Genomic DNA, 243,646 nt, shown 5'->3' with positions numbered 1-243,646 from the left:
CGAGAATGCCATTGAGTGCCATAGAACAGAGAACAGATTGGGAAGCTCATCAGCTTGCTTGATTCTTTGGAAGAGATTATTGGGATATAATTAAAGTCCCACATTATATAAGACCTTTTGGGTAAAGTCCAAAAATAAAATCATGAGGGTTTGAATTCAAAGTGGATAATATCATACCGTTGTGGAGATAGATATGTTGATTCCATCAGATTTAACAAGTGGTATCAGAGTATGATCTATGTGGAGCCATGTGGGGACTCTCAGGGTAAAAATAAAGGAATGATTAGGGGACTCTTAGTAAAGGGCCCATTGAGACTGTTAGGGGGGTTCCTAGTAGTCCTTTGCTTGAGGAGTAGATTGTTGGGATTCAATCAAAGTTCCACATTGAAAATACATGAAAAATATTAAAAGTTTATAAGATGAAAAATATCTCAATGGTAAGAGCCCTTTTGGGTACAATCAAAAAATAAAATCATAAGGACTTAGGCCTAAAATGGACAATATCATATCATTGTGAAGATATATATAGATTTCATCGGACCTAATAAAAAAAATAAAAGAATGATTGGGGGCTCCGAGTGGTCCTTTGTTTAGGGGTATATTGTTGGGATACAATCAAAGTCCCACATTGTATGAGACTTTTTGGATAAAGCTCAAAAATAAAACCATGCGGGTTTGAGCCAAAAGTGGACAATATCATACGGTTGTGGAGATATATGTGGATTCAATCTGTTCTTAACAAGTGGTTTAGGGTTTAGGATTTCGGATTTAGGGTTTTTAGGGTTTCAGGTTTAGGGTTTCAGGTTTCAGGTTTATAGGGTTTTTAGGGGTTAGGGTTTTCGGGTTTCGAGTTTTTAGAGTTTAGGATTTAGGGTTTTAGGGTTTAGAGTTTAGGGTTTAAGGGTTTAGGGTTTTAGGGTTTAGGGTTTAGGATTTAGGATTTTTTTTTAAAGAACCATCTTATTAAAAGGATAAAATGCATACTAGAAGGGGGGCTAGGCCTTACCTTCTTAGCATGGCTTATTACATGACTCACCCTACTAATCTTTACATTGAATTCTCAAAGAAAAAAAATTATACACTTTATACAAAAATTGGTCGGTTTCCAGCAGCTCCTCCACTACCCACAGCACTCCAGTTGAGTCGTCCTCAGATCCAGTTGAGTCCAACTACCTTCTGTTCCCCTCCAGTTGAGTCGCCCTCAGAACCAGTTGAGTCCAGATTCCTTTTGTTTCCCTCCAGTTGAGTCGTCCGCAGATCCAGTTGAGTCCAAATACCTTATGTTCCCTTCCAATCGAGTCGCAGTCAAATCCAGTCGACTGATCTCCATAATCTCCTCCACGATCAGCAGTCCAGTCGACTGATTTAAGCTTCCAGTCGAGTCCCCAAACCCTCTGTTTGCCTCCAGTCGAGTCCTCTTTAAATACAATCGACTGATCCCCCTCGGCTCCTCCACCATCTCCGTGCCAGTCAACTGATACTCTGACATAGTCGACTGACTTTTCTGATATCTGAATTTTCTGAAACCAGAACCCTCCATTAGCATACCTTTCCACCTTTAATCCTTCCGAGCACCCCATGCACACATCTATCATCACCCCAACTTCCTTAATCTGCATTCTCATCTTCCACCACTCCACTGAGCATCGCTCTTAACCCGGCTTTGAGGAACATCGTATATATGGCACTCCCAATCTATCCAATTTGTAAATCCCAAATAGCTCTCTATCAATAGAATTTTCGTCTAGAAGTCTATCTCCCTCCACATCAAACGGCTTCTTTGCTAAATAATCCGCCGCCATATTCGCCTCTCTATAAGTGTGAGAAACCCTTATATGAAATCGTTGAACTGCCTCCTGAATCCTGAGAACCAAAAATCGAAGATCCCAACTACACGAGGATGCCTCAATAATATGGATTGCCGCCAACGAGTCCGACTCTAGCCATACCGGAAAGAGGTTGTTTGCTATGCACAATTCTAGGTCTTTCCACATCGCGACTAGTTCTGCCATAATGTTGGATCTCTCTTCTATAACCCCATGCTTTGCCGCAACCACCTGGCCATCATGATCCCTAATGATAAACCCATATGAAGTCTTGCCTAGATTTCCTTTTGAGCATCCATCTGAGTTAAGTTTATAAGTGCCCACTTCTGGTTTCTGCCACTTAACTACTGATATTTTGGTCACCACCTTCCTCTGCACTTTTATCCCAAAAGCCAAAGCTTCCACTGAATATCCCTTCCAATGCAAACTCTTTATTAGACCTGCTGCCATGCCACTAATTACATACTGCCAAATTGCTCCAATTATTTTTTGTGCCACCCCCGTGATATCACGGTGTTTTGCATCATTACGTGCCACCCATAAGAACCAGAGGATCAAAAATGGAATCGCCTCTCTGACATGTCCTTGCTTCCTCCACCGATCTCCCACCCTCCACTTCTCCATATTGTTAAAATCCCTAACCCGAAACAGCTGCGCAAAATACATCCATACCTCCATAGCAACTTGGCACCGCCAAAAGAGATGCACCCATGACTCCTCCTCTTTGTAGCGTTGACACTTGGAGGCCAAACTAACTTCCCGTTGCTGTAGAATAGAGTCCACTGGTAATCTTCTCAGCATGAATCGCCATCCAAAAATTGTAATTTTAGGCACAAATATTTTACTCCATAATACCGGCCCCCTGCTCCACTCCTGACTACGATCACGCACGCAATTCCACGTCGACTTCATAGAAAAAATCCTCTTGGGTGTTGGCTTCCAAATCATCGTCGGCCTTCCTCCCCCTTGTAGTGGGTATCTAGCCACCTCCTCAGCCCTTGCTGTCGGCAGCACCTCCTTCAGCCTGTCCTCCATCCAACCTTCCCTATCCCGAAAATCCAAGACAGTAGCTTCCTTGTTTCCTACAATGTCGCAAGATCTGAATAAAGGTCCACTGTCAGGCCATCCATCATACCAAAAGCTCAGCCGTCCATCACTAATTTTTCAGCCTACTTGGTTTTTCGCCAAATCTCGCATCTTCACCATTCTTTTCCAACCCGGAGAAGCATTCCCTTTAGAGGCACCACCACTAGAGAAGTTGCTCCACAATATTGCTTCCCAAGTTATCTCGCCCATAAAGTGTTCTGCTCCTGAAACCTGTACCATAACTTCAAAGACATCGCTGTTGACACCTCCATCCCAGGCCTCACCACTCACTGTCCGCTGCGTTTCCCGGAGCAACCCATGGATCGCCAGATATCACCAGGGGATCGAGTGCTCGGATTTGAGTTCGCTGCGCAAACATGGAGATTGAAGCCCAAAGCGAGCACGAGCAGAGCCGGATAATACAATATCGGTGGCTAAATTGCCAAGACAGATCCTCTCCATCACTGCCGGTGCGCAGACCCCTTACTTACCGTACGATTCACTTTATCGGGTTCTGCAATGCTGCAGTGTAGAAGTCTGACAAGTGAATCAGTACACCGCCCCTACGGTCACATCCCAGTTCCAAACCAATTGTTTAAAAAGTTTTAAATTTCAAATCAGATTCCTCCAATATAACAAGTGTTTAAGACGCGGATTAAGACATTAATTACTAATAAAACATAAATGCCATCCTTTTTTTATTTTTATTTTATAACAGGTCAGATAAATTCGAAATATATCTTATAAAATATTTTAATTATTTATTTTAAATATTTGATCAGTGTATCGTAAATGCCCTCCTTTCGTTGCACAGAAGCAACATCCCACTACCCATACTTCATGCCCCTCCTTTCCTTTGATATCAATTAAAAACATGGCAACTAATTAAGACTAAAGTTAATCCCATGATGATGGGAAACAAGCTTTCCACTAAAGCTTTGTTAGTGGAATCTCCACTATCTCATCTTTTGAAATGCATATAAGAAGATTTTTAAATCCCTTGGGAAAAAAACTTGTTTTGTTTTGTTCTGTTTTATTGTGTTTCCTACCTCATTTTGGGGTTTGGTTAAGTTGATGGAGAAGCATATATATATAGGTTAAGTAGGAAAGGGAAATAGCTTTTGGGGCATGAGGAAATGTATGTGTGTGCTCTTCTAGTCGCCAATATAATGACTTGAAGGATAAGTTTGTTTATGGCTTCTAGGCATCATTAGATTTTTATTTATTTTTTAAATAAGAAGCACAATATTTATTATGTTCCATGTTAGATCTAGATCCGAATCGAGTTATTATAACTAACCATGTGTATCAAATTATACAATCAAAATTAGAATTTGGATAATTAAATTATGTGATTAACAAACAAGTCTGTTTACAAGAACCAAAGTATTACAATATTTTAGTTGTCTGGGAATCAAAGTATTACATTATTTTATACTATTAAATATATTTTCTTAATTCAAATTGTCTTCTATTTTTGAAAACCAAAAAAAAAAAGTATTATCTTGAATACGGCATTTTAATAATAAAATAAAATATGTTAAAATTATTTTCAATCAGTAATATTTTCAAAATGCACCACTAAATCTTATTTTAATAATTCCCAATACAAGTGTGTGTCCGATCCATCAAGTTCCTTAAATAAATATTTGATATAATCTATTATATTTTATAAATAAGACATTATAAAATCCATTTGAAAATTCAAACCTCAACTACAATAAAGAAAATAAATTCAAAATTTATGTTTTCACTTCCTTCGATTAAATTTGTTATCTCCACAACCAGCGAGAAAGCCTCCATCATGACCTCCTTCGCAACTACCTCAATGACTTCCTCCGTCCAAGAATTTGTTGTCACCCTTAGGATGCTTAATATTTTTTACTATGTTATTTTATCCTCCATAATATTTAGTGTTAAATGTATATTTAGTGTGTATGTTGTCCATGAGAACTATATATGTTTAGTATTAACTATTTATATTTCATTAATCTTGTCATCTCAAAAATATTTTAGGCATCTATTCAATCAACTTGAAAGTAATGGTAAAATTTTTTATATATGCAGTCAGCCAAGTTTAAATTTATTCAGACATTAAATAATTTGTAATAGGGCTTCAAGCTAAGCAACATACTAAATAATTCTTTCATGCATGTATATTGTATTTTTTTTTTTCGAGCAAACAATAGTACATACATGCATCTTTTTAGGTTTTGGGCTTGATTTGATTATTTCTTGAGCAATTAACATGTGTGCTTTATGTAATGTGGAACTTTGAGTATTGTTTGCTATAACGCCTTGAGCATATATAGAGGAGCCAAAGGCAATTGCATGGGCACATGCAACCCCTCTAAAGGCTGCTTGTGATGCATGCTCACTTATAGAATTGCGACGTCGACTTTATACCATGGCATTCCTCTTCGATCCGGATTTGTAAAATTTGTACAGGTTATATTGGCTTCACTTTATTTATTTATTTTGTGCTAGCAGATTTTAAATGGATGAATTGAAAAGATTTTGGGGTTATAAGATGGAATATTAGTATAAGACTTTTTGGATTAAATCCAAAAATAAAAATCATGAGGACATAAGTTCAAAGTGAACAATATCAAACCGTTGTGGAGATATATATGAATTCTACATTGTGTCACAAAAGAATAATTGGGGCTCCTAATAAGGAATCCATTAGAATCGTTAAAAGAGTGGGTCCATTAGGAACACTTTATAATCTTTGTGAAGCAACTAGGATTGAGAGCAAAATAATTTCATCCTTCTCAGCATATATGTTCTAATCAAAACAAATCTGCTATTTACTCAGGTGAGTTCCGTCGAGATTGAACAGGTATGTAACAGTGTCAACGACACCATCCTGGAGACTGCTGCAAATCGCTGTTCCACTATCTTCTGGTGGGCCTGAGCAATTATTCGTGGCTGTTGTCTTTAAAGATCAATATCAGTTGGAAGAAGATCTTGGCAAGCTGCAAAAGAAACAGAATCCTTTATTTAAGGTACCTGTTTGTTCATCTTCTATCACATTCCTAAAGATACCACAAGACTATTGTGATGCCTTCTTGCTGTTGCCCCTGTAAAAGGTTTCATTCATTGTGCCGATGGCTTCTCTGCCGTGAACTGCTTCGAACAATATGGTTGATGTATAATGTGCACCAGGGGAATTTGTCTTTAATATGGCTGGCAAATTCATATTTAGTAATGTAAAACATATGAGCTAGAGCTGACCCATGATATAGGGGAAAATTACATTATTAACTTTAAGCCATTCATGTTTTGTATCACATCAATATATTTGCTACGAATCTCTTTCTAACTTTAAATTCCCAACTCTGTCATAAGCTTTCTACGGAAATGTAGGCGATGTGATATTCTAACAATCCATTAGCCATCTTCAAATCAATGTTTATCTTCATATTTTTCAATTTTATTCTCAAACCATACTACTGGAATATGTATTATTATCCTGTGTTTTCTTTATTTCTTCTTAGTCCTTGGAAAGCCTTAATGTATTATACCATAAGGAGGGTGAGAGGAAAGGTAACATTTAGGATGATTGAGAATAAAGTTTAGCCCCTCTTCCCCTGACAACCAATTTATAACTATCAATAAACTCATCAGCTAAATAGCCTTAAATAGAAGCCAGGAAGGATTTAAACTATGTAGCCAATCTAAAAATTTCCAATTCCAAATCACAGGTTGTATTTCATTTATTTTCTTTTCTCTGAGAAAAATAAATAAATGAATAACTACAAACAAAAAAATATTATACTTCATTTCTAAGTCTATTTTTTTTACTCTGGGGGTGGCATCTCTGTGCGGTCAAAAGAATTTGACTGATCAGTTCTCGCATCTTATCACATTTCTAAATGTAAATATTAATTATTGGTTCTTCTTGGAATGCTAGGATGCACAAACAGGAATGTCCTTCCAAATATGATTCTGTAGTAAACTTTGATTTTGTTGCATTGTTCTGTTTCCTAAACCTATCTGTTAATATATTTTATCTTCTCTATATGATCAGATATGAATAGATCACGACAAATCCTGAATGATTTTTGATGAGCCTGAATCTCTAGTGCTAATTGAATTATATCTTGGTGGAACAAAGTACATGGTTATCCAAAGCGAGCCAAGTGCTGTTATTCTATTCAAATGATAAAGATTAGTGTCTCATACGTATTATTATTATAATTTTGAAAAGTATACTTAATTTTCTACATATGCACAGAGGTGCACAACTCGGTCATCTTTCTATGAAATCATTGTTATTGTGGTTAATTTTGTCTGTATTTTTGGTCATAATATGGATATTTTCATGATTGTTTCAGCATGATTGATTACTTCTTTTATCAGGTACTATAATATGGAAATCATTAATGTAAATCAATAAGTTGAAGTATAGGAAGATTGCAAACTTCTCTTTCCACCCAATTTGTGTTTGTAGTTTATACTAATCGGCATCGTGTATAGTTTACTTTCTGGAGCTAGAAGCTGTTAGATTTTCTAGTTATAAGAAATTCTCTTTTCTGTATATTATAACTCCCTTTAATTCCTTATTTGAATGCTCTTATTACTATTTCTAACTCCTTGCTCGAATTACACATTTCAACAAGATATGTTACTAGAGCAACTACATGTATTATCGACGCGATGCAATGATTGTATTTTTGGTAGAAATTCAATAGATGATAGAGTTGATCAAGAATTTCTTAGATGATTGGAATGAAACATTGTGAAATTCACTGTTTTGATCTCTTGGAGGAAACCGTCAGTACTAAGTGAAAATTTAACAATGTAAACTTTCAATTTTGTGATGAGACCAATAGTCGATAAAGTTGACCAAGATGTTCATGATGATTAAACATTGGGAAATTCACCATTTTAATCTCTTAGAAGGACTTCAGTAATTAGGCATGTATGAATATACTATTTTAGTTTTGTGTTTCTTCTATTATTGATGCTTGTCAAAAGGAGAGCAATAGGTGCTTTTGAGTTTGTAACGAAGTTGGGAAAGTTGATAGGTCTTCTAATGTTGGATTCGACAGTCAACCACTTTCCACCTGTCGCATGCATGCTTTCAGATAATTACTTCAGCTTGGTACTTGCTTAGGTTTATTTGGTGATTTACGAGCTTCTGTGCCAGTTGTTATCATTCCCACAGATAGATATAAACCAGACACATTGTAGCCTTTTGCCTTAATTTCCATCAATCTTATTGAACTATAACTTTCAGGGAAGCAATGCAATGATGTCACTATATATGAAGAAAACCAATCTGGCTTTAATCTTTGGCATATACAATGGACAAATGACCGGTGGACAATGCAATATGGTTGCTGAGAGACTAGGTGATTAATATCTCTACGATCAAGGGTTTTGAATTCGGCGTTGGCACTCGATACCTTTATATTTTGAATGAGCTAGCTTGCAATCTACGTGATGTTGTCTTTGAGTGCAATGAATAATCTGCTTGACATCAGATCGATTTACTCTTGGTTGTCTGTTCTGTTGCCGTGATCTCTCAAGTAGTAGCCATTCTTATCGGTGGTTCTGCAATTCAGAATTAATTAGTCGTTAAAAGCTTCGTGTAGATTTGACATACTGTTGTGCATGGTTATACATAATTTTGCAAATGCTGGGTTTTCGGTTTTATTCTGTTTATGCAAATCACTGGTTCTTGAATTGCATGTGTTCATCCCGAGTTAATTAGGGCTCGACCAAAGTGCTGGCCAGGTTATATGCTAGGCTTACGTACGTGGACCAAACGATAACTGGAAGGAAGAGATCAGAAATACTAAAAATTAAATTACAAGTGCAATATGAACTGCCATGTAATTACTTGTCCTCCTATACATTCGAGTAAACCCACCCATGGTATTGGGTACTACCCAAGTACGCAGATTTCATCCAAACAATATGTCTCATACTCTTTTATGGATTTCTCGAATCTGATTAAACGGATGTGGTAGTCATGGTTCATTGACATCCTCGTGTGTTCTCTTGCCAATGGACCAGAGGTACTACCCTAGCTAGCTAAACCATCATATAATCATAATGGTTACTGTAGTTTTAAGTTATGGTTTTCATAAGCAGGTAACGAAGCCACTCTTGGAGACATCTAAAAGAAGGTATGTTGCTGCAATTTCCGCGTCCAGTTACTCTTTAGTTTGTTGCTTCAGCATTTTTTTCCAATAATGAATCCAGGTTTCTTTAGTTTCCATGAAATCAAAAAAATTGCATGTTCCATTTTTGTCTGTATATTAAACTTCAACAATTGGGACCTTCATAAACGATAAGACCCAAACTGTCGAGTTGTCAATTCTTCCTATTCTCCAACTGATGGCTACATCTCCAAGTACAACGACCAAATGCTCAACCTGAAATCACACCTTAACAAAAACTAAAATTAGAACTACCATCAATTATTGCTCTCTTTTACTTCGTCCACCAAAACTCTTTTTTAATTTGATAATAAGGTGGTGACCCTTAAAAACAAAAGAAATCATGATAGTTAGTAATTCCTTAGTTTAATCTTATTTTATAATATATGAGATTTGTTTAGTTCCTAATCAACTACTCGGAATAGTAATCATTTAGCTCTTTGGATCTTAATCGATAAAAAATTGATACGTCGATTCATTCTGATCAATCTATTCTCACGAAAATTTCTCATCAGATATAAGATAAATCAAAATGTATTCGATGACCCATTAACTCAATATTTTTAGATCAACTATTTGTTAAAAAAAAATCATCAGTTAATTTATCCAAGTTAAAACTAAAACTCAATCCTGTTTGAAAAAGCTAAGAAACCGTCCTGCACAGTTGCCCTCCTCCACCGTAACCCGAGTGGGCGGCCCTTCTCCTGAAAATTTAATAAAAAAAACAAATCTTTCTTCAGCCAAAATGGCAGTCTCAGTCAACTGTCATTGCATATACTTCGCTTTCATCTTATCTCTGAACATTGATTAATCAAGTGGTGCAATGCATTCTGTCTCTTTCTTCTCATGTGAAAAGATAAATATTCACAAATAAGCAATTCAATTTAATCTAACGATTCACTGATTGGACTGCAGAAAAATTTGAAAAAAAATAATCGTATGATTAATATCGTCCATTTGTTTTTATTTTTCTCCTTGGCTTGTTTATTTTGAGCAATTTGGTCGTCACATTTCGCCAAACCGCCATATAGAGATAAGTATTCTTTTCCTTTCTCTTCTCTAGAACTTCCCACTTCGTCTCCTTTCCAACTTCGTCAACCCCTTTTTCCCCTCGCTTGCGCGGCGATTCCCGTTGCTATTTTGATGCAAAGTAGGATCTTTCGACGACCTCAAAGCCGGGATTCATAGCGCCGCGATTCGAGTTTCGGTCGGCGATAAAGACGCCGCCGTGTTGGAACCCCCCTGTTTCAGCGACTCCAAAGATCGTATTTTTCAGCGGCGAGCGAGGATCTGGAAGTGATGGTAAAGGCCGAGAATACATCCTTTCCTATGCGATTTAGGGATTTGATTGATGGATTGCGATTCCTCCAGGTGAGCCCCATGTTTTCAGCAGCAGGAGGGAACAGGGAGATGGGTCCGCTATGGCTGAGGCCGCTGCTGAAGACCAGCTTCTTCGTTCCTTGCGCCGTCCATGGCGACTCCAATAAGAACGAGTGCAACTTGTACTGTTTGGAGTGCACCGGCCAGGCCCTCTGCTCCTATTGCCTCCCCGAACACAAGGATCACCACGTCGTTCAGGTTATTCTTCTTGATCACAAACAAACGCTCTCTTTTTCATCGATAAACTGAGTCTGATTGAATTCGATTTGTGTTGCGAATTTGTTTAGATTCGGAGGTCGTCATACCACAATGTGATCAGAGTGTCGGAGGTGTCGAAGTTCATCGACATCTCCTGCATCCAAACTTACATCATCAACAGCGCCAAGATCGTGTTCCTCAATGAGAGGCCGCAGCTGAGGCAGGGGAAGGGCGTCACCAACACCTGCGAAATCTGCTGCCGGAGCCTCTTGGATTCCTTCAGATTCTGCTCCATCGGCTGCAAGGTTTCACCTTAATTTTCGGTCAAAATAATCAATTTTAATTCTTTGGCTCCATCTATGATTAAATTATCTAATATCTTCTCTGTGATTCCTATCAGCTGGAAGGGATGCGAACAGACCCGGAGCTCACCTTCGTACTCCGCCCCAAATCAGGACGCGACTCGTCGCTAATGCTCGATTCAGAATATTCCGACGAGCCAATGACGCCTCGCAAGTTGCGGAAGACGATGCCGGCGTTCGGCCGGAGCTTCATCCAAATCCCGGCCTCCGCCACCACCGCTCACTACGGCAACGAGAGCAGCAGCATTTCACCGGGGACGCCTCCTATCGTTGTCAGCTACCGCACCTCCCCGCGGAAGGGCGTGCCACATCGAGCTCCTTTCTGAGAAGCTCCGGACGAGGTTCAGATTCATAGTTACTTATAATTGTCATGTTGTTTATAGTAAATCATCAAATTATATAGAAAAAAGAAAACACTGTGAATAATGTAGAAAGATATGCTCCATATCATTATCAGTTTAGCAAAGAAGGGAAGAAAAAGGTATTGATTTCTTTCCTTTATATTGTACATAATTTTGTCAGAGCCTTTTATAGTTTTATAATGTACATAGTGCAAGTGTGACTAATGTCAGTGAGTTTTTTTTTTCAAAAGAAAATATTTTTCCTTTTGTTGTTGGTGATTTTTATGTTGTCCTACGGTGTAATTGTACTGCAGAAGCTTTAGGTATTAATCTAATAATTCAGCATGCCTTTTTGTACTTGAGGTAATGAGCTGTCAATTAGGTACACATGCAATGCCAAGCCACGCAGTGCAATGTATTTAATTTTGGCTGGTGTTATTATTCGTTTTTAGTTTTGATGATTATGATTAATTATTATTAAATAAACTGATAAACAATAGTGTATATGCAAAATTGGGTGTACTGATTAGGATTCTTCCTCTTTTTTTCCTCCTGTTCTAACGTTGATAAAGCATTGTAATCCTTTTGAACATGTGTATAAACTTTGGTGATATATCTTAATTATCATGGAAATTGAGATGTCGACGATATACAGAAAAATGTTTTTCTTTCTTAATATAATTATTGTGTTCTATTTATACTAACTTGCGGAAGAGCTATATATATGGAAGCATGAATTTCATCAATGCAATGGAGGTGACTGATCCCTGTTAATTTTGGCATTAATTCACCTGCCTTAATTTCTACCAAGATTATTATCTTAATTATATTTGATTAGTTGTATTAAAAGTAAAAGCAAGTGAATGATGCATACTTACACAACCTGGCGGAGTGTGGTATGAGATACATGTTTGCTGGAGGAGACAGAGAGCTTGTGACATTGCAGAGATATATACGTCAATATCGGAACAAGTGCCATAATTAGCTAGGGAGAGAAGCATGAGACTCTGAGAGCTTTGGCTTTGTTTGGCACATCATTCTTATATATGTAATGATCTGCATCCTTGTCTACGTAATATAAACCAAATCAACATTAATTAATTAGCTTATAAAAGGGACCGGAGTTATAAGTTCTTGTAAGGGGAAGGAAAAGAGAATGAAAGTAGGAGAGAGAAAGGAGGGAAATTATGGATTATGGAATAAAGAAGATGCTGCGGATGGAACATATATAACAACAAGGGGATCGAGATGAGAATAAGAAGCATGCAGTAACTGGATTGTATTTCGTAGATTGTAGATTAAATTTTAAAGTTCATGATACAGAAAGGTAAATGAAAGGAATTCGTAATATGAAAGGGATGCAGTCACTTCTGAAGAAGTCGTGCATCTAAAAAAAAAGTTCCGAACACTTTTCATAGAAAACTTTATGGAAGTGATTTACAGATAAATTTTATTCGACCATATAAAAAGGGCATGCAAAGACTAAACAATGAAAATAATTGTAATTTAAAGAAATAAAAGATTTTTCTTTTTTTTCCTGATCTCTCTCCCAACCTCCATGCCATTTCTTCTCCTCTTTGCATCACATGCCTTTTTCTTCAAGTTGCACGATCCAACTGGAACTAATCTTAAACAAAGTCCATAGGCATTGGATTTCCTCTCCTTCCCCTCCACCTACTGTAGTAAACACTTCCCAACATGTAGACTAGTATGGAATATGATGTCCTTGGGCTTCTTAATGGACTACGAAAATTAATACTAAGCCATTTCATCTGTCCCTTTCATATATAAAAGCCCGCAACTCCAAATCCCAAATCACAACCGAGCATCGCACATACCTAAACCGTTGAAGGAGAAGTAGAATTCGGCCAAGACGGTCGGTTTCTCTTCCTTCTGTTGCATTTTATTTTATCCAATTGATCCGTAGAATTCTCATCCATTTTATATCGTGTTAGGATTTGTTTCTCTATAAGGTGGACTTACAAGTTAAGAGTCTAAGTATTATCATTAAAACTTTAAGTTTAATAAACTGATCTAATTTATATTTAATGGTGGACTTAATTGATGAATATGAATTTTATATGTAAAAACCTATTAATCTGCATTCTTAAGGTTTTATCTTTCTCATGAAAACTTTCCAATGAACTTGGTTATTGACAACGTCATCAAAGGCAAAATTGTGGCTCCCCAACCAACTCTGGCAATAATTTTGCAGCTTGGCTATGATTTCTAACCGGGAAGGGCGTAAATTTTGGCCATGATTTATTTCATCTATATTAGATATCTAATATACACCGATTAATTCTAGAGTGGATATATTTCATCCATCAAATAAATTCAAAAAATGTGACTGACGTGCATCAAATATTATATATATATAGCTAATTCTTGATTGCAACGGCTGCTAGGCATCCCCATTATCTTATATAATATAAAAAAAATCCTACTAGAATCTGTGCTGAAAGAAGAAACAAATATCCTAGTACATATATTTCTCATGAATATGCTATGAACAATGGGAGAGGTAAATAACAATCCAGAAGACTTTCCATTGTTTGTCAAAAGTAAAGTTCAGGTGATCCTGAAGGAAGACATTTATTTATAAGGATCATGTGATAAATCTTTCAAAAAAGAAAAAGTTCTCAAATCTAACTTGAACGAAGGCATTTATGAGGATGAAATAACATCTTCAATAGAGACTACCAAAGCACATCAGATCTTGGATTGTTGTGACAACTGCTCTCGCAGAATTCTTCGCATAACCTTGTTCGAAGCAGTTCGTGGCAAAGAAGCCATTGGTACGATGAACGAAACCTTTTACAGGAGCAACAAGCAAGAAGGCATCACAATAGTCTCGTGGAATCTTTAGGAATGTGACAGAAGATGAACAAACAAGAACCTTGAATAAAGGATTCAGTTTCTTTTGCAGTGCAGAGTTGAAGGCCAGCTTCAACCTGCCCAGATCTTCTTCTTCCAACCGATATTGATCTTTAAAGACAACAGCCATGAATAATTGCTCAGGCCCACCAGAAGACGGTGGAACACCGATTGCAGCAGTCTCGAGGATGGTGTCATTGACATTGTTACATACCTGTTCAATCTCGACAGAACTCACCTGAGTAAATAGCAGATTCGATAATTGATTAGAACATATTTGATCAAAGGATGAAATTATTTTGCTCTCAATGCACACCTTGATACCGCCTAGGTTCATCACGTCATCTGCACGGCCATAAGCGCGATAGTATCCTCCTGCAGTACGCACAAATATATCCCCATGTCTTCGAAGTTGCTGCATGTTCCAGCTTGATTAAGCCTATTAACTCGAGGAAATGATATCATATGTAGAAAAGTGGTTCCTGATCAAGCCTACTTGCTTCACAAAGACTAGGAAGTGTAGTGAAATCAAAATGACTTACTTTTCCATTGTAAATTGGCATCCCCTTGAAGTAGACATCATAATGATCAGCATTCAGTAAAGTAGTTGATGCCCCAAGCATTGTTGGATCAAGGGCGACCTCGCCTATCCCAGCAACATTGTCCGGCTGTGATAGATAGCAAAAAAACTAGCTTTCACCAGGTAGATGAATATATATCTTCTGAAGTGAATTGCCAAAAATTAAGAATAATATCCCTGATAATATGAAGCTTTATTATGCACCAACCATAAACAGAATGTGGTTGCTAGAATGAATGAGACGCTATGCGCTACTAAATAACATAAAAGTATGGTCTAAATTCCTTATGTTAACTGAGCTTTTCCACTGATTGCATGGCGTTCTTTACTGACAATTCTAACTTCTAAGCACAGCCAAACAAAATTAGCCAAGTTCAAAACGAAATACTGACAAGTGGATTCCCATCGCCATCAAGGATAAAGATTTTGCACCCTAGAGTTGATGTACTAAATGCAGCTAATGCTTGAGGCTGCAATAGGGTCCCTGAAGCAAATGCACTTCCGATCTCTGTGCCACCACAACATTCAATAACTGGCTTGTAGTGAGCTCTGCCCATAAGCCAAAGGTAGTCATCCACACTAGATGCCTCACCAGTGGAGCTAAAGCAACTATGCATAGGAAATATATACTTCATTAGTTTCAGGATAAAAAACATGCCAGAAGGCCCAGAATATCAAGCTTCCAAAGTAAATCTACCGAATGCTTGACCAGTCAAGGCCAGTGGTGCAATTTTTATCTTTCCATGCGCGCACAATACTTGGAACAACACCAAGCATTGTTACCTTGGCGTCCTGCATTGATTGGAAAACTGTTAATTGACAATTTTTATTCTAGAATAAATTGCTTGAAGCTCCACAGACCTTGGAGTAGAGACAACAAAATAAATTGAAGACTACAAACATAACCATTCACTGAAAGTACTTCATGTTTTAAGTATTTTCCCAGTAATGAGCAACACCAACGTCATGAATTACCAATATGAAACTCTAGAAGCATGCTTCTCAAAACCAGCCTACAGCTGTTATTCAATTTGTATAACAACCCGTGTATCTATTTTAATGGTGTCTGGAGCATTTTTATTAGTGGTTTAGATGATACAAAATAATCTTCTAAGTCACATTCTGATCCATTCATAAATATTTTACTTTAGTGGGAATGCAGTTATAATTAAGTATAATTAAGTAGAACAAACTCAGAAGGTGAGAGAGTAAAGAGAAATATCCAACACACTATGACTTAGGAGGAGAGACAGACATGAGGGTGCTTCAAGAAGTTTTTTAAGAGCGCGCTTTGATTTTTTTTAAAAAGTAGTAAAACGTCAAAACTAGGGGGTGGGGTGTGGTTTTGGCGTCTTGCCCTATAATCAAGAAGCAATGAATCAATTTTCCCTTTCCCACATGATGGACCATGAAATAAATCCTTCTTTCAAATCTAACCCATAAACAACTCAAAGAATTAATTCTCATGATTCTTCAAAAGTTGTTGAGAATTTCACCATAGATGTTATCCTGAAGTGTTACTGCACGGTAAACAGGTAGAAAAGTGGAATAAATTGTTCTATAATCCAATTTCTATGTTAAAAAAGGCAACCATTGTTAGAGCTCTAGAAAGACAAGCATGTCTAACACAAGAATCGTCTTCTGTGTCACTTCTTAGTTCTCAGAGATCTTTTGCTGTTGCATTTCAAATGCAGACAAATTACTATGCATGTGACAATAAAAGATGCATGTTTCAGAAAAGTAACACCACCATTTTGCTCCAATATAGTTTCAAATAGGTGTATCAACTCTTACTGTATTAACATAGCATACCTACAAGTAAAAAAAATCCATCCTTTTAAAATCTGCTAGCGCAAAATAAATAAATAAAGTGAAGCTATATAACCTGTACAAATTTTGCAAATCCAGATCCAAGAGGGATGCCATGGTATAAAGCCATAGAAGCTCCATTTATTAAAGAGGCAAAAACAAGCCATGGACCCATCATCCAACCAAGATTAGTAGGCCATGCAACAACATCACCTTTACGTATGTCCAAATGTGACCATGCATCAGAAGCAGCCTTTAGAGGGGTTGCATGTGTCCATGGAATTGCCTTTGGCTCCCCTATGCAAAAGGAGTATAGCAAACAATACTCAAAAATCCAGAATCAGATACCTGTTTAGTGATACTTATGCCTATGAACAAGACATATCAAGTTCAAAATATGATGTGCATGTTTCCTAGTGAAGTGATCTATACAGAGTTCAGTGAGTTTTGACTCGGACACCAGGAAATTCCAAGACAAATTCAGTTGAGGCTTAACATCTATACAATCAAGACTATTACCTGTAGTTCCAGAAGAGAAGAGGATGTTCATGAAGGCATCAATAGGTTTATCCACTGGTTCATAAGGAATGTCTCTGCATTTGCAGAAGAAAGAAAGACATAGATACAGATGATAATTTATAGAAATTAAAAACTCAAAACTCAATAAATCACTAATTCAAATATCAATTTGAGCACATATTGGCATCTATAAAAGAAAACAGAGTTTCACTAACAATTTTTTTTATAAAAAATCTTTATGGTACCAAATCCACTAGTCAATGATGTAAGGAATAACACTCAATAAACACTAGTGTGTTTTATTATTTTGTAGCTTAAGTTATAATCTATTTTTCTTATTTACAATTCGTTGATCACCCTTAGAAATATATATAAAGAAGCAATCATCAACTTGCTCACTTATTTATCCATCAATAACAACGACCAATCTTGTTGGGTGCATCATCCTAATAGTTCACAGGAAAAAGCAAAGGTCAGTCTAATGCATGACTCTCCTACCTATATGGGTATGGTAAGATCAATGTTCTCGTCAAAAACACATTTTAATCATTTAAACAAAAGATTTTTTTTTTAAAATAAGAAAAGAAACATGAATACGAGTGCATACTCGGTATGTTTTACTCTTTCCAAGAAGTTATGCCAAGAAATATCATCTGCACGCAATCCCGTTATTGTGGTAGAAACTCTTGCTGAAATGACGATTGCTAAAGGAGCATGAGCTTCCACAACTTTACTATAAAAAACAAAAGTTATACAATTAGAAACTAGAATCTATCAAATGCTTACAATAACACTCCAAGGAATATTATGTACATCACCTGTACAGAGGTAGCTTTTTTTCACCTCGAATGATATAATCCTACAATCATAGTTAACCATTTGAATAGGACAAAAATTTGAATGTTAGTATGAAGTTTTCCGAATTATGATGAAAGTTTGATATTATGTTGATAGTTTTGATACTATGCATAGGGCTGTAAGATTAGTGTTCCACTCGATAAGCTTAATTTATGTTCATTTAATAGTAAAGGAACATATGAAATAAATTATCGAGCTTGAACAATTTATTAATAAAGTTATTGATTAATTTACGTAAAATTTAACTATAAATTTATTTCTTTTTTCATTCAAGTACATAAAAATATAATAATTTATAAATTTTTATAATTTTAAATTATTCATAATATACTAAAAATAAGAAATTAATATAAGTTTCTTGTATTAGATAAAGGTTTAACCTACTTTGTAAGGGCAATGACACTCTTAGTTGAACTCAATAAAAACTCGAGCTCAGCTCGAGCTTGATAAGATTTTTAATAACCAAGCTTAAACAAGCTCGACAAGTAAATAAGCAATCTTAAAGACAGCTAAGCTCATCTCACCTCGTTTACACCCTATTTATGCATCTTTGTCTCTTAGTATATCTTTGGCAATAAATACTTCATGCATGTTTCAATCAACATTCAACCTTTATCGACAAATGCAGAAAAACCAAACGTCATATTAGTGTCTCTGCTTGAGAAAAGTTTGCTGGCAGGAAATAATAACCTGGGTGAAAATTGCTATTGCATTTGCTATGTTGAGCCTTGTCTCTATTTCCTTGGGGACAAAGCTATCTGCTATAGAGACCACCACATAACCTGCTAATACAATAGCTAGGTAGATGACAACAGAAATCACAGTCATTGGCATATCTATTGCAACAGCAGATCCTTTGGGTAAACCCAGCGTATCAAGTGCATTAGAAACCAACCTGAAAAATCAAAGAAACAAATGAAATTACAACAATTGTAACTGGCTGTTCATCTAAGATTAACTAAATACAAGAAAAATATAAAAGAAATTATACCAGACTTTAGTCCGTAGTTCCTTGAATGTCATGATATTTACAGGTAAAGCATCATATCCTTCATCTCTCCATATAATTGCGACATCATCAAGTTTTCTATTACCATTCAAACTCAAGCATAAACTGGCAGAGTTTAAATAAGCCCCTGGCAACCATTGCCCTCCAGGATATAAATTATTACACCGTAGAATGCAAGATGGAGGCACCGGAAATGAAATATCCATCTCTTCAAAAACCATCTTCCAGTAAGCCTACTAATCCGAACAACATATCAAAACAGGCAATTCAAATCAAACTTAAAATCCATTAACAAGCTAACAACACATAGTACGACTTCCAAATTTTGTTCAGGCATACCTCTGGGTTCGCCACTGAAAATGCCTGCAAATCAGGAAAGCTTGATGCTGGATCTTTGAATTTGTCTCCAAGTAACTCTTTCCCACGCTTCTGCAAAACCCTGCCTATATTTGTGGCGGCAGTGTTCTCTCTGGTATAGGGTCATGTCAAATTCATCCACGGGACAACGATGGTAGCACGAAAAGATCAATTCTATATTTCGGAAGATGTCATATTTTGTCACTAGCGAGACTATCGTGCTCACTAATTTCTATTTTAATGAAGGTTCAGAAGTCGAACTTCCAAATAGGGTTTTATAAAACTAACAAACTTTAATTATTCAAAAAACACGAATATTCCAACACAACCCCAAACAAAATCGCGCGATTCAATCCAAGTGCAAAAAGATGAAGAAATTACTTGTCGGGAAGCCAAGCTGGAGGGGGGTCGGGACGAAATCCCCTGTAGCACCCGTAGTACAACATCTGATGAAGGGGAAAAGGGAGTTTGGGGCTTAATAGTTGCTTCGAGATGCCGTCCCAAGCCTCCGGACCGGAGCTCCCTCGCTCCGAGAGAATCTGCCGTAGGGCGGCATGGAGCTTCTGAGCCTCAACCGGAGGAACCCCGGTGGCTTGGATATCCTCCGCCGTGACGTACGCAATCTCCATGCACGCCGATACAGGCTCCTACTCGACACCGCTGTCTCGGATGGATGTAAGTAGGGAATTTTTCATTTTAGCTCTTAAGCATTACCTTATTTCAAAAACACCCCCTATGCTTTTGAGGATAAAGCATAGGATATAGTAAATTGATTTCATTTTATATCTAATATAATATAAAAATCTACTGAGATTAAAAAGAAGGAAAAAAAGCGCCTTTGATTAGAATTAATTTATGATTGCATTAATATCATTATCAGCCACTAAACTGCCATTGATTAAAATTTTAAAACTAACATTACACGATAAGAATAAAAATCATTTATACTTTAATCTACTCTATGAATTTTTATAAATGTATATATAATTAATAGTTTTATATGATGTTATGGGCGTAAGGATATGAATCAGGTTAGCCCAGCCAGAAAACAGGGGCGAATCCAGAAATAATATTTAGCGGGGGCTAATAATTTTTTTTTACAATATAATAATTATTCTAAAACATTCTAAAATCATAAAACTATATCATTTTACTATAGTATAAGGAATCAATATTTTTTTTTAAACGTAAATGTATAAATGTGCAGAAGGAAAAAATCCTCATCCGAAAATCCAGAAATACATCACTCAAAATGCAGATCACTCAAAATACATCACTCAAAAACTACAGGCATACCTCTCTCTGCTACCTCCTGATAAAACCATCAACAGGATCTCATCAGATATCAACAGAAAGGACTTTTGCTTGCATGTGTCCACCTATATAGAAAAAGACTTTACCTTTACTAGTTGAATACGGTAAAACTTCCAAGCTTTGTAGATTTTGGCACAGCATGCAAACTGAGATAATGTGTTCTTGTTGTTGTAGAACTGACAGTTTGAAGCTGGCTTTGTTTCCCTGCACAGGAGGCTCAGGCTACCGCATTAGCATTGCTTGGAATTTGTGTTTTTTAAGCGAATTTCTTTATAGCTTAAGCTTGTGGTGCTTACTTCGTGTGTTCTGAATACTACACTGAATACGTTTAGTTCCATCTTGCCAACCCAATCCTGCAAAGTGATCATTTAACTTTTGATCAGTATCATCGATTAGTATTCCTCTCCCCATTAAAAACAAGCAAGTGAGGGATCAAAAGCATTAGCCTTCTTTTGAAAATCTGCCTCACAGACGACTCTTATTTCTTCTTTAATTTGGTGCTTGCAGATGATTTCTTTCAATTCACGTCACTGGTAATCGAAGCGATGGAGTCGCTTGAGTTACGGTGTTGAATGGACAAGCAACCACTGATCTTGGAGATCATGAGATGTTGTAATCGTAGAGCATGAAACACAAGTCAAAAAAGGATCTTTTACAGAAAGCACAATAGACAAGTACTGCAGATGATTCGGAGAGAAAACAATGATCTTGAAGAAAGCATCCATTTAGAAATTGACTTATAAACCAGCAGTGAAACTTAAATTTTTAACGAGGAAGAAGAAGGGGAGGTTTTACTCAAAAAGGGACTCGTATTCCGCTTGAATCACTCTGTTGAGGATCTCGTGGATGGATCTTCTACTCCGCGCATCGTTTCTTCCGTCATCTTTTTTGCATTTTCGCTGTGTGTACAAGGAAATGGAATCGTATGAAGGGAAAGAGGGAACCACCGATCAAACCCTAGTTTTTGGGAGCAATGGCGAGAGGGCATTGGAGGTGGCAGCGCCCCTGCAAGCGGAAGCGACGTCGCCGGCGGCGAAAAGGGCGAGGAAAGCATCGAGGCCGAGCTTGGCGAAGCGGGCCTTGTTGCGGCCGAGCGCGTTGAGAACCCAGCAGAAGAACACCGAGTCGCAGGGGATAGCGAGGCCGCCTGCCGGCTGGAAGCCGTACTCCTCCTCCGCCCTCTCGAGCAGCGCCGCGAAGACGGGGAGGTTGAGGATGAAGTGAGCGTCGCGGACCTGGCGAGGGCTTCAGCCCCCTCCAGCCCTCGCCTGGATCCGCCCTTGGCAGAAAAGGTAGGGGGGGGCAGTCACTCTCAACGAAGTCAGGTGAAATAAGTGAACCCCCGGCCCCAGCCTCAAGTAACCCATTTGATTTCTCTTCATGGGCCAAGGCCCAGTTATACAACTCCCCCGGCAAAGCCCCCCACAGCCGAGACGAAACCCACTTCGGCTCGGGTACAAGGTCTCCCGGCGTAGAAAATGCCCCTTCCACTAAGAAACAATGACGCTCGCCGAGCCGAACTCTGCTTCGGCTCTGACCCGAAGACCACAACGACACAGGAGTGAGACCTCCCCCGAGCCGAACTCCATTTCAGCTCAGACTAGAGATCTCCTTTTAATCTCCGTTGCCTGCTGACTCCCCTTCTCATCACCCTTCCACGTCACTTTCAGGGTGAAGATTTCTAGGGCTGCACAAAATCTCCCGGTGTATCCGAGCCGAACTCCACTTCGGCTCGGAGAAGGAGGCTCGGAGGAGGAACCTTATTCCTACCTCCGGTATCAACTGACAGCACTTCTATCCATACTTCAATTCCTTTCGGTAGCAAAGACTCTTCAAGCTTCCTCGGTCACTGATATCCTCATTCAGTTGACAAGTCATATCAGAAAAGGTATCTCGGATCTCTTCATTTTCCAAGGGTCACTCCGTCCCTCATTCGGCGTGAACGTTCTCCATGTCCTCCCGCTCACCCCTCATAATGGGGGCACGTGTTTGATGTGACTCCTTCTTTAATACATGACAGCGATGGGACATATTCGCCAGACATGCCATTCCTCCGGGTACGCCTCCTGACACACCTCAGGACACGTTCATAACGGTGAGGGAACCCCTGTCACATAGGGGAGGTGATGTAACTTCTTCTCCTTCCTTAAAAGGTAGGGAGGAACCTCGCTGAAAGAGGTATGCAAAGACAAAACACAGGAGATCCTCGTCATTTCCGTTTTCCCCTTCTCAAGTCACTAACTTAAGCATCGGAGTGGTCGCGCCGGGGAACCCCCCGGCCCTCCCTCTCACGTGCTTTTCTCTTGCAGGACCCTTCTTCCTAGCTCTCTTCACTGATCAAGCCAGCTCCAGCGAGGTACTGTAGAGGGAGTTAACCGCTCACGTCTAGAAGCTGATCTCAACAGGAACATATGACATCATTAAATGAAAAATAAAAAAGAGAGAGCATTCTATATATGGTTCAATTAGTGTTGAATAAAATGAGAAGTGGAAAGAGGAAAAGAAATGCTTGTGCGGTATGGGAAAGAAGCTGTGGGGAATAATAATTTGTTACATTGTGATGAGAATAACATGAAGCCTCTTTAGTTAGTTTAGTTAGATGATAATATAATAATGATAATTAATATAAATGGATAAAATATATAAAAAATATTGTAACTCACTGTCACACTGAATCAGTAAATGTAAAATCAGAATTGTCCTCTTCAACAATTTTTTTTCATTATAATCAACTCAACTATATGCTAAAGGCAGTTTCACCTTCTCAAGGGTAGATAAGAGTAAATGAAAATTAAATTATGAATGGTATAATGTTTATTATATAATATTCAATGTGTTACGATGATTAAATGATAAGGCATGAATAGCCAAACAAACCACGCACGACTCTTTCTTAACACAATGTTAGACGATCATGCTTGGGCTCGTGCTGTATCTGACATTCTGCGCCCGCCCACGAGTCATGCTCCACATAAACTTTTGCTGATCAATTTGAAACTTTTACTGTAGTAAAAAAATGAAATTTATCACTTGGACTAATTCAATCCTGCCCGTAGATATATTTGTCATCCCTATCAACCCATCCTCGTCCTTCGCAGCGTCCTTTTTGTATCATCAATATCGTTCCAACCCCAATAAAAGACACACCACAACGCGGACGGACGGAATCTGGTAACATTCAATCCACACTCAAATTGATCCACTTCACTCGCGACAATCTCCGATCGCGTTAGAACACACAGATCCATCCAATTCCTAACTGCCTTGGGATTTCATCTTCCAGTATCGATCGTCGTCTTTTGTTTTCTCATCAATGAGTTGTGCTCAAGGAGAGAGATGGTTGCCCCAAATTTTCGCCTTCCTGTCCCAGATCATGGCCGGCAATAGCCGATCATCTCAATCTACTCCTCATCTTAGCATCTTGAGCAGGGACTCACTCCCATTTCAGCCCCCGCCGCCATTCACTGCAACAGCATCTTCCACTGGCGGCAGGATAAGCCCCGTCGTCCTCTTCACCGTCATCGTCGTCGCTCTTATCTTGTTGGTCTCCGGCTTCGTCCATGTCCTCCTCAAGTGCCTCATCAAAAAGCCCCTTTTCTCCTCTTCCTCTTCAATCACCACCGCGTCCGCCTCCCCCCACCTCCACCCGGTCGGCTCCGGCTCGCTCCAGAGACAGCTGCGCCAACTTTTCCGCCTCCACGACTCTGGCCTCGACCAGACCTTCATCGACACTCTGCCTCTCTTCCTCTACAGGGAGATCCTCGGCTCCAAGGAGCCCTTCGACTGCGCCGTCTGCCTCTGCGAGTTCGAGGCCGACCACAAGCTCCGGCTTTTGCCGATCTGTGGCCACGCCTTCCACCTCACCTGCATTGACACATGGCTGCTCTCCAACTCCACTTGCCCTCTCTGCCGGGGGCCAATATTCGCCCAAGGGCTCAGCGTCGCGAACCCAATGTTTGATCTTGACGACTCCAGAGAGTCGGAAGAGGAGATTGGCTCAGAGAAGAGAATGCTCCCTGTGAGGCTTGGGAAGTTCAAGAACTTGAGCAACGATGACAATGTTAGCAATCTCAGCGATGGTAGTGATATTGAAATTGGCAGTAACCCTAGAAGACAAATAGGGGAAACTAGCAGTAGCAATTTGGATGCAAGGAGGTGCTTCTCCATGGGCTACTACCAGTATGTGCTTGCTGATTCCAATCTCCAAGTGGTTCTTGCTACTAATGAGGGGAGGAGGTTGGGATTGGGAAGCAAGGATGAGAGCTTTTCTGTGTCAAAGATTTGGCAGTGGTCCGATAAGAAGGGCAAGTTACCAGTTTGGTCAGATGCTGCATCTTTAGAGGGGTTTTTTGCCATGGACTGAATCAACCGTGTAAGTTGTATGAAATGTCACTGTAAGTCTATAATGCGATTAATCTCATCCTTTAGTGACGGTTTCTTCTTTAATTAGTTATTTGGAATGCCCATCTGATTCATTTAAGCTTAACACCTGAGCTTTCCTTGAATGGTGAAAACCGACATCAAATGGCTAGTTGTCTTGAGCTTCTAGGTCTTCCAAGTTCATTTTGTGAGTTCATGTCATCTTATGTCGGCTTTTTAGCTTCTAACTGCTTGGATGTTACAAAGATCTGTGATAGACAGATAGATCTAGTAGTTCTTTGATCAAAAACCCACTAAGCCCACCTCCATATTTCCTCTGTGGTCGCAATTCGTTCATAGGGCGATGATGAGGAATCCAGTGGATTCTGTGAATGAGATCACCTTATCAGATTTTTTGTATTGCCGCTGCACACTTTATTTTGTGGTTTTTTTTTTTTTTTTGTCTGGTGTAGTCTCCAATAACGTTGAAGGTCCCATCAAGTCACTAAAAAACAACAGTATGTGCACTTAGCTCCGTGGTGCAGAAAAAGGTCACATGCTATATACAATACATCATTGAGCATGACACTACTATTACACGAGTTATTTTTTGCAAACAAGATTTCTGCATCAACGTTGTATTCATCGTCAGTTTTTTTTGTCCCATATATATATATATATATATATATATATAGTTTCTGTTGGTGGTGCAATCGGCCTTCAGGCCTTCAAAATTTTGATGGTTTAATTTGATTAATATATTTAAGAGAATTTGATCAGGGGATCAAATAACTTGATCACGGTTGACTTGAAGTTTGAAAGTGAATGAAAAGTCCAAGTAAGATTAAATACTTAGCAATTAAGGAAAAATTCTAAGGGAGTGAACCTAGGGAGAAGTTTTAAAGGAGGAAACTCCAATTAAGGAAAAAATTCTAAGAGAGTGAATCCTAGATAGTGGAAGTTTTAGTTGGGAACATGCAGTAAAAGTCCTAGCGTGCTAGGCAGTGGATGCCCTAATTGGGAACCAGGTAGTGAAGTCATAGCAAGGCTAGGTAGGGGAAGAAGACCTAATTGGGAACTAGGGAAAGCTAGTTGGAAACTAGGTTTAATCCAAAAGGGGCAGTTGAGAGCTGAACACTTGTTGTTTGCTGGGGCAAAGAAAGTGAATCTAGTAGATTAAGTAAACCAAGTACTAGGTTTTACATTTTTACTTGTTGTTTGCTTGTTTATTTTGCAAGAAACAACAACCAGACAAAGACTCGGGTCGGACTAATTGGGAACTGATCCAAGCGATCAGACCCATGGTCTGATAGATTGAAAAATCCGATCGACCAAACCCTTTTGGTCGATCGGAAATCGACGTGATCTGGTTTGAACAAGTCGGTCTTCGGATAAGTTTTGATTGAGCTCTAGACGATCGGAGGGTGTTCTAGTTGATCAGAAAGTCAAGACTTAGTTCGAAGGGGATCGAGTTTGCAACTGAGTCAGCGGAGGTCCAGTCGACCGAAGGGAGTTCTAGTCTACTGGAGAAGTGTCGATCGAGCTTTATAAAAAGGGAGTAGAGGTCATCTCTTCTCGTAACAATTGCATTTATTCTCTCTGTTCTAAGTGCTCGAAAGTTCATCCAAGGTTCTACTCGTGTGATCCGAGAAGCGTTAGGATTAGGAGGAGTGTCGCGGCATTGACGCCTTTAGATCGGACCAACTTGAGTTTGTTTTTTTACTTACATGCTTGTTCTCTATATTACTACTCTTATCTTGTATTTTTGATTGCCTTGTGAATTTGTAAGAGATTTCTCCACCTCCGGAAGTTATTCGAAAAGGAGAAAGAAACTAGTGGATTCATGGTTGAGTGCATAGGTAGAGTAAGAACCCCAGGGGTTGTCGAACCACGTTAAATCTTGTGTCTCGTTTTATATTTTTTTTATTTTTTATTCCGCTATGCTATTAACGACTCTGATAGAAAGAAAAACAATGACAAAAAGTGATTACCTATTCATCCCCCCTATAGCGACTAATAAGACCCTACAGTGTCTTGCGGCTTTGGTGTTCCACAGATCTTGTCTTCTATTTACAAAATTTCTACACTGTGGCAGACAACCTGTTCAATACTGCAGCAATATTTTCCATAAGTACCTTATCACAAGTAATTCTCTTAAGCTTCGTGAGACGTGAGGATTCAGTTTTTAAATAAATTTACCATTACAGTCCAGATGTACCAAAGTATTGAAGTTGGTATCCAAGCTATTAGCGCATGCATACACAACAAAGAACAATCATTTGATGAGAATGTTTAGGGTGGTTCTTCATGTTTAGTTTAGTTTTAAATCCTATGTAGGCATGCATACACAACAAAGAACAATCATTTGATCAGCATGTTTAAATTAGTTCTGAATCCTATGTAGTGCATGCATACACAACAAAGAAGTGCATGCATACACAACAAAGAACAGTCATTTGATGAGCATGTTTAGTTTGATTCTTCATGATTTGTTTAGTTCTAAATCCTATTTCTATCTTTTTGATGAGCATAAGCATGGTATCGCTAGTTTAACTTATCTCGATGTGTCACAACCTACACCAAATATAATGACAACAAAATGTTATCCCCGGAGCATAGTTGAGTTGGTTACGACGGAGCAGAGTTACTGAAGTGGACAAGTGTTGAATCTCGGCAATGCCTCCTCCGTCGTAGCCAACTGCAGCTTCTCGATTTACCTCATCACATATGGTTGCGGGGACGACTGTGTGAGGCCGCTGGGATGGTGGATTCCATCTTTTGCTAAAATGACAACAAAATGCTACATACGTTCATAATAATATTTTCAACAAACACACCAAACATATTGAAATACATTGTCACTTTATTTAGCATCAATCACTTCAAGAAGCACTTCAGTTAAAATATGCTCTTTCAAACTAACATTTGTTAGATATCTTTATTGAATCTCATGCTAGCAACACATTCATTAAATTGCAACATATATATGCTCTACTTATATCAGGTGACTTTGAGTTTAAGGAAGGAGATAAATAATTCTATTTTACCGATATAATAGTAAGTCATGAAACTAAATAAAAACCAAGGAAGAAGTCATAATGAACGGATAGATATCCTTCAGTCTTTCCTTGTAGTGCAAACTGCAAGGTATTGCTTGTAGTAGAGAATTAATTGATGATTTTGCATTACGTGCATTGTCATTCACTGACAATTTAGTAGAGATTTAAAGGAGGACCACCCAACACAGATTTTATTTTTCTGTTAGTACGTTGAGGGACTCAATCTTATTTAAGATGAAGGCAACATATGTGGCATCGAGTCCATTTCCAACTTCAAATGCACCTTCAATTCCATTGAATCCTGTGGCCTAATTTATTAATTGTTGATAACATTTTAGCATATGGAATTATGAAATAAAGTAGGGATTAGAGTTTGAAAGAAAATCTATGCTATAGAACTTCTTATATACTCTGATAAAGATGCTTTAAGTACTGGGTTCAGCTTAATCGACCCAGTCTTGCCCAGTTGGTCAAATAAATCTAAACTTGTGATTTTATCGCTAGTTTTTCATAATTAACATTCTGGCAGTTGAAGTTTTATGATGGTTGTGAATTTCTTAACGATAATGTTACTGATCCTTGGAGATCGTTGTGGGGGTGCATTTAGAGTCTCTAAGAGGCTTTAGAGAAAAGTTTTATTTTCAAGAAGATTTTGGTGTTTGAGAGCAGTAGGCATGAGGTTTTTCACTTAGTGTTGGAAAGATAGGTTTGTCTTAGTCTTAGTATACTTCTGCTCTCATATTATATAACTCTTTATATACATAGCCTACGCCGAATCTTTTTACTTTTTTTTTTTTCATGCTATTCTATCAAAGGAGCCAAAACTTTATCAGATAGGCTTTTTATGATCCTATTTTGCATCTTAAGACATTAGGTTTGAAACTACAAGTATGATTTTGAAATGGTGGAATCTGGCTAGTAGTGTTAGAGTAATTTAGATCTCGTCCAAAAAATGTCATGTCTGACGTTAAGTTCTTTGTTGCGACTATGGTGTCAACTTAACCACTTGATAACTGTGCTTTTGCTCTTATATTCGTCTCAACATTTTGGTAAGCTTATTCTGAGTAAGGTTCAGTTAAACTGGTGGTTCACATACATAAGCCAGTACTCACCCAATTTGAGTCCAGTTCTTGAAACATAGTTTGGTCTCTGAAATGTAGTGCACTTTACTACTAAAACCTTGATATGCTGAACCATGTCTTTCTGTCTAATTGTGCTTATGGTTAGCTACTTGATTGATATCAAATTTGAAGGACCATTAGGATGTGAAAATTAACATCTGTTGCTGCTTCAGATTTGACAGGTTACTTGAGGGTAAGATTCAAATTGTTCTTAATTCTCTGTTCTTGTCATTTCAGCCTGTCTTTAATACAATCCTTTTCCATTTTATATCTCCAACTTTAAACTTTTCCAGTTCAATTTCCTTGCTCTTTAAGCTTTCTCCAAGTCTTTAATGATTCCTTAATCTTCTTTTTTTTCGAATTAGTTATCTTATCTTCCAAGCCATTAATGCTTAAAAGTTGGTCTTTTATGCTAAAGTTGATGATTGCTGCAAGTATAAAGAAATTTAGTAACTCTGCCTTCAAACTCAAAGTGTTGTCATGTTCATGAACTCAATTCTCTCCCAAATTCTAAGGATTTCTTTACTGGGAAGAGAGGAGAGTGCCAAAAATCAAAGAGTTCTCCCTTGTTACTTGCGTAGTTTAGGGTGGGTTTTTGACAGAGAGGATAGAAAGAAATAAAAACTCTTCACGGCTTGATGTTTCCCAAATTTGCGTCCATCCTAAAGATGAAACTCTTTCCATAGGAGGGAAAAATCTAATTTGTTTTTCCCTTACAATGCGAATGCGATGTTGTGTTTGGCGAGGTGAGATTGAAAAGCTACTAATGTTTGTTGTGCATGAGCGGGGACGTCACGTCAGGCTGCCTGCTGCTATGGTCATTAGGTGTGCAGAGTGGTCAGGCATTGGACGACGAGGACGGCTGCGGCAATGAGTTCGGCGGCCCTTCCCTTTGGTGTCATTACCTAATGAGGATAATGTTGACGTTAAATATTGGGACATAGATTCTCTGCTTTCTCCTTTATTTTTCTCTTCCCATCCAAGTTAAAGGAAATAAAAGGAAAAAAAAAACTTTCTCTATTTCCAATCATCTAATGCCAATTGACATGCAAACTATAACTTAGCCACTAAAGTAACCTAATTAATTTAAGCAGCACACAAAGCTTCTTTAACTCTGCCACATGTTGATAACATGAATCTCCTAATTAATGTTCTGTTAATTAATGTTCTGTGTTCCTAACATCATTTACTTTAATTTCACATGGAAGAGTAAATAATTAATCTCTATTTAATTCTTGATTCATTTTTATTTAAAAGAATAGAAGAAAGAAAATTTAATCGACTCCAAGGAATTTGTTTAGGAAATTGTTTTATTCAGTATAAAACTTAAATTAAATTTATTATTATTCAATTATCTTAACTTCTTAAATTGAAGACATGTCAACTTTCATTTATTTTTTAAATGTATTTATTTTTTAAAAAACTATTCTTTTTATTTGTATTAAAAATATTTTGTTAATAATAAGCTGAATCAAAATAAAATTAAACCAGCTGTTTTAACCGATTCCGATTTGAAAATGGAGGAGGAGGAAGAGGAGAAGCAATCGTGAAAAATAATAATAATAATAATGAGATTTTATTGAAATAGAAGATGAGAGGGACATGAAAGCTAAAGTTCTTACATATTTATTATTATTATTTTAATAACTAACACTTTCCAAGTCAATAGAATTAAGTCAACGCTGACAGCACACTCTGTCACATTTCCTTAATATTAAGATTTAGAACTAAAATTGTAAATTGTTAATATAGGCATTGAGTCCTCATTGTCAATTACTACTGCTGGATTAAGTGCAGATTTCTCTAGAAATGATAGAGTCATTTGGGGAGGAAGTAAACAGAAAATAATACATTGGAGATGGAAACTCTCCTTAGCAAGTACTTCAGTAAATTTGTTAAGGGCGATTTAATATTATTTTTAAATATTTACATTAATTTCAAAGTTTTAAATTAATGACTAGATTAAACATATTATATGTGTGGATTTATTTGCGGCCTGAAGAAAACATAAATAAATCACTTTCTCCTATTTCTTTAACCACCGACCGCTTTGGATGTATTTATTTTATATCACCTCCCGCAAGCAACCAACACGCTCTTCACCATCTCAATCAGTCTCGCTGGGGCACCGCATGCAGCCATAGGAACAACCCCAATTGCCCGCAAACCACCAAAAGCTGCGGTTTTTTTGGCCAATTAGACTCATGTGATCTGCATCTGCTCTGCTCTGCTCCCAAAAGCAACCAGCTTTCCTCTCTTTTCTCCCTCTCTCTCTTCCCCTCTTGCTCGGTTTCCTGCCAGGCTCATGGCGTCGACAGCTTCGAGATTCATCAAGTGTGTGACGGTCGGGGATGGAGCTGTTGGGAAGACCTGCATGCTCATCTGCTACACCAGCAACAAGTTCCCAACTGTTAGTCTCCCTTCTTCTTCGTTGCGATTTTTAGGGTTTGCCTTTTTTTTTCTTCCTTTTGTACTTTTTTATCGAGTTTTTTTTTCTTGATCTGACTTTTATTGGTGAAGGACTATATACCGACGGTGTTCGATAACTTCAGCGCTAACGTGGTCGTGGAAGGAATTACTGTTAATTTAGGGCTTTGGGATACTGCTGGTGAGATTTTTCTATCTCGTCCCTTCGTTCAGCTGTCGAGAGCCTAATTTTTGTCTCTCTTTTGATTTTGGGATGTGAAAGTCCTGAGTATTTGAGTTAAATTTTTAACAGGCCAAGAGGATTACAACAGATTGAGGCCATTGAGCTATCGAGGGGCGGATGTCTTTGTGCTCGCTTTCTCCTTGGTGAGTCGGGCGAGCTATGAAAATGTTATGAAGAAGGTGATGAGAGCTAGGCACTTACAATCAGTCTCAGTGTTCTTTATCTTGACCTAATATTCTTCTTGCTAACGGTTTCAGTGGATACCTGAACTTAATCATTATGCACCTGGAGTTCCTGTGGTTTTGGTCGGCACTAAGTTGGGTAAGTTAACCACAAGAACAATGATCAGTTTGGTACAATTGTCTTAATTCTTGCTACTGCCCCTTTTCAATCTTCAGATATGGATTATGAAATGCCTTTGAACCTCTCTTTATGTGAACTATAGATCTGCCATCATCTGTGGAGCTTTTCTCTTCTATTAGTAAATGAACTGAATATTCCTGAAATATTTCCATCCATTTCTCTCTCTCTCTCTCTCTCTCTCTCTCTCTCAGGAAGAACACACCACATTGTGTTATTTTTTGCCTCTGCTTCTCTGCAAGGAGTTCTAAATCATAGATTTGTTTTATAAACAATGCTTAAAATCTCTAACTACAACATTATTGCATGGTTTGCATCAAAGAAGGATAAAATTAGGAATGGATCTATGGTGAGCAGATCCTTTGGGGTTATGGAGAATGCTGATGCAAACCATCCTGAAATATTTGACAAAACTAACCATAGTTCCAAATTGAAAGTTAAAAAAATCATTTCCCCATCAATGAAGAAAGGCATAAAGTTGCCTTGATTATCTTAGCACCTTGTAGAATCAAAAGACACCAAACTGTATGTTAAATCAGAGGATTCATATCTTTTATGGTCTGAACGATCCACACTGAGAAAATTGGATTAACTGCTGTCTACTGTGAGTAGATACTGAGAACAGATATAAGAGTAATGGTTAATTAAAGATTAGTGCTTGGAGTCCATGCATTAGGTAAATGAAATATGGACAACAAAGGCTAAAGGACTTCTACTTCTATAAACAAATTGTTCCCAATGTTGATGCTCTAAATTTTGGCACTACTTTTCTAGTCCTAGTAATCAATAAAAAATTAAACTTTGACCAAACAAGGAAAAGACACTCAGTCATGCCAATAATAGTTTTACTGAAATAAAGTTGTTATTTCCTTCATCATTGAGTCAATTTTCAACTTTGTTGGCTTGTTTAATCATCAACAAATGCTATTCATTTCTCTATCTACAGATCTTCGTGAAGATAAGTACTATTTGACAGATCATCCTGGTATGGTGCCTGTTACTACTGCGCAGGTAATTTTTCCACTTGTGCTGTGCTGTACCAGCCTTTGTGTTATGCTCTATTTGCCAATATATATATACATATATATATATTTTGCAATGATTCTTGATGCTAGGGAGAGGAACTCCGTAAGCAGATTGGTGCTTTATATTACGTAGAATGCAGTTCAAAAACTCAGCAGGTGAGTCACCTGCAATTTTATGATAAACAAATTTGCTTTTGTGTGTATCATTGCATGTATCTATAGAACTTGCTAACCACACAATACACTGTGAAAGATGAAAAATTATACCCTTGATCTTCACCTTTTCTTCAGTTTCTGATTTATAGATTTTTCATTCTTGTTCTTAGTTTATTTTCACAATCATTATGACCTTAACTTTTTTCCCCGTTTGTGCAGAATGTCAAGGCAGTTTTTGATGCTGCCATCAAAGTAGTTATTCAACCTCCCTCCAGAAAGAAAGACAAAAAGAAGAAAAAACCACGGCATAGGTGTTTACTAATGTAAGCATTTTCCTTTCAGTCAAACATGCCAGTTTAACATGTATTTGCATAAGTAATAAGTTTAGTTTTGTTATATTTGATTGATTAATCATTTATAAAAGCTCAAGTGGTTAACAAAGAGATCAATCTTTATATTTATATAATTAACAATCCCCCTTCACTGTGGCTGGGTATGCTTCATTTTGACTGATTCAAATCTGACATATGAAATTCATCATCTCACAAGCAAAACTTGAACCCAATACCTCTTGCTTTGAAACAAAGTTGTATGATACCTTACTAAAGTTGATCGATTCACACTTATTCCAAAAGCTCGAGTTGGTTAGGAAAGAAACCAATCTTAATTTTTGTCACGCAACAAGTTTAAATTCACTTGGCACACATCATGTGGTTCTATGGTTCTGCAAGGATTATGCGGATTCATATTTTTGTCATACGTGATCATCTTCATTTATGCCTTTGCATTGAAAAATAAACTTACTATTGCCACAGCAGGAACGTTTTAGCCGGAAGGAAACTTGTATGCTTCAAGTGAAAACACTCTCACTGGTTAGTAAATCTTTCCCTTTCATGCTTCTATCGCGAGATGAAGTTTGAGAATGCATCAGATCAAGTTTGACAGTGCCGGAGTTCCATATATATGCAAATTGTTCAATCGTAGAACATAGGCATGTTAACTTTGAAGGATCGTAGATGTTTACTTACAGGATTGGCTTTTGTTGTAATTAAGGCTTCCTTGCAATCATGATTGGTTTAAACTTCGAGCTTAACCTGAAATAGCATGTTGTGTCAATGAGTAGCTATAGTATGAATGAATTTGAGATTGTAAAGGCAAGATAGTTTGTTGTGATTATTTTGGTACCTGTATATCTATAATAACTATTTATAAGAAATATGTGCTCATTATTAAAGTTGAAGAGGGAGATGGGGAAATGTAAACCGCTTAGGTTGGGGGACTTTTTGATATCCAAGTATATTTTAATATTCTTGATTTGGAGATCTTGGTTAAGAGGTGAAATTTTAAGAATCTTCCTTTGAAAATGTGAGACTACCAAGTGAATATCCTTTTCTCACTTCATCCTCTTGTCAACGCATATTTGGAGTGTACTCGAATGAGTCAAAAGATCCAATGAATCTGACACTCGATACTCTTGTCCACACTTATATTTGAAGCGAACTCAAATGAGTCAAAATCCGATGGTACCGCTAGTGCAGATTATAGTTGAAGTTAAGTCAAATGACTCGCGAGATGGGAGGTATAGGACTGGTCCTAAGGATTGTGCGGAAAGGAATATAAAGCTATAGAATGTCTTCTCGTGGAGATGGACTGGACTAGTCTTAAGGATGTATTGGTAAAGTGCTTTAGAGGTCCACTGAAATAGTTGACTGGGTTCGATGGGCTAATCAAATCAACTAAGTTGGAATGTTGACTGACTTGCAACTTGGAAGAGCTAATCAGAGCAACTAATCTAAATGGACCATCTGAGATGGTTGAGTTAGATAAGGCATAGAGCTTAGTGTAGGCCAAGCTAACTTGTTGGATTGGATTGGATTGGATGGACCAAGTAGACTGGATGAGTTTGACTGTCAAACTAGACTAATTGAAGTGGATGTACAGGCTAAAGTAAGTGGGTAGACTGTCCTGATCCATCAGTTTAAGGCAAGTTGGATGAATTAACTGGGCTGACATAGACTGTAAAAAAATTATGCGTCTGAGTCAACTGACTCAATCTACCTGAGTAGTTCTGATTCAACAAGCACGTCCAGTGATCTAACCTATGTCAAAGTTAGGTAGATCGATGAACAAGTCAAACAAGCTGATGTCAAATGAAACCTAGCAATTATGTCAAAACTAAAATTTTACTTTACTATCTTATTTCACTAATTTAGTCGATCACAGGCATGTAAAATTATGCCTAGAGGATCAATAAAATAAAAATATTATAAAACACTGCTTCAATTAATTAAACTAAGCTCATAAACCACATGCATATAATAGCACACAAATGAAACCCCTTCAACACAAGAAACACATAAAAGAGAGAAGATCAACACGCTTATCACATTTAATTAAACAAAGACTAAGCTAAAAATGAAGATACATATATTTATCGAACCATGATGCTTGATTCCCTGAGATCGAAGAAAGCTTCAGTATGAGTTTGAAAAAAAAAAAACAAAGGAGAAGCACTTTGAGTACTTTTCCTCTCCATCACTTTCTCCTCATCAAGATAAGCTTGCATCCAGGAAGAGAACACATTACCTTGCACACGATGAAACTAAGGGAAGGGTTGATTTCATGCAAGTAATAGCTACAAGACAATTAAATTCAATTATTACATCAACTTATTTTGTTCCTTTTTAGTTGGATTTACGTATCTGGTTGTTTATACTGCTCTCCAATTAATTGAAAATCATTTTTATTTATTTTTTGAGTAAGTTTTGTTAGTTGCTGTCAATGCTTGTATTCTGTTACTTCATGCTACTGGATGTTGTCTGTATCTAAATTAACAAATATTTTACAATTTCTTTTTTAAAATAATTATTTCTAATGATTCATATATTAATATTCTCATTAATTAAAAAAATGTTCAAATTACATCATTTTTTACTGATTTTGATTCCTTTAACGAAATAATTTCTTCCTTGAAGTATCTCAAATCAAGATTTATTTGTTTTTAAATTCGTAAAAGAATATGTTAATACTATTTCCTAGGTATGACTGATAATTTGATAGTCTTTCCTAAATTCGTATATATATATAATTTCAATAAAATGAATGTAATTTTAATTTTTGAAGACGAATATATATGATACACTTATATATATAAATAACAAATCTATCATAAAAAATATTACTAAATTCTTAATTACATATGTTATACGTCATTTCCTAGATACACATTGATTCAAAACAATAAATTTGAACTGCGCTATGTTTATTTTGAAGCATTGAATTTATTCAATAAGAAATTAAAAGAGCATAATAATTTAGAAAAGAAATATCATACACATTCATAAATAATTCAAAATTTATCATTCTACCACTCCTAAAGTTTGACAACTCTTGGGAGTACGACGTTAACCCTATATTTACTTGATGAAAATTAAAATTAAGGAAAAATTTTCTTTGTATAAAGTTTTACTCTATTTACTTTATCAAAAATTTAGGATGGAAAGGAAAAAATCATCCTTCCGTTTACCGTTTGTTTACTTGGAGGTAGGAAAAGTAAAATAAGAAAAAACTTTTCATTTATGTTGTCCACTTGATTAAAAATTTAAAGCGGATGAAAAATGGACCTCCGAAAAGTGACAGGAAGGAAGGAAGGAAGGAAATAAAAAAGAAAATTACATAAATATTCTTTAGGTCCGCGACTCCTCCATCCGCAATTCTGCTCCCTGCCGACTCTTCTCCATTCCTATCGCGATCGCTGTAACAGCCGCCCGATTCGGTCTGCAGGCCGGTCTCTACCGCTGACCTCGGTCCGTCGGCCATCGCCATCTCTCGTGGGAGCAGGTCAGTCCTCCCGTCCGCTTGCGACGCCTATTCGTTTGATCTTGCAGTTGCAGGACCAATCTCTCGTGCTCGCAGGCTAATCTCCCTCCCATCCCATAAAACCCGGTTTCCAGATTCCGAAGGAGGTAGTTCTTATGATAACATTTTTTTTGTTTTGTTTTGTTTTGTATTTAATCATTATTTTAGGGGTATGCATATTTATTATTCTGGAAAGTAAAAAAGATTATAAAAGTTAATGGGCTGTAACACGTAGCCCATCTAAATGTGAATGGATAAACGGGCCACAAATAATATAAGTTCGATTTATGAAAATTCGGATGATGAAACTAAAAAATTAGCAAACTCAAAGGGGCGAAGCAAAATTTTTACTATAAATTTAAACCTGACTAAGCAAAAGCCCTAATGTATGTATCAGTTGGCCTCGACGTCCTGCCGCCGTTCCGCTTCACCGCCGGCCTTCGACGGTACCCAACAGCGAAGTTTGACCGTCCTATTTCTCACGGTTCTCTTCCTAGCTCGTATTCTCGACTTCCGCCTAGGTGATGGAGATCAATCTCGGGAAGATTCCCTTCGATCTGGATTTCCACCCTACTTCCCCTCTCGTGGCGGTGGGCCTTATCAGCGGCGATTTCCACCTGTGAGTCGTTACTATCTCCCATTCAATTTCTTACTTTATCAAGTAGAAGGAGCAATATGTTGACTATTTGTTACTCAATGCCCAAAAGAATAGGTACCATTATGCTTCCGATGCACAGCCCAAAAGGTACGTTGTTTGTGCCTCGTATTTGATGCTTTCGTTTTGGATGATTTTGAGAACGAGATCCCAGTTTGGTTTTTTTTTTTTGGCTTATTATCCAAAAATAAAAAACGTCATTTTCTGTTGGCTCATTTTGACGTTTGTTTTATCATTGTGACCTATGGACTGTATGTTTTGATCTTATTTTGATGTTTTCTAGGTTGCTGGAAATTCGCGCTCACAATGAATCTTGCAGAGCGTTAAGATTTGTTGATTCAGGGCGAGGTATTTGTTCAATTGATCTCATAGGTGTGATGTTTTTCATGCACCAGTTAATTTTTCAGTTCCCATGCCATACATTTATTGCATTTGCAGTAATCCTGACGGGTTCTCCGGATTGCTCTATGCTTGCGTCGGATGTGGAAACTGGAAAAGCCATAGCTCGTCTAGATGAGGCTCATGGGTTGGCTATAGTTAACTTGGTTTTTTCTTTTTATTTAATTGTCTTTTTTTCTCAGTGCTTCACATTATGCAATTTTATATGGTTCTTCATACATCGTGAATAAAGGGATGCCATCAACCGAATTGTCAACTTAACAGAGACAACAGTTGCATCTGGTGACGATGAAGGGTGCATAAAGGTTCTCTTTTTTGCTCCTGCCTTACCTTTACCATGTTGTTCGAAAGTTATTCTCCTTGTGGTTTGGCACATTTGATATTTCTCATGTTACTGAATATGATACATAATCTTCTTAAGAAATCGTATGGCTAATTCATTGAAAAATACTTTTTTTTTGTATTTTTGGGGTGAAACTTTGATGTCCAATTGTAATACATCACATAATTCTGAAAATTTTCAGGTTTGGGACACGAGACAACGTACTTGTTGCAATACATTTTCAGCTCATGAAGATTATGTTTCTGATCTCTTTTTTGTCTCTGACACTATGCAACTTTTGGGAACAAGGTATATGTTATATACAGTATGTAACTTCTTTCTAATTTTACATCATTTCATCTTTTATATTTCTTATTTTTCTTAATTCAAATTTCAACTTATTCATCGTCATCTAATGTTAGTGGTTCAGTGGATAAGGCACTTAAAAAAAAATCCGAATCGGTCTTGATTGCCTCAAATGAACTGTGTAGGATGTAGACTATGCTTCCAAGGTATTTCTTGAGATACTCATGGTGAAGCATTTTGTAAGGTTTCATAAAGCAGGATATATCGTCAATCAATCCAACTTCAAATTCACAGCCAACTAAAAGCATTAATCTTTCTTAACACACCGTTGGTTGCATTAACACTGATGACTGTTAGTTGTTCCTCACTTCTTCCTCTTCCTCTTCCTGCTTCAGATCAGCATCTTCCTCTTTTTCCTCCTCTTCTTTCTCATGTACTAGCTTGACACAACTAACTTGTATCAACACAGTATTCCACCATAACAATAGTTGGCTGCAATTAGTATATTATCCATAGTAATAATTATGCAAAGCTTGTTAGTGTTGTTCTTGAGCAGTGAAATGAAACTAAAATTTTATCCTTTTTTTCTTCATCTCAAATGTGTAGTGGTTGTGTGAACTGTCCTTTTGTTTTTTTTCTTTATTTTTTTCATTACAATATAGTTTGCATTTGCTTCCTTAATAATTTAGTTTTATTCATTACAGTGGAGACGGCACTCTATCAGTTTTCAATCTTCGAAAAAATAAGGTATTTGTTAGCAATTTTTTTTTTTGCTCTCCTAGAATTATGCAAATGTAGAATGTTCTTACTATTTTCAAGGATTCTGGCTTCCATTGAAGGCTGATACTATTTCAACATCATTGTAGATACAATCCCAGTCTGAATTTTCAGAAGATGAGCTACTGTCCTTGGTGGTAATGAAGGTAATTAGCTACTGCCTTTTAGTTAGTTATTTGATGTTCTTTCTAGACTTGCATGGGGAAAAGCATTATTTTCCTGACACAGTTATTCATGTTATAGAAGTTTGGTATACTGATTTTGTATTCAATAAAGATTCAATTTAACAGAGATTTTTGGCCAAGCTACTTGATTGAGTACTCCTTGGTCGAGTACATGTTTCTGACATTGACATCCATCTAGGTCCCTAACATATCATATTTCCAATATGTTTTACACATATCCATAGGGGGTGGGTTTAACTCAACATGTCAGTGTCATCTTGTGTCTCCACGTATTCATTGCTAGTGGTTCTCAATTCTCAGACTATAGTGGTGCTTTTTCATAAGAATCAACTAAAGCTTGCCACTCCTATCAATTGGCTGGATCTCATCATTCAAATTGTACAAATGTATTGATGTGGAAACATTTAGGATCTACTCAATGGCAGTAAGCAAGATAATGGTCATGTGTGTACACTAGTTTGTTCAAAAAGCATCGAGAAAGTTTTGAGTTGAAATTTGAAGGTGGCAAGTGAGTCCTGGGCAGTAAAGAAAATAAGTTTACAAATTGTGTCATGTTGACAATAACAATGCTTAGATGACCAGTTTGAGGAATAAGAATTTGAGAACGTTCTTCTTACTTAAGTTTTTTATTTTTTATTCCTTTCTCTTGTGGTGTCTGTCTCACTGTCTGTGTTTGATTTTTGGATTGGATTCAAGTGTAATACTTGTTAAGATCCAACCCATTGTCCTTGGAAACTCGATCCACAGGAATTTTTTTCTCACAAAATTTGGATCGATCTTGAAGACTATGTGCTTCTTTATTTGATTGAGGGACCCAGCTCTTTTGACACATCAAGCTTATCCTGACGGATTGAGGTTAGATTGAGATTAGTAACACCCCTATTCATGCTTCTTTGGGGCTTCAGGGGCAATGCTCTTCGTCACTGTTAACAATTTCTAGCAGTCTTGGATTGGAAGACCTTATGGGACTGGACATCTATTCCACATGTAGGGTGCATTTTTTTTTCATAATCTGTACAATGTGGCAGACTCTCTTCTTGTTACTTTAATCTATCATCATTTTTTTCACCCTAGGCATAATATTTATTGTGATCCCTAATGTGCTGCATTTTTATGGGCTTATGATATCTTATTTGTTGTCTTATGTATGTGTTGCACATCATACGCCATAGAGTATTATGATACTTCAGCAAAATGAGCTTAAAGCTATGTTTAATATCATTAGAAAAATATCATTCAGTACCGAAATAGCAAGAAGAATTGTGTCGGCTGCAAAATATTGCTTATTCTTTACTTTTATTTCTTGGATTATTGTTTTTTTTTATAAAAATATGTTATTTTACCCAGAATGGTCGAAAAGTTATCTGCGGAACTCAGACCGGAGCATTATTATTATATTCTTGGGGCCATTTCAAGGATTGCAGGTATCTTTATCAGAAAGTAGATAATGTTTATATTTATGCTTCATGATGTCATTATCTCTGAGTTGTTTTTTTTGTCTATATTAGTGGCTACATCTAACCCTTATATTTTTATATCATCAGTGACCGTTTCCTCGGGCATCCTATGTCTGTTGATACACTATTGAAGGTGAGTAGTTTTGTTATACATAGATAAATCTACTCTTCAGTTATTTATGAATTAACGTTTTATAGTTTTGTAGCTTGATGAAGACACACTCATTTCTGGATCGGAAGATGGAGTGATCAGGTTTTTGGACTTAACCTCTCTGGGTCTGTGAATTCCAAACTTCTTGATTCTTTAACATCAGAAATGTTTGCATAGGTTGGTAGGCATTCTGCCAAATAGGATAATTCAGCCACTTGCAGAGCATTCAGAATACCCAATAGAGCGCCTTGGTATGTGTGTGTTATTGTTGTTAATACTTTAAAGTTTTTTTTTTGCTACCTGTTTTAACATCCCATGTTGTTGGCCATGCAGCATTCTCAAAGGATAAACAGTTTGTTGGCAGCATTTCACATGATCAAATGTTGAAGGTGAAATTATAATCCGCGATTTGATTTACGGATTAATTTATTTGTCACGTCATCCCTTGGTGATGGACTGCTTTTTCATATTTCCTCCTGAAACAATACGATGACTCTTTTATCTGGTATGGTCCCATCTTTCCGAGATTACGCAACTGATGAACCTGTACGTTATCTTTTTCTTTCGTAGCTTTGGGATTTGCAAGAGCTTTTGGATAACCATAACGGTGCACCAGAAAATCAAATGGTTGAAACTGATAGTGATGATGAAGAGATGGATGTCGATGGAAAACCCGTGAAATCTACTAAAGGTACAGACATGCGGTTTAAAATGTCATCTGTGTTTAGCAGTTTATAATTCGTACCTCTAATTGTTTGTGAAGGTACGATGAGGAAGAAATCCGGCAAGGGGCAAACATCAAGCTCTTCTGTTACTGATTTCTTTGCAGACTTGTAGGTCGTACCGTGAATAGGGAGTCATTCGAAGAAAAAAACATGGAGAAAATTTTGAAATTTGATTTATTTGCCGATGCATTCCGTTTGTGTCCATTGGATCTGATTGTGTCACTTTTAACATTACCTGTTAAGCAAGAGTATCATCAAGTACAATACTATGATGTAAGTTGAATTTGTATGTATTTGTTTCCTTATAAAAAGTAGTATTTTCCGTTTGATTAAACAGAAACTTTTCACTCAGCATCTTGACAATGTCGACTAAAATTTACTTCTGTGCCATAGCTAGGTTCATGTTGACTTCACCAGGGCATCGATTTAAATGGGCTGGAAGCTTCCACTCAATCGTCAACAGACAGCCTGTTTGTTTGACTTTAATTGTCTGGGATGTCAGCCCTGTGCTCCTGTTTGACTTACTGGGGTTTCACTTCCACCCAAGTTGAGCCTGATTACAGTTAATTGGGCCGGTATATTAGATCCAATTAGGCTTGACTGGGCTGGCAAATTAATCCCAATTTGTTTTGTCTGGGCTAACATACTTGACTAGGCCGAAAGATTCGTCCCCAATTTGACTTGACTGGATCGCCATCCAAATTGTGTTGACTTGGCCGACATATTCAACCCAACTTGACCGAGTTACCAAATGGACCCAATATGACTTGGTTGGACAAACTTATTCAGTCCAATTCAACTAAATTGCACTGACATAGTTGGCCCGATTCGACTCGGCCGGTGGAATTGACCCAATTTGACTGGAGTGGGCATACATATTCGATCAAACTTGAGTTAGCTGGCCCAATATTCTGCAGAACCAGCATACTCGCTCCAATTTCACTTAAATGGGCTACAATTTCGGCCTGATATCAGTTGACAAGGATGACACATGCAGCCCAATTGTAGTTTAATGGTCATAAACGTTGGGCCCAGTTAGGCAAATACACTTAAAAACAGGAGAGAATAAACAACAGCAATCAATGCATGCAAAGCACGTGAGCTTGCGCGAGGCTGTAACCTGACCTTATAACTTATCTTTCAGTTTATCCTTTTCCCTAAGTTTGTCTTTCTTTACTGGTTTCCTCTGTCAATTACTCCTACTACCTTGTTCAATATGGATTCTGATGGATCCATTTGATGAAATTGGTGACTTTTCTGTTGCTCATTCAAATTAAGTTGGACTTTGCACCTATTTTCTTCCCTCTCTAATGTGCAAGGATTATTTTTTACCTAGCCAGCCAAAGCATCCGCCCAGGAAACCATATTGCAAAACTTTTGCCTCATAGAAACAATAAATCAATAGAAGAGGAGTCTTAGTGTAACAGCAAAATTACTATTGTGTGACCTAAATATCACAGATTGATCATCCTTTTTTAAACAATACATCAACAATTTATGTTTAATTAATAAAAAAGATGGAAAAAGAAAAAATAGGGTTTAATTTAGGTTTCTAAAATCTAAATTTGTATAATATGAAAGCAAAAATTAAAGTTGAATAACCGAGCAAACCCAGCAGCAGGGCAAGCACACTAAGTCAGTCACATGGATGATGGGGTGAGCCAACCGAAGGATTTAGCAAGCTAGGCAAAGTATTTCTTCTAGGGATATAAAGATTATTAGCCAAAGCATTCCTAAAACTAAAACATTGAAAAGGGAGTCAATCATCTGTTTATTCATGAACAAATTAAATGAAAGTGTATGTATTTCTGTTTCATTCCATCTTTATTATATGGCAAATTAGTAGATCCAATTAAATGACTAATTAGGTGCTATGGTTGATTAAGCAAGAAATCAGAGAACCTCAATTTTTTTTTTAACTTCCCTCTTCAAAGCTTAGCTGAAGGATGATTTACAGGTGCTTGGTAATAATTAGCATCTGTCCACTAATTCTCCTAGTTATTGTTCTATACTAATTCTCTACAATTTTTTGTAAAACCGCTCATAATCATAACTAATCACAGGCCTTAATCTATATAATAATTCAGCCATCTATTCATCGTGACTACCGAAAATAACTTAGGTATTTGCATATCTTGGTCTTCAGTGGCAAAGATCTGGTACTGACATGCTTCTTGTCATTCTTTGATGAGCAGCAAATCATGGAAGTTACTTACTACCAGATAGGGTGGGTAACAATTTCGCTATTGACCAGCAGCCATTGGCCGATTTCGTCACATATCAACATGTATAGTTACTCGAGATGATCATACTATCCAGAGTTATGATAACAATGTACCCTCCAGGCATTTCCACCATCTGAACTGATGCTAACTTGATTTGGAAGAGCATTGTTGGTAAGATCTCCGGTCAAGCTCATCTGTTGAACTTCTTGAGGAGATAATACTTTGATGCACTGTACGCAATTCACAAACTCCCTGCAAATCAAAATGATCTATCAATTTAGAACTCATTGCATTTCACATTGTGGGTTGCATAGCAAAAGCTCACTTTCATTCTGCATTTTGATATGCAAGTAATTAATTTCATATCACTTTTTACGAACCTCAAAAGCATAAGTGAACAAATTTATACCCAATTAGAATTTGGCAAACGTAATGAAAAGGAAGTGAAATATCAGATGACTTACTCCCAGGGGTCGTCACCAACTAGCAGAACATCGTTTTCATGATCTATGTAAACAAGTTTCCAGCCAATATTCTGCTGAGCTTCGAGCTGTCCTTCTATGCTGAACATTCGAGCAATATCATGTTTGAGTTCATCATAGCCTGAGTAGCGAGTGATATCGATGGACCTTCCAACCGCTCCACGTTTGTGAACCTTGATAGCATAGTTCAGTTTAGTATTTTATATATCATGAATCTTGTGAATTAATCAAATCTTGTGCATTCAACGAAGGAAAGATAATAGCTTGACACTAAAACAGCAACGACATCAATTCTGTGTAGTTGAAACTACAAACCTTGGTGTATGTTCTCATGCGCTGAAGGAGTGGTGCAGGTGGCTGGGAACCTGTATTTATTAAGCCGTCGTCGTTAATTCTGGAGTCAATAGAATTAAATGCCATGTCTGGGACAATCTCAAATGAATGTGAAACTAAAGAAGAGGATAGCTCTTGACGACCATCTTTTATGATATCATAATTCTGAACCATATTTTCAGAGTTATGGTACTTTTCAGAACCAGTTGCCAATGACGCATCGGCAGTCAGAGGTATGCCCAACAGACTCTCAATGTTTACTCCAAAAATAACATTATTTCTGGGATCGATGCCATGCACATAACTATCCTGAGGGTTGTCTCTAAACATCAATGGCTGGTTGAAAGAGGTGAACAGGAAGCTTTGTTGCAAAGTTTCTTCGGCCTCAGAGAGACACACTGAAATAGATGATGTAGTGTCCATTGCATTAGTTATATAAGCTTGAGGATCCATGGAATCCTGAGTTTGCGACCTAGAAACTGGAACCGAGGCCTTGGCATTCTGCATGGCTTTTGGCAGCTTGTTAACCACGTTGAGGTTTTCAGCTGACGCTTTGAAGGAGCTTGGATTGGGCATGGTAACCAGATGTTGTTCTGTCATCAGAGGGTTGCCCTGATGTGTTCTACTTAAAATCGATTGATGAATGATAATGCTGGTGTTGTTTGCAGAAGGTGACGTGGAGCAAGTTGGCGCTTCATCTGTCACCACAGATTGTGCTCCTCCACAAGCTAATAAAGAGGTGTGAGCTGCTGCAATTGGATGGGTTGTCGGATTTGCAGGTGAAAATACCCCAGGAAGCTCGGCTAGTACAACTTGCTGGTGCTGCTGAAGCTTTTGCTGCGGCAGGCTCTGCGTAGCAGAAGTGGTTTTTGCGCATTGTTGAAGAATAAACGGTTGCTGAGACATTATTATTGCATCATGCGAATTTAGGAAGTGCTGTGGCAGTACTTGAAGTGTTTTGTTTTGCTCTTGCGATGGATGTAATTCAGGAGCCTGAACTGCTGTTTTTTGCAATAATGAATGCTGCTGGTGAAGATCAGACATATGGAACTGTTTATTTTGTGGATTGGGATAATCAATAGGGATCCTATTTCGTTGTTGTTTTAGCTGCTGCTGTTGCTCTTGACATGGCTGGAGATGAATTGTCTGGTCAAGATCTTGTGGTTGGTTTTGCTGGATGGTGGTTTGTAATACCTGATGGTTTTGAATCACTGATCTTTGCTGCTGCAGAAGAGGTTGGGCATGGGATCGAGGTTGAGTAAGACTTTCCAAGCTTTGGCTCAAGGAAGATACTTGATCAACTTTTTCTTGCTCGTGTGAATCATGCAGTTGCTGATGAGGTATGGTGTCAAGAACAGTTTGATTGAGGAGCATAACTTTTGACAGTTGATCAACTTGGGTTTGTTGAGGCAATCCAAGAACACCCTTATTCTGCTTCAAAATTTGGGCCTGCTCACCTGAACCAATTTGTTGTATTACAGATTGAAGGCCTTCAGTCTGCATTGCTGAATTAAAAGTCGAAGAATGCTGCTGCATGCTCATCCATTGAGCTAGACTAAAACCAGGCATAATGGTAGTCTGATATTGAGTATCCTTGAAACAGATCTGCTCACTGAGCCAGGGGATTGCCATGTCTGATGTCTCACCATCTGCAAAATTAACAGTTAAAAAAAAAGTCAGAATTGTCTTTCCACTGACCTAACCATGAAGTCCAGGGTGGGTGCCTTGCAAGCTGCAAAGGTAAATAAAACGTCCTGTCAATTGCTCCCATTCCTTCAAAAGCATTGTGTTTTTCTTTCTTATTATATGCACCCAAACCCACTGGATTAGGAGATATGTGAAAGAACAAACCATTTTTCCACCGTCCAAATTGAACCATAAGAGAAGAGAATTTCTGTCTCCACCAGAACCATAATATTATATTGGGGAGGAAGATCACAATTAGAGATTGATAGAAAATCATGAATATCGGCCTGTTAGAGGAAGAAACTAAAAATATCTATTCTAGTTCTATTACGGCTATGACTTTAATTCTATTCTAGATAATATTTATTTCCATCAAATTTTCTTATCTTTCCTTGTCTTTCCGGAATGATAAGGAGAAACCAAGATTGGGTTGGAAAACTTATTAACAATTTGCTTGGGATCCAATATATTTTGAGTCCTTATTTAGGAATATAATTATGAAAGAAATTTAAATATTCAGGAAGATTCAGTCTAAAACCTAAAGTAATGAATGATATGAAAAATGTTCTGTTTTACTTACTTATAGATAATTATTCTTCATGCAGAGTACTTTTTGTCTGTACTATTATTACCTAGAATCCCTCCTTGTCTGAGACGCTTTCTGAAAAATGGTGGAGGGCAGATGAAGAATGGTGTTGTTATTGGCTCGATCTCCCATATTGATACCCTATTGCCCCTCTCGCCAGCTGCAGGCTCATCCCATCTCACCTGTTGTATCAATGAAGCATCATTAAAGGATATATCAGAATTGAAGAAAGGTACTTAAATGAGTCGTAATGCAAAACCATATGCTGACACAGAAACACCGACCTTCAAGTTACGCCATTGTGAGTTTTTCCACCTCACAGGATCTAGATCGCTTATCTCTGTGATTGTTCCCATACAACTGCAGGTTTAATGATAACAAGTAACTAACTACCTTCTAAAGCCTCGACTGAAAAAATCTGAAAACTTAACCCAGTGTTCATTCAATTTCTCTTGGTGCATATATAAACCAAACCAGTTGGACATGGAATCATTAGATAGATAGAAAGACATTACCTTCTCGAACCAGATTCCTCAGTTTCAAACATCATTCGGAAACGCATGCCCAGAGACACTCGAATATTGTATACTGCTTTCTGGCACTTAGCGAATGGAACAACAAACTCTGAAGGACTAGCTCTGATGGACATAGAAGAGTGAAATAAACAGGTAAACCAAAATTAGTACAATAGAAAAGGATTTGGGCAAGAGACTCGTGAAGTTTGTCGATGATAAGCCTTGAGCATAGGATACCTTGGATTATAAAATATAGTGAAGGGACTAGTGTTGGTGGCAGCATGAGCTGCTGCTGCCAGAATTCCAATATGCATACTATCACTCGAAAGTACTGATGATGAGAGGTTGGTAGGTTGCCTGTTAGCACGTCGGATGCCCACGAGTAATTGTTGTTTCTCATCCCTGGTAAGTAACATGGGCGATAGATGAAGTGTTCATCATACTTGTTCTTATATTCGACGACCTCAATAAAATCCATTACACCATTTAAGGAAGAAAAGAATATTAATTGTTCTTTGTGTGTATGTCATCAAACAAAGCAAAGCAAAGCAGTAGTAGTTCCATTGATAAATGATCGATCATTTAAGGGAAAAGATATCTGGGTATAGGTCTCTGGCTTACTTAATTTCATCAAAGGAAGAAATAAAAAAAGCTATACTTATACCTAATAAATAAGACAGAATCTCCTGCAAAGAGTCTCTTTCCACTCGCAAATAGGCTCCAACCAGTTGTGAGTAAATGTCGTTTGGGCTGACCTGCCATAACAAATAGACAAGTTTATATATATTTCTTGGCAGAAAGCACAGCACAGTTTGAATATAAGATATCATTTAGAGGTTTATTATTATCATCTCTACTTATAAGTTATAACAAGAATGACAAGCCAAAAGACCTAGGAGTCATTTTAAATTATCAATCATTTTTTCTGCCGTTTCTAGTGACTTGAATATCTTGCCTCGATAGATATGGCGAAAGGACCACAGATTGCCATGAAGATCTCTGGCCTGTAGTTCTTGAGCAGGTGGCTGCATCGAGAAGTCCTGTATAATCCAGAAGATGTTATTTATAGTCACACAAAGCAAAGAACACCAACTTGAATCATGCAATATAATAGGGATGGTTATCTACAAGTGGAGGAAAAATCTTTTCTGCGGCACGACGAGGAACTGAGAATCCTCCATGAGTGCTTGTATCACTTGCAGTAAGTGTTTTACAGAAGAAATCAGTTTGTGGCCTAGTTTTTTTCAAAGGAAGCTCTGAAGCCAGCAATGCCTCTTTGTCATACTGGAAAACACAACTTAGCCCATTAACTTGTAATTAATTAGTATGCATTGATAAAACAGGAATACATATTAGAATTTATTTTCTAAGTTTATATCCATCACCATCAAAGGCCTTAGACAAGCACCTAATGCCAGCCTGAATTAATTTCCTATATCCATGATTTGGAAATTGGAAGGTCAAAACCTTGTTGATTTGAAGCTTTTCCTAACAGCACAACTGGAACGTTTCCTTAATTATGATAAGACAATGATTATATATACTCACTGTATTGACTGGCTGGAGGGTCATTTGGGCATAGACCTCATCCGTATCTGAATCTGCCTAAAACAGTTTACAGCGTGGTAATCTCAGTTAAAATCAACATGAGAATGTGATCCAGTGATATATTGCATCCACAAAGAAAGAAAGAAAAAAAAGAGAAAAGGAACTCATACATGCAGAGTTACATTGCGAAGAAGACATATCAACTTTGATGGAAGATTTGGATAGTTTGGAACGTGAGCATCCATATCCTTGTGCATAGAAGTTGCAACCTGAATTTCAAGAATGAAGTAATCAGCGTGCTCAAAAACACAGTAAATTTCCAATTTTCAGTACGCTCCACCACTTGAGTGAGAATCATCAGTGAATACTATACTATAGACGGTGCATTTTTTCCTAATGTGGGATAGTGCCTCAAGCAACATGGGGTCATTCTCAAGATTTTATAGCATAGGAAGATTACAATACTAATCCTGACAACAGGATTTTAACTATATCAGAAATTCTAATTCTAATTCTAATCCTAATCCTAATCCTAATCAGAATTTGAACTTCTAATTAGCACTGTATTTCAAAGAACTAAAAGTACATGCAATCTTTCATTTTTCTTAAGACTTAACCAATTCCCAATACAGAAAGCTAAAAGTTTCTCAAACCGACAATGGGGTACAAATTAGCCAAGTAAATTATATTATGCTTTCGTTCCCTACCAGGATAAATATTTTATAGAGAATAAATCAGAGTGTTAAAAGAAGATTACATTAATGCTCAAAAAGACTGCAATTAAACTGTGTTAAAATTTAACTTGATTTACTCTATTCATTGTATTATAATTAATTAAATGAAATAAGTGAATTCAAACTTGTTGGTATTTTTTGTATTTTGTTTTTATTAAAAATTTTAGAAATACTAGACAAACCATTCCAATTATCACTAGGAAAATTCTGAAAACTATAATATGAGTTTTTTATCTTAGAAATTTTTGCTGTATCATTTGTTGGAGGATAAATTATTTTTCATCCTCAGAAACTGAAGATTTTATAAGCTATTTTTATATCACAAAGTGTAGATCAGGATGTAATCATGGAACGGGAATTTCGAGCAGCTAGAAGTATCCGACCGGTGTTTGTTATAGAAAAAATACAAGAAACATTAGGAGAAACGCAACATCATGTTGTCAACATAAAACAGCTAGGCACGATTTGAACCTCAAGAAGCGTTTCACTAACTACCCCACAAATATTTAAATCACATTTTCTTTTGAAAACAAAATTAAACCACCCATAATTGGTGGACAGATTTCCTAGGTGTATGTTGTATGATCTCCTTTCCGATCAAATAGAAATAGAACAGAAACAGAAACCGAAATCAACCTCTGACTATCAGAAAATGATAGCACACCAAACATATTTTATGAGGCCGTACCCACTGCAGAAGATCTCAAACACTCAAGCTATATATGCTGCCTGTCTTAGATAAGTTCACAACGACAGATAAATTCTTTATAAGGCAGGCATACAACCGCAGGTTTAATTTGAAAAGAAAATGGGCATCACAATTCAAAAGAAGAATTGAAGTTTTAAATGAAATTGTAAGTAATTAAATTATGTAAAGTGATCAGAGAGCACTACAGGTGAAAGGGACTTGGAAACAATTAGTGAAGATTGACCACTACTCTGTCATTGTATTATTATTATTATTATATAGTGTTTACGCGTACACCATGCAGCTGCAACACATGCTTCTTATACTTCGTTTGCATCTAATATGTTTCGATCCACAATCTTTTCAAAAGGGAAAAAAAAAGGATGAAAAAAGAGATGTTCTGTAAAAGTTCTCCTGAAAGAGATTTTTGTTTCGGAACACTCTGCTCTGCTGAAAGTGATGTTTCAAAGAGCAAAGAAAGCTAAAATAAGAAACGAATGAATTCGTTTTCCCCATCTTTTCCGGGCTTTCACCGAGTTAGAAATAAAGCTCTGCCTCTGAGCTAATATAAAACTAGAAAGTCCCCGGCTATCCTAGTATCACCAGCACCCAGTAATCGACAAGAGCGATAACCCATCCATGGCTTAAGCGAACAGTAGAAAGGAAAAAAAAAAGCAAAGCAAGGAACAAATTAGCTAGGTGTCAAACCCATCTGTTTACGTTACCTGCTCGCTGTGGCCTTGGGGGAAGTAGACGGCGAGGCTCCCCACAGGCGGAAGCCACACCAAAGGGCCGGCGCATGCGTACCAAAGCTCCTGATTTATCTCGCGTGTCTGTCCTGCAACCGATCATCATTCCTGCAAGTGTGAGCTCGCTCCGCAACTCAAACGCCAAACCCAAACACTCATTGAGATCGCCATCGTACTCACGTTCGCAAAGATTCGAGTTCTCGGTCGCGACGGCGTTCGCGGCGTCCTTCATCTTGCGACTAGAAATAAAACTCACCTCATGGTCACCAGATCATCAGTTCCTCACATGGAGGCCGAGTACGAACAAGTACCGGAATCCGGAGATATCTATTGATGATCTATGAGATCGACGGAGAATGATACCGTCTATGTCTTCGGCCGATCGATGGAGTGGCTCTTCGTATCCGGCTAGCCGAGGACTGGACTCCAAGTGACGTTTGAGAGAAGCAGAAGAGGGAAGCTCTAGTATTATAGCAGATTAGAAGGGGAGGATTGGGTACACTAGATTTGCAATTTGCAATTTAGACACCCACTTTGTTCTTTTTTACTCACTTGTTCACTCTTTATAAAAGCTAAAAGCCGATAAATAAAATATAAAATATATAAATAAAAATTTCAATCACTCGACTATATGATTCTCATTTTATGTTAGAAGATTGTTTAATTTGTAAACATGTTTAGAGTTTTTTTTTAATAATCATATATATAATTTTAATTTTTTTAATGTAGTTTAGAATGATTTTAATAATTGCTTCATTCATGGAAGGGTGTCTATGTAAAAAGGATCGGATTATATTTAATAATATTATAAGGACTTGTATAAGAATTTAGAAGAGCCACTGTAGACTCCCACCACCGCGTCACTTAGAATTATATATGTAAAAAATATTATTCCACATATGGAATGTGCACGACATTTAAATAATTGATAATAGGAATATATATATATATATATATATATATATATATATATATATACATATATAATTTACGCATAATGATCTTAATCATTTTCATCCTTTACGTGATTTACTTAGCCGAAACAGAATCAAATCAATAGGAATCACCAAGACCAAGGGCAAATTCATCCAATCGAATCTCCCGACAGCCGCCACCGTCACTTAGCCAACTTGTACAAGAAGCATACGGGTTTTTGGGAATGATTAGACCGTCACTAACTCCGCTATTACAACTAGGTGAGCCGGTTGTTAGGCTTAATCCATCTTCATTATTACCATGGAAAAAATAATTAAGCGAGACAATTGGCTCCGACATTCGCGCTTAAACTTTAATTAATCACGGCGTCTCGTACGGCTCCAATTATGCGCGTCCGACGACGTGGCATCGGAGCCCACACGACCCGGGCGGCGGCGACAAGGTGGACCCGCATGCTCAGCGCCGCAAAGTGGAAAGCTGGACCCATGTGGCCAAACAGACGGTCGTGATGTGCTTGCGCGTTATAGGTATAAAATAAAATAAATGATCTATAGAGAAAAAAATTGATTTGCTGATAAATAAATTTTAAAATTTTCATTATTCCACTTTCGCATTAAATAAATAGATAAAATTATTTTGACTTTTTATATAATATGCACATTTTTCTAAATTAAATTGTTTAGATAACTAGGGCATTAGAGAGTTTAGTGGGTGATGCACAATTCCATCCAAAAAGAAGCCGTCTTGTCCTTAGGTTGGAATATATATAAGATCTAAATATGCAAAATGATGTTTTGTGTGTTAAATAGAAATTACATATGGTTGCAAATTGGAATGCTTTTATTCTTCCAAACTCTCATTGCATCTTTAGAATCAAATAACTATTCTAAAGAAACTTTTTCCAATGTAATTCGATGTCGATGCCATTATCCTCCCAAAAAGAATCAAAGTAATCTTTAACTTTTGTGTCATTTTTAATGTGGTGGTGAGGTGGGGTGGGATGGGGGATTACATTTCATCCATGAAGCATTTTTTTTCTTAAAAAAGAAACAATAATTTCAAAGAACAAAATCTAATGATTTGAGTGTGAAAATGTAGAGTATCTTTGATTTGACTCCATAGTTATGGATCCAAAGTTTGAGCTAATGGCACTCCTTATTAATTGATTTATTCAATTTTTTATGTTAATTGCAAGCTAAACTCCCTTCTTTGTTTACTTAAATTTAGTACTAAATTCAAACACAAACTTGAGTGAGAATTGGATGTGCCTAATCTATCTATTCTATAGTCCCATCAACTTATCACTTCTTTTGTGCTGTCTCAAGACATAAAAATAAAAAAACTGAAAACTAATTAAAGCGAACCGTTTTAAAATTAAGGTAGAAATCTTCTTAGTCTACTTACGAATAGCTAACAATTTGAAAAAAAAAATATGTATTTGTGTATATCTTATTAAAATTTAGATTACTATTTTTATTTCAAAGTGTATAATTTTATTAAAATTGTTCATTATTAAATAGATTAGGATAATATGGGGTATAAAATCACCCCCTTTTATAATAATAATAAAATTAAAATAAGGACTTCCCGATGATTTTTTGGCAATTTTTTAATTTTAGAATTATTATACATTTGAAATTAATAAAGATTAAAAGTCGAAAGCGAGATCTCATGAAGGAGCGTGTTTGGCGGATAAGAAGTAGCGCTAGATATGCTCTCACAACGTTGATTCTTAATCGGCCCAATTGTCGCACCCCTTTTCGGCCCAATTGTCTCGGTCCAAACGAAACCCTAAATAAGAACCACCGCCGTCGCCTCTGCTTTCTCTTCCCCCACGGTTCTGCCTCTTCCTCGCTCCTAGATCGACCTCCTCCGCCGTTGAATCCGAGCTCCATCTCGGGTTCATCTGCTAATCAAGCGCTCTCTTTGCTCCGTTTCCTCGGCTCTTCCTCGATCTCTCTCTCTCGCAGGTAGGTGAACTTCTATTGGGATCACACCGTTTGGCTTTATTGCTTTGGTTCATCTGGAAGAGATCGTGTTGCTTTTGTATTTTTTGTATCTGCTGCTGGAAGCGTCCACTCTCGTCTGAGCATCAGCTACCTTTTGATCATTGTGTGATCGCCGATTTGTTGGTTGTGGGGGTCTTTTGTTTGTATGTGTGATGGCTAAAAATTGTTTCTCGTGTTTTCCTTTTTCGTTAATTGGATGAATTTTTGGTGTGTGATATGGGATAGCCGGTTTTTCTTCTCGTCATGTAGTAGATACAACCACAAGTCGTTATTTGGTTGGCGCAGAAGTCCTGTAAAAGAGGTTTATTGCCTTCCAGTCTATAAAAAATTGTACAAAATAAAATTTTACTCGTTGCACTTTATTATTGGTAATGTGGTTGTTTACGTTGTTAAAGTTGACAACAGATGTTTTAAATCACTGCTACACGTCGCAATAAGTATTTTTTTCAACCTTGTTTGTCCATAAACATCTGAATCTGTTGATGCAACGATTATCTCAGCAAACTCACTTGTTTTGTAAGGTGGCTTTGCTCTATGGCCTTATAATTCCATACAGTGCTGCCTTGATCCTATGATTTATGTTTCAATGTATAGGCATGTGATTCTACACGTTTTTTTAAAAATTATCTAACATTTGATATTTTGTTCATAAAAAAATGGATTGTTGTTGCTCAATGGTTTTGCAAGATTTGCATACTGTAGAAACTACCCGTTTTCAACAGTACCGTTTTCGTTAATTGTCTGAGCATTGCTTTCCTTGGTTTAATTGACACATGTCTAATGCATGCCGATTCTGTAATCTTTCAACTGCCCGTGACTGTATGCTTCTTTGCAGATATGGCTGGATTGGCGCCAGAAGGATCACAATTTGATGGGAAGCAATACGACAATAAAATGAGCGAGCTGTATGTCATCTTAGCCATCTTTTAGTTGCTTTTTTTTTTGTTCCCCGTCCATTAATATTTATTAAGTTGTAGATGCATATATATGTTATTTTTTTTCCATATGGTTGATACAGACTTAATGCTGATGGACAAGAATTCTTCACATCGTATGATGAGGTTTCTGAAAGTTTTGATGATATGGGGCTTCAAGAAAATCTTCTTAGAGGCATTTACGCATACGGTGAGACTAAACAACTTTTCTAAGTAAATTATCATCATAACAAGTGTTTCTTAAATAAAGATGGTTTGAGGTCTGATTAAACAATAATTTTTTATTTTTACAGGTTTTGAGAAACCTTCAGCTATTCAACAAAGAGGAATAGTTCCCTTCTGCAAGGGACTTGATGTCATTCAGCAAGCACAGTCAGGGACTGGGAAAACTGCAACTTTCTGTTCTGGAATTTTACAACAGCTTGATTATGGGTTGGTCCAGTGTCAGGCTCTGGTACTTGCTCCTACCAGAGAATTAGCTCAGCAAATTGAAAAGGTTATGCGAGCCCTTGGTGATTATCTTGGTGTTAAAGTTCATGCCTGTGTTGGCGGGACTAGTGTAAAAGAGGATCAGCGGATTCTTTCAAATGGGGTGCATGTAGTGGTGGGTACCCCAGGTCGTGTGTTTGATATGCTGAGGAGGCAATCCTTGCATCCAGACTACATTAAAATGTTTGTCTTGGATGAGGCAGATGAAATGCTTTCCCGTGGATTCAAGGACCAGGTTGGTATAATACTTTTGAATGCACATTTCAAGTAACACTGAGCAAATAGCCTAAGATTTCTGATTTGTGGTTCCCATGTTATATCTCGTTTGCTTATCACTACAAACAACAATACCTATATACAGATCTAGGTCTCTTCTTTTGATAATTTCATTGTCTAGCATTGATTTTGCACAGTACGCTCTAATTGTCTTCATCTCTGTATCACGGAGTAAGTAATCTTTCTTAATACTGTATTGACTCTAGGAATGCTAGGTTTTTATTTCATTTTGTTGTTTCTTAATACTGTATCTATTAAGAGGTTAGTCTCCAATATGTATCTATTTTTCAGATTTTACATATTTGTAAGATTTTGAATTATAATTGTTGTGTTAATACTATTTGCTCTATGGTCGGTACTCATCACCCTGTTTGGCTACACTGGAATATTATTTGTCTAACATGCTTAATATTGTCGTCTGCTCATGCTTGCTCAGATTTCTGCAGACTGTTGCTTTGCTTATCACCCTGTTTGATGTCTAATTGATTAACTAATTTTTTTACTGTTTCAGATCTACGATATCTTCCAGCTTCTTCCTTCTAAAATTCAGGTAGGTGTCTTCTCTGCCACAATGCCTCCTGAGGCCCTTGAGATCACCAGGAAGTTTATGAACAAACCGGTCAGGATCCTTGTGAAACGAGATGAGCTTACCTTGGAAGGTATTAAGCAGTTTTATGTCAATGTTGACAAGGAAGAATGGAAACTCGATACACTCTGTGACCTCTACGAGACACTGGCCATCACTCAAAGTGTCATCTTTGTGAATACTCGGCGAAAGGTTGATTGGCTAACCGACAAGATGAGGAGCAGGGATCACACAGTCTCAGCCACACATGGAGACATGGATCAGAACACTAGGGACATCATTATGCGTGAGTTCCGCTCTGGATCCTCTCGTGTGCTAATCACAACTGATCTCCTAGCTCGTGGCATTGATGTCCAGCAAGTCTCGCTCGTCATAAACTATGACCTACCAACACAACCAGAGAACTATTTGCATCGTATTGGACGAAGTGGGCGATTTGGAAGAAAGGGTGTTGCCATAAACTTCGTCACCCGGGATGATGAGAGGATGCTTTTTGATATTCAGAGGTTTTACAATGTTGTGATTGAGGAGCTGCCTTCCAATGTTGCGGATCTCATCTAAGGCATTGCCTTTCATGTGTTATGAGATTTAAGCATTTTATATGCTTTGTAGGATTATGGTGGTGTTCTAGGTGAGTATCGACTTCATCTACTTTTTGGTGGTAATGTTTGAACCATTCTGACTTTTATTTATTACAAACTTTAATTGTTTTGCAAATTTATACCAATCTTTTATTTGTTTCAGTTGCATACACAAAATTTCTAGTGTTTTTGATATATCATATTGGTGCTCAAATTAATAATGACCATGGGCTAATTTCAAGGGGCTCGTTGATTTTCTCTTTAAAAGCAACTAAAGATGGGCTCTTAGAATTTTTATATAATCAACATTTGAATGTAAAATAATAAAAAATACTGCTTTTGAAGTTTAAGTGTTATGTATATTATTTTCAAAACTGACACTCTAAATTTTAATGTTGTTAAATATGAATTTAAGAGAGTTAACTAAGCATTCGGAATTTTAATTTCATATGATCGACGTATTATAAAATTTGATGTCTCCTTTGCCCACGTTTTTTATGACAACTTTTTTGGAAAAAAAATTATTTAGATCTAAAAAGTTTTACCAGCATGTGTCATAATAAATTAATTTTTAAAAATTATATTCAATTTGGACATATCAAAAATAGGATATAGAAATATTTTTTAAAAATTATGGTAAAAAGTTGGAAGTTTCTAAGGTAAATTAAAATTAAAATTATTATTATTATTATTATTATTATTATGGGGATTTATATGAGAGTGGGTATAAAAAGTTTTTTTTAAAAAAATAATTATTACAACAGATTGGAATATTTTACAAGGAATATAAAATTTTGGTTATTTTTAGAAATTATTTTGTATATAAATTTACTATCAGATGAAAAGGGTAAAAAAAACTGTTTAAATAAATTATATGCATTTGTGATGATATTTAAAAACAAAGAAGACCAGCTTTAATATTTTTTGATAAAAACTAACATTCATATTTGCCCAATAATATTTGTTGTGGTTCACTGTCAACAAATACTATTACTTTGCGAATCTTTTTACCAACTCTTTCATTAAAAAAAAAAACGTGTATTTGTTTAACACCTCTTAACCATTTCCCCATTAATTAATAACCAACGTTTACGTTTGAATCAATTAACAGTCAAAATAAAATATACATTCAATAGATCATCTAAAGCACAATAATAATAATCTCTTAAAATGTTTAATAAAAAATTAACAAAAGTCAGCCCTTTTATAAAATATAGTGCAAATGAAGCACATTAGAAATTAAAAATAAAGGCCCGAATAAAAAGACAACCCTTATTTCACAATAGATCATTAGCGTCTCGTATCAAAAAATATCGCTTCTATTCTAATTTTTCATTCTAAAAATGTCCTTTCGAATCATTTTAATTAAAATAAAAAATATTTAAATGCTAGTCAAAATTATCTTAATACCAATTAAAACTACTCTAAAGCTAATTAAAATTATTGATATTGGTAAAACTACTCCAACTAATTAAAATTATTTTAACACTAATTAAAATTGATATAATTTAAATTTAGTCAAAATTGCTCCAATACAATATAATTATTTTGTCAAAAAAATACTATAATGTGTTTTGATTAAAATTGCTTTCGATTAATCCAAACTATTCAAACGCAGATTATTTTGATATTTTTTCCTTTTATTTATTTTTATTGCCAAAGATAAGATCAAGAAGAAAAAAAAAACTTGGTAGCTTAAGGTTAAAGTCAACCAAGTACATATAACTTTCTACGATTCTTAATTATCTCTAACCACTATTCTTTATTATTTTTTCTTTTATTAATTCCTCTCTTCCCCCTCGTGTCTTCTTTTTCTTCCCTCTTCTTCTTCTTCTCTCCATTTTCTGTAGTTTTTTTTGTCTATTTATTTTTCCCACTTTGATCTTCAATTTCACGTTTTCAATCTCCTTCATTTCACCGTGTCCCAAATTCAAAACAATAATAATTCAGGGGATTGAAGTTACAAAAGCCCACCGGAAATCTCTTCAATTTCTCCTTTTCAGAAATTTTTCTTCATATGGGCTGCTCCACTTCGTGCCAGCTGGCGGCGCCACCGCCTGGGTGCGTTCGTGTTGTCCGCCTCACCGGCCACGCGGAGGATCTACGGGCGCCGGTGACTGCGGGGGAGCTCACTGGGAGGCCCCCCTCGGCCGTGCTCGTCTCCGCCGCTCACCTCGCTGACCTTGCCTCCGCACGCCTTCGCCCGGACGACCGCCTCGTCCCCGGTAGCGTCTACTTCCTCCTCCCTCACGCTCTCCTCTGCGCAGAGTCCTCCGCCCTGGACCTCGCCGCGCTCATGCGACGCCTCCTGGCCGCCTCCAAGCGGGTCGGCACGGCCGCCGCTAGACCGGCAGTTCCGTCCCGGAAGGCGCGGCCGCGCCCTGGCGCGTGGGAGCCGGAACTCGACGCCATTGCAGAAACGGGATGTTGAGAATCAACGGCTGTGATTAAGTGATTCAATTGCTTGTTTCTGGGGAATATATAAATTTGTGGATTTAATTTAAATGCCTAGACATTGTAAGCAATGAATCTAGTGAATTTTTAATAAATGAATGTGAATTATTATTATTGTGTGTATATATATATATATATATTTGCTAACTTCATTTTGTATTTTATTTTATGGAGCAGAAGAAGAAAAAAAAATTGATAAAGGATCCATAGAAACAACGTTTACGTTCTCAATGTGTTGTCGGATCAGGTTTAATTAGGCTTTTCTCTTTTTCTCTTCAATGACGCCTGCAAAATTTTCTTATTTTAATCTCTCTGCTAGGGTTCCTCGACTCTCCGTCTCCTCCGTCTCCTCTCCATGGCGGAGGTCATCGAGGCACCTTCCGAAGCCATCGATCGCCATGGGGATCGCCAGCCGGAAAGCCCGTGCGGAAGATCAACCTCCCCTCTTCCTCCGCCACCGCCTCCTCCTCCTCCTCCGACGAGGAAGAGGGATTTAGATTCCAGGGAGAGGATGGATGGTCCCCAAGATACCCGTGACCGATCGCCGCCGATCCCCCCGCCTCCTCCATCAAGTGCTCCGAGGGACGACAGGGACCGGGAATATCGCCGCAGGAGCAGTGCCAGTCCTCCTTCGTACCGAGATCGCAGGCGCTCGCCTCTCAGACGGTCTCCTCCGTCATTTAAGCGAGCCAGGAGGGATGACGGTGGATATGACCGTCGTCGCGGTAGTCCCAGAGGGGGTTATGGACTGGATGACAGAAGGTGAAATTGAACTGTGCCTCTCTGGTATATCACGAAATTTAGTGCGGGCTTTCTTAGGTTTCCTATTTGCTTACGATTCTAGGTATGGACATGCTTATGGCGGTGGATATGAACGGGGTGGAGGAAGATACGGTGATGAGAGGCCTCATGGACGTTATTTAAATCGTACGCCAGGTAATAATCAATCGATATGGTAATTTTATGGGTTTGACACTTACACAAGGTGCGCTTATAAGTACCATAGATACGGTGGTGAGAGGCCTTCTGGGATTGAATGAGATAAGATTCCAGTGAATTTGGTGGTTTCTATCCTATCCTATAGGCTATAAACATATAAAAAGTATGAACTGGAATAATCCTTCTCAGCGTAGGTGCGTCACAACTTAGCATTCACCAGGAAAACAACACTGTGGCACTGCATATAGCTATTATACTTAAAAGGTCTATATAATGATCTAATGATGCTGTGACCAATATTCAAGAATTTAAGCTATATTTTCACACTATTGCAGGATAGGCAACATGAAAGATATAATTGTCTTAGGAAAATATGCATGGAGTATAAAACTAAGAGGTGTTTCTGGTCTTTATTAAGGTACATAAAGGAATATGGTTTCATCATTGAATGACTGAACTACTGATACCAATAATATAGTTCTTAAAGTGGTAGATAGGTTTTGCATAGAAAACATAATAATAATGGGGCAACACACAACTGACAAATTATCAACTCCAGTTTAAATTGGAAATAGAAGAAAAAATAGATAAATAAATTTCTTGTTGGGTCCGTCATGTTCTGTAAACTCATGTCAGATACATGAATTTTGAATAAATTTATGTTGAAATGAAGGCTGACAATTATACATGACATTAAGTTTAAGATTATTGTTCAATACTTGAGATTGTATTGAGTTCAGTAATTGTGCATGTATCTCAGGCAACTACCATCTAAGCTAATTAATTTCATCATTACTATTTCACCTATTGTGTTGCATCAAAATAGTTGCTTTGCTATGTCAAGATGCTATGCTAATAATGCTGGTCAGCTCGTTAATGTTGTGAAATCACTTCTATACCATAGTTTCTGCCTTTTTATGTTTTTTTTTGTCTACTTTTCAGATTGGCCTGATTCAGGACATGATGGTTATGTTGATGGCTTTGAGGGTGCTCAAAGGTTTTTTTGTTTGTTTGTTTTCTTTATAATGATTTCTAAATCTTTGAATTTAGGAATATTAATTGCATTCATGTGTTTCTAGAAATGCTGTTCTTACTCTCACAAGTTTGATAGATTTGTTTAGGGAATTTCCACTTTGTAACTTCATCATCACCTTAATTTCTTAATGCCTTCCTTCTCGAGTTTTTTAGGCTATGAGAAAGGAACTCTGTTCAATGGTTTGCTTGATCAAGATCAAGCAACTTTGACTGGTCAGTTAGTCCATGATCACCCACATGACTGGAGTCCCTGGATAATATGAACTACTAGTCTAACCAAAAGCCACACTGGTTCCACAATTTGTTTTGGCCATATGGATTGTATTGCATCATTGAACTGTATGCAAGTAATACCATTGATGATTTTCACGTCAGCACCAACCATTTTGGTTTGACTATATAGATTTGATCCCTCACTGGATAATACAAACGGAGCCGCTAAATGATCCAAGTTGATGCTTTGGTGCTTCTTCTTTTTTATTGTCTTCAATACCTGTACCTTCCTGTGACGGTTCCCGCAACTCTATTAGATGTTTAGGAGGTGATGCAATAGAAACTGATAAAATTTTGCGAATGTGAGAAAAATAATTTGTACATACAAATAAATTGAGGAATAAAGTATAGATTGTAAATTATTTTATTGTCTTCATCTTATGTTCTTAGGAATAAAGAAAAAACTGTATTCTGAAAGAAGGAAATAGAATATGGAACAAATATCAGCACTTGTTTAAGCTATGATGAACAGAAAGAAAATGTCTTTGATATATACATTTTTGACACTATGGTAAAGTGTATGTGCTCCAATTTTTTCTTTTCTTGCTTCCAATTTTTCTTCCTCTGCGTTTCACTTTCTTCTCTTAGTGCTAGATACCCTTGATTTATTTTCTCAAGAAAACTGAATTGGTTTCTTGATTCCTTTTTATAATATCGCATAATCTATTGTTTATTCTTCCAGGGGAGGTCTGATGTCGTACAAACAGTTCATCCAGGAACTTGAAGATGATATTTCACCTACTGAAGCTGAGCGCAGGTACATATCAAAAGCAAAGTAATTTGCATGTAACAAGTGAGTCTTTGTGAAGCACTGTTGATGATGGCACTAATCACTAATCTTTTAAGTTTTACTTTTCTCAATGTTAGATTGATTTTATATGTTGGTTAGTTGTTCAGCTAGTATGAACATTTTATCATAATTCTGATCATGTAGGTATGAAGAATACAGATCCGAATACATTTCCACTCAGAAACGAGCTTATTTTGAAGCTCACAAGGAAGAAAAATGGTACAACATGCCTTTTGTTAAAAAATATTTTAATATTCAGATTGTGTGATACCTCTGCACGGCTTTGCATTTTGTAATTTTTTTTTACATATTGGTGCAGGCTGAAAGACAAATATCATCCAACTAACTTGGTGGATGTGGTTGAGAAGTAAGATTTGTTTTATGTATTTAATTCTAAATAAAACTCTCTCTCTAGGTTCTGTTGTGAGAAGAATTTCCTTCCCCTTTGTAATTTTGTGTTTCAAGCTTTGTCACACTGGTCATGATTTTGTCTATATTCTGATCATCACATCTTGAATTTATCATACCAGCTGTATACTGTTACAGGAGGAAAGAACGAGCTAGATTTATAGCAAAGGAGTTCTTGCTTGATTTGCAGAGTGGAACACTTGACCTGTAAGAGTTCTCAACCATGCCCCATCCCCTTCCCCTTCCCCTTTAGTTCTTGTGTTTTTTCTGAAAGAGTGTTATTCCCATGTGTCTTCAGCGGCCCTGGCCTAACAGCTCCTGCATCTAGCAAGTCTGGGAATAGCAGCGAACCAAACTCTGAAGATGAGTCAGATCCCAGTGGGAAAAGGAGAAGACACAACAAGGGAACCACAAGAGAACATGATCAGGTTTCCGATGCTCCCAAGGCTCACATAGTTACGTCTGAGTCTTGGCGAACTCAAATGGACATCGAACAAGCACAAGCCTTGGTTCGTAAACTTGATATGGAGAAGGGTATCCAGGATAATATCCTATCCAGCAGCGGGCATGATGTGCTGGATGCTGAGAAATCCCATGGAGGATCTATGGGTCCAATCATAATAATACGCGGTCTCACCTCCGTCAAGGGCCTTGAGGGTGTCGAACTGCTGGATACATTGCTTACATATTTATGGCGTGTTCATGGTCTGGATTATTATGGTATGCTTGAGACATCTGAACCAAAGGGTCTTCGACATGTCAGAACTGACCTTAAGATTGCTGATGGAAACAATGCTGGAGGCTCAGACTGGGAGACAAAACTTGATTCAGTATGGAAGGCAAGATTGCAAGGCCAGGATCCCTTGGAAACTCTGACTGCTAAAGAGAAAATAGATGCGGCAGCTACAGAAGCCTTAGATCCTTTGGTGAGAAAGATAAGAGATGAAAAATATGGTTGGAAATATGGATGTGGAGCCAAAGGTTGCACTAAGCTTTTCCATGCTCCTGAATATGTTCATAAGCATCTCCGACTGAAACACCCAGACCTTGTTATCGAGTTAACCTCAAAAGTTAGAGAGGAGCTTTATTTCCAAAATTACATGAAGTAAACACTTTTAGCTTATCATTATCATTGAAAATTATTGCCTTTTTGTTTGAACCATTACTGACTGTATTTGTCTCTAACACAGCGATCCAAATGCACCTGGAGGTACTCCTATAATGCAGCAATCTCAACTGGTATGCCTTCTTTGTGGTAAAGTGGACCTAATTAAAGTTCGTCATTTTTTTTTTGTTTTTGTTTTTTTAGCGAATGGTATTATGTTAAGCGCCCCACATACAGACACCAATACACATGCACACACGCCCTCCCGGATGCATGTATGGGCACATTCCTAGATGCTGTCTGATTAGGTGTTCCTGCACAAATCAGGTGATGGCATTGGATAATTTACTCCTATGAGTCAAAACAAAATAACAAAAGAAGAAAGTCACCGTAGAAAGCATCATCTTGCCTCAATGGCAGAAGATATTTGCACTTAAATTTTCAAAATCACGACTGTTTTTATTGCATTAACTCCTGTTTTGTTCTATGCAGAAGGCAAAAATGCAAAGGCGTAGGCCTTTGTTAGATAATCGTTTGAGAGATGAACGTAGTAACCGCCGAGATTTCAACAGGCAGGATAGAGATGCTGACAAGCATGATAGGTTCGACAACTCACCTCGCAACCACAATGATGGCTCAGATGATGATCATCCTGACAAACCTTCATATGAAGTCTATGCAGGACAAAGTGTGCATGGAGCTTTCCCTCCAGATGTTCCTGCACCACCTATCTTAGTTCCTGTACCTGGTGCTGGGTTAGTCAGCAGTCACCCTGGTTCGATACAAAATCTACTACATTTGAGCTTTGACCAATCTTCTATCTTTTACAGGCCTCTGGGTCCTTTTGTCCCTGCAACGCCAGAGGTGGCAATGCGCATGATGAGAGATGGTGGTGGACCATCATCGTTCGAAACTAATGGTGGCCCTCGTGGTAGGAAAGGAAGGCTTGGTCCCTCTCCTATTCTTCCTATGCCGCCTCCACCATTTCGACCTGATCCACGTCGCCTAAGAAGGTTTGTCAATCTTTCATCCATTTCATCTACATCAATGCAAATGCTTGTGGCACTTCTAGCTTTCAGGTTTTAGTTATCTTGTTTGCGGAGCAAATTCTCCTTGAGAATGAATGTGTACCCTGTCATCTCCTTCCAGCTACCGAGATCTCGATGCTCCAGAGGATGAAGTGACTGTTATGGATTACAGGAGCTTGTAGCACACTTTAACCTGGAACATCCCAGCAACCTTGTTCTCTTAGAAATGGTACAACTGGAGCTGGTTGACAATTTGCTTTCCGCGGAGTTGCATTGCCCGCGTTCAATATGCTCTGCGTGCGAACCTCTTTTCATATTTTCCATATAGCTGCTCGACCTTCCCTTTTTTAGCTTCATTACGATACTTGCAAGCGAGAATTTTGCTAATGCCATTATACGATGACTTCTCTCAAGCTCAGAAGTGTAATGCTAAGTGAAACCGGAAATAAGATCGGAAGAATTTTGAATTGTTGGTTGATTAGTTGAACCAGTAGTTCAATTGGTTGAGTTTTTTATTAAACGGATATTGATTTGGATATTAATTAATTTATTGATTGCATAAATTTTGAAAATTGTAGAAAATATATTACATAATATGACCAAAATTAACATAACTAATTTTGTAGGATGGGATATTTGTAGAAAGCGATATCTCATTTGGTAAATATGTTAGTGATTTGAATATTAACAAAACTTAAATACGCAGTTCAATAAATTACCGTTAAAATTATATTATACTCGATTCAGAAAAATGCTATTAAAACTATATTATACTCATTTTCATATATTTTTTCCTTTCCAGAACTAAATTTAATTGAAAAATAGGGGAAAAGGTCATAATATAACCAAATATTCTTCAATCAAAACTTATCATAAAACGCATAAAGAAACTGACTAGTATTATTTATTAGGAGATAAAGCATATATTTTCTACGATATTCTCCTACGAGTCAACTGGCAAATCTGTTTAAATTTTCGTTCCCTGAATCCAAATGTCAGTGATTTTGCTACGAAACAATGTTCAAGAGAGCAAAACGAACACTCCCGTCATGGTACGACACTCAGCGCATTACCCCGACATGGTACAACACTCAACACATCAACTAAGTACTTACAATTCGAATCTCTACATGCACAAGAAATCTAAAACATTAACCGCTGAACAAAAATCACTTACGTTTTCAATTTGCGAACTATAGGGAGTGCTGTCCACCTCTGGACACCTAGATTATATAAAAAAAAAAACCCAGGCATCTTCGAGAGCAAATAAATACAAAAAAGCAATTGAAAAAACAAAGAGAAATCTTCCCATCCAGTAATGTCATACAGTTACGTTTGACAAATGCAAATGGAGCAGGGCACCAAAGGTGCTTGTTTTCTACCCTCAACTAGCTCTTCCTGGATTAAAAAAAGAGAGATATAATCAAAACTTGGAGTTAGGAAATCATTTCCAACATTATTGCAAAACCAAAATCTTATCAAGAATCCTATTCTTAGATGCACGATGCACACTTGTATCATATACTGACTGGCTGTGCGGTTCTCCATGCATCAAAAAGCATATTGCAAAGCAGTTTCCACCTTGTAACCTCTCCTCTCCTTGTCATCATAGATCAAATCTCTTTTCAGGCCTTCTGTTTCCTCTTCTTGTTCTTCTTCTTTTTCTTGCTTTTGTTCTCTGTATTGAATTTTGGTTTCTTGTACTCTGGCACGTCCCGGAGGTTGAGCTTTGACAGTACTAGGCAATATGAATCCCAATCTGTTCTTCTGAGATACTTAAGAAGCTTCTTTCTTGTTTGGAACATCTGCACGAGCCCTCTCCTCGAGTGTTTGTCCTGTGATCCGACAGAAACACAATTTAAAAACAACAATAACATCCATGATCAATAATGCAAAGAAGATGAAGAACACTGCAAAAATCCTTTGTTACCTTCTTGTGTAGAACGGTGTTCAGGTACTTAATTTTTGTAGTAAGTAATGCCACTACACATAAAAATCATAGTCAACCTGTTAAACATCTAGTGGCACATAATTCACAACCATGAAACAAATTCATAGATTTCAAGAAAATCATTATATGGAGACTTTTGCTGAACAATTATAATAAATGAGAAAATATAGAAGCAGTGAGTATTGAAGTATCCACAACATAAAACTGAACCACCTTTGTTACTTGGACTCACCCATCCTCTCTCATACTCGTGTCCTAGGAATCGTCTTCCTAGGATGAAGATTGAGTGTGGAGAAGAAGGGAAGAAGAAATGTGACGACAAAGAGAAGAACCAGAGGAAAGACTTGCGTTGACTAGAAAGGTGGTGCTACGAATAGCTTGTAATTGTTGGAAGATGCTGACCGATGAAATAGTAACTAGGCAATGAGGGATGGAGAGGAGAGTGGTGCAATAGGATTGTGCAGTATGAGGATTGTGGGGAAGAAACCATGGGAAAAAGGAAGACAAGTCTAAAACATATCATCCTTCCTATTTGAATCAAATCAACACAATTTGGTTCATCATTGGTTCAATAATAAATAGTTAAATTTGGATATGATTCACAGACAGTTCAGATCCAAGGTAAACTCAACTTGATCAGATAGTGTCTTTAAAGATTCAGTGTTACAAGATATGCAGTGTTCATGGAGCTATCCACACCCTCAGGCTTACTTATTTGTTGGCAACGATGATAGGAAGATAAAGGCAAAACTTACTCCTGCTGCTAGTAATGTAAAGCATCAGGCTTATGGCCACCCTATTATTTAACCTATCATCTCATGTTGTGTGGTTGGCCTCGTCAAATTGATCAATTTGTCTATCCTACAAGCTCAATCTAGGACTTTGAAACAAGTAAATAATCTTGCATTTCATAGACAGGTGGAATGCCTTATTCTAGTTATTTAAAATAAGGAATAAATGAAATTGGATTGACATTGCACTAGGATGTGGACACTACCTTATTTGGTTGCCTTAACTGTTTCATGGGAGCATTAGAATTCACACATGGAATTGATTTCACTCTATTCTACAGTACGAAGCATAGTTAACCTCATGTTTGTTTCACACAACAGGATTGATCAAGATTCAAGAGTAGAAAATTCTTATACAATGAAACAAAATCACATACTTCCATTTGACCAGTAGTCAATTAGTTTTATCTAAAAAATGAACTAAACATATCTTAATCAGTCAATTTTCGTTTAACTGGTGTTGTTTTCTATAAACAAAATAATTCATTTATGCCTTGACAATTGATAACACATCATAGCTACCTATTTTTTTCATAGCCATAGCTAATGTTCTTTCAGAAATTCAGATGGCTACCCAGCTGTTGATTTTGAGGTATCTAAAATGAATAGCTCCAAATCTTTACCTTGAACCCTTACAGAACCACAATCCGATTCGGACATTTTAAATTCTTCTCTGACCCGTTGTAGCTCCAACTTCATCTTCTCCGCGGAAGACATGTTATCAGGATGGAAATACTGCAATAAACAAATTTTATTAACACCAAGGAAGTGTATAATATTGATAGATCAAGATAGTAAACCAATCATAACATAACATCATGATATTAACCTTCTCTAAGAGATGTTCCTGAGGGGGGTTTTGCATGAACGGTGCTAAAGGTTGTCCAGTAAGATTTGAAAGGATTGTTAATCTCTGAACTGCTCAAATATGAATACAAGTAATTATATACTTGCAATGACTAAGAGATGAAAACGAGGCGCAAACCAGTCAAAGAAAGTCTTACTATTGGAGTTCTTCTTGGCTACTGACTGACTAATTGACGCTAGGCTATCTCGGAGATCCCTGAATGAAAGCCCACCCAACCTCATTTCCGATTCCTTCTCTTCCACTTCCCTCAACTTAGCCAGCCTCTCATTCAACTCTGTCAAAGAGAATTCCTTGTTGCCCTTGTCAGCTACTTCAGGCCTCAGCTTGCGGAGCTTCTCCCCCAACTCATCATGGCTATATGACCTTAAAAAATCTGTCCTTGGACCTTTTTTGGCTTCTCCCTTATCGGCTTTCTCCCTCAACTCTTTCCCGAATATGGATTCGGGCAAATTTCCTCCTCCGAGGATAGACGGACCTTTATCTGTCTCGCCTCCGCGGATCCGCGTGCCTTCCTGGAAGGGACTGAAATTGAACGGTCTTGGAGGGAAGCTGTCTCTCCGAAGGCCGCCGGACGCGGACGAGTCCCTAAACTGACGGAGGCTCTCGCGAATGCTGTCAAATGACAAACCTTGGCTCTTCCCGTCAGCCCTATCGTCACTGGCCTTCGAAATAGTGTTGCTTTTGAAGATCTCCTGGAAGGATAGGGAGGGAGAGGACGCGGGGCGCTCACCGGGGGCAGAAGGTCCACCGCTTCGGAGGCGGAACTCGGCCAGGTGCTTGCGGATATCATCGAGTGAGGTGGGTTGGGAACTCGAAGAGGAGAGGGGCGGAGGCGGAGGTGGATCGGCTGGGATCCGGCGGGGAGGGGCGGGAGGGGCCTTCAGCCGTTCCTTGATATCGCTGAATAAGGAAGAATACGAGGACCGAGTAGAGGGTGCCGATGGCTCGGAGGTGTCTGCATCGGCATTGGCATCGGCTTCGGGAGGGGGCGGCGACGACGACGACGACGACGAAGAGGATGAGAAGGGGCGGAGAGACCGGAGAGGTGTTAGGGTTTTAGGCTTGAGTTTGAGGTAGAGAGCCGCCATGGCGACAGAACAGAGCTCGATCCCTCACAGTAATGTAGTCAAAACGAGTTAAGGACTCGAATATGGATCGGGCCTTCTGAGTCGAACCCAACAAAATGGAACATAATTCGGCCGGCTCAATTACGGTTATGACGTATATTTGAATGGGCCCAAGTTACTACTGGGCCGGTAACCAACTTCACGATACTAGGCCCATAGGAAGGCTCACCGGTGACTGCAAGACCTGATGTTAAATGGCCCATATAACGCCCCATTAAGATCGGCATGGGCCGGACAAAGCGTGCTTCTCACGTGTTCCCGTTCACGTGAAACGCTCGTGCGGCGTCTTCTCTTTCATTTGTTTAAACAAGAAGAAGCTATGAAGAACTTCTGCGCATAAATTATTCATAATGGGTCAAATTAAATTGTTTAGTCAATCATTTCTTTAAGATTCTACCATCTGTTTTTTTCCCCCTCATTCTGATTTCGTATATATATACACACTCGATAAAAGGCTAGAGTTTATTGTAAAATTAATATTGTGTTGTCGTGTTGAAACAGCTAGCTACAACTCATTATCATTCAAACATGACTGGCGGCTACCTTATTAGTTGTTTCCTGATACATGATTCTTAAGGAAGGCAACAATGAGCTCGTTTACTTGGTCAGGGAACTGCTCTTGAACAAAATGGCATCCTTCGGGCACGTAGACGATCTCCAGGTCTGGGACGAAGTGCCTCACTGCTCCACTCTTCAAGTAGTTCTCCATTCCAGGAAACTTGAGAACGTAGTCTTTTTCTCCCATCACCAGCATTGCAGGCACTTCCACTTTTGGATCCTCTCCTCCTGTTTCTAATTCGTTCAGTGATCTATATATATGGAAAACAGCACGTGTGATTCTTGTTAATAGATTGAGAAAAGAAGACAAGGTTTCGAATTTAAAACCATGCATGGTAGATGTCGAAGCAACTGGCCTGTATGGCATATGGAGAGGAAAGCTGAATCCGGAGTTCTGGTACAATGCAGCATAGGCGTCGAGATCTGCCTCCGTAAACCATGGCGGCAAGGGGGCGGATGAGTCCGCAAGGTCCAAGATTTCCTGGCCTTCCTCAGCTATGGGAATCTCGCTCCTCGAGAAGAGGATGTAAATGGTGCGAACGACTCGTTTGACGTCGAATCGGCCGAAGTCGTCCTCCGCTCGACCTGGCTCCTGTGGAAGAAGACTAAGCAATGAGCTAGACAAAAGCGGGGGAGCGCCGTCTAGATAACTGGCCGGTGTAGCACTGGATCATTCATGGAGTTACCCGCCACCGGTTTATGTAGAAGCCTTCCGGCAGAGAAATGAAGGGCGTGACTTTCGCAAGAAACGGCACGCCCAAGGTGGCAACGGTCGCCACTCGATCTGGGTGGCGGAGGGAAAGATCATAAGCAGGCCTCGCGCCGAAGTCCTTCGCGACCACATGCACCTTTTTGTGTCCACGAAATTAAACGCAACGCTATTTATTTCGATTCAGTTGGAGGATGCGGAAGGGGAAGAAGCCGATATATAGATCGAGTTTGGTGTACCTTGGAGATGGAGAAGAGGTCGAGGATGGCTATGAGATCGGCGACGAGGTCTTGCCAGCTGCTGTCCTCCGGAACGGACGGCTGGCCGGAGAGGCCGTAGCCGCGGAAGTCAGGAGCGATCGCCCGGAACCCAGCGCCGGCGACGGCGAGCATTTGGTGTCTCCAAGAGTACCATATCTCAGGGAATCCATGGAGGAAGAGCACAGTGCCCAATTTCCCTGCAACAGTACATGGAAGGATTTGAGAAAGGTGGAAGATATATGCATGAAAGAAATGAGAGGGGATGCAATCAGCCAACCTTGCCCTGTGTGAGCTACGTGGAGTCTGAGGCCATTGACATCGAAGTGAGCATGCTCTATCTTATCCGTCATCTCCTGATCTGTTTTTCTTCTAGTTTTGTGGACGGAGAGGAACTCTAATAGTTATAGCAATGGGCAATGGGCAATGGGAATGGAATCTTTATCCAGATTAATGCTTATGACACTCCAGGAACAGGCCAAGGGACCTGTTACTGAAACTGAAAAGGACAGAAAATGTTGTTTGCCTTCACTATGAAATTTTAAGTGGCAGCTCTTTGCGGATCTAGCAGCAGTAATAACAAGAACTATATGTTTATGCTAATTTCACGCGTCATGGGATTACAATTTTGATGGTCTCAAAACATGTAACCTTTGGTTAATGTATGAACCCATTGATTTCGGTTTGGATCAGCTTATGTTTGGTTTATGTACGGCTCGTCATTTAATATGCCGTGTCGCTATGGGCCATACGGGCTTATAACGGGCCGCATTAGACTAGACTAATGGCTGTACTAGCAAGCCATGGGGGCCTAAACCGACAAGCTACTGTAGGCCTGTTAGGCCGTAAATGACTATGTCAGCGGAAAGTAATGGGCGTTTGTTGGCCCTCATGGTCGGCGTTTGTCTATTGAGTACTTCTCATCAACAAGGGATCGTTACATGGCCGGATTTCTCTTATTAATGGACAACATATTTCAGCAGTAAATTGTAAGTGTTACAGGCTGGGCTTGTTATGGCGAATACCAGACTTTCTAAAGTCTATAATGGGTTCCAGTTGCTTTAAAGACCGGCAACGAGTCGTCCCATGGGATGTGTTGCCAAAAGAGAATAAGTTTTAAAATTCTTTATATTTTAGTAATTGCAATTCAACAGGGAAAAAAAATCAACATCAAATAGTAGCAATTGCTACTCTCGAAATTGAAATAATTTTTTAAAGCCTTTTTCTATTTTAATTATCGCAACTGAACAACTAAAAAATCCGCATACCTGCAGGAGTTGAACGAAGTATTTTGCAAAGCAAATTAATAAAGGAAAACACATAGTGAGCAAATATATAATAAACTCAAGTATTGGTGGCTCTGGTGTAGATTTGCTGGCTTGAATGAGCAGATACCATTCGAATGGCACCCCTGGCCATCAGGTCCTTTATTGCCCTCCTTGCAAGGGATCCATTAATCTGCAGAGAAATATCCTATTAAATTTCTACAAACGATCTGTAAAATATGCTCACATCTCTGGGGAAAAAAGGAAATAAAAACAGTGATGGACAAGGCTATGTGATTCAATTCCATCCATTCATTTCTAACCTATTTCTGTAATTCTGTCAATCTATAATAGATTACTATAGCCTAGCTATAAGAACTGGAACACATGATAACGAGGATCTTCAACAGAACAAAATAAAATGCCATGAAGGTGCTGTGGAAGAGTAGATTTCGGAGCACTGATTGAATGATCAACAATAATGAAGAACAATCATCACTCAAACAAAGTTACCATATCTAAGTTCGATAAGAGCCAAACTAATGGAATAAACTGTAATGCCATGGTAGATCCAGGGTTTGCAAGAGTAGATGGCATGATAGACCAAACAAAAGCATCATCAGATTGTCGTAGAAACATTCATCCAAGAAAAATAAACTAAACTCCAGAGTACGTGCGATTGAAGTCTGAACTGATTCCATCGCAGACAAAAGAAAACCTAAAAAGGTGAGAGCATTTACCCGTAGTCTCTCGGACAGCACGGACGGCGTGATCTGCTTGTATTTGGGGACTTCGGAGAGCATTTTGTCGTAGCTCACCTGGTCAAAGAGAACTGCATTATTCACTTTCTCCTTCTGCTTTCCCTTGCTCCACTTCTGCGATCGCACACACACAAGGGCCAAATCTCTTAAACCAAGATTGTAACAAAACACACACAAACACACACACACACACACACAAGGGGCCTATGTTTAACCCTAGAAAGGGTGCCGCACCTTCTTCTTCTGCTTCCCACCGCCAGATTTGACCGGCTTCGAAGACGGAGGCGGAGCCTTGTCCTTCTTCGGCGCCTGACGCATAGATGGAAGAACCCATTCGTAAATCGAATCGCCGCCGCATCGAAATAGTAGAAAGGGAGAGGAGAAGGGCATAGCTTACCATTTTCTTGATCGTCGATGCGGCGCTTGAGTAAGGCAATCGCAATCGCTGCGCTCTTGTAATCGGTCGGCGGACTCGCTGGTCAGCCTTTTATAGTAGCTAGGGTTCGTCACACAACGTAATAATGAATGTACTATTAGGCCTCCTTCTAAAGCACAAGCCCAATTGCAACCACAAAGCCCAATCACAATATTTACGAAAATAATATATTTTTCACTCTAAAATGTAAATTGTTTTATGGAATTCGATGTATAAATTTTTGATATACACATGATTACCCTGCTATACTTGACTTAACATCTATTGAAATAATACATTTAGAAGTTCTGGTCCGACTTCCAGAATCTGAACATTCATTACAAGAAAACATACATAAATCTGAAAACTGTTATCTCTGAATACAGAAAGCATCTGATAATACTAAATGAAGAACCATTATAAACATAAAATTTTGTTCTCTTATATTTTTGCTATAATGAACAAACCTGTGTGACCTATAAACACAAATCCACATTGATTACACTAACATACATCACTGATGACAACTAGCCAAAAACTTAATGGCAGAATTCAACAAGGTGACACTGATAAGTATGCGAGAGAGGATTCCTCTTACATCTATCCAAAGAAAGATAAAATAATCAATATTTTCCTATAAAAAGATTTAGTGTAAAATGATTTATAAAAACAAACTTCTTTATACAAAGAAAACGACCTATATAATGAATTGACCAACAAATGAAGCAAACATCCCACCAAAGAAACATAAATAACAGCAACTTGATCAGCACGCTATCAAATCACATCAAGTATTAAATTTGCAACTTAACATAAAAAAGCAACGTTTGCCAAGCAACTCCTTGACTGATCATGCAAACTTCCAAACTCTTGTGAAGAGAACAATTACATTAAAAGACCCACAACCGAAAAGAGAAGCACAAATGGGCCATAAATTAACAGTTTGGATACTGAGAGAGAGAGGAGAGAGACAGAGGCTAGGAGCATCCCTGGTGGAACATTGCCCAGCTTTTAAAAACATAGCATTTAAGGCAAAATCCCATCTCCAGAAAGCAGCTTACTGATTAAAAATAGAGCAAAGCCACTTAAAATGCCCCCAGAGCAAAACTAACTCCTACCTCAATCCATGAACTAACAATTCCATAGCAAATTATCGACAAGACAATTGATCTAGTTCACCTCCCTACGCTTACAATATTCCTAATACTGCTACTACTACACTAGGGTGCTATATCTATAGATAAGAGCCCTTTTTAACTTAATGGAGTATTGATGAAATCATGCCTCCACTTTGAGCTTATTCATTTAGTTTCTGCGAGTAATCTAGCCTTACTTGAGGTATGAGCACATGTAAATCCTCGGAACGACATCTATGGGACCATCGTGCCCCCCAACTGCATAGAGAGCCACCGGGATCGTGGAAAAAGTTTGAAGCACCAAAGGGAAGCATGAAGGAAAAATTGTGTTGTTTTCTGTGGAGGAAGCACTAGAAGTTGCAGAGCCAGAAGTAGGGTGCTCATTGTCTTCTAGTAGCACTAGCTCAGATGTGTTAAGCACTAATGCTACATCTTCCATGGCACGAGACTTCCCTGGAATACCCCTTCGTTGGAAAGGTTTAGTCTTCGGTAGATTGAGAACCAATGTGTTGGTAGCCTCTAGCCACTCGACAACCAATCCTTCGACTTCATCATAATATATCCGTTTCTCAATCTGTAAAAAAAACCAAAAAAAGGAGAGAACAATGAGAAAGTTTGGATAAGAAGTACGGTATAGATGAGGTTGGGATTCTTACAGCATAATTGCTAATGTAAATTGTCATGAATCTGGGTCCTAATGCCAGAACCCTAGCACTGGAAAAGATCACCTGCAATAATTATGGGAAAAAAAAGCTCAAACATAGATAAAAATGGAGCATAACTACTTATTAGTGTTTATATGTGAACATGGTCAATGATCTGCGAGAACCAATGTGAATCCCCACTGGTGCATGCAAAGATAGCAGAAGCACAATCATTTTGAACAATTTTAGATTATGAAAATCAAATGCAATTGGTTAATATATAAAATTAAAAGTATAATCAAAACTCTGTGCAAGATTATATCACTGATAACATCTAATCTTTTTAATTTTTACAACCCAAATACATCAACTTGTTTACAAGACATGATTCCTTACTTGAATCTACATGAACCTTATCCCGCTACTTTATAATATATGAGTTTATGTCACCAACATTTGTGACAAACACAGCTTGTTCATGTGATGCAACATCTTATCCATATGTCTATCATTTCATAAATGGCTTATTACCTAGTTGAAGCCGTGATCAATAAATGGTAATTATTAGGATACTAGGGCATAAGAGCAAAATAGAAATTACCTCCCTCTTCTTCAGCAGAGTCCAAAGGTACAGCTCCACTCCAGCTCCCTCAGCATGCTTGCAAGCAAGCTGTCTCTCATTGCAATATGAAGCAACTTCTGCAAGCATTTCAGATCCTGGAACTTTATGTTTCAAAACGGCCAAGGATAACGCTTTTCCACCTTGCTCAGATTCTGCAGCATTTTTATCAAAGTGAAGGCCAGTAAAGAATCCATAATCAATTTGTTGCTCAGGTATTTGTTCATTGTTAGCCGTAACTGAAGTCTGTATTAGCTTCACATAAATACTTTCAGCTTCAAGTATTGCTGATAAAGTTCTATGTACAACAATATCAGGATATCTTCGCAATGGAGAAGTGAAATGTGTGAAATGTGGAAATGATAACCCATAATGAGCCCATTCATCTTCCTTGCCCTTGAAATCTCTAGAACAAACATAGGATGCAGTCTGCATAGCTTTTGAAGCATAGGAGAGAACAATATCAAACAGGACTGGATCATTCCTTAGTTTCTCCTTGATTTTAGATAATGAGAGGTACAGTTTGCCAGAAGTTGAAGCATCCAAGTCAAAACCATGTTTTTCACAAAACACTTCGAACTCCTTAAGCTTCCTTAAATTGGGCTCAGGGTGCCTACGAAGCAGAGCAGAATCTGGCAAAACCCTAGAGATAACCTCTGCAACTGATTTGTTAGCCAGCAACATAAACTCCTCAACAAGAGAACCCGATTCTTTCCTCTTGTCAAGAAAACTATCAGATGGAGATCCATTCTCATCAAACAAGATAGCAAGCTTAGGATTCTCAAGCTCAATAGCTCCTCCTCTGAATCTAGATTCCCTCAGTTTCATAGAGATAACATGAAGAATTCGAAGAGAGTCCACAATATCCTTCTGTTCAAAATGTCCGTGCAATTCAGGAAATAATTTCTCAAAATGAATAAGTCTATCAATGCCAAATCCAATGTGCATGAGATCATCTACGTTATCATAAGATAGTTTGCAGCAAGAACGAATCACAGATCGGCCAATCCAATGTTGCATGATGTTGCCAGAATCATCAATTTCCCAAATAATTGAGAAGGCAAGCCTATCAAGACCTGGTAAAAGTGAGCACACTTGAGAAAGTTTCAAAGGAAGCATTGACAGTTTACGTTGTGGAATATAGACACTGGTTGACCGCACCTGGGCTTCAGTATTTAATGCTGTATCTGGGAGAACAAAGTATGAAACATCTGCAATGTGAACACCAATTCTGAATGTTTTATCAGACAACTGTTCTACGGAAAATGCATCATCCAACTCCATTGCAGAAGGAGGATCAATTGTAAATGTGCACATATTCCTAAGGTCCTTTCTTATTTTAAGTTCCTCCTCAGGGACCTTCCAAGGTAGATCTGGAAGACAAGCCAAAGATTCAGCAGAAAAGTCAAAAGAGTTTATTCTATGTTTGAACAATATAGCACTCATTTGTGCCTCAGTTTCCCCACCTTGACCCAACATATGAATAACTTGGGCTTTGGGGCAAAGACTTTCTTCATTCCAGTTATCTACTCGAGCAGCAATTAGTTCCCTTTCAATTGATAGATCGCCATTGTTAAGCCTTTCCTTTGCGCAATCTGGAAGGCTTTCCACATTAACCACCATCTTTGGGAACTTGGAATCCGTAGGTATCAATTGTATATAGTCCAAACCAGCTAAGAGTACAGGCTCCTTACTTTTCTTAGGCGGTTGGTCATTACTCTGCCTTCTGTTTTCTACCCCTTCAGGAACCCATGGCTTCAAAGCAAGAAAACCAATCACTGCTTCACGTCGAGGAGAATTCCGGATTATAGACAATACCCTACCAGTAGGGCGCTTTGACTGATTAGAACTAATCATTGCACATATTCTCTCTAAAGCTCTAGCAGCTTCTCTGTGTTCAGATTCCCAATTTTTAACTGAATTTGTCAGAGTTTTAACGTTCAACCTCTTGCACAGTTTATCACACAAGGTAGATCCATTTTCAAAATCACTAATGACAGTTTCAAATAAACCACTGCTTTCATGATTATGGTACCCATTGTCCGAAGGGAGAGAATTAGTACTGGGAATAGAAGATTTGCAGCAGAGATCAACTATTTCTTTATGTACATCATTATAGTCAATCACTTCTCTGGCCTCAGTTATATTGTCAACACCATCTGATGGAATAAGACTACTACGAACACTTGCTCCTTTCAACTTCACCCAATTTGCAACAGGATCCAACACAATAGCAACGATATCACCTTCTATCTAAAAGAAGGATAACCATTAAAGATAAATCTTTCCATGGATCTCAAAGGTAATACACACATGAGAGACTGTTTAGTTATTCTATGTACAATATACAAGTAATACATCTAACGGCAACTAATAATTTGCAGTGATTAATGCGTGTGAAGATACTACCACCACAAAGTACATGAAGCTGAGAAGATGATTCATCATTCGAGAAAAGAACCTAGGGATGCACATAGAATTTAAATCAACAATTACAACTTCTGATTCTGCTTTGCAGGTTAACATATAAAGCAATTAATTGACAAAAAAGAGTAGACATACTGAAAAAACAAATCATGCACTTGCCAGATTTCTAAACAGGATTCAGTAACCTATGAAGAACGAAATTCATGAGTCATGCATGAAATTTGTTCTTGTTAGATATGTAAGTAAAAATCCCTAACTTCTGTCATAAAAGGAACTGCATATAATGTTACTGCATAACATGAACATACAACTTCAGAAGCATATAAACAGTAATAAATGAAATCCTACCAACTAGATGCCTCTTAAAATTTTGTTTATGATTTGGCAATTCACCAAAACAATCCATGACACAGACCAAAGTTTGACTACTAATTGTCTTCTAACAAATCAGTTTAGGTTTGATAACCAAAATACAGAATCGTTAAATATTAATAATCAAGAAAGATGAATCAAAAGATGAACTAATAATCATTCACGTAGCATATCCCTATTGCTAAACTTCATTTTAATCTTTATCTGAGCTTCCAACTGATGGTGCAAAAATGGAAATCAAAAGAAACAGAAGCCTCAACATTTAGGTTGTTGGTTGGATGCTGTGAAGTGATCTAAAATAAACATACCGCTCTATTTTGGGCTGGAATTCCGTTGATAAGAACATCCACAGGTAGGCCATCTATGGTGCAGTAGGCCTAAAGAAAAGAAAAAAGAATTACAATAAAGAATCCGATGGTGTTTGAATCTTTAGGGTAATTTTCAGAAACAAGTGCTTGTTCATCACCTCAAGCCGATTGTGTGCATTGACACGAAATGTTGCTTTAAACGCACGACCCTTCTGTGAAATTTAAAAAGAGAGAGAGAGATTAAGCACAATGCTTCTCACGTTAATTCTGCTCCCACTTTTCAAAGTCAAAATTTTACCTTGATCGCTTCTTCAACAGCCATATCCGACCAATGCGGATCAAAATATTTCTTTGAATTGCCCGATCGAGCTGCCCCTCCAGGAGGAACTTCCTCCACCGGAAACGAGAAACCCGGAAAAGGACAGGATTTTGAAATCTCCCCTCTGTCGGCATCCTCGGATGCAATATCCAAGCCTAAAACACCGCCGTTGCCATTAAAATGCATCGTCGGCAGCGAATTGAAGGCGATTTCAGATGCGACGTTAGGGGCAGAACCGATTATGCCACTCCACTTCTCCGGCCCGCAAGCCGCGTCCACCGAGCTGCAACCTGCACCTTACCAACCACCCCAACTGGCATCAGACAAGAAGAAAATAACTCACTAGGCAATAACTCTGGACAAAAACCGATGATAAAAAGAAGCCAACCAGGTAGCATATCCAGGCTCGGTTTGGTGGGGCGCCGGTTCTGCCGCCGCCGCCGTTGCTTCTTCTCCTTATCTACTTCCTTCGCAGCAGCCGCCTGCTCGTTCAACGCTTTCATGTCTCGATTTGAATCTCACCAGCAAAGAAAGGGCACACAAAAAAACCCAAATAAAGGGACAGGAAAAGGAAGAAGAAAAAAAACAAGAAGTGCAAGAAGGACGACAAAGGCAACAAACCCTAGATCCAGAGATTGATGAGATCAGGGATAAGCCTTTCCGATAACGGGAAAAAATACGGGTTATCGGAAAGGAAGAAGGATGCGATCGAAGAAGAAGAAAGATTAGAAAGAAGAAAGGAAGGAGTAGGAAGCGATCAAAGACTCGATCTTGTTTCTAATCGCGAAGAAGCTGAGGAGGAAGAGATGAGATGATTGGTCGGCAAAAACAAATGCGCCGACTTCTTCTTCCGTCCTTTTCCTTTTTTCCTTTCCCTTTGCCTTTTCTTTTCTCTTCTCACGTCCCCTACGCTCCCCTCCCTTCCTTCACACACGTCTCGCTCGCCTCTGGTGTGACTCAGAAGCTACCCTCTGGTGGGTCCGACTTGGTTTTCCTTTCGTGTCCTTTGGTTATTGGTCTAGTGTTAGGTTTGTGTAGGATAAGAAAGTGGTGTATAGGAATCACGATCGGGTTGAGAATTAGCGTGTGGTTGTACTTCTTGCTTGTACTACCGATTTTTTTTGCTTTTTTTTTTGTGAACCCGGCCCGGTCGAAGCTTGAAGTAATAATTACAACAATAACAAAGATTATTATTATAATTAATTATAATACAGCTACATAATTTTCCAATAAAGTAGTAAATTTTAAAATTAACTATTTATATGATGTTAGAATTTGTCGTTCCACTGCAACAATTTATAATTTATAATGCTAAAGTTTATTTTGTTTGATTTATTTTGTTAATAAAATTATAAGATGATTTTGAATTGCTCGGCATCAAGATTTCTTGTACTCAACTCATTGATGTTTAAAAGGATCCAATCTTTCTTTTATAGAGAATATTCTCACTCTCTATCTATATACATCTGTACAGTCCTAATTACAAATATTGCCAAGCAAAAGCAAATAAAAAGTTAATTATCTACAAACATTTCATTAAACTATGATATATATTTTCCCTCCCGTCATTTCCTCCATAAAAATATTAAATTTTTATTTAAATATTTATAAAGGAAAAAAGAATAACTAGCTACATTGTAATCAGTTTCATGAACACACTATTACATGCATGCTTTTATAGAATTAGAAGAAAAAGAAAATCCATATTTGTCGAAAACTACAACAATAATAATCCTCCTGAACAAGAACTATACAATTTTACGCTACACAAGTTTACTAGAAGTAGATGATAACTCCACACAAATTTCACAGCATTCATAAACAAGGATGATGCTCGTTTGAAGATACAACTTTCCCTAGTGTTGTGACTCGTGCTCTAGCTCTAGCCGATCGCGTTATCCATCTCCCAATTCCTTGTCCTGCCATATGAAGTCGTAAAAGCTAATTAGTACATTCTATTCTATGTCCATTTGAAGAAGAAGAAGAAGAAGAAGAAGAAGAAGAAGAAGAAGAAGACTAGACTTCAGTCTATGAATTCATATTCTACAAGAAGATTGAAATGAGTACGCACGTTGTTTGCGGAAGTTGGCCCCAGTTCATCCGTCGACGAGAATGCAGATGCCTGTCCAAATAGCTACTGCTCGTGATTCCTGCGTCGTCATTAACAAAAAGCCCTGAGCAGCTCGAAGTCAGAGGTGGAGACCAAACAGGGACGACGCCACTTTCCCTACTCCCAGATGACTGCCCTGCGGAATGTTCAGCATGGTCAAGCCGAACTGGACTCGGCTGTTGAGTTATACCGCCTCCTCTGACTGCGACTGCATCTGCATCTGTATCTGTATCTGTATTTGTGTGCCTTGCAGCTCGATCGGTAGCTTCTCTATGAGATTGCAGCTCATAGTCTGTCGGCGATGGCACTTCGGCTCTGCTGTCGGAAGCGCGAAGTACTGAAGCGACAGAAGCTTCTTCCTCCTCGACTCGAACTAGAGACGAGGTCAAGCTAGGGACCATCTGATCCTGATGCCTCCTGCCCGAAATGTTGTTGGTCAATTGTTCATGTTCGACTTCCATATCTGCTTCGAGAGAAAGATCGATCTGAGGCAATTCCGATGAGTCCCCAAGGCCTTCCTCAGTGCCATTCTCGAGCGCAGCTCTTGATGCAGCTTCTAGTTGCCACATCTCGGCGACGGCCTCCTGAAGTCTGGCTTTGGCTGCGTCCATTTCGACAATGGGGAGAGGGTAGTTGGATCCAAGTTCAACTCCTGCAGCTTGGAGAACGGATTCAGGCGCATCCCACGGATGGTGTATCCACTGTGTTGGTAGCCTGGCGAGCTCGGGAAGCCAGCGCCTTACGTATTCTCCATTCGGATCGCATCTGTAGCCTTCGAACTGTCAAACAACAAGTGAGCTAGTCACTAAACAAAGAACCTTACCTAGTTAGTTACCTGACTAACTTGAGGGTGGGTTATTGATTGGTTGGTTGGTGTATAGAAGATATCTCCTCGTCGTCGTCGTCGTATAGCATGCATGAACATGACTGTATGCACAAATTAGAACCTAACTAACAAATTACCTGAGGATTATCGATTCTGTCCAACTCGCGACCATCAGGAAGAGTCCCGGAGATGTACTGCCAACCCAGAGCATCGCTTTCGAGATCAGCATCTAAGAGGGTGTCCCAAAAGTACTTCATGCCCCATCTCCAAGGAAGCTGCAAGACCTTCACGAAGAAGCTCGCTACCACCACACGAATCCGATCGTGTAACCAGCCAGTGGCCCATAGCTCCCTCATTCCGGCGTCTACGAGAGGATAACCAGTTCTGCCTTGCCTCCACGCTTTGAAATAACCTTCGTCGATCACCCATGGAAAGAACCTGAGGTGCGCCAAAAGAGGCCTCTCGTGGCTGTAGGGATGGTTGAAGCATAAGTATCGAGAGTACTCCCGGAGACCCAGAGACTTGAGGAGCAAATCGCAGCTCTCTTCGCCTGCTTTGTTCCCCTCGTTGGCCCATACGAGTTGCTTCATTCGAACGAGCTGAAAAACTTTGCGAACGCTTAATTCTCCAAAATGCAAATGAGGCGAAAGCAACGATGTAGAGGCACTATCTGCTTTCCTTCTGTTGGCAGAGTATTCGATCAAAGGTCCATTGACGAAGGCAGTCAAAGACTTATCGGCATTACGCCACCCTGGCGACCAGGCTCGAGCAAGGAGAGCATTGCTACCCTTCTCGGACTCATCCTCGAAGACCAAGATGTCTGAAGGGCATCTCGATGTGTCTCCTAATAAAACAACATTAACACAAAGGCCTGAGCCTGTGAGCCAGACGGGAACTAGCTAGCTATAACAAGAATAAAGACGACGATAAAGCAAGCACCTGGTATGATTCTTTTGGGGGGCAACAAAGGTGTAGCTGGATCGTAATGCATGCTAAGGCATCTGTTCCAGAAAGGCACAAAAGTGGTGAATGGCTGACCATTTTCATCATTAACTTCCCATGGTTCATATAGCAAATCAGCATTGAAGGAACGAACTGTTACGCCTTGAGCAGTCAGAAGTTCTTTCATCCGATGGTCCCTAACAAGCGAGAGTGGATCTGCAAGAAGAAATGAAAAAGAAAATTTGATATCAGATCAAAATCGAGCAATAGTTGTTTCCACAGAAAATATCATAAAATATAAATCTACTTACAGTTACATGTGCACCAATATTTTTATACAAAAATTGGATATGATGAATGAATGATATAGTGTTTGAATTAATCATGTAGTAGAAACCAGGATTGCTTAACTGAACACACTTCAAATGATTCAACCTAATACTTGGCTATAAGCCATACACAACACAGTTTTAGTTTCAGTGTCTGACCTGTAAAATCTGAAAATCATATTTATGACGAACTGAACACATTTGGTTATGCATTAAGCAGAGATTATAAACTTAACAGAGGATAGACATCAAGTTCAGAACTATGACTAGCAAAAGAGAAACAAATAATAAATACTAAGCAACCATCTCTTAGTATGAGACATCTGACTAAATTTGTTCAGATAAAACAGTGGCTCAAACCATACTATTGCACTCATCTAAGTGAGTCTATAGGCCCCCTTAATTAGTTGTTAGCACAAAGAGTACACTCTCCTCATGGATCAAAACATAGTCATGCATTAAGCTAAAAGTAGTGAATGAAACAGAATTAAATGGTAGCACGTTCAAGTGGGAAGCAAATTATACATTGCAAGATAAGAAAGCTATAGCATACCGATTATGCAATTAACTAGATCAATAAATCAAACAAAAGATTCCTCATCTCATCTCCAATTTAATATCTGTTTTGAGTTGGAGTTATCTACCACCATATAGCAACACATCCTCCAATCTCCAAACATAAGTGAAAAGGCACTAGTTACAAACCCTAAACAAGTTTAATAAGTATCAAAGAACACAAAGATCAACAAGAAGACTAGAACAAGATGGAAGCTAGGAAAGAAGAAAAAAAAAGGATATGAGGAGGCAATATGTAAAACACATTGATTCCTCAGCTCCAATTATTATTTGCTTTAAGTGAGAGTTATCTTTCACCCTGTAGAAATCACATCCTCAAATCTCCAAACATACACGAAAAGGAACAAATTACCAACCCAAAGTAGTTAAAAATAAGCATACACTGATTAGAAAAAGCAGAAGAGTACAGAGAGTAAGGTGCGTGAGCAGGGAATTGGGGGACTTACCATAGAGGTGGTTGAAGAAGAGATTGGAAGCAGCAGTAGACTGGACGACCTCAAGGAGGGTGGAGGCACTGTCCAGAGACCTCTTGGTGAGGAGGGAAGTGCCCAGCCGCCTGAGGGAGGAGTCGAGGTGGTGAAGGGACTGGCTGAGCCACCACCTGGAGACTCTCCCGGGGTAGAAAGGCCCCTCCTCCTCCGGTGCCCAGATGTAGACAGCCACAACGGCGCCTGCCCTCACCCCTGCCGCCAAAGCTGGGTTGTCCTCCACCCTCAAATCTCGCCTGAACCATACAATACTAATACTTTGGTTGCTGCTACAGCTGCTGCCACTGTCATGCATCCTGCTCAGCACCAAAAAAAGGAAAAAGGTTTTTTTTCCCCTTGTTTACTTCCTTACTTGGAGCAGAGAAATCACGGAAACATCCTCAAAACTCTCCCTTTTTCCATAGTTGTTTGCTTCTTTCGTGTTGCTAATCAAAGGAGGAGACATGGATTAGCATCTGAAAGTACGAATCCAGGGGGAGGTGAAGAGAAAGCTGCAGCAGCCGAGCAACGTGTGGATTGGAGGAGCAGAGCTGTAGATTTGGGTGCTTTTTGATCGATTATTTTCCTCATTTTCTGGTGGGGAACAGACGGTGGATGAATGGCATTGGATTTTTTATGCTTTTATATATATATATATATATATTTATATATATTTATTTATATTTATTTATTTATATATAATCAACTGAATGCAATTATGTCTTCCAAGAACTATGTTTGTGAAATTTGGAAATGAGATGCATGTCTTTTTCTTTTTGATCTAAATGAAGGGTGATAGAATTCACACATCAACCTATTTTTATGTTTATTTAGGTTAGAATTCACATCAATGAATCTTAAATTTAAGAGACACTGGTCTAATTTAAATACGATACAATTTTAATTAATTCAACTTATCTAAGGGGAAATTGTGTTGAGTGATTTTGCACCAAAAATTTTATCTTGGACTAGATGAAATCATTTCAATTGGATTTATATTTGAAATCAAATACGACTCGATTTGATTCGATCTCACCCCGCGGATATGCCATCGTTGAAAATGAAGAATGAGACGATCGAGGATAACTTCTCGCTCTCTTGCACTAGTTTCGTCTGAAAAATCAGCATCAAGACTTGGATTTTTTTTATTTTTTATTTGTTTTTATGAAATAAAAATTAAAGGAAGGAAAAAAAAAGAGAGGATGTGGATGTTATATCTATCTTAATGACAACTCAAGAGATAAGGTAAGGCCCAGAAGAATCTCACAGGCTTGCTCTAATTTGTCCCCATTAATTTAATAAAATATTCTATCAAATCAGTTTTCTTTAAGTTATCATGTAAATTATTACAACAATATTAATTTTAAAATTACTAATGTTACAAAATTGATTTAGAAGCGGCCTAGTCGGTTCGATCCAATGAACCGGGAAGGTTCATCAATTAAATATATTTGCAAATTCTAATATTTCCTAGTTTAATTGTCTTAAGTAGTTTATAATTTAGTTGAGAAATATAACAATTAAAGATAATAAGTTTTGACAATTACAGCTCTAAAGGTGACAAAAACAAGGATGTGGCTAAAAATTGGCACCTTCATCAACTTGATAAGGACCACAAGAGCACAATTGTAGTAGCATGCCAATGGACACGATAATTTCCTTTTTCTCCAAAGTAGACTTTTTTGATCGATTAAATATTATTCAAAGATGAAAAAATCACCAACCAAACAAGTTAATTATAAGATTCTTAATTCTATTGAGTTATTCTTGCTCCAATTGTCAAATTCGTGAGGTGTATGTGTTTGTCAATTCGGACTAATAGTTAATGTTCTAGATTATATTCTAGAGGTGGTCTTAGCGGACCAACTCATAAGAAGGTGGTCTTGTCTTGGCATGAATGATCAATCTCATCTCGATGAGGAGGTTTTGATACCTAATTAAGTCCTATAATTGAACATTATTTGTAGTAGGCATCGTCGTCAATCCATATTCAACTTCGACCACTTCGAGTGAGTGAGCTGACACGTGGTCCATAGATCTTAATTGAAGTGCAACGAATCTATATAAATATCTTGAGTGATTTACAATTCAAACTTGCCGACCACTAGTGATTCGATAACGAGTTGCATGTGTATAGAAGTCTGAGAGACGTACATTGAAATACAATCGATAACAGTCATACCAATAATTGTTGAAGGCACCCAACTAAAAGTGTAGGACAGAAAGAAAATGACTGAAACATTGCAGATTTTAAAGCTAATAAAGTTGCTCTGTACAACAAGGACATGATAATAAAAGAAAAAGATTCAACTAAGCAACATTATGGGTCCATTTAGTAGCAAAACCAGCTGAAATGTCACTTCAGTCGACATTGACAGCAAACACAATTATTAAAAACTAGCAACTTAATTATCAATGTAAACTAGCTAGTAAATGTATTTTTTTTCTCCCCAAGGTTGTGAAATAATAATAATAAATAAATAAATATTTTTTAAAAAATGAACGGCCGGCGTTAAGAATAAATGATGTTAATTACATGCATTGATCAAAATAGACAGCTAGGGATTAATGATGATCAGAAGCCGCAGAACTCGTAGGGGTTGGGTTGGCCGGCGGCGCCGGAGTTGCTGCAGCCCTGGTGGCACGCGGCGGCGCAGGCCTCCCTCGTCGCGCCCTCGATAGTCATGCATTGATCCTTCATGCACGGGCAGTAGCAGAGCTGCGGGTCCTCCGACGACGCATCCGCCTGCACCACCGCCATGACCACCAGCATCAGCGACACCGCTGCCTTGCTGCCGGACCACGCCATCGTCCACGATGATCTTGTGTTATCGCCCATTGATTAACGACTTAATTAATCGAGGACTAGTGGCGAGCAAAGTGCATTGATCATTCGATCTCTGTATATATAGAAAGGAATTTTCTTTCTAGCCCCCACACATTTATCTTTTTTAAAAATGCATAAATGTGTGCTAACTGCTCCAGGTAAATAAACAGTGCTGAGAGCTAACATAAATGAGATATTTGTAATAATGAGGGGTATGATGAAAAATAAGGTAGCTGAGGGAAATTTTGACCGACACAGCTTCCTCTTGGCGGTGAGTAATACGCGGCGTTAATTAATGTGGTGAAAATTCATTATTACTTAAGATAGTTCATAGATTTGATTTTGTTTTTATTTTCATTTAAGATAAATTAGGAAAGTAATGAAACTGATTTTTTTATTGAAAATTTTTATTGTTAATTATGTTAACAAATGAATTTAGCTATTGAAGGCGAATTAGGGTTTTCATATAATTATCAATATAATATATTTATTTTCTTAAAAACAACATATCAAGTCGTTCCTTTTTCTAACTCCCAATTTAACAAAAAAATTATAATTTTAGTAAATAAAACCTTTTTCCGTTCAAAAAACGGGAGGATATAATTAATATGAAAAATATGGGGAATAAAAGAAATGGAAGGACCTTCGATTTTACCTCTATCGACGTCGGCGAACGAATGACGGCAACGACGCAGCAACCTCGCTGTTCAGATGATTTCGCCGGAGGCAGAAGAAACGTCGTCGCTCCCATTGTCTTCCTTCTCGTCCTATTGCTTCGTTTTGCGCCACCATGCACCGCCCTCGGCGCCCCGCCGCCGCTTTCTCCGGCGGGGCAAGCCGCACCACACATATCCTCCACGTACACTGTGGTCATGATAGCCGTCTCCGCCGTGTTACTCTTATGCATGCTTGCCTTCTCCATCCGTCGGTGCGTCGACGAGGCGGAGCGCCTCGCCGACGAGGGACTCCCTGCCGAGTTGGAGGCCAGCTGGGCTGAGCCCCGAGGTTATCGCGGCCTTCCCCACGATGACGTACTCGGAGGCGAAAACGTTCGGTGCGGGGGCCGGCGCGCTCGAGTGCGCCGTGTGTCTCAGCCAGTTCGAAGAGGCGGAGGAGATGCTCCGCCTCCTCCCGGGATGCTGCCATGCGTTCCACCCAGACTGCATCGACGCCTGGCTTGTGTACCACGTCACCTGTCCCATCTGCCGCACTGACGTCGCAGCCGCAGCAACAGAGGCAGCCCTAATCGCAGAGCATCCCGATCCGCCTTTCTCCGCCGCCACCTCCGCCGCTGTATCGGCGTTGGAGAATCAGGAGATTTTCGTCGATTCTGGCCCGACGCAGGAGGATTCGCAGACTGAAGTGCCCGATTTGGTTCGGATCACTTCCGAGCGAACGGAGGCGCGCAGCGAACCGATGTCATCGACGACCCCGTTCTACTCACTCTCCTCGGAAAACTTATCGGCGCAGTCCGACGCGTTGGAGAGCATCGATCGCTACACGCTGCGGTTGCCGGAGCACGTGCGTCGCCAGATCTTTGCCGCTCGGTCTTTCGGCCGATCCGTCAGTTGCGCCGTCTTCCAGACCACTGGAGGATCGTCTATGGAGGGTAGCTCCCGGCAGGGAGGCATCCGCCGGTGGGTGTGGAGCATGAGGCAAGGTTGGTCGGAGCAGTGGTCACCTTCCTTCCTGCTGCGCCTGTCGATGGCGTTCTCACCTTGGAAGACGGGAGACAGCGGAGAATCATCGGGGATGAGAGGTAGGCGTGGGGAGCGGACACGTGCAGGTTCGCGGTCGTGAGAAGCTCCTTCAAATTGGCTCGTCGGCGGCTCCGGTGGAGGGTGGAGGGCGGAGGCGGATCGCCGCCGCGACGACCGCCTTCTGCGGGATTTCTCTGGTATTTAAAATTTCATTCTCCAGCCCTTTCCATCATGTATATGATGACCTGGCAAACGCAGAACCGTGGATGATGGCAAATCCACGGTCCAGATCAACTATATTTTAGGCTGATATTTGTAGCCAAATTTAAAGTCAAAAGATATCAGTCGTTTTGTTTTGTTTTCTCACTGTACAGCTAATTGTTTTGTTTCTTTCTTCTCAATATACGATTGTAATGCAGTTGGGCCGTTAGAGCCGAGTTCAGTCATCTGGGCCAGATTGTGAGCCTAGTGAGAAAGAACTGGGTCCCTACAACTTCTGGTTCACTAAACGCTTGCTCACTATAGTCAACTCGGGTTTAGATTTCGGTCTCTTAAAGTCAACGTGGGCCTACGTTAGGCTCGATCTGGGTAGTCAACTTGGGCCGGTAAATGCTGTCTTTGTGAATCCAACGTGGCGGCCTAGTAAAGTCAACTTGGGCCTACATTATGTTCCTTATGGTCAACTTGGGCCGACCCTGTCGGTCCGTATAATGCCGAAAGTTGGTTATGGGTCCACTAAAGTCAACTTGTTCTACTTTGACTTGACTTTTCCTGCCTGATCAACTCACGTTGGTTTTACTGAAGCAAGCAAGGACCATCTCATCGAAAGCTAAACCACATTCCTTAAGTTCAACCCTTTGAATCTTCTTCACACTGTTCAAAGCTGCTTGGTTTTAATAGTCAAGTTTTTTTCTTTTCTGCTTTTTATTTTTTTAATTCCAGAAAAGTTTGTCAAAGATTTCGGCTAACATGTTCAAAGTTTGATTTATGGGTTTGGTGAGAAAAAAATAAAATTAAATAAAATAGTTTGATGACTACCTCTTATATATATACATCACTCTCCTTTCTTGACAGACACTGATAACCTAATAATTCCTCATAATTTGACCACACTGTTTTTTAAACTCTGGATGATAGCAATTAATTAATTGGCTTCAAAACCTTTCTCCTTAAAACAAGAAAAATCTCCTTTAAATGAGGGAAATTTAATTATTAAATCAAAAGCAATGAGTGGAGTCAATGAGATTTGGACAAGCAAGATGATGAACAATAATCTTATATATATATATATATATATTTATTTTCATAAGTTTTTGACTGAGTATTAGTTTGAGTCAATGCATGAGCACGTGCTTTTCTGAATTGATGCTCCATAGAAAGAAGACATTCACACCGGTCAAAAAAACAAAAAAAAAAACATTATCATTGCTTGCGTAATTTTGTACTTGTTTTATTCAGTAGATGTCGGATGGTATTATTTTTAAAATTTATTTTTATATTTTAGTTAATTTTAGACGAGTAAAACCAATTAGATCAAACATGATTTAACACGACCATGTTCCATCAATTGTTTACCGTACATGGCACAATGTATTTTTTAAATTTTATTTTATCATAATGGTAGTAAAAGAGTTTCATCGAGCTTCAAGAACACTCTCAATCTTTCTTCCTAAAAAAGAAAATCTAAAATCTCACACCCACGCTCAATTTAAACACACATTTTCCACTCTATTTTTTATTAACTTGCATGAAAATTGTTTGAGGGCGACGAACGCTCAGTCGCCAGTAAATCTCCATCACCGACGACGGCAGAGACCGCCCTTGAGGGTGAGCGCCGCCGAGTTGAATCGGAGGCACCCGAATATGCCGTGCTGATGGCGGTACGGCCAAGCCGTCTTCTTCCTCAACTCTTCCGACGACTTTACCCTCCTCCCGTCGGCCGACAGAAAGCTCGCATTTTTATCGTCCTCGGCGGTCATTTTTTCGTCGGAAGAAAGCAGAGTGTACTTGTTCCGGGCGGCGCCTCCCTCCGACTCGCTCCGCAACAAAAGCAAGTCCCTCAGCCGCGACCTCTTGCTGCCGCCGTCGCTTCTGGTGGCGCTCGGATTCGGCAGACGGGGTGAGGCGGTGGCTGCCTCCGAAACAGAGGAATTGGAGGCCGCCGTTAAGAAGCTCCGAAGACGGGAAAAAGAGGTGGCCGTTGGATCCTTCCGCCACTTACCGCTACTCTCCCGAGTCGTTTCCACCATCGCTGCCGTGAAGGGGTCAAACTGGAAGTCGTCGCTCCGGCCGCGAGGTGACCACAGGCCGCGCGAGATGGGCTTGGGTGACCTCGGCGACGAGGCGACGCTGCCGACCTCAGCCGGGTACTGGAGGCGAGGCGGCGGCTTCAGCGGCCTGATTTTCCCTTCCTCGAATAGCTCATCGGCGTCAGCCAGCGAGCCTTGCTGTCCGCCGCCACATCGCCCGCCAAAGTCAAAAGCGAAGCCGTCATGGTCGTCGTTGTTGCTAGGGCTGCCGCGGGACTTGGGCGTTCCGGGCTTCTCTTCCCAGTCGAAGGGCACGCCGGAGGATAAGGCGGACGGAGGAGGGGGGAGAGCGTCGGCGGCGAGGTGGGCGTAGACGGCAGAGGCGGCGCGCGTGGGGCTGGTGGGCGCGCTGTTGTAGTGGTAGAAGAGGTCGAAGACCATCCGTGTGCCGCGCTTGGGACTCGACGGCGCGCTCACGTAGGGGCTGCTGCACGCACTCCCGTCGAAGTGGAAGTGCTCCACCGCCGCCGCCGCCATCGTCCTCTCTCCTCTCTCCTCTCTCCTCTCTCTATTGGGCTTTTCAACAAGCACTTGAGAGCACTCTTTCTTTCTCCATGACCTTCCAATTTAACGAACACTGACAAGGAGGACAGGGAGATGTTTGTGGGGACGATTAACTATGTCCGACAAAAATAAAATAAGAAAAATCTTGCGGTAGATTTTCAGTCAAAGGGGCCGTTTACAAGGAATTTTTATTCGTTAAACACTAATGGAGTAAAATTACTTATTGACAAATATATATATATATATATATATATAATATTTTACTATGCTGCGGCCCGTATCCTGCACGACCCGTGCGCACTCCTCCGACCCCTCGCCACTGCCGCCGCTGCCGCTTCGCCATCCGGCCACCGTCGGCTGCCGCCCCGGGCAAGATGGAAGCGCGACTCGCGGGCACACTGCCCGGCACCGAATTCCGGCCACTATCCGACCGGAATCCGACGCGGGGCGGTGCGTCAGCAACTAGCACGTCGAACGCGCCCGATCCGGTGGCCGACAGACGAGGCGGCGACGGTGGCGGGAGCAGGACGGTGCTCAAGAGTCGCGGATGGGGGTGGCGAGCGGTCGATTTCGATCGAATTTGCTGGATTTCGACCACTATCCGACCGAAATCCGACGTCGGGATGTGCGCCGACGAGCTGCGCGTCCATTGGGCGTGATGCGGCAGCCGACGGTGATCGGACGGCGATGCGACAGCGGCTGGATCGGATGGGAGCGCACGAGGAGGACTGCAGGATAGCATTTCTGTATATATAAAAAAAGATTTGGAATCATTCCAAAACGACTATAGTAAATTAGAAAGAAATAATGTGCCAGAAATTTCTTTGCTCCTAATAACCATTTAGGTAGAAAATTCTTCAAAAAACTATCATTTTTTTTAAAAGAAGAAATATCACAATCCAACTTGATTTTGAAAATTGCATTAGAACTTTGGAAGTCAAAACCAAATCACAACAGCCTTAACACTCGAGCCGAGCACCAAATTTGACAATATGCTATGATCAACTAAGCATGCTTGCCTTAAAGACCAAGAGAAGTCGATGCTTTTGACAAAGACGGGTGGTCAGATTTCTACACTTTAAATGTTGTTAATAGTATAGTGAGCAAGTGCAATATCCACCACAAGAGCAACTCGAGCAATCCATCAATGACTACTAATGAATCTATGGCCAAGACCCTCATGTCTACATGTTGGAGCTAATCGCTTTCCCAAATCCATATATTTCGTTTGCTATGTCGTTCCCTTTCAACCAACCCAGAATGAAGAGGAGCAAAGCCTAGCAGCTTAAGTTTTTTTATGCTAACCCACTTTCGGAACTTATTACCATACAACTTTATGTTGTGAGGATGTTAATGGTCATTAGGTGAAAGTGTCACTAGGAAGTAGTCGAATGGATCCTACCAACTAAGCTTTTCTTGACTAGTCGACAGACATGAAGCATTAATTCTAGCAAGACAGATAGTGATAGTTGCTGACAAATGGAGTTGAGTTCCTACGAGGGATTCAGGTAGTGTCTAACAAACAGTTGAAATTAACAGGCAATAAAACCAATAAAGGCACTTGCACACAATCTAGTCAATTAAAGAGAGAAAGGGATTATGTTACCTAGTAGGATTTCAAGGGTGCACACAGCTTCTGAAGATATGGTCTTCCTAGTTCTGAGAAAAGAGAAAAACATATCAAATTTTAAGCAACATTATACTTCTAATAACACGAGAAAATAAACTCTGATGATCCATTGTTACATTTGGTTCACTAAATAAGATGGATCAAGTATTTTGTTTAAGACAGGAGTTGAAGGAAAGGTTCCAATAGCTTGTGCAACTCAACTGATCTGTCTGATACAATCTAATTGGTCCGACCCATCAGTTCTGAATCGACTCACCCAACTAATTTGAACCAATCTAAGTACTCAATGCTACTCATCCCATCCAGCCTGGCTCACTCAGCCAGCTCACCCGACACGAATGGCTGACCCATCTGCTTGGCTGATCCATCCAGCTCACCTGCCCAACTCATTCGGCAAATCTGCTCAACTTGCTAGTGTATATATATAGTGTCAACTAGAGTAAAACTAAATATTTTTTTTGGAGAAAGTATTAATGATAAATAGTTATTAAATAGCTATTAGGAATTGATGTTCCAAGCTTATTTTTAACATCAAGGACAAGCATAGCAATACTTATTCCATGAGAGAATAACTTGTTTGTTTGGAGAGGAAGTTTAGAAAAGTGAGATCTAAAAACTTTCTTGCTAATCCAATCATCCCAAAACTAGGGATAAAGTAAAAAATTTCTTACTTCCTACTATCTTTTCTTTGTATGTGCATCTCCCCTAGTAATTTCTTCCCAACTTGACAAATCCAATGGCTGTCCAGAAACTTATAGAGTTTAAGTAATTTGAAAAAGAGCAAAAAAACAAAACAAAATATATGCACTGTAATATTTTATTCATGTGAAGCTAAGTGAACGCAGTCAAGTAACCTACAATGGTACATCAGGGGAACAAGTAGAACAAATGACAGTCATTTTAACAATTATTCTGCCCCATAGTCCATAAAAACAATAGAAGTAATATTAAAAATTGAAAAAATATAGATCTTACTAAACTCCATGTCAAGTAATACAATATAGAAAAGGAGACAAGATAGAGATTCAACAACAGTTAAAAAATAACCAACAATATTTCCAGACACTCAAGAAAGCATTTCAAGACTTACCTTTGGGAATCCCTTACTAAGAACAGCCATAGGGTTAGCTACTGCTAAACCAATAGACCAGTCCCTATATCACAGTTGAAACAATGATATCATTATCCGACAACAGTTAAAAATCACCCAAAAATATTTCTTGGTGGTAGATTACACAAAAAGCATTTCAAGTGTTACCATTAAGGAATTGCTCTGTCCATGAGCAGCTACTGGTCAGTCCCATATCACAGTCAAAACAATAATATCTGTTATCTTGTTGTACTAGCAATCCGCACAACCTCAGGGAAGTTCTAAAATAATGTCAATGAGCAATTGCACCTGTAGACATAGTCACATTGAGAAGCTAAAAGAAAGTTGAGGAATGTCACACACACAGTACCAGGCACAACTACTTCAAGAGATAATGGTAGATCAGTGAGTGCTCCTCAGTCTTTATTACTAAGCTAACTCAAGGACTTGTACCTTCGTGTATACTATAAACTAGTGAGGGAGTTAAATTAAGAAACATAGACAAGTAGTAGGAGTGAAGATCAAAAATGGATGACATATTGATTTTGCATGGAACCAGTGAGGCACAATTAAACTGTATGTGCATGAGCACAACACAAACCATGGACTGGCCAACTGCATTAACATAAGTTGAATTTAATTTATTAAGATATGCTACCTGGTTATGAATCTCGCTGATGGTTAATGTGTTCAAGAGAGGTGTTTCTGTACACTGAGAACCATTTACACCATCATGTCTCAGGATATTCCTGTAAATTCAGAAACTAGTACAAGATTCATGTGAAACATAAACCAAAGAATTTTAGTGCTGATGATCCCCTAATTACAATGAAACAAAGTACTAATTGGTGCTCATTGAACCAAAATGCTATCACTTGTAGATGATCTGTGTGTGGAGTGAACTAAACTAGATTTATGAACACCTGATAAAAGTCTCAACTTACAAATGTTGTATTGACTCGCAAGTGTAGACCTACACATACACACAAACAAATAACTCATGATTCAAACAGTTATCAAAGTAAACAAAGTACTGTTTATCTGATTTGCCTTGGGAGGAAAATATGACTTGTTTTGAAGTAGCAATGATTGTCGAATGGTGTATGCAGTATGTACAGAAAAGGAAAGACCTTAAACATGGCCATTAAATGAATTTGCAATAGTGCACATTGATATAGCACTGAGATGAAAAAAAAACTTAAAAGAGGTAATTTTTGAAATTTTATTTGTATGTTAGAGCACCGAAGGCCAATTTACAGTAATAACAATACAATACAACAACAATAAACAAACCTTTATCCCACTCAGTGGGGTCAACTATATGGATGCTCTTACGCCATTGGATTCGATTCCCTACTATATCATCATCTATATTTAAATAAATTCATCCTATTTTATCGTTTCTAACTTTCTTTGATCTCTCTTTTCTTCGATTAATGTGTGTATTTGTTATGTAATAACAACATAATAAACAAATGAAAATTACAGCACTTAGGATTTGCGACACCAAATTTTACGACATCTAATTTGCACCCTATATCAAGGTTAATCTGATGAATGTCAATATGATGACACAAAGGACAGCATCTTTGATGTACCCATATTTCGTTATATAAATCCACAACATTTCTATCCTTGTATGCAAGGTGCAGTCAGTCAGCCAAAATCCAACATCATCAACATCCAATTCAGCACATCAAGATCAAGAGTTCTCCAGAGGAGATGTGATGGTTACCGTTGGGTGTCTCACCAAGTGGTCCAATATCATCAACATCCAATATATGTTTCAAGATTGCTCGACAACTATGTAACACTGGACTGGTCAATCCCTGAGTCTACCAACTCACTTATAGAAAATTTTACTTGCAATATCCGGCTTGCATATTGACTGTACACTTGAGAGAAATAGGATTTTGTTAGGAAAGGAAAGCAGTGAAAATAAAGTTAAACTCAGCAGTTAAAGCATGTAAAATTCATTCCATTTGAGAACCAAGAAATGAAGGATTTACAAAAACTGACTAGTGTAACACAAGTTACAGATCTTTAGACTGTAGTAATCTCTAAAACAGCCCACTTAGATTTCATAAAAAACGTGTAGAAGTTGATCTAGATTGATGCATCTAATTCAGTTTCCATAAGTTTCAGCATCTAAAGAAGGCACATTAGTGACAATTTACAGCATGGGCTTAGTTAGACAAAGGTAAACCTCAGTAGCAGGGTGGACCACATGTAGGATTTCAGAAGACATGTGAGTTTTGCATCATCTAGCAGAAAACTCAAAACCATCAAAACAAATTCCACTTGTCTCCAATGTGTTCTGCTGCACATCATCAACCACATTCATGTTTTGAGATTGTTTGGTCCAAGGAGCACCATGAAACATATTTTCCATTTCCGCAATGAATCTGTCAAGTCCATGCTCAAGAATCTCAAGGGCATCTTTAGATGGAGCACTTTTTACTGCAACAGAAACTGCCTTGTGACAAATGCGACTATATCTCAAGGTCAAAGATTCTTGGGCACTGGAGTCTGCTACCAACGACGGTCCACTATGCACTATGCCATCTTTGGCATACTTGGTCCACCTCTTCAAAATATACTGTTGAGGTAGGTAGAGAATATTATTGTTATTAAGAACTTTCAATGCGTGCATACACAAGACACCCATTGATTCAAACTTCTTGCAGCTACATTTGATAGTAAGATTGGATGGATTAAACTCAACAATCCCAGTACATCTTTGAGGAACTGAGACTCTGAAAGTATATACTGTCCCATCCATCGCAATAGGCTCACATAGGCAAGCAAGTTGGCTCTTGTACTCGTACTCAAAATCCATATATATGCTCCTTGTATATGATTCTGCTGCTTCAGCTAGAACAGGTATATCAACCAATAAGACAGGTTTAGTTTGCCTAGATTCATAATCTTCAATAAGTTCCTTCTCACGTAGTTGAGTTAATGTCTTAAAGTATTGTGCAATAAATTTTGGTAGAGGCAATTTCCTGTAGAAATGAACCTTAAAGAGATTATCCATGCTTTCAACCCATTGTTTTGTCATCATAATAGCACAAAATGAATTGCCGAGGTAAGGAAGAGCCCATTTCTCTCTGATCAAGTACAAATCCTTCAACCATGCACAACTTCCAAGCCCATGCTTAGTAATCAAGTTGTCCCATAGCTTACAGAACACTTCTTCAGAGGCACCTCCAAATATGCAATCTTCAAAATCTTTTTGAAAGTTGAGTTCACGGTTGGACATGGAATGGCTTTTTGGAACATTTTGTAATATTTGCCATAAACAAAACCGATGGCAAACATCAGGGAAAGACACAGTAACTGCTTGGGACAATTCATCACAACGATCTGTGAAAATTGTTTTTGGTTTTCTACCAGACATAGCAGCCACAAAAGTATTAAATAACCAAACAAAGGATCCTACAGACTCATCTAGAAGTAATGCAGCCCCAAATATAACAATTTGCTTATGCTGATTCATGCCAACAAATGCTGCAAATGGTATGTCAAACCTGCTTGTTCGATAGGTTGTGTCAAACAAGACTGCATCCCCAAAGTAGGCAAAATCAATTTTAGACTGTGCATCTGTCCAGAAGAAGTTGGTCAAGCGCTCCTTTTCATCAATTTGTACAGCATAGAAAAAAGATGGAACATTAGACTGTTTACTTTTCAGGAAATCTAGAAGGAACTGTGCATCTCCTTTCTCAAGATCCCTAAGCCTTGTAGTGCTTAAACAGGACTGATTCTTCATCTGTAATTCATTGTCTTCAGAACCATGTAACCCCTCTGAATAATTATCATGCATCTGAGATGGTCTGACCCCATAATAGTAATCTGCTTCAGTAAAGATTGTTCGTTCAATGGGTAACTTCTTTCTATGAGAACGCAACATGTGTATCTTATTTGGGCTTGCAAGTGGATGGTTATGCTCTTCAACGAACTTATTTATTACCCATGCATTACTACGATTTACTTTGAACTCAATACGAGCCAAACATTTTGTTCTCTCCAATGGACGTGGTTTTTTAGTTACATGAGTGCGATGATCTTGACGAGTCCCTTCATTGCTACATACATAGTGCCTATCCCGTATGCTGTTGTCTCTTCTTCGAGAAAGATGCCCTTTGCGTACACTGAAACCTTTTCTTTTAGCATATGAATTATAGAAATTAAATGCTTCCTCTTCTGAATGAAAAACCATGCCCACCTTTGGTTCTAGTTCTAGATACTCAGTTGTCTCAGAAACCTTTTTCACTAATATATCTACATTTCCAGTATTTTTTACACATCCATCAATTGTACTTCTTCCTGCTGTATCCCTGTCAACCACATTTTGTCTAGATCCATCTACAGCATTGATTATTTCCATTGCTCCATCAAGGCAAATTTCATTTTCTACAGAGACACTGATTCTTTTTGCTAATCTGTTTATTCCATTGGTACCTTCTCCTGATACATCAGAAGCCACACTTCCTTCTAATGACCTATCCATGGTCTTTGTGCTTCCAACTGAACTGTCCATCGTTTTAGCATTTACTAAGGATCCATCCATATGGTGTGGTTTACTACTATTTCACCAACTTTATATCCAGTCTAGTCAGCTACTTCCAAGAGAATACTCTCATAAAAACCATTTACCTTCAACCCAGCAAAATGATCAAAAACTTCAACCATATTTATTATAGGGGCACACTTTAGGATTTCAGGAAAGACTGAAACATATCTGCAAAAGAAGAGAAGTCGAGTAAAGTTATCAACACTCAAATTTGACAGCTAGGTAAGCGCACATCAGAACATGAGTGCAGCCTCCACCTTGATATTTGCAGCAACATTTGTTGGTAAATGAAAGTTAACACGACTATAGCAATAGGTGTTGCTGTTAAATATGGAAAAGTAAATTGCTAATAAACATGCTAAATCAGGAGCATCGACAATAGTTGAAAACCATCATGCAAAAACTTCTACAAGGGAAATGAGAAAAAAAACCATTTTGTAACTGCAAATATAATCTAAAGGTGAAGTTAGTTCATCTTACACAAGATTTTTTGAGAACATAAACATATTCCAAAATATGCTTAAGAGAAACAGTTTCACAATGAAACTCAGGATTGGAGAAGAAAAAAAAAGACATAAGTGTCATGAGAACTAAGTTTAGAACAACACTACAGATAGCAGATTTAGATCTACGCTTCTATCCAAGCAAAACAGCATCTATTGCATCTATTGTTCTCTTTATGATTTTTTCTCGAGGAAGAACTTCTAGAGAGAGTGGATAATGAACACCTTGGTAAAACCAAATAGGAAGTAGAAAAAGACTTGCAAAATTTTAGCTGTTGATAATGCATACATGAATGGGCTAAAGAATGTTAAAACAACTGGGAGGACTGTTTAGGTAGTCTGCTTGCTTATGCCATCTTTTGATGTGACTCATAAATCATGTTGATAAATCTAATCCAGGATAAAAATGCCATCAAGTAACTTCATTGCTCAATTGATTGAAGAAAGAGCATCAATGAAGTGCTCAATATAATTCACTGTATCTAAAACCTTATATAATTATAGCATGACTAAGCGTCAACTTCAATATTGTAATAACTGCTATATTTTATATATTAATGTTATTGTTGGACAAGTCAGCTAATATTGATGCAGATTGACTGAGTTGGATTAAATATGCTAGAGTTTCTTGAACAATTAGAATGTGATTTAGTATCAGAACAGGTATGGTTCATAACCAAAGCACTACAATATTTTCTAATTCTAAATTTTACTCGTTAATTGAAGAGCACAAAGCACTTGAAAGTTGTAAACTTGTGTTTCTCTCGCCTCTTACATATAAACATACCAACTGCTACTAGGCTTCAATTTACAAATTTACTTCAAAAGAAAAAAAAGAGATAAGATTCACAGGACAAATTTTTCACGAAAACTTCCCATTTCTTTGAGAAGACCAATACAACATTTTGTGAAGGGGTTCGTCTCCTTCTTTTGAGAAAGGCAAGAATATGAACACCTAATTCCAAAACCCAAAATCAAGTCACTGCAGTGAACATATCTAAAAATACATGTTGCGTATTTTCATAAAAATCGTCGGGCATTCAAGCTCGCGAGGGTTATCACCATGATCGGGTGACAGCTAATAGGTACGGAATCACACAGTACAATTCAAGAGCCAAATTGAAAATTTTAACTCCTCGTCCAGTATTTGGAGAAGAAAAAGTGAGAAACGAGTAGGACCTGTTCTATCTCGCACGATCGCCCTCGCTCCTGCCTCGCGTCTGTCGAAGGAACGTTGCCTTCGCCGGGATGTAGCCGCTCTCAAGTCCGACGCTGCCGATCTGACGGCTCTAAGGCGAGGGTTTTGTCGCCTGTCGCCGAGAGAGAAAGGGCGATGGGGGCGAGCGGCCGTGTGGGGGAGAACTCGGTAATTCTGTGATGTTTCGGCAACAGCGATAGGAAATTTGGAAAACGTTTCCGCAAAACATTGCCAATTCTTTTTTTTTTTTTAAACGAAAGCAGTATTTTAATGCCCTAAATTATTTACGTGTTTAAATGTTAGCACCTCCAATTTACAGAATTATCATTAGGACCCTTTTTATTCTTTTATAAAACCAACATTTTTTTTTCAAAATTACCTCTGCCATCGAAACGTCCATCAGCAGCGAGGGAGGGGAGACAGGGTTGGAAATATTGGAAAAAGGGGTGCTGATTTGAATAAAAAAATGGGTACTTGTTGATGATTCTGTAAACTCGAAATGTCCTTTGTTTAACGTATTGGAGGAAAATTCATTTTTACCTTCCATAATATAATTTATACATAAGAAAATTGCATATTAAACATATAAAATTTTACTATTTTATCTTCTCTTCTCATTTTTTAAAAATATTTTTTAGAATCCCTTTTATTTTCAGGAGAATTAAACATGTTTTACGTAAAAATAAATTTCATTATACACAGGCATCATGAAAATCAATGCATCAATAATACAAACAAACAAATAAAGTTATTCCTTTCATTTTGGCTCCAAAGTAACTGAGATAAATAAAAAAAATAAATCAAACACTTTTGAATTTTGAAATGAAAGCAAAAACAAAACAAAAAACAAAAAACAGAATCATAACTTGAACCCCAACTGCTCGAGACTTCCAAAAACATGGCAATAAACATCAATCTGACTCCAACAAAAAATCTGGCAGCATTGTGAAGGCAAACGATTCTGAGAGATGGCTAAATCCTTTCTCCTTTTTCCGCAGGTGGCAACAATGGCTGCGTATCGGCCTGCATTTGCCAAACTTATTAAAGGAAGGAAGAAAAGGCAGAAAGTGCACATGCACGACTATGAAGGCGTATCGACTTGCACTTGCAAAAATCAGTAAGAAAAGATAAAACTGTGGTAATTAGTGAAACAATGAAGAAATTTTATAAGCTTGATAAACTTGAACATAAATATCTTAGGCAAATGGGTGAGGCTGTCAAGTTAATAGATCAGTCTTCTTGCGGGTTGTGACCAAGGCAATAAAATGTATGCAATTAATGTGGGAAGAATCTGAAATTTTTGTTTTAGTTCAGCAGATTAAGATGGTGATAAGAAAAAGGGAAAAAAAAAGAGAGAGAAAAATTGGTGCTACCTGCTTAAGCCAGCATTCCTGATGCTTGAGTTCATATATATCTGGTGAATAACATCGAAATTATGATGGACAGTAAACCCATATATTGCACTTCATTTGCCTTGGCCTTGCATGTTTTGCCTGGTCTAAACAAGCCTGACAACAATCTGCTGCACTTTCTTTATGGTGGGTAAGACCCCATCGAACAGCAGCTCCATCATAATCAGTATGAAGGTCAGCATGGCATTCAGGAGGCATTGCCCGACCAGGAATTATCTCTTCTGCATAAAGATGTATTGAAGATTTCTTGAATTAGTTTCTCTTGATTGCCAAAATGGAATACTAGATTTATTCAACATAACTGGGAAAGAACATAAAAAGGATTATCAACTCAAAAAATCTTCACAATCAACTACAGCACAGCAAAGGTAAGATGGCCAACAGCTGTGTGGAGAAATCAATTGTTAAAGATTTGAACCAAATAAATTTACCAATATCAGGTTCATTCTCAGGTTTATCTCCATGCTCAGTGTTCATAACATTGGCTGGGATCCAAAGTCCAATTCCTTCCATTAGAACATGCCAATTAGTCACCAGTGCTTGTTTCAACGTCTCTACGAACCACACCAGCAAATTCAAGAACAATCATCAAGATATAACATAAATGCATAAGCAAACAAAGCATACTTGCTTCCTGATACGAGATGCTTGAATTTGAAGATTTCAAACTTGCTGCCTTTCTAACTACTTCAAGCTTTTGAATACGCCATAAATTCACTGCAGCTGCTCAAAATCAAACTAATCAGCATGTTGAACTAGAACTGTCATGCTCTCCAAGCTAAAGTTTATTTTGCAATTAATAGTGTCCTTTAAAATGTAAATCTCAATCTGCCATGCGAAACCATGACACAATCAGCATCCACCCAACCATCAGTTCTTTTGTTACCAAAGTTTGTGAATGATTACTTTATTCAATAACCAAAAGACCCTTAAAGAAATGAAACCATAATGTTATTTACTTAAACTTAATCTTGCCTTGGAAGCATATTCTGTATTGCACTCTCTTTCCTGAATCAGAAGGAAACTTATATTTGCATACTTCTTCCTGTTGCACATTTATTATTATTCAATTAAATACCATTTTGCCAAAATACTAGAGAGCAATAGAAAACTGCAAAAAAGTGCGACAAATTTTGACCAAAAAATCATCTCATTATTCTAATGACCAAGTAACAATGTTAAATATGCCGAGAAGCTAGACTGCTAATCCAACCTAAGTTCCTTATCATGACTGATGCACAATGGATAACATATTGCAGATGGCCAAAATCATTGTCCAGAAAGGTAGGTTAATAGTTGCCTGTAAGAACTTTTGATTACCCAAAATAAAAGTATAATTTCAGAAGTATTATAGATATGAAACAGGAAAACAACAAGCAGCTTCCTGAAACATAATCAAGAAACAGATTCTAAACATCATAAGTTATGCCTGTGAAATTGACAATTTCCTTGATTCATTTTTACTAACGAAAGTGAAACTATAAGTCCAACATCATACATGAATAAAGCAGTTGGAAGGAGAACAAACTTTGTTGTTGTTCAAAGGAGCTAATGAATCAGAGCTAGTGATATTGGGTCCAGACATATGAGATTGGACCAAACTAAAGTCTGGACTGGAAGTTTGAATTGGAAATTCCATAAGAATTTTAGGATACAATGAAATACCAAAACAATCAATTTCTTAAGCATAGCATGTTCTTATCTTGAGCTCCCCAAAGTCCAAAGGATTAAGTTGTCAACGCATGAAGGTCGTGACCAATTTGGTCAATAATTTCATTAAAAAATAACTGATCAACAAGCTCAACTAAACATGAAAAGGATGGCCGACCAAACCCTGTTGTTCTGTCACGTTAGTATTGTGAAGACCTTGCAACCTCTCCAGAATCTCATAGGCCAACTTATACATCATCGGTTGTGGCAACTGAATAAGTCCCCTTTTCTGATCTCCGGACAACTTCTTTTTTCTCAGCTTCCTCACCTACACGAGTCAAATGGAACGGAAAACTCCACCAATTACATCCCCAAGCCCAAACAGTGAGTTAAAGCATAGAAATCAAACCTGCGAACTTACCGCGCTAACTAGAGCCAAAGGTTCCATTTCTCTTCGAATCCGGATCGATTCTTCCGTCCTCATTATCTGATCTGCAGATAAAAATAAAAACTTTTTCAAAAATGCCAAAAACAAGTCAGCATATGTAACCCAAACAAGAAAAGGATGATCTTTGTACCGGCAATGGAATTGCAACTGGTCCCAGACGAAGGGGGAAGAAGAAGGAAGTGTACAGCGATCGAACCACGAGAAACGCGACGACCAGATTAACGCAGCAAATCATGAAGGTGATCCGCTTGAACGAACAGCAGCAATTGCCGGCGCCACCGCCCCTCGCCAACTCTGCAGCGCTGACCCTCGCCATAATCTCGTTGTCGCATTTTTCTCGTCCTCCGCCCTCATAACATTATTTCAGGGCCTCGTGCGAACAGGTTCCTGCGCGCAGTCGATCGGCGGCCTTGCGTTCGGTTTTCGCGAAGTTGACGACGGAGATTCGCAGCCGGTACCTTCAGACGAGGAGGATGAGGATGTTGATGACGCATACAGAAGCGAAGATCGCCGGAAGGCGACCGGACTGTGCCTTGCTTCGAGGAAGAAATGGAGGGGACCGGAGCAATGCCACCCAAATCAAAGCCCAGAGAGCGAGGAGGGCGACACAGAGAGAAAATAACTTTTATGAAATTATTGTAACTTATTTTATTAATTAAACCAAAAATTATTTTTGAAAAAATCTTTCTTTAATTTGAAATTTGCTAAGTAAATTCATTCCAATATAGCAAATTATAGATCCATTTATTTATTTTTAAATGTAAAATAATATATATATATATATATATACTTTTCTATATTGCTTATTATTAAATTAATTTCATTTTATTCTAATAGCTCATGTGCACTAGTTGAGTTAGTACATGTCTTACCTAACATAATTTTCAAAATAAATTAATTAGGCTCCCTAGAAAAATTCAATGTCTCCAGAAAGTCTCTCTTTAAAATGTTATTTAAAAAAAATTCCCTCCCACCATTTATATACACATAATTTCATTTCGTTATATTATTATTCCCTTAAATTATTAAGAGTAAAAAATAGCATATTAATTAAACTATTAATTAATAGTATGGTTATCGTGTTGATTACGGCGTTGACTCCCTTGTCTATTTCATATTATTTGTGTTGACTTCGTTCTTCTCATTGCAACATCATCATGTGTATTGCTTTGACCTTAGCAATGAGCTTATACTTTGTATGCCTCTCACAACTTTGGCCTTGAGCTTCGACCTTATTCATCTTTGTAATCTGATCTCTATCTCGATCGATTGTAACTTTAATACCATTTATATACACGACAAATTATCGAGACTTTGAAGTTTCAATTTGAGTCTTTCAAGCTTCAAATTAATGATGTGCACGTCAAACATATCCTTGTATAAATCTTACAATTGGTGTCTCCAAAGTTCTGAGGTCTTTTTTGTAAGAAAACTAATTTAATTGGGGTTTTCTACAAAGTGGATGAAGTAATTAAATTTCATTGGCTTGGTTAACATCACTGATGACGATTTGTGATTCACGAGATTATTAATGAAATTGGATTGGATTGGATATTCGTGTGATTTAAGTAACTTAGATAATATTCTGTTTATTATAATTGTTTCATTTTCATTTAAACAAGTTTTAAGTGACAAAGTGTCTATGCCTTCTTTTAAAATAATCGAAAGAGGAAGGTCTTAAATGACTTTATAAATAAACGTTTCTTTTATTTTCCCCCAAAATTAAATAAAAATAAACTATTGGGACCTGGTTCTTCTTCTGTTACTTCACCTGCTCGATCACCTTCCCCAATATAAATAGTCTTTTAAATCCGCAGCCAGTTTGACCTTGAGACATGAAATCGAACAAGAACCCATCGTCCACGCCTTCTCGATCCTTTCATTTTGAGTTCTTTTCTACTTTATTGGCCGGCAGAGACCAAGAAATTTCAAAACTGTGATTGGTTCTGCAGCCATTAATAACACCACCAAAGCCGCAAACTGTCGGTTTTCTTCTTCTTCTTCTTCTTCTTTCTTGTTTATCTTCTTCTCCAAACTTACAGGCAGGGTTACTACTTTTGGTGGCCTCGGCTCTTCTATGCTCTCTCGATGGAGTCGCCGGCGCCCGCGTCGCCGCTGGATTCGTTGGCGCTCTGGGTGCGGACCAACTACGCGGAGCCGATCGACGCCGTGAGGCAGTCAGCCCGCGTCGCCTACGTGGCCATCGCCTTCTGCTCCGCCCTTTTCCTCGGCGCCCTCAAAGGTCTCGTCTTTAATCCCTTTCCTGGCTTCTCGCTGATCTAATATTGCTAAAGTTTCTTCCTTTATGACGGCGGATCGTAAACTGTAGCTCTGGTGGTCGGCCCTGTGGCGGCGGCGTTGTTGATTCTTGGGAACGTCGGGGTGATACTGGGGCTGTTTCCAGCTCATGTTGCCTGGACCATCTACTCTATTGTGAAGTGAGTCATGACCTTCCACTGATTTCAGCTTCTGTACGCCCCAAGCAAAAACCCACCCGACTTTGGTTAATAATTAGGTCTTCAACGACTTTGGATTTTACTGACTTTTTCTAGTCATTAATTGATACTAAATTATTACAACCTAAAGCCTATGTAGAATTAACTGCTACCTTTTTATGTATCATGACGGTCTCTACAAGCATTTGTGATTATGAACTTGTTCGTCAAAGTTTTTAAAGATACTCTGGCTCTATTGATAAATTGCAGATCTACTTGCATAAATACAGCACTTAAGCTCGCTTTCTTGTTTGCTCTACCTGTATTCCTTGGGTTATGGCTGGCCATTGCGATATCAGGGAGTGTACTTGTAGGAATTGGTTATGGCTTCTTCACACCGTGGGTATCAACTTTTGAGGCCTTCCGAGAGGACAATGAAACAAAGATAATTTTTCGCTTCGTTGTGGTAAAAAACCATTTAAATGGAGATTGTGTATTATTTTCTTAGTTATCTGTTGATACATCCTCTTCTCTGTCATTAAACAGGATGGTACATGGAGTACTATTAAAGGGAGCTGTACTGTCGTGAGAGATTTTGCAGATATCTGCTACCACTCATATCCTCTTTACTTAAAAGAATTGCGAGAAAAATCACATGATGGTCAGTCATATTCAATTAGGTATATAAGTTAATTCCTTTGACTTGTACCTTTGATTATAAAATTTTGGATAGCAGTAATTTGTTTATCAGGAATAAATGAGATATAAGGTCCTACACTCTGAAACTTCTTTATGAAAGATTTTGATTTATGTCATTTTACTCCACTTTCTATTGCATAATGCGCATAAGAATTGTTTTACATTCTGTATTTTTACCTTAAGTTATATTGAGCTTCATTCCTTTTATCTGCAATTTATGTGCATTTCACTTGATTTTCATGCCCACTAATAGTGGTAGTTTAATCAATTCTACTAATTATCGGACCACTACACGAATTCCAGTCGAGAGCCTATTCTTGCTCATATAAACTAAGAAATATTATGTCTTTTTAAATTTTTGTGCAGGTTGATAGAGATACCTGCTTGCGTGGTGGTTGCTTTTATGGGCTTAGTTGTCACTATTCCACTTTACACTGCCATTGCATTGGTAAAAAGCCCTTATATGCTATTCAAAGGCTGGCAGAGGCTACTACAGGATCTCATAAGTCGAGAAGGGCCATTTAGTGAGACAGCTTGTGTGCCTATTGCTGGTCTTGCTATTCTACTTTGGCCTTTAGTTGTTCTTGGGAGTTTCCTGTTGGCCGTCGTCTCAAGTATCTTCATTGGGCTATATGGATCTGTCATTGTGTATCAGGTTCTTTGCTTGCTATCTTTTGGTTATGTTCTGTGTGCTTGCTAAATTGCCTTGTTGCATTTGTTTATGTTCAAGAATAAACAACAATCAAAACTTAACTTCTTTTTATAGGAAAGATCTTTCAAACGAGGAGTTGCCTTCGTGGTTGCCATGGTTGCTGAGTTTGATGAATACACTAATGATTGGCTCTATCTAAGAGAAGGGACTATTCTTCCGAAGTAATGTCAATTAATTACTTGTTTTGTTTTTCTTCTACTATTTACTACTAGTCATGTGAATTTCGCACATACTGCCTGTATTCCTCACTAGACCAGCAAAAATAGTTTTTGTTTTCCATTCCTAAGAATTAACTTTCTTATTGCTTGGCCAGACCTCGGTATAGAAAGAGAAAGGCGTCTCATTCGGAAGAATTTTCCATTGGATCGAATTCTTTTAGAGCAGTTAAAGCTAGTCATGCTTCGTCATCAGCTCCTTCAATGTTGGTACCTAGCTTGGCTCCTTCGAGATCTATCAGAGAGACAATACAAGAGGTCAAAATGGTGCAGGTAACATCTCCATTCTTTTATTCGATATAATGTCCATGATCAACACTAATCTCTGATAATCGTACCAATTGGATTTCTTCCATCATGACAAGCTTGCTACATTTATTTCAGAATCTGATGTAGACTTATCTTTTTCACATTACCTAATCAGATTTAAACTACCATGTGATTTATTTGTTTCATGGTGATATCTTATGGCCGATAAACTTAAACTGGAACTAACACTCCGGGATATCAGAATTACTAAAAAACAGCTAAAAGACTTCTCACAACGACCATCTATAAATCCAGAAAATATCCTTATTTCTTTCAATTTCGTAGGAGTTTTGGTATTTGGAATATGATTCCTGTACTTCAAAGTTCAATCCATTTATTTGAAAGAAATTACCAAGTTGAGAGCCTAAATTATGAAAACTTCATCACTTCAAAATTTAGCTGTTCCTGACACTGTATTTTAGTGTCCAATAAAGCAATAGTTAGATTAAGCAAACTGTGTTTATGCTAATTGCTGAGCTGGAATACCATGTTCAGATCTTCGATTATGAAAATTCTAGTAGTTCTAAATTCAAGTTGTTCCTGATACTATATTTTAGTGTCTGATAAATAGTAGTTAGTATAAGCAAACTGTGTTTATGCTAATTCCATAAAATGGCTTCTGCATATTTTTTTTGTCTGATAAATGATTTGTTCCTGATACTGTTTTTTTTTTTTATGTGATGACCTTCTCATTTGGTTTTTTTCCATAAATCTATGTTATTCCTTTGTCGAATAGATTTATGAACATATATTTGGATTGCTTGATCCTTTTGACCAACAATAACGAAATGTCAATGCTACAGGTATGGGGAGAGATCATGAAATCTTGTGAAACCAGGGGCAAGGAACTTGTGGATGCACACATCATCACAACCTTCCATCTCAGCGATTGGTTACAAACCAAGGGACGCAGCCACGAAACGGTCGGCATTGGCCTTCCTGCATATGCATTTTTGCATAATCTCCTCTTCTCCATCAAGGCTGGTTCCGGTGGAATTTTGCTGAGTGGTGGTATTGAAGTTACCCACTTCAACCGACCCCAAGATCGGTTGCTGGATTGGTTCTTCCATCCCGTTATGGTACTGATGGAGCAAATCAAGGTCCTGAATCTGAAAGACGATGAGGTTAGCTTCTTGGAGAAGTTGGTTCTGTTTGCAGGAAGTAACGCATCGCCAGTGAAAGCAACAGGCGATGGTGCCATGGTCGGCCAAGATACTATTAGAACAGCTCAGATTCAAGCCATTAGTAGAAGGTAACAGACAATTTTCCTTTATGAACTAATCGAAACTAAATGAGTTGCTAGTTCCTTACCAGAAATTCGATATCCGATCAAAGTTAGAAAGCTCTAGATGCAACTTTAAGTTCGACATATATACATCAACTACTTTTTAATTTTTTCTGCGATATTCTGAATTCCTTTTCAGGTTGGTTGGCATGACTCGGAGTGGCTCCAAGTTCCCAACCTACAGAAGAAGATTCAGACAAGTCATAAAGGCCATTTTAGCTTACTCTCTTGAGCAAGAAGGAACTATCGAGGGAGGAAGGTCTCACAGAGTGCATTCAAGTAGATCGATTTCTTCAATCGAGATTGTCGAAACTGAAGTATAGTGATTTCTTTCTGCTCCTTTTTCAGAGATCTTTTTGCGATTATTTTGTAGTGTGATATATGTGCATAGTGTTTTGAGTGTTTGTTTAGTGAAGGTAGACAGTTCTGAGCTTCGTGTAAACTTGAAGCCATAAGATGTAGAACAAAGAGTTGGATCGAGTCCTACTTGCGTTAGTGTAAAAATTTTCCGTTAATACTGTTGGCCGTTGAAGGCGTGACACGTGTACGTAAACCAAATCTACACACACAATTTAGGCCGCCTTTCTTTGCAGTTTAGTCAAAAATCTTATCCTTTTCTGCAAGTCTGTTCCGTTGTAATAAACTCAGCTATGTCCCGGGAACTTAAAAATCTTATCCTTAATTGTTTATGAGATTGTGCTTGTATGTTGATGCGGCAATGATTAATTGGATGCATCATTGATTAATATATTACAGGACTAATCTCCATTGGTTCTTGGTTGTTATATGATATGCTCTTGGAATAGTATCATTTGCAATTTGTTTCTGTTTTGGTACTTTTTTGAAGAAGAAGAAGATTTCATTCAGCTGTGGTAATGATTTTTTTGCTCATTGATTGGTTATATTGATATTAACCTTTAAATGGAAGTGTTTAGAATTTGAAGTACTTTATTGTTGATGCAATTGATCGTAAGAAAGTTAGAAATATTCATTACTTTTGTTATTTGGCTCAAAACTGAATAGAACAAAAAAAAAGAATTAGTCTATTTGAAATTTATTACGGTACTTGTTTATTTGCTAAATATTAATTTATTTGTTTTTTATAAAAGAAATATACGAAAAGATAGATTATTCCTTTAGTATTGTTGTGATAGTGAAATCTGTTGACAATGAAAAAAAGGAATAATGCTAACTAATGGTTTTAAGTATTGATTTTTTAATCATTTTCTTTAATTCCCATTTGCTGAGAAAAACAGAATTAAAATTAAAAATTAAAATCTTTCTGTTATCAATATCTTTTGATAATCTTTCTCAAGAATAAGAGAAAAGTATTACAACAAATATTATCAAACTTAAAATTTCAAAATTGAAAATATAATATTGACTATTCCATATGCAATAATTAATATCACACAAACTAAGTATACATATATAGTTCACAAACACATAAGCATAATCACATAATTAACTAAATTAACACACATATATGTAGTTTTAATTTTTTTTTTAAAAAAAAACAGCTTTAATTGAAATAATAATCAGTAGGTGGTGATTTTAAGGCCTAAATGGTGTTGTGCAAAGTGGATGAGGCTGTCGATCTCGTCGTCGCCAATGAAGCCGTCACCGTCGGCGTCGGCGTAGCGGATGCCGCAGCGGCTCTGCCATCCGCTGAACCGGACGTGGATGCTGCGCATGGCCCGGCGGAGCTCAGCCCGGCTGATCCTGCCGTCGCGGTCGGTGTCGAAGCTCCTGAGCCACTCCTTGAACTCCTCCGCCGTCACCTCCGACGACGTGCTCCTCATGATGCTCCTCCCGGCAGCGGCGCCGCTGCCTTTGATTGCCATGGCGTTGGATGGGATTCGTATAATAACAATCGTTCTGTTCTAGTACTGCTATGGTTTATATGAGCATGGGCGATGTGCAAGCATCTACCACATAAGGGATAATGTTCAAAAGGCCCCCTAAAATTTAAAAGTTTTCTTAAAATATATATCTTTAAAATTTTTAGAAAAAGTATTTTTAAGAGGCTATTAAATGTCAAGAAGGTAGTTTGATAATTTTTCTATATAATTCAAGGAGGTTCTGTTTTAAATTTTAGGCTCATTTATTTCACATAAAATAGTTAGCACAATGCGTTTTTCACGTGTGCTCATATGCGAACCTAATGAAACCCCCTCAACTTTGAATAAATATTCGTTCAAAGTAACTTTTATTATTATTTTTCTCATCATTTTCTAGAGGAATCAAAGAATCGAATCAACTAATTAAAGCCATGATTAAAGGGATTGAATTGCTACGCAACTTAGAATCTAATTCAGAGAGCTATTAGAACAAGTTAGCTAGAGAGAAAAATCTACAAGCTTTCTTTTAAATTTCCAGAGGGAAAAAAATGAATAGAAATGAAATGGCGAAAATAGATATGACATTAATTAATTAGATCAAGGCTTGTGTGGTCCTTCAATGGAACCCGAGCTCGTAAAAGAACACATCAGTTACCTCGATCACTGAAGGAACCTTCGCTCATGGAATCCTCAAAAGCATTCCTGCTTGGTAATCTCAATAGATAAAATAATAGAAATTTTAAACCATGAAAAGGGACAAATCTCATCAGAATAAATAATGCAAGATTTCAGCTCAAAATTTTGGCAATTTATAAAATTCAACTTCATAGTATACAAGCACAAACGTTTAGAAAATAAAAGTTTCTTATCTAATCCAAAATTCTAAAATAAAAATTGAAGAACAAAGACCATGCAAAACATTGTTTTATATGAGTTTCTTCTTTTGAAAGTAGCCCTTCAAGTGCCATAGTTGTAAGATGGAGACTGAGATGCAAACCCCAAGTGACAAAATACTCAACCATGCAACCCTTGCATTTGTTTTCTCGCTCACCGTCCTCATCTCTGATTCCCTGCCAAAAATTGCCAAAACAAAAAGGCTATTCATTCTTGGCCCAAATCAGAAGTAAATGGAGGACTTTTCTTGTTTAGTTTCACTCATTTTCACAGGAGAAAAGAAACAGAATGAACGATCAACTTATCTTTTCTTTAGTTCCACTAATTTGTTTAGTTTCATTTATATATATAAGAGCACATTTTGCTAAATACCAATTATTAAGAACCTTTAATTTCCATCAGTCCACATTTTGTGCATATGATTAGCTGAAAAAAGCATCTCTTAGGAGTACCTGGACCTAAGATATAACAGGTTCTCATGGATTGCCTGCACAGCTGCTTCTAGTTTTGTCAGCTCTAGTTCAACACCCTGAAATTGAGGAAGGATATCATGTGCCAATCGCAGACAAACTCATCTACAGTTCTCTGGTTAATCACCTGATTATGTAGTTTCAGGTGCTCACCTCAATATTTTCCTTCTTAGCAACAGAATTCCAATCCTTGGCTGCTATTCCAATCTTCCAGTCAATGTTAACACTTGCCTCTACGCCTTTGTCGCTGCTATCTATCCAGAAACATGCCAAATAGTTGCCTGCCTCACTTGTGGTGAATGCAAACTGACCTGTAGTAACTTGACCTTTCTCATGAAGTGTGTATCCATAAGGTGATGTAACCTGCATAAGAGCAACTTGATCACAAAACTGTATAATGATTAAATGGCATAACAATCCATGCAATCTCCCTTTCAACTAAGCGTTGATAAATTGAAGGCTAGTGAATGTTCTAGAAATAGGAAGTGATCAGGAAAACTTCCAAAGAAGATGGAATGGTAATAGAATCAGTTCACTAGTCAGAATAATGAGATGTGCATGCTTTTTGGTGTACTTCGAGGTGGCATAGTAGCAAATTGAAGATACACCAACCTCCTAACTAACATTTTTCTAGCTCCACCTTACCCAATACAACTAATGAAGCACAGTCAACACAATTAAGCACAAGCCTCTATAACTGTGCCTTTACATTCATTGATAGCTTTATCTTCATGTTGAGAGCTGTGTCTTCAGTGTCACAGCATCCATTATAATGCATTGACAGTACTAAACCTATAAAAACAATTATCTCATTCGTAATCATGATTATTATTAAGCCATCTGACTTCCAACTAATTAGGGCCTACTACAAGTATCTTGTCACTCAATTCAACTTAGTGCAGCATCACTTGTTTATTACATTTTACAACTTCAATTTTAATCAATTCAACTAGTCTAACTATAGAATGCTTAGTCCTCTTTGAACATGTTCATACTGCCTTCATGAAACTAAAACAATCTTCTTGCAGTAACTTCCATTTGCTTTTTCCTCCCAAATTTGATAATTGCTTTGTATTATTTGTTGCTAAATAAATTGTTTTCACTGTATAACTGCTAATCTACCACTGTTGAATAAGTTTCAAAAGCAATATTTAATCAAGCAAATGTTCTATAGCCTAGTGCATAGAAATCAAATTAATATCCAACAAGAAACTCACAAACAATAATTGTTTTCTGGTAATGCTTTCCACCCAAATACATTCTTGAATTACTTCCTGTTAGGTGAAAAAGAAATATATACTTCAGTCTATGGTTCTTCTATTTCTCATTCCCCAAAATCTGATTATGGATTAATATTGAGTAATAATACTAGTATCTCCACAGTTATCGGCATCACAGGTGATTATGTCAAGTAAAACAGTCATTTACTGCATTGGGTGGACACTACCTACATCTGGTCTTTCTATCCATGCCTACAGGAAAATAATGACACAAATCTGCACCACCTTAATCCATAATCGTTAGGAACCTTTCCACTCAGTTTCCTGCATCCTATTCATACATCTCCACAAACTTAATACTTTCAAGCACATCAAATGTGTACGCTCCTAGCATCGAAAAGAGCAAGATCAAAATAAAAGTGTAAAACTATGTTTCGCTTATTTGACATGCATGCTAGCTAATTTTTTTTTTCATGAACCAGCACTGAAAAAACCTCATCATTTAAGTATTTCAGCAAACATGTACAAATGCCAGCATTTCTAAACTAAACCAAAAATTGAATCCAACACAAGCTCATCTATATACAGAAAGATGAGGGTGCCAAGACTTACTGTCACCTTTATGATTTAATCGGTCCAACATTAGAAAACTCGCACTCTAAGATATCAGTTCCATATATTTTTGTAACACTTCTAAGATATCTAAAGTTGTTCAAGTAACATCTTCGGCTTAGTGGTATTAAAATAAGTCCAATATATAAATAACAAGTTAGTCTCAATCATACAACGATATAAATCTTTGTTCCACCATAAAAACTGCTGGATGCCTTACTCAAGCTCATCTCTATATTCAATTGATAAAAAAAAATAGACAACTCAAAATCTAAATATCAAAAGCTGCATTCCTTGGGTTTGAAACATAATGACATAAGTCGTACCAAATACAATTCTGTGGTTTTTTCTTTTTGTTTTGGAAGAAAGAAAAAACCACAGGAGATCTTCATACAATTATAATAGCGATTATATAGTGATTTTCTAATAAATATAGAATCTTTACCCCCAAATCAAGATCAAATCATACATAGCATGCAGATCGCGAAGAAAAGGAATAGATAGATCTAAGGTTTTGGAAGCAAGGGGGCGAGAGTTTGGAGCTCACCTTGACGGCGATAGTGGTGAGGTTATCAAAGTGATCGCCCTCGTGGACAACGGCGTAGTCGGCCAGCACCACCACGTTCGGCTGAATCTCCTCCGACACGCACTTGGTTCCCGACGCTGGCAGGTTCAGCCACACCCCGACCGCGCCCGGTGAAGCAAGCAGCAGCAGCAGCGAGCAGAGGAGGAGCGGCGCCGCCGCCATGGCGAGCCTCGGGAACCCCACGCCACATCGCTGCCTCATCTCTCTCGCCCCCTTTTCCTTCCAATGCGGTCGGACTAGTTGGATTTCGTTGCTATCCTACTGTGAATAAATAAATGAGTATTAACAAGTACAAACCTAATGAGTATTTCTCTTGGTAGTTTGTTTTTTTTTTCCAAAATGCTCCTAAAAATTTGAAGTTATTAGCATAATAGACATTAACACATGAAGGCATTTTGAAAGGAAAAAAAGGATAAATAGCGGAGGGGCGAAATGAAAATTCTCCCTTTAGGTAGGAATTAGTTGAGTTAATCAGCAATTTAAATGATCAATACAGCTAAAAAATATATAATTAAGCTAAATTTCAAATACAACTCGATAATAACATCTTGGGACCATCACAAACAAACTAACCTCTTAAGATTTCTCATGAGAAGTCCATATGCAATATCATAACACAGAAAAAACTGAAGAGAACAGAAATGATGGGACGAAATTTACAAAATTTACAGGTCTTCTATTGATTAGACTTCAGAGCAAAGAAGAATTTGGAAGGCTCATTGCTTCCTTTTAGCTTTATGAAGCAGCATAACGATCACAGGCGTCAGTCGCTAAACCAAATCATCGATAAACCAAACCACGCAGATTAGTTCACTCAGCACAGGTCTGTGGAGTTTGGTCTCTGTTTCTGCTTGTTTCTTCTTCAATCATGTTTAGTAATCATTGGGTAGCCACATTTGCATGTCAGAATAAAGAACTCCATAGACCTGTATCGCCTTCACCACACTTCTGATGAACATCCTTGATCTTCTCCACCGACTTGCAGATCCCGCTGCAGCTCCAGTCGAAGGACGCAACGCAGACATTTCCAGCTTGAGCCTTCCATTCGCAGTCTACGGAAGCTTGAAAGGGTCAAGGGACAGTAGTTTTGGGTGGACAACGTAAAAGCTTGCAACTGCCAGAGAACCAACCTGGAGGAGTCCCACAGCACATGTTTCTGTCGTCGATGTGTTCTACATCAAGCCCGATAAACCATGCACCCAGTGTCACATCTTCGTTTGCATATTCGTGTAGAATGCGTCTGCGTTTGATATTGTAACTAATCAGCATCATCCAGAGTTTGAACCAAATAACAGTTACATGAGAGAGCCTCTTACTGGTTGATTGAGATGTACGAAGCAAGGTCTTTAGAAATAGCGTAAATCTGTCCAGTAGCGTGACGGAAATACTTGTTTCCTTCTTCTCCGAACTTCCAGTACTCAGGTTCATGGTACTTGATGTTTCTGAAGCACAATGAAATGGTTCAGAAATATGAAACTCAAAGTGAAATATTTGGACCATCGAGAGGACTATGCCCCTTAGAAAGATCATGAGACATTACTTATCCGAAAGCACTGGGCCAGATTTCATGCACCCAATATAGGTACGTGGCTTTGATCTGTGTCGAGAAAGAGTCATGGCTAGCATTCCTGCATTTAGTTGTCCACATTTGTATCCACGGGTACAACAAAGTGCATAACATCAAACAACGGCAAGTTCTTGTACGCACCTAAATTCACATGAATATCATCATCCACCTTGACATAAAAGTGCGCATCCCATATGGCTACAGCCGTGGAAAAGAATGTTTTTGTTTTTGCAGAAAGTGCATGATAACCTTCGATATGCTCCTGCAAGACAAACATTGTAATGTTGCAAGGAAGAGTTTGGACAATTGTTTACAACTGACACCATCTTAGAAGAGGTGCAGCATACCAGCCGGAGAAAGTCGTTATGCTGAGCATCCTCAGAATCAATAGCTTTATCAAGTATGCTATTAGAGGCCACACTGTGCATAAAAGAACCATTCAGCCATACCAGCAATTCAAGAGAAACAAGTTAAGAACAAATGTACCGAGAAAAGATGGAGACTGAAATTATTTGAGGCAAAGGAAGGGTGTCCTACCACAACAAAGAATAAATATCAAGGCGAGAGTATATATTGTCAGAAGATTAGCACACATAAATATACATTGTTTCAAAAAGATTATCAATTTTGCATCTGAACCAAAAATTATGGGAACATCAAAATTATGGCAGCAATCCAGAAAAATGTTAACTATAAATTTGGCGATCCAGAAACAAAAATTATGGGAACATCAAAAATACAACTTCAATCAGTATATACTCAGGAATTAGAGAACTGTCACATGAATAAAAAATTCTCACAGTGGAATATGAGTTGCAGACTTCCAGTAATAGTTTTACCTCTCAGAATCAAGAGACAATGCCAGTAAAACATGTCAAAATATGGAACTTTAGTTCTGTTCAGTTCTTTGAATTTAAAGACTAAGTATATGCATTTAGTCTTTTTTTCTTGAACCATATTGATGTCCACGGACAAACATAAAATGACACATATATGACGGCCTAGTTCAATCAAGGATATTTCAACATAAGAGTCCCATTAAGTGACGGGTAAGTATTCCCCCTTACGTAAGACAATATTCAATTATATTTCATTTGTTAGTATTGATCATGCTACAGCCTTGCAAATTATATGAATCTAACAGTTCATTAGAAATCCATACAGAAAATAAAGATGTTTGCACACAACTAATGTTGTTCTTAAAGCTAGAGTTGTTTGCCACCTTAACTTTTGATTTATTTCATCTTTTATATCCTTCAGCTTGGCAAGTTTGACCATGCAGAATTCAAAACAAAATGGTATTTTGATAATGAACCGAAATAAGTCTAGCTAAAAGATTAAGATGGCAACATAAAATTACTGCAAGAAGAATAAAAGTTTATGTGAATGAGTAGCTATAGGAGAAGACATGCCTTTTTATCAAAGATTAAGAGTCCTAATGTTTACCTACGGCCAATCATGAACCGGACAACAATTCCTTTCTCGCGTTCCAGCTTTTTAAGTTTTTCACCTGTTATATGAGAAAAGCACAAACCAGGTAAAGCCAACTTATAAGCATTGTATAGCTCATTCACAATATATGTGTGTGTGACAAAGAAGTAACAAACGGATTGATGATCTGATTGTTCTAATTTAACTTTTTCAAAGTAATTTAGGAAATTTTTGAAACTCTGAAAAATTTATTCTCTATTACATGGTCACCCTGGATATGCTTCAGTAATAATTTAAGTTTCAATTCCTCAAAATAAATTCAATTTTTATGGTTATTAATCATCCAATCATGTTTATATAAATCACAAACATTAATCTTGTATATTGAATGTGTCAGGTACAATGCTTATTGCTACGGATTTAGGCATGGTTTACTTGAGTGAAAGATTAGAGAGATAAGAGGTCAAAAGTATCACAAAACTGCACATGGATCATGAGCCAGTCCCATATGCATTTTTGTAATGTTTTGTCTTCCCCTTTCCTTCCCTTTCAAAATGATCAGCCTAAGTAAAACAACCATTTGAATCAAAAAGAAAAAGAAACAATGGCATTATATGAAAGAACAAGCATACATGATTTGCAATAAATAAATAGGGAAATGAAATAAAAAGATAAAGCTTTTCTGGTTATTAAATCATAACTTGGTTTAAACAATTCGACTTTGTTTAAAGCACAATCTCAAAACTGAATGTCGCACAACAATGAGAAGTAGCCAATTAGTTATTGATTAATTAACAAAACTTTAGCTGCAACATCGTACAAAATCTAAGCTACACTTTGAACTAGGGAGAATGCCTTAAACCTTACCTTGGGGCATCCAGGTCTCCCTAACGGAATCCCTCCTCCTCCGGCTGCTGAAAGCAGTGTTGATTCCTATCACAATGAATGCTTTCCTGCTCTGTTTACTTGACGCAGCATTTGTCGCCGTCGGCGAACCATTTGCACCATTAAGCCCCACCGCACTCCGCTTCGCCACCAGCTCAATCTGCAGCGTCGAGATCGTCTTATCCAAAGATCTGAAATTTCAAACAGACACACGAACCCACACATAAAATTAAATCCTAATATACTTCCAGTAAAAAAAAATCCACAAAAATGAAAATTTTGCAGGAGTGCGAACTTTAGGGCCTCATGGGTCCTAGCCACCTGATCCCCCATCACGTCCTCCCCCCGCGCCGGCCTCTGCTATCAAACGATAAAATGAACTACTTTAGAAGCACACTTCCTTGTCAAACCTCGAATTGAACAATTCGTTCGTACCCTTTTCGTTGCAAAATCTTCCGAGAAGATCTGCAGCTCCTGATCCTGCCGCCCGAGGGAGACGACCTGGTCACCAGCACCTCGACTCGCCAAGAAGAATCTGGCATGAAGAAGAAATCACGAGCCTACGTAAGCTAGGGTTAGCACGAGGCGCGAAATTGGAGTGGGGATTGAAGGGGTTCGACCTATGGCAGAAGAGCATCCCGAGCGCGAAGCTGCAGGCGCAAAGGACGGCCGACCATCTTGCTGAGGTTCTCCGCTCGCTTGCGCCCTTGCCGCCCCTCCCCCGCATTGGCTCCACCTTCTCGTCGTCGTCGTCGTCGTCGTCGGGTCGTCGTGTTAAAATGAGCGTGTGGAAGGGGAAAGCACATGGGAATACCGGTGGTCAACTTACCGTGCAAACCCGCCTACCATGGGAATCTGCGGAGGAAAGGCATGACTGATGAATTGACATGCGCTGGCATTCTGTGGGTCAACATACCGCATTTGGGGACTATGTTTGGGAGGAAGACGAGTGGCCTTGGAGAGGAAAGAGAGAATGGCCGGCGCGACTATTGAAGCGTCAGTTACCAATAACCGTTTTCAAAAGCTGTCTGCTCTAGTACCATTTAATTTAAAATTGTGAAAATTTTTATTTTTAAATAAGATGTAAAAATAAAGATAAAATAAACAGACATCCAAACATGTTGAATTTGTTAAAGTAGTTTAATTGATTCGAATTTGACTAAAATCACGTAGGGCACTACTACTCCATACTCAATTGCATAAACGAAAATAATCTAAAGTAGCCGAGCTTGAATTGTCACTAACAATTTAGCTAAGAGTAACTGTAACTTATCTCACCCTCCAACAACGTTACTGTAACTAACAATTACACTAAGAAAGAATTGATGAGAAATTGATCAAATTACAAGTTATGGTATCATCAGAATCGAAGAATACTCCGTGTGAATTAATGAGCAAGTTGTGCCTATGAGCAGCATATGTTGCATGCAACTATCGCTGCTTGAATGCAATGTGATTCCATCTCCATCAACTAGTCTAAGAAGCTATTAAAGAGCCACCAATTTATATTATTCCCCCTAAGATTTTCACATGATACAAGCTGCTAGATACCTATGAAACTTCAGTAGCTCCTACAGCCACATGATTTTTTTTTCGGAGACCATGGTTATGCAAACCTAGATTCTTGATTGATCATGGAGCCATGATCGGTGGAACCCTTCACTTCACTACCTGTCTAGCCTAACAATGAATTATACACCCACTAATTGTACATAGCATATCCATACAAAGTAGGAAGGAGCTCATCTTGATACTTGCAGACCATTATCCGACACTTGATTCCTGGTGTAGAGGATAAATTACCATCATCTTCGATGCCTTAGAGATGCGACTGAAATGGCAATTAGGTTTTAGCTTCTCCTGCACAATTCGAGCACCTGAAACATCTAGTACACTTTGAGATTTATGCTCCTAAGTTCCGTTGGAACTTGAAGAAATCGCACCATCTTTGAGTTGCTGTAATAGACCTTGCAATGTCCTCTGCAGTGCATCAGCAACCAGCCTCAACCTCCCTTGGCTGGTGTCCCCTGCCGAATTACCATTCGCATATTCAGCTGTCTTGGCCATTCTATGCTGGCAATTTTCCCAATCCTCGAGCCTTAACCAGCATGCTCTACCTCCGTGGCTTCCTTCCATTCCACGAAAGGAAACATGGGCATTCTCCCCGAAAGAGTATCGCAGTTTGACTGACACACAGTAAGGCAGCCAAGCAGCTCCGCCCGCAGCATTCATGTGAGGTATATTAGCCAGGTCAAGTACAAAGGTAAGAGCAAAGTCTACCAGATTATGGGCACGATCATGATGTATGTTACTTTTTGCACAAGAAGAGGACTCCACATTTTCATCTGAAACAGCGCCAGAATGATTCTCCAAGCATAACTCGATACGGGACCTCTGGGCAGTAGCTATGTCTCCACCATGGGCCTGTGATAGCCCTTTCTTCCACGAAATTAGCTTCAGGAATTCTTTAAGAACCGAAACAGGCAGCGTAAGAAGTGTGATGAAGGAAGCGACTCTAGAAGCATCATAGGGCTCAGATGCAACCCGCCTGCTAAAGTAGTCACATATCTCGTTGATCTCTCCTTGAGCCAATTCTTCCTGAGCATTACTTTGATTTTGCTGCTGCTGTTGCTGGTGAAATCGTTTCACGCTCAGGACTTGCAGAAGAAGTTGAACTCTGTGCACACTGACAGCAAAGACGTAGCCTCTGTAAAAGGAGAAATAAATCCATTTAGTCAATCAAAGCCAACTTGGAATGCCCACTTAAACTGCAAAAAAAAAAAAAAAATCCAAACAAATAAGTTGGATGAGGAGGGAAAAATTAACTTTTTAGACTGAGTTTACTAGGGTAGAAAGATAGGAGGGGGAGAAAGTGAGAAAAGTTGACAAAATATATATTTGTTGCATTTTCCCTCTCCTCCCTATCCTATCTTTCCACTCTAGAAACTTAGCCTAAATTATTCAAATATCATGATCTCGATTAAAATCGTGAAGCTAACCTTCCCTATCTTGTGGTCTAAAAAATATATCATTGCTAAACCCAGGGGCGAGGCTCATTTTTATTGCATCATGGAAACAGTAGTGACAAATTAATTCACCTCAGCTCAAAAATTGCAGTATAAGGGAACAAGATTTCTTACCCAACAAAAAAGCGCAACGCAGGTTGCTCTTGATCTAAATTCAGAAGAGCCCCCTCATTTTCCTTTAAAATTGAACCTAGAATTTCTTTTAAGAGATCAGGCAACTGTGCAAACAACCACAAGACACCAAGATATTTGAGGATGCCACGCAGCACCTTCTTCAAAGCTGCAAGAGGGACCCAACCACCACCATAACCTCCATCATCTCCGAGTCCAATAAAAGCAGTGTTAAGCTCTCCCTTGACATGAACTGGGAAACCAGTACCTGGAGATATTCGTACCGTGGATATACCAGGAGCCAAGCCTGAAGAGGCTAGCATGGCACTACCAACTCGACTAATGCTAGCACCAACTTGATTTCCAAGAGCAGAGCTTGGTCTTGAAATTCCAGCTCCGGTTGGAACACTTGCACGGCTGGCATTAGGTGCCAACTGTTGTGAGACTGAATTCACATTCAGATTGCTTGGACCCAGTTGCATACCACTTTGTGATGCACCTGAAAAATTGGGCTCTAAAGCATTCAAGCCTTGAGCAACATGTTCCATGATGAATGGCCGAAACTGTGGACACGGCAATGATCCACCAGCTGCAGGTCCTCCTTTAGGAGGCGTTGCTGGTTGTAGCCAAACTTGATCACCAGCAAAGCAACGCATATCCACAGCAAACTTCTTCCGGTATATTATCCGAATCCAATACGGACCTCTCAATACAACTGAGACATCAAAAGGCAATAGAGAACTAGGAACAAGTCCTGGCCCTCCTCTACCAGCAGCAGATAAAACTGCAGCAGTTTGGAGACTGTGACTACTAAGCTGGGCCATTAGTGTAGTGGTTACAGCAGAACCAGATGAATGTTGGATTGAAGAGTTTGCTATCGAGCCATGAGGTGAGACAAAATTGCTCTGCTTCTGTCCAAGGGAGTGGGCAGCAGTAACAACAGGAATACGAGCAGGACGTATCGCACCACAAAGAGCAAGTAAAGGACCAGCAGTAAGACGAATACAGTCCAAAAATGATGCAACTTCACCTCCATTTATGAAATCTTCCAGAAACTGTGTGGATGGAGTTAATTGCATTAAACATCTCATTGAACTTTATCATGCTATAATGAATTAGGGTAATCACCTTATTGATGCAAAATGAAATACTTCAAATACAACCCATTTTCATCTCCAACAGTAAACATCAACAAGGAATATGCAAGTACAATTAAAGGGTTTTTTTCACAATGTACCAGCAAAGCAAACTGATTTTCCAAGAAAAGAATTCATCATATGCATGAAAAAGGTATACACTTCCAGTGAGAACCCATCAAGTGCATCATTTATTCGTTATAGGTGAAAACAATAGAAGAACCGAATGGTGTATAAATCTTCATCAAAAGAGGCTATCTAAACTTGATCCAAATGCAGAAATTTTAGCAGAGCATTTTCATGGCAAATAGCAGTTTGAGCCTTCAAATTCAATAGAAAAAGGTTGAGGCAGCATTCCTCTACACTTATGTCTCTGTCCACACAGGTCTCTGTATAATCATTTTGGTTTGAAAATAAGTTATTACAGGGATGTTATTTTGAGAAATATGTACATACCTTAGTATGTGGCCAGAGCTGATCAGGGGAAACATGCATTGTACAACCTTCCTTACAAGCTTCCCACTCGACAACAAAGTGGACTATAACAGGCATTGAACCGTAGCTAAACCATAGACTCATCAAACCAACTGCTTCAATTTTGAAGGTTTTCCTCATCTGTTCAGATAACTTATCTACTGCTTCACCGGTACCTTTAGTTTGTGTCTTTGAATCAGGAACCGTGTTGTCATCTGACCTATCATCAGTTCCCAAACCAACGAGTTTCCACATCCCACGAGCAAATAATCGAGCATTTGAAAGCCGACGCAGATCTAACATGAGCCTCTGGATGCTATCATCTTCAACACTCTTATAACACAACACAACACCATCTGGGTCATAGTGAATGTGAGAATCAATCTCAGATGTATTGGCGATGCGTACACCAGAACCCCATGAAGTAGTGGTATTCCCTTTATGAAGTTCCCATAATTCCCTGAAGTAAGAATCATTGATTTTCACATCCCAGCACATGGTTCCAGATTTTCCAAGGCGCAAGCATATGTACTGCCAAGAATCATCCCTGGCAAATGGCAACTTCAACCACAAGGTCGATGATGGAATTCTTAGGCCGACTTCTTCGACATAAGAAATATCAAGTGAAGCCATTTGGCTAGTTAACTGAGCATGCTTAATACACAGCGAACAGTGCCTGACAACATGTAGGAGGACAGAAACATACAGATTTGAAGGAGAAACGCCATTAGTTGCTTCAGAAAGAAGATCCCCATATATATGTCCACTCTTTCTGCAAGATAATGGTGAAGAAACTAAAGCAGAAGATGGCTTACAAGCATCAGATAGTTCTGATATTTTCCTCCTTTTATCCTGCAAACAACTTGCTTCTATTCCATGAAAAGATGGACATGACCTAATAAAATCCACCAGGGAGCGAGAGCGCTTTCTTCCCTTTTTCTCATATTTGTGGGCATCATTGTAGTCTGAGGTATATGCTCCAGATTCTGGTGTTGGATCTATAAAATATGGATTAGGAATGAAAAAGGTTATACAACTATACAGTTTAAATAAAAGCCAATTGTTACATAAGAAAAGAATCAGTCACTGAAACATGAAACTTACAAGAATCAGTCCAATTCATCGAGTTAGATCTAGTAACTTTTGAAGAACCAAGCAAGTTGCCAGTTGATGAGCTTTTTAAAATATTTGGAGTCATACCGTGGGTAGAGAGTGGCAAGCCAGTTGTCCGAATAGAAGGAATTGATTGACCTGGCCCGTTCCCTTCAAGCATACTGAACTCTTTTGGTGATTCATCTACAGATGAGTACTGACCAGCATCAGAAAAATATGGAGACTTAGAATTTATGTCTTGATCAGACCTGAAGGTTGACAATTTGTGAATGGATGGGAACCTAACTGCGCTTGAAGAGGAAAAGGAACTCGTAGTATCATTTGTAAATAAGTCTTTTATGTTGTGTGCCACATGAAGCAAATTAGAAGAACCAGGAACTTTTGCAAGTTTATGAACTTGAGATTGTTGTAACTCTCCTTCCAAATTAGGTGGTGTAACTTTAGCACTTATGCCATGGTAACTATTTGCATTTCCTATACTAGATAAAGAAGGCATGTTATGAGACAAGGCCAACCGGTTTGTTGAGGGCAAAGGGACTTTGTTAAACTCAAACACTTCATCAACAACAGATGAAAAGCTGGATTGCACAAATCCAGGAAGCTGGAGAGTGGCTTCTGCTCTAAAATGATGTTCTCCAGCTTGATTAAACATGACAATGTTCGATAAAGAATGAAGCTTCTCCCAGTCAAAAAGGCTGATATTCAGTTCGTCATCAACTATTTGCATTTGAGCAATATCAATTCTGTTACTACGTATTACTTTATTGGAATCATTGGATGAATTGGAGTTTCCATCTGAATCAGATGTAGATTCCAGTAAGATAAAAATTGGTTTAAAATCCTTGTCGACTTGCATCAACAAATAATAAGAATTTGCACACTGAGGAAACCCCATTAAAAGAGAATCTGATCCATCCAATATGGACTTGGGAATCTTTAAAGTGGTCAATGACTGATCATAAACCTGCAGTGCAGACAGCATTATTTAGCATAACATACAAGTTGTAGTGGTCCATAATATCTGTAGAGAAGACCAACAACATTACTGCAACATAAACTCAAGAAAATGAAGGTATTTGGAAAGGACTTTATTTTTCTTTTAAGTAACTAGTGAAGGACAGAATTACGATTCAGTTCGTCGCCTCCTTTTTTTCACAGCCTGCACAATTTCCTAGCTTTATGTTCCTAACCATGATTTGGCTTGAATACATCATAATACCTAAACACATGCAGTAATATAACTGTTTTATCTGAAGAACCACAGAAGTTGTAGAGTGCATTTTCTTTCTAATCACTTCTATAAAAGAATTGATAGAGTACCTGTAGGCCCAAAAATCTCCCAGTTGATGCAAACAAATTGAGAATACTTTTGCTTTTTAAACTTGTGAATACGTCCGTTGCACTAAGGCTTCCTTGGTTTAAAGCCACTTCAAAATCAACAAGTGTAGATGGTGAAAGGACATTCTTTGAAGCACGAAGAAGGAACCTGCCACTCCTGTGTTGCCGTACAAGGTTGATACAACTAAATTAGCTAGCAAGCTTTCAAAGATAATCCAGAAAGCAAAAGTCAAATTGAGAAGAAAACCAAAATGTAAGACAGATTAGCAACTAAATGAGAGATATTGTTGTACAGTTTACACAAAATTGCAAAGTTTAATGTGCGTTAATAGAATAGCAAATTGTTGGTACATTATTGTAGATGCAAATTGCAATAGCAGCTCAGGCAAAATGCATGTGTCCAAGTTGCTACTGTAAAATGATTGATATTGTTTGAAATTAGAATTTTGGCTATCATTAACAAAAAGAATTTCATGATCAAAGCTGACATAGAAATTGGTGTCCGCCTAGAGACTAATCTAGAATTCTGAATTTTGCATGAAGTTTTGGAAAATGAATTATGTGCACCCTCACTATACCATCATAGATGAATGGAAATCAGTAACTAAATATCACAAAACTATTTTTGGAAATGATCCTTTTAGTCGTGGGTCACATGCTAAACAGATGGAGCCTTTGATGCTAACATTTTGGAAGGCATTCACAATGTCAACATCAGATAAATTTCCTCATGGAACCAAGAGATCTATGATTCAAATAATTGTATTTATCACATTCAGTATGATAAAAAAAAGTTAAAAATAAATTTAAAAAAAATCATGTTCCTAGCTGCACCTTAGTTGTTACTATTTTCCAGATATGATAAGCAGTGTATGTCAACTATGTGGATTGGCTATATGGATCTTCTCCTGCCATTAAGCCAAATGTCACAATAATTTGCTACAAATAGTAATTGTCCAAGACATCAAATCATTAATTAAGCTAAATAAGATTTTATTTCCTCTTCATTTATCACTCTCATGAAACTCTAAATAATTCAACTAATCTATGGAATTTACATCACTGTAACTTATTTTACACTGGGGTTTCACCAAATTACTTCGAATATAGCTAGAGTCTGTGGCTGCATTCAATACACTACCTAATTTGTGTCTTATAAAAACAACAACAAAGTCAGATACAGCACCTAAACTCATATGATTTGCATTTAAACCCATTAAACCACGTCCTCATTTGTGTCAAATCCCCATGCTGCATCAAGTATGAAAATCTGGAGCTTGTCTAAATCCAAAGCTAGGTGCAACCAGCCACATAAGCGCACACCTATTCATGTTCAGGTATATATCCTGCATTAGACATCACCTAAGCACTTAATCATCTTCGGTCATGTATCCAGCATTAGGTGTCGCCTAAGCACTCATTTTGGCTTAGGCAAGGCGAGAGGCATTCTTGCTGGGGAAATACACCAGGAAAGAAAAATAAATAAAGTTAAAATTAAAGAGAGAGAGAGAGAGAGAGATAGAATAGTAGGGTCAAAACTCAATTGAAATGGCAAACAAGTCTAGGGCAAACACAAAATGGGTTAAGCTAGGAAGATTTTATAGGCCTTATAGACTGTCAGAGACTTGATTTCTTATTCTATGTAGCAGCCAAGGCATTGCCTCTCCGACCAGGACTCAGCAAAAAGGTACTACTACTGCCACCACTAGTAAGGTCACTAAGGAACTTGATTTCTACCAGCATCAGCCCACAATTATGCATTCTCCTAAATCCATGAAATGTAGAAAAGCTATATAAGTTATTGAATACTAAAGCCAAACTGACTAATCTCCGAATGGCAAGATTATTAGATCTGTACATTCACTCTGTCAGGTATTACTGAATCAGGGGTGCTATGTCTGATACATTGATATAATAGACATTTGTCATGCATGATGATATATTATCCAGAGCATATCCCTTGATGTTCCACCTATCTGTCCCCATGTAGAAACGCAACCAAAATGGTTGTTCTGGCAAATGATTCTCAATAAAGTTGATAGTCAGGAAGTGACCTGAACTGAAAACAAAACAAACATAAAGTATGATTCCTGAAATCTTAGGGTAAAAAGATAAAATAACCTGATATTTATTCCAAGGGTAATAAATGACATCCCACAGGCTCGCACTTTCAGTACTTCATCCCCACAAGAATCCTCAATACTAAAGTTTTCCATCTGCAGAACATATTGGCAAAACATAATTATATTTTAATGAGATGGAAAGCATAGAGCCCTCCATATAAAAGTAAGAGAAAAAAATTGAGGGCATGTTCACAGCATCAATTCATTTGTTGTTAAAGAAAATGATACCAAACATACTAGCAATGTCAAAAGAACCATTTAGGGATCTCTAGTAAATAGGACACACTAAAAGACTATCCAGAATTTTTTTGACACGATAATCACATTGGTCAGATGGTAAGTTAAAAGTTTCACTTTTCATCTTAATCAACTACTTATGCAAGTATGAATAAGTTGAAAATATGTACAATCAAGCATTGATATAACAATCAAGTTATCAAATTAAACTTTTGGGAGCAAAACATTACCACAGACACATAAGTTTAGACCTTAGGCTTTCTATGTCATTCCAAGTAGAAAAAGAAAAAACACAAAAAATGTTGTAACCATTAACAAAGATTAGAAGCATGTGGATTTATAACAAAAAATGCAGTGATGTACAACAACATGAAATGCCATTTAGCCAATAATCTATTACTGATGTACACCCTGTGGATGAATCCTATATTGAGTTTTCATCTGTTAAAAAAATCGTGTATAATTGTGCTTGTAGGTTTAAAGTGCAAGATGCTATCATTAAAGTGTTGCTAGTAAGTCTCAAACATAGATTATAGAAGACAAGAAGAAGGTCTTATATACACAGAATGAGAAAGAAAACGATCTTGAAAAGCCAAATATCCTACTACATACCTTTGTCAAATCTGAATCCATATTTCCATCTTGCTTCAGCACAACATCACCTGAAGCTCGACAAATGTTAATACTTTTATTCAACTCTCTCTGGATTTCAAGTAGACGTGTGTGTCTATTGCATGCAATAGCTCTTAGAAGGAGTTTCTCTACATCAATGCAACTTTGATCAAGAGAAAAGGTAGCTTCTTTCCCACTACAGGGATCCAATACGAAAGAACTATGTAGACACTTAATTTGTGTATCTTGCCATGGTTCAATTTTGAGAAAGGGAGATGAACCAAAATCAGAACCTTTATCAGCTTCTAACCAATAAATAATCTTCAAGCCAGGAGTTTTTAGGCTAGTTGAATCAAGTTCGCCATCTTGAATTAGTTGTGAAGTACCACTAGTCCCTCCTTGTCCTGTACTACCATCTGAAATAAGTTCATAGCGTACAGAATCCTTCCACCTACCTTGACGTAGTACCTGAACTTGTCTGACCACAGTGTCCATAACAAGGGCAACACATAGTTCATGCAGAACCGTGTATAAAGTTGAGAAAGGATTTTCAGCAACAGCCATTCTGCGCTCAAGATCATCTCCAAGAGCATATCTCCGTGATTCTTCAAGCTTAACAAATCCATTTTTCTCCCCAACAAGCAACTCTAAGTGTAGTATCCTCCATAATGATAGATGACCACGATAACCCAAGGTAAGGTAAACCTTAAACTCACCATCCACATGGAGAACAGCAGTACCATTAGAAACAGTTACTTCAGTTATTTCTTTTGGAAGAACAACCTCCAAAAGTTTGGATCGGAGGATTGCGTCCAATTTCTTTAAAGTAGGCTTTTGCTCATCTTCAGAAAGTGTACTCTGAATATTTAAATCTTCTATGCATTTCGGTAGCTTTCGATAACTCCCACTGAGGAGGACCTCAATAGCAGATGGAACATCAAATACAGGAGCACGAGCATGTTGCAGCCCATCATGCATATAAAACAAAGAATCTGCTGTTTGGGTAAAACAAGTATCATGGCTGGAAAGAGTTGCTGCAAGTTGCTGGCAATATTGGATTAAGGGCGCCTGCACAAACCAAAATAATTTTATGTTAGACAAATGTGCAGTTTAGATGCCAACACTGCATCTTGATCCTGAAATCAAATTATCAAACATCAAAACCAGTTCATTATATTTTACCTTCAAGCTAACATAAAAAATAAGCATTTGCATTACTGATAGTTCATAATTCAGTAATTGAACTTAATACACCATGCATGCTAACTAATTGGGAGGAAAGATCAATTGATGATGTTCAAATAAAAAACAACGGATTCAGCACCTTCTAAGAATCACATGTCAACCTGTACCACTGAGCACAACAATCCTCAGCTTGGTAAGACCAAACTTGATGATGTAACAAATAATTGTAAGATCTACCACAAATGATGTAGTGTTGAACAACATAAAACTTCCATCACCAAACTAACAAAATAAATATCATTCTTCACAAATTCCCAAAAAAAACTAGTGATTCCAACTCTATCATCAATGAAAGCAATCAGATATTTTTTAAAACACCATTGTCCATCACAAGATTAATAAAATGACGCCATGCTAATCAGCCAAATTCAAGAAAAGTATCATATGATTTACATCCTAACCTATAATGCAAAGATACCCTCCTCCATCTTCAGCAACATCAAGAGTAAAATATAGAATTGCACCCAGTCCAGGTTATTTAAAAATCATAATCATAACTTGGATTCTAGTTGTATAACAATAAAAAATAGCACTACTAATAAGATTGGAATATTTCAGGAGGTGATAATGTAGATGAATATGGCCAACATACATGATTATCATCGTCGTCGTCAAGCCACATTCATCAGATGCACATGGTGAGCATACATTATTGCCAAAAAAGTAAAAAACTAGATAATAATACATTGACAACCCAAATTTTTATACACAAAAATTGCCACTTATCCATGTACGTAACTCTTACTCTAGCTTATATCGATCTCACATTTGCAGTGTGATTGCCATAGGCTAAGTGTGGCAGCAGTTATCTTTGTCACTTGAAATGTCACAAGTTATCAATTGATCAATTCTTAGTGCTAACATAAGTTCAATTTTCACAAAATGATGTAGGATTACTTTTATTATGTAGATTGAATAAAGCTACAGTCTCAAATATAAACAAACTTTGTTGAGCTCTTACCTCCTATATTAAGCACTTTTACCTCAAACATTGACCAACATCACATGTCTTTTACAGTCTTGTGAAATAATTAAGATCCAAAATGGTTTCACCTTAGACTAGATTCGAATTTGACATGCCATGACAAAGAAAGCAACCATCTTTGACTTGAAATAGCAGATCCGATAGCCAAGACACAAAAATTGTTTTTTTAAAAGATACGAAGAGAAGGAAAAAAGAAGACTGGTGCATTGTAGGGGAATAGTGAACAGTTACAATGCGACAGCAAACAATTCAGCTACAATGATTCTCATAGGTATTTTCAATGATATCAAAACATCAATTGTTTCTGCTCAGGTGCTAATTAACACAAACAAGATTCAGCCTTTTTTTCTTATCGCATCACGGAGTAGAAAAGAACAGAAAATTATGTTGGAGTGTAGAATTCAAGTTCATACTAAAATATGTCTGGACGGGGAAAACACTCCACAAGATGAATTATGGTTCTTCTACCGAAGCATATCAGATTCTTAGACCACTAAATTCCCATGGTCCGAATAAACTTATAGGATAAACCGCCTTCGGACATCAAATCTTTCTGCTCCAGCTAGAGGCATAACATTGGAACCAGAGGCAACGTGCAAAAGATTCCATTCAAAAACCCCAGGTGGAAAGCCATCTTCTTTCAATCGGTAAAGAAGCAGAACAAGGGAGGCAAAAAAAAAGAGAGAGAGGAATGGCACCTGCTGGCACCACTTGGCGAGCACGTGGATTCGCAGCATCCGCTGCTGTGTCTTCGCGATGAACTTGAGGATGTCGATCTTCTTGACGGAGTCGGATCGCTGGTCCTCCGCCTGCCGGTACCGGTCCACCAGCTCCTTGAGCGCGAGGTAGGAGGCATCCGTGGCCCTCCGCACGAGGGTGGAGAACTCCACAGTCTGCTGCCCCAGCTCAGCCGCCATCACCCTCCAAGCTGCGAACCGGCGCCTCCCTCCGATCCTCCGGCGGGGGCGCCGCTAGGGTTTCGATCGCGAGCCCCGAATCCGGTAGAGTCGATTCAAACGCCGGAACCCGAGAGGACCGACCTCGGCGCCCTGCGGCGAATTCTGCGAGCCCCAATCGAAGCTTCGCGCCGTTCGACGACAGAGGAAAAGCCCAGAGCGGACAAATCGCAAGCACGAGCGAGAGTCGCAACGCAACAGAAATTAGAGAGAAAGAGAGGATTCAAGAAAGGAAGAGGTGATTTTAATTTTATAAATGGCCGAAAAGACTGGTCCACGTGGGATTCCCTGCTTTGCGGCGGCCACCTCATCCCCATTTTGCACCAGGCGTTTGATTGGAACTTCTGTTGGACCTACGAAGAAAGCGGCGTAGGAAAGTGGGTACCGGTTGGAGTCTGGCGCTCAGTCATCCAAACGCAGAGCCACATTTCCTTTTCTGTCGCCACTTCGTTTGCAAGAGAGGAAAATTGTAATATGAATCCATACATACTCGTCCCATGATCATTTATGTAAATTAAGAAAGTATAGTTGATTACTCGACTTCGTCAGGATTCGAACCCTTAAACTACTGCAGAGCCACATTTGTAAGTCCTTTTCAATGTCGCCACTTCACTTGCAAATTTTCAGTTGAAATATTGTATTCTGGTTGATGTTGATGAATGAATCCAAAATGTTTACTAGCTTTATTTAATGATTATTGTGATATTATTACATTGTTCCTTTAATTTGTTGATAAAGGTATTAAATGTGATGATAAAGAGAGAATATAATAAATAAAAATATATGTATAAATAAAATGATAATACATTATTAGTTGGAGAGGACTCAGGACGTACAAATTTAGTTCTTAATTGGCTGATAATAAAAATTAGGAATATTTTATTTAATTTTTTAAATTGCATCTAACGCCTTTTTATTTGAAACTTTGCCCCGCATTACACTCTAAAGCTTTTTAATATTATTTTTTTTCAAAAATAATAAATACTATATATTTAAAAATACTTGTGAAATAGTATTAAAGTTTATGTCATTCATGATTTGCCCAAATGTTGGGAGCTATATATTTAATTAAATCTTACAAAACTTGATTAAATCATTTGAATTTGCTTCTTTATATTAATCTCTCTTTTCCATTGGCTTCTCATCTTATAAGACAACGTTGGTCATTTAATCACCCAAATGGGCAACAGCTCGAGCTTGAAGAAGAGAGTCATCGAGGTGATGAAGGTCGACGGCACCATTATCATTAAGCTGAACTCGCCGGCGCCGGCCGGGACCCTCCTAGCCGACCACCCCGACCATGGCCTCTTCGACGCCAACGGCTTCAAAGGGTGCGGCCTCGATGCTGCTCCGCCCCGATGACTCTCTGTTTCCTGCTCCGCCCCGATGACTCTCTGTTTCCCGACAAAGTCTACTTCCCTGTGGAGCTGCCGGACTGGTGGCGGCTGCGGGCTTGGTCCGATCGAGGAGATGCGGTTGAGCGCTAAGGAGAGGATGGAGAGCCTATGTCGCTCGCTTAATTAGGTCCGTGTCGGACGTCGTCGTCCGGCCAGCCGCCGCCGTCGGGGTAGAGGACGTTGGAGAGGCGGTGAGGTTCGAGGTGAAGCTGTCGAAGGGGCCAAGTGAAGAGGTTCATGAAGGAGAGTAGAGACTCCGATGAGGTGGTGGAGAAGATTATTGAGTTCTTCCGCAGCGGTCAAGGACTGCGGCCGAGCTCCGGTGCCGGGGAGTGGACGAATGGAGGTAATTTTACAGTATCGTCCATTAGATTAAGGAAACCTTCAATTCGACACTCATTAGAGGTCTTATGAAGGAGGTCCACTAATCAAAATTGTTCATTTGATAATCTAATTATTAAGCTCCATTAGTTCTCTTATTAATTCCCTTCATCAAGGTTTGCTGACATGGCCGATGAGATTCTTGTTGCCTAATGGCCATAATTCTCGTACTTATTAAATTATCATATCAATATTTTTTAATTCAAATAGGAAAAAACATTTAAAAAAGAATTATTGTAACATGGTGATCAAGAAACTAAATTCTCTTTTCTTTACAGTTGCTATATAAAAATATTTATTAATTACATATTAATAGATGTGGAATATTCAATTTTTATATATATTCTAAATTCTCATGTGGGAATCATTCTCAACTTTAAACTTTCATTTCCCATAAAAAATATATAAAAATTTGTCTTTTTATTCGTCTAAATTTATGACAAATTAGTGCTAAATAATTATTCATAATTATAATTTAAAATTTCCTCCGTTCATTGAATATGTGAAAATAATAACGGGCCGGGCCTCAGCCCAGCTACTGAGTACTCGAAAGCCCACTCAATTTATGCCTTAAAATTTCAAAGTAACTCAAATATGATCTCATTTAGAAAGTATTATTAACACACATTCACATTTATTTTAATATTAACATTCATTCACATTTATTTATATTTTATTTTTTTATAAAATTTACTCATTAATTATGTTCAAATAATTGAATGCCGTAAGGGGGTGTTTGGTGAGGAGTAATCTATGATTACCTTGGTTATCTGTCTAAAGTTATCGTTGATAACCTTGTTTGGTTTAAGTTATGATCGATTCCCAAGTAAGATAACATTACCGCCACATCAGCAAATATGTTATAATCCGGTAATGTGATTACCTTGGCAGCCTATAGATTTTCTACGATTCCAGAGGTTAACAACATTTTTTCCATGATTACCCCCCGATTTTAAAATTGAATTAATTAAAATGTACACGAAATCTAATTAAAATTGAATAAATTATTTCAATAAATTTTAATTTAAATATTTATAAATTAAAAAAAATTATTTTAAAATTAAAAAATAAAATTAATGAATTATATTTATTAATTTAATAAATTATTTTATTAAAATAATTATTTTAATGAATTATTTTATTACAAATATATATATATAATTTTAAAATATAAAATTAACAAATTATATTTATTAATTTAATAAATTATTTTATTAAAATAAATTTTTAATGAACTATTTTATTAAAATAAAATTATCATATTATATTTATTAATTTAACGAATTATTTTATTAAAATAAATATAAATTTATTTTAAATTTAAAAATATAAAATTAAGGAATTATATTTATTAATTTAATGGATTATTTTATTAAAATAATTATTTTAATAAATTATTTTATTAAAATATATAAATTTATTTTAAATTTTAAAAATAAAATTAACAAATTATATTTATTATTTTAATATTTTTTTATTAAAATAATTATTTTTAATGAATTATTTTATTAAAATAAAATTATCAAATTATATTTATTAATTTAATGAATTATATTAAAATATAATTGAATATAGGGTAATATAGTAAATATAAAACTGGTTATGTTTTATTCTTTTCAAATAAATAAAGTAAACCAAACAACATTAGGTTATATTTTATGTCCCATAACCTTGGTTATGTGATTACCAGACAATCACATAACTAACGTTATACATCATAACTTGAACAAAACACACCCTAAAGTGTTATAATACTCATTCATATTGATTATAAATATCAATTGGGTATTATAATATTTCTATATTAATATTAACGTGGATGCTCTAATAAATATAGTTACGATATCAATTTTTCCATTTAAAAAAAGTGAATTAAGTTAGATGGTCGGAGAAGGCACATAGTTTTGTCGATAGAAGTCTGATTGAATTAGGTAGCATTTCGGATTTCTCTAAACAAAATAATTGCACCGAAAGTTTGATAAAGAAGAAAAAGACAGGGCCTTTTTCGTTTTTTATCCATAAACTTTGTTTCTCAACCTTTTTACATCTGGCTATATATAATTTGTTTTTTTTCAAAAAGCAACACTGTAAACATAAATCAATTTTATGCTCCGATCACTAAACCTTTTCTTTGCGCTTGAAATTGTTTTCTTTTTCAAATATTATAGATATTATTAATTAATAATATTTATAAATATTAACAAGTTAAACATGTATATATTTGTTTAAATTTATGTGATTTGTGATATATGATATATGATATTGTATTCAAATAGAGAAAATTTTAAAATGTATTTTGTCAATGTCTTCTAGTCCTTTCAATTTATTAGTATTAATTTGCAGTTTTAACCTTTTTCCCCTCATTTTCAAAAAATATATATATATAATTTTCCAAACCTTCTATTTTTTTCACAAAGTAAAGAAAGTTAAACATATATATTATATTTTAATTTTGAATAAATCGAATTCAAAAGATATATAACTTGCATCTTGCTTATTCAGAAATAAAATAATTTAAATCAAAAGGAAAAGGAAAAAGTATATTATTTATTCATAGATGGAATTGGAAAGAAAAAGAATTATTCTCACTAGTATTTTAAAAAATGACTAAAACTCAATTGTTTTTTAATTATTATGTTCCCTTCCAAATGAAAAAGATTTCATTTTTTATTTTATTTCTTACCTTTTTCTCTCCAAACACATTGTTTAACAAAATATGTTCAATGAATTTAAAACATATATATATATATATATATATATATATATATATATATATATATATATATACGTATTTGCAATTAAAAAGATATTTCTTGGCGGATAAGTAAATACGTATTTGGCATACATCAAATTCTTGCTGTTTTATTTTATTTTAAAATTTTATATTTCTTCTTCCACTCTCTCTCCCTCGCCAGCCATCGGCCATCGCCAGCCATTTTGCTTACGCTTCGCTGATGAGAATCTCCGCCGCTCGCCGCTCCGCTGCCTCCCGAAGCACTGGAAACTTCAACCTCCGCCGCACCCGCCTCCTTCTCCAACTGCTCCTAGTGCTGACCGTCATCTAGTTCTCTTCTTTTTGTTAGAGCCACCGCCACAAATGCCTCGACTTTAGTTCTCAAGCACCGTGGAAGGCCGGATTTTGATTTTCTATATTAGGTTTGGATGTATGGTACTCTTTTATGCGGGTTCGTATTTGATTTTGGATGTACAAAGCTTGGATTTTGAGACACTCCGTGTGCGCTTGGTGTTCCATCTTTACGTTTTTGGTTATTCGTAGGCAATTAGGTTATCCTCGTCGTCGCGTGGAGAAATTTTAGACTCCTCCGGCAGTGTGGATCTAGGAATGTTGATATTACACCTCGTACATTCTTATTGTTTCTAAGGATAATCGGTAATTTTGTAATTTTTTTATTTGTTTCTTGCATTGTCTCCATTTGTGTTTTCCGAGAGATTTTTGTTGGAAAACGAGGGGAAAATTTGTGACTAGAAGTTTAGTAGCGAACTGCGAGGTTCTTTTTTAATAACCGAAGCAGTTTCACTCCTCTTCATGGGAGTTTTCAGTTTCTCGCTTCTTGATCTGCTATCAAAAGTCAGATCTTGGGTAGGTGTTAGTCTGGAAGCCATCTCGATATTTTCTATGCCATCCCATGGTGATCATGCGATTTGCTGCAAGTGTGGGCAATTGCCATGCCGGAAGAGATCTCTTAGTGCTTCCGCTAAGCCCAACGGAGTAGATCAACAACCTGTTTATTGTAACTACTGCTTTCGAGGTAGAAATGCAGTTCTGGCGGCACGGCCTCAGTGTATTAGAGGAAGCACAAAACTCAGCTCTTTTCTCTCTCCGGAGGAGTCATGGCAGACATGTTGCCCATGTTCTTATCGCTCTTCACCTAGCAGGTTGTCTTCTCATTTTTATGAGTTTTGTCTATGTATTTTGATATTTTCAGATGATTCATAATTTTCTCTTTTTTTCTTGTATTAGGAACAGGGAAGATGATAATGAGGGAAAACGGCATTTTAGTCCTATTAGTGTGTCGTCTGACGATTCTTCTGATATAGATTCTGTTAGTTTAAGTACTCATAACGAGCCCTTCTACTTCAGTTCAGCGAATTCGAGCCCTTTGGATAGTCCTAGTAGGTTTGTCCAGCAAGGGTCTGGTTCTCCTGGCCAGTCAAGAAAGGGTAGGGTAGACACTGAGGATTTTCTGGAAAAAAATTCAGAATCTACATGCATCAAGATTGACAGCAACAATAAGTCAAAAGTCCAGAATTCTACATGTCAACTTAATTTTAAAAATGATGAAATCTTTTACCCTCCTCCCCCAGAGGATGAGGGAGGTTTGCTGGAAACCAATTGCTTTGCATACTCTGATGAGGATGATAGTGTTGGCGAGTCAGATAGGCTTTTAAGATCCAGCAGTTTGAATGGTGATCCATTATATGCTAAAGATAAGTTTAGTAAAATCAGCAAGGAAAATTTGTGGCTTACTGTTCATGGGCATTTTATGGCTCTTGTATCTCAGTTATTAAAGGGAGAAGGCATTGACACAGAGAATGATTTGGAGGGGCAGAACTGGTTGGAGATAGTATCTAGATTGGCATGGCAAGCTGCTAATTTTGTGAGACTAAACACCGTCCAAGTAGGTAGCATGGATCTTGGTGATCATGTGAAAGTCAAGTGTATGGCATCTGGAAGTCCAAATGAAAGGTATAGTTTTTAGCTTTTTCTTCTGTAAACCCTATTGTAGTTAATCTGGGAACTGATAATTGTTCGCTTTCACACAGCACTCTAGTGAAGGGAGTAGTTTGCACTAAGAATGTAAAGCATAAACATATGATCTCAAAACACAGAAACCCAAGGTTGCTTCTTTGGGGAGGAGCACTTGAGTGTCAAAAGGTTCCAAACGAACTAGCATCTTTACAAACCCTTCTTGACCAGGTTATGCCCTTAGTCATTGGTGTTTCTGAGTATTAGTCCTTGTTTCAGTCACTCAATATCAGCTCAACTGCTACATGCACAGGAAATTAATTATGTGAAGATGGCTCTTTCCAAGATAGAGGCGCTTCATCCCAATGTGCTTATCGTTGAAAAAAGTGCTTCTTCATATGCTCAAGAACATATCTTTGGCAAAAAGGACATAACACTGGTGCTAAATGTCAAGAAGTCTCTTTTGGAGAGGATATCACGGTGTACAGGTGCCCAGATTGTTTCCTCCATTGATTGTGTTACACCAGACAAGCTAGGGTACTGTAACATCTTTCGCACAGAGAAGGTGTTTGAAAAATTCTCATCTTCCACGCATCCTAAGAAGAATTCAAGTACAACCTTGATGTTTTTTGAAGGTTGTCCACGACGTTTGGGATGCACGGTATACTTTCATTTAGTCCAGCCGCATATACACGTTTATTATCTCAGTAAGCTAAGCCCTATTATATTCTAATATACTTGACATTCTATGTCATCCAACCCAATGCATGAATCTATACAACTCAACTCTTCCTTAATGTTTCAAAAAGGTTTTTTTGTTGATTGACAATGCCATTTTGCTACACCTAGCATTTCCTATTATAATATTTAGTTGTACTTGTAAGCATTTTACAATGATTTTTTTCCTCATATTTTTGCTATGTAGATTGTATTATAGGAACTAGATGTTATTAAGCTCTTTACCTTGCTTATGGGCGGAGAATAATTCTAGCTTGACTTCTAGTACCTGGTGTAAAATGGTAGAAGCTAATGTGTTTTAACTTTATTTTAGTGGAGTGGTCAACTGTAACTCTGCTCTGAACTTAGCCTACCCGTTATAGGTTCTTTTAAGAGGTGCAACCCATGAAGAATTGAAGAAGGTAAAACGTGCAGTTCAGTATGCAAGCTTTGCAGCATATCATCTATTGCGAGAGATCTCATTCTTTGCAGATGAGGGTGCTATGCTTCCTAAACCTCCAATAAAGCCTTCGGCTACCATACCTGAGAAGTTTAATGAGGTTGATGATTGTATTTCTCTACCTGTTGAAATTAGAAATTGCCAATGTTCAATACTGGAAAAATCAGCCCTTGACAGAAGCAACTTAATCAGTGACAAGAAATTGAGATTGGATGATACACACAGAAAATTTTCATATATAATACCTGGTGATTACTCCATGAGCACTCATGAGAGAATATTGGTTTCCTTATCGAGCACTAATGTTGAAACAGGCATAGTTTGTGAGCGTGCCCAACTTTTTCGCATTAAGTTCTATGGTAGTTTTGATAAGCCGTTTGGTAGATATCTTCAAGAAGACTTGTTTGATGAGGTAATTGATTTTCCAATGTATTAAATTCAAATCTTCTTCTGTTCTTCCCCCTTCTTATATTCTGCTCTTTTTTCGCTCTTCTTCTTCAGGCATATTCTTGTCAGTCTTGTAAAAAGCCAACGGAAGCACATGTTCGTTGTTATACTCACCAACAAGGCAGCCTCACCATATTGGTTAGGCGACTTCCATCTATAATTTTGCCTGGTCATGATGATGGAAGGATATGGATGTGGTATAGATGCCTCAAGTGTGAGAAGGACATGGATGGAGTCCCACCATCTTTACACAGAGTAATCATGTCTGATGCTGCATGGGGGCTTTCCTTTGGCAAATTCTTGGAGCTTAGCTTTTCTCGCCATGCAACTAGTAACCGTGTTGCAAGTTGTGGTCACTCTCTCGGAAGAGACTGCCTTCGTTTTTATGGGTATAATCTTTATGAGAAGTTCAATCAAACCTTAAATTCAAACTGCAATCAAAATTTCTACTCTTTTAATGTGGCAGGTGCGGAAACATGGTTGCCTCCTTTTACTGTGCTCCTGTAGATATATTCTCTGTTTGCTTGCCATCAGCACTTCTGGATTTCACTTGCCCAGAATGGCTACGACAAGAGGCAGCTAAGGTAGGCAGTTGGCCTTTGTCTATCAGGTAACACTTTGGGCACCAAATATTGATGCTTTAGTAACACATTATGATTTTACTTCCATAGGTCTTCAATAGGATAAATCTCTTGCATGACAAAATTTTTGATGCGCTCGATGCAACTGAGCGAAAAATAACTGCATCTGAAGATGTAGCATTGAAGTCTGACATTCTCAGGCAAATTATGTACCTGAAAGATTTGCTTAAAATGGAAAGACATGGGTACTTTGTATGTACAAATGCAACTGTCCGTTTAAGTTTTTTCTTTGCTCTTTTTGATATACTGTGAACTACAATTTGACATATCTCTCCTATATGTGGTTACAGGTCCTTCTTCAACCAGTTATATCTGGAAAAATGCACCCATCCCAGGTAAGAGTTGACATTATGGAGCTTAATTGGTTGAAACGTGCAGTCTTACTTGATTTTTACATGTGGGATCGTCGACTCTGTTTATTGGACTCATCTAGCAAAGAAAAATTGTATTCTGGACTTGATCAAAAGGTCATGAAGTTTCCATCTGAGACCAATCTTAGACAATTGAGAGTGAAAGTATCTTCAGTGGATGAGACATCACATAATATACTTGGCGAAATTACTACAAAGTCCTTACTCTTTTCAGGATCTTCTCCAGGATCTAAGTTCATGAGCCGGCATGAGGATCTCAGCTTGCAATTTTGGTGTAACAAGGACAGGTCTGAATCAGCTGAGGGTTATGTAGGCTCTATCTCCAGTCAGTTCAGTGGGGGAGATGATAGGTCAATGTGTTATGACAGCAGAATTGAAGTATCGGAGAATTCATTGCCACTTATGTCTGAACTATCAGATAAGATTAAATTGCGATTTAATGATTCTGACCAGTTATCGGTGGATCAACTAAATGATCCTGGCGCATCTGGATTTTCAATGGAAAAATCATGCAACTGGAGCTTAATGACTCCCTCAAGAGCTTATTCATTTGATTCTGCTTCTCAATTCCGTAAGAATTCACACGTGCATTTCTTTCCAGGCTCCATGCATTTAGCTCTAATGAGATCATTTGATCCAGCTGGTAGTTTTACTAGCATGGTGGAGGATCCGGTTAGAAGCATGCAAAGAGCCTTCTCTTTTAGTTCCCCAAATGCATCTTGTGGATTAAATGGTCTTCTCAATCACACACCTTTACATCTATTCCCTATTTTGGAAAAGCTGACAGAAGGGGCACGGTTCTTTCTGCCTCAAACAGTTCTTGATGGCACTGTGATTGCAGTTTATGATGATGAACCAACCAGTATAATATCCTATTCCATGTCATGTGAAAAATATTGCGACTACATCACATCTAACTTGGATGGAATTGAAGACTCCAATATAATGGGTCAAAGAAGTGATTTCACAACAAATCCTGAAGGTAAGCAGTCATACCCTTATTCTCATTCTGATGGTGGATCTGATGTTCCTCAGTGTGATTGGGTGAAAGCATCATATTGCAAGGAAACACATTTCAGAATTTCTTTTGATGACAAGTATTCGATTCCTTCCGACAAAGTTAAATTTTCTGTTACTTGTTACTTCGCTAAGCAGTTTCACAGTTTAAGGGAGAAATGCTGCCCAAGTGAATTTGATTATATACGTTCGTTAAGTCGCTGCAAGAAATGGAATGCCCAAGGTGGTAAAAGCAATGTTTATTTCGCCAAGTCATTAGATGAAAGATTCATCATAAAACAGGTCACAAAAACAGAATTAGATTCTTTTGAGCAGTTTGCACCGCATTACTTTAAGTATATGATGCAGTCTATGAATGATGGAAGTCCAACCTGCCTCGCAAAAGTCCTCGGTATATATCAGGTTAGAACCTACTACTTCCAATTCTCCTTGGACATTTGTGGAAAAATTGTCACCCTTATTACTAACCTGATATAATATGTAAGGTGGGAATCAAACATTCAAATGGCATGAGGGAAGTCAAGATGGATCTATTGGTTATGGAAAATGTCTTTTTCAAGAGGAACACCTCGAGAGTGTATGATCTCAAAGGCTCTCTGCGCTCCCATCATAACCCTGATAAGTCGACTAATAATCCAGTTCTGCTGGACACAAACTTGATAGAGACGAAGCCCATATTTCTGGGAGGCAAAGCAAAGAGAGAGATGGAACGGGCCATCTGGAATGATACTTCTTTTCTTGCAGTAAGAAATCTTATCTTCTCCATTTTGATCCTAAAGCACCTAAATTTCTGCATGCTAAATGCATTTGCTTGTGGACATCAAATGTATGATTTCTTTCTCTTATATATAATACATATATAATAGAAGGGGAGTCTTGGCGCAACGGTAAAATTATTGCCACAAATTTAAGATTTGAATGGCGTGTCTCAATTGATGCACATTGTGATGATTTTCCTCTTTTCCCTTGAAATCATTCAAAGCATCTGATGTTTGATATTTATTCTTAATTTGCATTACTTTTTCTCTCGATGGTACTAACACATACATTTGCACCGTTTGATGGTTACATGTCTTTTCTGGATTATGATTTGCTTTCGTCTTCCTCCTTTTGCAGTTTGTCAGTGTCATGGATTGTAGATCTATTCATTTATGCCTTAATCCGACTGATGTCTTAAAACTTACCTATGCACCTCTTGATGTTTGTTTATATTAAAGCTTTTCTGCTTTTTTTGGCCCTTACACATGATTTTGGATCTTTTAATTTACAATTGAGCAGTTTTGCCGTCATCTCTGCAGTCCATTGGTGTCATGGACTATTCATTGCTTGTCGGCGTCGATGAGACACAAAACGAGCTCGTCATCGGAATCATAGATTTCCTGCGGCAATATACCTGGGACAAGCAACTAGAGACACTGATAAAATCATCAGGCATTCTCGGCGGCCCCAAAACTTCAGCTCCCACTGTAATATCGCCACTGCAGTACAAGAGAAGGTTCAGGAAAGCCATGTCTAACTACTTCCTCACTGTCCCCGGTGACTGACCGATCAATTCTTTGTCGGTGAACTAGATGTCAATCAAACACAAAAGCAGTTCTTCTGTTGTTTGTTTAAAGAAAAGAAAATTTCTGTTATTTTCTGAAGATGAAAGGATACAACGACAGAATAAGCTACTTTTGGACATGGTGAAAGCTCAACAAAATGCTTCATTTCATGGTCTATTATTTTCTGAGGCAAAAAGAGATCTTTGGAATTTCATATATTCGATGCTGTAGATTTTGCCATCAGCCATTTGTTCAGTGACGATTATTACGACATAATTTTTATTTTTCGACATTTTTTAGCACATATAAGTAAAAAAATTTAAGCATTTTTTGTAAGAATGCTCTTTAGGATTCTAAAATTTGCTAACCAGCCTTTCAGTTTTCTTCTTTACAAAGTGTAAAGACTCGATCTGGTTTTTAGTAAAAGTATGGACGTTTAAGGACTTTTTTTCTTTTTATTTTAAAATGTTCGGTGGCAGTGCTGCAAATAACTCCAAATCAACATATGCAAGACTATGTATATAAATGTATTTTATTAAAAAATAATAAATAAATAAATAAAGATGCTCAAATTTTAATTAATTTATATTTTATCAATTCGATTTATTTAATTTTTATCAAAAAAAATTAATTTTGAAAAAAAATTTAATTTATTCGATTTAAATTAAATTGGTTCAGTAAAGGAGATGGGTTGCAAATGAGGAGACATGTGACCTATTATGCAATAGGTAAGTGAGATTGTTAGAGATTAGTTATGCAATTGTTAGTTGCTTAATTTAATGTACAAGTGTTAAATCCGTATATAAGTGTTAAATCGAAAATATTAGGTGAAGTTTAACCTCATCATTTTCATCCCAAATATAGAATCATTAATACTTTAGTTTGGTTCAAATAATAATAATTTGAATTGATGATGATAGTACTTTTAGAATTTTAGTGAAAATATCATCTTATTCTAATTTTAGTGAAATAAACATGAAACAAACAATTATTTGATTTGAAAGAAAGAGAATTTCTTTATGCAATCTCTTTATATTTTAAGAGAACTTTGTTAATTGAATCTAAAATATTTATCAAAGTTATTCGTTACTTTCTTCTAACCGAAGACGACTATCAAGTTTTATTAGTTTTCAAGTAGAACGATAAAATCAAGATTTTCTTCTAGATGTTGTTGCTACTTGCCATGTCCCTTTTAAACTCATCGACAAATATTTACAAGCACTTTGAGGAGCTGATGTTTTCCTTTACTTCCCATTAAAACATTCCAGTTACAAAACTAATCATTTCAATTTATTTATTTTAAACTTTCTCCCACAAATATACGAGGAAAATTAAAACAATCTAAATAATTTGATTTGATTTTGAAGTGGCAGACTCATTGTAGTTGTTATTAGCCATTACATCCCACAAGACACAACATAATAACATTAACAGCTAGAGGAGATAGAACATAATATACTTTCAGAAACATCGACTAACACATAATAAAGACAACCAATTAACATCATCTGAGTTGTTAAGCGAGGATTCTTCATAGATTGTGTACATTTATTCTTAAGCATTCCATGAAATGCAGTAAAAATCATAAGCTAGGAATTACTGTTCCCATCAGAGCAAATGGCAAATCTAAACAAATACAGAACCACGAAATCAAATGGCAAATGTTGCGTCTATGGTTTCCAGAGAATGGTAGTCTCTGCAATCATGGAGGTAACCACATAAGGATCCATATTTGAAGCTGGCCTCCGGTCCTCAAAGTAGCCTGACATGAAAACAGCAAGATTTAATGTGATTTCTTAAACGATCGATAATGAATGTGTAAATTCAGAAAAATCACAAGATTCCACACAAAGGAGACTATTACCTTTGCCATTCTGTTCCGTCTCACGACCCACCCGGATAGATGCACCGCGATTGGCAACACCCTAAAGATCATAACATCATACAGTTGTTAGCTGAAACGTCTACTCTTCAGCTGAGTTTTGCTTCTATAAATATTTTTGAGGTTTTTATGTTTGAATATATTGCTTTCATAGCAAGTGTGGTGAGTTCAAAATGCACTATTGTTGTAATGAGAAAATGAAGCTAACATACCCATAGGAAGGTGTTGATATCAGCAGTTTCGTGTCGTCCAGTCAGACGGCGTTCGTTACCTTCACCATAGGCAGCAATGTGCTCTTTGTGCCTCTTACCAAGCTTCTCAATAGCACCCTTGATAACCTCGTATCCACCATCATTCCTCATGGACTTGGTACTGGAAGGAACATAAGATAACTTAGACAATGCAGAAACAGATGGAAAAAAGAAAAATGAATGGATCACAGATTTACAAGACAAGTTTAAGAGTCTGGTTTTCTTTACCTGTAGTTTGTGTGAGCACCAGCACCATTCCAATCTCCCTGATCGAAAGGAAACATATCTTGTAAATACATAGAAAAGCACAACTATTTGGGTGGGGTATTTTTAGCAGTCTTCACAATACAGGGAAAAAAATGTAGAATGAAAAATCTCTATTCAGGGGGAAGCACAAATTTGTACCTGGATTGGCTTTGGATCCAAAGAGAGAACCACTCCTGCAATTTCAGTGATCCGCTGTAAATGATAAAAAAAACATGGATTAGCATGAAAAATTCTGATATGATAAAAAAATTTAGTGTCAATTGCTACCATGCAAAATTGTTACAAGGAAGCTGTAAGATGAAAATTCAAATACCTCGAGAATGTAACGAGCAGCCCACACTTGATCGCCTGATGAGATGCCTACAGAAGGGCCAACTTGAAATTCCCACTGCAAAATAAAGACACAAGTTGTGCAAATTGTTAGAAAGATATGGCTACTAAATTAAAATATAAAAGTAACTGTAATAACAAGTCGCATTACCTGGCCAGGCATGACTTCTCCATTGATACCACTGATTTGGATGCCGGCATAAAGACAGGCTTTGTAGTGAGCATCAACTATGTCACGGCCGAAAGATTTATCAGCACCAGCAGAGCAGTAATATGGGCCCTGGAATAGGAGTTGAATTCATCAGAACAAAAACTTAAATAGTTCAGTGTTTAAATTAAAAGGAACAAAACATGATCCTATAGATTCTAAACTAAAATCTGCTAGTGGAATCACCTGGGAAGATAAATAATAAACATCTATAATGTTTATAGGCAAACAAATAAGGATTGAAAGAGAAAAAAACAAGTGAAATCCATTGAGCCAACATTTACAGTCTGGTATCAAGTTGATTATTTAACCTGGGGACCAGGAAAACCACCAACAGGCCAGCCAAGAGGCCACTTGACATCCTTTTGCAAGAGGGTGTACTCTTGTTCAATTCCATACCTAAATGCATAAAAGACAACATTTTAACGATAAGAATAACATCTCAGAAGAACAGGTTAAATCACAGATTGAATGAGTCAAACATACCAAGGCTCTTCAGCAGCAACATCAGGATGGCTAAAAACCTTAGCAGCATTGTACCTCTTGTTAGTAGGGATTGGCTCTCCAGCTGGGGTATAACAGTCACAGATGACCTACAAGTCAAGAATATGCTATATTCTGTCATATGATATATTCACAAATACAATTGGAATAGTTTGTCAAAAAATTATGAGAAAAAAAGAAGAGTACATCCAAGCTATTAGTTGTTGAAAATTAAATGGGATGGTACCAATTGTCTACTACTTCTAACAATTCTTATAAAATTAAGACAATGGAAATGTTCAATGACATCATTTATACGAACACATTGATCACAACCTAACAAAAAAAACAGTAAATTTATTATTTTAAGGAGACCTAAACCCTAATCTTCACGGTCACTTTCAGTATTGCAAAGTGTTTAATGTTTCTAATTAAAGGGAATAACTTTATGATAATTTCACCAAAAATGGTCAAAAGGATTATATGGTTTCAAAAGTTGTTGCTTTTGAGTGTGTATCCAAGACAATAATATGAAAAAGAAAAGTTGAAGAAAGATAGGGACCACAAAGCGCAAGCTAATGGGAAAAAGACTAACACACTTACAAGAATATTGTTTCCTCTCCTGAATGGATCCTTGAAAATAGCTTGAGGACTGCACGATAAGTTCAAAAGGAATCATCAACATGACATGGCAATGAAAGCTATTCACAAAATTGAACACCCAGCAACCCTAAAAATTGATGTATAGGAAGATAATGAACTTACTACAAGATCACTTCACTGTCATCGCCAGGAGCTTGTCCTGTGCTTGAACCATCATAGTTCCATTTTGGAAGCTTGGATGGATCACTAACGGGGCCAGGGAGAGTCTGTAAGAAAGAAAGCATGTGAAAGGTTTAGATCAAAAATAAAAACTTCAACAAGAAAATAAAAGGTTAAGGAAAAAAGGTTGGTCTTCAAGCTCACCCTGGCCTTGCTCCTTATATCCAAACCAGATCCACCAATCCTGAAATAGATACCGAGACAATGAATTAGCACAATGATTTAATGGTGTGAACACTGACTGATCCCTCAAGAGTCTCGAAAGATTCGAGATCAAAATTGACTAAAACTTCAAAATCAAAGATCTTGAAAATTTTGAGAGCTCAAAAACCCGCAGAAGCAGATGGATCGATCGAAAAAGTCTAATTTAGCCTCCACCGCTTTGAAACTAGAGTAAAAACAAGGGAAGCAAAGAATATTCAACCGTTAAATTGGAAAGCAACAAAAAGGATCCTTGAAACGCAGTAAAAAAAATCCCCACATAGGCAAGACAAAACAAATACTACCTAGAATCATCAAGCGTAAATTTAATAAACCTACCAAAAGTAACCAAAAATCTTAGCTATGCGGAGAAAGATCTAACCACATATTGAAGACAAAAAGAAATAAAAATTTTCCCTTCTCGATCCATAAGCAGAATCAAAAATAAAATAAAGGAAAAAAAAAAGATCCATTTCCCCACGAGAAAGGAATCCTGGGAGGAATCTACCTGTCGACCACAAGGAAATAGTAGAGATCTAAGAAACAAAAACCAAAATATGCTCACCCCTAGGTTCTTCCATACAACCACATCAAAAACAAAGAATCACGTTGTACGAACTAAAACCCCAAACCACAGGCAATAAGAAACCAAAAGATCACACCTAAAAAGTACCAAACTTAACAAACTTTCAATCGGAACTCTCACTCCCAACGAAACCCATAAACCATTCGAGTAAACGCCTAAAACAAGACAAACAAAAGGAGCAGAGAGCAAAAAATAACAGATGACGGAGAAGATCTAACTTTGATCCAGAAAACGACAGAATAAAGAGCAAAAACTCAATAAAAGAGAAGACACTCACCATATGTACTCGGCAATAATCTTCTCAGTAGTATCAGAAAGGTTGAGGTTGATGAGATCTGTGAGCAAAGCCATCGCTGCCGAGGAAGAAACAATCGAACAACACAGGGGAGGAAAGAAATGGATCGTATAGAAATGATGGGAAATGCAAACAGATCTAGGGGCTTATATAGAATCCAAAGTCAATGGATCAATTATGTTATTGGAATCTAATTTAATTAATTATATTAAATTCAAATATATTCCAAAAAATCAATTAGTAATCTCCTTCCATTTTCTAGAAACTCAAAAAATATCCTAATTCTGTGCCTTCTTAATTAGAATCCATACGACCGTCTATTTTTGGGATCGTTGTCATCGAAGTTGAACTATTCTTATGCTTTGTATGGTGTTAGGATCCATACGACCGTCTTTTTTTTTTTTTTTTTGATAATTTAGATATTCAATTCTACGATCGGCCACAATGAACAACACAACTACCCTAACAAACTCATCGATTATATTTAATAATTTTCAATCAATCGATATTAGCTAGATAATTTCTCGCCTAAGTCAACTTAACATAAGCATTTATTCTTTTGAAAATATCGTAACTACCATAAGCAACAAACTATAAAAAGGTTTATTGGTATTTTATTAAAAAAAATGAATTTTGATCTTATGCTTAAAAAAATTCAGGTGTCGATCGGAAATATTTTTTATATTATTTAAGATTATATAATAAATTTTTATATTTTTAAATTCATTCGGTTAATCAACAATCTATATAATATAATGTGATAAATTTCTTTATGTGTTTTTATTGTATTTTTAAAAGTCAAAGCAATTTGAATTTTCTACCATTTGAAATTTCAATGATTTTTAAAAATAAATTTGGAAACTGTGCATAAGTGTGTTTCGAATTTATTTAATAGAAAATTTTAAGGAAGCTATCAAATTTAAATATTTAGATTATTAAAAAATAATTTTGGAAATGGGCAATGTTTCTATCGAAAACTAGCAAGTTGATTAATGGGTACCAAACGTTTCTGGGTCCCACTGTGACAGCCAATAGACGGCCTTTCTCTCCTAATTTTCTACGCTTTCCAACGAGAACTTTCAATTTATTATTTGTTTTTTTTTATGGCTGGCTTTTTGGATTCTTCACGCGTTGCCTCGCAGTCTTCACGGATCTGTGCTCTGATTGGTCGTAATTTCGATGACAGATTTTTTTAAAAATAATAATAAATAAATTATATAAAGTACACAGGAGCGATCGACGTGTCCAAGGATCTTTAATTTGTTTTTTTTTTCCAACCTCGAGACGAATTTGATACGTTTCTAATCTCGCGATTGACCCGTCTATATTTCACTGTGTGATCGACGTTTAAGCTGAACGAAATTATTTTTTTAAAAATAATTTATTTTTAATAATAAAAAAATATTGATAAAAAATCGAAAATAAAAAATTCCAAATAGACAATTGTTCAAAATTCCAAATAGACAATTGTTCTTCCTCAAGTTCTTGATGACTCATCCTCAAGTTCTTAATGTTCTATTAAATGGCAAAGTTGATAAAATTATATGCTTTGCACATGAGGACAATTAGTGTGGAAGGTGAAGGAGTCCACTAATGTGTTGGAAATCAAATCCGATATGCCTATTAAAGATTTCCAAGATTTCAGGGATACTTGATCACGGAGAAATTCCTATTATGAGAAAACTTGACCACGAAGAAACTCTCTTAAGGAATGTAATAATTTATAATTTTATTCTTTATATGATCATTGTACAATGTGTATATATTTACATATTGAATTAAAGAAAGACACGAGAAAATTTCTCCAACTTGGTTCTTCCTCAAATCCTGTCGTTTCTTTTCTTGATGCATTTTTGTACTTCATCAATACACTACTTTGTGTTTTTGTACATGGTGCGGTGAGCGTGGATCGAACACGCGATTTCTTATATACAAACGACGAGGAGAGCGTGCTACTACCAGCCCATTAGAAGATGAGTGGAGACGGAATGACAGAGAACTCGGGGTCTCTTATTGCGGCTGCGACAACGGTCGACTCAACTTTTGTCAGCAACACCGACAACCCCAACGTATCACTGGTAAACATCCCACTAACCACAAATAATTATTTCGTCTGGAAGAGGGCAGTTTTGCTAGCGCTTGGTGCGAAGAACAAATGTGGTTTTGTCGATGGGACTCTTATTGCTCCAAGTCCCACAGATTCAACTTTTCTTTCCTGGAAACGTACTGATTGTATTGTGCTTTGTTGGCTACTCAATTCAATGTCCAAAGAATTAATTCCTGGATTCAGCACAGCAGTCACGGCTCGTTCGCTATGGCTATCACTCGAGCAACATTTTGGGCAGTTAAACAATTCCTTGATCTATCAAGTTCAAAAGGACTTGTTCAACATCAGTCAAGGAGCCCAAACTGTGACAGAATACTATATGCGAATTCGCTCCATGTGGGAGCAATTGGATGGCCTTGATCCTCCCATCAAATGCAACGCATGTAGCTGCGAAATACCAGCGCATATGGCTGCCGGCACTACTCGCGTGATGCAGTTTTTGAAGGGGTTGGGAGAAAAATTTGAAGCTGTTAAAAATCAGATACTAATCATGGATCCTATGCCTGGGGTTGATAAGATTTATGCTATGATCTTGAATGTAGAAAAACAAATTGACTCACAGGTGGATACAATATTGCAATCGGCTATGTTATCTCAGAATACCACGGTGGATCATAATGCAAAGGGAAGATCAAAGCAATCTTTCAATGGGTTGGTCTGCTCAGCATGTGGGCGTGAAGGACATACAATTAATCGTTGCTTCAAATTACATGGATACCCATCGAAGTGGAAGAAAAACAAGCAGGGGCAATTTTCTAAAGGGGCAAAGGCACACTATGTGGATAGCCCACTTGATGAAGGATCGCAAACAGATTCAACTCCACTAGATAACCTGTTAAGCATGCAACATGAACTACTCAAAATTCTCAAAGGGAAAGCACAAGGGGCTGAAGTGAATTATGCTACTGCAAATGACTACCGGCCTGGCTATGATCACTCAGATTATGATTTTTCAGGTAATACACAATTTTCTTTTAATGCAAGCAATGCTTCTGACTGGATCATTGATACGGGAGCTACATCCCATATTGCAAAATCAATTGTTTCTTTCTCTGATGTGCAATCAGTCGATGATATTCCTATTGTTATGGCTAATGGCAATATTGAGCAAGTGACAAATTCAGGAACAGTAATTCTGGGAGGAAAGCTTACACTGCAACATACTCTTCTCGCACCAAATTTCCATCACAATTTACTTTCGGTCAGCAAATTGATGTTGGATCAGCATTTGCGATTCATGTTTGTTGGGAATTCTTGTGTGGTGCAGGACCAGGACACTGATTCCGTTGTTGCAGTTGGTCGTCTGAAGAAAGGGTTGTACATTTTGGATCGGACATCATTTTTGCCGCATGTGATATCAGCATATGACAAGGCAGTTCGTCAACCTCAATCTTCGACTCTACTTAACTTATCTGGTGTTTTGCTAAATAAAATTGCTTTGTATTCTGGCTCTTTATGTCAATCGGATGCTTCTCTTTTATGGCATTGTCGTCTGGGACATATTTCACCTTCTAAAGCAGTTCATTTAAAATTACCATGCATTTTTTCGGATGCACCTTGCGATGTATGTCAATTTGCTAAATTTCAGCGACCTGCGTTTCCTGTTAGTACATCTATTTTTACCTTTCGTGAATAACATTATATTAATTAATGTTTGTTTTAATAAAAATAAAATATGAATATAATTTGATTAATAGACCAAATAACCAACAATCAATAGTAGCTATAATAGTTAATAATATTGATGTTAGAGCATCACATCAAAAACCATCTCGCTTTTTAAATTTATTTTATGATCGAAATATGGCATCTTAGATTTTCATTAGTGACTTCACTTAATTACACTCTAATAGCAAATTTCAAAGCTATAGAACTCAACTGTAGATTAACAAAAGATTTTCTAATTAAACATATCAAAATTATGAGTTGACAATGTTACCTTAAATTAATTACTAAACATATCAAAATTTTCTAATCAAACATGACCACTTGTGAGTTTCGTCACACCAACAAAGATAAGGAGACACATAATGTCCTTATGTATACTCGACCCATAAGTTGTTACATGAAATCAACTAAGATATTTTCTTTCATACCCCCTCCCCAATTATGTTGCCCTATTAATGGGTCCACTATCACCATAGGTTAACACATCGAGATGACAAAATGCTCCTAAGTTCTACGAGAGTTTCTTCTTCTTTCTTGATCCTCATTCTTCCGATAGTTCTATCTATCATCAAAGGTCGACACATTTCCACGACATTGATACTTTTAATTTTAGCAAAGATTTTCTATACTTAACTCGGAATTAATATAAATTTTACATCAACAAAAAATTTCTTACGTACGTTATGCATTTACTTTTATGAATAATGGAGTAACATTAGACCTAGCTAGCTTCGAGAATAAATAGAGAAGGAATAAGATAATGTAGAAAGGGCCAAGAGGACATAAAATAAGAGACCTCGAAATTTTGTTGTTGGAACATTCTCAATCTCACTTACCTCCCAATAACTCAAGGATATAATTTTGGTTGCCAAGTGTATCAATGCTACCAAATTAAATTTTACATTTTTAGAGTGCATTATATTAATAACTTAGAGCATCTTCAATGATTAGAACTATAAATAATTTGTTTTATAATTCTCAACATGTAAAAAACTTTCTACATATCTCAATCCTCATTGTTAATTAATTATTGATCTCCATCCACATGATTAATTAAATTTTCCTACTACTGTTCTTAAATTATTCAATTTGTTTGGTTTGACAAATCTTTTAAAAATCTTGCCATATCATCAACGTAACTCACCCACCCACGTGACTCGCAAGGAAGAGCACGAGCTAAGTCGAAACCTAAAGAGTACACCTTCGATCCATGCTTGCTATACTAGTTGAGCTTTGACCTAATCCATAGCTCATCCCTAAGTAGAAGCCTATTATTCATCGTCATTTGCTAGTTTAGTTACTATAACTAAATCTATATCAGATCTAGAGGCATCATACAAAAGTATAAGCACAAAATCTAATAGCAACACTGTTAGATTGGATGCTATCTATGTAGATATCCAAGTCCGCCACATCAGCATGTATGTTCTTAGATTGTCTTCTCCCTTTGGCCCGTCTTGCAAAAGTTGGAGCTTTGCTGGCATACAATAGTGAATTGAGGGAATAAGAGAATATATATTCAAGAACATCGTCCAAGGAGGAAACCCAAACCCTAACTAGGCTATGAGCAAGCAATCGAAAACTTAGATTCCTCTTGTGTGTCTTGACGTTGGAAATTATAAGTACAATCACAATTCGAGGTTGTAGATTGGACACGAGAAAATTGTACTCGACTATAGTGCATATGTTTACATCTTCCATCTATCCCTTCTTTTTCAACTAAAAAGAAAGCTAGCTATACATCTCTAAAATATTAATCGTATAAAATTAAACATAATATTTTGTAAGGTGTATCCTTAATTAAACTCTAATGAACAAAGTGGAAGTAGATTGGTCCTTGGAGACAAAAGTTTAAGCTGTTCAACTTGCTTTAATTAGGAAGCGCATGCTAAGTGAGCCTTTAATGTTTCACTAATTAGGCTTACACATGGATAGATACTTTAATTAAATGATTAAAGATTAGAGATCATTAAAGTCACCGCCAATCTTAACCAATGAGCACTCCCCGTCATTAGTTAATTAATTAAGGATTCATGGGAGCTATCATTATGCGTACCGTGTGAAATGTCTAATAGAAGAAATAATCTTCTTTTTTTTTCCTTTTCGAATAAAAAAATGTATATTTGGTTAAAAAGATTTAAAGTTGTATAGTAGAAATATACATTTAAAAGAAATTTTTGATTTTCTTGAAAAAAATAAATTATATTTTTGCTAAAAAAAAGAGAGAGGGAAATCACGTGTTTTGCATAGTGATGGAAGTGATCATGAAATTATATGCCATTTTGTTTCTTTGCCACCGTGTCTTTCTATTTGTCACCACTGTGTGGGCTCCACCTCCTTTGCTCATCGCATATTAGTCGGTCCTGAACCACCGGAGCGGTTTAAGTTGACACCGGTTCAGTTTTTCCAATTTGCCTGGTTTAATTGGTTTGTGGTTCGCTAATCAAGCCGGGCGAGCCATGAACAGTGATACCAAATTTCGCATAAACCCGGTTCAATTTAGCCAGTAGAGATTATACAACGTGGATGGGCCCACTAGTCATGGATCACCTCCTCTCCTACAAGTATAAATACGAACACACACACACAGCTTCCAATGAAGGTATCGCCTCCACCAATATAAATCATGTTGAACCCTCCAGTGCCCGCCCTTCCGCCGCCACCCGGCGACGGCGCCACCGCTCTACCATCCTTAAACGCCGCCAAGAAAAAGCGACGGCCGGCCGGCACTCCTGGTACCAACATAATTAATCAATTAAGAGTTTAATTGCTGATTAATCGATCAAATTATGTTTTTTTTTATGAAAAAAAAAAAGATCCTGAAGCAGAGGTGGTGTCGCTGTCGCCGAGGACGCTGATGGAGTCGGATCGGTACGTGTGCGAGATCTGCAAGCAGGGGTTTCAGCGAGACCAGAACCTGCAGATGCACCGGCGCCGGCACAAGGTGCCGTGGAAGCTGGTGAGGCGGCCGGAAGGAGGAGGAGGCTCGTCGGCGACGGGGAGGAAGCGGGTGTTCGTGTGTCCGGAGCCGAGCTGCCTGCACCACGATCCGCGGCACGCGCTGGGGGATCTCGTCGGAATCAAGAAGCACTTCCGGCGAAAGCACAGTGGGAGGCGGGAGTGGGCCTGCGCCCGCTGCGCCAAGGCCTACGCCGTCCTCTCCGACTTCAAGGCCCACCTCAAGATCTGTGGCACCCGCGGCCACGCCTGCGACTGCGGCCGCGTCTTCTCCAGGTGATGAGATTTCTTCTGCTTTAAAAAAAAACTTAATTAGATAGCGATAGAAGCATTAATTGTGATTCGAATTCTCTTCTTCTATTTTGATGAATTAATAGTGATCTTAATTGCCGCAGAGTGGAGAGCTTCATCGAGCACCAAAACATGTGCGCCGCTGGACGAGCTCAGGCCGAGCGTCGACTCCGACCGGCGCCAGTACTCATCTCCTCCGCAACTTCCAGCACCGACACCTCCGCTGCCGGAGGTTATGGGTGCATCCAGCTCCTGCATCTCATGCCTCCTTCCACATCAGGCTTCACTCGCCCCAAGGCCCCGCCGTCTCCTGCAACGCCAACGGAGAAGACAGAGGAGTGCTCCAAGGCCATTGTTCTACAGCTCTCCCTCGGCCCCGCTCCGTCGGCCGTCAAGAGCAGTAAGGCAGCGGATCAGCAGGAAGCGGATCAGGTCGAAGAGGCGCGGAAACAGGCGCGGATGCAGCTGGAGGTAGCGGAGCGGGAGCTGGAATGGGCGCGGAGGATCCGACAGCAGGCGGAGGCGGAGCTCGGCCGGGCGCGCGCCGCCCGGAACTGCGCCGTCAAGCACGTCAACGCGACTCTGCTTCAGATCACCTGCTGCGCGTGCAAGCAGCAGTGCTTCATGGCCACAGCGGCCGCGGAGGAGAACTCATTCATGGTGTCGTCGTCGGTGGTGACCGAGGGCGAAGAGGAGATCCAGCCGCCGCATAATTATAACGATAATAATGGACAATTAGGAGATAATTAATTTGTCTAAATCATAGCTTAAGCTTTTAATTACAACCATGTGTTGTCACTAGTACGTGTGTATTTGTTTGGTGCATGTAAATATATTATAACTCATTAAATTGTTGTTCGATTCTTATATATATTTCTTTTTTTCTCAAAATCCCTTTTTTGTCAAAAAAAAATAAACTAAATTTTTTTGTGATTTATTAGTTTATAACATTGTATAATAATTGAAAATATAAATGAAGTGGTGCAATATTTACAAATTTCACTTTCAATGAGGAGGGAAAATGCAAAATGTCATACTCAACCAACTATAAAATATTTTGCATTTTGAGTTCCTCACACAATAATTATTTTATATATTTATTCGATCAATTAATTATGAAAAGTAATCTTCAACAAGAGCACATGTTGTCCACAAACTTGTGAATTAATAACTAACACCCCACTTACTCAATCCCTAACAAGTAATTTGTAACTAATCTTCCCATCAATTTGGAGATATTATATTATGGTCAATTTGTTCTTATTTCCCCTTGTTCTTGATTGAAATTGCTATTTTTGCATTAGTGCCTTCATTAATTGAAGGAAAATCACATTGCATTTGCTTTCTTTTATATCAAATTTTTTTATAATTATAGTAGGATTAAGGGAATCCACAAGTAATTAATGATTCCTAATCAACCATTCACTTGTTGTTTAATGACCTCGTTAGTCATTAGGAAAGTTTGACTAGCATTTTTTTTGGTAAATTTCAATTTAGTTCTTGTATTTCTATGATTTTCAAAGTTTTTCTTTGGATTTTCAAATCATTTTATTTATTTATTAAAAAGAATATTAGACGATACAGGAAAATTTAATTCCATTTGTTTTGGTCAATAAATTAGTTCCTAAAAATTTAGCAGCGATAAAAAGTTAGAGGGTGTTTTTGAAAAAGGAATTTGTTCAAAATATATTTGGGCCGGCTGAATTAGACGGGCCCAACCCAAATGTATTTCCGAAAAGGACTCTTCGGAAGTCAAGTCTCTTCCGAGGAATGACTCCACAGAATGCATTGACTGAGGTCAAGTCAATGACTCCAGTTTATAGGGAACACCTTTACGTTATAAATTTTCAATTCTAGTCCCTTATCTGTATCTTTTCTCTCACGTCTATCAATTTTTTCTAATGCTAAAAATTTATTTCGTTCAATAGTTATAAACTTAATTAAATGAATAATTCGGAAAAAACTTAAACTTTCTGCGATGGAGGGACCAAGGAGCAAACTTATAGGATTGAAATAAAAAATTTATATTCCTTATTTGGTTATCATCAGATCTGCTTCCTCCGCCCGCACTTCCGTGGAGCTGTACTCACCGGGAGGAAGAGGAGCTGCTGCCCGAGCTTCGCCGGAACCCTAGATCTCCGTCCACTGCCCTTAATGGACCCTCGATCTCTAACTTTGTCTTTCCTCCTCCCTCTCCTCGCGTTCTCGGGTCCAGGGCACAGGGCCCCCTACCCCGCCTCCTCGCCATCCCCTTCCCCTTCCCCTAGCACCGTATCTCCTCCGGTGCCTACGCCTTCCCCGAACCTTTCTCCGCCTGCCGGCAATCAAACCGATCGCCCACCGGGACCAGGTTTCGTGGCGCTGCGGTTCGCGACATCCAAGCAGCTAAACGTGGGAGAGAAGGTAGGGCTGGCGTTTCTTTCTGTGGTTCTCGTGCTGCAGTTGGCGCTAGGTGGGTTCCTCATCTTCAAGAGACTGAAGTTGAGGAATATGGTGCTGGCGGGTCGTCGTATCGAAACGCCTTCCCCCGCCGGCTCGCCGTGATAATCCGGGACTTGGCTATTGTGTAGATGTTCAAAGACAGTTTCTTCGTGGCACTTCTTCTGGAGCGTGGACAAAAATTTCTCAATTTCAGTGAAACTCCAGGCACCATGGAACTGATCCCAGCTTGGATTCGATTGGTCGAAGAACGAGTGATCATGTATTGTAGATTGCGAAAATGAGGTAATCCGACACTTTCGGATACTTTTTTTTCTGTAATAGTTCGATGCCTGATTCATATACCATTGCGTATACCACCTGAAGAACTTCACCTTTAGCAATAATAGATCAAACTCAACTTCTTTTCTCATTGCACTTGCTGTTCATCTCCATTTCTCCCTGAAAAGATGGCTACCAAGAGATGCAGTCGAGTAATCGCAACACATAATGTTTGTACAGCTTTGAATCTGTTCTTACTGAAAAGATGTGCTTCAATTTCCAATTGTCAATGATCGATTGGATCTCATAAGGAACCTTTGCTTGATGTATCAGATTGGCATCAAATCAGTAACTGATGAGTTTAATTTCTTTCCTGGGATACTGATTATTGTCTGTCTTTTTCTCATGGAAGGTTTTGTCTTCAAAGTTAACTTGCTTTTATTCTATAAAACTTAAGAGAATGAGCAATTGAACTTCATATCTTTATGTATAAACATGCGAGGCTTTTTTTTGTTTTGCTGATTTAATCTAAAATAGTTTTAGAGCTTATCTGGAATCATTGTGTTTTGTGGAATATGGATTCTATTTTTAATGTTCTACAAAGTTTTTTTGTTGTTTGGAATACAAATAAAGGCAAGAAAGACCTTGTTATAGATGTTGGTTTTAACTGCTGATGTCACTGGATGATTAGTCTGAAAGAGAATTATTATATTAGGGCTTGCTTCTTAAAGAAAATATAAAAAATAGAATAATATTAAATATAATTCCAATCTTATACAAGTAATAGATAAATAACCATACACACAAGAGCGAAACCTTTCTTCTGTTATTTAATCGTTCTTTAAGTTGGATAATAATCCCTAATCGCTAACGGCCTTCAACGCGATTTAACTTCCCGGCGACGATGAAGAAACATCAATGTCGCCGTCGTCGTGCGTTTTCTCCGACGCCCTTCGCCGCTATTGCTACTTCCATTGCTTCGCGTATGTCACTTCTTCAGCTGGCGCTTCGCCTGCTCCACCATCGTCGCCGATACCAAGCGATTTGATTCTCCACTTATTCCACGTCGCCGCCGGCCTCTCTCATATTCAGATCCGTTGTTTCCTCCGCTGCCGCGCTGCCACTCCGAATTCCCCATCAAGCAGCTTTCCGACCACGATTACTTCGAAACCTCATCCTGGGAAGCTGGTGACTGTCTTCCGCATCCCCGAGAAGCAACTGGGTCTACATCCTCATCGGAGGGATATCTTCACGCCCTTGAGTTGTCGCCACATTGTCTGCGAAGGTCGATCTGAAAAAAAATCTGGAAATCATTAGGAGCTACTTCTTCAGTCAACCATCTGTTGCTTGCATGCTCTGAAGGCGTCCCCTGTTCCTCCAAATGAACGATGAGGTATGAACACATGCACCTCATCCGAACTGTGGGATTGTGGGATCATCTTTAGTGGAGGATGGTGCGAATGTATGAACATTCACCGGGTTTGCAAGACTGCAAGGCAATCAAGGTTTCTGCAACAGAAAATCAACTTTTGGGAGCTTCTTCCATAACTCATAGAAAATTCATTCAAAGTATGCAAAGGAGGAGATTCGGATCCTGTCCAATATCCATGCACCGATTCTTCAATCTCTGTGTTCCATGAAATGACTTCTTTCAGGGTAGATTGTATAATCATCTTTCATGAATTCTTGTAGCAGCTTAGTCTTTCAATGGTTTAGTACTGGAGCCAAGTTGGTAATGAGGAGGTGCTATCTTTCTCTCATTCAATTGTTATACATAATACATTGTATGCATGACTCAGCGATGTATGTCAAATTTTATGATTGTATGATAATAATGATCATGGAGCAATAACCTCCTGTTTCTGAGGTCTTATACTGCCAACTTCATGCCGTTGGTTGGTTTATGAGATCTTCCTCAGTCTGCAAATCAATCTGCTGTTATGTTGGTTCCTGGAAATGCAATACATTTTTTCTACTTTCAGCAAATACATGTGCAAGTATATTGACATATGATGTATGACCATTATGTAATGATATTTTCATGTATGACCATTATGTAATGATATTTTCTTGGTTTGAGGATTAGTACAGGAAATGTACTACTCCATTGACCGGCATTCTGAACTCTTTTCATTCATGTTTTGCAATATGACTATCCTGTAGTATACTTTCATCTCGCAAGTGATATGTTGTGAGGTTTATTGTTTTGTAGTGATTTTTTTCTTTATTGGAAATTGATTTGAAATGCTTGTGAATAAGCCGCTTGCTTGTTAGTTATTAGAAAATAAATGGCTTAGAGAAGAAGTACCTTTTGATGTTCTTGTACGTAAAACATAGTTCTCTTTTCTCACTTCTCATCATGTAAGTCAACATTCCACATCTAATTTGTTTAGGTTCGCATGCTTTTGAGATTTATTAAATGCGAACATATGGCTCATTTGTTTCACACCTTAGTGCCACTTTGGCTGAGTTTTTTGGTTTTAACTTCTTAATTTGTCTCCCCCCATATCCATGCTGCATTGGTTGTTGATTGACATTTAGCACACAGAAATTGATGTTCTTATTAGAATGTTGAGCTCCCTTTTAGATGGGATACCATAAAGAATATGCAATTAGTGCACATATGTTTTTTTTCCGTTGACAAGATAATGACACATTAGCTAGTGGATACAAATTAGATAGTGACATGCAATTCATCCTTTTTTTCCTTTCTATTTGCTCATTGGCAACCTATAATTAGAAATTTAAATAAAACCTTTTGAGCTAGCACAATTCAGCAACTACTGAATCCAATTTACTCTGCTTCAACTAGCCCTTTGTTTGTATTGATATAGAGCCGTAGTGGAACTGGAAGGGAAAGCTTCAAGAGCAGTCTTAAATGAGGTGATGGTGACGTATAACAATCTGTGCACTGGATTAGCATGTGCTTTCATATCTATCTTTCTGGATCGGTTGATATAGTTTGACTGTTAAACTGGGCTTACTGAAGCCAAAGGTAAAAAATAAAACAAATTATTCTTTTCTGAGGTTGATTTCCTCATTCATGGACCGCATCTACTTCACCATCATGCACATAATTTATTGCAGGACACAATGAGTGTTGCTTTCATGACAGGTTATTGTGGCAACTCTCCTTTTATCCATTGCAAGGGAAGAGATATGCTACCATGGAAAACCTATACGTTGCTCAGATCTACCTTGCACCGCTATTTAGGTACATTTTTGTGTCATAAATGTTTTTGTCTTGATCTTGTGTTATGTTCAGTAAATATAATTGTTACTCCTGGTCTGAGATGAAGGATACTTTTCTCAACATCCATAGTTTTTCAAGAATATTTGGTGACATACACATGATCATAGATTGTAGCTTCTTGATTCTCCTTTTATGTTGTTTAGGTAGTGCATTTATACAATTTCAACAGTTATATTATACATAACAAAACCAAATTCATAATGTTTGTCATCTTGATTTCTCATAATGGTTTACATAACATTTTGAGCTCTTTCTCTCCTCTTTTGGTGTTTTGCTCTTTTCAGGATGCGAACATGTGTAGAAATCTAAGATGAAATCTTAGTTGTAAGTTTTTTTTTTATTAACCACATTTTGAAAACATCATTCTTGGTTTGTGTTTTTATATCTAAATTGACTCAAATTGATCACGAACCTATTGTTTCATGCTCTGAGACTTCCAATCCAGATTTTTCGCGCTGCAAGTCAGCTTTTTTTTGCCAACAGCTAATTGTATATCCTTCCATGAATACATGCTTTTTGACTCATCTCATTTAAGCTCATCGGATAAAACAACCTAAAATATCTTCAATTCCTTCACCAACGTAAGTTGCTGCTCTCCTCTCACTCCTTTTTTGTAAACATGATGAGCAATGAGCAATGAGCATGTGGGTTGTCTCTCTTCATGCCACCAGTACATCACACTCATTTCTGTGGGGTAGGCCCAGATTGGATGAGGAAGGAAGACCTCTCAGAGACTTTATATCACACACAGGTTTGGAACTGTTGCTGCATGGATTTCTGGTCAACTGTGTTTCATCTACAATTATGGTACAGTGGAGTAAATGACAGGGCAGAGGAAACCCTTGTAGCTGAGGGGCATCCAAGATTCTGTCCTTGCTTATCTTTGACAATTTGGAAAAGTCAGTGTTTATTTAGGAGGATGGTTACTTTCTCTGGGAGAACCTTGAGGAAACTTAAAGAGGTACACTTGAAATTTCAAATTGTTCTTACCTGTAGCTGAGGCTTGCAAGAATCTTCACTTTTTTTGTGCATTTTAATGCCCTTTATAATGGCCATTTACTAAAGCATGCCCCAATTTTATTTTTGTTTGTTGAGATATTTTCCCCTTTATATCGACACAGTCAATAGATGCCCTAAGGTGATATCAGCTTGCTGTAACAGTTACTGTTAAATGGTGCCTTTTTAGTCAGTTAAATATATGAAATGTTGGGATAATTTTTTCCCCTTTTATCTCTCTCAGTAATCTTTTCCACAATTGCTTGCTAATATTTAGATTTTAGATTACATTTGTGATACATTAAATGATAAGCAAGCAATACAGTAATCAGCTACAAACATTTTTCCTGTTCTTCAAAACTACGAAATTTAACAAAACAAACAAACAGAAATTACATTCCCAGAACAATGCACCTAATTATTTTATCTTATTTTGTTTGCTTCTTACAGATTCAATTGGAAAGGAGCGATGAAGTTGTTGAATTCAGCAGTAGCCTACTTCAAATGCTATTGACTTCGATTCTAGAACGCCGGCGACGAGGTGGAAGAGGAGGAAGAGTTGACAGAGTTGAGAATGGTGTTCCAGTAGTTCTTGTTCATTTCTCTCCCTTCTTCGTCCTCCTCCTCCTCTTGCAGGTAATCGTTGTTTCCATAAGAATCGCCGCCGGCACCGCCGCAGTCGGAATTCTTGTCGCCCAGAAGCATTCCGGTGAAGCTTCCGCCGACTTGTAGTTGCCCCCATCCGCACGCCTCTCCAAGCCACGGTGCCTCCCCTCCGACGGCCGCGTCGGGCACCTCCAAGCCGGCGAGGTTATCCATCCTACTGGCTCCTTGGTAGTCGCCGTCGACGAGCCCTCCGCCGGCCGCTGCCGCTGCCATCAGCAGGCGACCTTCCGCGAAGCTCAGCGTGGAGGTGGGCGACTCAAGGTCGGACCTTCGACCTCGCCAAGCCCGGAGCACGCCGAGGCAGCCCGGCGGCGACGCAGACGAGGATGGCGGCGACGACCCCATTTGGTGCTGCAGAGCGGTGGCCGTGCGGAGTTTGGACTCCCGCACGAGGCGTGCCTCCGCCTCCAGGCGTGCGCTCTCCCACTGCGCCATGTGGCTGAGGTTGGCGGCGTTCCGTGAGCGGCCGCCGGCGGCGGCGGTGGAGCTGAGGGCGTCGCTCTTCGCCTTGTGCGTGCAGGGGTCGATGCCCATCTTCGCCAGCCGCTTCTTCAGGTGCGTGTTCCAGTAGTTCTTGATCTCGTTATCTGTTCTCTTCGGCAGGTGCGTCGCAATCGCAGACCACCTGCAACAAGCAATGCTCAGCTCCCTTCTCGATGCTAAGAAACAGCGAAGCACTTTAGTAATCGAACAGAGAAAACAAGATCAAATCCTTATCCAAATCTCCACACAATGCAGCATTTCTAGAGGAGATCGAACCTGTTGCCAAGGAGAGCATGAAGCTGGATGATGGTCTGCTCCTCCTGCACGCTAAACTCCCCTCTTTTGATGTCCGGCCTCAGGTAGTTGGTCCACCTCAACCTGCAACTCTTCCCGCACCTCTGTAGCCCTGCAAAACCACCACAATTCACACACTTCATCATCCCTTACCATTTCTCATGTTCAATTCTAGCGAGCATCGGCGCGTAGCTTACCAGCTCTCGCGGGCAGAGCTCTCCAGCTCCCGTGCCCGTGCTTCTCGACGTAGGCCAGCAGTTTCTGGTCCTCCTCCGGCGTCCATGGCCCCTTCTTCAGCCCCACCTTCTCACAGCACGGCGACCGGCCCATCACAATTCACAAGCAAATGCCTATTGCTTAAGCTCTCATGGCCATCAACCAGTCCATCTCAGTGTGCTACAGCGAAAGCCATGATGTGGAATGGTGTCTTTATTGCAGATCTAGAGAGAGAGAAAGAAAGAGAAGAGAAAGAGACAGAGAGAGAGAGAGAGGGGAAACTAAGCAAGAGCTGAGCATCGAAGGAGGGTTTCACCATACAGAAATGCAATGGCATTGAAATAAATAAGCCTTTGGTGGTTAGATAACATTGATCCTTTACAGCCTCACCCTTGTCCCTCTCTCTCTCTCGCTCTCTCTCTGCTCCTATAACTGCTGGTTGAATCCCTTGACTTTTCATCCATGGAGGTGGAGTTACAGCAGAGATGAGCGTCAGATTGGGAATGCAAGGGCTCTTGATGATCTACTGCCTGGGTGAGGCCTGCCATTCCTCATCTGCACCACTCGATGCCCGGCCTTCACCGTTCAAATTCAACAGATATTTGAGAAGTATGTATGTTTTGGCTGAGTATAATGCAATAATTTGTTGCATTTTGGATGGAGACCATAAGATTTTGGATTATCAAGTGGATGCACGTATTCAATAACTACTAGATCAAATAACTATTGCTCCCACTAATGTAACCGAGTTGATACCCGGATGGTAAAATTGTAACAATAGAGTAAAATTCAAATCCTCTGAAGTTCATTTTTTTAGAGAATAAGTTTTCCCGATCTAAAAGACCGTTTGATATCATGATTTATTTCCCTTTCATAGACTTTGGAGTGAGTCGTGAAGAGATGCTTAAGGTGCGCATTAGCACCTTTTGTAACAATAGATCAAATGACTATTAATACTCCTTTTTAATACTCACAATGCTTAAGTAGTTAAGTTAAGATGAACCATTTAACCTTTTTAAGTCCATTAAAGTTACCTTCACGACTTAAAATAATTTTTTGAAAAAAGATCTTAGTCTTATATTCCTAATAAGATTTTTTACTTTTGAAAAACTTTTGACCCTTAATTTTTTTAAAAAAATGGCCCCCTGACCAAAGTCTAGGTATTTCCAAAAAAAACAAATCTGAAGATGAAAGATGCAAAGTAGGAAAAAATTTCAACAATTTTTAATATATATTTTGAAAATTTAAGCATAAAACAATTAAAATTTAAAAAAAAATGTCTGTGTAGTATTTATTTATTTATATCTATCTATCTTTTGGTTGGATGCATAAAGATGAAGATTTTTTTTTTTAAAAAAAATACTAAAATATAAAATAAAATGCAGTTTGCCTGCTGCAACCCCGTCTCCTCGCTACTCGCCTCCGCCCAAATCCGATCCCCCACCGCCGGCGCCGCTCCAAGTAGCAGTTCCTCCTGGAGGCTACCCTCGCCGCGTGTTTCTCCTCCGCGATCCCTCTCGCCTCCTTTGGCGGTGTTTTGCCCATGCTGCCGGCCAGTGACCAAGAGGTGTCTCCTCTTGGGAGCTTCGACCGTGGCGCTTCCCCTTCTTCCTACCTCCCCCGCCGGCGCCAGATCCCCTTCCGATCCGGATGTGAGTGGTCAAATCTTTAATACCGCCGTCCTCAGACTGTTGTAATCGGCGCCCTCTTTTGTTTCAGGCCACATTGAAGAGGGTTCATCCACCGAGGCCGGATTGGTACGAGGAGTTCTACGCTAAGGAGATGGATCAAGGCATGAAAATCTATGAATCTGAGGTAGCACTTGAAACGCAATTGTGTAGCAGCAGAGTTCAATTAGCGTATTTAGCTACAAAACTTCACATTTTCGTGTGCTACAATAATGTCGTCAAGTGTAAACTAAAGCAGGGTTATTGATCTTGAAGTATTTGTATGATGTTGATGTATGGATAAATTTGGAAGGGAACAGATAACGCTCTAAATCAATTTAAGTTAGCTAAAGCAACAATGGAGTTATTTCAGTAAACTTACCCAAAGATTAGCTTTGAGACAATGAATTACATGATAAGCAATTTTAAGTGGAACTCAATGCTGTGCATCTTCTATCTTCTAGCTAATCATTTGTTGCCTTTCTTGCTTGCTTCAAAAGGTTGCAGTATACAAGGAGAAGCTTTTTACTCACCTGTCAAGAGAAGTTAGCAAAGTGTTAGAGCTTGGTGTTGGCACTGGTCCTAACTTCCAGTATTATGCTGGTGCTGCTGATCGTTATATTGTTGGAGTAGATCCAAATAAACAGATGGAGAAATACGCGAGAGCATCAGCAGAAGCTGTTGGACTGCAATCATCAAGTTTCAGCTTTGTAAAAGGGGTATGATACTCTCTTGTTTGTTTTGGACATTTGAATAGCTGTCTAATGACCTCAAAGGTTACTTATTGAGCTTTGCATTACTTCAAGTGTAAGAATTAAGAAATGGACAGAATTATTTTTCATTAATTTTTTTTCTTCTGTTTCTGCTTACCATATCTTGTTGTATGTCTCAACTCCTAGACTTTGTTTAGTTTATCATGATTTCTTAGAAGAACAAGTATGAAGATTGGAAATCTGTTTTCAGTTGAAGGGTATAATTCTCCATGAAGATTATGGGCCACTTTTCTATGGCTGAAGGATTGACTGAAGAAAAACGCCTGGGAACTGCTTCCCTGGGCATTGTTTCCTGTTATTTTCAAACATTATTTTAAGCATTGTTAAGCATTTAATTCTAGAAAATTAAAACTTTCCTTCCTTTCTTTATCTCCAAGGAATAACAAATTAGAAAATCTTTTCATATTCATTTCCTCAGATTTCCTTTTCCTAGTTAATTCCTTTCCTAGTCTTATCCCTTCCCTGTTGGAATTTGCCTCAAGTCTTTTCTATTTTGTAGGTTGGGGAAGCCTTAAATGTGGAGGACAACACAATGGATGCTGTGATTGGTACTCTGGTATTATGTTCTGTTAGTGACATTGCATTGACACTGAGAGGTACTTACTTACACGCACTAATCATTTATTTCTTCATTAACTGAACTTGAATAAAATAAGGTTGATTCTGCAGTTCTGCTATAACTCTATGCTTCATGTTATTGTAACCCTGGACGTAGTCCTTTGACATGCTGGTTAAAGTTGCTTTCAACTCACTTCTTATAGTTGATATACTTGGGTACTATTGACCAGAAGAAGAATTTGGAAAAAAATTGCCATTTCAAGGGCTGGTCTTGCATATTTTGTGTTTAGCAATCTGCAAGAGCCCTAGTTGAATCATGGAATCACCTTCGTAAGTACATGATCAAGTTCACAAGAGGTTGTTCCATGATTGTTTCTTCTGCAGAGGTAGATGATGAATTAGTGTTCTATATTAAGCACATTGAAATATTTGGATACTATTGACCAGAAAAAGGATTTGAAGAAAATGTCCATTTCAAGAACTGGTCTTGCGTATTGTTTGTATTTAATGATCTGCCAGAACCCTAGGTGACTCATGGAATCAGAATCATAATGAAACTATCAAGTTCACAAGAATTTGTTTTTCCATGATTGTTTCTTCTACACAACGTAGATAATGAAGCGACTGGCTCAATGGTTGGTACCTGGTTCATGAACTGACACTGAAAGACATCATGGAATTCTAGGCACAGAAAAATATAAATAAATATATAATGTCTGAATGCTAATTTGATAGATTTTTGTTCAAAGTTCTAATTTAAATCCTAATGGGCTAATTTAAGGACACAAATAGGTATGCTAATATCATTCTGAATCCTTTTCTTGTCGTGATAGTGTTAAATTTGATCGCACTTTTTCTCTGTCCACGGTACATTATTTCAAAATCCTGTCAGTAGACTGGTAACGAATACCATGATATTTGCAAAAGGTTTATAGTTTCTACTTTGGAGCTTGTTCAATGCTTTTGGCTCTACTTGATAGTAAGGTTGCACTATCTGATAAACACTATAAAACAACTTTATGCAGAAGTCAAAAGAGTATTGAAACCCGGTGGTCTTTACTTGTTCATTGAACATGTAGCTGCACAAGGTACTTGTTCTTCAGACAGCTTCTAATTGTTTTTCCGTAATAAATTATGATCATCAACATTGAACCGTGTTTATGCCACTGTCAACTATTTGGGGCTTATGCTTCCATCTTATTTCTTGCATTGTGTGGTTCGTTGCTTTGTGCAAAACATTCTTGAGCCTTTGATTATATTTGGCTCCAAACATCATTTCTTAAGCTTCCCGAATATGATGATTGGATTAACCGCTATGATTGTGCTGTTTCGTGCAGATGGTTCGTTTCTTCGCTTTGTGCAAAATGTTCTTGATCCACTGCAACAGTTTGTGGCCGATGGATGCCACTTGACAAGAGAAACAGGGAAGAACATATCTGAAGCTGGCTTTTCGAGTGTTAACCTCCAAACTTGTTTCCTCTCATCTGTCTCCATCATAAGCCCACATGTATATGGAATAGCATGTAAATGATATCATCATAGGATATGATCATAAGATCCACTATAACCCAGTTCAAAATAGTTGGGACAAGTTATGCAGTTGTATTCAAGCTCCCTCAAATCCATCAAACTGTTTCAAACAGACGAGAACAGACTTGGATTCTTGATTGGTGAAGTCTGATTCAAGTATCTTGCCTTGCAATAATGGCACACTAATAGTCCCAAAACAACTATCCACTTCAAAAGATAAGAACAGTAGTCCAAGAAAATGGTATTTTAAAATTTCTTGACCTATGAAACCTCTGATACCTCATCCTTCACACATGCAATCTGGAGCTGGATATGTGTAAATAGATTGTTTCGGCTTCCTCACTCTAATCTGTCCTTGTCTCATCTTGTGACCTGACTCGACCGCCTGTTGAAACTCAGGCCACTCGATGCTCTTATTCAGAAACAATTGCCCTAACAAACTCATGCTCGGTCGTATGGTCTTCAAATTCTCGTACGTCCGAAAACCCAACTGAATCCACCAAGAAATCTCAGTCAGTATCCCTCAAGGCAAGTGATTGCCAAACACTAAATGGTCATGACAAGAAAACTTACTACTGCATTGTGCATGTTGCCAGGGGATGCAGAGATGAAGATGTCCGCGTGCATGCTAACAAAGTAGTCGACAGCGGCTAGAAGAGATGTCTTGCCATCCACCTTATCTAGCTCATCTGGTGAAGCAAGGCTCTTCTTGTCTTCCATCAGTGGGAATAACTTGCGCAAGCTAGATATCCTAGCCTCTCCACCATACACCTAAAGCATAAGTTTTAACATTAAGATGATGTCTTCATCCGCGGCAAAATGAACTTGAGGGAGAGAACATAATTTCAGACCTTATGGGAGGCGAGATATAGCCGAGTGCTACTGTCAAAGCCCAAGGCTGCTAGTAGTAGTCCTATTTCTTCAGGTGTTAATGGGCATCTACCCTGGCCTCGCAACTCCTCGTTGTTAAATTGTGAATTTAACACCCGGCCTTGCCATATCACTTGCCTGTATTTGGCCAAGGCGAGTCTCTCAGCTTTACCACCACCAAAATCACAGGCAGAGTGTGCAGTCATGTCCTGCATATCTTTGTAGATTATGACTTGTAATCCTCAAGTCCAATTTAGGAATTATCAAACAGTAGAAATGTATTAGGCTATACCTTATCGAACCGAAGATGTAATACTGCAAATTTTCCTGAACTCACTTCATTCTCCTCTGGTATCTCTTTTAGATACTCATTGGCCTTTTCATGGATTGGGCTCTTTAATCTCTTAACAAGAGTCTCTCCTAAAGCAGTGATGTGAGGAACAAAGGTCAATGCCTGAAAATTTACTTTACACCTCAGGCGTTGTATATCTCCTGGCAAATTGTCGAAAGCCAGGCGGTGTGAGAACGGAGAAATGGCAGCAATGCCGTAACTGTTGGAGCACAATCAGAGTAAGCAACTGATGGCATGGGAAAATATGCAGTATATAATCCATAGAAACAAAATCATGCAATTCTACATAATAATTTGTTATATAATCAAGCAAAAGATTGATTTAGTTACCAATGCAACTAAGTTCGCTAACCAAAGAACTGTTGTCCATCCAATGACAGCTCACTTAACAGAAACTTCTAAATTTGTTCACTAATATAATTAGTTAGTGCCGCATAGTTGCCAGTTGGAAGCAAGCAGCAATAGATCAGTTTTAGTATGCAGACCTTGTGGAGTCTTTAACATCCCAACTACTAAAATTAATAAATACATTTCAAATGTCAATTACAAGTTTGAATTAGGACTCTAGCAACATGATGAGTTTATATATAATCAAAGAAAATTATTAAAGCACGAGGATTCTAGCAACATGATAATTTTACATACAATCAAAGAAAATTATTAAAGCACAAGCAGAGAAGTAGTATTCAATCCTTGGTAGTACAACTTTAGGGAGATGGTAAATGTAATAATTCGCTAGTGATAAGCTGTTCAAGCAACATGCAAAAGTTGTATAATCACAGACCTGTGTAAGACAGGTAAAACATTTTCGAGATACCAATCTGCGGAAGCATGAACAGATGCAGTCTTCACTCTTGTAGCACGAATGCCAGTAGCATAATACTCTCTGGTGCTCCAAGAGTATTCTTTTGGCAATCCTCTAGCTACTGAGATGTCATCTTTTAGTGTGTCAATAAAATGGTCAATGTCAAATATCTCCTCAAATGAGCTGCAAAAGCCAAAAACATTAATTTTGTTCTTCGTTCAAGTCCTAAACTTGCTAAACGTACGATGAAGAAAAATAAGGTTGTTTCTCCAAGACTACCTTGTATCTTGCCAAACAAGATTAACTTCAAGGTATGGAATAATAAGGGTAGCATTCAAAATTTTAGCAACAGCAACTGCATCACAGATCTATAAAACAACCATGAGGTTGAATTGGAAGTTTTCGGCTACATATACAGGGAAAAAAAAAACAAAACAAAAACTATGAATCCTGCTTACTCCCATTCTTTGTTGGTTCAGCCCACCATCAAGAAAAAACTGAATAAATCCATTTGACTTGATAGGGAGTGCTAGAGAGTATAAAATCAAGATGTCAGGCAACAAAACCATCAAGATAAATCAATACACGGAAAAAGGAGATTTCTAAGTTGACTACATAGTGTCATCGTTGTAGAGCACTTACAGGAGGTACTTGAAGATCCGATACAAGGTTTCCATCCTTGTGGTGCTAAGGGAGCCCAAAGCTCGGACTTTTTGTCAATTGACTTGAAAATATGGAAACAATGAAGATGAACATTGAAAACAGTTTTATCTATATAATGATTAGTGTGTATATTTACTTACTTGTTTGTGTTGTAAGGCACCATTTAGAAGGGACAGATGCCGAGGTTGTGGAGCATTCCACTCCTACAAGAGAGTATTATCTCAACTCATTTAGCAATTAAAATGCTAATAAAGCCCAATTTATATACATTACAACGATGTACAGTGTTACTGAAGAACCAAAAACACGTGGATGTACACTGTGACAACTAGGTGTTATCAACAAACTGAAGCTTCATGCATTTTCAAATGAATCAAGTATTTGAACAGTCATGAATACTTTGTAAATTTATGAATAACAAAGTCACTCTAATACACTTTCCTTACATGGAGCACTTAAGCTACAGATTGGCCAATAAATAAATTTAGTACAACAAATTCTTCAGCTAAAGATTGGCCAGGGTTTACAGTGCATACACTTTGCATTCATAATTCCATAATTTGATAGATTTTAACAGAAATTTAGTATAAAATGACGTCTATCCCGATGATTCCAGCTCCATCTAAAATGAAATTCTCCATGAATCTAATAGTCATCAAGTGCTTTGAAAAAATTGGGTAACCAATCCATTCGTGATGAACTCGAAGAGCAAGAATTCGGGAGGCCAATCAAAGACATGGATCATATCCAGTCATCAACAATCTCACGTTACCATAGTTTTCATAATTAGGAAAACCAAAAAAAATGACAACTTTCGACGTGAAATTTCACTAATCTAAAAATCGGGAGCCATTTCATACGAATTAAAGTAGAAGAGAAGAGAACCCACAGAGAAGATGGACGGAAAGGCACGACCAAGCGGACTGAAGAGTGCGGGGAATAAGGCCGGGAGGAGGAGCGCCAGCGAACCCGCCAGCAGTCCGCTCCTCTGCCGTGGCCGGTAACGGTGGCGCCACCACCGCAGCAACATTAGCACCTGCGATCGCAGCTTGTGAGGGAAGAATCCTGGAGCGGACGATGCTGGGGTTCGCTGGATCCAGCTGCGGGGCGACCGGTTAAGGAAATCGTATGATGAGGTACGCGTCCGTCTACAGCTGAAGGAACGAGTGCGTCCGGGTAGAAATGCACATTCGCCAGTCACGATCTCGCTGAGGAGGGTGTACGACGGCCATCGCCGGAGAGCGCGGTTGGAGATCGAGGGGACGGCTGCAGTATCGGAGTATCCCTCGAGTCTCAGAAGGGAGGAGATACCGCATCATCTTGCGGATCAAACACTGTTAAAATCCGATCCGATATGCCCCTTATCCAACGAACACTATCCATGGATGTTGGGCCGGGCAGTTCAATAAAGGTTGGGCCGAGCGGCCCAAATTCTATTTTACAACGTCAGTTCCGTTTTCTCTCACTAGGAAACTTGGGCCGGACCGAACCGCAAAACCACCTCTCTGAACCGTCGTCGCGTACAACCTTAGTAAAAGTAATTGTATTAAATGTTTATTATCTTTTCTAATTTACCACCTCAAATTACAACAAATCCACGCTAATTTCTTTAATATACAGAAATCTATTTATGTGTTACACTTACACGCACCGATTGTCTTTCTCTGTTTTTTTTTTTGCTGTTGACATACTTATAATGGGCTCAAAGCCCGTTATTTGATGGGCTAAGGATTCGTGGTGTCGTTAATGGGCTTCATCTCGAGTTTCTTGATGATCTCGTCGGCGATGAGCTCGTTGGCTTTATCGGTGGGATGGTACTCGTCCCAGAACACATACTCGCTTCGATCTGTGCACAGGGTCGACAACGGCGTGCAAGTCAACGTCGGTCGGATCCGACCAAGTGTACAGCACGGTGCGTGCGAGTTATTAAACCCTGCATCGATCGATCAAACCAGTTAAGATCCTAATGCTTAATGCTTAAGAGAGAGAGAGAGAATTTGATGACGAACCGTATAAGTAGGGTCGATCGATCAGGCTCTGGAAGGCATCGTAGGCGTCCCCGAACTTAAAGGTGGCATTAGGGAGGCTGTTGGACAAGTTGTCCAAGAGATTGGCGGACGCTTTGTTGAAGTTCTGCGCGAGCTTATTGGTCGACTCTTGACAACTTCCGGTCGACGTCAAGAACCGTTGTAAAGGGATGCAACCCATCGGCCCGAGCCCGAAGAAGGTCAGTTGTCGAGCACCCAAAGAATGCAAAAGCTACGTACAGATGATAAGACATGCAGGCATGAAGAGTTAAGTTTAGTTTCAGAATTAAATATGAGCTGAGTAGCAGCAGTTGAGTTGATGTGCATGCCTTGAGCTGTGCCTCGAGTGTAGTCATGAGATGGTCGATGAAGGTGTCGCCGTTGTAGCTCCACGACTCTGCGTAGACCGGAAGGAGGTAGTTGTTGATGAAGTCGTTGCTTCCCAGCGCCACCACATAGCGAGATTGGTTGAAGAAGTCATTGGCCGCCTGGGTACCGATCTTTCGCCTTATCAACTCCTGCGTCCCTTGAAACAATTCGATCTGCTTGTAGAGCGAAAACCTTTGTATCTACGTATACGTACGTACATCACCATGAATGATAGCTACTCTTAACTACTAAACATTTGTGATCGATATATCGATCGATTGAATGAATTCCATTTGAGTACTTACAAAATGTGATGATGTATCATTCAAGATTCCACCACCTCCTGATGCATAATTCACGCCGTTGTTCAGTATCGTGTCCTCGTCCAAGGACGGGTCGAGGAACGCCGGCGGTCGAGGCAGACCCAGCTTATCACCTAAACTTTGTAGTTTGCTGCATAATTAGTAGTGTTGATTCTGCTAATTAGAGTACTAGACGAAAGAGATCTACTAGCTACCGATGATATCGGCGACAGTTCTTCCATTGGTGAAGCGTCCGTTTGGCATTCCACTTCCCAAGTCGATCCCATACCATGGCAAGGCTGCCCGGGCCAAGCTCTTGGTGAGGTACTCGTTGTTGCCCACGTCTGACAAGGAGTCTCCGAAGATGAACTGCACCACTGCACAGGAGCATTGTCGATTTGCGACTCCGAAGACAAGCGCCAAAATAATGGCAATGGACGACTTGAATTTCCTTCCCAGCTCCATGCGGTTGGATATATCAGTAGTGTCGACGATCGATCGATACAAGTAGTCCAATTTAAAGTGGAAGGGAGAAGTGAGTTAATTAATTAAAGAGTAGGTTTCATTGTGGTTGAGAATTAGCTAGGAACCTTGTCATGTCAACGAGATCAAACATTAGTGGATCTACTTCCAACTACTACTTACGTTCGAGTTAGCAATGTAGGGTTGATTTTGATGATTAGGTTGTTGGGGAGTTGGGCTAATTTCTCATCCCATCTAGTGTTTTCGAGACCAATCGATTCATATTGCCTTGTTATATAAATATTTTTCACAGTTTAACGCAAGTCGATCGACTGAAGCTAACAATGGAGATATTGTAGTTCTTGTTAATTAGAAATGTAGGGTTGGTGTTCGTAGTGATGTTATTGGGGTGTTTGCCTAATTTGCTCGGTGAAGAACTCATGATTAAAAGTAAGGATTGTTTATCCGCACGGGGACTCTTATGATAATCTAACACCTTAATTAGAAGCAACTCAATTATGTATGCAGGAGGCAATTTAGATTTCTTAATTTGATCTAAGAAAAAGGAATATACAATTAAGGTCACTAATTTTTTTTATTAATGTCTTTGAAAAATGTTCGAAAAAGTGTCCAATAATTGCTGACACGACTAATAATTTAAAATCACCTGACCTTTCCCTTTAGTCGAAGGGTTCGAGTCTCAATATTTAAAAGTCCTTTTGTTTGTGACACAAAAGTATATGTATATCTCATTCAACCCTCTACATGGAACTCATCCACGATCGTTACGAGCATGTAATTGACTACAACACGAAGCACGAGAAGTCCCCCTCCCTCTATTAAACAATATTCTTCAGCAAAAAGTGAAATTCGTCATTTAGCGGTCCCACGCGTTCGGCTCCATGACCATCTATGACGAAGTAAATCGAGAAACTGCAGTTGACCACGATAGGAGAAAGGCATTACCTCGGCTTCGTCAATAATTGTAATCAAGTAATTTCATATCTCGTATTCTTTTATATTATATTTATTTTTCTTTAATTAGTATGTGCCCCTACTAAAATGATAAAAAAAAATTGAGATTATTTTTTTTTGCAAATCATTATTCACCCTTCCATTTTGACAATCCACGAACCAATTCCACTGCAACAACACCAACTACCCTTCTCCACCATGCATATATGCACAAATTAAAGGGGAATATTAATGATTTGATACTCCATTATTTCACTACACTTCTCCACCCATTTGCACCTCTCCTCCATTGAATGAGGAGGTGAAGCATATGAGAAATGATTCGCTTTCTGTCTGTAAACATATGCCAAGATGGAACCTGTCTCGTTTCCTCATCCATCGAAAATCATCCTCTTTTTGACTTGCTCAATGGACACAAATTAATTAAGGATCGGACATGTAATTAATAAGCTTGATTATCTTTCATGGACTGAATTTTTCTTCAAAGAAATAAATATTTTCTCTTGTACTAAAAGGGTTTAATTTGTATTACCTTATATTTCATTAATTCATAGCCATAGTCGTCTTTAATTAGCTATCATGAATGAATAATTCTTTTTCTTTTTATTGATTTTATTTTTCATTTCTTTAAAAGGAAAAAAAATAGAACTGTTGGCACAACTCACAAGAGAAAGATACTCCAATAATGTAGCTAGCTTTTAAAAAGAAAAATGGCAGGCATGCACCGTCCAAAGCAACGTGCATTGTCCCTTGTTTAACAGTTTACATTCATGAAATTATATATCGAAAACTAAAAAAAATATTATTTTTATTATCTAGCTAGTCTGAGTCATCTTGAAGAAATGAAGAGCATAATTGTAATGTATATGGTAACACTATTAATCTTAGCCAGAGAATTAATTCGTTGAAATGATTGAATTGATTGGGCGAAGGAATATATATTTGTCGTCTAAAATCTTTATGTAATTAAGTTTATTAGTTATTGCTATGCCCTGTGCAAAGGTCTTCTTCTTTTTGGCTGAGATGCCCAAATTAGTTGACTTCGAGATACAAGATGAGAAATTCAAATTTTCGAATGATTTTGTCGAAGACTCGCGTGGGGGCAATCACGAATGCTGAGGTCCATTTAACTTTGCTCCAAAGATCTAGGGTTTATGCATTTCTCCACTCGAATGAAATGACCAAATACCTAATTAATGGATGTGTCCCACAGTATGTAAATATAGGTTGGTCCTATCAATGAACAATCAATTTGGGATCAAGATCAGTTCTATAAAAAAATCTTTAAAATTTTTATGATACACGACTAATAATTTTAAAAAAATATTTGAAAAGATTATTTGCATACAAATATATTAATATATATATGCAATCTTCAACATAACCCAACACCAGAGATGATATTATTACACGTATAAATTTAAAAATTAAAATCCTTCAAGCTCTAGAGCAGGTTTTAAATAATATTTTTCAGATCTGACTGATTATGGATTTCACCCAATAATTAATTATGGATATATGGATAAACTTCAATTTAATATATTATAGATCTAATGGTTCAATCCGAATCAAAAATTATAATCTTTCAAAATTTTTATCGATTTTATTCTGATCCCACTATTGCTGCTCTGATTCTACTATAAAAAATGATCATGTATGATCCATGATTGATTTGGTATTTCGAATAGTAGGATTGTGCGATCCTACAATCCAGGATCACGATTTTGCAAACATGGACCCCATCTCAACAAGTCAAACTTCGAACCGGAAATATCTTATATATAGAACCATACATAATTGTTAGATGGCAACTATATCAAACATTTTTCACATTGGATATTAAAAAATATCTTTAACTATATATTATATTGCATTAAAACAAATAATTTTTTTTTAAAAAAAAACCTACACTTTCTATCCATCTCACAAACACATCAATCATAATTAGAGTTTGTGGAGGATACTTTATCCAAAGCCACTCCTACAATTATAGGAATCGAAAAGTATACATTAAAGCTAGTCAAATTCAAAGAACATTTGGAAGACCCAGAAAGTTATAGATGATATACACATGTGATCATAAAGTAACACAAGGTGGCCATATTTCTTTGGCCACTCTTCCAAACCTAAACTTTAATCCATTGATCATAATTAACTACTGATTAATCACATTTGATCACTAATTGAGTGGGGAGGTCGGCATGGCATTCAGACATGGGCACTCATATTTTAAGTGGCAGGCCAAAAGGGCAGGATCAAGAGAAAAGTGACATGATTTTACTTTTAGCATTATTAATTAATCATATTCCTCCATTGCTATTTGTTATTCTATAAATACCAGCCATGAAGGGGAGAGGAAGACCACACCAGCAAGGCAGCAACCCCTTCAGGAGCTAGCTAGCTTCAAGCACTGGCCATGGCTTCTCACAACCCTAATGAGATCCATGACATCTCTGTCGTCACCTCTCAAACCCCCATCTCTCCTCCCCACAAACACCTTCTCCCTCCCTTCCTCGCAAGAAAGGTGCATGCCTTTTTTGTTATATATATTGTTAATTAATTTATTATGCATTGATCATCAAGTAAACTTGACGTTAATTTTCAGGTGGTTTCTGAGATGATTGCCACTTTCCTACTGGTGTTTGTCACCTGTGGCGCCGCCGCCCTCAGCGGAAGCAACCCACGCCTGGTCTCCCAGCTCGGGGCCTCAGTCGCCGGCGGACTGATCGTCACCGTCATGATCTACGCCGTCGGCCACATCTCCGGCGCTCACATGAACCCTGCCGTCACCTTGGCCTTCGCCGTCTCCAGGCATTTCCCATGGATACAAGTATGTTCATAATTAATATATCACTTAATTATTTAAATGAGAAACAAATGAAGAAAAGTGAATTATTAATGAAATTATATATATCCAACCACCATTCAATGAAGGTTTTGTCCACAAGCTTATTCCTTATATATGTAAATAATTTATGGTTCGATTAATACAATATTAATTTTTATTCGATATAATTGTGCTATACAAACATAGAAATTAGAGGGAAGGAAAGTATATTTATGCTTTAATTAATTTTAATAAATCTTTCATCCTTAATTTAATTAACCAACACTTCAATATATAAACAAACATTAATGGCAGCTATAATAGAGTATTAGGCCAAAACTCATATTTGAGTTACATTTGGATTCAAGCCGGCCACTAGACCAAAGGCAAATATTCAAACGAGACATCAACTCTCATCACTCACCATGATTGAACACATATACTTGGTAGGTCCCCTTCTACATGGTCGCTCAAATCTCCGGTGCCATGATCGCATCCTTCGTCCTCCGAGAGTTGTTGCACCCGATCACGAATTTGGGGACGACAACGCCCGGCGATACGGCGTCAAAGGCCTTGGTTATGGAAATTGTCGTGACCTTTTGTATGATGTTTGTGACTTCGGCGGTAGCAACCGATACCAAAGCTGTGAGTCCTTAATTACTATATACTTTAATTTTATTGACATTAAATATTTTTATTGATAATTTTCCCCTAATCGATGGTTTTGCATTCATGTATTTTCAGATCGGAGAGTTGGCCGGTTTAGCTGTTGGTTCTTCAGTGTGCATAACATCCATTTTAGCTGGGTAATTAAAAACAACATATTAATTAATTAATTTTGTTAGCAACATTTTCTAAATTTAATTTTTTCCCAAACAAAAACAAAATAAACAAAAAAGAGATTAGTTATTAATTAACTAACCAAGGTTGATTAGAGGCCACGAGGGTTCTTAAGGTGGAGTCGAGTTGTGCAGGCCGGTCTCAGGCGGTTCGATGAACCCAGCACGGACGCTCGGACCAGCAGTGGCGAGCAGGAAGTTCGACTCGATTTGGGTTTATTTAATTGGGCCGGTCTTGGGTACCTTAATGGGCTCCTGGTCCTATAACTTTATCAGGCTGAATGAGCAGCCCAGCTCGGCCCAAATTGACGGCGGCAGCGCCCACAAACACAGACTGCCCTCCTTGAAGCTTCGCAGGCTGCAGAGCCAGGAAATGGCCAACAATAATTACTGCGATAATATTTAATCATCTATCAATCGATCCATCGTTTTGAAGGAAGGAAGGAATATTTTTACTACGAATAAATATATTTTGTACTTCTGATGGAAAAAATAAATCTTTTTTCCATTGTATTTATAAAGAGCCTTAATATATATTTTAGTGTTTGAGTAGATTGGAAGTGTTCCTAATTCCTATTGCCTCGGACTTTGGCTTCCATTGAAAACAAGTGAAGTAAGTACACTGTAAATTTAATGGATTAAATGCATGTATGACACTATCAAGATCAATATGATGAGGCACATAGTTCAATCAATTGTTCGATTCGATTCACACCCTTTGCGTAACTCATCACTTGCTAAAAGACATGAGTTCTAATATAATTTCATTTTTATATCACTGTGTTACTAAACTTCGCAAGTGATGAGTCACATCTACATCTAGATTTGCATTAACAATTGATATTCCACTAGTGGAGCAAGTACTCTTTTTAATTATATTAAGCATGCTCGTGGAATTAACTAATGACCGTTTAATTAACTAGCTAAATATAATTAAGAGCGAGCACTGCCTCATTAACCAAATTGCATTGGAATCATATATAGTTTGCAAGAAACGAGAAGAAGCTTAAGGTCTAAGGGTTTGACCCATTTTTTAACTTGAACCGCACGGTTGGGCTAGTTTAATTTGGGAGGGTGCAACCTAAGGTCAAGGAAGAAGAGACAAAGTGGGTTCAAACCGAGATGGCTCGTGTTGGGAAATGTCAAATTAGGGTTCAAAGAATATAGGAGATGAATTGTTGACTTAAACTCTCCTCCCATGAATTAATTTCATGGTTCTCGATTGGTTGGGTTTTGAGGGAACATGGTTAGCAAATCTTGGTCATGGGAATTGGTCAAGCATCTCAAATTTAAAATAAATAAATAAATACTATAAGGTAAGGAAGAGCTCAACGGGAGAAAGTTTTTACCATAAATTTTATTATCATTATTATTATTATTATTATAAAATTACCTTACTTCAATAATTGTCTCTCAAGCAACATATGTATATTCACTTATACCAATGTCGCTTTGACTCAAATTTTGCCACAAATTAATTGTTCTTAAGTGTTGAAATATAATGACGAAGAAATATAGAGAAAAATAATATCCAATCATGGTGGTATCATTGCAAATGGAAGACCTTTAATTAAACTCAATTGTTTTTTTTAATGGGACCTTGCTTTTGAAATAATCCATCATAAATATCAAAATATATGCTCAAAGACACCTTTACGAGGCACCTGTTTTAAGCTTTCTTATCTTTCACTTTGTATATCTTTGTCTTCAATTAAAAAAAAATCATAAATACATAAAGAATTAATAATATATCAGAGTTAATGGCATGCATATTTATTCAAACTTTTATTTTTTCCAAAATGGAAACTATAAATAGATTAAAAAATAGGAACCAAATAAGAGTTGAGAGTTTTCTAGCCCTAAGGTTATATTTTAATCATTTAAAAACACTGAAAAAAGGGTATAAATCAGAAGAATTGGAGACTCTTGGGATTGAATATGAGAATATATGAAGCTTCTATTCTATTATATTCTATTCTATCGATCGGATAAAGTACTGTCCAACTCTTCTCGCACCATGCAATATATTTAATCACTCACCTCGATCCCATCATTCTCTTCAACCTTCACCTTCACTTTTATATACAATTCATACTCTGAATGCAGTATGAACTACGTACATGATCTAAATCACATATTAATTATAATTACTAGTCTTTTTTTTCGAGATGCCACTTGATTAATTATATATATCTAAAAATTTGACTGTTCTAAGTTGGCAGCTCCTCGACAGTGTTATATATTTTGTTTATAAGAAGGGGTGTTGAAGCCCTGAGAGGGAACCCTAATCCAAGAAGTGCGTGTAGGTCTCTCTATTTTACTTCTCTAGAGCTTGCTAATTCATCGGGTCTTGTTAATTCGTGTCTGAAGAAGTAAGTAAGGCGAAGAGCACTCTAGGTTTAGGGTTTTGATATTTCAGTTGACATCGCATGGCAGTGGCGATGGAGGAGAGACGAAGCAGTGTTGCAGTGGATGAGGTGGAGATGAAGGGGTCGTCGTCGGACGAAGTGATTCTGCCGGGGTTCAGGTTCCACCCGACCGACGAGGAGCTCGTGAGCTTCTACTTGAAGAGGAAGGTGCAGCAGAAGCCTCTCTCCATCGAGCTCATCAGGCAGCTAGACATCTACAAGTATGATCCATGGGATCTTCCAAGTAAGAAGTATTTTTTTTTAAATTTATTTATTTTACAGTAACTCAAAAGAAGTTAATAATTAAAAATAAAATCCTTCAGAGCTTGCGACAACTGGAGAGAAAGAATGGTACTTCTACTGCCCAAGAGATAGAAAGTACAGGAACAGCACAAGGCCAAATAGAGTCACTGGGGCTGGATTTTGGAAGGCCACGGGCACAGATAGACCCATCTACTCCTCCGACCAAAACAAGTGCATCGGCCTCAAGAAGTCCCTCGTCTTCTACAGAGGTCGGGCAGCGAAAGGCATCAAGACTGACTGGATGATGCACGAGTTCAGACTCCCTACTTCCTCTCTCTCTCATCACCATCACGCAGCCTCCCTCTTCAAGGCCTCTTGTCCCTCTCTTGATCATAAGAACCATATCCTCCCAAATGTAAGCTCCCATTCTTAATGCCATTGTTTAAATTTTTAAGGGAGTGAAATGACAAGGTTAAAATTTCAGGATTCATGGGCCATCTGTAGGATCTTCAAGAAGATCAACTCAGTGGCGCAGAGAACTCTCTCCCACTCCTGGGTATCCCCTGAAGCAACGACGACGACTCCGCCGGACTACCACCGCCTCCTACCCATTCCAAACGCCGCCCATCACCACGCTGTCCCATTCGTGTCCGACCACATCATGACCCAGCCACCGCCGCCTCCGACAACCTCACACTTCAGTTGCGCCAACATCAGCAACGCCGTGATCAATCCTCACCTACCTCCGTTAGATAACTTGGCCGGCTTCAAGCCATGCCCTAGCACAAGCTTCTCCTTCTTCTCTCCGCTGATCGACAACCTGCAAGTCAACATGCCTCCAGTTGCTACTGCTTCTGCTGCTGCTAAGTGCACAGCCATGGATGTGACCTCGATGCTGCTCAACTTGGGCAACAGCGTAGACTTTGCGCAGCAGAACAACAACAGTGATCCGTATCATCTGCAGACATTGGAGGCTACCAGTAGTGGTCTCAGCTTCACCTTGCCTCCAATGTTTAACAGCGAGGAGTGGAAACCATTAAGCTTGCCTTGCAGTAACAATAACAACAGTTGCAGTAATACCTCTTCAACTTATATTTAGTTAACCTCGTGAACTTTTGCAGCTAAGTATGTTGGCTTGGGAGAGATGAGATTGTGGTGTATATGTTTTTGAAGAAGAGTAGCTAGTGGTAATTGTTGACAACCAGGCTAACTAATCTCATTGTGTCAATTGCTATGGTTTTTATGGGCCTTGAAGGCTTTGGGCTTTGTCGATCACAACATCAAGAGTTGAAACCTAGGCCCAACACAAAAATCATTGCTATCTTTTTTTTCTTGCACACATTATTCCATTTAAATTTTTATTTAAGATTGAGTCAACATGGCAACTAAAAGTCAAAATTGACTAATGGAGTGTATCCCTGATTTGCTCCATCCACGTGGAAATTGCCCATTTCATGGTCGGGCCTAATAATTAATTTGGGCCACTACCGCAACTCCAACTATTAAAGTCGTTATATGATTGAGTCTACCAAAAGCTTTTATATGATTGAGGGAAATGTTCAGTTTGCCTTCTAAACATTACACATTCTTTAAAATACCCTTGAGGATTAAAATTGTCAAAGTACTTCTATAATTCAAAATTTTTGAAAAATATTTTAATAATTTTAAAGTTATAGTGGATAATTTAAAAGAATTATTCTACATTTTGAGTCGAAATGAAAGTTGGCGCACAATCACACTGCCCACGTTGCTGACGCGACACCTGGGATACGTCTCGCTCTTGCGTGGACACCGAGATCGCAGATTGCTGTCCGATCTCTCCATCTCTGCCGTACACGTAGAATTGCCAAAGAGAACTGCGTGGTTTGCTGGACACGTGGCTAGGTTGCCGAGTTCAGAAAGCTACCGGTTCGACGACGCCGTCCACGTGTGCACGGTGGCGTGCCGTAAACGTAGCAGTGATCGCGCGCTTCTGCCTTCGTTCCTTTTTAACTCGGTTGCCGTTTGTTTCGGCGTCGCTCAAAACCCTAGGAATAGAGAAGGAACGATTACGAAGGCGGTGATCTCCATGGCTGGGGGAGCCATGGTCGAAGAGGAGGAGCAACCGAAAGGAGCGGCACCGTCCGACAAGGAGGTAAGGAGGTCTTCGATGCCGTTGGTCCATAGCCAGGTGCGGCGGATACGGGAGGAGGACCTGTGGATCGGAGCCGTCGCTGGCGAGCGGTTGAGTGAGAGGGTCATGCGGTTCCACCTTGCTTTCCACCACTCGTCCGTCTCCGCAGATGCGGCTCTTCCGGCCTCCCCTCTTCGCAACAGCAGGACGGCCCTCGGATCGGCGTGATTTGGTTCGATTTCTTCAATTTTCTTTCTTTTTTTCGTTATTCTGATCTGATTTTTGTTCATCGTTGATCTCCTACTTTAGATCGGTCTTCGGCTCCTATTTTCCCATTCGTAAATTGTTCGTATGCCATTGGTTCTACCAACTACACTATTATTATTGTTTATTGACTCGCGCTTTCTCGTTTCAAATCCATGGGAATTTGAGTTGATCGCAGCTCTCCTACGTTAGATTCGTCATCAGTTCCTATTTTCTCAATTGTTCATGGAGTTTTTTTGGGGGGAACTATTTTCCTGCCATCGATTTTTTGTTCCCTTCTAATCTTTACAGGAGCTCACTAGCCATTCAAAATTACTGCTGTTTTGTACTCGGATTCAATGTATCTATGCTCTAAGTTAGCATCTCCTTCAAATTTGCAGGTCTCTTTTGTCCGGCGCGAGGAAATTGGACAAATTTTGGAAATAATACTGTTTTTTCTTCCTTTTTTTCCCCCTTCCCTTGTGTCATCAATCCTGTTCTTGTACAGTGCGTCCGTAGGATTTTGACATCATATTAATGATAATCCCATATGGATTTGAAATCGTATCGTCTACTTTCTCAGAGCCTATGGCGTGCCAGTGCCAATTCTCTACTTTTATATTCGTTTGCTGTGTGCTTGTGATGTGCACTTGATCCGCAAGTTACATGTTTCAACCGTCAACTCAACTGATTCTGTAACAACCTAATGAAAAGCGTTCCAATGGCTTTACAGTGGGGCCCACGTCCTCCTCCTGTACTCTCGCGACGCTGACGTTTCGTCCTCGTGAACAAATCTCTATCGTTGATTTTCTCCCTTATGTCATTCTTTTATCTTTAGTGTTTAGACAAGGAAACAGTCTCTTTCGCAAAGCTGCAGCTGATTCGAAGAAACTGGCAACCCAAACACATGCAAGGTTCCTCTTCTTCCTTACTCGAATTGCTATTATCGTTTTCTGCTTCATTACGATCATAAATTCGTGTGTTGTATAATAAGTTTTAAATTTAACAGGAGTCGGCATTCCCAGTTCGCTGAACTTGCTGGTCAAAAGACGAGATAAGGCAGAATGCTTAAGGCCAAGCGATATAGGCTGTGGAGTGTGGACTGTGGCATTTAACAACGCTGTCCGGACAGAAAACACGTTCTTGGTTAGAGCTCCAGATCAGATAAGCAATATAATATCACAATATATTCAAGTAGAACCTTGATTAGTTACATGCATTACTAATGTTTTTTACGCAGATGTCGGTTGGTTGTCTCCGGAGATAACAACTCTAGCCAGACCTTGTGAAGGAAAATAACAAGAAAATGAAATTACTGCTGCTTGCTACTTCCTAACTCAATTCATCTACGTAGCCATAGATGTAGACTTGCATATAATTATATATATGTAACCGACTGAGGTATTGTGAATCAGGAACGGAGCAGGCTCCGGATGATCTCAGCCTCGGCGCTGTTGGTGTCGACGGTCTCCATGAGCGCGGAGAGTCGGTCGCTGAGATCGTCCACCTCCCTGTTCAGGCTCCGGATGTAGTTGCAGGTCTCCTTCAGTAACTTGGCTGCCGACGCCTGCGAAAGCGCACAACTCAAGGTTAGTACTCGTCAACGTGGTGTTTTTTGTTTGTTTGTTTGTTAGATCTTTAGTCTGCAAATTGACGTTTTGGTGTTCGCTCTTTTGCTTACCCGGCCGGCGCCTCGTCGGCGGGTCTCCGGGAGGAGAGATTGAAGCTTGGAGATGAGCTCATTGATCTCCTCCTCTGAGACTACCCTGTTTCTCCTGCTCGACATCTTTAGTCTACTCTAGTAGCTAGTACAACGAGTAAGTGACACCGAGAGAAGGAAGAAGGGAAAGTGGCGGTGTGGGTGGCGAGATGGAGAGAGACCAGAGGGTGGGAGATAAAGGGAGGACTTTATAGGGGATGGAACGGAATGAGCAGAGCAAGGAGAAGTGGAGACGAGCAAGGGAAGATGGAAAGTGTAGGCCCGGATGTCCCCTCCCTCTCCCTCACCTGGTACCACCTCCCGACCCAGCTTCTCAGCCAATGGTGCACTGCCCCACGCACTCCCTACTCGTCACGTGTCACCCCACAGTTACCCATCCTTGTCTCTTTCTACTTCTCTTGAGTCCAAGTTTAACCCCTGACACTCGTTTTAAAAATCGCCTAACACTCGTCCCAAAAGATGCCTTGTCCTTTGTCTTATGATTCTGAGACTTGCTAATGTCCATCTAACACCGACTATTAAGGTCCTTAAACTTAGAATAACTCGGGCAGGATTTGGCGTCATTTACCAAATCTATGCAAATCTCGCTAATTGCCGTGCTACGGTGATGGCGACCGACGGTTCGTGGGCCATTGGCCCATTAAGGAGATCATGTGATCTGGTTCCCTAAAAAATAGGGCTGTTCTTTCATCATTTGTCTTATCCATCCGATACAAGTTTACGTAAAATATCATTTGTGGCACTTATTTATTTATTTATTTTTTGCTTTTAGGTTCAGGTAAATTCTCAAAAGTCACCTTTACCCGTTCAAAGTTCGTATCTTCCCCCTCATTTTGGGCTCAAAATTTCTTGACAGCCAGAACACTAACCTAAAAGCAGACCTGAACCTGACACTATCAGGAATCCCATATCATACCTTGATCGTAAACTTTTACCACTAAATGCCCAACATTGCTCAAAAGTTTTGAAACTCGGATCGCATAATCTTACAGTACTCGTAAGACTTCGTATGATCATACTTGTAGAACTTGATAAGTTGAAGGCCACCAAGTAATTAATTTTTTGATGATTTTATACTTTCCAAACACATAGGTAAGAGAAGTACTTCTGGTCTCCTTTCCCTTTTATGAATTTAAAGAGGCTGGTGCCTGAAATGGTAATGGTCAAAAATAGTTGCGTGCAATGGGAAGTTACCCTCAAATTTAGAATTGAAATTATATTTAACCTTTATATAAAAAAAATAATGCTGCTACAGCAATCGCTACCAGCTCCTCTCACTGTACATATCACCCAACAGATCCACATGATGAGCTTTAAGTAGCCTATGACATATGAAGTCTCTGGACAGCAGACGCACTGAGAGTGTCGTCTGAGCTTGGTCATGCGTTTAGTGTGTGGGGTCGATTTGTGTCGTCTAATTTATTATTTGGTATGTACAATGACATATTCTGAAATTCCACTTGTTTGTTATTTTTCTCATGTTTTGTGAAAGAAAAAAGACAGTCAGTAGCTACGTTGAGATGATAATTGATGTCCAGGGGTTTAAGTTGTATTGATTGATGGACGTGATGGAATTGCATGGGGGAGGACAGGGTCGCATGGGGCGCGTCCCGAACACGTGAGCGTGTCTGACGGGGGAGCCGCCTACCCGTGTGGAATGCTTTTCGCATTCGGTTCCATGCCCCCGCGGGAGTGACGAAGGGTAAATTTCTGTGCTCGTGGAGTGTGGGTGAGGAAACAGAAAAGCTGGGGTTTTAATTGTGTGAATGATGCGTCATGTAACTGCCATGGTCGGTGGTTCGATTGGGTAAGCGACTTGTTGGGTAATAGGGTAGGTAATATTAGTTGGATAGGTTTAACGAGATCTTATCGTAATCTGATTTTTTTTTAGAGGGGCAAGCACGGCCGAAGGTGATTTATTATTTATAAAAAATGAAAATTTTAAACTAAAAATTTGGAAGGATTAATCTTGTCATCTAACCCTTTGTTTTTTTGTTGAAAAAAATACCTTTGGTGCGCATCTTCAAACAGTAGTTGGGCAGAAAACTCAGGTGCTTATCCTATCTGAGGATTTTCTGTGAAATGCAAAGAGTATTTTGTTCTGTGCGCATTATGTGCATTTATTTATTTTTATATGTACAGTTCTTTATAGCAAGTGTGTGTGTGTGTGATCAAAGTTTCTTATAAATTTTATTTATCATTTTCATGCTGAAATTTGCAGTGATCTATATCTGAAAAAGCTATTAAATCCCTTTTTCATATATGTAATGACAATGCAGTGGATTTAACAAGTACAATGGCAGTGTTTCTGTTTCCTTTTCAGATCACTGAGATACATGTACTAACTGGTTGATGCTTATTTCCTCAGCCGATTAAAGTTAATGTCAGAAACCCGAATTGAAGGGGAAGATAATGCATCACTTGAAGGCCTTTACCAATGACCATCATCTTGAAACCCTGTTTTATCTGAAAAGCTCTTGAAAAGGACCTTTGGGGAGGAAGAGGAAAGAGAAAAGACTCAGACCATGCTAATACTTTAATAGTGGACTGATAAGTAAGAAAGAAGCAGAAAGTGTCAAATAACTTTTGACCACCCCCATTAGACTTGGACAATGGAGTTTGTGACCTGCACACACAATTTAAAATCACTGTATTGCAAAATCTTTCTCAATGGACCACTGCAAGATCTGATGGCCCACTTGCTGTCTAGAACTGATAGTGCTATATCGCTTCATCAAACGTAGGAGAAATTGTTGCTCAGATAATTGAGCCCTAACCTTCACGTCATCTTTTATCATGTTCAACTGAGTTCTGGATGCCTTCCTTGTTCCCCTCGTGCTCGTGCATAGTTTCTATTTCTGATTTATGTTTATATTAGACGTCAAATTTTTTACTCTGTGAGAACCGTCGAGTATGAAACTTGAAGGTTTACTGTATTGCGAATAGTTTGGTCTAACTAGGTGAAATAATGATGCTTTGTGTTCAATTGGTTTGATCGATTAACTTGATGGTCTAATTCCAGCCATTTTGATCCAATAGGTAGCATAATATTATATTGAAGTGCTCCTTCAGCTGTGTCAGGATTGAGAAAACTCAGATATATCGTGATTCACAAACTCTAATTTAGTATATCCTAACTATTGCGTTTGTTATGTTCATAAATCAATGCAGGTAGCCAATTTGGCAATCAATCTAGGGGGTTTCCTCCTTTCCCTCCCACAGATCTGCCATTCTCAGCCTCCTTCCTATCTTTTCTTCTTCCCTCCTTTGCCGAATATACTTTTGACAGTCTTTCGTATTTTCTTGGTTTTCCTCTTCTTCGTTTGTACATTCACAACCTTGTCATTGAAGCGTGTCCTCTTTCTTAGCCCCATTGGGCTGGCTGTCTCTCCAGGCAATTGCTCCTTCAAGTGAATATTTAATTTTAAGAAACTTTGCACGTAATTCTAATTAAGAACCTACTAGGTAGGTGTGTGTTTATGTAGTTCATTCTTCGCAGATGGTCATGAGGCCGACCGTGTGGGACCGCTGAGGTGATGGATTCCTCCTCTTTGTTGAAATGTAATTCATTCTTCGCTTGGGAAGTCATATTCAAGGAGCTGAATTGTTTCATACATTTACTATTTGTAGATTAATTTTTTTTGGAATTAACTTTGATAGAAATTGACTTCTATAAACTATCTTGCTGCCAAGTTGTAACAAAAGATGTACTGACTTTGTGATATTGTCATTTTATAGGTTTTACAAGAAAAACAATCAAAACCATCACCTAGCTTTGAATTAGAAAGTTCATAGATGATTCTATTTGTGATGAATCGTTCTATTGACATTGGAAAGTGATCAACAAATTTAATGTACATTGAATCAAATTATAATTGGATTATGTTGGATGTGGGTGTGTGTTTATTCCTTTTACTGTTGAATGACAATGTATGTCCTTAGTGGATATTTGACATTTGTCTGTATCAATTCTATTTGTTTATATTGGATACGTGAAATTTATTTAGTTATATGATTTGTATGGTATGGTTATATATTTTGTCAATTATGTTTACGTGTTGAAATGTGACTTTAAGAATTTTATCTCTAGCCTGAATGGTTAAGTCAAGCACATTTATGGGAATTTATTTAGTGATGTCAAAATTACTGCTGGAGCAGGCATTATAGAATAATTAGTAGTTCTCCCTCCTCAATGTAAATATATATCTAAATTTTTGATTCTGCTATGTAGCAGGGGCAATAATATTAGGATAAGACACTATAAAGTGACAACATGAGTGTGTAAATTGTTGGTATTAGTATGTCTTGTTTAGTAAATTAAAGTAATTATTCTTAAAATGTACAATAAGCTTTATGTTATTTTATATTTATGATATGTTTAGGAGATGATTAACAAAAGAGATTTTGAATTGCCACTCCGATTTAGATTTGTCAACTTAGCTAGGAAAGGAAGGAGACTCGCAAATTAGTCCATCTGTTCAATTAGGATCAAACTGAAAATAAGACATCCCATTTTCCATGTAAATATATGTCACGATGTTATTACCCTTTTAAAGCAAGAATTCACGTTTGATTCTCTATAAACTGTTAGATTCTCTATATGTCTAGATAAAGATGAAGAATATTTCATTTATTTTTCAGAAATATTTTTAAAAAATTATGTTTGCTGTAATAAAAATATGATAAAAAAATGATGTAATAAAAGATATGGAAAAAAAATTGGAAAATGCTATTGTACATGCAGGTCTATCAATTCAAGTAGCTTGATTGTGTGGACAAGTTGGTCGAGCCAAATGTGTTGGTTGGCTAATGAGAACATATAAGGTGATTATGATTGGTTAATCAAGTTGAATAAGGTGGTTGATTCAGGTAGAAGGTTCAAATTGGATTATAAGCAAGCTGATTGAATCATGTTAATTAATTAGTTTGGGAGAGTCAATTGTGTGGAGTGAAATTCTTGCAAATACGCCGTAGTTGGGGATCGAATCGCGGGTCCCTGGGTCACAACTTGGATGTCCTACCGTTGCACCATTGCCCCGGGAAACACAATCAAAGGATGCTGGGCATCTGGATTGGCCACCGTATGCGCTTCCCGATTTACCCTGGTGGTCGGTGGGAAACTTCCATGGGACCGGACCGGCCACCCCTAGGGATTGAGTCCATGAGACTCACTGGGATTTATCATTATAAAAATAAAACTTTATTTTATATTTAAATAATAAAAAATAATATAGTTTTTAAAAATATATTAAGCAATGTTTTCTCTAAGATTTTTTTTTTTCAGAATTTGTTTCCTAAGATTTTTTTTTCAGAATTTGTTTCTGCAAAATAACCGAATGAAATATTTACACATTTAATGGTATCTATATCATTATCATTCAACAACTTTTCAATAGTTTTATATCATTTTAGATAATGTTTTATATTACAGTTCTAAGACAACCAACATAGGCTGTCACCCTATGATACGTGGCATTCATTTCCAGAGAAAATATTATTTTTTGAATATATAATTTTATTTTTTAGGACTTTAAATTGCTATTATACAATTCAACAGTTTGACCAATCGGTCAGGTTCATTTTTTTTACAATTATGCAAAATCCAATCATGCATAGAATCAGATGGACCAATAATTTCAAAAATAAATATAAATAAAGAATATAAACTAAATTCCAATTTGTTTACATTCAGCGGACTCAATGCGATCGACCAGACCGGGAAAGGTCCAACCAAACAAGGTTTTGGTTCGATCATACAGCCCATTGTATCTAGAAGGTTCCGAATCGAAATGGGATATCCCGATCTAACGGCTGTCATTCCATCTCCTCCCCCCGCTCCCCCTACATACCCTACGCTATAAATACTTCAAACGCACACTCTCGATTTCCTTCAATTTTATCGTTTCGCCTTCAAATTTGGGATTGAGACCGCGTTCGCTCCACGCTCTCAGATCTCTCTTCTTCCCGACTTCGGATCTGCCCTCAATCCCTAAGCGACACAGCTACACGATCTGCAACACCCTCGGCATCGCGTATGGGGAAGCGCAAGGCGGCGGCGGCAGCGTCGAGGAAGAGGAAGAAGGCTGCTTCCGATGCAGCAAAGCGGGAGGGGGAAGATGAGGCCACCACGAGCAAGTCGCAGGAGGATGATCCCCAGAAGGAGTCGAAGAAGAGACGGGTCAAGGTGCCGAAGCCGGAGACTGAGACTGAGTACTTCCCCGAGAAGAGGAACTTGGTACGGCTCGCTGTTGTTTTTGTTTTATTCTAGTAAAAGAAACGAAAAAAACTCTTTCGCTTTTTGTGTTAGATTGCGGAAAACTGATGGTTCCGTCAATTCGCAGATGTACTGAATGTTAAGCAGTGCTTGCATTTCTTCTTCCATCAGCTCATTAATCGACTACTAACACTTACTCGTCCTTAATAATGTATCTACCTGCAGGAAGATCTTTGGGAAGCAGCTTTTCCAGTTGGAACTGAGGTTTTCATCTTTGTTTTGTCTATCGACTTGATGCTTTAATATGTAAAATGGCATGCGATTCATCACTTCTTCTTTATGAGAGTTTTTGAGAGTTGTTGCATTTGGTTTGACAGTGGGACAACATGGATAAACTTCGCGAGATTAATTGGTGTTTTTCAAATTTAGAGGTGTGTCGTTGGCTTTTCTCAATTCCTGAATGAATAAAGTGTATTGATGATATTGATCCTTGTTGATTTTGGTGCATAGAGTGCCTTGGAGGAGGGAGGGGAGCTTCACGGGAAGACAGTCTACATTTTCGGCAGCACAGAGGGTAAATGACTTGGATTTTTTTTTTTGTTCGGCTCATATATTCACAGTATTTTAGTTGCTAGTTAGTTGAGGATTTAGATACCATTTTAGATTATGTCAGTTAGTAGTTAGTTGAAGATTTAAATTCACTTCAAAACTCCCACCATCAATTGTTCACTTGGTATACACCATTACATAATTTCTTGTTCATCTTTAAATCGTACCTTGAGTTTGTTCTTTTCTATTTACTTCTTATGTGTTCACATACAATCATGTACTTACAAATATTTGGTGGCTTTATCCTGTCTATGTGATTGATATGCTTCTGTTTTCTTTCCTTCTGCAGCTCAAATGTTAAATGTGAATGGTCAAGAGAAAGTTGTGCTTATTCCCATTGTGGTGGCTGTAAGTTGCTTCAGATAACATTTTTTAATCACCCTTGATATTTTGATAGAGAGCAAGTATTTAGAATATTCTGTACACGTGGGCAGTGAAATTTATTTACTACATTATATTTGAAAAAAGATTTGAAATCCTTACACAGACTTATCAGCACATTTCATTGTTTATTGAGTCATCACAATCCTTCTTATTTTTTTATTAAATTATCATGTCTAATGCTGTCATTAATCAACATCAATTATTAGCTATTCCCCTTGAATTGCCTATCACAAATATGGTAGCTAACAACTTATCATGTCGATAGCTATTTGGTAGTGTTTCTCAACCACTAATGGGAAATAGATAACTTTTAACTCTTAATGATGCAAGGAGTGGAAGAGCTTTGCGAGGTTTCATAATAAGGAGAATTCATTTTTTTGGAATATTGTTTGTTTATCTTCGATATCATGTCCTCTAGGTGGATTCTCCAATTCCACCATCTGATAAGATTGGTGTAAAATCTGTTCAAAGGGAAAAAGAGGAAGTAATACCCATGAAGACAATGAAAATGGCGTGGGTTCCATATATTCCACTTGAAGATCGGTATGTGCTATTTTTTACTCTATTTGATACATTGTCAATTTCCAACCTGATCTTGCTTACCATCTGAAGTCAAATAGTTGAGATTGATTTTTTTCCAGTCTAAGTCAAGTTGATAGATTGAAGACTCAAATATTTACTATGGCTTGCACTCAAAGAAGGTACTTAAGTGATTTTGCTTTCTTGCATGTTTTTTTGTTAACTAGGGTAGCTGAGCTACTTTTTTGAATTTTTGTGGCATGATTGTCGTTCATTATGATTGCTATTCATTTTATATTCTGATATCTAAGATTGTATTGTTTTGATTGTTCAGTTGTTTTGGTTTTGTCTTTCCCTTTCTTATCTTTTTTTTTTTTCAAACTCCTAGCTTTATGTGTCTTCTACAGCAATTACACCATATATTCTAGGAACCACTTCCAATTTTCTCCCTCTTTTTCTTTCATTTTTTGGTGTGCCAGTATACTAACCAAATATTGGAATTGTCACAAATGTATGTAAAGCTAGTTTCAAATCAATATATAATACCTTTATGGAGGATGTTAAGTAGATCAACTTACAGTTATACAAAAATGACTTTTTAAACAAATCATGTCAGTGAATTGTTCCTCATTTTATGTTGCATGTATTTTCTAATTATACTGGTACACCAGGATTATTTTGGTTGTGTACATTTGAATATTAGTTGGTGTCTATTTGTCATGAATTTTCCTCCTCGAGCACATCTTTTTAGTATTTTTAGCTATACTTTTCTTTTCTATAGGTGGCGAATATGAATAGAATTCTGTCACACTGTACATGCATTAGACTTGAGTTATTTTACTTTTTTTATTACTTCTTCACAAGCAATGCAAGCAAATTGAGTAATGCCTTTTGCCAAAAGAGAATGCATTCTTTCTGTTATTCTTTTCATGCCTTCATATCTAGGAGTCCATTTACTATTTTTTCTCAATATTTTCTGCAGATCTGCATTAAAACATCTGAGGATTGAACGTGTCAAGCAATATGACTATTGCCTTCCTTGTAAGTCTTATATGCCTTTTTTTCAGTCCTTCCTTGATCCTTGGTTTGTATTGTCTTGAAACTTGTTGTTGGCTTCTATTCAATTAAATATATCTCCATACTCGTGGGAGCTTTTTCTATTCAACTAAATACCTCTGCTTACTGCCGGAAGCCTATCTTCTGTACCAATGTTACTTTTGACACCCTCCTTGTCATGGCCCAGAAGATTTATTGTCTGTTACATTAGTGACAGCATTCAATGTTTTCGTGGATAACTCCATCAGAGATTTTGATGACTTTAGAAATTCTTTAGTAACAATATGATATAGAATAAAATACAATTTTGATTTCTCTACTGTCTTGCATGTGCATAATATCCTACTTGTAAGTTTCCTGCTTAGGACCATCCTTTTGGATCCTCATTTTGACGGAGAATAGGAAGAAAATGTTTGTTATGAATGCCAAATATCACATCCTTACTTCTTTTGAACTCAAGTTTTGTCACATTAATTTCTGGATTGTCTGATTTATCTTCCAGATAAATATGTTTATGGATTTACAATTGGCAGTAAGACATACAAAACCCATTGATTATAAACTAGTGAATCTGAGACAGAATCAGTGAATTGCACCACAAGATTGAAATATGCTATTGCTTAGTGAGAATAGGCTCAAATGTGCTTACATACATAGAACTGTGTGCTTTCATAGAACTGTAAGTGGCTTAACATGCAGATCTGATGAATTTGATTTAAACTAATAAGATGTTCATCAACAGTTTGCAATTAATTTTGTCTTGTTCGTCTAGTAATGCCCTTGCTATTTGACCTCTTTGTTAATTATATTGAAATCATCTGATATGGCTGCTGTTTTTATGTGAGTTTTGGTTGTCACCGACATTCTGAAATTTCATGGTTTACATATTTAACCTCTTTGATTAGCTTGTTACTTTTATCATCAGTGTTTTGATATGTAATAGAGATGGACAATCCCTTGACCCCTTGGCATTATTTCTTTGTATTCCTTGTTGATAAGCTGAAAGACTAAATTGTTTGACATATATATCTCTTAATTCTTCCCCAAAAGTAACAGTTTACATTTTTTATTCAGATCTTAGAGTCATTCAATAGGTGATTTTGCTTGTCAGTGACATGATGAAATGTTACAGCATACAAATTGATCTCTTTGATTAGCTTGCCATTTTTAATCCATGGGTTCTCATATATAGTTGACCTGGACCACCTTTTTCCCTTGACATATTTCTTTGCATTCCTTGTGTTGGATAGCTGAAGAACATGAAAAGCATATATCTGAATTCTTCCCAACAAGTAAAAATTTTCATTTTTATTCAGATCTTCAACCATTGAAAGCTGATGAAGATGAGGATGATACAGTTGTTAATATAATGTTTCCTCTAGAACCTCCGGTATGCAAATCTTCTCAATGACTTCTTGCTCATATGAATTATCTGTTAAAACACTGCTTCGATACCATGTTTCTTAAACTGGACAGGCAGGGCAACTGGCGTCCTTGCAGTTTTTTATTTTTCTTGTTGAACTGGGCTGCAATCCAATTCAACTGTGATTTCTCTATTAATCCAACTGGACCAGTTTGGTTTCCAGTCCACAGATTACCCTGGTGAACCACTCAGACCGGTCTGGTTATTTTTTGAAACACAGCGCAATCCCCTCATTGACTTGCAATAGACTTTGTTTTCCCCGTTTTTATATTGCTTCCTGGAATCTTGTCATTTTGTAAACATACACTGCTTCTGTTGCACTTAGCTGAATGAATGAGAATTTAGTCTGGATGATAGGTTCCAGATGCAGTGCCAAGAGCCTAAAAAAGCACAAACAAGATTTTGGAATTGTAAAACACAAAAAATATAATTTTTTTCTTATATAATATTTAGATTTTGTTGGGATGGTCAGTTCAGATGCAATGGCAAGGGGCTTGCAAACACAATATTTTTTTTAATTTAAAATCTTTAATTGCTATACACACACACACACACACATATATTTCAATAATTTGCCTATAAGGAATTCTCTATTTATTTTTTTAATCACCATGTAATTTATTTTTCCATTGTATCTTTGTACCAATTTGTTGGTGATGATGGATAATTTCTATTTACAGATTGTCTGCGATTATGATTGGGAAATGGATGAAATTGAGGTACAGATTCTGATTCTTGTATTCTCTTATAGTGTTTTGAATGGATATCTTTGAAAATTTCAGTTCGGTTAGTGAAAATTTTCAATTTTTCAAAAAATAGGATTTGAAAACTGTGCATTAATTTCTTTAATATCCTTGAATTTAATACATGGCGAACAGTAGATAAATAGTTTTTTTTCCTTTTGATTTTGTTTTTGAGATAAAAACAAAAAAGAGAAAATTTACACAAACCAAACAAATAACTTCTCAGATTCTATATATGTAAGTGTTCCTAACTATGTTTTTTTTCCACTTGGGCAATCAAATATTCAAGGAGTTCACTGACAATCTTATTAAGGAGGAGGCGCTACCAGAAGACAAGAAAGATGAGTTTAAGGTAATTTAGGAACTGTTGAGCATTTCTTTGTTATGACTTTGAGGAAACCAAGGTATTCTTCGTGGAATGGAATAGCTATTCTGGTGAATTGAATTGACAGTATAAAATAAAAAATCTATATGCTCCATGGAATCTATTTTATTTCTTAGATTTTAAATGTAATAATATTATGATCAATAGACAACAAATTGCCTCCCTAATATTAAAATATCGTTATTAGTAGTATTTTGTTTGACCTGCCTGCCTTGATTTGCCCTTCCTAGTTGTCCTTAACACCCGAGATACCTAGTTTGTTCATCCATCTAGTTCATTTCGCCTGCATGCCTAGTTCTCTCAGTCCGTCTGTTCCTACGAACCCAACATGTCATTAGATTTTTTTGCTAGATCTTAGTCACCAACTAAAATTGTACCCTTAATCTTGCAAGGGATATGTGAAGGAACAGGTTAGAGAAAGAAGAAAAGCACAGCGGCAGGTATTAAAAAACATTGTTCAGTAATGTTCTGATAAATAGCTGTTTTGTATTTTTATATCTTGGTATCTGTGTGCCTACAGGCAAAGGAAGCTAGAAAAAAGGCCATAGAAGATATGGACCCAAAGACGAGGGAAGCCATGGAAAATATGAAATTTTACAAATTTTATCCTGTTCAGACGTCGGATACACCTGACATCAGCCGTGTAAAGGTACTCACCTATTTGTCTAATCGACTCTCATTTCTCATCATGTGAATTGCAATGTTTATTTGATGTTACTTCATGACCTATATATCTGAAAGGATTTGGGTTTCAGGTCAGAGTTTAATAGATTTAACTTATTTGTCATCTATATAACTAATTAGCACCCCTTTGATATGCAGGTACCATACATAAATAGGTACTATGGTAAAGCTCATTTCTTGAGATAGCCATTCTTCATTCAGTCACGGGAAACAGTTCTCTCGAATTTTTCATCTCACTCATCAGTGGCTGTAGAGTCAAGTCAAAGATTATTTTTGCAGTTCGACAACCAGCCTAATTATGATTCATTCAGTCGTGAACTTCTAGTTCTACAGCCCTCCGGAGTGATGATGTGTTGTAAGCTTAGGATCTTAGTGGAACTTCTGTTCTGTTATATTTTGAGTCCCTACGGATTGTTGCACATAGGTAATTGTATCATTATTTGATTTCTAAAGTGGCAGGAGCTATTTCTCGTTAGGTAATATTTTGAGAAATCTTTATATTTGTTTTCCATATATACATGCTTTTGGTTAACATGTAGTTGATTTAATAATGGTTGTCATCTGATATAATTTCGCGTCTGTGGAAGCAGGTAGGAAGGGAACTCATGAGCACAAGCCGTGCATGATGAGGCGAAGAAGAGAAGGGTAAGTAAAAGGTGTAACTTTGGCTAAGTGATAGAAAGGCACTTAATGGTAACTTTGGGTTTAAATCTGGCATCCGTGTCCTTTTTAGCACTGTTGTTTCACGTTTTTCGAAAGGCTTTTGACTTGGCCAGGCCTGCTGCTACGCAAGCCAGTTGGAATCGTGTTAGCTTGGCTGGCTCTTTCAATGTGTTAGGCCTTTCTAGGCCTGGTACGGTGAGCATCTAAGGCACTGTTTCGGGCTCAATGGGCATATGAGCTGGTTTTGTGTAGTGCTTCATATTTTCCTGGTAAAGTTAAAGTTAATGCGGATAATAATTCACACCAAGCGTTACAAAAAATGAATTAGTAATATTAGGATATCTAATTTAGTTCAAAGCTAATGCGATAAGATTCTAAAGTTCTTAGTTTATTTAGCTGTTGGTTTAGACGTGTTTTGACCTGAATATTTTCGTATCGGCCACTGGCCTGCTGCAGCGGCCTTAAACCCCGTTCCGTATGATTCATGGGTTGGCCCAACAACCTGCTCTATTCATTAGATAGCCCATTAACTAATACTCTGATCCATCCGGTTTTGGGGTCGTCATTAAATAATAGTTTGGCCCATATAGTTTCTCGCGGCCCATGTATATATATATTATCGGTGTTCTAGGCCCATTAGGTTGGCCCAAATAGCTTCTTTTGGGCCGTGCCAGCCCATTAATACGCAATCTAGTTCACGGGTGTTATTGGGCTATCTGTTAAGTAGCACTTGGCCCATCGTTTTTTAATGGGTTTGTGGCTCTTTCGATCCGCCTATTATGTAATAGGGTGGTCCATCAATTGTTCTTATCGGCCCTCTGTGTCGGCCTATCATGGATAAACGATTCAGCCCAAATCCTTGTTAGGCCGGCCCGTTTAGGTGTAGTTTGGATTCATTTCCCAGCTCAACTAAGGCTGGTTTTTTTTGTTTTGTAAAATTTTAAAGTCCTCTTTTCTAAAACGGTTTGGATGAGCCTATATTATCTTCCTCTTTTAAAAAATATATATTATGATTTTTGAATTCAAATTGGTAAAAATTCAAAACTACAAGATTCAAAATTCCATATCAATTTTCACAATTTTTTTTAAAAATGAATTTTATAAAAGAAGCATACTACAGAATTTTCGTTTGAATTCCAATTCATTAATTTTTTTTTACAAAGCGTGGAGAGGCAAAATTGGTGTAGAAGTTAATAAAGAATCCCCTTTGTTATTCTTATTTTCTTTTGAAGAAAAATAGATAAACACTTTCAGTGCTATTAAAAACTAGAACTTGTCTAAAATCCTTCTTAGCATCTTTTCGCTTGTTTATCTTTTATTTTGAAAAGATTATTTTATAAATAGGAAAGTTCTTTTTCTTCTAGAACGAGAAGATGGATTCTTACCTTTGTCCTCTGCCATAATTGACTTCTTCTATCTGCTTCCATGTCAGTGTCAATGCTATTGCCTTTGCTTCTACGCCCAACATCTCTCTCTAAAACAATTTCTTTAACTTGATGCTTGGAAGCAACGAAGATTAATGACCACTTTAAGAGGACTTCTTGGAAGCAAGTTTGACAATTGCAGCCTCCTTTTGTTCCGGTCAAAGTTTTCCTTTCAACTTCGCTTGATTCTTGTTTGTCACTCTTCTAGAAAGTGGCTCGTTCATCAGTTACATTGGTCAACATTTCTTCTTTTTCTAAAATTCATGCGTCCATCTAAAATCTAAAAGACAAAAAAACCGACCACTAACCATTGCTAGAGTTGACCGCAACTGCTACTGATACGATTGTGGATCGGGAAAAAAATATTGTCTGGAAGAAACATTTACAGTACGTTTTTCTGAATAACTCCTTTATATGAGCAGAATAGATCTTAGATATTAATTAAAGATAGCAGTGTGAAGGTCTCATATATAGTTATTGGATCAAAGTATAATTAAAGAAAAAAACTTAATTACTAATTAATTAATATCTAAGATCTATTCTGCTCATATAAAGGAGTTATCACTGATAGGCTGGCCATTGCACAATACTGACCATCACAGTCGATGCCAACTGCCATGCCTATGGGATGAAAAAATGAGTTGACAAAGAGAACAGAAAGCAACGACGATTCCCACTAGAAACTTCCCCAACTCAAATACTATTTTAAATCACACTTTTGTATCTATTTTGTCTTTGACAAACACGGAACCCCTCTATTTTCTTCAACACAGGTCTTAGAAAAAAAATGCATAATGCTATATTAATTAATTTAGTTTACATTTTGTAATTGTTTTAATAATTTATAAATTCATCATTATAATTAATTATATCTTCCTCTAATACTCCTTTTCTAAAATTAATAAAGGAAAAATTTTCGGTTTCCCAAATTTTAATGATAAACTGAAGCCAACTGTTCCAGACAGAGTCCATGGGATACAAGATCCTGCTAGACACTAACCATTTCAAGATGATAACCTTGGTTGATTCAAAGTTCTATCCGTGACTATTCAATAAGAACAGTAGCTATCGTTAATTAATTTGAAAGGGAATGCGTAGATTAGGTTGATAGACGTTATCAAACTGTCCTTTTTGTTATCACAAAATCTGGTCAGAGCTTCTTCCTCACCATCTAGATCCAATCTCACCATATCACAAGTTTTCCTTATGATTTCAACTATCGTGATTATTCCCACTTGTTAATAAGGGATGACCCTTAGAAAATCATAAAATGATATATATGTATTAATAAAACATCCAATATGAGATATTTATCTTCCAATACTTAGAATGTCTATAAACATTATTATAATAGATTATCTTAAATTGCCCATATTATAATTTTATGGTAGATTGATATTTTCCCCCTCCCCATATCTTCTCTTTTTGAATTTAATTTCAGTTTAATCATATCCTCATATTCATATGCAATTTTATAATTTTAAATATGATCAAAATTACTGAACAAAGTTATTAAGCAATTTCACATATAATAATTCATATATGATAAAAACTAACATATTAAAATTTTGTAACGTCATCTTTATAGACTAGAGTCAAGAATTTAAAATGACAAATAAAATAATGTAATGGTAAAAAATGTGTGCAATATTAAATGGTGATGCTTAGCTAATCCAACTGACCCACCTAACGTTTCTTTATTTGTTTAATTCACTTTTTGTAGTTTTTGTATATGCGTGAGATGTTGAAATAATTTAAAGGTGAATTAAGTTCTCGGGGGTTCAGTTCCACTAACAATTTTGCCTCCCACATGGATTGGTCCATAGTCCACACCTTATGTTTTCCTCAACATCAAAGTTCAAAAGGTACAGTGAAATTTTAGTAATCTTGATGATTATTATATTAAGTGAATGGTTCTAATACTAAATTGATTTAATATTATAGTTTTAATTATTAAGACCTAGTCATCATGTTTTATGTCCTTTATCTATTTATCGAAATGATTTAAATAAATAATTCTTACGATTCATCTCACCAGTCACTGAATCAAGTAGTTTCCTGAGGCAATTGCCTGAAAAGTAAAAAAGAATAATAAAGGATAAATCGACTGTCTAGACACACAAAATATATAGATATATACGTATGCATATAAATGACGGAAAAGTTTTAAAAATAAACTAAAATTTACCTCACAGATGACGGAACGTACCAGTGAACGACGACAACTTGACGGCGACGCAATCCAAACGTGAAGCACAACGGGAACGTGACGGATCGAACGGATTGTTACTCCCATTACTGCAGTCAACAAGCCACAAGCACAACATCACATTCAATCCATCATGAATGAGTTAGTGAAGATTAATGAATATGGTGAATGTAAGTTAGTTTTGAATAAATTGGATGGTTTTTAATTTTCTCTCGAAAGTGTTCTTGTCAGTTCAATTTCAGTGTTTGTTCCATCGGCGTGGCAACAACGCCAGCCAAAAAAGTGAATGTACAAACCAGATGGCCGAGATCAGCTGGCCGCCGAACTCCAGCCCTGATACAAAGATTTCCGAAAACAGCAAAAAAAATTGCTCCGATCGGGATCCGATGGCCCCGGCGAATCTCGCGGTGTTGATGAGGAAAGAGAGGCGAGATTTTGTTTTGTTTTTTTTTTTTTGTGTGTGTGTTTCTACAAACCTGATTCTAGATCGGTGGTTCGGACAACGGAGATTTAGGGATCGGCAGCGTTAGACATCCGGGAGAGGCGGCTAGGGCGGGGTTGGAAGGCGGCCCGCCGACGCTGTTGGTGGGAGGAGGGACGGATGAGCGCCGAGAGCGCGCGCTTCACCCACTCGCCCTCCACGGCCCCGATCCGGACCAGCGAGTTCGCCATCGCCGACCGCCGCGCATTGAGCCTGTTCGACGGCGATGAAGCGGCCGCGGATCCGCCGCCGTTGAGGCCCTTGTGGAGGTGGCAGCGGAAGGATCCAGGGTGGGTGGAAGGAGAGCAGAGGCAGGTACGCCGGGCCGGGGCGGGAGACGCTCGGTTGTCAGACGCAGCGATGGAGCGTCCGGGGGAGGCAGATCGGTTGAGGGAGAAGCGAACGGAGGGAGATCCGGAAGACCCAGCGCCGGACAGGTGGACGCGGGTAGGGGAGGCCGATCGCTGATGCAAGAAAGGAGCAGAGAGGCTGGCTGACGAGGAGGCGAAGCCTCCCGCCGGAGAGACCGATCGCCGAAAAGGGAGCACTCTGCTGCTGGATCTCTTGGAAGACGACGCCATTTCCTTCCCTTTGAATTCAAACCAAAAGGGCCCTCAACTCTCTAATTCGTCAAACATAGAGCAACTCAGGCGTGCTATTTATAGTAAACTCTACAGAGGGGCACGATCGTAATAAAAGAAGAACTCTTGGGCACGGTCGACCATTTATCTGATAGGAATCAACCGATTAGCTGAAAAAAGTTGCCTATGTAAGTAAAAGAACCTTCAAGTTCTCAAAAATCACGAAAACGCCACCTACTTGTCCAACACGAAAACGCTCTCGAAGCTTCTACGCAAAACGACGAGATCCGACGACGGAGACTACGCCAACGAAGCGCGAGCTGCCAGTTAAAACAAGAGTTCGAAGATGATTAGCTTAATTATGTCTTAATCTTGCTCTAGATTCCTAATTGTAGGTGTCCTAATTTTGATATTATATCGTGTGAAATGAAGTCCGAATACGTGAGCTGTTACAGTTGGTCGAGATGCGGTATCGGTTGCAGTCGGCGGCACGTTATGCAGAAAATTATAACATGTGTTAGTTGTTAATTGGTTCGCCGACAAAGAGCCGCTACATTCGTCTTTCACGTATCGGGAAGTCCGATCGAAGTGGAAAACAGAGTGGTAGTTGAACTAAAAATAATAAAAAAATAATTTTAATAAAAAAATAAACTTTACTCAATTAAATTATTTTAATATTTAAATTTTCGTGATCTAATTTAGAACTATTTGACATTAAACTTCAAAACGCATCATCTGTACAGATTGAGCAAGCTGTGATCGACATTTTTCATCAAAATAAATGTCTTTTTAATATTGTAATGGCATCAATCTCGATGATCTCTGACATAAATAATTTCTTAAAAATTATAAAAATTTTATTTCTCCATCTATTTTCTACATTTATTTTAATCATAAAAGTATTATTATCTCCGCTTAAAGTTTGATGAGTCTCCAGTTCTTGACCGTGTAAGTCTCCTTCTCTGTTTCCCCAGATTAGGTTAATCGGTTGATCGGAGTGGAATTGGGATGCAGGAGGTGAAAGCCGGGAGCCGGCCGCCGTGGGTTGGCCTGGCGGCGGCGGTGTGGGTGCAGGTGGCAGCGGGGTCGGCGTACACCTTCCCTCTCTACTCGCCGTCGCTGAAGGCGGTGCTGGGCCTCGGCCAGCAGCAGCTCGCGCTGCTCGGCGTCGCCAACGACGTCGGCGAGAACTTCGGCCTCGTCGCCGGCCTCGTCAGCGCACGGTTCAGGACATGGGTCGTGCTGCTCGTCGGCGCCGCCTGCTGCTTCGTCGGGTTCGGCGTACTCTGGCTCGCTGTCTCCCGAACCATCACCGGACTGCCCTTTTGGCTCGTGAGCACAATCTTATTTTCCCCTATTTATTATTTTCACTATTAATCTCTTCTACTCTTAATCTTAGTCTCACCTTCCATTTTACTTTACTAAACTCTTAATCTACTTTCCATTAAAATTGGGGGAGAAAAAGGAAAAGGAGCTCTTGAGTTAGTATTGATTTGAACCAACAAAATGAAAGGATGATTTTAATAGTTAATGATGAATTTATCAAATGTATACTTTTTTTAGTTGTTTGACTTTGTTGTAAGCAAGTTAGATTTGCAGGACTTTCAGGCAAAGATTAAAGATTTGAATATGTATAATGAAACTATTGATAGGTCTAAACTATGAATATGAATTGAAAACACCTTGTGGTCATCAAAGATAAAAAATGTACTTTGAATCCCAATAAGGAGGACGAGTATTTGGAGGTATTGTACTTGGGATTAACTTGGTATTGCATTGTCATTTTGAAGCTTCATTGAATTCTTTAGAGATTGAATAGGCCATGTGTTGAAATCTTTCAGTTATGGATTGCTCTATGCATTGGCACCAACAGCAGCGCATGGCTGATCACTGGGGTGCTAGTGACCAACATGAGGAACTTTCCGGTGAGCCGTGGTACCGTATCCGGCATCCTCAAAGGCTACGTTGGCCTTAGCGGTTCGATCTTCACTGGACTCTACACCGGTGTTCTTGGTAGCTCGCCCAACAATCTCATACTCTTCCTCACCATTGGTCTGCCAGCCATTTGCCTTGCAATGATGAGCCTTGTTCGTCCTTGCACACCGTCGACCGCAGAAAACTCAACTGAGAGTCGCCATTTCGTGGTTATTCAAGTCCTCAGCATAATTCTCGGCCTCTACCTTCTTGTTTTCACATTCCTCAATAGCTATTATTCCCTAAATGATGTCAGTGTTGGTGTTTTCTTTGGTGGGATGGTGCTCCTCCTCCTCGCGCCGCTTGCCATCCCGATCAAGATGACTATTTTCAAGCCTATGCTTGAACACACTAGCATCACTGTGTCGATGGTACCTTCTGTCGACGACTTGGAAGATGATACGGCTACAAAGCCATTACTAGATGCAGCAGACTTACTGAACTTGCAAGAGTTCTCTGATGATGTATCATATGCGGATATGCTGTTGGCAGTGGGGGAAGGAGCTGTGAAGGAGAAGAAGAGACCGAGAAGAGGGGACGACTTCGAGGTGCATGAAGCTTTTGTTAAAGCTGATTTCTGGCTTCTGTTTCTGGCATTCTTCATTGGGGCTGGAACAGGAGTAACTGTGCTGAACAATTTGGCACAGATCGGATCTGCTGCCGGAGTTGATGATCCAACCATCTTGTTGTGTCTCTTCAGCTTTGGTAATTTCCTCGGTCGTCTTGGTGGTGGTGCTGTTTCTGAACATTTCGTAAGGTGATGATGTTTTCTTGAAGAGCAGGAAGAAATCTTATACTTATGAGACTCGATCATCAAATTATAAGTTCTACAAAACGAATGAATTCGACATTTTTATTGCAGGACGAGGATGCTTCCGAGGCCATTTTGGATGACATGCACACAGATCACCATGGTGATCGCCTACCTTTTCTATGCTTGGGGTCTCAGGCTCACTCTCAACGTTTCAACTGCTCTGCTTGGCCTGTGCTATGGCGCACAAACTGCTGTGATGATTCCAACCACATCAGAGCTGTTCGGACTAAACAACTTCGGGACCTTCTTCAACATCATGCTGCTAGGGAACCCCCTCGGCGCGGCCTTATTCTCAAGCTTGCTTGCGGGGTACTTGTATGATCAAGAAGCTGCGAAGCAGCACCCTGTGTTTTTGCACGAAGCTAGCTCGTCGTGTTATGGACCGCATTGTTTTCGGCTAACGTTCTTCATCCTGGCGGCAGTGTGCAGTGTAGGGACTGTGTTGTGCATAATTCTGACTCAAAGAATAAGGCCAGTGTATCAGATGCTGTATGCAAGTGGGTCATTTAGGCATCCGAAAGCTTCATCTTCACTGCACTAATGATGTCGGTTCATCGCGACATTGATCAAATTGCGTAAATGCTTATGCAGCAGCATTTTTGTTTAAAGACATTCTTGCTTGTCAGTTTGGGGAATTTGAGAGGTTTCTTTTGTTGTATGAAATCATTTGATGTGATATTGTGATTCCTGGAGGTTTCTGCAGCATTGTGTTTCTTTTGTTGTATAAAGATTGCCTGGAGGAATAGAGAGAGTGATGGTTTACAAGGATTGAAGGTGGATTTTGGTAAGGAAGAATGTACTTGAAATATCAATTTCCATCTGGTTATTTCTTGAATCATTTCAATTTGCTATTTTTTAATACCATTTTGAGAGAATTATTCCATAAAATAACGATTACACTCTCATATCTCTATAAATTCCAGTCCAAGAATCACATGTACCACACTGACCAACCAACAAACCCCCTGCAACATGTGCCTCTGTATGGGTAATCCAAGTTAAATCCAATTAAGAGCAATTCAACAGTATGCTTCAAAACATTTGCATAATTATATGAATTTACAGACAACAAAACAGCTAAGCAAATGGTTTAGTATTTTGTTCTTCCTAGCCAGCAATGAAAAGCATTAAGACCAGTAGTCTCAGGAATCAATTATAAATGTGCAGATTGATGCTGAAACAAACGCTACACTTGTTTTCCCCAATTTATGTACATATATTTACAAATAATCATGTTCAGGTGAAGAACACTTGCATCAATTCTGAAGTGGAGGAAACACCATTTTCATCTTTCTTGTGATTCCATTTGCTTCTCCAACATCACCCTTAGATTAAACTAAATCAGACCAGTTCTAGACACCCATATATACAGTTCTATAGAAATCCAGTCTCCACCAAATATTCTAGGATGACATGCATATGCTGTCTGTACAATGGAAGATTATTTACATGCAAGGGTGGCTTCTGAACAAGCTTGCTTACTCAGGTCGAATGCTGAGCAGGTTTGGAAGAGCAGACAACTGTAGTTTCTTCATTTCGTTGGCAGACACTTTGCATGACTCGAGGGTGAGTGATCGCAGGTTCTTCAATGGCTTCAGATGCTGGAGTCCAGCATTTGTTATGCGAGAGTTTGATATGTTAAGAGAGGTTAATCCAGTTAATCCTGTAATCAAGGGAAAGTTGTCAAGATGAAAAATCTCAATGTAGATGCTCAAGAGGAGTATGTTTTTCAAGATTGTGAAGTGTACCTGAAATCAGTTCCAGGGTTTTGTCGGTGAGGTGACTATTTTGAGACAGATTCAATTGTGTAAGAGATTTGAGGTCCTTGATGTTTTTCACTCCAGCATCAGTTATTGAGCCTCCACAGAGTTCAAGGGACTGCAGGTTCTTGAAATCTGACCAAATTTTAAGACATGGTGTCACAGCCTTTGGACTGCAGGTTCTAGGAGTATGTTCTTTCGTCTATTAGAAACATCAGATGAATCCAAAGACCAATCTTGTCTATTGGAAACATCAGATAAAGGGAAAGACCAAGCTGAAGATAAGAATGCAAGAGATTTCACTTGGAAAACAGCCCAATGGCCATGCCACTATATGGAAACCTAATTACTAGGCATCTCGGTTGACAACATATCAAGAAGTAATGAGTCATCTTGTGCAGTGAAATTCAAACATGAAGAATGGGTATAATTTATTTTCAAAGTTCTTTCCATTTCATCTATTTTTTTTCTCTGATTCAAATCTAATTGACTGCCTACTTCAATGCTAATGACCTTTGAAATCACCAACCTTTCTATTATGCTAAAGCACAAATATGCCAGTAAGAGAGGTACCCCACAGCTATCAAACATTTTGTTCCAGGCTAAGGAAATTTTAGCTGATAATCCTCTAACAAGATTAGAGTTTCTTAAATATTCACGAGAGCTTAATGAGGGCCCATAATACAACAGATTGCGATATACAACCATGTACCAATATAAAGTATAGTTCTACAATCATATACCTAGAACTAAATCAAGTAAATGGAACATACACCTCGCAACTACATTCTTCTACAAATTTTATCACATACATATGCATTATAAGTTCCTTCAAATGAAAAGAGAATCATGTCGAGGGTAAGCCCCAAGAAATCTCTGTTAAAAAGCAAGCAAGATTCCAACAATTATTTATCTATCATTGACCCTTTTCCTGTCAATAAACTATTTCATTAATTAATTTCAGTTGCTTCATGTTTCTTTTATGAAGGGAAAGTAGGAGCCATGAATTTGAACTAAGTACCAAAACTTGCCAGATCCAAACAAGGAAGAAAAAAAAGAGACATCTCAGATGTTAGTTAATTCACGTACATTTTAAACAGTTCATGCCAAAGTCAGAGATACGAGCACCAAAAAGATCCAAGTGGGTCAATCCAGTAAGACCTGCATGATATGAAACAACAAAATTTATATTACTGGGAATATATGATTATTAGAATGGACTTTATCGATAGTGCACCAACGGAAAACTTACATATACATCAATAACAAACATATAAGGAGCACTTATTTGAAATTAATTGCACTCACAAACATGACTGATGTGCTTTCATGGTCATGCAGCAAACAGTTTTGATTTATTGATTCTACAAATTTAATTTTCTCTTGCTCAGATTAAGGCATCAAGCATCAACCAAAATCATGACTCTTCTATTTCTCCTGCTCAAGTCTTCTTTCAAATTCCTTCACGACATACTAAAACTAACAGGGATTATACTTTCAGGCTTGAGCTACCACAATATTCTCCTACACTTTAATTTCATCAAAATAAAAACTAAAATGTTGCTTTTGAATTTTGGGCAGGAGGTAATTTATACAAGCTAGGAAACAGCTGATAAAGATAATTGCATACATATGCACAATTTTATGACCACAAGTAGACTTGGTGTCTATTTCGAAACACAACATAGAACCACGTCAGCTGCGCAGCAAGTAACAGAAAAGGGAACAAAGTGACAATGTTTCAAATTTAAAAGAATCTTTTTGTTGGAGAAAGCTAGCTACATTTCAGGTGACAACGCCCAAATAAGCATTGTTTATTTGCTTGTCACTCCTCTTGAAAATATATTGAGTAATTACATTGTTTATAAAAGTCAACATAAAATGCAAATCACCCCTTTTTATAGAGAAACAAGCTATAGAGCATAAATTGAGATCCTCATCAACATACATTATCATAACTTCCAAAATATTAATGTACAAAATGAATAGAAAAGCATCGTATAAGGAAATAATGCAAGCCTGTTAAAAGTCTTACTTGTTATTGCAGCTAACCCTGAATCTGTTATCTGGCGAGAATCCAAATTAAGTGATTTGATAGAAGTTAATCCAGACAATTTCCTCAAGCCACCATCAGTTACTGATGTGAATGACAGATTTAAACTTTCCAGATTGGACAATCCTGAAAGTAAATATATATACTCAGTTATTGATGGGGTGTGGCCATTGATAATAACTTTACTGAGTTCTATTGTCGACACAGTTACTCCAGCAACTCTTAGTGTGATGTTTCTTCAGTATCGAGCTGACAAGAATTTAGCATTTGGAGATTGTTGATCTACATTTTAATTGATTTTTCCTTTATAAACCCAGTCTTTAACCAGTAATAAAGCATGATTCCTTCTGATAGCATGAACAATGGAACAAAATTAGAATAAAACTTTCCATTTTTATTAAAGACAAGGTATGCTTTTGTTATCATGCTAATGTCCATGGTTTAAAATTTCAAACCGTGCCGAGGTTTTGGTACCAGACTAAAACGATACAGTTTCAGTACCATATTGTGTCGTGCCAATATAATTTAGATATTTTTTAAATATAAAATATATTAACTAAAAATAAAAAAAAAGAATATATATATATATATATATATATATATATATATATATTAAACTAATAGGGTAATTTTATTAGACTTTAATTAAGTCTATTTATATTATCCAATCATAACTAGAAGTTGATTAAAATTATTAACTTATAATTATTTAATTAAATCCTAAAAAACACCTAACTCTGCATATCTGTTTCGCTTGCCCGATCCATGCGACGCACATGAGGAGTCCGGTCGCGTTGCTAGGACCATGCGACATGGCTGAAAGAGTCGCTGGGCCCAGGTGATAGGTCCGAGCTTGCCGCCGGCCCGAGCAACGTGTTTGGACTCATCACCACTTGAAGATCTGAGAAGATCAGTGTATCCTGTCCCATGCGAGTTGTCGGGCCCAAGTGACACGTCTGGATTCATTGCCGAGTCTAAGCGACGCATCCGAACTCGTCGTCGGGTCCAAGCGATGCGTCCAAACTCGTTACTTGGCCCAAGCGACGCGTGTTTCGCCTGTGTCAGTCCGCTAGTTAAACATGATGTTTTGTCAGTTTCGTTCGAAACAGCTCGAGATTTCAATCCATGCTAATGCCACGAATGCAGATAGCAAACAACCTAACCCAAGCCTGATGAAAAAGGCATCTAGATCATCACAACCAACCTATAATTATGCTAACAATCACATAAACATGGGTCTCGTTGAATAAAGAACATTTTCTGCTCTCATACAACTTGAAGTCTATTTCCTTCTCTGCTTATGAATTTGTCACTAGAATGGACTATATAAAAAGGCATTCCTCTTCAACTAGCAATCTTAATTCCAAACAGTTCTGATTTTCCACATATACACAAAAAAAGAACAAAAGCACTATAAAATACTAAAATTACACTAATTTTGGAAATCATAGGAGCAGCACAAGAGAACAGGGTTAACACTTAATACCTAAAAGGCAAATTAATATTAATATCTTTCAAGATTCATGCATAGCTACGGACTAAATGGAAATCATCCAAAAACCACCTAGTTTTCCATACACAGTTTACTAAACAAGGAATCCACTATGATTTATCAAAACTATCAAAGACTAAGCAGTGTGCCTGGAAGATTTAGCAAGCAAACATTACTAAGAACTCATGTTTGAATACAAATAAGTAATGATATTAATTTAGCTCGAGATAAAATCACCATGTATTTGTTTCTACAGCATTAGCCTATATAACCCAACAATAAAACCATGCCTAAGTTACAAATCATACCAGAGAGATGGCTCAGTCCATTGCTACCAACTCCAGTGTCAGACAACTCCAAAGTTTTTAATTGCAGCAGGCCTAAAAATACAAAAGGGAGTTTATGGAAATCTCAGGTACAAGAAGGTTTCATGCCTTGAATTTATATGAGAAAATGTCATAAATTTTACATGCTACACTCATGTACTGAAGTGATCGATTATAGTTAAAATGAAATCCTTTTACAATATTAAAGCAGATGAAGATTCATAAAGAGAAACATAATGAAAAATAGCATAAGAAAGTTGCAGATGTTTCATGATGCTGGTGAATGCATGTAACAACTTGAATTAATTAGAAAACTAAAACATACCTTTCAGGTTTAGTAATCCTTCATTGCTGATCCTACAAGAATCAAAGTTCAAGCTCTCCAAATTAAACAAATCTACAATTCACCAATAACCAAGCAAAACTCAGTAGAATGACATATCTCTTAGGTCACAGATTCACAGTAGTGATGTCCAGAAAGTCAGTGGCTAAAAAATTGCTAAGTGCTGATAAAATTCTTCTAACATATTAAGAAAGGAAAAAAGTAACAACAAATCAAGGAATACAAGATAAGTAAAGCCATGAGAATAAGAGACAAAAGATGGTTAATCTATAAAGCAAAATACTGCCTAATTTGACCCACAATCCAACATTAAAGAGACAACAGGACAAGAGAGTTTCAAGCCAAAACCAGAGCATGAAAAATATACAAGGACAGACAATTTTTTAAATTCCATTAACCACGAAAACCATATTATGTTTCCTTGCTAAAAGATCTGAGTCAATGCAATGTAGATAGAAGTCGAAAAGACATATAAAAGGTCAGGTGGCAATGCCAAATTAGCTTTTACCTTTAAGATGCACCAAACATACATCACTGATGTTGTTGAATCCCAAGTTCAGAACTTTCAACTTCTGAAGTGCTGCATTACAATAATTGTCAAAAAGGATGAACATAGGGGGAAAAAAATAGACCAGAACAATATTAAATCTTCTCCAAAACTAATACAGGATGGACAAAGCAAGTAGTAGCATTGTCAGGTGAAACATTCAGAGTGACTAGTAACTAGTAAGGCTACAAATTCTTAATATATACTAGTTGAATGATTTGCGCATTGTGTGTGTAACTGATCTAACACGAGTGAACACTGATCCATTACGTCAAGCACCATACTATTCATGCAACCTAATGTATATAATATCACAAAAGATTCACAGAATATCTACTGTAAGGAAAGAAATAGGTAAATGACTTGAACTTGAAAACCTTCAGCAATTGATCAATTATAGCAAATAACGCCATTCAAAAGAAAAATGCTGCAAATACACAACACGCACACACACTTTCTAGTGGTTTAATTTCCAAGAAATATGCAAATGCTTGTAAGTAAATAGTTACAACTAGAAAATGCATCATAATAACTAGAAAACGAAAAAAAATATTTAGGACATAGTTATAACATAATTGGTACCAATGTCACATTGTTGTTAAATCTATCAGAGTATTCACTTTCAGTATCATGGAACCCTAATAACACTGAAAAGATTTAAAAAAAGGCCTTCTTTTACATGCTTAAACATCAACATTTTCAATCACACATTAAAAACTCACCAGAAAAGTTCTCGCTTCCATCATCAGATACACTACAACGGCTAAGATTCAGAAACGCCAACGATGCAAAACCTGTGAAAGAACATCAAGAAAAGTATAATTTTGACACTTACTCAAGTCAAGATGAAAATCAATAGAACAAGAGAGAAGCATTTGAAAACATAGAACACTGCATTTAAATAGTTTTAAACATGGATTGCAAGAATCAGTATTCTCTCAGATCATTGTTAAAATAACAGGATTTGAGTAGTTACAAGTGGAACCCACCTTACATAGTTCACAAGCTAGACGGTAATCAAAATTATTAGAAGCACATACAACAACAACAACAACAACAACAACCAAATCTTAACCCATTAAGTGGTGTCGGCTATATAGATCCTTCTACATTATTGAGCTCTATCTTCTACTATTCCATCATCTATATTTAAATAAATTTTATCGTATTTATCGTTGCTAACCAAGTTTTTTTTTTGTCTTTCTCGTTTGATATGCATATTTGTCATAATTTCACATCGCCTAAAGCATTTATTGATTGCAAAATTATTAGAAGCAAATGTTAAAAAAGATGATGGTTATTTAAGCAGTGGACTAACTAAATCTCTGCTTTCAATAATTCAACAAGCTGTGTGATTTGAACATAGAAAATAGGAAAGGTCCCCATAGAAGATACTACTGCTTTATTCATAACGAACTATTTGATTATTTATATCCCCATCAGGTTGGAAGAAAAAGAGACAAACCTGATATAACTTTCAAGCAAGCAGAAGTAAGTGGGCAACCCTCCAAATCCAGGTGAGCTAGTTTGGATAAACCTGTACAAAATGCAAAAGTACACAGTGAAATAGGATACCATTGAAAAGCAGTGCCAAAAGTAGGCGACAGAAGTCATTAAACAGTGAGCACACGAAAAAATCAAGTCTGTAACTACCGAAAAGGTATCCAATCTGCAATACCTTTCAAATGTGCAATGCCTGCATCCGTAACTTTACAACAAGAAACTTGCAGCTCCTTTAAGTTTGTAAGACCTAGTACAATGAACAGGCATGATCATTCACAATACTTTTTACTGATAAGACTTGACAAAGTAACAATATTATAGTAAGTCAAATAGCAATAGGAAAAAAGGATGAAGGGAGGGGAAATGATAGTGGCCTCCTCTTTATGGAATAACACAGTGTGCTAATTAGGATGTATTATCCAACCACAGAAGAAAATACATGGTACATGATAGGAAGTGATCTCTACTATATACTTTTTGCCTTTTTGACTTTTATATATGCAATTGAATAGCCAAGTCTAAATGCCTAAGAGTAGACATTGCATGGAAAGGAGGAACAAATATGCTAAGCTGAATTGCAAATGTGGCAAATAAAAAGCTGCATAACACTTGAATGAGGGTTACACACATGCATAAACATGCATAAAGAATAATACCCATATCCATCAGAAGAAAATGCCTATCTATACAGACATCACATTTCTAAATTCTAATACTGAACACAGATGGCAGCATGCAATGCCTTTGAACAAATGATACATGGAAATCCTCTTCCTCAAATATAATTTCTCTTTGGATATCCTTACTGAGAAAACTGTACTGAAACTAAAACATTTGAATGGAGGAAAAAAAAAAGGTACCTGAAATAGATTCAATATCTGCATCCGTTATACAATTGCAGTATCTGATGTTAAGAGATTCGAGCTTCTTTAACTCTGCATAAAAGACCATGGTAAGGACGGCATACCACTGCTATCCAATAGATACATGCAGTTTGTAAAAGAAGAAATAGCAGCAAGGAGATCTTGAGTCACAAACATGCAAAATCACAGAGAAAATTTTTACAATTCTAAATTATTTATAATGTTAATATCTTCATTGGACAGTAGGAGACTGAAACATTGCATGCTGGTCAAATTCACTTAGATGACCTTGTTGCATGATGTCAGAGAATTGTATCCTTGATTTTTTAATATAATTTTTGTATTATATAAAGATACTATTTTACCTTTACAGTATAAAGAGAAGAGAATCTTAAAATTTCCAATTTTTTTATCAAAATGCAACAGCTAGTAAACTACAAGAAAGAATTCACTTGACTTGAAATAATCGTTGAAATGTATTGTTAATTTGTTTAACACCAATCAATCAAATTCTCTTTTAAATCCGTACCTAGTTTTTATTTGAAAAAAAAACTTGTTTATAGAGATAACATAGAACATAAAATCAACACGAGAACAAAGGTCACCATATGGAAATTCTAACCTTTTATATGCACAAGACCACCATTGATCTTTAAGCATCTCTCAAGGTCCAAATTTACCAAGTTAACTAAATTGCTAAAAGCTCTCATTCCATCAGCAGTGATACAATTGCTCTTCTTGAAACTCAAGGAAGTCAAGTTTGAAAGTCCTGAAAAAGAAGCATATTATGATGGGACAATATAATATAAACACAATAAACCATTAAGACAATTAATTTATTAAAACAAATCCATAAGTGAAGAGTTTTCTTAATCATTGAAGCAAGATGAATATTCACACTTCAGTGAATAAGATAAGCAAGAGATGCTGATTAATTATATACAGGTGATGTTCAATGAAAGTACCACAAAAAATTGAAGATGACAGATAAAAAAACGAACACACAGCAACTGAGGACCTATGCAATGAAAGGGTATACTCTTGAACTATAGCATTTCTTCTTTTAACAGATCTAGAGAGTGTCTTCATATTCTTATTCATACGCCAGTATGGTGAAGAGATCCTGACTTGCCCTTATAGAGGTTAAAGTCTCATCTTCAGGACTCTAGCAGTATCCTCATCTGAGAGTTACTCATTAGTGCCTGCTTCGGTCCACTTCAGACTCCTCCTTAGAGGAAGGGAGGAGAAAGTGGAAACACCAACATAGACACATCAAGTTGGCAATCACTCCTTGTACTCTTGAACTATAGCATTTCTTCTTTTAACAGATCTAGAGAGTGTCTTTGTATTCTTGTTCATACGACAGTATGGTTAAGAGATCCTGACTTGCCCATATAGAGGTTAAAGTCTCATCTTCAGGAATCAAGCAGTATCCTTGCCTGAGAGTTACTCATTAGTGCCTGCTTCAGTCCACTTCAGACTCCTCCTTAGAGGAAGGGAGGAGAAAGTGGAAATGCCAACACAGACACATCAAGCTGGCAATCACTCCTTTGCCGCTTCCAAAAATTCAACACCAACCCCAGCTTGTTCGGTCAACTTGTTACTATCATAATCATTAACTGGAAAGCACAAAGCATGAACCTGAATAGGGAAGCTCTAACCAAGGCAGACAGTTGTCACTGGTACAAATTAAAGAGGTCTTAGTGCATAAGTTAAGGTGTCATAAAATTGATTAATCACAACATGGTTATTTTAAGTTTGCAATCCACAGTAAAAAATGACAGAGTCCACATTGACTTTTTTTTTCCAAACAGTGAGAAAATGAAACCGCTAACAGAAATGTTCAAAGATGACTTAATGATCCTAAAACAACTGAGTATTGTTCTTTCGGGTGGCATTGTCTCCCTCTTTACAAATAAACAAATTTAGTTAGAGATAATATTACAGCTTTAGCCTTAATCATCAAGTTAGGAATGAAAACAACGTGAGTGAGACATTCTTATCTAAAACCTATGTGCATCAACAGATATTTACGTACAAAGCCTCATCCACAGGCACAACTTTGCCCTTCCATGATTGAAATACCCCCAAAATCTACATTTTAATGAAAATACAGAAATATGTCTTCCTTGTAAGCAGTATAAACAAATTCCAAAAGATGCTCAAAAACAGAAAAATATAGCAAGAAGTGGACAAGAAGTTTGAAGCTACCAGATAAGTGCCCTAGGCCATTGTCTGAGATTTGGTCACAATAGTTACATTTCAAGCTCTGGATAATGGGACACTTCTTAAGGAGAGACAAGCCAGTATCTGTAACATCCGAGCAAGAAATATCAAGCGATAAAAGTGATTCCCCTTGAGAAGAAACTATGTCCATCCAGCCATCTTTGACTCCTGGATATTCTCCAACACGCATATCCTGATGAAAGAGTAACCAATGGGGATTGTCAATGATATGAAACATAATCTGCAATTCTTAAGAGCAGAATCACCTAAAACACAAATTCATTGGTTGATCTAGGAGGAAACTTGCCAAAGTTGTTGAACAAAGTGGATCTAGAGTAACATAAAATTATCTACTTTGCGTATTTAACAGCATAGTAACTCTAAATAATCTTGCTGAGTTTGACAGGAAGAAAACACATGACATGGAACAAATCACAAATTAAGATACAAGTAATAGGGGTTTCTATATGGTAGAAGATTCTAAATAGAGGAATAAGGCCTTCCTCCAAAACACAGGACCACAATCTTGCCAATGTAAAATGATAAAGCTATTTTTTTTGGATATTATGTTACTCAAACCTGTAAAACAATGACAATTTGGACAAATAAAAAAAGAATATCAACCTGAAGAGCACAGTCCCGAAAAGCTTCAAGAGATACATCATTGAGGGAATGAGATGCCACCAACTCGTTGAAGATCAGCTGGCTTATGTCTCTTGGAAGCATGGAAAAACTGCTATGTTTTTTGATGTCCTGTTTTAGTAAAATACTCCAACGTATTAACTGAAGTTGAACAAAAACAAAAGTACAAATATTATAAATATTATTTCAACAATTATGACGGCTACCTCACGAACTTTAACCACGCACAAGTCCATGAGGGATGGACACTTCCCTTGCTCACGAACTGAGACATTCGTATTGCAACGGGGAAGTGTAAGCAGCAACCACTTTGAGCTGCCACTCTTAGAGTATCTTCCCGACCTGCGCAAATCATCTTCGTCGAGGAGGTCTCTCTTCCTGGAACAAGCTCCCCCCATCGGGAAATTAGTAAGTTTTAAACGCTGACGATTTCTTTATCTCTCTTTTTTCTTGTGGTTCTTCTGTTGTTCCTTAAGCAGTAAAATTTTTCTTCATTCTAGAATAACCTTCTTTGATCGTACTACTCCATTCTAGAAATAAGATTTTCGGTCAGCACAAGCCATAACTCTTCAAAATAAGCTCCACAAAAAATGAAATGGAATTCCAATTCCAAATAAAACTTTCAAAAACACTCCTTGTAAGTAAAAAAGCATCAGAAATATATTTATTTTACATCGAACTCTAGATTCTACTCCATAAGTTCAACTTCATGAGTCGAAAGTTGTCGAGACTGCAGGGATTCAGCAGGCGAACGATGATCGAATAAATATTTTACACTATAAGCGTAATCACCAATCTATAAATTGCAAGTTCAGAAACAAAGAGCCGAAACAAGCGAACTCGAAAAAAAGGACGAAAGCGACGGCGACAAAACAAAAACTCCAAGATAAGGCACCCAAAACCTATCGATCGAATCTCCGAAGGCCGTATTCTTACCTTAATGGGATAGGAAAGCGGTTGAGGGGCGATCAGAGCTAGGGTTTAGTGGATAACGGGGAGGGTGAGAGAGGTATAGAGGAGGGAGGGAGGAGGCCGAAGCGGCACGAAAGGGAGGGAGAAGAAAAAGAAAGAGCTGAGCGCGCGGGCCCCACGTGGAATCCAACGGACGCCTGACGCGTGTCGGCCTCGGCATGCCGAGCTCAGCGCTTCACGGGAGCAGGATAAGGCCAAGGGGGCGGGCCGATCCGCTATCGTAGCGCGACACCAAACCTGGTCTAAACACGTGCCGTGTGAGCTTGGTGATACGAAGATCCACGACCGGATACGAAGAACAACAAAAATGCAATTAGTTTTTTTTTTAAAAAAAAAACTGAATATAGTTTTGTTATTAGGGGAAGTAACTTCGATTAGGGATGTTAGTTACTGATAAATATTTACCTTTTCTTTTTAAATTTCAAAAAACAATAACTACAAAATTGGACGGCCATTTGGCTTTCTAAATGGTGGCTCGTGTCCGAGAAAGCACAGCAGAGCCACGTCAAGTGGGTCCACGTGTCTTGGTCGCTTGTGCGACACGCTCCCTTCGCGGATCGCCTTTCTGAACAAACCAAACAAAAAATACGAGTAGTTAATTAATCAAAATGGCGCTGGCCCACCATCATTAGTTTTCGCTTTCGTACAAATTAATCACCCGAACAGTTTACATAATCTATTTTATTAATAATTTATAAGAAGATAAATTAAAAATTTATAATGGATCATGATTAAAAAAAAGATATTATCATAATTTTATCAAAATTTAATCTTTATTTATTTCAAAAAATTCTACTTCGTAATTAATTCACTTATATCTGAGATAACTTTCCCACATTAATTCATAATTTCCTCATTGTGGAACACAAGGAAAAAAATATATTTTATCTCCAAAGTTTATTTCCTTTGCACAATGTCAAACATGTCACGATGTAAGGACATCTATAATGCTACCGAATATTTCATCAAAATATTTGTGGTCCTCCACATTCATATCATCAATCAAATATCTTTTTCTTCAAAAATCCCAACTTTTACAATTAAATATACTATAAATCAAATATTTATGGCCCCATCTATTATTCCTATTTTACCTATTATATTATTTTTATAATAAAATAATTAGAAATCACGGATAAAATTGTTTACTCGATGATTTCAAATCTCCTCATAAATATCTCCTTCAATAGGGGATATTTGATAGTAAAAGATATTTCTTTAAATATCTCCCATCAAATATCTCCTATTGGAGATGCCCTAAGTCCATAAACACAAGATGCAAAACACAAATTTACCTTATGATTTCAAATCTCCTCATAAATATCCCCTTCAATAGGGGATATTTGATAGTAAAGAATATTTCTTTAAATATCCCCATCAAATATCTCCTTTTAGAGATACCCTAAGTCCATAAACACAAAACCCAAACGCAAAATCTACCGCATAGATGCAAAAACTAAACCGACTATGCTTATTGGGCCGGGCTGGTCCGGCCCAAATACACTGGCTACTTATTATGTTCTCGCTATTTCGCTTTTCCTTACGCTACGTTCTCAAAACCTCGCAGCGATGCTCTCCACGCCGCTGCGGTTCGCCTCTCTCCCCCTTCCGCCGCCGCCGCCGCCGCCGCCGATGCGGCGGTTCCACCAAAAGCCGCCGTCCTACGGCCCAAAGTCCGCTCTTTTCTTCCCCGTCGTATTTCTACCCCCTCGATCCTGTCCTGGCCAGGGAAGCCGTCGGGGTCGTGGCGGCCCCGCGCGGGCGCTCGACGCCGCTCAGTCGTTCGACTACGAGTCCCGAGCGCTGGAGGATCTGGAGAACAGATCGCGCCTCAAAATCGCGATCGTCGGCTTCGGCAACTTCGGGCAGTTCCTGGCCCGCACATTCGCAACGCAGGGCCACGCGCTCCTTGCCCATTCTCGCTCAGACCACTCCGCCGCCGCCCGATCCGTTGGTGCGGATTTCTACCGCGATCCGCATGACCTGTGCGAGCAGCATCCCGACGTGGTGGTCCTCTGTACCTCCATCCTTTCCTCGGAGGCCGTCCTCCGCTCCCTCCCCTTCCAGCGCCTCCGTCGCAGCACCCTCTTCGTCGACGTGCTCTCCGTCAAGGAGTTCCCCAAGAACCTTTTCCTCAACATCCTCCCTCCGGATTTCGACATCCTATGCACGCACCCCATGTTCGGCCCGGAGAGCGGCAAGGACGGCTGGGCGGGCCTCCCTTTCGTCTACGATAAGGTCCGCGTCAGCGACACGGAGGAGCGCGTCGACCGATGCCGCCGCTTCCTTAACATCTTCGCCCGAGAGGGCTGCCGTATGGTCGAGATGTCTTGTGCCGAGCACGACGAGAACTCCGCCGAGAGCCAGTTCCTCACGCACACAGTCGGTCGCATCCTGTCCAAGCTCGAGCTCAAGTCCACCCCCATCAACACCAAGGGATACGAGACCCTGCTTCAGCTCGTGGAGAACACCTGCAGCGACAGCTTTGACCTCTACAATGGTCTCTTCATGTACAATTACAACTCCACCGAACTGCTAGAACGCCTCGACATCGCCTTTGACTCTGTGAAGAAGGAGCTCTTCGGTAGATTGCATGATATCCTGCGTAAGCAGCTCTTTGAGAGTCCTGGCAACAGCAACAACATCAAGCCCGTGGACAAAGACAGTTGAAGAAATCCCTTCTTTCTCGATCAAAATGCTTTCTTTGTGATTCTTCAGAGCTGAGTATTTTTCATTTTGTTAGAATAATTTTGTCTTTGGATGCATTCCGATATCCTCTATGTAAGTTTTCAACTCTACGATGTTATTTTGAATAATAATCTACCGCTTAAGTAAGTAGCTACAATACTAATCACTTTAAGAAACTCAGTAATGAAAACACGAGACACATCACTTCTCATTCGCTAAAATTAACGTCTACTGGCAGTGGATACAATCGTCATCATCCAACAAAGACGGTCATGTCATCGTAGCAGAATTTTGACAAAACAAAAGGGCCTAAAAGACGAAATAACAACGTCGCAGTTACTGATAAATAGTGAGGTTCGAACGAAGATTTCAGCACTCTGAAGAACAAGCTTCCTCGATTGTTTTCTCTTCCATTGGTTAGAAGATCTTGAACAAGAGGCCTCCGTGTGTCGCAAAGAATGGCGCAAAGACGAGAGATTCAACGGCCATCAGCTTTATGAGGATGTTGAGTGAAGGCCCCGATGTGTCCTTGAGTGGGTCGCCGATCGTGTCCCCGATGACAGCAGCCTTGTGAGGGTCAGATCCTTTGGGGCCGAGGGTTCGTGCGTGGTCTGATGCACCAGCCTGAGAAAACAATGTAGGATCATCAGCAAATCACAGTGACACTTCTGATGGTGCAAGAACTTACCTTCTTCATGCAACACAGATACTTCAATTAACAAGGAAGAAAATCTTAGATGAGGAAGATAGCTATACCTCAATGTACTTCTTTGCATTGTCCCATGCACCACCAGTATTCGATGCGGAGATGGCAATCTGTAGCGCCAGAAACCATTTTAGGGTTTAGGGTTTAACGTAACTTTACTAGTAACCTTTAGAGCAGATTTTCACGTACCTGAACCCCGGAAACCAGAGAACCAGCAAGAACTCCAGATAAAGTTTCGACACCAAAGAAGGTTCCGACGATGAGTGGAGTAAGCATCACTAGCGCACCAGGAGGAATCATCTCCTTGATGGAGGCATCTGTGGAGATCTTAACACAGGTGGCATAATCAGGCCTTGCAGTACCATCCATAATGCCTGGGATGGTGTTGAACTGCCTGCGGACCTCCTCCACCATCTTCAGAGCTGCACTGCCTACACTCTTCATGGTCATGGCAGAGAACCAGTACGGAAGCATTGCGCCGACAATTAGCCCAATGAACACCTTGGGCGTCAGAACATCGACTGTGGAGATAGCTGCCCGGCTCACAAATGCACCAAAAAGTGCAAGGGAGACTAAGGCAGCAGAACCAATGGCGAAGCCCTGGAGAAAAGAAAGTACCATATAAATCACATTCGCATTCGGACCCAACACTCGACAGGTAAGGAAATTTCAGAATAGAATGTTAATAGCGCTTAGCCAACAAGTTTAAATCGGTGCAGACAAAAGGATAAACATTATAAAGAACAAGCAAAAACATTGTTCCAGAGGACTGAAACAGTCAATACCTAAGGACGCTTAATAGAACGAACAAGTTAAAGTAGTGTAGATAAGTAGAAAAACAATTTAGACAACAAGCAAAATCATCACTAGTGGTACTTTCCAACTGGCTAAAATGCAATGACTAAACTATGAATGCCAAGCTAATAACAAATCTATCATAGTCGATATGCAGCAGAAACTACTTGAGCAACAAGTATACCTTTCCAATAGCTGCAGTGGTGTTGCCGGCAGCATCAAGTGCATCAGTCCTCTCCCGAATTCTGTGACTCATTCCAGCCATCTCAGCAATACCTCCAGCATTGTCACTGATGGGTCCATAAGCATCAATTGCTAGGCCAGTGGCAATAGTGCTCAACATGCCTAATGCAGCAACAGCTATGCCATACATGGCAGCAAGACTGAAGCTAACAAATATGCTGACAGCGATTGCGAAAATGGGAATGATGACAGATTTGTATCCGAGTGCAAGCCCGAAGATAACATTGGTGGCAGCTCCAGTTCGACATGAATCAGCAACATCTTGAACTGGACTGTAAAATGAGAATAAGTACAAGGCATTATGTGTGAACTGTAAACAATGCCGAGCATTTGACCAACAAAAGCACCCTTGATAATCGGTGTTTACCAAAAAGTGCAGCCAAGAGTATTATGAAGATTAAAAAATAGACGTGCAACACCGTCTGGTAAAAAACGAAACTTATAAAGCATGTTTTGGTAAGTATCAATTTTGAAGGATGTCTTTTTGGTAGAATGTTCAATAATGTCAATACATGAATAGAGGAATGGGAGCATTTTTTTTTACCTATAAGCATTGCTTGTGTAGTATTCAGTGACAAATCCAATAACCAGGCCAGCCCATAACCCAATTGCCACACAGAAAAACAGCTGCCTGTTCATCTCCAATAATTAGTATATTGAGAAACATCAAACGAATCATCTGATACAAATGGAATAAAAAGCTTACCAGTTCTTGACCTGTTTCTGGTCACCAAAGTTGAAAATAGTGAAAGATGATGGGAGGGCCACCCAAGTAACAATGGCAATGCCAATAGTCATGAGTGCAGTGGAGATGATGAGCTGCTTCTTCAAAGCAGGCTCAATCTCTTCTACAGCCTTTATCTCAAAGAAGTCAGTTGCGAAGAGAGTAGTTATCAGGCAAACTATGATACCCATGGAGCTAATGAGCAAAGGATAGCACATTGCAGTGAAATCAAGGTTGACCCCAAATGAAGAAATAGATGCAACAACTAGTGCAGCACATGATGATTCGGCATATGAACCAAAAAGGTCAGATCCCATACCAGCAATGTCTCCAACATTGTCTCCTACATTGTCTGCTATCACCTGTAAGATGTACAAAGTAGGGGGAAAGGATTAGAATAGGCATTTAGTAGCACAACTGCTCTTACAGTACAATGCGTTGGGCAAACTCATGTGAAACATTTTGTGCATCAAACACAAGGGTTAGCATAAGAAGCAAGAAAAAATTGGAAAATATTATAAGCAAAGATTCATAACTTACAGCTGGATTTCTAGGGTCATCTTCAGGGATGTTCCTTTCGACCTTACCGACAAGATCAGCACCAACATCAGCAGCCTTTGTGTAAATACCACCACCCACTCTACCAAAAAGTGCCATAGAAGAGCCACCCAGACCATAACCAGTAATGGACTCAAAAAGCCCTTCCCAGTCATCACCATAGTACAATTTAAACAAGTTGATTGCGATGTAGAGAACCACCAATCCATTCGCTGCAAGCAAAAATCCCATGACTGCACCTGATCGGAAAGCAGTTATGAAAGCTTTCCCAACACCCTTTCGAGCTTCTAGAGTTGTTCTTGCATTGGCATAAGTTGCAATTTTCATCCCAAGAAAACCAGACACCAGTGAGGTTATTGCTCCAAGCAAGAAGGCTACAGTACTGAAGCCTGCATTAGCAAGTGCTGGTTTGCAATACTTATCCTTGCTATAAGTGCAAGGTTGTGATTTTGTGCTAAAGCCTTCAACTGAGCCAAGAAAGAGGAAGATCAAGACTGCGAAAGCAACCATGAATATTCCAACATATTGGTATTCAGTGAAAAGGAAAGAAGTTGCTCCTGTTTACAAGCAAGAAGTTTCATATTAGATCAAAGATCAGGAATAAGCATGATAAAGTTTTTAACAGTGAACAATATTGAAAGTTGAAACAGGAAAGGCGGGAGGTCAGTGTGCAGCATTCAAATTTCCATTAAGAACTAAAAAAAAAGTTAGATATTGTCATGGAAGGCTAGTAGTTAAGTAGCTGAAACCTTTACAATTTAGAACTTTGATATTAAAAAAAAATAAATTTAATATGCTGGTTCTGCTACTCTTCTATTAATATTATCAATGTATTATTTTCGAACAGAGCAACTTAATTAAAAATGAGTAGTAACAAAACAAATAAACTAAAGACAACATCGAAAACACCAAAAGGAACCAGTTCAAATTGAGTATCAACAAAACTAAACAAATAAGCTAAAGACAACTTCACGAGAACACTAAAAGGAACCAGTTAAAAATGAGTATTGATAAAACAAAACAAAACAAATAAACTAAACAACATCACGAGAACACTAAAGAGGAGCCAGTTCAAACATAAGTGGAGAGAAACTTGAATGCATATAATAAAGCAAAAATTGTCGAAAGCAAGAAAGCTAAGCAACTAAAAGAACACGAACGTATTCCTACAGTACATAGCACGTCTTGTAAAGAAAAAGGCAGCATAATCTCTTTATCCACTGGAGACAACAAATGGAAATCAACTAATCTTTTTACAGTAGTTTGAATAGGAGTTAAAGACAAAATTTAACCACGAAATTTAGCAAACCTTTTATCAAAATAAATAAATTCAAAAGAGGCAGTTTTTTTTTAAAATGAAGAATAAGTACTTGTTTTTTTAACAAAAAAAAGTAGATCCGGAAATATATATTTTTGCCCGAGCAAAGAATTATGAGCACAAAAATCAGCCAAAAAACGCCACAGATCTTTAAAATTTTTTAAGGAAAAAAACATCTAGTTGAATAATCACACCTTAGTATCAAATTTCACAGTTCTAGAGATATGAAAAGTTAAACATTAGACCTAAAATAGTCTACAAAGAAAACTTCGGTAAGCAAGGTCGAAGCGAAGATCATAATCCTACGAAAACCAGACACCCAAATCATAAGATTCTTGCCTTCGGAAATGGCGGTCTGGATCTCGGCGCACTTCACGACGACGTTGTGGTCGTTGAGCCCTTCTTCCTCCTCGATCAGGAAGTCGGAGACGCCGTCCTTGCTGCTCCCCGTCTTCCCCGGGGCTAGCTTGACCTGGGAGACCAGCAGCCACTGCGCGAGCGCGAAGACGATCCCGACGACGGCCGCCACCGGGATCAGTATCTCGGTGGCGAGGAAGGGGAGTATGGTGGACTCCATTTGGTGTAGTCCTCACCGGACGACGGCGGCTGCGGCGGCGGCGGCGAACGGCGGATCGAAGGTTGCGAGGGTTTCGTGGGCCACTTCTCTTGGGTATTTATACTGCGAGTGAACGGCGTCTCCGTTTGCTCAACTTCGATTCACAGTGACACATGTGGAGATAGAGAGAGAAGGAGAGATAATGAATTATTAAAAAAAGTAAAGGAATTTTCAAAAGCACTCCTCAAATTCTAAAAAAACAATTAAAGTATTTTTAAAACTTATTATCCCACTCTTAGTGATTACTTTATTTAATAATTAGATGGATAATCATGATTAGAATTTAAAATAACAAATAATACATTCCCAAGAAAACAATGTCAAACAAAAAGTCATTAATTATTATTAATCGGAGTGATCACTATTGACTTTGTTCCACACAATGATATAATATCAAATGCTCATTGAATCTTGTATGCAATTGATGAAATTGAAAGTTAGAAGGGCTCTTTTGTAATTACAATCCATCTCAATTCCATTTTGTTCCAAATAGTGTGTTTTTTAAAAAAATAAAATTATGTTTAGAGTGGTAAAATGAAATTTTGTTGTTGAAGAACAATAAATAATTATCATAAAATCTCATTCTTTTAATTATTTTTGCCACGATATTGAAAAAATAGTCAAATACATTTAATTAGGATAAACATTGTAACATCATTTTTATATAGTAAAGATTGATTTTGTGGGAAACATTTTGCTTGATTCTAATTCCAATCTTTAATGATTTGATGGAATTAGGAAAAAGTTCCATCCTCGATATGATCGAATTAGATTCCAATTCGCTAAATCGAATAAATTGGAGATTTTTTTTTTTTTTGCATTTTATTTACTTTATCAAAAGTGCTTTATTTTTGTCTCTTTTTTTAATTTGACCCCTAAATTTTTAAAAATAATAATTTAACCTCGGGCAACGTTTATGCCCGAACCAAAACACGGTGGAGAGGAATTGAAATTAAATGTTTTTTCTCCAAAATTAAGTGCGCCTAAAATTTGGGCAATATTTAGCATTGTGCATTTATGCAAATTTACATAAGCAAGAGTAGTTTTCTGCAAAAATTGGATGACTATATTTTGTACGTTTCTTTTTAGGTAAAAATCAAAAGAGGGCATCTGGAGCCTCTTTTTGATTGTTTTTTCAAAATGACACTCCACCCTTGTATGATTAACCAACTACTTTTTAATATATTATTTTAATTATTATTATTATTTTATATTTTTCTATCTAAATCTTAAATCAGAAATACTTTTTAGTAAATGTGAACTCATAACTACTACAACTAATTATTATAATAATTAAGATTTTATAGTTACATCATTCATATTGTAGCATTTACAAAATTATAACTATTAAAATATGGATGTAAAATTACAACTATTACAATATGATTTTGCTCACTTAATATTCATATGTAGCATAGTTGCTACAAACATATCTGATTGGTTCAGAATTTAGAGGGAGATATAGATTGGATAATAATAAAAATAATATAAGAGAATATTTATGTCGGATAGAAAATCTTTTAGATAAAAAAATAAAATAAAATGCTTTATTTGATTATTCAAAAAAAAAGCTTTTTGATTTCCATCTTTTCGAATTTAGGAGACTTTCATGGTTTTTTTGCACTATCTCCATCTTTGTATGCGAATTTAGGAGACTCGTGTCATGGTTTAACAAATTCTAAAAGGAAATTTTTAATTTTTGAAAAATGAAAGACAAATTGATTAAACACTAGTAAGTGGGAGGTCAAAGTGAATTGAAAAAGAATAAATAAATAAATATATATACAGTGATTTATGGGCTGAAGCAATCCCTTTCGGTTGGATGGACCTTTTTGTTTGATCCTATCCATGTCTTATTTATTTCTATTTTATTCAATATTATCTTATCTCTACCAAACACTTGGAAAATGAGTGAGTGATGGAAGGAGGAGGAGGATATTTGGCGATCCATTTCTCACCTCTCAACCCTCATCTTTTGGTGCATGGACAAAACTATTTTTGTTTTTCTTTTTAAATTTTAAAAGCAATAAAAAAAATGTTAGCCAAAAATCAATAAGAAGGGTTGTTAACTTCCATTATATACCATCTACAAATTCATTGTTAGCTTACCAACTTATTTATAAAACATCCTTAAGAATTTTCTTGACAACTTTTTCTAACCTACTATCCATTTTATATGTGTATATATATATTCCATTAGAATATTTTTATTCTCTTTCAACTTTTTTTTATGTATTAAGAATATAGACGATTGGGAAGATTTTGGATTAAATCAAATGTGAGACTGGTTAAGATTGTGGCACGACAACCTGAAAGGCACAACAAGGGTGATTAAGAAGCCTCACCAACAACTCTGTGTGGTGTCTTATAGGAATGGGAATTGGATACCACAAGATATCCAAATATTTGATCATATTTAATAATGGAATTCATATTTTGTTTTTTTATTTAAGTTTATTAAGTGAAATGAGTATTTGGACAATTATTATTTGATCGGATGCAAGTTTGAGAAGTATTGAAAAATATAGATACTTAATACGCTAATAATTAAGGATCATAAATCCAAAATTGGGAAATAATTGGCTCAAATTTTGTAAAATTAGTGAGTTTTAGTTTTTCTTTTAAAATTAATTTATGTTGGAACTCTATATAACAAAAAGGAAATTTAAGTATTTTGGGCTTAAAATATAAATAAAATATAAATGAATTCTAGGACTATTAATCATTCATGAAATGGCTAAGAAATGGCTTACAAGTCTCGACCAATTAACATCCTAATAATAAAAATATTAATTTATAATGCGCTGCCATCTTGGGCCAAGGCCTCTCCAAGGGCCAAAAATATATTAATAGAAAAATATTTCCAATTTATAAAGCAATGAAAATAATTATAATTCAAGTAGTATAAAATGCAAATATGTTAAATATATTTCAAATTTATTATTATGATTTAAGTTTTTTTAATCAAAAATAAAACAAAAATGTGTCTTTCATATTTTATTTCATACGAGACATGCTGGACAGGTCATGTCTCAACGGTCGGAACGTAATAATCACAATTCTTGACTTCGACTATAACGAATATAAATCCCAAAAGTTAATCTTATTCTAGAAACTTGTTAAAGATTTCCCTAGTTATTGCAAACTTGCACAAATGAATCATAATTCAAAACAGAAAAAATTGTTCCAACTTACATAATTTCCTATATGGAATCTATATACAATTTAAATATATATATATATATATATACATACAATTAATTCTACAGAATCAGTAATTAAGAACAGCAGTAAGAAACCTCTTTTGTTTAGTTCTTCCCAAGTGTCAACGCCAATCCAAAACGAAAGCGTTTACACAATTCATTTGAGAAAGCAAAAACCAAATGTGAGAGATAAAGAATTCCTCAGTAAAGAATCACCCTATTGTGAGCAGTGTTTCAGTAAAAATGCTAGAAACCTATGAACCTTGACAGCCGGTCTGACACATTGGCTATGACAAACCCAGCAAAAACCTGTGAATGGAATGTGAATACGTTTGAATCGAGGCGGTCATTAGGTTTTGCTTATACGCTAAATGAGATTAGAAGAGATCTAAATGAGATCAGTATTCTAAATAATATGGTATTCCGCTAACAGTCTCACAGGCAAGTTACTGAAAGTTTTTCTCAAAAACTTTTGGTAGCTTATACGTTATGACAAGCCAATTGATTTTTCAGTAGGACAGAATAATAAATGAAATAACAGATTCATGTTTATCGATCGAGAGCAGGATATTAGACATGAAAAAACAAACCTCAATGCAGTTGGATTGATTACCTGAGTTGAGCCAAGGATGTAGACTGCTGAATAGTGTCGACCATGAATCATCATATCAGCTAACATAGCAAGTGGTATTGTAAGTGACATGCCCAATGTTGCTACCAGAGGAGTTGTCCATACGACACACAATGCCCTGACGCAACAACATTCTAAGTCAGATACTACACGAAGTATGGAACGGCACGACATTTCTGGAAGCGTACCAGAAGTAATCTGAAAGAACACTTCCGATAAAGCCATTAGCAAGCACAACTTCTTCCATTTTAGCAGAATGCGGTACCCTGAACTTGGGCTCGATCCCTAGGGCAGTCAATGGCCACACTGAAAAGAAAGAAAACAGCAATACAGTTTTCAATAATTTGTATTGTGTTATCAAGTAGAGGAATCGCGCAAAGCATTTTGTTAAAAATAAGCTAGTGCACAAACAAAACGATATAATCACTAAGAAAAATAGTATATTTTGAAGAACTAATACATGTGACAAAAGATGATAACGCTCACTCCACCCCCAAACACCTCTCAATACTGGCCCCACAGCGATTTGAAGGGAGGTAAATTACAATGACCGAGCGGCCTCTTCAAGTGGGAGGGATTTTATTCCCCAAGGGATTATTCCCTTGAGATTCGATCCCTATTTTCATGTGGCAATCTACCACCTAAGTACCAACTCGGCTATGTGTACATTATCAACTTGCTATGCATTCTTGGAAATGTATATGCCATTAATTAGAGAGAATAGAAATTTAAAAAAAAAACTTGAAGTGAAACATCAATCAGTTTCTTTTAGTTTTCTTTTATTATCTAACACAAGTATTTTCTAAAGTTGGGCAGTGAAACTTGTGCAATCAGTTTCATCTTTCTTAAAGCAGTCAGTTGAGAGAGTAGAGAACTGACATATTGCACCTAAAAACACTGGCACGGTGGCCATGAAAAGCATCCTAGGTTGCAAGCCAATGAACTATCCAAGAGATGGTTGCGCAAAATTGATATTATAGTTTTCAGAAAAGCGAGTAGGATAGAATATTTAATACAAAGATACTCAGCAGTCGAAGATTGACCTGCTTCTGCAGCAACTGACAACTTTCACAAGAAGTGCTACATTTACCATAGTTTGGAAAATTAAAATATCTTGAATTCAAAACAAATGCTGATAATAGTCCAATAATCTTTGGAAAAGAGCAGGAAATTTACCAAGCCACCACAAAGCTACTAGTGTAAACAGTCCAACATATCCAAATAGCTTCTGAACATCAACTCCTTCTCCTTCCTCTCCTGCAAACTTTTTTAGGAGCACTGCAACATTGAAATTGGATACTTGAGGTTAGACTAGTACTAACTTGTCGCTTATTGCTATGAAACGAAGAAGGATGTGAGATCCGACAGACCAGTAAATAGACCATAAGTCATTGCTGAAAGAAGACCGAAAAGATCCCCTACAAGCGATTGTTTTCCATTACTGCAAAAAGTAAGCAAACACTCTAAGACAAAAATGACAAACATAAATATGGTTTCTAAAGATTTTCGTTTTTTAGAATGGAAAAAAAAGTGTGCATCCACAATCAACCAAAAAAAGGGCACACACATAGACGATACCTAGCGGCACTAAGCTCTGATTCATCTGTAGCCCAAGTCTTGCCAAATGTAGTCATCACAACGCCAGCCATGCAAACAAATACAGCAACCACTTTTGACATATTCAAGGAATCTTGTCGTAGAAGCACACCAATAAAAAGAGTAAAGAGACCTGATGTTGATGATAACACAGTGGTACTTGCTACGCTGGTTCTTGCAAGTGCTGCATTTGAAAAGTACTGCATTCATAAAATTTAAATATTAAGAATGCTCAACAATGATGACTATGTTGTTTCATATTTTTAGTTAGCAGAAGAAGAACACAAGAAAACCTATGAAGCTAATTTATAAAATGAGAAATGAGAGTTATTGAAGGAACTATTTATGCTCGGGAAAGGTTTGAACAGTCTTCCTTTCACAAGGCTAAAAGGATATTCATATTGGTTACTTGACAATGCTTATTTTTCTTTTACCAGTTAATAGGTCCAAGAATATATTTTTCAAATATCTGCATGTCAAAAAAGTACAATCCGTTAATCCCCTCAAAATTCCTGAAGACATGCATAACCAATACGTGACTAGACAACATGTTTTAGAGGAAGATATTTAATGGATTTTATTCATGACTTAATAGAATATCTTCTTTTTCCCAATTAAGGATATCAGGAACAATGAAAACAAAAGTAGCGTGACTAGAACAGCATGCAATTTCTATAACTGGGGATGATGGGCTTGAAACTTGAAAGCCCTTTAAAAAGATAAATTTGCCAGAGTAACTTGATAACTGAGGATCATGAACTTGAAACTTGAAAGCCCTTTAAAAGGATTAATATGCCAGAGGAACTTACACAACTACTGTATTTTTAGATTATCAAATACAACGAATATTAACTTTTTATTATTGTGCCTTTTCAGTATATGCATGAACAAGAGCAAAGTAAATACATTAAAGTCCAACGTAAGATGGCAAATCTCACCTCTGTCACAAACCAAATAGGGGCAAGATAGATTGAGTATGTTATCATCTCCTTAGCAGTGACTGCTTTTCTTTCCTTCAGGACTTCAATATCCACATCATCTTTAATTTGAGATATTAGTGATTGTTCCTCTTTTCGCGCCGAAAGGTCAATTCCACTTTCTTTTTTCACTAAAAGAGATTGTGCTCCCATTTCAATCAACCTTTGGCTATGCTTTGGAGAAGAGTTAATTCTAGATGATAACTTGTTGCTTCGGGAAGGATGTTTTCTCAGTAAACTGTACACCCAATCTCTGAGGAAAGATACTGGTAGGTAAACAACCATAAGAGAGGCTCCCAAGTAAGTGATAGCAAATGGTTGTTGATAATCAGTAAATATACCCTGTTTTACAGTGATTAAAGTTAATAAGAAGCATTAATATAAAGCAAGTTGCATTATTATACAATTAATAGAATCAGTACAAAAGAAAAATGGCTTTCATTCTATCAAAATTTCAACGAATACTGAATACTGGAACAGAGTATTAGTTCAATTAAAGAAAATTATTTGGCTTCCTGAAACAAAATTTCTCATCAACCTTAATAAAGTCATGCCCCAAAAAATACTTACTTTACTGAAGAAATATCATCATTGGATGCGGCACCATAGTTTAGTCCCAGATGTAGTATCGTGGGCTAATAAAAAGGTTTATAGGCTTAGATGAAATTTCAGAATGATTGTCACTTTTGACTTCTAGATCACGACTAAAAAACACTCCTAGATTCAATTGGCTGATCACATTTCCCAACAAGAGCATCCTGATGTTGATCTAGGGCATCCATTCTGCAACTTAATCTTTTGTATCAAGATGAATGATATATTCCTATCACCAGTTGACATAGGCTATTTAGATTTAATATTTTATTTACTGTGGTAAAGATAGAATAATCTGTCAGCTAAATCAATACTTTAATACTATCCTTCCCCTCTTTTCTCTCTTATTACAAGATCACAGATTGAGTTACACGACCTTGTGTTGTGCCACCAATCTAATATTCATGTCCTGTAGCCGAATTGCTACCCAAATGGTAGAGTTGCATCAATCTAATATTCGCACGTTGAAAAGTTATATTTCTGCAGTATTCCTCCAATAGACACAAAAACTTGTAAGTGAATTTTATGGTACCTCCTCCCTTAGATGCCACATCAAAAGTTCAGGCTTTTACTATAACTCTTATGAACAAAGTCCAATTTCAGTCAATTGAGAATAATGACAATTATCTCAGTATTTCCTTGTAGAAGCTTCATCTACAAATTTAAATGCACTTCATCAGCGCATTAACGGTGATTGTAAACATCTGCTGTGTCTTATGCATTCCTACCATATGAACATCTTTATTGTTAATTAGTATAACATCTATCCCAGATACTTCAGAAAACAATAGAGCATCAGAGTTAAACAGCTGAAGTATGAACACTCAAATCAACGGCAATCAGATTAAACTTTTCATTACATCGTGTTCTCTTGATTTTTGGAATACTGTTACTTGACTATTCATCCCCAAAGTCAATCTTTCAATAAACTCGAGCTGAAGCTGGGATGCTATGAAAAAAAGATAATGCAGATTTGTGATTCAACGACTATGCCATTTATAATTCCACAAAGGTTCCTGAATGCAAGTCCTTGGATTTCTTAAATTTAAAAGGTCCATGTTAAAATCATAAGTGAAATAAAAACAAGCGCTATTACATGTAAATCTACACATGCTTCCTAGCAAGATATGATAGATTAACACAGACGAATTTTTCCACATTGAAAAAACAAAGAACTTATGCAACGGATTCAGCATAAACCTGTGTGACTTCGGCTGAGGCGACCCAAATGACGACCACCCCAACTATGAGAAACAACCCGGCCCTGTACCTCCAGCTCGACATCGCCATCCACCTCTTACACCGAATAATCACACACCCAGAACGAAATAGGAGATGAAATCAAGAAATCAACAAAAAAAAGTCCGGCAAAGATCGGACCACCGCTCGCAACCCGGACGGCGATGCCGAGATTCCGAACAACTCGAACCCATGGGACGGAGAAGAAGAAGACCCTTTTGCTCCTTCTATTTCTTCTTCTTCTGCTTTTCCGCCCTTCCTCGAATTGGCGAAACGAGGAAGGCGCGGAGAAGAGAAGCAAGGGAGAGACTAAGAATAGAACTATCGCAGCTTCCTGCGAACGCATAATTTGCTATATTTGTTCTAACAAAGCAAATTGCTAAACTAAAAAACTATTTTAAAAAATTTAACATATTTATCACAACATTTATTTTTCAAAAACATAACAAATATTTAAATAATTTAAAAAAAGTTCGATAGATATACCACAAGCTAGTTTCATACTGATTTGCATCAGTTCACGAATCCTTGGATCCAAACAGTAAAACAAGAGTATTTACAAGCACAACAATGAACATCTATTCCAATTAATATCATTAAATTTCTTTGTATATACACAATTAAGGCAATTTATTTATGAAAAGAAAAAAATCATTACTTATTTATACACACTGGAGAAGAAACAAATAGTGCAACCCCAATCAATTTGCTTGTGCCACTGGCCAAATCCTTACAACGCCAAGTTGCTGGGTAACAGGTTTTAGCTTCAAAGCAGGGCTGATGGCAAGCAAGCTCACAAAGCAATCTACAGGCACCCTCATACCCCAAACATTGATCGATTCGAGTTTGCGACACTTCTTCACGAGCACGGTGAGGCCCTGCTCTGTGACATGGCGGCAGCTCCATAGAACAATGGTCTGAAAATATAAGTTCCAAAGGTTATCAGGAGGAAAATCATTGTCTGTCATCATCATTATCAAGTGTAGGTGTGGGTGACACACCAGATGAATAAATACAAGGTTTCCATGTTGCTGAAATACTCGAAAGCAAACTGAAACTTTTGTACAAGAACCACCAGTTCATCATATTAGTTGTGCAAAGTGATCCATGTGCTGAAATTTTGTATTTCAAGTAATGAGAGCCATGCAAGAGGGCATTTTCAAAATGAACTACTTTTACATCTAGTCATGTAGAACTCGCCAAAGCAAATCAATTAGAATGAACTATATAATCCATCCATAGCAAGCGAAAATATCTCAAATTCAGTGAGACATGAGATACAAAGTGTACAACTATCAGTGGTAGATCTCAACACAATCATGGAATAAAGTGGGTTTGGAAATCTGAATCATCTTAAAGTGGTGTACAAGTCTGCGACTGTATTTTAAAGAAATGTGGAAATCGGAAATCGTCAAGTAGCAAATAATGCATTTAAGAGAATACCTTGATATGTGGACAACTATTGGCAACAGCATACAAAGATTCATTTGTAATAAATGTACCCCCAACATTCAGGTGCTGCAAGGAATTAGCTCTTGTCACCTGAATACAATCAAATGTAAGTGAACAGCAGCAAAGGGAAAAAAGAACAAGTCTGAAAAAGGCCATGGTAGATAGCAATTGATCAGCTAGAAGGATGAGGAAATATACAATTCAGAATTGCTTAAAATCGATCTACTTGCCCAACTCAAACATTTTCCTAAGTCTAACTGTAGCATAAGAAAGAACTAGTGGTCATTTACAATCTTTCAATCCACCAATTCAGCATATTTAAACTGAAACTAGTCCACAGCTTAATGGAATAAGCATAGGGGAGAAGTACCAACCAATTGAATTACTCCTTTATCGGTGATTCCGGCCATGCCCCACATTGACATGGATAATAGATTAGCAACGCATTTTGTTTGTGAAATCTTATACAGCCCTTCGTCAGTTATCTGGCATCCCCAGCAGCTCCTGGAACTGCAACAAAAAAAAGCAATTTTTATCAAATTAAAAAGTTAACAAATTGAAAAGGACAAAAGTTTTCAAATTTCCCAGAAAAAGAGTTGTTCTTCATATTACAATCACAATTAACTATTTGATCTCTTCAACCTCATTACTAACGAATTTGCAACCCAAATCAGCGTTTTAAAGCATAATACAAACGGGGGGGGGGGGGGGGGGGGGGGGGGGGGGGTGGAATCCAAACAAAGAAACAAAGGGAAAGAAGGAGATGCTTTTCCAGTTCTGTGATCGAATAAAAAAGATAAAATGGAATGCATAAAACTTTCCATTATAAGAAAAATAACTATTTTATCTCTTCCACCTCCTCGTACGAATCAGTTTGCGACCGAAACCAGCGTTCTTTAGCACAATAAAAGAGGGAAAGGAATCCAAATTGAGTGACAAAAGGGAAGAAGAAGAAGGAGAAGGTACATATCCAGCTCCGTGATATTGTAGGCAGCCCGCACGATCCTGGAGGCGGACTCGTCATCCACCTTCCAGCCAGCGAAGCTGAGCCGCTCCTTCCTCGCAAGCGACTCCGCCACCCCTCGCCGCCACTTCCGACAAACTCCGCTCGCCCTTGCAAGTCCAAACGCACTCAATGAAACCCAGCGACTCGATTCAACAACGAAAAAGGAAAAAAAAGGATTAAATTGAGACGCTTACTGAGCCAAATCCTTGAAGGAGAGGGCGAGCGAGAAGATGTGGGCGAGCAGGTCCACGGGCAACCGCTCTATCTCGGACCCCGTCTCCATCTCCGCCTCCACCCCCACCGCCTCGGGGTTACCAGGGCGGCGGAGACGAGAGGATGCGGCGGAGGTGTTCGACGCTATGTGCACATCAGCCCGTCATCTTAACAAATGCCGTGACGAGGAGGGATTTTTATTAATTAATCAAAAGTCAAATATATTTTCCATAAAAACCCTTTAGACTTAGGAAAATATAATTTGCCTCTTAGATTTCTCAACTATGTCGTCTGAACCCTCATTTCTTGTTCTTGATCAAGATCTAATTGATATTTACAAAACTTTGAGGTGTATATTGTAACAACAGAAACTTGAAGTGTAAGAATGTAAAAAGGCTCGAAGCAAAAAGGGATCCACGCATCGAACGAACGTTCAAATTTCAAAAGCGAAGTCGCACCTACCATTCCTTCCCTCCTCTGCACTGCTTGTTACTTGTAATCTCTTCGTCTTCCTTTTGCTGATCCCTAAAAGCTTCGTCTTGCGTTCTGCGTCGGAGTTCTGCCATGGCCAGGACGGGAAGCAATAACAACATCCAAGCCAAGCTGGTGGGTATGTCTTCCCTTTGCGCTTGTGTCCGCTTTACTTGATCTTGTGGTTCCTATGTTCAATCAACAAGAGGATCCATTTGTTGCATCTCGGTAGATTTTAGTAGCTAAAATAGGTATTTGAATCATGATCGGGGTAAAATATTAACAAAAAAGGGTAATACTTTTTCTTCCAGGAATGAGCGTAAGGGAAAAAAAAACCCTGGGATCTGAATAATCTGTTTAGGATATGGTGGGGGGAAGAGAAGAGAATAGAAGAGGACTACTCATGTATAAAATACTAACTTTTTGACAATTAGGCACTTGCTCCAACATTTTCACTTCCTAAGATCTAGAAAAAGGATCGAAATTGCCATTGTCTAGATTTTTCACACACTATAATTGCTCATGGACTTTCTCTCACAGGTGCTTCTTGGAGATGTGGGAACAGGAAAGACAAGCATAGTGCTAAGGTTCATCAAAGGCCAATATTTCGACTGCCAGGTCTACCACTTTTCACTATTTTTTTTGTTGATTGCTCGGGTAATTTTCGAATTGTGCATAACAAATTGAGAGTTCTTTTTGCAGGAGTCGACAATTGGAGCTGCATTCTTCTCTCAAGTTATCTCACTGAACGAGGCAACTGTGAAATTTGATATATGGGACACGGCTGGACAGGAAAGATATCATAGTTTAGCTCCAATGTATTATCGTGGTGCAGCTGCAGCTATCGTGGTCTATGATATCTCAAGCATGGTAACAAATAACCAATTCATCGAAATAGAACCTCTAAGAGATCTATTGAACCATGTTTAGGAGAAAAGGATTTGTATGATAGTCTCATTATTGTCATTTCTCTATCCATTATACATCTGAGGAAAGATGGATTTCTCATAATAAAATATTTTATGCTTAAGAATTCACCCAAAAGCTTCAGATATGAGAAAAGACTCAGGTTCATACTGATTTTGGTCAAGTTGGAGTAAGCTTGAAACAAGGATTACAAGAAGGCAGAAAAAGGAGAATAACTGGGTGCTTAATGTGTAATAGTATGAGGCCTCTTGCAAGTAACCTGTGTATTTATGGTTGAAAAACCAATGTTACAGTTTAAGATTATTTGTTTCTGTAATCTTGTTCATGCTCATATTGGTTTGTGTTTCAATTGTCAGTTTGCAAGTTTCTATATATCTTCGGTTTACTAAGTATTATCAATACTTCAGGAGAGCAACACTCTTTTCTGCTAACTTATATTTATTTTGCCTTCCTCAGGATTCCTTCATCAGGGCACAAAAGTGGGTTCAAGAACTTCAAAGACAAGGTATCTTAAGATTATTTAAGGCATGACTTTACCCAACAATTTGAGTGTTGTGCAATACTACTTCATATTTATATCTACCAAGTTATAGGACTTCAATTACTCAATAAAGCTGTTTCATTCCAGGAAATCCATATCTGATAATGGCTCTGGTGGCGAACAAGGTGGACTTGGAGGCAAAAAGGAAGGTGAAAAGTGAGGTAAATCGACGACGGGTTGTTTCATGTTTAATTATCTGAAACCTACTTTTGCTTCTCCCTTTCTCCTCTCAGTGGACCAATTTTATCATTATTTGAGTTGACACATCTTTGAAATTTGACACTTTGTTTTCTTTATTCCATGCTTTGAGCTCCATTCCATTTTAGTGAAATCAAACATAAGAATGGAGGTCAATCATTCTATTCCATTCCATTCCGATATAGATTTCATTCCTAACCAGAAACAAGCATTTGCAATTTGATACTTTGACAATGTTTCAGGAAGGGTTGCAGTATGCTCAAGAACACGGATTGTTCTTCATTGAAACTTCAGCAAAAACCGCAGAGAACATCAATGAGCTCTTCTATGAAGTAGGTAGGTAGCTATTTCGATGCATTTGAAACCAGTATTTTTGAAACTAGGGCGACCAATTCAACCATAGACAAATCGTGCATCGAAAAAGACAATATGATATATTTGACATCTTTAACTTTTACTCTTCGCAGCTAAGAGACTTGCGAGAGTGCATCCTCCGCGATCTTCCGGGATGAACTTGACTAATGAAACAAGAGGCACTGGAAGGAGATTCTTTTGCTGCGCGGGATGAGTATGGATATGCCAAAGCCAAATTTACTACTTTGAGTATTGATATGCATATTTACTAATAAACATTAATAAATTATTTGAATAATTAAACCACTCCAACCCCCTTCTATTCTTTTTACACCCATAGTTGATTTTTATTTGTTTATTTTTTTAAACAAACAAATGCATGAATGTGGAAATTAATTAATCAAACATCCATAATTTATTTATTAGCTTCCATGTTATGGAAGAGGCCATTTTGGTTGTGGTGTTGTCCCCTAGATGGCCCACCACCACCAATACCTAAAAAACCGGCGGCTTGTCTGGAGATATAGTTTCCTTGTTGGGGGTAAAATTTAGATATTTCATTACAAAATTAAATTTGATTTTTTATTTTATTTTTTCTTCACTAACTAAAGTTATAAAGTTGTCCCCAGCCTATGATGCAATGATAGCAGCCTTCTTACGGATCTTAGACATCTCGGATTTGAGATTCAACTTAGGCGTGTTGTAAGATGATTTTCTCCTGAGTAATTAGTTTGAGAAAGTGGGTTGTATGGATGAGTCATGGTGAACACTTTTCGATTTGAGTTGATGATTAGTGGATAATTTCCGTGAGATCGTACTGATCATCTTTAGAATTAATAGGTGTAAGTTAGAAATATACTTGTTTCTGGGACATAGTTGAGTTAATTACGACGAAGCAGACTTGTTGAAGTGAACAAGGGTTGAATCTCAACAAATCCGAGGCAATGTCCTCTCCTGTCTTGGCCGCAATGCCCTCTCCTATTGTGGTCAACTGTAACTTTTCGATTTATCTCTTTACAGATGATCGTGGGACCGACCGTATGAGGCCAATCGTGTAAGACCGTTGGGGTAGCGGATTCCACCTTTTATTGAAATAGTTAGATACTTGGTGCTGAAGTAAGTTGGATACATCATGAATACTTTTTGATTTGAGTTGATGCCTGATAGATAATTTTCGTGAGATTGTACCAATCACTCTTAGAATTAATAAGCGTAAGTTAGATACTTGCCCCCTCTCATCATAGTCAATTGCAGTTTTTTGATTTACTTATTCATAGATGGTTGTGGAATTGATCGTGTAGAGTCGACTGTGTAGGGCCATTGGGATAATTGATTTCATCTTTTGCTGAAGTAAATTAAATACTTGGTGCTAATAAAAAAATTAAAATTATAAAATTAATTATTATATTACAATATTCATTATTATGCGGCCGACAGGGTGAGGCTGGATTAAACATGCTTCGTCGCAACTTTTGTCACCTTTATGAATTAAACGACAATTTAGATAAATTAATTATGAAGCCATCAGTTGGCCACTA

The 243,646-nt window shown here is 38.1% G+C and overlaps 39 protein-coding genes, 1 long non-coding RNA gene and 3 pseudogenes across 50 annotated transcripts; 18 read left to right on the top strand and 25 right to left on the bottom strand.

The window, feature by feature from the left end:
- The first annotated feature begins 10,162 nt into the window (after window positions 1-10,162).
- Window positions 10,163-11,526, top strand: LOC141821116 (protein RGF1 INDUCIBLE TRANSCRIPTION FACTOR 1-like). The gene is made up of 4 exons (XM_074708492.1): window positions 10,163-10,387; window positions 10,457-10,663; window positions 10,753-10,968; window positions 11,064-11,526. The coding sequence occupies exons 1-4, from the start codon at window positions 10,385-10,387 to the stop codon at window positions 11,349-11,351; spliced, it is 714 nt and encodes a 237-aa protein (XP_074564593.1). The 5' UTR covers window positions 10,163-10,384; the 3' UTR covers window positions 11,352-11,526.
- A 2,365-nt stretch (window positions 11,527-13,891) lies between these two features.
- Window positions 13,892-20,011, bottom strand: LOC141818818 (putative acyl-activating enzyme 17, peroxisomal). The gene is made up of 14 exons (XM_074706250.1): window positions 19,757-20,011; window positions 19,358-19,487; window positions 19,001-19,251; window positions 18,700-18,904; window positions 17,970-18,010; window positions 17,759-17,884; window positions 17,152-17,225; window positions 16,709-16,929; window positions 15,521-15,615; window positions 15,216-15,432; window positions 14,786-14,911; window positions 14,560-14,658; window positions 14,266-14,481; window positions 13,892-14,180 (listed from the first exon to the last, which is right to left on the bottom strand). Exons 1-14 carry the CDS (start codon window positions 20,002-20,004, stop codon window positions 14,079-14,081), a joined length of 2,151 nt encoding a protein of 716 aa, XP_074562351.1. The 5' UTR covers window positions 20,005-20,011; the 3' UTR covers window positions 13,892-14,078.
- A 592-nt stretch (window positions 20,012-20,603) lies between these two features.
- LOC141818839 (uncharacterized) lies at window positions 20,604-21,930 on the bottom strand. Of its 2 annotated transcripts, XR_012601004.1 has the most exons (5): window positions 21,485-21,930; window positions 21,136-21,281; window positions 20,986-21,042; window positions 20,776-20,893; window positions 20,604-20,687 (listed from the first exon to the last, which is right to left on the bottom strand). It is a non-coding gene; the product is annotated as an uncharacterized LOC141818839 (long non-coding RNA). The 2 variants fall into 2 exon arrangements; XR_012601003.1 differs by having other exon boundaries at window positions 20,986-21,281.
- Window positions 21,931-23,838: 1,908 nt separating this feature from the next.
- LOC141818829 (RING-H2 finger protein ATL46-like) lies at window positions 23,839-25,148 on the top strand. Its single transcript, XM_074706259.1, has one exon. It carries the CDS (start codon window positions 24,003-24,005, stop codon window positions 25,050-25,052), a length of 1,050 nt encoding a protein of 349 aa, XP_074562360.1. The 5' UTR covers window positions 23,839-24,002; the 3' UTR covers window positions 25,053-25,148.
- A 6,177-nt stretch (window positions 25,149-31,325) lies between these two features.
- LOC141817276 (rac-like GTP-binding protein 3) lies at window positions 31,326-34,512 on the top strand. Of its 2 annotated transcripts, none has more exons than XM_074704962.1 (8): window positions 31,326-31,638; window positions 31,749-31,836; window positions 31,948-32,057; window positions 32,136-32,199; window positions 33,185-33,249; window positions 33,354-33,419; window positions 33,639-33,742; window positions 34,238-34,512. In XM_074704962.1, exons 1-8 carry the CDS (start codon window positions 31,534-31,536, stop codon window positions 34,275-34,277), a joined length of 642 nt encoding a protein of 213 aa, XP_074561063.1. In that variant the 5' UTR covers window positions 31,326-31,533; the 3' UTR covers window positions 34,278-34,512. The 2 variants fall into 2 exon arrangements, with proteins under 2 accessions (XP_074561063.1, XP_074561057.1); XM_074704956.1 differs by having other exon boundaries at window positions 34,235-34,512.
- A 2,746-nt stretch (window positions 34,513-37,258) lies between these two features.
- On the top strand, window positions 37,259-42,554 carry LOC141817265 (WD repeat-containing protein 55). Its single transcript, XM_074704946.1, has 16 exons — window positions 37,259-37,384; window positions 37,675-37,896; window positions 37,990-38,022; window positions 38,216-38,280; window positions 38,371-38,458; window positions 38,564-38,636; window positions 38,856-38,962; window positions 39,664-39,706; window positions 39,826-39,882; window positions 41,269-41,345; window positions 41,466-41,511; window positions 41,585-41,631; window positions 41,707-41,780; window positions 41,863-41,918; window positions 42,100-42,220; window positions 42,293-42,554. Exons 2-16 carry the CDS (start codon window positions 37,802-37,804, stop codon window positions 42,364-42,366), a joined length of 1,056 nt encoding a protein of 351 aa, XP_074561047.1. The 5' UTR covers window positions 37,259-37,384; window positions 37,675-37,801; the 3' UTR covers window positions 42,367-42,554.
- A 1,628-nt stretch (window positions 42,555-44,182) lies between these two features.
- LOC141821306 (auxin response factor 19-like) lies at window positions 44,183-52,061 on the bottom strand (annotated as a pseudogene).
- A 2,489-nt stretch (window positions 52,062-54,550) lies between these two features.
- LOC141821109 (eukaryotic initiation factor 4A-1-like) lies at window positions 54,551-57,748 on the top strand. 2 transcript variants are annotated; one of them, XM_074708481.1, is made up of 5 exons: window positions 54,551-54,700; window positions 55,577-55,650; window positions 55,764-55,870; window positions 55,974-56,404; window positions 56,957-57,748. In XM_074708481.1, exons 2-5 carry the CDS (start codon window positions 55,583-55,585, stop codon window positions 57,590-57,592), a joined length of 1,242 nt encoding a protein of 413 aa, XP_074564582.1. In that variant the 5' UTR covers window positions 54,551-54,700; window positions 55,577-55,582; the 3' UTR covers window positions 57,593-57,748. The 2 variants fall into 2 exon arrangements, with proteins under 2 accessions (XP_074564582.1, XP_074564581.1); XM_074708480.1 differs by having other exon boundaries at window positions 54,551-54,706; window positions 55,581-55,650.
- A 1,709-nt stretch (window positions 57,749-59,457) lies between these two features.
- Window positions 59,458-60,172, top strand: LOC141821309 (uncharacterized). The gene has a single exon (XM_074708719.1). The coding sequence runs from the start codon at window positions 59,630-59,632 to the stop codon at window positions 60,041-60,043; it is 414 nt and encodes a 137-aa protein (XP_074564820.1). The 5' UTR covers window positions 59,458-59,629; the 3' UTR covers window positions 60,044-60,172.
- A 167-nt stretch (window positions 60,173-60,339) lies between these two features.
- Window positions 60,340-66,147, top strand: LOC141821307 (serrate RNA effector molecule-like). Of its 3 annotated transcripts, XR_012601210.1 has the most exons (13): window positions 60,341-60,828; window positions 60,911-61,002; window positions 61,948-62,002; window positions 62,996-63,070; window positions 63,248-63,322; window positions 63,423-63,470; window positions 63,650-63,718; window positions 63,810-64,616; window positions 64,702-64,750; window positions 65,109-65,218; window positions 65,299-65,371; window positions 65,447-65,629; window positions 65,766-66,147. XR_012601210.1 is itself a non-coding variant. In XM_074708718.1 (12 exons), the coding sequence occupies exons 1-12, from the start codon at window positions 60,422-60,424 to the stop codon at window positions 65,824-65,826; spliced, it is 2,184 nt and encodes a 727-aa protein (XP_074564819.1). In that variant the 5' UTR covers window positions 60,342-60,421; the 3' UTR covers window positions 65,827-66,146. The 3 variants fall into 3 exon arrangements, 2 of the variants coding, with proteins under 2 accessions (XP_074564817.1, XP_074564819.1); XM_074708718.1 differs by having other exon boundaries at window positions 60,342-60,828; window positions 65,109-65,371; window positions 65,766-66,146; XM_074708716.1 differs by lacking the exon at window positions 65,766-66,147 and having other exon boundaries at window positions 60,340-60,828; window positions 65,109-65,371; window positions 65,447-65,702.
- Window positions 66,148-66,928: 781 nt separating this feature from the next.
- LOC141822149 (uncharacterized) lies at window positions 66,929-70,398 on the bottom strand. Its single transcript, XM_074709581.1, has 5 exons — window positions 69,391-70,398; window positions 69,216-69,304; window positions 69,010-69,121; window positions 67,575-67,627; window positions 66,929-67,479 (listed from the first exon to the last, which is right to left on the bottom strand). Exons 1-5 carry the CDS (start codon window positions 70,340-70,342, stop codon window positions 67,270-67,272), a joined length of 1,416 nt encoding a protein of 471 aa, XP_074565682.1. The 5' UTR covers window positions 70,343-70,398; the 3' UTR covers window positions 66,929-67,269.
- A 444-nt stretch (window positions 70,399-70,842) lies between these two features.
- On the bottom strand, window positions 70,843-72,310 carry LOC141822150 (epoxide hydrolase 2-like). The gene is made up of 5 exons (XM_074709582.1): window positions 72,186-72,310; window positions 71,888-72,105; window positions 71,626-71,787; window positions 71,296-71,531; window positions 70,843-71,190 (listed from the first exon to the last, which is right to left on the bottom strand). Exons 1-5 carry the CDS (start codon window positions 72,256-72,258, stop codon window positions 70,929-70,931), a joined length of 951 nt encoding a protein of 316 aa, XP_074565683.1. The 5' UTR covers window positions 72,259-72,310; the 3' UTR covers window positions 70,843-70,928.
- Window positions 72,311-73,113: 803 nt separating this feature from the next.
- On the bottom strand, window positions 73,114-74,382 carry LOC141822129 (small ribosomal subunit protein eS25w-like). The gene is made up of 4 exons (XM_074709560.1): window positions 74,329-74,382; window positions 74,166-74,240; window positions 73,911-74,045; window positions 73,114-73,363 (listed from the first exon to the last, which is right to left on the bottom strand). The coding sequence occupies exons 1-4, from the start codon at window positions 74,329-74,331 to the stop codon at window positions 73,250-73,252; spliced, it is 327 nt and encodes a 108-aa protein (XP_074565661.1). The 5' UTR covers window positions 74,332-74,382; the 3' UTR covers window positions 73,114-73,249.
- Window positions 74,383-74,961: 579 nt separating this feature from the next.
- LOC141821284 (DIS3-like exonuclease 2) lies at window positions 74,962-81,051 on the bottom strand. 3 transcript variants are annotated; one of them, XM_074708693.1, is made up of 8 exons: window positions 80,793-81,051; window positions 80,560-80,688; window positions 80,151-80,467; window positions 80,011-80,064; window positions 79,853-79,921; window positions 76,728-78,998; window positions 76,139-76,210; window positions 74,962-76,056 (listed from the first exon to the last, which is right to left on the bottom strand). In XM_074708693.1, exons 2-8 carry the CDS (start codon window positions 80,672-80,674, stop codon window positions 75,676-75,678), a joined length of 3,279 nt encoding a protein of 1,092 aa, XP_074564794.1. In that variant the 5' UTR covers window positions 80,675-80,688; window positions 80,793-81,051; the 3' UTR covers window positions 74,962-75,675. The 3 variants fall into 3 exon arrangements, with proteins under 3 accessions (XP_074564794.1, XP_074564793.1, XP_074564795.1); XM_074708692.1 differs by having other exon boundaries at window positions 80,560-81,051; XM_074708694.1 differs by having other exon boundaries at window positions 80,151-80,461; window positions 80,560-81,051.
- A 765-nt stretch (window positions 81,052-81,816) lies between these two features.
- LOC141816115 (cryptochrome-1) lies at window positions 81,817-86,031 on the bottom strand. The gene is made up of 5 exons (XM_074703955.1): window positions 85,401-86,031; window positions 84,047-84,265; window positions 83,245-83,951; window positions 82,243-83,060; window positions 81,817-82,090 (listed from the first exon to the last, which is right to left on the bottom strand). Exons 1-5 carry the CDS (start codon window positions 85,735-85,737, stop codon window positions 82,054-82,056), a joined length of 2,118 nt encoding a protein of 705 aa, XP_074560056.1. The 5' UTR covers window positions 85,738-86,031; the 3' UTR covers window positions 81,817-82,053.
- A 2,851-nt stretch (window positions 86,032-88,882) lies between these two features.
- LOC141816122 (RING-H2 finger protein ATL38-like) lies at window positions 88,883-90,090 on the top strand (annotated as a pseudogene).
- Window positions 90,091-91,588: 1,498 nt separating this feature from the next.
- LOC141816132 (uncharacterized) lies at window positions 91,589-92,773 on the bottom strand. Its single transcript, XM_074703970.1, has one exon. It carries the CDS (start codon window positions 92,732-92,734, stop codon window positions 91,745-91,747), a length of 990 nt encoding a protein of 329 aa, XP_074560071.1. The 5' UTR covers window positions 92,735-92,773; the 3' UTR covers window positions 91,589-91,744.
- Window positions 92,774-97,485: 4,712 nt separating this feature from the next.
- Window positions 97,486-101,890, bottom strand: LOC141821287 (protein FAR1-RELATED SEQUENCE 5-like). Its single transcript, XM_074708697.1, has 2 exons — window positions 101,737-101,890; window positions 97,486-100,222 (listed from the first exon to the last, which is right to left on the bottom strand). The coding sequence occupies exon 2, from the start codon at window positions 100,049-100,051 to the stop codon at window positions 97,742-97,744; it is 2,310 nt and encodes a 769-aa protein (XP_074564798.1). The 5' UTR covers window positions 100,052-100,222; window positions 101,737-101,890; the 3' UTR covers window positions 97,486-97,741.
- A 1,245-nt stretch (window positions 101,891-103,135) lies between these two features.
- On the bottom strand, window positions 103,136-105,581 carry LOC141822401 (uncharacterized; annotated as a pseudogene).
- Window positions 105,582-107,108: 1,527 nt separating this feature from the next.
- LOC141821265 (putative membrane protein At3g27390) lies at window positions 107,109-111,673 on the top strand. Its single transcript, XM_074708674.1, has 9 exons — window positions 107,109-107,507; window positions 107,595-107,703; window positions 107,971-108,166; window positions 108,247-108,380; window positions 108,766-109,054; window positions 109,166-109,272; window positions 109,425-109,599; window positions 110,439-110,887; window positions 111,060-111,673. Exons 1-9 carry the CDS (start codon window positions 107,354-107,356, stop codon window positions 111,241-111,243), a joined length of 1,797 nt encoding a protein of 598 aa, XP_074564775.1. The 5' UTR covers window positions 107,109-107,353; the 3' UTR covers window positions 111,244-111,673.
- A 651-nt stretch (window positions 111,674-112,324) lies between these two features.
- On the bottom strand, window positions 112,325-112,777 carry LOC141822436 (calmodulin-like protein 9). The gene has a single exon (XM_074709888.1). The coding sequence runs from the start codon at window positions 112,762-112,764 to the stop codon at window positions 112,459-112,461; it is 306 nt and encodes a 101-aa protein (XP_074565989.1). The 5' UTR covers window positions 112,765-112,777; the 3' UTR covers window positions 112,325-112,458.
- A 770-nt stretch (window positions 112,778-113,547) lies between these two features.
- LOC141821227 (transmembrane emp24 domain-containing protein p24delta4-like) lies at window positions 113,548-116,792 on the bottom strand. The gene is made up of 4 exons (XM_074708628.1): window positions 116,505-116,792; window positions 114,279-114,488; window positions 114,108-114,184; window positions 113,548-113,831 (listed from the first exon to the last, which is right to left on the bottom strand). Exons 1-4 carry the CDS (start codon window positions 116,742-116,744, stop codon window positions 113,687-113,689), a joined length of 672 nt encoding a protein of 223 aa, XP_074564729.1. The 5' UTR covers window positions 116,745-116,792; the 3' UTR covers window positions 113,548-113,686.
- A 235-nt stretch (window positions 116,793-117,027) lies between these two features.
- On the bottom strand, window positions 117,028-121,218 carry LOC141821226 (beta-1,3-galactosyltransferase 7-like). Of its 2 annotated transcripts, none has more exons than XM_074708626.1 (11): window positions 121,047-121,218; window positions 120,862-120,961; window positions 120,722-120,786; window positions 120,409-120,617; window positions 119,557-119,620; window positions 118,458-118,530; window positions 118,252-118,372; window positions 118,084-118,171; window positions 117,860-117,985; window positions 117,674-117,783; window positions 117,028-117,595 (listed from the first exon to the last, which is right to left on the bottom strand). In XM_074708626.1, the coding sequence occupies exons 1-11, from the start codon at window positions 121,151-121,153 to the stop codon at window positions 117,447-117,449; spliced, it is 1,212 nt and encodes a 403-aa protein (XP_074564727.1). In that variant the 5' UTR covers window positions 121,154-121,218; the 3' UTR covers window positions 117,028-117,446. The 2 variants fall into 2 exon arrangements, with proteins under 2 accessions (XP_074564727.1, XP_074564728.1); XM_074708627.1 differs by having other exon boundaries at window positions 120,722-120,783; window positions 121,047-121,216.
- Window positions 121,219-121,748: 530 nt separating this feature from the next.
- LOC141821225 (mediator of RNA polymerase II transcription subunit 14-like) lies at window positions 121,749-133,984 on the bottom strand. The gene is made up of 8 exons (XM_074708625.1): window positions 133,525-133,984; window positions 130,597-131,664; window positions 129,746-129,840; window positions 127,607-127,781; window positions 126,278-127,250; window positions 125,156-126,171; window positions 123,567-124,618; window positions 121,749-123,133 (listed from the first exon to the last, which is right to left on the bottom strand). Exons 1-8 carry the CDS (start codon window positions 133,741-133,743, stop codon window positions 122,338-122,340), a joined length of 5,394 nt encoding a protein of 1,797 aa, XP_074564726.1. The 5' UTR covers window positions 133,744-133,984; the 3' UTR covers window positions 121,749-122,337.
- A 4,507-nt stretch (window positions 133,985-138,491) lies between these two features.
- LOC141821224 (putative 1-phosphatidylinositol-3-phosphate 5-kinase FAB1C) lies at window positions 138,492-145,823 on the top strand. The gene is made up of 11 exons (XM_074708623.1): window positions 138,492-139,457; window positions 139,549-140,268; window positions 140,346-140,499; window positions 140,582-140,929; window positions 141,369-141,857; window positions 141,947-142,281; window positions 142,359-142,476; window positions 142,564-142,725; window positions 142,824-144,323; window positions 144,407-144,664; window positions 145,220-145,823. The coding sequence occupies exons 1-11, from the start codon at window positions 139,108-139,110 to the stop codon at window positions 145,463-145,465; spliced, it is 4,680 nt and encodes a 1,559-aa protein (XP_074564724.1). The 5' UTR covers window positions 138,492-139,107; the 3' UTR covers window positions 145,466-145,823.
- A 1,077-nt stretch (window positions 145,824-146,900) lies between these two features.
- LOC141821223 (glutamine synthetase nodule isozyme) lies at window positions 146,901-150,908 on the bottom strand. The gene is made up of 13 exons (XM_074708622.1): window positions 150,773-150,908; window positions 149,853-149,892; window positions 149,652-149,755; window positions 149,490-149,538; window positions 148,890-148,996; window positions 148,715-148,802; window positions 148,347-148,475; window positions 148,179-148,253; window positions 148,004-148,057; window positions 147,827-147,864; window positions 147,560-147,719; window positions 147,330-147,390; window positions 146,901-147,227 (listed from the first exon to the last, which is right to left on the bottom strand). Exons 1-13 carry the CDS (start codon window positions 150,844-150,846, stop codon window positions 147,136-147,138), a joined length of 1,071 nt encoding a protein of 356 aa, XP_074564723.1. The 5' UTR covers window positions 150,847-150,908; the 3' UTR covers window positions 146,901-147,135.
- A 6,283-nt stretch (window positions 150,909-157,191) lies between these two features.
- On the top strand, window positions 157,192-158,564 carry LOC141822327 (protein indeterminate-domain 14-like). Its single transcript, XM_074709769.1, has 3 exons — window positions 157,192-157,300; window positions 157,382-157,799; window positions 157,919-158,564. The coding sequence occupies exons 1-3, from the start codon at window positions 157,192-157,194 to the stop codon at window positions 158,562-158,564; spliced, it is 1,173 nt and encodes a 390-aa protein (XP_074565870.1).
- A 6,604-nt stretch (window positions 158,565-165,168) lies between these two features.
- On the bottom strand, window positions 165,169-166,592 carry LOC141821092 (transcription factor MYB106-like). Its single transcript, XM_074708458.1, has 3 exons — window positions 166,404-166,592; window positions 166,189-166,318; window positions 165,169-166,054 (listed from the first exon to the last, which is right to left on the bottom strand). Exons 1-3 carry the CDS (start codon window positions 166,534-166,536, stop codon window positions 165,286-165,288), a joined length of 1,032 nt encoding a protein of 343 aa, XP_074564559.1. The 5' UTR covers window positions 166,537-166,592; the 3' UTR covers window positions 165,169-165,285.
- Window positions 166,593-167,801: 1,209 nt separating this feature from the next.
- LOC141821118 (uncharacterized) lies at window positions 167,802-171,060 on the top strand. The gene is made up of 6 exons (XM_074708494.1): window positions 167,802-168,074; window positions 168,142-168,237; window positions 168,590-168,808; window positions 169,362-169,458; window positions 170,446-170,508; window positions 170,758-171,060. The coding sequence occupies exons 1-6, from the start codon at window positions 167,802-167,804 to the stop codon at window positions 170,949-170,951; spliced, it is 942 nt and encodes a 313-aa protein (XP_074564595.1). The 3' UTR covers window positions 170,952-171,060.
- Window positions 171,025-174,844, bottom strand: LOC141821117 (O-fucosyltransferase 39-like). The gene is made up of 10 exons (XM_074708493.1): window positions 174,530-174,844; window positions 173,781-173,843; window positions 173,620-173,701; window positions 173,436-173,506; window positions 173,257-173,345; window positions 172,957-173,160; window positions 172,113-172,371; window positions 171,802-172,029; window positions 171,524-171,721; window positions 171,025-171,440 (listed from the first exon to the last, which is right to left on the bottom strand). The coding sequence occupies exons 1-10, from the start codon at window positions 174,668-174,670 to the stop codon at window positions 171,231-171,233; spliced, it is 1,545 nt and encodes a 514-aa protein (XP_074564594.1). The 5' UTR covers window positions 174,671-174,844; the 3' UTR covers window positions 171,025-171,230.
- Window positions 174,845-175,181: 337 nt separating this feature from the next.
- LOC141822225 (GDSL esterase/lipase At1g74460) lies at window positions 175,182-176,812 on the bottom strand. Its single transcript, XM_074709664.1, has 5 exons — window positions 176,554-176,812; window positions 176,342-176,472; window positions 175,997-176,236; window positions 175,650-175,899; window positions 175,182-175,573 (listed from the first exon to the last, which is right to left on the bottom strand). Exons 1-5 carry the CDS (start codon window positions 176,801-176,803, stop codon window positions 175,365-175,367), a joined length of 1,080 nt encoding a protein of 359 aa, XP_074565765.1. The 5' UTR covers window positions 176,804-176,812; the 3' UTR covers window positions 175,182-175,364.
- Window positions 176,813-180,144: 3,332 nt separating this feature from the next.
- Window positions 180,145-181,993, top strand: LOC141821744 (aquaporin NIP2-2-like). The gene is made up of 5 exons (XM_074709096.1): window positions 180,145-180,299; window positions 180,381-180,605; window positions 181,053-181,247; window positions 181,347-181,408; window positions 181,577-181,993. The coding sequence occupies exons 1-5, from the start codon at window positions 180,192-180,194 to the stop codon at window positions 181,845-181,847; spliced, it is 861 nt and encodes a 286-aa protein (XP_074565197.1). The 5' UTR covers window positions 180,145-180,191; the 3' UTR covers window positions 181,848-181,993.
- Window positions 181,994-183,870: 1,877 nt separating this feature from the next.
- LOC141821177 (uncharacterized) lies at window positions 183,871-185,191 on the top strand. Its single transcript, XM_074708558.1, has 3 exons — window positions 183,871-184,093; window positions 184,173-184,507; window positions 184,577-185,191. The coding sequence occupies exons 1-3, from the start codon at window positions 183,871-183,873 to the stop codon at window positions 185,189-185,191; spliced, it is 1,173 nt and encodes a 390-aa protein (XP_074564659.1).
- A 2,439-nt stretch (window positions 185,192-187,630) lies between these two features.
- Window positions 187,631-190,270, bottom strand: LOC141821178 (transcription factor ILI5-like). The gene is made up of 2 exons (XM_074708560.1): window positions 188,130-190,270; window positions 187,631-188,015 (listed from the first exon to the last, which is right to left on the bottom strand). The coding sequence occupies exons 1-2, from the start codon at window positions 188,232-188,234 to the stop codon at window positions 187,860-187,862; spliced, it is 261 nt and encodes an 86-aa protein (XP_074564661.1). The 5' UTR covers window positions 188,235-190,270; the 3' UTR covers window positions 187,631-187,859.
- Window positions 190,271-194,095: 3,825 nt separating this feature from the next.
- Window positions 194,096-200,660, top strand: LOC141821865 (protein HEAT INTOLERANT 4-like). Its single transcript, XM_074709241.1, has 14 exons — window positions 194,096-194,403; window positions 194,608-194,646; window positions 194,760-194,813; window positions 194,893-194,956; window positions 195,281-195,339; window positions 195,794-195,918; window positions 196,017-196,076; window positions 196,877-196,935; window positions 198,267-198,340; window positions 199,054-199,092; window positions 199,406-199,468; window positions 199,894-199,941; window positions 200,022-200,150; window positions 200,324-200,660. Exons 1-14 carry the CDS (start codon window positions 194,203-194,205, stop codon window positions 200,369-200,371), a joined length of 1,062 nt encoding a protein of 353 aa, XP_074565342.1. The 5' UTR covers window positions 194,096-194,202; the 3' UTR covers window positions 200,372-200,660.
- Window positions 200,661-204,265: 3,605 nt separating this feature from the next.
- LOC141822307 (uncharacterized) lies at window positions 204,266-205,553 on the bottom strand. Of its 2 annotated transcripts, none has more exons than XM_074709750.1 (3): window positions 204,958-205,553; window positions 204,461-204,570; window positions 204,266-204,343 (listed from the first exon to the last, which is right to left on the bottom strand). In XM_074709750.1, the coding sequence occupies exon 1, from the start codon at window positions 205,541-205,543 to the stop codon at window positions 204,992-204,994; it is 552 nt and encodes a 183-aa protein (XP_074565851.1). In that variant the 5' UTR covers window positions 205,544-205,553; the 3' UTR covers window positions 204,266-204,343; window positions 204,461-204,570; window positions 204,958-204,991. The 2 variants fall into 2 exon arrangements, with proteins under 2 accessions (XP_074565851.1, XP_074565852.1); XM_074709751.1 differs by having other exon boundaries at window positions 204,270-204,343; window positions 204,482-204,570.
- A 947-nt stretch (window positions 205,554-206,500) lies between these two features.
- LOC141822529 (protein NUCLEAR FUSION DEFECTIVE 4-like) lies at window positions 206,501-209,033 on the top strand. The gene is made up of 3 exons (XM_074709974.1): window positions 206,501-206,875; window positions 207,385-208,274; window positions 208,380-209,033. Exons 1-3 carry the CDS (start codon window positions 206,552-206,554, stop codon window positions 208,870-208,872), a joined length of 1,707 nt encoding a protein of 568 aa, XP_074566075.1. The 5' UTR covers window positions 206,501-206,551; the 3' UTR covers window positions 208,873-209,033.
- Window positions 209,034-209,473: 440 nt separating this feature from the next.
- Window positions 209,474-221,111, bottom strand: LOC141821038 (uncharacterized). Its single transcript, XM_074708392.1, has 16 exons — window positions 221,023-221,111; window positions 220,293-220,616; window positions 220,069-220,197; window positions 219,430-219,637; window positions 217,841-217,987; window positions 217,216-217,290; window positions 216,531-216,602; window positions 216,318-216,389; window positions 215,575-215,646; window positions 214,814-214,885; window positions 214,288-214,359; window positions 213,945-214,016; window positions 212,127-212,270; window positions 211,181-211,252; window positions 210,080-210,226; window positions 209,474-209,994 (listed from the first exon to the last, which is right to left on the bottom strand). The coding sequence occupies exons 2-16, from the start codon at window positions 220,482-220,484 to the stop codon at window positions 209,810-209,812; spliced, it is 1,731 nt and encodes a 576-aa protein (XP_074564493.1). The 5' UTR covers window positions 220,485-220,616; window positions 221,023-221,111; the 3' UTR covers window positions 209,474-209,809.
- Window positions 221,112-222,618: 1,507 nt separating this feature from the next.
- On the top strand, window positions 222,619-223,893 carry LOC141822441 (arogenate dehydrogenase 2, chloroplastic-like). Its single transcript, XM_074709891.1, has one exon. It carries the CDS (start codon window positions 222,628-222,630, stop codon window positions 223,726-223,728), a length of 1,101 nt encoding a protein of 366 aa, XP_074565992.1. The 5' UTR covers window positions 222,619-222,627; the 3' UTR covers window positions 223,729-223,893.
- Window positions 223,894-223,927: 34 nt separating this feature from the next.
- LOC141822440 (pyrophosphate-energized vacuolar membrane proton pump-like) lies at window positions 223,928-228,742 on the bottom strand. Its single transcript, XM_074709890.1, has 8 exons — window positions 228,430-228,742; window positions 226,755-227,329; window positions 226,197-226,576; window positions 226,035-226,121; window positions 225,432-225,762; window positions 224,642-225,052; window positions 224,503-224,562; window positions 223,928-224,370 (listed from the first exon to the last, which is right to left on the bottom strand). The coding sequence occupies exons 1-8, from the start codon at window positions 228,665-228,667 to the stop codon at window positions 224,164-224,166; spliced, it is 2,289 nt and encodes a 762-aa protein (XP_074565991.1). The 5' UTR covers window positions 228,668-228,742; the 3' UTR covers window positions 223,928-224,163.
- A 3,235-nt stretch (window positions 228,743-231,977) lies between these two features.
- Window positions 231,978-237,209, bottom strand: LOC141822283 (putative vacuolar membrane protein YML018C). 2 transcript variants are annotated; one of them, XM_074709722.1, is made up of 8 exons: window positions 236,908-237,209; window positions 235,075-235,455; window positions 234,119-234,336; window positions 233,911-233,981; window positions 233,717-233,818; window positions 232,729-232,846; window positions 232,523-232,658; window positions 231,978-232,218 (listed from the first exon to the last, which is right to left on the bottom strand). In XM_074709722.1, the coding sequence occupies exons 1-8, from the start codon at window positions 236,995-236,997 to the stop codon at window positions 232,156-232,158; spliced, it is 1,179 nt and encodes a 392-aa protein (XP_074565823.1). In that variant the 5' UTR covers window positions 236,998-237,209; the 3' UTR covers window positions 231,978-232,155. The 2 variants fall into 2 exon arrangements, with proteins under 2 accessions (XP_074565823.1, XP_074565822.1); XM_074709721.1 differs by lacking the exon at window positions 231,978-232,218 and having other exon boundaries at window positions 232,356-232,658.
- Window positions 237,210-237,517: 308 nt separating this feature from the next.
- Window positions 237,518-239,774, bottom strand: LOC141822021 (F-box protein At5g67140-like). The gene is made up of 5 exons (XM_074709430.1): window positions 239,599-239,774; window positions 239,365-239,511; window positions 238,773-238,908; window positions 238,390-238,488; window positions 237,518-237,863 (listed from the first exon to the last, which is right to left on the bottom strand). Exons 1-5 carry the CDS (start codon window positions 239,685-239,687, stop codon window positions 237,648-237,650), a joined length of 687 nt encoding a protein of 228 aa, XP_074565531.1. The 5' UTR covers window positions 239,688-239,774; the 3' UTR covers window positions 237,518-237,647.
- A 373-nt stretch (window positions 239,775-240,147) lies between these two features.
- On the top strand, window positions 240,148-242,415 carry LOC141819675 (ras-related protein RHN1-like). The gene is made up of 7 exons (XM_074706930.1): window positions 240,148-240,223; window positions 240,629-240,706; window positions 240,791-240,958; window positions 241,472-241,520; window positions 241,644-241,717; window positions 241,997-242,090; window positions 242,222-242,415. Exons 1-7 carry the CDS (start codon window positions 240,182-240,184, stop codon window positions 242,320-242,322), a joined length of 606 nt encoding a protein of 201 aa, XP_074563031.1. The 5' UTR covers window positions 240,148-240,181; the 3' UTR covers window positions 242,323-242,415.
- The last annotated feature ends 1,231 nt before the right edge of the window (window positions 242,416-243,646 follow it).

This window comes from Curcuma longa, chromosome 2, assembly GCF_044706935.1.
Source record: "Curcuma longa cultivar G26 ecotype Majalengka, Jawa Barat chromosome 2, ITB_CL_G26_1.1, whole genome shotgun sequence".
NCBI classification, from domain to species: domain Eukaryota; kingdom Viridiplantae; phylum Streptophyta; class Magnoliopsida; order Zingiberales; family Zingiberaceae; genus Curcuma; species Curcuma longa.
Note: the sequence above shows the minus strand (reverse complement) of the source record. Positions and strands in the feature narration are given on the sequence as shown.

Coding starts and splice junctions, on each gene's coding strand:
- LOC141821116 (XM_074708492.1), top strand. Junction 10,664..10,752: donor AGGATCACCACGTCGTTCAG/GTTATTCTTCTT, acceptor GAATTTGTTTAG/ATTCGGAGGTCGTCATACCA. Junction 10,969..11,063: donor TCTGCTCCATCGGCTGCAAG/GTTTCACCTTAA, acceptor GATTCCTATCAG/CTGGAAGGGATGCGAACAGA.
- LOC141818818 (XM_074706250.1), bottom strand. CDS start 20,004: ATGGAGATTGCGTACGTCACGGCGGAGGATATCCAAGCCACCGGGGTT. Junction 16,930..17,151: donor CTTCTCTTCTGGAACTACAG/GTAATAGTCTTG, acceptor CCTTTTGCATAG/GGGAGCCAAAGGCAATTCCA. Junction 14,181..14,265: donor AACTGAATCCTTTATTCAAG/GTTCTTGTTTGT, acceptor CTCCTGTAAAAG/GTTTCGTTCATCGTACCAAT.
- LOC141818829 (XM_074706259.1), top strand. CDS start 24,003: ATGAGTTGTGCTCAAGGAGAGAGATGGTTGCCCCAAATTTTCGCCTTC.
- LOC141817276 (XM_074704956.1), top strand. CDS start 31,534: ATGGCGTCGACAGCTTCGAGATTCATCAAGTGTGTGACGGTCGGGGAT. Junction 33,250..33,353: donor TGCCTGTTACTACTGCGCAG/GTAATTTTTCCA, acceptor TCTTGATGCTAG/GGAGAGGAACTCCGTAAGCA. Junction 33,743..34,234: donor CGGCATAGGTGTTTACTAAT/GTAAGCATTTTC, acceptor CTATTGCCACAG/CAGGAACGTTTTAGCCGGAA.
- LOC141817265 (XM_074704946.1), top strand. CDS start 37,802: ATGGAGATCAATCTCGGGAAGATTCCCTTCGATCTGGATTTCCACCCT. Junction 39,707..39,825: donor TCAATCTTCGAAAAAATAAG/GTATTTGTTAGC, acceptor ACATCATTGTAG/ATACAATCCCAGTCTGAATT. Junction 41,781..41,862: donor ATACCCAATAGAGCGCCTTG/GTATGTGTGTGT, acceptor TTGGCCATGCAG/CATTCTCAAAGGATAAACAG.
- LOC141821109 (XM_074708481.1), top strand. CDS start 55,583: ATGGCTGGATTGGCGCCAGAAGGATCACAATTTGATGGGAAGCAATAC. Junction 55,871..55,973: donor TAGAGGCATTTACGCATACG/GTGAGACTAAAC, acceptor TTATTTTTACAG/GTTTTGAGAAACCTTCAGCT. Junction 56,405..56,956: donor CCCGTGGATTCAAGGACCAG/GTTGGTATAATA, acceptor TTACTGTTTCAG/ATCTACGATATCTTCCAGCT.
- LOC141821309 (XM_074708719.1), top strand. CDS start 59,630: ATGGGCTGCTCCACTTCGTGCCAGCTGGCGGCGCCACCGCCTGGGTGC.
- LOC141821307 (XM_074708716.1), top strand. CDS start 60,422: ATGGCGGAGGTCATCGAGGCACCTTCCGAAGCCATCGATCGCCATGGG. Junction 63,071..63,247: donor CCTACTGAAGCTGAGCGCAG/GTACATATCAAA, acceptor CTGATCATGTAG/GTATGAAGAATACAGATCCG. Junction 65,372..65,446: donor GTTCCTGTACCTGGTGCTGG/GTTAGTCAGCAG, acceptor TATCTTTTACAG/GCCTCTGGGTCCTTTTGTCC.
- LOC141822149 (XM_074709581.1), bottom strand. CDS start 70,342: ATGGCGGCTCTCTACCTCAAACTCAAGCCTAAAACCCTAACACCTCTC. Junction 69,122..69,215: donor AGGAACATCTCTTAGAGAAG/GTTAATATCATG, acceptor TGTTTATTGCAG/TATTTCCATCCTGATAACAT. Junction 67,628..69,009: donor TGGTTCTGTAAGGGTTCAAG/GTAAAGATTTGG, acceptor TTTTATGTGTAG/TGGCATTACTTACTACAAAA.
- LOC141822150 (XM_074709582.1), bottom strand. CDS start 72,258: ATGACGGATAAGATAGAGCATGCTCACTTCGATGTCAATGGCCTCAGA. Junction 72,106..72,185: donor CGTAGCTCACACAGGGCAAG/GTTGGCTGATTG, acceptor GTACTGTTGCAG/GGAAATTGGGCACTGTGCTC. Junction 71,191..71,295: donor CCTCTCCATATGCCATACAG/GCCAGTTGCTTC, acceptor CCATATATATAG/ATCACTGAACGAATTAGAAA.
- LOC141822129 (XM_074709560.1), bottom strand. Junction 74,046..74,165: donor GTGGGAAGCAGAAGAAGAAG/GTGCGGCACCCT, acceptor GTGCGATCGCAG/AAGTGGAGCAAGGGAAAGCA. Junction 73,364..73,910: donor TGCTGTCCGAGAGACTACGG/GTAAATGCTCTC, acceptor ATTTCTCTGCAG/ATTAATGGATCCCTTGCAAG.
- LOC141821284 (XM_074708692.1), bottom strand. CDS start 80,674: ATGAAAGCGTTGAACGAGCAGGCGGCTGCTGCGAAGGAAGTAGATAAG. Junction 79,922..80,010: donor ATGCACACAATCGGCTTGAG/GTGATGAACAAG, acceptor TCTTTTCTTTAG/GCCTACTGCACCATAGATGG. Junction 76,211..76,727: donor CTCTGCTGAAGAAGAGGGAG/GTAATTTCTATT, acceptor TAATTATTGCAG/GTGATCTTTTCCAGTGCTAG.
- LOC141816115 (XM_074703955.1), bottom strand. CDS start 85,737: ATGCATGACAGTGGCAGCAGCTGTAGCAGCAACCAAAGTATTAGTATT. Junction 83,952..84,046: donor CCCCAAAAGAATCATACCAG/GTGCTTGCTTTA, acceptor TTGTTTTATTAG/GAGACACATCGAGATGCCCT. Junction 83,061..83,244: donor ACAGAATCGATAATCCTCAG/GTAATTTGTTAG, acceptor GTTGTTTGACAG/TTCGAAGGCTACAGATGCGA.
- LOC141816132 (XM_074703970.1), bottom strand. CDS start 92,734: ATGGCGGCGGCGGCGGTGGAGCACTTCCACTTCGACGGGAGTGCGTGC.
- LOC141821287 (XM_074708697.1), bottom strand. CDS start 100,051: ATGGATGGATCCTTAGTAAATGCTAAAACGATGGACAGTTCAGTTGGA.
- LOC141821265 (XM_074708674.1), top strand. CDS start 107,354: ATGGAGTCGCCGGCGCCCGCGTCGCCGCTGGATTCGTTGGCGCTCTGG. Junction 107,508..107,594: donor TTTCCTCGGCGCCCTCAAAG/GTCTCGTCTTTA, acceptor CGTAAACTGTAG/CTCTGGTGGTCGGCCCTGTG. Junction 109,055..109,165: donor GATCTGTCATTGTGTATCAG/GTTCTTTGCTTG, acceptor TTCTTTTTATAG/GAAAGATCTTTCAAACGAGG.
- LOC141822436 (XM_074709888.1), bottom strand. CDS start 112,764: ATGGCAATCAAAGGCAGCGGCGCCGCTGCCGGGAGGAGCATCATGAGG.
- LOC141821227 (XM_074708628.1), bottom strand. CDS start 116,744: ATGAGGCAGCGATGTGGCGTGGGGTTCCCGAGGCTCGCCATGGCGGCG. Junction 114,489..116,504: donor TCACCACTATCGCCGTCAAG/GTGAGCTCCAAA, acceptor GCTCTTATGCAG/GTTACATCACCTTATGGATA. Junction 113,832..114,107: donor CTGTTATATCTTAGGTCCAG/GTACTCCTAAGA, acceptor AATTTTTGGCAG/GGAATCAGAGATGAGGACGG.
- LOC141821226 (XM_074708626.1), bottom strand. CDS start 121,153: ATGCGGGGGAGGGGCGGCAAGGGCGCAAGCGAGCGGAGAACCTCAGCA. Junction 120,962..121,046: donor GGGATGCTCTTCTGCCATAG/GTCGAACCCCTT, acceptor TCTTCATGCCAG/ATTCTTCTTGGCGAGTCGAG. Junction 120,787..120,861: donor AAGATTTTGCAACGAAAAGG/GTACGAACGAAT, acceptor ATCGTTTGATAG/CAGAGGCCGGCGCGGGGGGA.
- LOC141821225 (XM_074708625.1), bottom strand. CDS start 133,743: ATGGCGGCTGAGCTGGGGCAGCAGACTGTGGAGTTCTCCACCCTCGTG. Junction 126,172..126,277: donor GATGAATTGGACTGATTCTT/GTAAGTTTCATG, acceptor CATATTTTATAG/ATCCAACACCAGAATCTGGA. Junction 124,619..125,155: donor AGCTCTGGCCACATACTAAG/GTATGTACATAT, acceptor CCATCCACACAG/TTTCTGGAAGATTTCATAAA.
- LOC141821224 (XM_074708623.1), top strand. CDS start 139,108: ATGGGAGTTTTCAGTTTCTCGCTTCTTGATCTGCTATCAAAAGTCAGA. Junction 140,269..140,345: donor TCTGGAAGTCCAAATGAAAG/GTATAGTTTTTA, acceptor GCTTTCACACAG/CACTCTAGTGAAGGGAGTAG. Junction 142,477..142,563: donor TACGACAAGAGGCAGCTAAG/GTAGGCAGTTGG, acceptor TTACTTCCATAG/GTCTTCAATAGGATAAATCT.
- LOC141821223 (XM_074708622.1), bottom strand. CDS start 150,846: ATGGCTTTGCTCACAGATCTCATCAACCTCAACCTTTCTGATACTACT. Junction 149,893..150,772: donor ATTATTGCCGAGTACATATG/GTGAGTGTCTTC, acceptor TATCTATTTCAG/GATTGGTGGATCTGGTTTGG. Junction 147,865..148,003: donor TGGATCCAAAGCCAATCCAG/GTACAAATTTGT, acceptor CCTTTCGATCAG/GGAGATTGGAATGGTGCTGG.
- LOC141822327 (XM_074709769.1), top strand. CDS start 157,192: ATGTTGAACCCTCCAGTGCCCGCCCTTCCGCCGCCACCCGGCGACGGC. Junction 157,301..157,381: donor ACGGCCGGCCGGCACTCCTG/GTACCAACATAA, acceptor AAAAAAAAAAAG/ATCCTGAAGCAGAGGTGGTG. Junction 157,800..157,918: donor TGCGGCCGCGTCTTCTCCAG/GTGATGAGATTT, acceptor TAATTGCCGCAG/AGTGGAGAGCTTCATCGAGC.
- LOC141821092 (XM_074708458.1), bottom strand. CDS start 166,536: ATGGGCCGGTCGCCGTGCTGTGAGAAGGTGGGGCTGAAGAAGGGGCCA. Junction 166,319..166,403: donor AGCTCTGCCCGCGAGAGCTG/GTAAGCTACGCG, acceptor GTGGTTTTGCAG/GGCTACAGAGGTGCGGGAAG. Junction 166,055..166,188: donor CATGCTCTCCTTGGCAACAG/GTTCGATCTCCT, acceptor TGCTTGTTGCAG/GTGGTCTGCGATTGCGACGC.
- LOC141821118 (XM_074708494.1), top strand. CDS start 167,802: ATGCAGTTTGCCTGCTGCAACCCCGTCTCCTCGCTACTCGCCTCCGCC. Junction 169,459..170,445: donor CATTGCATTGACACTGAGAG/GTACTTACTTAC, acceptor AACTTTATGCAG/AAGTCAAAAGAGTATTGAAA. Junction 170,509..170,757: donor TGAACATGTAGCTGCACAAG/GTACTTGTTCTT, acceptor TGTTTCGTGCAG/ATGGTTCGTTTCTTCGCTTT.
- LOC141821117 (XM_074708493.1), bottom strand. CDS start 174,670: ATGTTGCTGCGGTGGTGGCGCCACCGTTACCGGCCACGGCAGAGGAGC. Junction 173,844..174,529: donor CCTTTCCGTCCATCTTCTCT/GTGGGTTCTCTT, acceptor ACTCTCTTGTAG/GAGTGGAATGCTCCACAACC. Junction 173,702..173,780: donor GTGCCTTACAACACAAACAA/GTAAGTAAATAT, acceptor CATATTTTCAAG/TCAATTGACAAAAAGTCCGA.
- LOC141822225 (XM_074709664.1), bottom strand. CDS start 176,803: ATGGAGCTGGGAAGGAAATTCAAGTCGTCCATTGCCATTATTTTGGCG. Junction 176,237..176,341: donor ATGATACATCATCACATTTT/GTAAGTACTCAA, acceptor ACGTATACGTAG/ATACAAAGGTTTTCGCTCTA. Junction 175,900..175,996: donor CACTCGAGGCACAGCTCAAG/GCATGCACATCA, acceptor ATCTGTACGTAG/CTTTTGCATTCTTTGGGTGC.
- LOC141821744 (XM_074709096.1), top strand. CDS start 180,192: ATGGCTTCTCACAACCCTAATGAGATCCATGACATCTCTGTCGTCACC. Junction 180,300..180,380: donor CTCCCTTCCTCGCAAGAAAG/GTGCATGCCTTT, acceptor GTTAATTTTCAG/GTGGTTTCTGAGATGATTGC. Junction 180,606..181,052: donor GGCATTTCCCATGGATACAA/GTATGTTCATAA, acceptor TATACTTGGTAG/GTCCCCTTCTACATGGTCGC.
- LOC141821177 (XM_074708558.1), top strand. CDS start 183,871: ATGGCAGTGGCGATGGAGGAGAGACGAAGCAGTGTTGCAGTGGATGAG. Junction 184,094..184,172: donor TGATCCATGGGATCTTCCAA/GTAAGAAGTATT, acceptor AAAATCCTTCAG/AGCTTGCGACAACTGGAGAG. Junction 184,508..184,576: donor AGAACCATATCCTCCCAAAT/GTAAGCTCCCAT, acceptor TTAAAATTTCAG/GATTCATGGGCCATCTGTAG.
- LOC141821178 (XM_074708560.1), bottom strand. CDS start 188,234: ATGTCGAGCAGGAGAAACAGGGTAGTCTCAGAGGAGGAGATCAATGAG. Junction 188,016..188,129: donor GCCGACGAGGCGCCGGCCGG/GTAAGCAAAAGA, acceptor GCGCTTTCGCAG/GCGTCGGCAGCCAAGTTACT.
- LOC141821865 (XM_074709241.1), top strand. CDS start 194,203: ATGGGGAAGCGCAAGGCGGCGGCGGCAGCGTCGAGGAAGAGGAAGAAG. Junction 194,404..194,607: donor TCCCCGAGAAGAGGAACTTG/GTACGGCTCGCT, acceptor ATCTACCTGCAG/GAAGATCTTTGGGAAGCAGC. Junction 194,647..194,759: donor CTTTTCCAGTTGGAACTGAG/GTTTTCATCTTT, acceptor TTGGTTTGACAG/TGGGACAACATGGATAAACT.
- LOC141822307 (XM_074709750.1), bottom strand. CDS start 205,543: ATGGCGTCGTCTTCCAAGAGATCCAGCAGCAGAGTGCTCCCTTTTCGG.
- LOC141822529 (XM_074709974.1), top strand. CDS start 206,552: ATGCAGGAGGTGAAAGCCGGGAGCCGGCCGCCGTGGGTTGGCCTGGCG. Junction 206,876..207,384: donor CCGGACTGCCCTTTTGGCTC/GTGAGCACAATC, acceptor GAAATCTTTCAG/TTATGGATTGCTCTATGCAT. Junction 208,275..208,379: donor GTTTCTGAACATTTCGTAAG/GTGATGATGTTT, acceptor TTTTTATTGCAG/GACGAGGATGCTTCCGAGGC.
- LOC141821038 (XM_074708392.1), bottom strand. CDS start 220,484: ATGGGGGGAGCTTGTTCCAGGAAGAGAGACCTCCTCGACGAAGATGAT. Junction 219,638..220,068: donor TTCGGGACTGTGCTCTTCAG/GTTGATATTCTT, acceptor CTCTTTCATCAG/GATATGCGTGTTGGAGAATA. Junction 216,603..217,215: donor AGATATTGAATCTATTTCAG/GTACCTTTTTTT, acceptor TCATTGTACTAG/GTCTTACAAACTTAAAGGAG.
- LOC141822441 (XM_074709891.1), top strand. CDS start 222,628: ATGCTCTCCACGCCGCTGCGGTTCGCCTCTCTCCCCCTTCCGCCGCCG.
- LOC141822440 (XM_074709890.1), bottom strand. CDS start 228,667: ATGGAGTCCACCATACTCCCCTTCCTCGCCACCGAGATACTGATCCCG. Junction 226,122..226,196: donor CAGAAACAGGTCAAGAACTG/GTAAGCTTTTTA, acceptor GGAGATGAACAG/GCAGCTGTTTTTCTGTGTGG. Junction 224,563..224,641: donor CTCTGGTTTCCGGGGTTCAG/GTACGTGAAAAT, acceptor CTGGCGCTACAG/ATTGCCATCTCCGCATCGAA.
- LOC141822283 (XM_074709721.1), bottom strand. CDS start 236,997: ATGGCGATGTCGAGCTGGAGGTACAGGGCCGGGTTGTTTCTCATAGTT. Junction 234,337..235,074: donor CTATTTGGTTTGTGACAGAG/GTGAGATTTGCC, acceptor TTATGAATGCAG/TACTTTTCAAATGCAGCACT. Junction 233,819..233,910: donor GACTTATGGTCTATTTACTG/GTCTGTCGGATC, acceptor TCAATGTTGCAG/TGCTCCTAAAAAAGTTTGCA.
- LOC141822021 (XM_074709430.1), bottom strand. CDS start 239,687: ATGGAGACGGGGTCCGAGATAGAGCGGTTGCCCGTGGACCTGCTCGCC. Junction 238,489..238,772: donor ATAAAGGAGTAATTCAATTG/GTTGGTACTTCT, acceptor GATTGTATTCAG/GTGACAAGAGCTAATTCCTT. Junction 237,864..238,389: donor ATAGTTGTCCACATATCAAG/GTATTCTCTTAA, acceptor TTATATTTTCAG/ACCATTGTTCTATGGAGCTG.
- LOC141819675 (XM_074706930.1), top strand. CDS start 240,182: ATGGCCAGGACGGGAAGCAATAACAACATCCAAGCCAAGCTG. Junction 240,959..241,471: donor TCTATGATATCTCAAGCATG/GTAACAAATAAC, acceptor TGCCTTCCTCAG/GATTCCTTCATCAGGGCACA. Junction 241,718..241,996: donor AAAGGAAGGTGAAAAGTGAG/GTAAATCGACGA, acceptor ACAATGTTTCAG/GAAGGGTTGCAGTATGCTCA.